We start from the raw sequence: 283,977 nt of genomic DNA, 5'->3' as shown, positions 1-283,977 counted from the left end.
CTATATGCATGTAGTGTTTTTAATACTGGCTTTAAAAAAATAATCTCTCTCCCCCTCCCTCCCTCTGTGTGGGTGTGTGTGTACATGCATGAGTGAGAAGTTGTAGCTGAGCGGCACCATTCAGCTTCAACTCTAATCTGTCTCTTGACAATCCAGCCTTATTCCAGGGCAGAATACTCATATTGATCCAAGCGCCTGTTACACAAATAAATAATAAAGTAAACTGCACTGACACTACACCTGAGTTCACAACCTGCCCTTGACAGTACTCTGAGTGTGTGCAGAGAGAGACAGGATGTAGAGGTGGAGGGGTTGCACTCTGTGCAGCAGGGGAGCAGGGAGTCAGAAAGGGTTCTGCATTGTTGATCCAGTATGACATTGATAGACAACAGCTGAAGGAAGGCTGATAGCCATGTTTGGCATGCTGGTTTTTAAAGGACGGACGTGACTGCCGATTCAAAGTTGACTGAGCATGAATTCAGCGACCGATCACCCCAAGTGGTTGTGCCAAAGAGAGGTGAGAAAGGAAACTTTCACATATGACTTGGTTGACTTTCAATCTTTTCCGCCATGATTATTTTCCACTTCAAATATGTTTTATTGTTTTTTATATGTGCACATTCTGTTAGTCTTTCTTTGTTCTCTTTCTGCTCCACCCCTCTCAACCTTCAGATTTCAGAACAACATGAAACTTTCTTGCTGAAAAAATGGCTGACTGGGTTGTCAATATTAAGTTTCTAATGACCTGGTTTGTTTGTTTGTCAGCAGGATTATGTAAAAACTACACAACCAATTTCCGTGGAGGGGTGGGTTATTATGACATTTTGGTGCAGATCTGGTTCAGGGGGCGGATCCAGGAAATATTGTGGATCTTGTTGAAAGAATTAGTCATATTAAGGGGACTGATATTTACGAGTGTGTGCAATCTGGTTCAAATCCAAATAAGAGATCTAATGATTTAACATGTGGTTTCTTAAGGGGACTATTGGGCCTTGGCAGAGGTGTATGCTCTGCTGAGTGTAATTCTGGTTGTCTCTCCTACCACTAAGATTAACTATTCAGCCATTTCACAAGATTACTACATTTTAATTCCAGATTTTATTGCAGGTTGTACTTGGACATCCCGCTGTTGTGTACATTTTTCCTCTTAAAAGGTGTGTCTGCTTTACTGCCAAATACTCACAGGAAACATTACATATAAATTTGAAGTCCATGACAAATGGCCACTACATTTAGGATTTGTCATAGCAGTTCTTCTAACTAGCTTTCGCTTCACCTGATGACAGATTTTATGCTCGGCTGATTGATACGAAAACATTTAGGTTTGAATGAATTGTTTCCTTGCCATAATAACTTAGTCTATTCCGCAGAGCACAAGAAACATATACCTTGGGACCCCGAGAGTCTTGGAGAGTACTTAGCATTGTGTCAAATCCTAACAAAAACAATATCAAATGCAGTAAGTTATCTCGCTACAGTAGGTCTCTGGTTAGCCTCACTTTTTAAAGTGCCACTTGACACTCTTGGGGGGCCTGCAGCAGCAGCTGCTGTTTCTCCAAGCAAAACAGTGTAAAAAACCAAGTAAAAGCCCCTGACAAATTAATCTGAAATGGGGACTGAAGGTCAACAAAGCAACTGCTGCAGAGTGAGTGAGGAACTTTAGGCAGCTTCTCCACTGTGAATTCAGCTCCCTCCGTTTGCTAACCTCAGCACGCGCGCGATACACAGCCCTACAAGGTCATTTCTAGGAAATCGTGATTCCTAATACCTCAAGAATTGCACACTTGAAAATGGACAAGGTTGCATTGTTACACATCACTTTTGATAACAGAAGCTGAGATTTTAGTTTATGCATTTATTATCCTTAGCACCTCACATCATTATTTATGGCAGTGAAGGACACTTCACCTACTCACACATTGTTAGCTATTTTCTATACTGTAAATGCCTTCTTCTATACTTTCAATTCTAAACTGTGGACTTGATTGAACTTTTGGCTACATACCATTGTGCTGTTTGGTTTGACTGGTCCTCAAGCTAGTTGCTATGTGTCGAATTCAGGTCATCAATGTATTCCAACAGAACAACCTCTGACTCTGCTTCCATCTTTATGAACTCAATCATTAAGGTTTATGCTCCTTCTCGGCCACTCTGTTCTGTCAAGGAAAGTCGTTTTGCATTTTTATCCCTGTTGTAAGAACAGGGGGGTGTCTCTCTCCTGAAGATCCTCTTCAGGACTCATCTCTCCCAACAACTCTAACATGCCTGTCCAGCACTTATTGTGAAGTTTCAATGCATTTCTTTACCTGTTATCCTGCACTGATTTTGAATATAATTCAAGGTTTCTAACTTACTGAAGCTCTAGTGTCACTTTGGATACTACCTGCCAAATGAGCAGATATGAATGTAATTTAATGTGCAGTTTGTTTTACTTCCAACTATTTATTTCCTCCTTTTGCTTATATAATCCAGTTATTAAAAAAAGAAAAGGTTACCTCCTCAGGAAAGCTAAATATTTCACCTCTGCACTTACAGTGACTGGTCCCCTTATCTCCTTTCCACCACCCTCCTTTTTATATCTGTTGGGTGACATTTTCGAAAGATGGAACAGTTCACATTGTATCAAAGGCCACTGAGCTACATGGTCAGATAACATTGTCCGTTGTACTGCTGTGTTCACTGGGGACGTTTTATAAAGGTAAGTCAGTGGTCAGACTGATAATAGTGAAACAGACAGTGATGTGTGTAGAGTGACGTTATTAAAGAAACAACATAAAATAAGAGACAGGCCACCATGCCTCACTAAATGAGTTGTGTTGCCTCACATTTGCTGAGCCCTGAGTGGTTAAAGACTAATTAATTTAAGAACAAATGTCCCCAAAGGCTGCAATTAATGATAAACTTATTAGACATGATGGTGCCCATGAGGTCTGGATCTCATCGTGGTGTCCACGCTCCTGGTGGTGTTACTTACCCAGCTGCCACTTCAAATAAAGTAAGAAGGGGAACAAAATGTGTGTGTGTGTGTCTGTGTGTGTATATGCATGTGTGTACACATGTGTAAGCCTGTTCACTCTTTCTAATTCTATTTTTTAAGACACAGTCAGTCTTAGAAATAACCCTTCAATCCAATTCCATCACTTGACGTTTGACATGACTGTTAAACTCGTATTGGCACCATGGCCAGCACCGGGGTGAAGGGATATAAATGTTACATATAGACAAGTGGTGTGTGCGCTTTCTAATGAGCCTGTCAAAACTGAACTCTCTGGAGAATGGACGTCTTCCATTCTGCCTTCCAGAGACTGCTAATGCTGAAGAATAAGGTGTGATTCAATGACCTCCTTTCTTGCTAACTCTTTCAGAGTACAACAGCTGCACCCGGGCCATTTACAATTTAGTTAAAATGTCCCCCTGAGCACCTTTCCATACTAAACAGAGAAGTGCAGCGAGTGTATGTGGGTGTGAGAGCGAGTGTGTGTGGGTGACAGAGAGAAAGAGAGAGGGAGAGGTGGGGAGCTGAGAAAAATAAGAAATGAATCTCAATTCGGGCAGGCTGCGTTCAGAGTAGCCTCACGCCTCACCAGTTTCACTTCAGTTCTACATCCCCAGGGGTTAATACGTCTCACTGCACTGCCCTGCTCCGCTCTAACGATGCAAGGTGACGTCAGAGATGTGGAGCGAGTGTCAACAGATGTAAACGCTGTTTGTGTAGTACTTAAGCCTGGTGATGATGTGACTTTTAGGTCTCAGAGGTTTCACTTGCCATTCCTGCACACATGCATTGATTTTACCCAGTGAGTCGTGCAAGAGATCGGTGAACCTATGTTGAATTAATTAAAACTTATACTTCACAGCTTCAGATTGTGATTTTAAGTCATTTTATGCATCCCCCCCAGCGCTGGGGAAAAACAGCCAGAACAACATTCTTGTGTATTCAAATGATTTACACAAGTCAAAATCAACTTAAACACTTCTTTACCCGTGTCCATCTGTTTGTTGCTTTGTCAGAAAGATTACATGAAAACAACTGAACAGATAACCACGAAACCTGGTGAAAGTATCCGATAGTTCAGGCAAGAACAGATCAAATTTTGGTGCAGATCTGGACTTTTATTCTCTTCAACACTGCAAAGAAAGGGTTATTTTCAACATTTTCCCAATTTTCCCAGAGAATAATTAATAATGAGAATAATTTTAAAAAAGAGGCATGTTTTGGGAACTGATATCTTAATTTTGTGCAGCTTGATTGCTTTTTAAGGAGGCTGTTGAGCCTTGGCAGAGGTGCGGGTTCTTGAGTGCCATCCTAGTTTATATTATTTTATTACCCAGTATGATTGACAGATCATGACCTTCAAGACTCAAACATGCGCAGCGACACCTGTGCATTAGTATGCTTAAAGCTAATTAGTCATTGTAATGTCTAATTGTTACAGTACGATACATTCAGCAGTGCTTGTTTTGAAAACCCATTTGAATACTGATTGGACAAGTAGCTTGTTGCCCGGACTTAATTTTCTGCACATTTGGAATTAGTATAAACTGTTTTACTGTTAAAAACTGACCTTGTTAATTTTCAAGCACACTGAACACACCTTTACATTACCTGCTGCTCACTGAGCAGCTAGTGCCTGGCTCAAGGGCACCTCAGCAGGGCTACTGACGAGGGGCAGCTGCTCCACACCACTGCTGCTCTGAAACGGATAAACACCAGCCATCTGGCTACTTGTGCGTTGAAATTAATGTCTTGAAAGGCTGCCAACTACTCTAAATGTTTAGAAGCTGAACAGTATTATTAATGTTTTCCATTTTGGGGAGTTGTCAAACTGAGGAAACCCAAATGTATTGAAGTCGACATTAACATTATGGCAGGTGACCCAAAGCACAGAGTACATATATGTGCACTCTGCGGCATGTTTTCCCTCTCCACTTTGTCATGTCTGTGTGAGCACGTTTTTTTTTATCTGACATTCTCCAGCCACTTTCACAGCCTCTCCCAGTAGTTTCAGACCAAATGAGCTTTCCAAAAGTGCAAAGAGTTTAATCCAGCTTCCAGATCCTCCCAATCTACTGAGTGACAACTCTCCCTCGCTTTCCAGCTCTTTGTTTCCTGCCTTGGAAATGAAGTCTGCAAATGGGGGGAGTCTATATTTCACTGTTAAACCCGGCTAATTTAGGAGTTACACTGGTTGTGGGCGAGGGGGATGTGGTTGTGGTGGGTTGTTCCGTTGCCAAAGGGTGTGTCAGGGCAATTTATTAGCTTGCTCTGCATGCATGTGTAAGTGTGCAAGACTGTGTTCCCAGCCCTTGGCAGCTTAAACTCAATGGCTTAGGCACAGCTGTACCACTATTTTAATATGGAGTCATTATGGCCGTCCACCGTGTGCCTCCAGTTAATTCACAAATTTGACAATAACAGACCTGCTTTTTTTTTTCTCTAAAACTCGGATAGGAATCTTCTGGTGTGTTCTTTTTTAGGTCACATTATCCAGAAGCAGTGGTGTAATTCTGCTGCTCTGGTTTGCGTGTGCTGCTCACACTATGCAATACATGCACAGTAGGTAACAGGTGCTCAACGTAAAAACATAGATTGGTCCCTCTGGGAGGGGGAGTTTGAGTATAGTTTGCTGAAGTGCTGTCAGTGCACTAGTTGTTGCTGTGTATCTATGTGTGTACTTGGTTGTGTGTAATTACATGTTAATGACCCCCCTCTTGTATTCACCTGTGTGTTGACTAAAGTAGCCATCTTCGGATCAAGGCTCAAAGCGTGAGGAACGCTGTGATAAGGTTTACATACTGCTGGCACCTGCTCCGCTCCCAGCTCCCCCCAGCACTCTTCAGAGGCCAAAACAGATGTTAGGACACTTAGCCTGCAAAATGCAATCTGCAAGACATGTCCACTGTGTTGAGGGAGCAAGGAAATAAATATAACAAAAGTACACAGGGTTTTATCGAAGTGTGCACCTGCAGGTCCTGCTCATGCTGAAACATTTTAATTGACCAGGCAAAAAAAAAAGCAACAAAGACAGGGGAGTACATGTATGAGCATCCCCCACCTAGTCTGAACAAATGGCTGGTTTCAAAGCCCCATCAGCAATCCTTTGCTGTAATGAGGAGGGGGGGGCTTGGGGGAAATGGGAGATGGTGTCAGTTTGCTGTCTCCGAGCCGTGGGTCCCGCTGTCCAAAATGTGGAATAGCGGGAGAGGTGTACTGTCAAAACACGATAGGCGCAGACATCAGCACAAAGTTAGCGAGAGGGAGTTCAAGTCGCCATGCCTAGATATGCAGTTCTTTTTGAGCACCACACAAATTAAGTCTCTAGACTATTATGAAGCCAAAGAAAACACAACACACACTCTTACTGAGGCAGTAACAGTGGCAACACAAGCTATTTTTCTCCAGCTCGTTGATTACCCTGGTTTTACAGCAAAGGGCCGCCCTGCCATCAACAAAGGAGCCAAAGCCCCTTGTTTGTCATTTATTTTGAAAGTAATCATCGCTCACCCCAGCACAGTGAAGGTAATAAATATTTATACCTCTTTTTGGAAATGTAAACCATATAAATTTGAACCAACCTTTGCTTTGAGAGCAACTGTCCTTGATGATAACAGTATCATTTAAATGTCTTTTCTCTCCATTCAACTCATTTACTCTCCCCCATTATCTCCCTCCCATTCACTCTGTTTCCCTCCCAACACAATGTTAACAAGCTCCTTTTCTGCCCTATCTCGTGTAGGGGAGACAACTCCACAAAATGACAGGGTGAGAGGAGCGCAGGCGTGTGTTTTTTGTACCATGTGTGACCACCAGCCGCTGTCGGGGCTCATGCTGCACCCGACGGTAACAATAATCTTGGGATTTGATTGCCAGTTCCCCCACCCTCTATAATTGATGGGTTCAATATTTACTCTGTTACCTGGGCGTTGTAAACATTCATTATGGGGTTTCTTCCCAGATAGGTGAGCAGCAGAGGAGAATGGCACAAGTCCAGCCTGCAGGGACCAGCTGTCAGTTTGACTAATGACAGAAATGAACCAAATCCCATAATTACTTTAGAAAAAACGACAGTCTCCACCTTATCTCTGGCCAATATGCATTTTAAAATTTTTTGGCGGGTTTATTAAATTCCCCCCCTCCCCTCCTCTCACCTCACCACCATCACCACCTCCACCCAGCCCCCCGCTGTAATACATTACAGACGGAGGCAAGTTCTCGAATTTCAAATTTAATTCTCCACTCGCCATATACACACAGGCTCCGTAATCAGATTGGGACATTATTGTGTTTCTATTGACATTAGCATTGTTATTATTTTGTACTGTGTAAATATCAGTAACCGGAGCACGCTTGGTTGCTTTGCCAGGAAGGGATTATTTTGTGTATTTATTTTGTTCTAATGCTCTCAAAAAAAAATCCTTTCAAGATGATATCTGATGCATTACATTATCAGGAGATGCTGTCTCTGGGTGCTGTGATGCAGTGTTATTTTAATTTAGAGCTGCATGTAACTAAATAAATTGGCTAACTGGAGTTTTCATGTCTGCTTCGCTCTGCACAGGTGACAGAGCAGCTACAGGGCCCCAAAATGGGATATCAGTGAGACACATCATATCTGCTATTAGACAGAAAGCCACCACAGGTCACTCTGTGTTTTTTGGACCTTCTCGTATAATTGGATAAGTCTTCAGTAACGTGTGTGTGTCTGTGTGTTTAAGTCAGTGCGTGTGGTTGGCAGTGCACCAAGTCTCAGGAATGGGCGGCAGCATAGTGCAAGTGCAAAGCTCTCAGCCAAATCAGGCATTTAAGATGGAGGGATAGATTAATGGCAGTGAGGATGGAGGGAGAGGGGAGCGGAGGGAGGGAGGGGTTGGACAGATATGGGGAGGGACAGCGCATTGATATACAGAAGGTCCCTACTCAGACTTCTGTGCTATCAGGCCGTACAGGGGCAGGCTGAGGGAGAGCCGTTGTGTGAAAGTAAAAGTGAGTAGTGCCATCAACTAAAAAATGAACATTTATCTCAGTGCGTTTCTACTGTACATTCTTACATACAGGCACACTTTCATTTGTACTGTTTCTATATTTTCCGTTCTTTCATACAGGCACACTTTCATTTGTACTGTTTCTATATTTTCCGTTCTTTCATGAAACTCTAAACATCAGATAAAACTCTGCACAGCTTGATTCCATTTGAGTAGCTATTCTCTAATGTCTTTTGTTTCCATTGCAAAGAGGACTCCCACATAGAAGCGTGTTATACGGCATATTTGTGTCTTATGGAGGCAGACAGCTGATCGTGTCCATTTGTCATGCTGTCAAGTTAATTACCAGATTGAAAAGGAGAATGAGATTACCCCCTCCCCCTTTCAACTGACACTCGCACCTCCACACTCGCAACACACACACACACACACACACACACACACACACACACACACACACTGGAAGCACAAGGTTTTTCTCAAGGAACCAGAGTGAACAATATCAGAAGTTTAGGGAAGAAATTGCACAAATTGAGGCTAATGTTTTCGTGTGTGTGTGTGTGCGTGTGCGTGTGTGTGGCAGTCAATGGCACAGCAGGTTACCTTCACATATTTTACTTTACCGCCATCGTAGGAGAGGAAATCTTTTGGGCTCCTTTGAAGGTCTTATTAAAAAACGTTCCTTTGTTTCATTCCCGCTCTCCTGCTTGCTGAGGAACCGGCTCTTTACCACAAGTGAAAAGTAATTCTCGTGTACAACAGATCATTAGCGCATAATGAGCTGAAGTACTTTGGGCAGTGAGGAGGATTTCCTCAATAAGTGATGGCTCAAGGAGATGGATGCAAGAGGGTGGAAATCAGATTCTCTTGGTTGAAGGCGAACTTTCTTCTCCCCAGGTGAGTTCTCCGTCTCTGTGAATGTTTGATGTAAAGCACAGCTCAAACAAGCGCCAGCAAATGAGAATTAACAAAAGCTTTTTGGCTCCCCGGCAGTCGTGCCTCTTGGTTTTGATAGTTCTCTTGTGGAGCAGATCTCTCCTATTGTGAGGGCCCATGCTGAAGATCTAAGAGTGCTCCAGACATGCGAGGACAGAACCTTAAAAGCGTCTCAGCCCCGACAATAATTCCAAGATGAAAAGAAAAAACCTGTTTCTACAGACAAATACAAGTATCATAGGGAAGCGAAAGAGGCTTTGATTTGCTTATAGTGGGTACTGAATGAACTACAACACAGGACATAAGTGGGCTTGTCGCAACTTGGAAGACAAACTTAAGACCTTGGGAGCTCAGACAAAGAGTACACGTATAACAAACAAGCGATAAAAGGGAGGTGATTCACTCTTTTGCACGTATGAAGCTTACTTATTCATTAAAACCTTGATTAAATGCCAACTCTGTCTCTTTCTATCTTATCTTAACAGTCAGGAGTTTTGTCCAGAAGCCCAGACTAATTTGTTTACCTGTTTCAAAACAGATGCTCTAGTGCAGCTATCTTCCAATATCCTTGCTGATTGTGTAACTATGCAGCTCTATTAATATTTGTCCCCCAGCAGGGTTTGTAAAAAGTCACAGGCTCCTTAGTTGAGATGTGATGAGGCTCTGACGGCACCCAGCTGGCCTAAGTTCTGCAAGGCTGGCCTTTGTGACATCACTGCAAGTGGCGCGTGACAAACCGCCAGCACGCCAGTCGCGACCCATGAAATAATCTCCGACAGACGAGGACAAGGGGCATCTTGGCTCGCGCTCGCACCCGACGCACTTTTACCCTCGTTCTCTGCCATCACCAGAGGCAGCCCCAGCTTTTGGAAAAAAGGTGTCAAATGCACAGCGTGTATCAACAAGAGGAAAGTTGCTTCCTGTCAGGTGATGACAAGTAATTGCCAGAGAAGGAAAAAAAATTAAACACATCACTCTGATTTTTTTTCTCCCCCCCGTCTTTCTCATGCTGTCAATTAGTCTCAATCAATCCCATCGTTTCGCTTTAGAGCTGTTATGGCATCTCCAGTCTGTCTTCCCATCCATCAATGCATAATAAATACGCTCTACAATATATGTTATCTCAACACTTCTGTCATCGGTTGGCAGCGGAGGCCTTCCCTAATTGTGCTGCCACACTGGACAAATGAGTGCTGCTTCATTTGATCACGACTGGGAGGAATACGAAACAAATGAAACCCCAGTCATGTTTTGGTTTGTCAGGACATGCTGCTCCCTGTAGCCTCTCCAACACTCAATCGCTTCTGAGTCGTCTGATCACAGATGTGAGGCAGAACAGGGAAAGAAAGTCATCTCCTCAAATGAGGAGACGTGATTGGATTCTAATGACTTTCCTCGCCGCCGTATTTGACTGCCCTGCGAGTCGAAGCGGTGCTTATCAATAAAGTAAGTCTGCCACAATGTATTATCAACAGGTGACGGCGTGCAGGGTTTGCTTGGCTAAAAAGGACTTAAGTGATGTGGGAGCAGCACTGTCAATCTTAGCCTTCCTCTGAGAGTCAATTAGGAGATAAACAGGGCTACATGTCTTTGGCAGTGGGGAGAAGTCAGATAGGCTGTTCCATGGATGTCCTGGGGCAAGGTAAACTGACAGTACAGCTTTGCCGTCAGGGATGGAGGCAGAGCGAACAATGTGTGACTGGCCCTGCCACTTGAGAGAGTAAGCTCTGTGCGTGTGTGTGTGTTTACGTCAGCATGCATGTGTGAGTAACTGCATTATGTGCTTGCTTTACTGTTTGTGTGTGTGTGTGTTTGTCCACTCAGCTAGTCGAGCCGAAAGAGCTGAATGTGGTAATGATGTTTCTTCAAGAAAAATCAGTTGGAAGATAATACTGGTGATGGGGGGAAAATGTTGGCAGGCACAGCACTGATGTTAACTGGGATGGTGGTGGCTGTGAATGTTGATTAGTCATTGTTCTATACAAACACATTTACTGCTTCAAATATAGACAAATTTCTTAGATATAAATACTGTATTGTGTAGAAATATGTTTATGCACATTTATACCCTGTGCCTGCCTGAATATTTTTATGCACTGATTTAAGTGAGTGAGAGAAACAAGCAAATGGTGAATTGCAATAACTCTCATTACATCCTGTATATGCAATATATATGTTTATATTAGGATACAACAAACAGCTCTGGGGCTTCATTACTGTCTCCAGTTTTGGAGACAGTAATTCTAAATTTCATAAGTATCTCTGTCATTTTTAAAGGATCATCAATCATGTGAGAGTTTGTGTGTTTGCGTGTGTTTTCCAGCACAAACACTGATCTTGTGAGGACCAGTAGACCAAATGGGGACCAATGTCTGGTTCTATTATGACAAAACATACTTTTTGAGGTCCTGGTTAAGATGTGAGTTGTGTTAGGTAAAGGTTAGGCAAAGGTTAGGCATATATTGTTCATGGTTAAGGTTAAGGATAAGGTTTTGCTTAAACTTTGTGGTAACAAATGGAAGTCAATTTAATCCTTATTAGGATAGCTGTGTGAGTGAGATACAGAGTGATTATAGTGGACAGCTAACAGATTCTCGCCATCATAAAAATGCAGGATCAGGGCAATTCTGTGCGGGATGTCATCTACCTGTATCTGATCGATAAGTGCTCTCACTCTAACTTGGCCCTTTAGTGACATTCAAACCAACTATCAATTCATTCACTACATTCCCAAATTACTGAGGAGGGTGATTCAAATGATGAGCAGGTGATCTGGGGCCATATTCATAAAGCTATTACAAAGAGTTGCTCATATTGAGGAAAGACTGAGCAAATTGCTCAATTATGACATTTTTGTAGAATTTACCCAGAATCATCATAGCTAAGACTAAGATCCTGGTAAAGATAAATTATTCACAAAGCACTGTAGAGCTTAAAAGCTGTTAAGAGTGGGGAGGAGAGGGACTTTTAAGAGGCTAAAGAGTTACTTAAGCAGAGGAGAAAATGGCGTCATTAAGTCATTTACCCTTGCCAGCAGTTTGAAGTGCTACAGCAGCTCTGCGTGAAGAATCCTGTTTGCATGCTGCAATCTCTCCTCTCGCTTTCGACTGTAACACATACCACCGCATTTATGCACTCGTCACTGGTGCACACGACCAGAAAGCATGAGGTGTTAACATGCTGCACTGTATTCTCCTACGCCTTCCTCTTGGCCTCCACTGGAAGACTTGGACCATATTTTCCTCTTAAAATGTTTAAGGCTCTTCAACCTCTTGAGCCACATATCAACATTGGTCATATGCGCTGTTGGGTTTAACTACTTCTGTTGCTGTTTGCTTGTTTGCTGGTTTATTGCAGATGTATATGTCAACCAATCCTACTCACTGCCTGCAATCAGAGAAATTAATGAAATCTAAGAAGTGTTTTGACTGTTAATATCAAATAGATTAAGCACTCAAATTACTAGCTTGGTAAATGCACATAAGCAAATAAATAACAAGTATCTGCATGTGAACAGGCTACTGCACAAGTAAACCTGTGTTTTCAAACCTTTTACAGGCTACTTTTAAAGAATGTCTTAAGCAGAGATAAATAAGTTATACATAAATATAAATAAATATAACTATGAGACTTTGTATTAATAGAAATTCTATGAATAGTCCTACTGATTTCACTGCCCATTTTATACCCATTAGATAATGGTCATAGAGGATCGATCAAATTCCTTTTGATCAACACATCTCACCTTTAAAAGAATGCGCAACAGTAAGGTCAATGTTTCTGTCCCTTCCTTGCTCTGACTTTCTCTGAGAAGTTTCCTAAATCGCTCCCACGCTCTGACTTTCAGAGAATATTCTCAGACTTTGTGTCTGTAAACAGCCCCTGGTGTTGCAAAAGCCAAAGACCAGCTCTTTCTGATAGGAATGGCTCTCACAGTTTATGTTGCTGAGATACTGCAAAGAAAGGTTCACCATGTATTGTATGCACTGCTCTCAGTGTGGCCCGACATTTATACCGAAATCTAAATGTGTCGTCCCGTCTGCAAACCTTTACCAGGAGAGAGGAGTTGGTTCAGAGGGATGTGCTCTGAAGGGAGGAGAAGGAGGGGTATGTTGTTGTGCTGTAATGATAGTAATAATCTTATACTGTTATTTGATGTCTTCATTTGATAAACCTATAAAAACCTTGACGCACTACTTTATGACCCCTTCCTTTTAAAACAAAGTTATTTCTGTGAACTATTTCTAGGAAAGCACATGTACTGAACTGTGCAGGAGCATGTTGCTGCCATGCCAGAAAAAGAAAAACAGATGAGTATCCTGTTGTAATGTGAACACTTTATTATTATATCAAGATGTTTTTCACATTATTGTGCGATACGAATCTATCATATTATGACAAGAAACTTTTTTTACATTTTGTATAAATGCAGTTGGTGAGTTGCTTAAATTTTAGCTTGCATTGAAAACTTGTCATAACCATCAAATGAGTGATGAGGTTCTTGGTGTTGAAATGTTTTTGGTTGCCTTGTTACTCCAGGGATTTCCTTGGAACGCACCTTGCAAGACTAGAAATCGAATGTCTTTTTCAGACACGTGGTGCAGCCACACTGATGCTGCTCAGATTTGATGGCAAAATACCATGTAATGTGTATTATCTACATGTCAATTTACAATACGCAGTGCTCTAAATGTTATGCTGGGGCTCCTAAAATTTTCAGTAGGCAGCACCAGTGCTACTAATGGGAAAAGTTAGTGTGGAGCCCTGAGCTTTTCATTAGTTTATATTATATGTGATGCATTGTCAAGTAGGCCTGTCTGAAAGAATGATTACATGCGCATTAAGTATGTAGATCCTCAGGTCATACACAGCCTTATTCATAATAACTCATTAAATATATAGAGGCACATTATCAGTATTGCGTTGTGTGTAGTGCTGGTACAGTAAACTGTTTTTCCACCAATGTATATTTAACCACAATGGTGAAGCCACAATATGGCTCATTTAAGGGAATTATTGCATTCTCATTAAGTATATTGATATTCAGGTCGTACACCAACAGATGCTTTTTTTCCCCTTATAATTAAGTGTGTCAATATAATGAGATGATATTCTAATATCTTCTTTCTTCATGTCATTTAATTCGCACTCAATGCTATGAGGGAAAGAAAAGGCCCAACTGATGAATTTTAATGAGTGGTAGGCCATTATTACCCTCATTATTTTCCAATTAGCAAACTGTAAACCACATCAGCACACAGCACAGCCAGATCAACTGCTCTGCCATACCATAAACACATCTCTTATCTGTAAATAACAACAAACTCAATACCAGGCAGTAAAAGACTCCACAAAGGATAGATCGTTGTAAGTGCACTGCATGACAAATACGGAAGTGTCTGGTAAGCTGGTATAAAACGCATTTATGATAATGAAGAGTTTGGTATTCCACAGCAAGAGCCATCTAAGGCTACAGTACAAGTAAAATATAACAGAATATCTTAATTCTAAGTATTAATTCTGCAGTGTGGCGGATAAAACTGAGTAGAAACAACAGGGGGAGGGCCACAGAAAACTCATCTTAAAAGTTTTTATCTTCATAATGGCAACAGGCTGAGGAAGTCCCTTCACACTGAATTAGCACAGGAATGTGTGTGTAGTTCAAACAGAGCAGCAATTTGCATTAGCAAATTGTCGCATACAGTCCTGAGACATGGTCTTATACACGTAATCGACTTACAATGAAAATAAAGAAATACCAGTATTGAGCTTTACAGCCTGGATTTTATTGAGAATTAAATATTTTTTATTATGTTTTTATAGATTATGTTCTAATGTCTTAATATATTTGTGTGGGTTGAGCTGTGATTTAAAAAAAAAATGTATTCCCAACAATACATGAATAAAGATATCAGCATCTTCTTAAGTCTTAAACCAGAAGGAAGCTGCACATTTTTTATGTGGTGGGTGAGGAGCTTTACCGTATATATAGTAAGAGCGCCACCAATGTTTGCTAAGTGCCATTGCAGCCCTCCGATCATACGAGCACACCCACCAAAGCAGCCATTTTGACTTGAACCACATCCGCATAGCGTTTGACCTATTTTCCGTCGGCTTGCCTTATGCGTGTAAGAGAAAAAAATACAAACGGTGTCGCTGTATTTCAATCAGCTGAGTTATTTTGGGGCAAAAAGAGCCGTCTCCACGCGCACATATGTAGTGTGAAATCTAAGTGGCGGACAAGTGACACTGTCAGTTTGTTTTCTCCACCTTGTCTGTCTGTCGCGGGGTGTAAGAGCTGGTTGGTTAGACAGGCGGGGCCATAGGGTCATTGTATGCGAGTGTGTGTGTGGAGAGATGCGCTGAGCGAATAACCGTGGTATCAGCTGTCAGATTCACCAGAGTAGAGCAGTGGACAGAAGAGCAGGCCCAGGCAGGACTGATAGGGCCGGATGTCAGAGGGGGTGGACAGGGGCCGGACTGTCCGCCAGCCTCGAATGCTGGGCTCAAGGGTTTTGATGGGTGGCCACACCGAGCTAGTTGACGGGGGTCTCAGCACCCAGGCGGCTTATTGTTTAACACATTGCTCATCTCTTTTATTCCCCCAATGCAGATTCCATGCACAGCAGTGCAGAGCACACAGGCCCAACAGTGGCCCGGGACGCCTCCTTTGTCGAGGTGTCAGCCGCCAACGCAGCGTCTCAGCATGGTTCACCACTGGGCATGACAGGGGATGCAGACCCCATGAAGGGGGATTAGCACCGCACCTTTTGTCTGAGGGCACAGTGGTGCTGGATTTGGCTGCATGGCTATTCAGCGACTGTATTTCTATTATTAGGAGCTTGACAGGGACGCTCAGTGGCCCCACTTTTGTTCCGCTGCAGTATCAGAATGTGTCCGTGTCGTGCCCTGAGCCGAGGCCCTCATTGTCTCAGTTGACATGATGAGGAAAGGTGTGAGGGTGGATTCTGTTGTTGCTGTCTGCTGCCTGACCTGCAGGTTAGGGTGTTTTTTAATGGGTTAGGTAGATGCTTGCTTCTCATGTATAATTTACTGTTGATTGTGTTCACGCTGAAAGGAGAGCATGTTGGCCGATATTAGCCCACGAAGGTTTGGTCGGAGTTGATGTCATGAATATGAAATTAAGGGATTCTCTTCGAGGGGTTTGTTGGTTTTGTTTTATTTCTGCTCTTTTATCATTCAAATGACATCTCATCCATTTTGTTTCTCACAGAGTTCCTTGAATCATTTGCAGCTGACACATAATTGCTGGTAGATAAAATGTATTTTATTTAAGTTACGGAAAAACTGTAATTGCCTTCTGAAAAAAAAACGCATCCTGTTTTCACATGACTAATACGAACATCATTACATTAAGCAAAATTGATTTAAATAAACATTATATAATTGTTTTATTTTACTATTTCTATATTTAGAGTTATCTAACACATAAATCTTACATACATAAAACAATGTCAACAATAATCTGCACTCTGCCTCCCTTCAGCTGAGAACCGTGCTGTAATAGATGTTTAGTGAACCTCACTGTGTACAGTTGTTCAGGGGCCAGAAACCTCTGCCCAGCCCCACAGTGCTCATTTCTATGTTGAGAGAGCAGTTTGGGCAGTAAAGCACTGTGGAAAATAGTGATGGATGGCTCCTTGGTCTCTCATAGAATAGAGAGGCAGTGAAAGTTTTTTTTCCTGCTTTAGATTAATGCAGCAGCTCCAGGAGACACAGGTTTACAGTAAATGTATTTTTTCCCTGCTGCGCTGTCTGACAGAGATTTTTCAACTTCGGGAATTTCTAAAATATTTCTGGCATTCGGAGCCACTCACTACTGCAACATCCTCGCTCCGCTGATCGACCGTTGCTTAAAAGATAAAGCATTGATAGGTCGCCCGAAAACTTAGTTAGCTCCACGCTCATTATTTTCAACAATAAACAATGACTCATTTGGAAAACGTCCTCCTGCTCAGATGTAGAAAAACACTTTCACATTGCAAACAAATTATGTGATCGTTCTGCAATCGTGCAAATGCTGCCAGAGCATGCTGCAATGTTGATGATACCGTAAACAAAACTCCATTGTGACTTCATCCGGACTTAAAACCGAATTGCTGACATATGCTTCACTGTACACTGTCCTGGACTGAATTTCCCCCCCCCCTCCACTCTGTTTATCAAAAGATTTTCCACATACCTTTCCAGGAGATGTTGAAATAAAGAGACAGGAAAATCCTGCAAAGCACCGCTCACCGCTGCTTTGCCAAAGGAGAAGTCCCCAGACAAAAGAAGCCCCCATACTGCAGGAGAACCCCAAGTGCTGAAAATGATATTTCTATTACCTGCTTTTACAAACACAGATTCCTTGCAACTGCTTCTCATCTGTGAAGATTTAGAGGAAAAACTCAGGGCAAAGCGGGAAGAAAATGCAAGCTTTGTTTTTATTTTTGTCCACCCCCCCACCCGCCCCCCACCTCCCTCCTTGTAGTTTTGATGTCACTAGAAGGTGAGCAACCCGGGGCACGGGCAGCTCAGAGGTTGTGGAGGCTTCGCTGGCCTTGATCCCTGTCAGGCAGCTATAATGACGAGGTTCCGCTCTCCCCATCAGCTGGGAGTAATGGCCGCCATAAAGGCCTTGATTGCAGCTGCTGCGGAGCACTTCGCCACATGGCTGAGTGAAACTCCCTCAGTCATCTGTCTGGCTCGTATAGAAGCTGCCGTCTTCTCAGACACTTTTGTCCGTGTATATCACTCATAGTGTTCTCCCTACTTAAACATGCCAAGTTAAACTGTAATGTAAAGCTATTAAAATGTAAAAAAAAAGAGGTTCTCTAATGACACAGGGAAATCTGGCCCACACATAAAGAGGTGCAAATGTTGCTGCACCTTCTGGAAATGGTTTAGCTTACAGTAATTAAGGTTTGATTAATTGAAATTAACATTCAAATATTACAATAAATACAATATTCCTTTTTTTAAATTTTGCTGCCCTTGATTTGTTTTATATTTTAATATTGGTTGGGAAAAACTAAGTTTGGCGAAGGCATCTAATCCAGCACAGACAAAAATATGAAAAAGTGCTTCTTACAAATCATACAAAAGTGCGACAGGCCCTGAGGTTCAGTCTGCCTGCTGAACATTAATCTCTCTTTAAACAGGTTGGAGGAAGAAAAACACTGCTGAGCAAATGTACCTGTTAGACAGTCGTGTTGTTTAGTTAAAGCCCCGCTCCATGACAGAGGGGGGGCTCCCCCTGTTGAAACATGTCACTCCACCACATGCTGCACTCTCACATTTTCAGGGTTGAAATATGGGATGTTTTTTTCGTTTTTACTCTTCAACAATTAGCCCTGTCCCTTTTGTATAATAATAAAAAATACTGAAATTACATAAAATACATTAAATACAATTTAAAACCTTTAAGTCTATATAATTACACATAAGGCGTAGATGGTGAAACAAATTCTAGCTCTGCCTGTATCTCTAAGAGGATAATATAAGTGTGGTAACCGGGGCCAGTCAGGGGAAGATTTCTTCAGCGTCATTTCGGGCCGCCGCAACAGAGTGTGGGCGGCCACCAGACATGGCAGAAATTCTGGAAGAGGTGTCCCACTTTGTTTAGGTCGCTTCCAATTCACTGGATCACCATGTTCATTTACAATCAGCCCCGTAATTAAGGGGAACCAACCCAGAAATTATCAATCAGTTAATTACCGGGAGGCTGCAAAACAAATCCAGCTCGTGATTGAAGCCCACTGGCTGCCCTCACAAGATGCTGTTGTCATCCAAATGAATCCAGAGCGGTTTGTGGTTCGACTGACAAAAAACAACAACAATGCACATTTGTTACACAGACTAACAACATTTTAAAAGAATATATTTTAAAATGCATCATATTTTTACTTTAAAAAAACCCTCAAAATATGAGTATATGCTTACCTTGCCCATTCTGAGCCTTTAGGATTATTTTTAGTTTGAGGTGAAATTTAACTTCACCTTTAATTAACAGTTTTGTACTCATGGTTTGGCGACTCTCCAGCTTTAAAGCGCTGGTGTGTTTATTTGCAGTCATGCAGCCAGGGGCACATAAATATGTCACCCAACATGCAACTGGAACATGTAACCAGCCATTAACTCCCCCCCCCCCAATGACGAGGAAATTCAGAAGTAATTCAATTGTGGAATACCGTGTTTAGTGGTTTTCAAAATCATACACTGGGAAAATGCTTCTGCTGTGAAGTAATCTCAAAGCCTGGTTGGAAAAAGTTGGTATTTATTTCACTCATGAGTTGTGGATACAAAAAACAACACACACTTTAACCCGCCAACATGTCAGCTTTATTTCCCCCTCACACATTACACACTTTAAATTTAAAACATTTTATTGGACATAATTGCATCAAATCCCAAAACATGTTTATTGCTGTTTTATGCATTTGACATCACAGTTACTGTTGTTAATATATATTCTATGAATCTAACACATTAATAAACACATGTAGAAATAAGAGCCAGGGAGAAAATATAAAAAGCAAAGAAACTTAAGAAACTTATATAACACTTTAACATGCATATACAGAGGCCCCAGCTTGAAACTCTGCTCAGCACAGTTCCCGAGATTGTGATTCTCTCTCATATGGGAAAGAGAAGGTCCTTATAAATTGCTTGACTCAGTGCCTCTATTTCCCATCAGTTCGTTTCCTCTGCCCCCTCCAGGCACTATCGAGCATCAAAATGCATAACAATCCTCTCACAGTGTCAGCAACCTGCAGCTCATCTCTTAAAGTAAATGCTGGCCAAATGGAATTAAAGGGGAGGTCCTGTGTTTTTCTTGGCAAAACATTTTTTGTGATTTCTCTACAGAGAGACAAGAAGGAAGAATATGTATCTTGGCAGGCCAGAGGATGACAGCCCGTCAGGCATCTACTATTTGTAAAAAATACTGGAGCCTTGTGCGGTAATATATCTTGTATATATATTATAACAAAACTAACTTGACTCAGATTGGCTCTAGTTTCACTTTTGCTCTGATTGCTTTTCCCCCTTTTTGTCACGAGCGTTAACTCTCCAGTCATGTCTTGTATTTGGTTTCGTCATGGCTTCCCTGAGCAGAATGCAGATCGTTTGGTGCCACAGATCTGAACGTGCTCCAACTTGTTTGAAATGACACCATAGCTGGTGACTTCCACTGTGTTTTCTTGGGCGCCGCATCCAAAGAGGGATGCAGCAGGGACGGTGTCCTCTGTTTTGTGGCAGGCAGCGGGAAGACTGGAATGAGACTTGAGAGGCCAAATCACCAAATCTGAGCCCAGTTTGTTTTTTTTTCTTTTCTGGCAGGCATAATAGTGTGAAATTTACTGAATTTCTTGTTGGTCGTGCAGCTGCCTCCGTGCCTGCACCGCAGCATCGTCAGACGGTATAGCTGTGAAAAAAGAATAGAGGGCTGGAAAGACAGAGTGAAAATGCAGCGATGATTCATGTCTTGTTTTGCCAGCGTCTGTACAAAACACGACAATGCAGATAAGATGGCAGAACTGGTGTGTGATATTTTTCCATGTGTGATAGAACAGAGAGGTTTGAAATACCATTTAAATATTTGACACCTCTAAAAAAAAAAAATTGAAAACAAGCTTAAACAAAAACTCAGTAAAGCAAAAACCCATATTCATACATTATTTGCTCCTTTTTAGCCAGTGTTTCTTTTTTTCTGTCTCGTTGTCACAACCCAAAGCCAGCTATATTTACGTGGAAGTGGGGTGGAAGTCCTGCAGCATGCCTAATTTGCAGCAGGCCCCGTGTTTTCTTTACAAATTGCAGTCACATATCATTTAGTTTCCCCTTATTATTGCAAAGAAAAACAATCAGAAAACCTCAAATGTGGGGGCCACAGTATACACTCGCATCCCTGGCTCCGGATTCCCTCCCAGTTCATCTCACTAACTGTCTCAGCTTTTGCCAGGATCCGCTGGAACAGATGCCTTCTTATTTTGACGGCCTGCTGCTCGCCTCAGTCCGTTGGGTAGCAGGTCACGAATGCTCACACGCCCATGAGGACACATGGGCACACACACACACACACACACACACACACACACACACACACACACACACACACACATACACACATTTATGTGGCGGTGGCTGTGAAGCATGTGTGTTTAACTTACTGGTTGTTTAAGTAAGCCGAGAAGAATCCCCTCCGGTGATTAGTTCATTTGCAAGTCCCCGGCTGTGGAGGCTAGAACAGGCCCTGCTGCCCCACTGTGTCTCTCCCTGTTTAGCCCTTACATTCTTTCTGTCTTGTTCTTTCACTAACAGTTTTGCTTGCATGGTCCTGTTTCTTTTTTTCCCTCGCACTCTGTTCTGCTGTTTGTATTTTGCTGGACTCTTAGGGGGGGGGATGAGGACAGAGAGAGAGCAAAAGACGAAAAAAGTAAGGGAGAGAAATTTTAATCCAGCTGGAGTAATAGTGCCGGCCTTTGTCCTGCACTCATTATTTTCGCTTTGATTACAATCTAGAGCAGCTCGAGTTACCCTAATTCAGCCGGCTGAGGCTCTGGCTGAAATTGTGCTGTGCTGAGTGATGGTTGAATGAAGCTGCCAGGCGAGAGGAGGGGGAGAAGCAGTGCATCAGGTGTGGAAAGTAAAATAATCGCAATAGTACTAATGATGAATAAATAGATTTAAAAAAACAAACAATGGCCGTGTTTGTAATAATGTGACAAACGCATTGCAGCATCACAACAAACACAATCCCAGAGTAAATTTCAGACTCCTCCAGCACGGAGGAGATGTAAACGATGAAACCAGGCGTGTAATTCCTTCAGGGACGCTTTCTTGCCAACAGGACATCTTGTTTTTGCAAGAACGGGAACGCTGAGAAACGGTCTCGGTTTTAGCTCGCCGCACAGTGGATGGAGGAACAAGCCATCCCATGCTGGGATTGTCTGGCCAGTGACGGTGATACTATGGGAGGGGAGCGAGCGCTGAGGACGCCGCCTCAGGGCCAACCACCGCTACGCACTGAGCGCTGCAGAGGCCCAGTCCCCGTGTAGCACTAATCACAACCCTCTGCTCCCTCCATCTGTTCCCCATCAGCGGCCTTTCTCTCACCACTTCACCGCTTTACCTCTATCCACCCTCCATCCTCTTCCCTTTTAGCTATTGCACTCACTGTCTCTTTTACCTTCTGTAGCTCAGGACCCTCCCTCCTCCATATTTTCTCCTTGGCTCTTATTTCTTTACTCTGTAGCAATAAGGATGCACGATTTGTTAAAACTAACTGAGTTTAGAGGCCTTAACCTTTTCACCCTGAATATGAGCCCATGTTTTAAAGCTTTCAGCTCCTACAAATGCTCTAAAACATACCCGCACACCCACACACACACATGTATGACACAGTATTTCGATCCTGACTGCTCGTGTGCACTTTCTTTGTCACACATGCATTTCCCTCCCACACGAAATTACTCAATTAACTTCCCTTCTGCTTTTTCTGTCACAGCACGTAATCTGGTAAAGATGGTGGAAAGCGTCACCAGACAGATGTGGACTTTTCTAACTAGCTGCCATCATTTCAATTACTAGCCTGGTTCACAGTTGTACTATAGCTTTGCTGAGTTTTTTTTGGTCCCCTAATGATCAGATTAGATTACTAATTAAAAAAAAAAAAAAGGAAAGGAAAAAAAAAACAATATTACGAGCTGCCCTAACGTTTCTCTTGGCGGTGATGAGTGAGGGCAAAGTTATTATTCTTTTGAACTCCTGCGGTGTGGGGGAAAGACGGCAGACATTCAAAGCAGCATGACGTTTGGTGTTTGTTATTTCGTTTTTAGTTTTTTTATCTCCTGTGCCACAGATTTATGGCTTGATAAGTACCTCAAACTTTTTCTTTTTTTCAAATGGGAATAATTTAAATACACCTCACAGAGAGACAGCCGTTTTCTCTGCTTTTCCCTCTGTCCCTCCTGCTCTCTCCGTTCATGTTTCTCTCCCTGTTCTATTTCAGGTAGGTTGTTCCCTTGCTATCTGAACTATAGTGGACATTTTTCCATTGAGATTTACTGAAGCTCCAAATGTTTTAAAGTAGTTCAACCCCTTGTCTTTGAAGAGAAGCGAACGACGTGGCTTTTATGTTTTCATCCCTTTAATGTATTTAAGCTTTTCATATTTTTCATAGTCACAATCCTCAAACGGAGAAAAAGAAAGGCTAATGCAGCATAATGGCTACAGCGCACAAATATTGGGAGCAGATAGAAGAGTAAATAAAATATGTCTGGGGTCAGGTAACTGACCCATATACTGACGTTCTCTTCTGCTGTGCTTTAATCCATTTCACCCACTTGCCTCAGATTTTAACAACTCTGTCAGAAATCCTGTCCTTCTCCCATTTTTCCCAGAACATGATATACTATTCTCATAGAAGCAGGTACGAAAATATCTATATCTATATTTTATATGTCTCATACATTTACTTTGCTTTATCCATCTCGACCAGGAGCTTCCTGTGATGGTGCCCACCAAGCAATTGACAGACGGGATTTCCTCATTTAGCCATTACATCATTTGTTTCTATTTCCTGTCAAGCGTGACTGCTTGACAATCCATCCGTATAATTAAAACGACCTTTAAGCAATTTGCCACCGAGTTTATAATATTTTTAGCCTGGTCATTATTCCCGATGCACAGATGTGCCATGTCAAGGAGGAAGCGTGGTCCTGACAGTATCTTGCTCCTATTATTCATTTGGGAAATAACATTTTTTGGTATAGGTAGTCAGGTAGGTGATGGAGCTATTGCCCAATTTATTCCTTCAAGTGTCAGTTACACAGACAAATATGTGTAGCGCTGATGTGGGGCTGGATTTCTGAGCCTGTCAACATAGTGAGGGCACAGCCATTAATCACCATACATTTGATCAGAATGCAGCAAACCTCTACTGTTTCCTGTGATGGAAGGACAATGGAAGGCTGTGTAGATCTTATTCCGCTAATTGGGTTAGTGCGGCTAATGGCCATTTAGATGGCAGATAACAGGAAGACATTTTACTCCACAAATGTGGTGATGGAAGCAGAAGCTATCGTGTATTTGAATGATACTCTGAATAAAAAAAGAAAACTCAATTTTTGGTAAACTGGCTTTGGACTTATAGTGTGAGTGCACTTTGGTAAATTCAACATCTGCCTTGTTGCCATGTAAATATGTTTAAAGTTTACTTTGTCACAGCAGAGAAAGTCTCATTGTTGTTTTATAAATACAACACCTTCATAGAGATCAGCAATGCCACAAGTGGTTTACAAGTTGTGCAAAATGCAATGTGAAATCACATCACCTGTTCCTCTGCATCCCTCACAGTTTCAGCATGCCGAGCATTTTCAAAAGAAATGTTACCTCAAACTATTTAGAGAAGAACAACGGCCCACTGTAGAGGGATGTGGGAATTGAGAAGGGAATTAAAATCACAATACCTGCATGCCCAGCTGCCCAACTCAAATTGCTCGGTTGTTATATGCTTCTCTATGCAATATCCTGCCATTGAGCTCTGTGCAAGGCATGCTAATAATGAAGCTGTCTCTGGCATAAGGATTCCCGTGTGCAGGGCATGGAAATTGGAAAAGAGGGAATAGATATGTGACTGTACTGACCTAAATGGGCTAAGGGGCTTGCTATTCCCCAACCAAAGTCACTGCTACTGTTCTCTGTGGCGTTCAGTGGAAAGGACTACCCAGGTTCTCTGGCCAGCTTGAAGCTACGAAGACAAACAACAATAAAGTAAAATAACCTTAGTAATATCCGTGCACGTATCCAACGCTTTCTTTGTTACTCCAAAAAAACAAAAAACAAACGGAGACTTGCTGGTGTCCTTGGTTGAGTGTAGCTCTGGGCGCAGTTTCTGTTTGGCTGCCAGCGCAGTCTCTGGCCCTGTTATTTCCTTCCAAATGAGAAAGAAATTTCGTTGTCCCCACCATGAGCAAGCGGCCGCTGGGTTGAGGAATAGGCCCGGTGCCTCACACAGACTAACGTGACAGGCTGCATGACATCACTTAGCCAAAATGGATTGCCACTTGTAAATGGGACAGTTCTGCCCAGTGTTAGGGTTCTCACTGGAAGAAAATAATTGACTCTGAAATGTATTCAATGTATTTTCATTTTGTTTTAGTTCTGGCAGCGGTGTTGTTTTTCTGTGGGTGGCAAAGATTAGTTGGCAGTGTTCAGCATCGTCAGTCTTGCATTTGTGTGGGAAAAGTGAAGTTAAGACAAGAATTAAAACTCCCTAATTAGAACTGTTGACAGCATTTTATGACGTCCCATGGTGTCTTTAGTCACTTGCGTTCAAGAGCATTTTCCAGGTATGATATTCAGCTTAATAAAGATAACAGACCATGGGGAGAACAATAGAACGGTCTGATGGGTAGACCGAAGGCTGTATCAGACTTTTAAATCACACCATTTGTGCAGACAGTTTCTGTTTTATTTGCAGAGGCTTTGACATATTTGCTGCTTAGACTTATGCCGCCTACCTCTTGAAAGATTATAACTAAAAATCTCATCAACAATGTGTGAAATAATGTCCTGGTTACTTGTTGCTGTCAAAGGGAAACCATTCTCTAGTGGTTTTCTCAGTGGGTGACATCCCCAAACTGGCAAATAAAACTGAAAATAGGTGCGAGTCTTGATGTCTCCTGGAGAGTTGGGAAACATGTTAATTTAATTGTATGGATTTTTCCTCCATATGTATTTCAATAATACAAACTGTGTAACCCTTTTTTGGAGGTTCATAATGTTTGGTCAAATGAAATAATCACTGCACATCACTGTGTTCGCATAAGTGTGCAGCAGTGTGTGTGATCCTCCCTCCCCACCTCCACTTTTCCTTGAGTGACCTGTGCACCTCTCAGGCCCTGCGGGCTCAGGCACACACATGGCTTGAAAACTTGAAATATCCCCTGCATACACACATACACAGCTCTCACAGCACAAGCACATCTGGTTTCCAGGATGGCTCTCATGAATGCAGACCTTTTAGCTGCCGGTACAGGCAGGCTGCTGGTGTTAATGACTGGGGCATTCCTCGGCTCCCAGGATGAGAATTGGGTAAGGATGCAAAACAGAGGCAGCCATCACTTCCAAGGGGTAACCCAATCCATCCAGCAGGAGGTATAAGTGTGTGTGTGTATGTGTGTGCATGTGTGTGTGCATGAATAAGTGACCGAAGGGGGTAGGCCAACGAAAGGTCCTTGGGGTCAGAAAAGTCTGCCACAGCACTAAGGCATCTATATGCCAGGTCCAGCTTCCTCCCAAAAACACAGAGAGGTCACCGCAATTTCCCCAAGTCAGGAGTGGGTCAGGGCCCCACTTCCCTTACGTATCAGTCAGTGAAGGATGAGGAGGAGAGCGCGAGGCATGGTCTTTGTAGAATTACCTCCCCTAATCCCCCAGAGTGTCGGGGACTGTGAGGAAAGTATGCTGTTGTTTGGCAGGGCACAAGGTTATATGAGGGGAGATGTGAAAAGCTACACGGGCAGAATATTTTCAGTGTGCAACTTAAAATGTAATTATTCCTTTTCTAACTGGTGGGGAGTTTCCTTACCGGTGTCATTATCTCTCTGGATATTGGCGCAGTCCTGCGATGATGAAGCTGTTCTCGAACATGGGCATGTCACCTCACCTCACTTGGCAGCAATAAATGAGCAGGAATGCTTTTCTCGGGAACTGAGAGTGAATACATTAAGGGTGTAAGTAAAACGCTGCCCTGAAAGGAGCTCAATAATGATTTAAGTAGTTTGCGGTTGAAGGGATTATTTTACCGATTTTTTTTTTTTTCTTTTAATTTTTTTAACAGGTTTTTCCTTGACCCAAATAGCAGGCTGCTCTTTTCTCTGTTTCACTTTTGAATCCCCAATGAAATGTCAAAGTCCAAACACACTCCACATTCATTGCAGTGTGGTCATTTAGCGGCTTCCTTTGAAAACACCTCCCTGTGAAGTTAATGGGCCAGTGTCGCTTACCCAAAACCAGCCATAGGCAACGTCCGGGGACTTAATTTAACAGACTCGCGACTAATACCATCAATACATTTAGCAGCTTGATCCCGGAGTTCCTCACAGTCATCGACAAATTCTAAATGTATTTGGGGTCAGGGAGTTTTCGCTTGGGACACATTTGTGTAGATTGCGGTAATGATTAACTATCATAAAGATCCAAATCCCTCCATCTTTTGGGAAGCCTGACTCTGGCTGTCACTTTTACGGCCCTGAAAAGTTTGCTTTAGGGCACTGGAACCCAGCCAATATTGGCTCATCAAAGTGGACTCTCCAGTGATGAGTATTATGAACTGAGAAACCCATCGGAGCAGGTTTTCAATATCTCATAGAGGAATGCATTTGAAGATTCACTTAATTCTACACTTCTGGCCCGAGATAGCTCAATCGATATTTGGGACCAGGAAGCACTGTTGAGCTATAACAGCAGCTAATGCTAATTTTTATGCAAGAGGAGTCGTCCAAGGGCTGAGCAGAAATATCAAGAGTCTCGCCTTGATATTCCTTCGTATTTATGTTTGTTTATTTCTGAATTTGAACTACACAGTGTCTCATGTTCTGGCAGCGACCTTTAGGTTGTTGCCAGAACACACCCAACCCAAGTCATTAACAATTAAGGAGTATTTATTGGCACATATTAAAACCATAAACGGGCATCTAGGGATAGTTACGTGACCCGCTGCTCTGGGAGCCTGCTGATGCACTGAGATCGAAACCCATCAGAGCTCTGTCCTTTCTGGCTGCCAGAATAAATCTTTAATAAAAAAGATAAATAAATAAAAACATTTACACTTTTAAAAATGCTAAGAAGAGCAAAACATGTTTTTTTTATATATATATATATATGTATATATTAAAATAAAAATAATAAAATATATGATTATATAATTGTAATAATTTAACTGCTTCCCTCGTCCTCCCATCAGCCCTGTTGACATATCACATTTGAAAGGATGCACGATTAACTTCACATCAGAAAACAGTGTGTCGGCCGCACGGACACCACAGCAAACAGGCAGCCTGCGCTTCACCCGAGCTGTTGATAACAAAAGCCATCGCCCTGTGCACCGCTAAGCAGTTACCACATGATTTTATGAGAGCCACGCTCATTTATGAGTGCAATCAGTTGCAACCCAATGCCCCATAGGATGTCTGTGTTAGCACCCCTCTTTGTCCTATGATGATGGACTGTCGGTTCAATGGCGTTATTGTAGCTCTAGTGGCCATCCAGGGAGTAATACATTGATAACAATATCAGCTCATAAAGATGGGCTGTTGGCGAAAAGGTCACTCCCTTTCTTGCCTGTACTGTATCTCTCTCTCTTTCTCGTCTCTCCGGCTGCCTCACGAGTCCACCCCGGAATCTCAGTTACTTCCTGCCCCTCTCTCTCTCTCTGGCTGTGTCTCTCTATCGCGCTGGCTCGGGGTGACGACGGCTGCCCCTCGGTGTATAAGGAAGGAATGTCATGTTTTAACTGGAGTTAGAGGTATGTTGACAGGCCAGACAGGGAGAACAGATGGCAGCGTGACATGCCCAAGGTCATCTGGCATGCCGCTGTTGGGAGCGCTGGATTTTGAAACCCAACACTTTTTCGCCTGCTTCCTTTTTTCTTTCTTTGGGATTTCTTCTTGCCCCCTCCTCCCTACCTCTTTCCATCTTTCATTCTTTCTCTCACCTCTATCTCTCACCTCTTTATCACATACCCCTTTCCTCTGTTTTTCATTCCCTAACCCTTCCCCTCTCTCCTCTGCTCGCCCTGTCTGCCTTGGTCTTTTTCTCTGTTTATCACTCTTTCCCACCTCAATGTAGGTCACAAAGCTTCTCGTATAGGCTGCTGCCTATCTCTGCTTAAACACGCTGTCCCCTCAACTCTCCTGACACACACACACACACACACACACACACACACACACACACACACACACACACACACAGTCTCTCTCTCTTACTCACCTCATTGAACATCCATATTCTTTCTCTCACAAACACCCTCAGTTGGAGTCACATGATCCCCGTACCCCCGTAAAATGTGCCAAGCTACCTTTGTCTCCTAAAGTCTCGCCCCGAACAGCCCTGTCAGCAGAGATGTAGAAAGAATCCAGATGAGTTTTAATTACCTGTGCAGCCATGCCTGGAAGGTCGTGCACCGGAAATCCCAACCACACCGGTACAGTAAGCATGCCATGTAACACATGGCTTCTTTGTCTCCCAGCTAATTTCCAACAGAAGCATAAAGTAGAAAGAGAAAAACAAAGCAGTGGGTGAGAGGATGGAGGGCAAACAGGGAAGAAGACTGCTGTTTGTGCTTTGCTTCCTCACCATCTTTGCTGAATGTTTTTAAGGGGTTTGCAGGAAAATCCCAAGTAGCGTGGGGCAGAGCACGATGTCCTCACCTTACCCGAATCTTGTCAGAAGTGTTTGCTTCAGCTCGGCAGGCAGAGCCGTTTTCCCCCCAAACAACCTTGGCTCTTTCGCTTTTTTCTTTGATAAAGAAAACCTGGCAATGCTAATGCGAAAAGCAAGTTGGGAGTGTGAAAAGCCAACGAGGGGAGAGCAACAAATTTTCATTGACATAATTTACATTGTGGGAATATCCAGCAGCATTCAGTTCAGTTTCAGTGAGTTCTGCTTGTTTATCGAGTCAGACAGTGCATGTCCATCCTGCCCACAACTGTTAACCTCGTGTTGTTTTTTTTATGTTCTCCCAGTGAGCCTCTTTAGCTGCTTTAGCTCCACTTGCAGCTTTCACGGCCGTGCAAAGCGTGGCCCATACAAATCCAAATGGCGCGAGAAGGACAGCACAACAACAGCAGCCTCCCGAGGTAGCGTTTCCTCGACACGAGCAACCCCGACAAATAAATACATTGGTGTATTTTTGAGAGGTGTCGTTCAACTCGGTGTGCCTTCTCTTCCCCCAGATCAGTGACTCAAAACCGTCTGTGTTGTGTTCATCAGCATGTGTTTACGGTTGGTATTTGTAGTCATCGGGGCTGTGTTTGTCTTTACTTGTTGCTAAGGCTCTGTGATTATGCCTGCCGTTATTTTGGCAGGTGTTAGGATTTTTTTTTTGTCTGAATATTAATAACATAACAATGCAAGGGCTGATTAGTCGTGAACAGGGCGTAGACATCAGATCTCTATCTGGGGTGATACAGCAGTAAAATCATGCTGGGAAAGAGGGAGAGAGGGAGCACAGAAGAAGGGAGGTGGAGGGAGGAAGGGAGGAAAAAACTGTTTCAAATCTTCTCATCTACAAAGGTTATTTTCTGAATAGTAAGTCTTTCAGCATAAAACCGCATGTTTTTCCTTGAATAGAAGTATGCGTAGCCACAAACAGAGAGCATATGGATGTATTTATGGCACCACTTTGTTCTTGCAGTGTTGAATGTGTAACGTTGAGACTTTAAAAAGCCTCTTTTCATCCCTTGTTTTTTCCTACTTTCCTCTGCTTTTCAAAAAAAGCATTTTACTCTGCAAGAATGGAATTACAAGCTATATTACAAGTAAATGCTTGAATAATTTGTCGCAATTACACCTTATAAACCTAGTCGTTGTTTTCAGATTCCCTGCAGTTGTGGGAAGGCAGAGAATTTGCTGTTTAGAAAAAGAAAAGAAAAGAAGACTTGAAGTTTCCAGCAAATAAGAAAGAAGTTAAATTTAGTCACTGGGGACAACAAAGCTTGATGGCAGTCAAAGTTGGAGTGTGGATTGACGTCTCGGGGAGAATTTGATTTTGTGAACAACTCCAAAGTTGTTGCTTCGGCCATTAATCATCCGTCCCCGGAGAAGGAAGCTCAGTGGAGCACAGGGCCCTCTCTGTGTCACCACAACAGACTGAAAGCCAAACCCAGCGTTCTTGAACAATAGGTGCCCCAACGTGACACCATTTTGTTACAGTGTGTGAGTGCATGCGTTTGTGTGAGGGGGCAGGATGGATTCTTGAAAGTACAGTGACACCTAAAGGCCTAATCCTATAGGCCCACTCCGCCCCCAACACCCACCCGCTCTCTCTCACTAACACTCGAGTCAAGGACATGGTGAAATTTGGAGAAAAACTGATGAGTTTTCACTTTTTACTGAACTTGATAGTTCCAAGCGCTTGTATGGGGCATCAAATTCCTCTCCTAATGACATGCCCGGGGCTGCCTGCAGGAGAAGTGGCATTTTATCTTCCAAACTTAGCATCTGATTGGACATTGGGTGGGAAAGCCGAAAGAAAAAGGATGCAGTGCTTTTTTTTAAAACTGAATTTGGAATGGCCCTGCATTTAAGTGTGAGACCTGTTTTTATGGTCTCAAACCAATTATTTCTTTTTTCTTGCTTGATTTTTTTTATTTGTTCAGCTTTTTTTAGAAAATATCTATCGAATGGGAAAGTCAGGTCATTTTTTTGTAAACAGGAATGTATAAGAAACTGATTTTATCATTTAAAATAAGTCATTCACTCAGTTACAGACATAAAATGAGAAACTCATAGTTAAAGAACTAAAATATTTGATATTATTATTAAAGAAGTTCATTATCTTTTAAAGATTTTTTTATTTCAATTATATTAGTGTATATATTCTCACTTGTGATGTCCTAATTTGACTGTAAAGGTCATATTTTTTTGGGACCTTTTTATTTTTACATCACAGCGCTGCTTTATATTTTTAGTAGAGTCTACAGTGCAGGTCGGCTCACACGGCACATACACACACGAACACACATTCCCCGGCTGAACAGTACCACTGTAGTGGTGAGATCCTCACCGGGCAGCCCCTTTGATCTTGCCTCGTCTCTTGTGTCTGCTTTCACGGCCAGCTCTGCATGCAGAGCCAGTTTTTAATATGGCAGCGCACCCCGGGTCCCACAGTAACAATAAACTTTACCTTCAACTGTCAGCAGGTCTTAATCACTGGGATTACTGCTGCACTAAATGTTGGATTCCTGTTAATATTCCTGCTGGTGAAAAGGGGTAAACAGACCCAAAGAGATAAATATCGCCCCCCACCCCTCAACAGAAATATCCTTTGGAGTTCACAATCCCATTTTCATCACTTGCAAATATGGTGCGGAAGTCAAAAAGAGGGGGGGGGGGGGGTAAGCCTCAGTTTAGATGAATGTGGACAATCACAATGGGATTCTTTTTTTGCGGTAGGCTTCTCCCACAAACGTGCAATTGGTCATTTCACAAAGAGCCTTCAGCAGGGCTGTTATTTGCTGTCCCGTGAGGCACCGGAGCTGCAGCTAACCAAGCCAACTAATGGAGCTTCAGAGGCCTGCAAATGGCAGCAGCGGTTCATGCAGCAGCCTCTGAGGACTGAATAGATCTAGATCTCTAACCCATGTAAAATCAAAAGAAAGCAGGTAAGATATTATGCAACAAAAATATTATTATTAATAAACTGTGATTCTCTGTATATTACTGTGATGTTTTTTTTTAAATAAAATGTTCACAATGAGAAGTGAAAAATATAATATTTAAAAATGTTTAAATATACATTGTACATTATTATTATGTGGCTACAGGAAAAGCTGTTTTAAGATTAAGATAAACAGTGTTGGAAGTATTACAGTATCATTGTTGCATTGACAGTGTCTGTATCGTTTTTTATTTTATTCATTAAATGTATATATTCCTATTATTAATAAAACCCAAAGGTCTTGTTCTTGGTGTATACATATTTCAGTTCTTTCAGGGGCAAAATTGAATCTCACGAATTTTCCATACATTCCCCCTAACAGGCAAAATATTTGAAAGGAGCACACACTCAATTTGACAAAAGTCATCCATATATTCACACACACGCCCTGAAAATGGCGTCTGGTGGAGTGGTGCGTGCTGCTGCGAAGTCTGTGCTCTACTGGCTCCAAATATTTTAGCATAGCTTAGCTGCTCCACTAAAATCTGCACTTGTGTGCACCCCATTGCCCCTTCATCTTGCTTTGAAAACACCACTGGATTAGAGGCCGTTGTCTCAGGACTCAGGCGGCTTGACTCGTCTGCGACACGGGTCTCATGCCTGTGTCCTGTTGTGGGAATAGTCGACAGGCGGAGGGAGGGAGGGAGGGAGGGAGGGAGGTTGGTTTAAAGAATTCAAGAGTACAGTCTCTTCAGGGAAGAGCCACTGAAAGGTTGGGCCTGTGACCAAGTGTTCATGCATTTTCATCAACAGTGATATCATTCACAGGGAATGCAATTCAGGTTGCTTAGGATGAATACATTAAGTTACAAGGGCCAGCCATTTATTTAGATTGTGCTGTATAATCAATGTTTAGGTTGTGCATGGCTGCTCTGTGGTTACACAAGTAAAATGGCTTGTGTGCGTTTGATTTATTTTTTGCACACTTTTTCCTCCTCATTCATTCAATTGTATTCTACGTAAGTGACCCTCTCTCCTTGTTTTTTTCTGGGACTCAGATTTGAATGTATGAATAAAGTCATGCAATCACATGCCTGTGAGATCCCCAAAACTAGAAGCACATGAATATTTTCATAAATAAACTTGTGTTTCATTGGGAAAACAGGGTTTTCTCACACATTCGTCATCGGAGTTTTCAACACAAATCTCTGCGAGTAAAGGCTATACACATATATTATCAGGCAGGGACATTTCCATCACCCTCTTTCTTTTAGCTAATTAAATTGCTATGAATCCTGCTATCACGGCGTTATGATGGCGGTCTTTATTGAAATGATTTCCATGGGTGTTTGTCTCACTCCTGGCTGTGTGTTAGGCTTTTAGGAAGAGAGACAAGGAGAAAGAGACGTGGGGGGAAGGGCGTGTGTGATTGGGGGCGCGGGGGAAAGAGAATATGAAATTGATTAGTGAGCTGGGATGAAAAATAAAGACTTCATCAGGATCACTTTGTGCAGTCCTCACAATCAGCTGTGAGACAATGCAGCCTCCCTAATGAGGAATCGAGGCAGGGGCTGTGTGTGTGTGTGTGTGTGTGTGTGTGTGTGTGTGTGCGTCAGTGTACCTGCATGGTGTTTCTGTGTGTGTTTGCTTGTGTTGTGCCACTAAAATGAAAGTGAACGGGATCAGAAGAAGGGAGAATGCATCGAGTGGGTTTGTGTCACATCCGCTCAGATCCTCCGAGCATCCGTCGGAGTTTTCACATCAAAAAAGTCAGCGTCGCCGTCCCTCCAACCCCCACACACAGAACCAAATGAAGCTCTTTTTAAATTCTCACTTGAGTGCTATTGAGTTTAATTTTTCAAGTCTCATCTATGATTAGAAGTGTAATTATTGTGAACATCTAAGACAGTGGAAGTCACATCCTTCTGGGCGGCTATTTATTCACATGGAAAACTCAACTGTTTGGAAACACAGGAGATGGATGCAGATGCTGTGGAGGAAAAAGGGCGGAAACAGTGTGTTGTACTTTACTGTGCTTCTTTTGAAATTGCTAAGAACACACAATTTTGTATACTAATGCTAATAATGCTTTTTTGGATAGTAACAATTGCAATTCAATTTTTAAATAAATGAACGATTAGCACATTTAAGTAAAGCAGATTTAAAGAATATAATGAAAATAAATTAATTTGTAAATGAGCCGCTGTCTTTCAGGATGTTGGGGAAATTATCTTTTGTTATAGTATTGATGCCTGCATGATGCACAATTCAGGAAAAAAATGTTTTACAAAGAAAGTGATAGCTACATTAATTGAAGCTTCTAAATTAAATCATTTTATCAACTTTCCACGATATTTTATTGAGCGCAATCCGATGAGATTTACTCTTTCCATTTATTTTTACTGTTGCTTTAGTGTCATCTTTGTTTCCATTACTTTTACACTGGCTGGTTTGATCTATGTCACTAAATCTGACAAAGATGTGATGCATGAGAGCACAATCCTCTTTAACCCATGTGGTGTTAATAAAACTGTGAAAATACTGATAACAGTAAAGCGAGAACAGGACCTAATCCTGTTCTCGCTTTAAATTCTCCTCCTTTGAGAGAAACATAAATGTAGTGAGAAGAAATAAAGCCGTGCTTCTGTGTCAGCCACACCGAGGCAGTCACTGTTGGTGGTTCACCATCCGAATCATGACACCCTGACATCAAGTATTCAGCCATGTTGTTGCTGGAACATTAGCAGCTCGACCTGCACCGTTTACTTTAAAACCCGATGAAACAGATTCGATAATACAGCAGCCGAGGCATGACAGAGGAACTCAGCGGATACAAAGCACCGAAGCAATGATGGACACACATTCTTACTAAAATACAGTACAAAAAACTACAGCGGAATCGCAACTGGAGAAAACTCTATAATTTCTAAATTTGCATCTCTTTTCGTCATCAAGAGGCCAATAACTGCACAGTATTTATGACACTTGAATACACAAGACCATCATTTAGAAGCTAATTGTGAAGTTCTTATTATCAACACCAAGAACAGTTGTGAGATTCATTAAACTCAAGTCTCCAACCGTGAAGGAACGATACGCACCAAACTGGGGCACGTTGCAACAGCCAGTCAGGACGCAGCACCGTGGGGCAGGCGTCCTATCAGGAGCCTGCTTCAGGTCATGCTGACGAATCACTCAAAAGTTTCTTTTCTTTTTTTTCTCTCTCTCTCTCTCTCTCTCTCTCTCTCTCTCTCTCTCTTCATTCTCCTCTCCATACTCATCTCTATGCTGATAGAGTATTCTGACTGAATGTGAGAATGGCGTTGTTGCCACAGTGTTTCTCACGCACTCCCCTCCCCTGGTTCTCTTGGTTCGGCAGAGAAGCTGTGGCTGACTCCTGGAAGAAACCCTCTGGCGACTGCTATTTATAGGGGAAGAGACACAGTCACATTTGCATCTGGAGCTTATGAGCGGGAGAAAGACGGAGAGAGAAGCATGAAGGATACAGTCAATTTTAGAAATAAATAATTTATCCCATAACCCAAGTAATTTCTATCCAGGACAAATAAAGGAAGAAAGGGGAGTAAAGAGGAGGACGGGGGAGCAGGCGGGAGAGTGAGAGAGACTTTGTCCAGATTCTTTTTTTTTTCTTGGCCGTTAGTGAAAAAAGCCCACCTTGAAATAAGACAGGCTGACCCAAATTGAATTAAATCGATTTGGATTCTCTTGAGCCTGAGTTTTCCACAGTGTACACAGTATTATCCTCCATTTCCTGTGACAGTGTCATGAGCGGTATGCATTACTCAGCTCCTTATAAAAAAAAAAAAAACTCTAGAGCTATGGTATTGATTCTCGCGCTTCAATAATTGAGCCGCCAATGCAGAACAATGACGTCCCATTGTTCCCATTTGTGTTCGTTGAGAGTACATCTCCCTGAAGGTTTGAAGACGGAGGGGAAAAAAATCACGGCCTGTGAGGAAAGAGCCAACAAGTGACGTTTACGGTGGGATCAACACAATGTGACCCACAAACCACGGGAGCTAAATGCTGATTAAAACCTGGATATATGCAGGAGAAAATGGAGAAAAGAGAAAGGGGAGGAGAATGACAAAGATCCCCTTGATGGCTTCAACACATTTCGTTTCTGTTCTGTTTGAAGTTGCTTGTGGTGCTCGGGTGTGATCTGCATGAGGCTCCAAGTGTGTAATGTTCAGCATGAGATGGAGCACAAAAAACGCACCGCACGCTACGTCACAGAGAGCGTCCCAGAGAGGTGCGGCAGGGCCTCTCAGCACCTAAATATCCACACACACACACACACACACACACACACACACACACACACACACACACACACTACGAGAGTCTGTGCTACAGCGAGTGTGAGAGCTCATTTTCAGTGTGCGACCCTTCTCCGTGACGACCACATCAGCCAAAACATCCAAGTGGCTATTCCAGGAGCAGACTGAGGGCACGTTCGGGTTCACCGACACATTAAGACGGCATAATTTAAGAGTGGCACTGAAGTGTGAAAGGAGTTGTGTTCTCAAGCCTTTCAAATGAGGCCATTTACATCTGCGCTGTTGTTACAATTTTTTTCCGGGGGGCTACAGATATAAATATGTTAATGCATGTTTTCCCCCATTCACCGCAAGGGCACGGGTGCACGAGTGTGGCTGGGCTGGCAGTTGTGCGATGGCGAAGGGGGCTGAATGGGGAGAGGACTCAGGAAGGGAGGCAGGGGGGAGAAATGGGGAGAAAAATATGGGAGGGAGGGAGAGGTTGGCGTATACATTATTAACTACGACTTCATCACATGTTCCCAGTTTCTTGGGGACTTATTATTCCGAGGCGCTTTAATGAATAACAAGAAGAGAGGGCAGAGGGAAGAGAAGGCGAAAAAAGGGAGTGATTGATGAAGCGAGTGCAGACACCGCCACCAGCTGGCTCGCTCCAGTACTGCTCCACAGGCAGGAATACCAGGGAGATGTGCTGTTTATAAAAATAGCCACAGAGGGCAACAACCTCTAAAGTGTCCCTGGCATTAGTATTTGACAAGGTCTGCGCCTGCTTCGCTGCATATAGATTGGGATTTGCTTTGTCAAGGATACTTGTCAAGCAGACGCATGACAGCCAGATTTCATGAGCTCTGCGCAACTGCAAGGTTCGGACATCGAGGCGGGCCCCGCGTAAAGGCTCCCTGTGCGTGTTAGTGTGTGTGCGTGTGCGTGTGCGTGTGTGTGCGTGTGCATGTGTCTGCAGCAGAGAGAAGGCAAAGTACATCTGATTACGTGTTTGTGATCGCTAAAGAAAATTGGAGGGTAAGAATCGCTGTATCCAAGGTGACCGCTGCCGTGTTTTTCCCTACCTTCTTTCTCTTTCTTTCTTTCTTTCTTTCTTTCTCAGAGTGGATGAGGGCATTTCTGATCACGTCTGTCCTACTTTCCGCGAGTTTATCCTCCCTTGTATGAGCAATGGACATTTCTGTGTAATTCCCTGCCATATTACTCACTGTCCACCGGCCGTTACATATGCAGAAAAGAGAAAGTAAGGGGAGAGAAAGTAAGAAGCGATAATTGAAGACAGGCTAATTGCTAAAATGGTGTTTACATGTTTTCTCACAATCTTGGGCCGTTAAGATAGATTGTGGCTTTACCTTTTTAGTTTTGGCAGTTCAGTCCTGTTGATTGTTGGTGTGTGTTTAATCATTTTTGCATTTGTGGTTGCTGGACAGAAAGAGTTGGGACTGAGCAGCCTCTGCTCCCTGCAGGGCCTCCGACAGAAGAACAGCGGGAGTGGGGGCGGGCGGGCGAGCGAGCAGGTAGAAAGTGAGGACCTTCCGGGGAAAGAGGAAAAAGAGGATGCGATATCGGAGGTTGTCAGGTCCGTTTACAGAGTGGCGTGATTCAGGTCTGTGAACTCCCTGCTGCTGCCTTTTATTTAGTCTCAGAGGGAAAAGTGCAGCATGTGTAGAGGGCCACTGTAGGGCAACGCACAGAGAAAAAAAGCTTTTACACTTTTACGTGATCCCTTCATCTGTCCAGCTGAGTCCCCAGACTTTTCTCTGCGCTTTTGAACCCCCAGCGCCTCCTGACTCCATACAAGTGGATATGAGGAGGCCTATATACCACATGTTCACCTCCAAACAGTCCAAAGCCAAGTGTTCTCATTGATAGATCAATATAATAATTAGTTACTCAATACTGAAGTTTTAATGAATTGGTTAATTTGTTATTGTCCACCTTAACGTGATATTGGATGGATCTTCATTATTTGTCATGCAATTTTATTATGTATAGTATTACTATCTTACACATGTAGTTATTATATTTTGACCTTGTTCAAAGCAAAAAGGTTTTGCATGAAATTATAAAACTAAGTTCTATGCTTAAAGTATTATTATAGTAAATGTTTTAAAGATATAAAATTGAAATGTATTTATGCACTTATCCAAGATTACCAAGCAAGTGATTACATAATCTGAAATTATTGTAAAAATATTTAATATGAATTGCAATAAAATTGAGGCTAAATTGATTCTGCAAAAAGTTGATCACTCTGGTAACTGAAAATTTGTAAAAATTCTTCAACAATTTATTATTCATATGGATTTAAAGATTTTCTCAGTGTTAGCTGATATTAAACTTGAATTGTTGAGTTTTTTTTGTTGAGTCTTAAGTAAAATAATTTTCTGCATGAATGAATAAACCATACCAGTCAGTTAATCTTCAGGTCAGACTGAAGTGAAATGTTGATACTCGTTGCCAGAGAGGAAGTCAAAACAGTAGGAATGTTTGCATTAACTGAAATGACAGGGTGCATTAGTAACGTTTCAGTGTGTTCTCAGTCATCGCTTCAGTTTTGATGCCACTTCAGATCAGAAGGGGCGTCGATGGCAGAACTTAGTGAAAGGTGACGTCTTGTCAGAAGTTGAATAGCAGCCGCTCTGTAATGGCTTTTAGACTTCGACAGTCAGTCTCCCCCAAATGACCACAGTCTGGCCTGGTCCTCATCATCTTTATTTTGTAACCCTAACCCCATCTGCAGCTGTTTTCACAGCCCTTTGATTTCTCCTTTTCTTCTCAACAATCAGGCCAACTGGTACTGTGTTGCACAAAAGGCTGCTACTTGTCCTCTCTGATGTGTGACAGCTTAACTGTTTCTCCGCTCGCTCAAAACCGTGCCCAGCAAACAAGCAGCAAAGTCCAAGGGATTCAGCTGGTGACTACCAACAGCCAGACTTCTTAGACTCAGCTAACCGTGTTTATTACACGGGGTCAGAGGTCACGCATCGCCTAATAACCTCAGACGGGGCACGCCGCCGCGGCTAGCCGAGTGGGAAAGATGGAGGCAGACGAGAACGGCTGTCGCACTTGTTTCCTCAGAAGAAGAAAGAAGAGTGGCTGCAGAGTTTGACTTGAAGAATTTTGGGGATTGGGAGGGTCTACACCTGTAACCTGTCACTCAAAGCCTGTCAGCAGCGATCTCAGCCATTCATCATGTTTGTAAAATCATTTATCTTGTTCCTCCCCAGGAGCAACTGGTTGCAGATGGGATCCATCCCCGTCTCGTTCCGCTAAGCGATACCTGCATCTGTTACGTCTTGGTTCTGAGGCAGCTCACGTCCGCACCGAAATGTGAGATTTAAGCCTGTTGTCACGTTGTCACGTTGGTAAAAACTCTTTTGTCCTGAGAGTGTAGCACGTACTCTCTATAAGCTGTGACATATAAATGTATCAATGAGTTCTCCGGGTGATAAAAAGCAGGAGTTCATGTGTAGCCTCAAGACTGAGTCGTCTATAGTGTTGTCGTACAAGACTGGACAGAAAGATCACACACGTACACAACAGGAAGGAGTGGGTTTGTACACTGGCTGCAGCAAAGGTAATCTCACAAGACTTTGGCGTTATTGCCTCTCTCAGCCCTATAATGATGTTAGGACTCAGGGCTGCTTCAGTTTGTGGTGCTCCAGCTCTCCCCAGCCTCCCTCCATTTGGCTTTGGGGAAGGGGCTGATATTGGCCAGACTACGCTGAAGTTTCCCCTAACAGGTTAAACCTACGTTTTTTCTGGAAACACACACACACACACATAATGAAAATAAGCTTGTACCCACACACAGACATGCACACAATGGGGTGCACAAGAAATAAACCTTTTTTCACCCAGACATTTATCAATGATATATTATTTACATACAGGCACTTGTGCTTATAGGGAATTTTAAAGGAGAAAAACAATTATGAGATTATGAGAATAAAGTTTTACTTTTAACAACAATGAAGAATTTTAGACTGTGTCATGGCCTGTGTTAAAATGAAGAATGTAGAGTAGTTATTTTGTATTACAGATTTCACAAATAACAAGAGACTGTATATATTGGCTCATCTGCATTATCATAAATGTGCAAAAAGGCTGTCTCTTCTGAAGAAAGAATCACAAGGACTGGGAGGAAACTGTCTGCAGGGCTTTTGTTATTTCTACGAGTTATTCAAAGTGGTTTCATAGTTTCTCAAGGACCTAGATTTTGTATCTAAAAGGAGGAAAACTGTAGCAAGCACAGTTTCTTCTTGCTTATTTCTTTTTCTTTTCTTTATTCTCATCTTTTTTTATCACTGCACAATTAAACCAAATGTACCTTTTTGGAAAACTCCAGCAGACATGATTGGTGTCTCAGGACACTTTGATTTGTGTGGTTTGTAAAGACTGGTCCAGTGACAGACCGCTGCTTGTTGAAGAGTTTTAAACATGAGCTGAGACTTAAAGAGGAGAAAAGTGTGACACCTGTTTTTTTTTCATTGCTGTGACTGTTCTTTCTAGATGTTATAGATAAGAGTCATTAAAACCATTTTATTTGCAGATAAAACCACAAGCACAAGTAAGAATAGTGTAATAATTTCTGATTGCAAAGTAATAGAAAGTAACAGTGTACAAGTACACAAGTTGTTGCGATTGTGTGCATTAGCTTCTCTGCACACCTCTGAGACGACTATATCTCCAGCTTATAACTCAGAGTATTGCCTTTGTCTTTTTAACAATGTTCCCTGCAGTTAACTTGTTAAGTACAAACGTATTAACACTGATAGGAATGATGGTCGAAACTACAGAAACAAGACACTGCTTGTATGAAACTTCAATTTCCAATAACATTGTGGAGTTTGTGGGGACAAAAGGGACAAAGGTGTTTCAGCGTGGAACTGTTGCCAAACAACATAAAATAAATGATGCAATTACTTAAAAGCTACTACACATCCCTCTCCCAAATCACACAGCTGTGACCGTGTGTGTCTGTGTTTGTGTGTGGCCGCTCGTTCACAGCGTCTCCTCTGAATTTATCATGTCACATAAACTCATAGTTGCTGAACTCTTCTGGGGGCCTTTTTAAGAGCACTCTCACAGACATATACACACAAATGCTCACAAAAACATAAAAAACCCACACACCCAGCCCTGCTTTAGGGTTCAACAGTTCACATGGTCACCTTGTGAACTATCCTTCAACCTCTGTTAGACATCATTGGTCCCTCTACTCTCCAGAGCAAAGGGAGGACTTAAATGAAATAATAAATATCCACAGTATGGCTCCCACTTGCGCACCAGGCCACTCTGACCCCTCTCAGGACCTTCCAAACTAGGCAGGAAGAGCCGGCGAGGGGCAGGGAGCGGGAGGATGTAGGGGAGCGATGAGCCGCTCGCTGCTCAGGTGACCCAGGAAATGCCTGGAAAAGGCTGGGGACCATCTGATTGCTTCGGCGGGGGCCGGGCGGTTCAGCGGTGGTCGACAGAATAACCGGAGCCTTGGCTGAACCGGGGTTAGCCAAGCTAAACCAGGCAGCTGGCAGACATCACAGGAAAAATATGTTTGTGTGCTCTGGACAAAGCAGGTCAGGAGAGCTGTGATCCAGGAGGGAAGAGAGAGCGATGGAAGAGGCCATGAAATAAAGAGATAAAACAGGAAAAATAAACTGAGGAAGAGAAAGGAAGAGCAGGGGGAGTAAGATACGAGCGATTTCTGCCACATGCACTTCCTGGTTTTTACACACACTTGTAAAACAAACTAATGTTCAGATAAAAAAACAAAGATGTGATTTCAACAACTCTAGAGAAAATAAATCTTAACGCCGTCTCGGAGAGCTCGTACCGATCTTCACGTCTTGTTGCATTATCACTCACTCAACCGCTTCTTTAAAAATATATTTAACAAATGATTTATGGCCACTCTGTTTTGATCCTCCTGTGTCCTTGATCCCAAACAGGACAGTGTAGGAGTGACGTCTCCTGGTCCAGATGCTGTGGTCTGTGAAAACACGGTGTGGGCGAGCCCCCTCTTTCTCAGGGCTCGGGTTCAGAGCTGTTATAACATGAGAGGACAGCGGGATTAGGTGAAAACCTACAGCTGTGGCTGCGTGTGTGTGTGTGTGTGTGTGTGTAAGAGGAGAGAGAGTGAGAGGATACAAAAGATTAAAGGATGGGTAGCAGATTGAAGGGTGAAAAGATTGTGTTTGACATTTGTATGCAAGGAGGCGCATGTGAATGTGCGTAGCCTCAAATGTGTGTGAGTGTACGTATGAAGGTTAGTCGTTGGCGAACACAGGATGACTGTAATTGTACCGGGCAGGTTTCAGTCGTGAATTTGTGGAAGTGTGTGAATGTAAATCTGGATGTTGTGCTGCCAGGCACAGATGACCTTCACTGGGAGAACGTGAATATATGTTGATTTTCAAATCCACACACACACAATACAATACAATACCTTTCTTTGCTTTCCAACACGTCTCCCATAACCTTCACAGAGCTGACATTACAGACCATATCCCCCTCTTTATTTGGACACTTTAACTAAATAAGAATTGTTTTAAACCACACAAATGAGCCGACTTGTCACAACAGTCAGAATTTTGATACAAATCAAACTCGTGATATATGACAAATATTGTCAAAATTCATTATTTTCACAACTGTGGGCTGCAAACTCAAAATACCACTTGAGCCTCACTCGCAGAGGGTGTATATCTACATGCAGGTTGCACATGGGTTGGAATAATTACAAGAACAATTACAATGACTGTAGAAATCATGGCAGCACCGTCAAAATCGACCACCACATCCTGAACCCAATCCAAGCCCAGCTGTTTGCCAAAACTCATGCCAGGAACCAAATATCCAACGATTTCACTCAGAGAGCTGAAATCAACCAATGTTACTGTTTTATGAAAACATTTCTGATATTTAACTTAACATCACATTTGTGATCGCTGATAAAAAACTGTTCCTCACTTACTCACGGTTATCACAGTGTCTATTTTCTCGCTGTATCTGTCTTTTCCTCTGTTTCTACCTACAAGAGGCATCCAGGGACAAGCTTCAGTGCAGCACATTTCTAAACAGCCTGTCTGTGGGGGGTTAGTTTGTTTTACTGTCCCAGCAGGAGGGCTGATGGGAGTCAACCGGGGTCAAGGCAGGCTCAGGCTGCATAGCAGTAGTTTGACAGAGGGGCGTAGCCTCTTCAGACCCCACAGATTGTCGTTTCAATAACGCGCCAAGCACCGCTCTCGGGGAGTTGGTATACCCTTTATAGAGGACAACTTTAATCAACCATGGTTGAGCTGTTTGTGTTATTGTTTTGAAAGAGTAGTAAGTCATTTCTTTTTTCCTCTGACTGTCAGTTTTTCATTTGGATGTGTGGGGAAAAGCAGTTGGCCGTAAAACTTTCTTCAGCTCCACAACATTTATGTCGTCCATATGAGGGATGTGGAGAAACTGGGGCTCCGAATCTGATCAAGCTTGATTTCAATATGGAGGTTAAATGGAAAATGTTCCTGATCCATATGAAAAATGTTAATATGGAGAAGAACATCAAGCAGCTCTGCACTTTTGCATAGATTAAATACCTTCCTCGTGTTTGGGGATGTATTGAGGCCAGAGTTTTTACCCGCCATTGTCGTCGTCTTGCATCGTGATGTCCCGCCCCTGGAGGAATGCTTGAGATGAGTTTACGGGCATGGCGAACAGCTCTTGGCAGATGTGAGCAGCTGGGCTCTGCAGAATGGCTACTTAAAGAGGCCTTACAGGTACGGTAATGAGCAGGTTTTTAAAATCCCCCCATCGACTCACTCCTAATCAGCCTTGGGGCTATTTTTACCAACCCCTACGGGCCCCTCGGGCTCATCCACTTTGAGTTGTTCTGTGAGGGCATGTTATTCTAACTGAAACAGACAGAGAAATACAGTGTCACAGCGCACACACTCACGCACGTGCCAATTTAGTACCCACACCCACAATCGCATGGAGACGCACATTTACATATGATATGAAGCCACAGGAAAGACGGTAGACACGTGCTCTCACCGTGTTGGAGTGCCTAGAGGTTTGTGTGGGGGAGGGTTTAACTTCTGCCTGATGAGCAGTGTTGGATTTAACTTTACAAAAAATTCTACAACTTTCACGAAACTGTGGGATTTTCACACAATTTAATGCAAATTAGAGATGTTCCGATACTGATAACAGCGTAGGAAATGTCTCCAGTTCTGCCAAAAATGCAGGCTTAGGCATCTGCAAGTACAGGAATCTATGTGCCAATCTGATACCATGTCTTCAAAGTATAATTTTTCATCCAAATAAAACTGCAATTTTCTTTTCCCACGTGCAAGCTTTTCATTTTGAGAGGTGGAACTAGTGTTGCCAATTACAACACTAGCAATATGTTATACAATAATGAGAGCAATTATCACTTGTCACTACTTAGGGTAAGTAGCATACAGCTGTTGAAGTACATTATATAAGTTGTTATTTTGAATGCACTGGTATCAGATCAGTACTCAGTATTGGCTGATACCCCAAGTCCAGGTATTGGTATTGGGAAGGGAGAAATGGTATCAGAACATATCAATCATAAGTGTGGTACATGGGATTTAGATTCAGAAATATAAAATGTTTGTGCGGGGGCTTGGGTTCTTCTGCAGCGACCGCACGTTCAGTTCCGACCCTTTGCTGCATGTCTTCCACACTCTCTCTCTCCCTTTCACGCTTAAAATGAGTCTAATAATTAAAGGTTTGATGACCCCAAAAAAGTCAAGGATCCATAAATCCCAAATCCTTGTACATCTAAACAGTCACAGATGGCCAAAGTTTCGGATGGAGGCTCACGATGCACAAACCTGTCCCTGATGTAGAACTCCTCTCACTGGCTTCAGATTAGTATGAGGTGTTGGAAGGCGTCACTACAGCCGGCTCTCAGGCCACAGCAAACTCCTGACTCTTGCAAAAACACAACTTCTCAGACATTAGAATAATGGAAACTGATCATCAGAACATAAACTTGGTATTGAATTCTACCGCAGAATCTTTTGTTTCTACTGTATGTCGAGAAATTGAGGAAGATATTTTTAAAAGGAAAAGTTTGGCATGGAAAATTTACCGCAGGATTATGACTGTAACTCTGGAGCCAGCGGCTCAGTAACAACACACAGTAAATATGTCTGACGGCACAATAAGAGACAGATGTAGGATACAAAAAACACACAGACTAAAAAAAGGTCAATATTTTATTTTAGACTCAAGTTTGTCATGTAATAAACGTCTTGGTGCAGCTTCTCAATGACCTCTAATGACTCTGACTTCAGCTTTTCAGCTTTTTCTGTTTGTTCCTCCCACTCCCCTCGTGTTTCCCAGCTTGACATCGTGGAAGGTCAGCAACATGCTCAGTACACGATGCTACATGTCAACACACACACACACACACACACCAACACACACACATACACAATATGGCACGTGCTCCTCCAGCTGGTGGAGAATCACGATCCCGTCACCTCAAGGAAAGCAGTGCGATGGTGCGTTTCCATGGCAGCAGCTAACATTTGGCCTGTCGGAGCTTTGTTAGGTTGTCAGAAGTTTCCTGGTGCCCGGCTTAGAGTCATCCGTCTAAGGATATAGGTGATCTGAGCTCAAAGACGAAATATACGCAGGCGTGTGACTGACAACTAGAATTTTAAACATAACAGACCATAGTGGGTTTTACACGCTCAGAGTCTGGTGCTGGCATCTTCATCGGGGTACGAGTTGTGCTTATTACTTGTGTATTGGCAGGTTTACTTTCCCCCAAAAATCTTTTGCTCCCCATCTGTCTCTCAGGCTGTCTGTCAGATAAAGCCAACTATTTGTGTCTGTGTTTTTCTCTGAGTCTTTTTCTTTTCTTTCTCAAACAGCGGGAACTGCTGAGTTCATTTGATCGTCGGTGAGGATAAAAAGAAAGAGGAGGATTGGAATTCATTATCCATCGGTGCATAGATATGAAGAGCACGGTTCAGGGTTCAAGGCAGCTCTCTCTTTTTTGGCTTCCACCATCACTGGAGTTTCAAGCCCCTGAAAATCTCAGATGATCTGTAACATTTAAATCTGCGTGTGCACTTTGAAAATACAGCAATGCAAAGGAATGCTCATTTTAAAATCAAGCCGAACATTTTTACCCTTTGCTCACTTTTTTCCTCCCCCATCATATGCATCTGCATTTGAAGTTCTGCTGTGCAGTGGAGATGTGGCCATTTGTGGTTTAGTGCTTCTGATGCAGCCTCTTCTGCAGACAGCGACTAGAGCTGTGCGATGTGACCAAAATCTCCCGATAGACGTTATTACACATCCAGATAGAGACACATATCATTATTCATTAGCCATTACTTGTTCTCGAACGGGTAAATGTGGGCTATGTCTTTGCAGATGTAATTTGCAAATGGCAGCCGTTATCTCCATCCATCCTTGTGATTCTGTGCCATACGGTGAGTCATCGGTAGAAACCTCTTGCAAAGTTCTGGGTTTGTTTTGAAGACTTCACCAGCTGGCCACTGGTGAAATGCTTTTTATAGTCAAAAGTTGTTGACAGTGCCATTTGGCAAAAATGAAGCCAAAATATTTTGGATACGGGTGCTGCCATGTTGCACTTTTGACATCATTTAGAGGGATTGTTGTGTGGAGCAACGGTATCGAGCTCCCGCCAACACATGCATTCGACCAATCGTCAGTCTCAGCTGTCAGTCGTGACATTTCATGCTTTTTTTGTAGCATCAAATACTTATTAACTCATTAAAACCAAATTTACTGGAAAATTGAAACGTAAAAATATATCTTTATATAGATATATAGATATCTATAAATAGATAATGTATAGATAATACACAGAGCTCTATATTCGGACACCACTCGAGCCGTTCTCTCTGAACCGGTAAGTACGTCATTGTTGTTGCAGGAGTAAAATACCATATCATCGTCGGTCAGTAGGGCAGAAAATATTATTCTGAGAGTTTCATTCCACATTTATAAATGGAACATATTTAGTGTCTTCTACAACTCTCAGTTCTTTTTAATCAAGGCATTTCTGTTCGCCACTGCCTTCAATTGAGCCACATCTGAGGCTTTCTATTCATTTATTTTGATCAGGCATTTTGTTTTCACATCAAACAGTTCTCTCTCCTCTCTGTTTGCAGTTTTTGTTATTCAATCTGTGTAAGCGCAATGTACGATGGTGTTCATGCTTATTGCTCAGTTAGTGACCATCGGTTTTACTTTACATGACACATTGTGGGATTCAAGGATATCAAAACTTCTACTTAACATTCAGGCAGCACTCGAAAAGGGCAAGACAATGTATATGGGATTGAGTCAAAAAATAAACTACTAGAATAATATGAAATATTATCTGATGTTAACGTGTCATACGGGCAGTAGCAGAGTTGAGCGAGTATAACATATTCAGTCTTGTACCAAACGGTCATTTTGAGCTTAATTACAAGTTTGAGTTTGTATGACTGTTCATTTAAAGGCTGGAAGATACCCTGTGTCCATTACAGCTGTAATTAACAGAGTCACTCCGCTCCATTGTTGCTGGCTGTTGATGTTATTTAAAAGAGCGGCTCAAATGTAATTAAACTGATAGGTGTATTGAGCGTCCTTGAAAGTGGAGATAAAATTGTATGAAAATACAGTTTAATTAATGCTTTAGTAGGACGGCATTAAAGACTTCTTATTATAAACAGCTGTTTCATTTGATGAATGTCTGTATATGTGTGTGTGTGGTCCAGCTACACTTTAAATTGCAGCCTGGGTGTAAACAGTGTTTGGAGAAACATCCAGATGATTTAATGTATTTAACGGTATCAGTGACACACTATAGAAAATATTCTCACAAGTACAAGTCCTGAATTAAAAATTTAATCCGAAGTGGGCTCATGTTACTTAACGTAAAAACTGTTAAAAATGCATCATTGTGATAAGAACAACCTAAAATAATGGAAACCATCTTTGTGAAAATGTTATTTAACGTGAACTTTGAATTTTTGGTCGGCCCATGTCCTGTCAACTTACATGGAGGAGGTGGGACAGTTTGGCTTCACCTTTGCGGAGCTTATCCTTATATTATTGTATAATATTCTAGATATTTTGGTCTAAAGCAATGCAGCATATTGTATAAATTGATCATATGTATTATGTTTACATTTTTAAAATGAAAAGTATGTCATTATTATAGGTGTAAAATTAAAAAGTACAATATTTCTGACAGGTGTGGAGGACTAGAAGTAGTAAAAGTCTAATGAAGGAGAAATACTGTAAATGTATTTTTAGTAAATGTACAGTCAATTCTGAAATAGAATTCTGTGGTTTTGATTGACATTCGACTGCTTCACATGGAGGATTTCTCCGAGGTTTTTTTTGCCATTGTATTTAACTCTTCGGTGTGCATGCTGGTTCACGGTGGTAATGTCAGTGGCAGTGTGACATAGCTTAAACAAGGCATCAGGATGAAGTCGTACAAGCTGTGAGAGGCAGTCACACCAGTAGTTGGAGGAGCCAATTATTTTCCCGTTTTAGAGTCTGTGAGAATGCTTCGCTAATTATTAAAAACCGAGCTCGTTCGGTTGCTGAAAAGCTGCAGATACTCCAGAACAATTTGCTCCCATTGAGTACCTAGGCTAATTAACGTCAGCCTCACATTTGAAAGAACATTTGTTATTTTAGTCATCCGTTTACATAAGCTGCTTTGACGCACAACCTCAACATCAGTGGTATTTTGATCAGCAGCGACACGATTGTTCATGTTTTCTGTTTTGAAGGGAAACAGAACTTTCGGGAGCCTTGAGTGTTGACCTTGAGATATTTTGGATTGAACTCTGCCGGTCGTGAGCTGTGGGAGGGAAAACTTTCTGTGAGACACACTGGTGTATTTACCAGACCAGACATATTTGTCTTCACTTTACCAGAGAGGACCTGGACACCCGAAGGATCGCCAGAGAGGTCATTAACACTCGCGACCTGGGTCCAGCTTATTGCTGCAGGATAATGGCTGGAACAAAATGGAACTGGGGAGCTATAACAAAGACGGACAGAAATGTGAAGTGGAGTCAGAAAAGATAAAAGCGATTGCAGACACGTGTGTGTGTGTGTGTGTGTGTGTGTGGGGGGGGGGGGTGCAGCTTCAGGAGGTTCGCAGGGTCACAGTTTTTTTAAATTCCTCTTATTTTGAAAAAGATGAGGTCACAGCTATGGCTGTTTAAACCATCTGAGAGGGGTTTTCAAAATGGCTGCTGGCTCCAGAGACCGAGCTGTGGTTTCCATCGAGAGTTCCACAGCTTCCTGTGTGCTGGAGCTGCGGACAGATCGGCCAGAGATCCGTCCCTGGGAATCATCAAGGTTAAGGTGCAGATTGGAAATGATTTGTCATTTGAGTAGTTGGCAGCAACGAGAGGGAAATGACCAAAGGTTGAACATTGGACCACATCTCAGCGACTGATTCGTATATTATATACCTGAAAGATCTTCATTGGGTTCATATTTTATATATCATTGCCTGCTGGAGTGCTCTATATTATGGTCATCTGTTGACATCTGAAATACTCTTCATCTCTCTTTTTTACAGCAGCAGAGAAACGGTGGGAGATTTGGGAACAGACGGTGGATTAAGTGAGTGAAAGAGAAAATCACAGCAAACTATTCTACACAGAAAACTCACATTGAGTTCTTTGTCGTTCGTTCTGCACGTGGTTGGTTTCTACAATTTGCAATTTTCTGAAATGCAAATACAAGGTCAGTCTCCTCATTACACAAATGGAATATCAAACACCTGAAACAAAATGGAGATGTAAAATACAGAGGGGTGACACTGAGATTAGACTGAGCCGCGAAAAAAAATCCTTTCCCCATGAAACAAATCTCCAAAAAAGAGCAGGGCATGTGTAATTACAGGAGTGGGCAGCACGTCGAGAGTGTAGGCGTAACTTGGCATCGTCAAAGGCAGGGGAATGAGCGAGGGAAGAGGGGAATGATGTTGTCAAGATTATGAAGAGATCTGCGAGAGACGGAGCAAGGCCGGGGACAGGGGACGGTAAATTAATGATGGAGGCAGAAGAAGAAAGGGACAAACAAAGTGAAACAAAAGACTGAGAAGGACTTTGAGAAAGACTTTACGGATGAGGACTGGTTGGCAGAGGCTCCAGTCAAACCAGCTGCTTCCCCTAGCACCGATGCTCAGCAGTAGACTAATAGGCAGAGTGAGTCAGTGGCTCCGTCTCCTGTCTCCCAGGCTGCCTGGAGGGGCTGTATTGATAATATCCCAGCCTGCGAAGCTCAATCCGTCCCCTGGGGCGCTCACCAGCAAGTGGATGAAGAGTCCCCGGACGGTCTTTTGGCTCCACAGCTAGACACTGCAGCCGAGGAAGCGATCTGAACGCACCACAGTAGTAAGACAGGTACACGCATGCACGGACACACAAACCGACACACTGGCTGAACGCCTTCCCTGCACCTCATTTATTCTAATTTTGAGTCGCCCCTCTTGAACTCGCTGCAGAGTGAGGGGCAGAGAGCAATGATCACAGAGGAGGCGAGGAGATGTACGAGGGAGAAGATGGAGAGATGGGGGAGAGAAAAGAGAGAGGAGAGAGACTGGCAGCCTGTGCCGAAGATCGTCCTCCTCTCTTCTTTCCCATCAGAAGTGCTAATCCAGCCGGCGGAGGTGCAGACCAGCGCTCACACCTGCCGTCTCCTCTCCATCTTGTTAGGGGGCCAGATGGGAGAGAAAGTGACTTCCTGCTGTAGCTCCACCACAGGGCTCGTTCCCTCACATTAATACCTTTACTGCTCGGCTCCATTTGTTATACACACTCAAGACACACACTCAGGGGGAGCCCCGGGCTGTGAATGATGGCCGTATGCAGAACTGTGCTCATCTATAACCCCCTGTGGCTGGAACAAAGTACAGTCGGCTCCTTGAGTGTTGAAACCAAGGTTAACATTTGGAAGTGGTGCAGTGCAGTTTGATTCAGCTGCTCTGGGTAGAAGTACACCCGGCCCGAGTCGACGGGTCCATAAAGGTTACTGAAGTGGGTTTGTAGGTAGAAGGCCACTGCCTCAAATTTCTATGTGTGAGAGCGTGTGCGTGTGAAAATCTGGTGGAGGAGCAGAACGAGGAAGTCGCTGGCCGCTGTGAGATGTCATGTGGCCAATCTGGGGCCAGCAGCCGCCACTGGTCCCTGCATGGTGCCCCAGGTGCAAAAGTGTGTTAATATGTGGATGTGAAAGAGAGGAGAGCTGGAAAAGCATGCGAGCTCAGCACAACCTCGTTCCCCTGATAAATAGAGTAAAAGAGAAAAACTAAGAGAGCTGATGGGAGGATCACAGGAGAAAACACTGGAGGACTCGCTCTGAGGCAGAGACGCCAAAGCAACACAGGATTACCATTACATTTCAAACAGGACAAACCAGGGTATAAGGACTGTTTGATACACTGTGTGTGTGTGCGTGCGTGTGTGTGTACACTTGTTTTCATCGAGCATACATGCACACTCCAGGTCTGCTCAGGTTAGGGTATAGGGCAATAGGACGTACATTACAGTGATAATGAACTGTACTTGCCTTTTTTGTATCATTAAATATGAAAAATAAAATGATTTATTTTTATGCACATGAACTAACCAAGCATCAGTTTTAGCACTAGTCCACTAAAGAAAATGATTTTATTAAATCTCTGTCCCCTTATAACATCACTGCAGGGCTTCCCACAGCTTATTATAGCGGCTGAATAAAACCTCCACTCACTATAGAACAATTATTTACTTTTCCATCATACATTATAAACCTTAGGGAAGATTAGCGGATGCAGAGGTCAGTTATTTAAAGAATACGCCCACTGTTTGGATCCTAATTTAGTAAGGACACTGATGAGATGTGTCAGCAAGTGTCTGATGCAGCTTAGCAGGAGCCGTTCATTGATGGATCACATCACGCTGACGTCACACACAGGTCATAAATCAGAGCAGAGGTTGAATGAGAGACTGTCAACCTCTTTCTTTAGGGAGAACATTGAACTGTCGTATGTGTAGAATTCAAATCAAATATGTCGGTGGGATAATTCAACCAATTTACACCTTAGTGGAAATTTGTACAGTGAAACATATGACATAAAGACTCTGAAAATGCAGATGTATTGCAGATAAACATAAAGACATATTATATATATATTATATATATATAATATATATATATAGGAAGTGAATGACGACCATCCTGGGACCCCTGCTGAGACCAAACATGGTGTAAACGATGTGCCACAGATTATGTTTTGCAGCAGGTGTCATTGACTGTGTCCCTTTGAGAATACCCAATAACAAACAAACACCCACATGTCAGGACGCAGAGGCAGGTGGGAGGCCTGGAAAACTAATAAAACTCAGCAGTGAACATATGTGAACATGCTATACACACATAGAGTGCAGTGCATGCTGACATTACACACACACAGCGGGGGCAGGTAGAGATACGTAATCCACACACACACACACACACCTTGTCATACACCGGCTGTACACAAGCAATATTTGTCTGATAAGAAAGGTCACATTTGTCATTTGAAAGCACATAAACCAGTGCAGGCTTCACTTTTAAAGCCTCAGTAGAAAGGAAAAGGAGGACAGCCATGCCTCTGGACACCCGCTCAGACCGTCATAATTACAGAACAAATCACACTGCTCTTTTCCCTCCATTTCATTTCAAATAGTGGATTAAGTGCCACAAAAAGAGCAGAATTCTGAAGCCCAGCCATCTGTGTTTTGTACAACAGCAAATGTGAATGTGTGTGTGTGTGTGTGTGCATCCTTATCTCATCTGAACCATCCACCTCTCACACAGCTCCCGGTTGGTTTTTTACTCTCCAATCCAGAGAGGTCGGCTTAGGGCCCTGAAACTGGGTCATCTGGGTGTTGGTTAAAGGGGGAAAAAAGGGTCTGGGAGCTGGCTGCAAAGCTGCCTGGATCACGTACAGGTAGAGGAGAAAGACATGGAGCAATCTGTGGGAAGGGGACGAGGGGAGGGACGGTTGGAAAGGTCAGGACAGAACAGTGCAGCCCCGTTGCTGGGGGAGATATTTTTGGACAGCACGCCGGGGTCGCAGCGCCAGACTGTCAGCCTCTGCTCTCGTCTGTTTGCAAGGGCCATGGAGGAGGCTGGAGAGCCTCAAGGTCACGCCCTGCACCTCCTCTGCTGACAGAACGAGGGACTAAGAGAGGGATGGATGGAGGAAGACAGGGTGGAGAGGTCACAAGGACCTGCACACAATGCTACTCTTACAAGACTAAATAAAACTGGCTGACTTTAGCTGCTTTCAGACATGCACTCTGCAGTTCCTCTGTATTTTCTCAGGAGGAGGTGCATATGTGAATGCAAATGTCCGAGTGAGACGCTCCACAGTTTCTGCAGACTTGTATAATGTCCATTTAAATCCAGGTGAGGTCGTTGTGAGAAAACAGCAGGCGAGTGGGTGTGTTAATGATGCTTCTAACAAAAAGCAAACACACGTAGAAGATACTGACGAAGATGCCAAGAGAGTTTGTGTTGATAAGAGCCGACACCGGTGTCTGTGTGATCTCTGCAGTGGAGTTAATAAGTCGCTTCCTGCCTCTGTCTGCTGCACCCGGCTGCTCCACCCCTCACCTGAATAAATAAAGGATTTGATGCTGTTGCAAATGTGTCTGTGCAGAGAAGCTCCCGCTGTGTTGTTTATGTGTGAAAGGTAAACTCGGGGTAAACTCCTTAGGCCATTCTCCGGATTTTACCCGCAGGTCAAGATGGAACAAGAACGGGCTGCTGGGTACACATTCTCCTTTCTAAGGCGAGTGACAGGTCAGAGGTGTCACCTGTCTACGGGGGCCTCTGCTGCGAAATGTGATATCACTCCGAGGGTGACCCAGATAGCTTTGGAGCTGCTCGAGTAATGGATGTCAAGTGGACAGGAAGTTTTAAAACCCATTAGAGTCGTCGGCCCTTAAAGTCAGTTTTTATAATTAGTTCTGCTTGATTTTATTTGTTCAAAAGCTCCAACCTCTACTCAAACTAATTCATTGTTTACAGAGTCGTGCTCTGACATGTTGAAGTTCAGTCCATCAAAAAGCTGCTTGTTGAATCACAATATGAATATTTGCATTTCTGCATCTCTGCAAAATGAGAATGTTTAGTTTTAAAAGGGCTACAAGGAAACTGCTGCATAATTTATTGAAAATTGTAATAATTGTCTAATAATAATCTAAGTTTCTGCAGTAATTGTCTTGACGCTGCATATTTCTCTTCAGTTTTTGAGTCACACCAACAGTCACACACTGATTCTTGATCAAATCCGGTCGTTACGTCCACAAAGGAGGTCAAGTTTGGGATTGTGAAAATACTTCTAGACAAATTTCCATGATACTTGGTGGAGCCGTGGGACACAGAACAAGAAATAACCCATTAAATATTAGATCAGGACAAAGGTGCTGATCCACAATTTTTCTTTAATATATTTTAGCATTGCAATTTCTCAGATAAATGAATCCAAATGTTCATTTCACATGAACATTTGCTTCAGATCCAAACTAGTATGTCACTCAGAGCGCAAACCTCTGCCAACAGTCCCCTTAAATTCAATCAAGCTGCACCAAATTGCACACACTCATAGATATCCGTTCCCTAAATGTGCCTGATTTCTTTTTCATCAAGATCAGTGAATGGTTCTCTGCGGTGACTGTCGGGCCTCGGCGGAGGTGTGGTGCCATTTTAGTTTCCTTAAGTTCTGGTAGCTGAATGGTTGAGATAAATATTGTATAACCAATCAGGGACATTTATTTACGAGTGTCATATCCGCACCTGCTCTGCCCTCGTACAGTATCAGCTCCACTCTGACTCGCCCTCTCTTTAATGCACTCTCTTTCCTCTCTCTTGTCTTGGGTTTTCTTAACTCCGCATCAAGGATGTCTGTGTTCAGAAGATAACTAAAGAGAAATCTGCGACAAAAGTGCCGATTTAAAAACAGTCTACAGTGTAAAAACTGGGCTCCACTGATTTATGCAAGAAAAGACAACAGGAAGATGAACATGTGTTTGTTTAAACATTTTATTGCTATGTAAAATTAAAAATCTCATTCCTCCAATGAAAAAAAGTTCTACTCTTAAATAACACAAACAAAATCAGGCAAAAAAATAAAAAAATATTTGGCATTGTGAATTGATGTTCTGCATGTGTGGAAAATTTCAATTTGAGTAGATCTAGCAAAACAGATGTTATAAAATGTGCACTGTACTGTTTGGTACAGTCAAAACTACCACATTGAAAAGTTGAGTCATCGATCATCTGATGGGGTCGTTACACTGAACCAAGTAAACTGCTAAACATACAACGTTTCTCCCTATCAACATTTAACACTGTATTTAACTGAGGTCCTACAGTAGTATCATGATATATTAACCTTAAATAAATAAAACTGAACACGTGAAGCAGATGTGCTTATTATTGGCACATCCAATGAGTTTCCCTGGTACTTGTACCTACAGTGTGATGGAGAAAAAAGGCTGCAGCTGCTCGTCCCAGGAGAATAAATCACCGCCAGTACAACTGGTGCGTTTCAGCCGATGATCCGAGTCATTCGACCTGCTGCAAGATCTCTAAATGATGCAACACATCTCTATTATCCTTAACACATCCATAATCGAGACAAGAAATCTATAGGTGAAGTGTCTTCTTCTCAGAGCAGCCGATACAAGACACAATGATTCATGACAAACACACGACTTCAAGTATGTTCCGAACGCAGCTCCTCCGTTTCACCTCTACGCCCACGTGAGGGACTAAAATCTAGGCATGCAAACACGACTAAGATGTGCACCCACTTTCTCTTTCTGTGACAAACTGCAAAGTGCATTTACTGGGTAAGGAACTGGACGCTCGCTGGGACTTCAGTTTGGCTCCTGATGCTGTGGCATCAAAGTCGGCTCGTGCTCTGAGAGGCAAAGAGGCGTGGCTCTTCTACGTCCACATTCTGAACATTTTGTTGCTTGATAACAATGCTGCACCTACGATCGCACGTGTAAAACATGAGGCATAATCATTCAAAAGTGAAACAGTTTGAATTATCCGGACACCACCTCTCTATTGTTACCCTGAAAAACAAAAACATGGACATAAAGTGACTGTTATAACATTTCTAAACAGAAAGTCGCTGATATAAGTTATGAAATAAATTAAATTCTTACCACAGAAATAAGAGAAATGATTTTAGCCAGCAAAAATAAGCTTTTTGTTTTTGTTTTTCTTTTTAAATCCACTTCCCAAACAAGGGATAGCTTTAGTTGAATCATTCCATTTTTGCATTCTGCATCAGCATTCACTGCATTCATGGAATATCTTAGAAAATAAATAAGTACATAAATAAATAATCCTTGCATTGTTTAGTATCTGTTATTCTTGACTTTTACAGTACCATGACTTGTAACTGTACAGTGATTAGGTATATTACAGCCGTTACAATGAGGGCTAAAGGGAGGGTCAGAGGGTGCCGGTGTTCTGCTGGTCTGAGCAGGGCCAAACTAAACTAAACTGAACAAGGCCCTGAAGAAAACCTCAGTCACTCAGCCTTTCCTTGTTGATCTCCCACGAGGGGGCTTGGCTGAAGGGTGAGGCTCCCATCCGGTGTCCAGAGCTGCCCAAAGATCCAGCTCCATACCAGGATTGCTGAGATCGGAGTTTGGCTGGGTGAGAGTCAGGGGAGGGGGGGGTTGAAGTCAAAAAGGCGAGGTGTCAGTAGCCAGGGTTGCCACGGTGACCTCAGAAGTGGCCCATCCTGGCGGCGAAGAGGCTGCGGGAGCGCGGCATGACCGAGGAGATGCGGCCAAAGCTGGACGAAGGCCACTTCATGATGAACTGGGAGGTCACTGGCAGCACATACCTGGACAGGCAGACAGACAGGCAGACAGGCGAGAGCGAGGGACGCAGGGATTAGGGGGAAGGATGAACATAATGAGAGGATTAGATATGCAAAGGTCAAAATTTAGAGGTCAGGACGCATTAGTGCTCGGGACTGAGACCAAATATTCCTCATATATTGACTCTGCCATTTATGGACTTCTCCATTTGCACATTTCAACTTCAATAAAGACCTGATGATTTCAAGATATTACGACATAACCTTCCCTCTGACAATGAGAAAAAGAGGGAAAAGAAGAAAAATGTAAAGATGAGGCTTAAACTGTGAGAGCCATATGATCTGCGGTCTTTTGGGTTGGGCTGCAACTAACGAAGCCAGTTGTCTGATGGAAAAGACCAGGGTGAAATCTTCACTTTGTCTGACCAACAGTTAAAAACCCAAATATATTGAGTTTAGAATCGTGTTTGACAAAAAGCATCAAACCTTTATATTTAAAATGCTAGAAAGAGCAGATGTTTTTTGCAATGTATGATTATTGAAATGCAATGTACCAATTCATCAAATGCAATATGCATAGACATCCACTTACAGTGTTTAAATAGGTTGTCTGCAGTCTTCATGTATCGGCTCAAATTGTGGGCCTCGTACCGACTAAACCAGTTTCATTCTTTCATTCTTTGAATTCTCTACTAAATTTTTGGTATCAGGAACAGAAAATCCTCACCTATCATTCCACGGCAAAGACGTCAGAACCTTTCTAAGACTTTTCTATGACACCTTCCACCGAGACAGAGCAGTGAGGCAGCTCCTGCTAACAGCGTTCCAGTACCTGAGAATGAGACCAGCGTCAGGTTGAGATAAGAGTCAGGACGGGTTGAGCCCTGATCCCATCTTCCGTGGTTACTGGAAATGAGTCAGATATGGTTTGTCAGAGCAATGTCAGATGAGATGATCAAATCCTGGGGGAGGTTAACTCAAGGTTATGCAAACGTTTTGGGACGGCTGTTCAGAAGCCAATGAGACGGGGCAGTTTGAATTCTTCCACAGTTGGAAGAATAACTCCCATTCATTTGGGCTTTTGCAGCACACGTGTCAAATTGTGACATTATACATAGTGTAACCTTAATGGCACATCTGCAGTGAGGATCTTTGACTAATAAAAACTACATTTAATACTCGTTTAGTTAAACAAGTACAGTGGTCGAAAGAAATACTCCCTGTGGAAGTCCTTAAGATTTGACAATCTAATCAAAAGAGAGTCACTGGGGCAGAGGATTACTGAGTGAAGAAATAATATCTTCTTTAAAGCTGCTGCAGAGATAGAACATGTTTTACTCTGACAGCTCTCTTTTTTTTTTGTGGAATAGCTCTTGGACAAATTAGCCGAGCAGCTTCTTCTTCTAAACTCGACCGGAAAAGGGTGGGGGGGTGGGGGGTGTCGCTGAGGGCATCCACTTCAACACAGTCCCAGACCCGAGAGAGTTACTGGAGATTCAAATTAAATTCATTTAGTCCGACGAGAGTGTCCTTGAAACGGCTTCAAGTGGGCCACAGGTACCCCTCCAGCACATCTTCTTCATCTGAGACCGGACTTGTGGGAACGAGGGCTCAGTCCAGCACTTCTTCTAAAACTCCTCCATTCAAACCCCAGAGAGAGGTGGACAGGATCTGCTTTTGCTTTCAGCTTTTCAGATCTGCTCCTGTAAGGAGGCTCAAAGAGCAGTTTTAAAAGAGACATTTAGTGATTTTGTGCCATTATTTTCTGTCACACTTCATTTCTTATGTTCCTCGTCTCCCCGCTCGGCACCGTTTACTCCATCACCCTCCGCTGTGAGAGTCACTGTATCTGTAGGGATCTTGTCCCCGGATCTGTGGTATCTCTGCTTTCTCTCCTCCAGTCCCATAAGGTTTTCACTGAACACCTCGAGCCTAAGCATGGAAATAATAGTCCAAAGAAACCCATAAAGAAAATCAAATATTGAACATTCATTGGGGGGGCGGGTGTGTGTTCTTCTGAGCTCCTTTGTGAATATTCTGCTCATAGAATGTGGTGGAAGTGGCAAGGGGTGGGGGGTGGGGTGTGGGGGGTTCTCATGTCCATGCGGCCGCTGTCTCTGCAGGCTATATTTAATTGGACCCTCATTCTGCATCTTCCAGGTTCGTCCTCCTTTTGATCATAAAGAAGTGTCTTGGCAAAAAGGTGCATGCTTGAAAGCCAGGGGAGGCTTGTTCATGCACTCTGTGCTTTGCTCAATTCCATCAGTTGACAGGAAGACAGAAGTGATACACTACTGCTCCCGATCTGTACATGCAACGTTACGATCGACGCACTGACAGGCCTTGCACGCCACCGCTAAGTCCTCCACCGAGATGCAACTGCCACAGCGAATTAAGACGACGCCAGACAGAATGAAATACCATGACTAAGGATGGAGAGAAGACTGCCATGATAGCTGACGCAATCACAAGCCAAGAGGTACAAGGAGGCTTGGAGGTTATCTGCAGCCCACATTCAGCTCAACACCCCAATTAACCCTAATTACCATCACACTTTTCAACCAGATGAAAGTTAATAAAATCTGAAACTTTTGTCATCGTGGGGAAATTGTATTTGGGTAGTGACAGTAATTCGAGGCTTAACAAGAAAGTCATTAGCAGAGCTATTTGGCTTCTTCCTCTCATCTGCCCACACAGACTGAAGGACCTTGCTGGGACCCACGAGGCTGTTGACACACCTGATCAGGCCACTCCACACAGGAAGGATGCTCGAACAAGAGCGGGCAGGTGTGGTCAACAATGGGAGACCCCAAAGACCTTCGCTAACAGACCCACTTTGATGTGTGCTACAGGCTGCCAAGAGCTGTGTGTGTGTGTGTGTGTGTGTGTGTGTGTGTGTGTGTGTGTGTGTGTGTGTGTGTGTGTGTGAGAGAGAGAGAGAGAGTTATGTATGTGCGTTCATGCAGGAGAGATTTCAATGTGAGATATAGTTTAGTCAGACCACAGTGGTGGGGAAAAAAAACTGGCTTCCATCCAAGCATTTTTTTGTGCATTATCTTGTAGTGAATTGCAGAAGCTTAATGGAAATGGGGAAATCTTATTAAAAAAAATCCTAAATCTCCTTTTTATTTTCTGCAAAATACTAATAGCCTATAAGAAAATGTTCATCCATAGTGTCAGTCCCAGCCCTAACCCTGGTGTCAGGCATGGTGGACGGTCAATTCCTGACCTATTTCTCTGACTTCCATTTAACTCGGTCAAGATGTGTTAGGATGTCACAGAGGTTACAGTGCTATTAGTACAATATCCCCTACACGATGGTAAGACTTTCTTTTTGAGGAATACTTTGAAAGAGTCAGGATCTCTTCACAACCACTTTGGACAACTGGAAAACAAAAGTGGACTTTAATTTGACATGCCAGTTTGATGTGAACACAGCTCCGGAAAAAATAGTTTGAGGTTGGTTAAGTTTGAGTCACCGAGGAGAGACTCAACTGATCGTTGTGTAACAGTCATATGACGTGCATGCACGCACACACAGTCACACTCGCACACTCGGCTCTCTTATATTAAGCTTATGCATCAATGAGAAAATAATCCTAATTGCTTCTCAGCTATCTGGAGTGGCGGCGGGTTGCGACTGCTCCCTGCATGCCTGATGGAGCGATGTGATCGGCTTTGTGTTGTGAATCTGCAAACGACACGATGCAAGCCGAGCCACTTTCTTTCTTCTTGGGACAAGAAGAGAGCCGTGTTTGGGTTGATCGTGGCACTGATGACGCCGTGCAGGTGAGACTTAAAAGCTCCAACCGAGGACATTCGTTGTGAATATGCAGTCAGGGTGAGATTCTCTTGATAAAAGCAGTGCGTGAAAGGTGCAGATTAGCGTGTGGCAGCGGAGGTGACTGGCTAGTGATGTACAGCAAGCTGGCCGAATGGTTGCAGTGCCGACAAACAGTGATCCAAACAGTCTCAATATGCTTCCTTCTCCTGCCTCCTTCCTTTCAAATACACCTTTTCTAGATTTGGGCGACAAATAATCGGTATAATTTGAAATATATATGTATATATATATCTATATATATATACATATATATATGTTCTCAAGCCAAATAGTACTTATTAGAATGTTAGAATGTTAGTGGGGGTAAGGAGAGGAGGTCATGCTAGACTGTTTGTAAGCAACCATCGCTGGGCAGGTGGGACCAGGCCTTTGTTACAGCTGTGAGGTGGAGGAGCAGCAGCTGAAAGCGGTGGATAAGGGAAGGTGCTGGAAGATGGGGAGGGGGGGGGGGAGGGTTTAGCAGAACTAAACCAAGCTGAGACCTGCGTTGAGGGGCGAAGAGACGGAGGAAGAGGAGGAAGAAGAAGCGGCAGCGACAGCAGCAGGGGTGGAGCCATGGGTAGAGGCTGGTCCAGCAGCAAATGCCAAGCTTTTTTACACAGACATATATAGACACAGAAGAAATAAGGAGAGACAGACCAACGCATGCTTTAATGGACTCTCAAGGACACCTACTGCAGAAATAGTGAATATCATTTTGTGCATGCTCGACTTATTAAACCCAGCTACTCTTCTAGCTTTGATTTTTTATGCTTGGATCTATCCTCAGAACAAATTGGCTAAAGAAAACATAATGCAGAGTAACATGGTCAGATCAGTCACAACATAAACACACAAACCCCCACAGTTTTTTGAACAGCTGAGGTTTTTATACTGTAGGTGCAAATTGATAGCCTGTTAAAATATGCGTGAGAGTTATGAATCATGTAAAGCGAGGCCCCAGGAAAAAAGGAGCTCTCTCTCTCTAGCGCGTGCGTAAGGTCATTTGCTGCACAGGCTCATCTGGGCTCTAATTGAATTAAGCAGGCCTCGCGGGGCCCCAGGCTAACCTGAACACTAATCTGTGGGCCATTATTTCCTGTTAACAGTACACTCCCTCTCTCCCTCTCCTCATCCTCCTCCCTCTCTCTCTGCCTACCCAAAGCATATATGTGCTTTAAAAGTTCACTCACTCCGAACCTCCCACAGGGAAGAACCTTAAAAATAGAAAGAGGCCGATTTAGTTTGTTAGTTTTATCGAGGTTGTGTGATGAGGGCGTTACGTGGAGGAGAGTGACCTTTAATGACGATAGCTGTTGAAAATTCAAATCAAAGTTTTCGTGTCTGTATGTGAAAGTGTGTCAATAGAGTCTGTTTTTTTCCCCCCAGTGCTTTCTAAAGGGAGTTTTAACAGAGTTGAATACAACTGAGGTTAATTCTGCTTGAAGAGACGCTTTAATCAGGTTCTATCTGGAGCTGAACATCAGAGGTGGATGTAAAAATACTAGAGATGTTCCAATACCGATGCCAACATCAGAATTGTCTCTGATACGGCAGAAAATAATAGTTTTTTAAAAATGCACCGGTACCGGATTGGTGCAACACTTAGTGTTTTGATACTATTTTTACCAAATATATGGTGCACTTCTTTAATCTGTAAATTACTGTCAAAAAATGATTTACTTTGGGGTCAAAAGACTTCAGCTCAAAATCTACTCCTCTAACTATGTCATTTTCTTTATCAAAAGTTTAAGTTTGCTTTTCAGGCATTAAGATTGATTCTCTTTGCAGAACAAGAGCTCGACATCTTGCTCAAGGACACTGACTGAGTAGCTTAGAACCTCAAACCTTTTGACTCTTGACTCCCATCCTTTCCTCGAATCTTATCCAGCCACCCTACTGTATGATGTGCTATCTATTGCAGCAGGAATGCTACAATAATCTTTTGAAAATAAAGAAGTCAGTGGGAGGACCTCAGTGGGTTGGGTGCCCTTCTCACCTGGTGTCATCCCATTCGGGGCTGAGTCCGGTCAAAGAGCCGCGGGACTCGGAGACAAACTTGTAGACGACCAGGAGGCAGTCTCGGCACAGCTGGACCAGCCGGCGGCAGCACTGCAGCTCCTGGGGTGACACCACCTCACTGCTCTTACTGAAGATGGTCTCCCACGATGAACTGGAGAGCAGACAGAACACACATGCACACACAAGAGTCCAATTAAGTCAGCAGTTGTGCATTGTGTACGCCCACAAAGTTGAGTACAGTTTAATGTGTGTGGCCTCTCACTGTAGATGTGTAACACTGTACACTGGGATGCACACGCTCCCCCACACAGACATACAGGAAGGAAGGATGAAACAAATCCACGTACAGTTAACCCCCTTTACAGCCCCGGACATACCCCCGACTGTGAGCGAGCTTCAACAACTGAGACACGCAACCCTGGGGGGTACGTTTGATGTCTACCCCCTTTCACTTCTGCGAAGGCAGGGGGTGCTTCCTCTGAAAGGGTTCAGAACTGTGTGTGTTTCCATTCTCCTCCTCTAAGTCGTTTTCAAAGCCTGTTGAGTTCATCGCCCACAATAGCTGCTTGGCTGTTTGATTGTTGTTAAGTCCCTTAGATAAAATATCAAACAAGAGACAGAGAGGAGCAGGGTGGAGGGGCAGCTGCAGTCGGATTTAGCGTGTGCTTTTCGAGGTGCTCTGCTTCGCCGTCGCTGCACGACATCGTGGCCCCCTGTTGGGTTCCCCCATGCTGGGGCCGTGGCCTGCTGTAAGGGAGGGGCGGAACCATAGGTTAGTGAGCTAGCTAGATCATCCAGGGCAGGCTGTGATCAGACAAAAGCTGCATGGGGTGCATCGAGCCGGGGTTAGCTGAGGCTAGGCTAAGCTAATCCTCCTGGGCCTTTACCCTTCAACCGTGTCTTTTCTTTCCCTTTTTTTCCATTAATGTCTCATTTCCAATCCCTCTCCTCTCCACTTTCTCTCTGCCACAGTGTCCTTATCCCTTTCTCCTTCCGGTTATGATCCCCTCCATCTCTATCACTGACTCACTCCCTTCCTCGCCCTCCCTCAATTACAACTGCCAAGAAAGAAGGGAGGAGGAAAATGGAGAGCTGTGGGCAGCGACTTCAGTTACACACTCTGAGCCCTCTGTGTCGAGGGAAACACGGCCAGTGAGCAACAGAACTGTAAAGAATATGGAGAGGAGGAGACGTGAGAAGGTCAGACCTTTATCACAGACGATAAAGCCGCCAGCACAGCAGCTGTCTGCATGTCAGGCCTGTATATATGTGTGGAGGGTTTTTTTGAGGCGTGCTTAAGTCTTTGAGGGAATAAATGTGTGGAAACAATCTTGATGCATCTAACGCCATGGGTGTGTGTCTGGCTTTGAGAGAAACAAAATATACTTCTTGTGGTTAAGAAATCCCATATGAAGCACTGATGGGAAACAGTCCAGTCTGTGTGTGTGTGTCTGTGTGTGTCTGTCTGCTTTGGGCTTTCTCTAGGGACATGATCAAGTGGGCTGTCACTGCAGTTACTCATCTTTTAGGAAGCCACCAAAGAAAGCATGAAAAAAATAAATAACTAAAGTAACCACATGAAAACTTTAAAGCATCGGAAAAACAAACCAAAGTAAAAGAACTAAGAGGCCTCCTTTCAGCTCCTTCCTGCTGCCTCACAACCCCTCTCGTCACTTTGCTCTCACCTGTGAAAAAGCCCTGATTAACAGCCCAGATTTGTGACCTTAATTTGCACCCTGTCTCTGCAGAGCATCACGTCTCTTTCATCCCCGAGAGCTTTCAGGAGAGTGCAGCGGGGTCTGGTCGCTCTGTCACTCACTCTCCGTCATTCAGCTGCCGTTGCTTCCTTAGTCAAACTAAATAAAACTGGGAGAACGTCCCCGCTGTCACTGACACTGACAGACAGAGGAACACTGGGCTTAAGGACATGGGGAGATTGCACGAAGTGTGTGTGTCTACTTGTAGTTATGGAGATTGAAGAGTGGCATTATTGAATGGATGCAGTGGTATGAAACAAGTGATGACAGTGACTGCATCACCCTGCAGTCACTGTCATCACTTGTTTTGATTCTGAAGTATTGGTTTTCAGCAACTGAAGCTCATTCAGGGAAGTTCATTGTAATATTGAGGACAATTTGTGTTTCTTTTTTACAATTGCAGTTAAAATCTGACTTAAACTTCAAGTCTTACATTTTACTATCTTTTTTTTATTAGGGTCTTTTTGCTGATTGTATGTTTTTGCAAATTTTCTGAATTTGATGGTTCTATGTTATGTACATAGAACCATCAAAAGGGCGTTTTCACATCTGCCTTGTTTGCCGTGGACATTTGGACTTGAATCCCCCCCAAAAAACAGGTGTGAAAGGTGCTGGGGACCATGGTCTGAACCAGGTGATGCTGGTAGTGATACCATAATGATATTACAGTGGCAATGAAATTAATCAAATGTACTGGTTCATTCATGTTCTCTATTCAAACATAAAGACTACTAACCACTGAAATGACAACACAGCAACGTCAGATGCATCAGTCTACAAGCCAATCAATGAAGAGTAGGTAGACTTAGCCCACAGGTAATGACAACAGGACGCATGTATGTCCTACTTACATCTTAACTTCGAAGATCAAATGTAAATATTCTAACAAAGACCAAATTTGAAAAAAGACAGCAGAGCTGGTAACATCCTGTAAAAATAATTCATTGTAACATAAACTGGAAGTGATCTCTCAACACATTCACTCCAAGCTCTCATACTGTGTGCAGGCGTGTGGAGATGACAGTGGGCAGGTTAGCTACACAAACTGTCCTACCCGGTGTTGGAGAAGCAGTTCCACAGGCCCTGCCCGTGACTCCAGAGCAGCCGGTTGAAGACTCGGTTAAAGAGCCGATAGAGGTGGAGGCTCTCCACATCTGGCTCTCTCCAGATCCGCTGCAGTGCCGAGCGTACATTGGTGCGCACAATGTCCAACACCTGAGTGACAGAGAAAATGAAAGTGAGACAGGGAAACGAAGAGGTGTAAATCAAGAATGTGATAATGAGGGAAATTAGTGCTGCTAGAGGTGACAGCTTTTTTAATTGATCTGCATTTGTTGGCAACTGTAATTTTTTTTCCTGATCTTTTTATCATACCTTAAAATTAGCTATCAGAAGATAATGGATTCACTCAATAACTGAGGGCAAGCTCGCATGTATGAATAAATACAGACAGCACACAAAGCACATTAACACATACTGAAAACTACTTTAATCAGACTGTACACGTATATATATTTAGATTTTGAGCAGGATGATCTGTGCGTCCGTATTAAAGTGCATACAGAGTGTGTGTTGAGAGAGAGAGAGAGAGAGAGAGAGAGAGAGAGAGAGAGAGACTTGGTAGAGGCAGGACAGAAAGTACTGGGGCAGGCAGGAGAGAGCATGGGAGAGGACTAATTGCTGCACTAACGTCAGTCTCACAGAGAAGGTGTCAGAAGTTCCTGGGCACTCTGAGAACACCTGCGCCATCCTTCCATCTTCCTTCTTTCCGTCCCTCCCCACTTCACTGCCTTCTCTACCACCCTTTTTCCTTCTCTTTTCACCCTGCACAGAGTGCAGCGCTGTGGCTCTTTTGACTTTGATTCCTCGCTCCTCATTACTGACGTGCCCGTCTAACTCTGTGTGAGCGTGCATGTGTGTTTTGCGATGCGAAGAGGCAAGATTTCCCTACAGCAATATGAGGCAAGCGAGACACGCTTACACACTCCAACTGATAGATGAGCAAACACACACACACACACACACACACACACACACACACACACACACACACAGATATGTTTTGGTATGGTAATCAGATGGCAGAGCGGTGGGCGCTACATTCCTGACCTCTGCCTGCTGCTCATTAGGCTGCTCCACTCCAAATAAAACATCAGCTCGCACCGCCACAGCCCACAACACAGCGACACACTGTTGTGCAGATATCAGTGGCTGAGACATGGCATCATTACTGACACACCTACTGGCTGCCATTTCACGTCTTGTCCCCTCTTCTGTTTTGTTTACATCCTCTTTGGTCTCTCTACATCTCACTGTCTGCCAGGGTAATGATCTTCGTACATGTCTTCTTCCCCCTCTAATAATTGATTTTGGGGATTACATTTCTACTTTTAAAAGTTGTTCAAAGACTTTGAAAGGAATAAACAAGAGTGGTGACATAGCTGCTTTTAAATTGTCCACTTTACACAGGGTGATGGTTTCGATCGTGTAGCAGCATTAACGACCAGAGGTTATTTAAACAGATGTCAAATGATGATTGTAGCCCATTTTTAAGATTTTAAGAGTAAATGTATCCAGAAATGAAGCATTATACATAATGATAGTGATAGAGAACTCCGCTGTTATTAATTACAATTAAGTTCAGTAAGAATCTATCGTTGACGAATTAGCCTCTGGGGGCAACAGCCAATAATTTTGGTCGTCTGCTTTAGAGAGTGAATATCCAGGCCAAGAGTCCCATCTTCGACTCATTGTACACTGTCACAGTCCAACAAGTCCACATGATCCACACAATTCTTCACACAAAAGCAAACATGATTTTTTTTTTGTGGGCATTTCAGGTCCAAACAACGTTTTGGCTGATCTCTATTAACAGCTATCTGCATTCATATGCAATCAAAATTGGTCATACTAGAAACAAGAAGGTTTGTGGAACCCAAGATTCTTCCTATTCTCATGTAGAATCTGTTTGTAGAGATTAAGTAAGTATTATTAATGAGACCAGTCACCTGACACACGCTCATGATTTATCACACAGAAATACCTCTTGGCATTTTGCTGTGTATCCCTCAACTTTCCTCTAGACCTGTAATTGGTTCAAATGTTGCTTATAAAATTACAGAAAATTGTGTTTCCATGTGCAGTGCAATTTTACACAGATACCAGCCAGAATCCTGAAACTCTTTTCTATCAGCACAGTTTAAATGTTAGCCTCTGTAGTACGAGGCCACATCTCCACCAGTGCTTCCCCCTACAGCGATCTCACAAACCAATAAACTGCAACAACTCTTCTATCTCAGAGGTCCTCTCCTTTATTTATGTTCTATGTTGAACTGTCTCTTGTTGTGTTTCAGGGTTTAGGATTTTCACCACTTTGAAAAGTGGCTTTTAGTCAAGATTCTTGCAAATATCAAACAGGCTTGAAATAACGTGGGTAGCCCTGAAAGTAATTTAAACTTTGCAAACATATTCTTACAAAATCTGGTAGCTACTAAGGATGTGGAGCCAACCCATTGTCCAGTTCTCTAATGGGACAAGATAAATTGACCCAGATATCTTCAGGTCTGATACCAGCATAAAAACTCACCTTCCGTTGTTTGGTCGAGTCCAGCTTCACCAGCCAATAGGAGGCCACCTTTGGTTTGTGGTATTTCCAGTTGTCAAGGATCTAAGTGAGGAATAGTCAGGGTGAAACACAGTTGTATAGACATAAAGAAAGAAGACTTGCCTTATTACAGACTGCCATTCTTTAATAAGTTGAATTACAATGAGAAAAAATATAGAAACTCCTTTGGAGTTTGGTGGTGATAATAACAACAGAAAAGTAGTCTTCTGTCATTTCATTGAATCTTTTGTTAAAAAAAAGGTTACTACACCACTCTTCCATTGATGTGCAGTTCAGTCACTGCATAGAACAATGTGACATGTTTTTAATTAAATCACTCAATGTGCTGGATCTTTGTCTCTCATTCATACTTTGGAAATGTTCCATGTTCATACATGGCACGACTTCTCTTTTGATGAAAAGGTTTTGTATTTTGTGATATTTGGCATCTGGCTTGTGAGTGTTTACTGCAGCACAACACTACGCTGCTTGTTATTCTGTCTTCAGTGTGCAGGGAGAGTAGTTTGAACTTTTGGCATCACACCAATTTCCTGCCTGTTTTACAAAACTAGTGTAGATTTTTATCTCACACGGCCTCAGACTCAAAACCCTTGCTTTGAAATGAGGGTCTGCATGATCCAGGCAGATAATTTAAAACATCAATTCTCAATTTCTCATGAATGGTTTAAATAATGTACTTTTTGTTGGTATTTTCCAAGTCAATCAGCTCTTAGTTGGTGCTTTTTATGGAAAAATGAGTCAAGTTCATTTTCAAACATATAAAACTGGCTGAAGAATTACAGGTAGGTTTTCTGTGTTATTGGTGAATTGCAACACAACTGATTTACGATCTTTCTTTTCCTCAGTGTGCGATAAATCCTTTGGGCATGTGTTGTTATGTTCAAAAGCTGCGCTGGATATCCCCCAAGCACCTGCTCCTAGTGCCAGCACCACTGTGTACGTACAGCCACTGTTACTGTTGTTCTGTTGACTTAGTCTATATCTCCCCACTGGTGTAAACCTCACATGTAGCATTCTAGATCCCCTGCAAACAGTGCTCCCAGTGGGAATCTCCAGTGTAAACTTTATGTGTATTCACACACACATACACACACACATAAAAAAAACAATCCCCAAGGATTAACAGATACAGAGCTAAGGTATAACAAACACTTTTTTCACTTTCCAGAAAGTTACTTATTGAGCCTCGAAGGTGTATTATTTTTGTATCAGTTGATTAATATCATTATTATTATTATTATTTTGGTCAAAAAAGCTGAAATTGCAAAACCAATGCGACCAATCTGTGGCTTTGTAATAAAAGATCAAAGTCCAGCTCAATTTGCTCTACAAATAGTATTTAAAAATCTAACATGACAGATTTTTCACATCTCCTAAACCGTGGGTTCAATTTTTACCAAATGTCCTACTTTTAAAGATATTGACCAATAAACTTCACAAGACATGAAGTTCATTAATAATTACATAACTCCATTGCTTATTTAAACCACTTTGAAATTACACATGAATTCATCAAAAGCCCGGAAGCACATAAACACATGATGGATTTCTGGATAAATATGAACATTTGTCCATTTGTGATCAAATTGTTGGATATTTTTGTGAAACCACAAAATGATGCACAAATTGAACTAATTTGTAAATCTTGTTTTGTATTTGTAGATGAAGAAAAACGAATTTTTGAATATTTGGTGTCTAATATCGCTCATAGACCCCCACTCATTGCTACGTGCAGCTTTAATTTGCGGTGACTGCGCTGCTTCCTTTTGTTGAGGAAGCTTGAACCAGGAGCTGCTGCTTCCGGCTGTATTTTCTCTATTTTACTTGTTTAGCTTCTTCTCTAAATAAGATCCTCATGAACCTTGTCTGGTAGGCAGCGAGCTCATTTGTCACATTTGTTTCGTACGTACACAAATTACCCTCAATTAAAGCACCTAAAAAAACCACGCTAAATACATTTCACCTTTCATGGTTCCAAATGCCACAAAAAAAAAACGGGTTTGAGTGAAAGATAAAGGAGGCAATTTCTCTGATGCAAACACATCATTAGCCCAATTAGACCTCAAACTTTAAATCATAAAATAAAAAAATAAAGTGAACGCTCCTTGTCTCTCGAGGCGAAGAGTGAAGGATACAGGTGCAGCCGTTTGTCTGCATTTTCACAGCGCTCTCATTAGGGTTTGTTAACAGCACAGGTGTGGTGGTAATTGTCTCTCACAACCCCCGATACACACACACGTCACACATACACACACATTTTCTTTTCGTTGTTCTTGGGAGAAAATTGTATGGGAATGTGTTAATTACATGGTTGACTTGCCCATAGTTAACCTTACTTATAACCACTACATATTTATTAAGATGTATTTTTTCTTTATTAGATCATTATTAGGAATGTTATGCTAGTCTTGAATAGTTGGAGGATGGTGCCTTCACTGAGCTTCTAGCTGCGGCTGCTGAGTGTTGTAGTACAGAGTCACAGCCAGTAGTGTAGTGCAGGCTATACGCAGGTAAAACATGCAGTGAAGTTATTTATATAGTACTATTTGCAAACTGTTATATTTATAGAGTAATATTTCAAAATTGACCCATGACAAAAATAATAAAATTTTATAATGGTGGCACACTCTGACTTAAACTGTCTGTTGCTAATCAACTCTTCAATGTGAGAGTTTAAAAAAGAAACTACTGGCCCATAGACAACTTGGTTGACTCAAAATCATGTAGTTGCCATCACCCTGATGTCTGTACAAGTCTGCATCTGACACACAACTTTTATCCTTTGCTGGATGGGCTGAAAAACAAATAAGAGTATACCCACTTCTCTAGGCACCACAAAACCACTTTTGGATTGTTGACCTTGGCTCGAATGTGACATAAAAACACTCTGGTACACCTCTTCCTGTATACTTCACATGTGGCTGACTAAAATCAGATGTTGGCCATTGAAGATGTTGGTGGTATCAGTTAGCCTAGTGAAGACAAACTGTGTGGCTGCTGTCCTTTCAGCACTGTGAGAGCAGTGGTGCTGAACAGACAGCTGGTGGTGGGGACAGCAGTGGAAGCAGCAGAGGTCAGAGTCGGTGGACACGGGACAGTCGGATGCTTTCATCTAACTTCTGCTTCTGCTGTGAATTCAAGGTGCCTCAGCCTCTTTGTGGAGTTTTTTTAAAGATTTTTCTTTTTCTTTGGTTTTCAGCATTATCCGAATATGATTTTTTAATTTATTCAAGTCATTTGGAAAATGCATGTAAAAAACAGCTGTTTCTGCAGTAGTGCATAATTGTGAGTCAATAGCTATGGCTCATCACTAGATCTAATATGGAGATCATTGGATTCTTGTGCAGACTACTACCAACAGTACATTCATAATTAACATCATTTAATTCCATTTAATTAATCTGGTATACTGTTAAACCTTATGAGACACATTTTATATATACAGAAATATTTTAGAAAAACATAAAGTCAAGTAATAGTTTAAGCAATAACACAAACATACAGATGCAAACAAATGTGCACACAGCAAAGAGAGGGCACGGTGATCCGACCAAAAATAGAGGAGACAGTGATTAAAACTAAGGAGCAGTGGGGAATGAGTCGGGGCAGCAAACTGAGCGACAGGTTGTCACTGGGGTCATTTGAAAGACAATGGGAGCCAGGCCAATGAGGACAGGCTATTGTGGAGGGAGGAGAGGAGGTCACTTTTAGTTAGACTGCAGAGTGTGTGCACCTGGCCACAGAGGGGGCTCTGGGAATATAGCAGGATTTCTGCTCCACCTGTACTCCATGTTCATTCCCATTCTTAACTGTGTTTATTTCAGTCTTTTTCTTACAATACTTGTTAACAATTTGTTTCTGCCTCAGAATCTGAATCATTTCAATACACATTAAAAACACAGACTGGATAAACCATGCACCCACCTCATCCAGCACAGCCTCGGCCTCTTCCTCGGTTTTGCCAGGGAACCTGATCCTCATGGCGGTGAGCGCGGCCAGGGTCTGACGCACCAGCTCCGCCTCCTGCTCTTTACTCCTCAGGTTTATTAGCGGATCGCTCTAAACACACAAACAAGTCGAGCACAAAGCTCAAGAAAACCCATTCTGCGTACAGATACACACCATGATACATTTATTTATAAGCACCTTTCAAGACTCCCAAGGACACTTTACGAATACAAGAAACATCCATTATTAAAGTGAATGTTTCATTCAGCACTTTAGTGTCATCTCACGTCTATACCAGGCTCAAATATAACCTGCTACTAACACACATGGAAAAGGAATTCATTTGATTTGATTTAACTATTGATACGTTGACTACATTTTACTATTTAAATGGCTGCTGTTATTTTATTTACTAATTACTTTTTCATGTCAGCGCACATTTTATTAATCTCAATCGAATACTGTATTATATATATTAGTCATTATTATTTCTTATTCCCAGACATTTAATCTTCTGTATGTTATGCCCTGAGAGCACAGTAATGTATGATGCTGCTTCAGTATCATTTGTTATAGTTACAGATCATTATTTATGTACATAGCGGTTAGCTCAGTGCAGCATCCACAACATACAACATGCTGCATAAATCCTGTTCAAGCATGTAGTTATTCCCACATGTGTGATTCCCACGGGGAACTCAAGTGTGCAAGAAACCAGAGAATAAAATAGAGAAATACATACATGCATGTCAGGATACAAGCATACACCCAGTGCACGCTATGGCTTTTTTCCAGTGTATAGTTTTCCACTTGTTTTTTTTAATCAGTGTTAAAAAAAAGTATCCTGTCTCATTTTATTTTGTCCAAGTGTATTCAAAGGTTGCCAGAGCACTTGTAATGAAGGACAGGGAATGGAGGAGGCAGGCGGAAAGCAACAGATGGCTACAGAATAGAGGATTATTGTCATGGGCTGCAGAGGGTCTTTACAGTATCATGGAGATACTTAAGAGATTCTTTGTGGGCCAGGATACAGTAAATGTCAGAGGAGGAGAGGAGCAGTAAAAAGGGTAAAAGCGGTGGTGACAGAACTGGTTAAGTTGCAAGTCAGTGTTTTGTGAAACAGAATTTGAAAGTAATTCTTGAATTTTTTCTTTTAGTAGTAAAGCAGCAGAGGATTTTCTCATTGAGGAAAATGACAGCTTGACAGTCTGAGAATGAATTTAGTGACTGACAACCCATCTCACTCATTGTGAACAGTAAAGAGGTGAACACGACCCCTTGTGTGTGTGTGGGGTTTTTATTGATCTTACTATGTTGGAGTGGATGGTTCCCAGGCTGTTGCTGTGAGGCACACGGTGGGTGGAGCCACTGCGGCTCAGCGAGTGAGAGCGCAGCGTGGCGGAGGTCGGCCTGACGAGGGGCGTGGCCACGGGGACTGTAGGCGATTGCTTGGTAGACAGCCCACGCACTTCACTGGGTGACGAGAGGGAGGCGATGGAGCGCGGACAGGAGATGGAGCGCCTGATTGGACCAGAGAGTGTCGGCGATGCGGAGGGGGCGGGGCTGGTTTTCAGCGGCTTGACGGGAGGTTTCCAGTGCATGCGACCTGTAAGAAAACAGAGAGATGGAGGGGTGGGGGTTGAGGGGGAGGAACACTGACTCACTGTGACACTTTGATTTTATTTTTTTACTCCTGATCCTGTCTCAGCCTCCCACCTCCCCGCCTCCCCCCAGTCAATGTCAAGCTCTCCTCTCTGCTTTCCATCCGTTGCCGGGTGGCTTTGGAGATGAAGTGTGGCATTAAAAACTCCTGTAGCCGCACTCCAGCCCACTGGCCCAGTAGCTGTGTGTGTGTGTGTGTGTGTGTGTGTGTGTGTGTGTGTGTGTGTGTGTGTGTGTGTGTGTGTGTGTGTGTGTGTGTGTGTGTGTGTGTGTGTGATTAACGACCGCAGCATATGTAGGCAAAACCAGAAACTAAAAAGTGATCCTGTCTGGTTTCAGAACGGATTAAGGAGCAGCTCTCTCTCTGTCTGTCTCTGGAACACACACACACACATATATATATATATATATATATATATATATATATATATATATATATATATATATATATATATATATATAGAAATATAAATACTTTTGATATACACACATGCACACACACACAATTCAAACACAGGCAAACAGAAAATGAAGCTGAAAACTCACACTGACACTCTCCACACCCTTGAAACTCCTCCAGCTTGTCTACCAGCCAGTGTATTAGCATGTGTTTTTTATTTGTGCGGTATGTCTGTCTGACATTAACTGTGCACACAAGTGATTATACAACGTGTGTGTGCGTGTGTGGCTGCTGAACCTTTCGAGATTTGGCCATTGCCAAATGAGAGCATTATGGGGCTTAGTCCTAGCAGCCCTTTGGTGGCTTGGTATGAATTATGGCTTGGCAGAGATTTGCTGTGTGTCTCTGCGCGCACACACACACACACACACACTCATTGATACTTAGTCCAAAAGTTGGGCTCTTTCGCAGATTATTTTCTTATTTTGTGACAAAGAGAATTAGCTAATTCGAGGCTCCTCCCTATTGAGTAGTGAAACCGATGGCTGAAAGTAGAGATTTTTTTTCCCTTCTCAAGGTCAGAACATAAGATGACTGCGTGCGATGTCCTCTGTCTCACCTCAGAGAGCAGATAGTGAGTTGAAGTGTGCGACTTATGAGAATTTGTGGTAATATTTGAAAACCCATTGCTCTCCCTATAAAACATTAAACTCAAGGTGTTCTCAAGGTAAACAACAAAGAGGATCTTTTCTTCCAATCAAGTTCATTCTTCTCTTCATCCCTGCCTCTTCCTTCACCTTCCATTTACTGAAACTGTTCACTTATTCAAGATGCTTTTTTCTATACTCAAGTGCTTTTCAAACATTCTGCGAGTGTTTGGGTCTACAGCTGTTCAAGATGGGAAGATTCTTGGCAACAAAGAGCCACATCCCATGAGTCACAGGCTATGATCACTCTGCTTGCACTTTAATTAAAATCCAAGGATCTGGTCCCATTTTCACACATCAATCAGCTGGGCTGCTGAACATCTGTAATGTAGCCTCTGCTGGCTCATACCAGCAAACCCTGCCCTGCACTGCTTCTGCAGAGTGTGTACCGGGGGCGCGTGCACCGCAGCCACTGATCAAAGCAAAACCCTCAGCATTGTGTGTGCGAATGTGCACATTTACACTATATAAATGTGTTCAGCACAACTATGAATATATATTTCACACGGTGTAAGTGTGAAAAGCTCCAGGCTGGATGTGGATGTCCTGTGCTTGCACCATCACTGGATCAATTCGAAGTTCCTTATTGCATCATTACATACGTTAAGGTCTCTCTCCTGTCTCTGCTTTATTCTCCATCTTAGTCAATAAATGCTGCTAATGCAGAAACCTGTTTGAAGTCGGTTTTAGGTAACTGCTGTGATCAGATGAAAAGCTTTGGCTAAAAAAGAAAGAAATCAACAGATAGGGCAGGAGGAAGAGAGAGCGAGACGTATGAGGAGAGAACAAGCGAGCACAAAAAAAAAAAAAAAAAACAAGAAAGAGAGATCACAGGAAACCAGGTCCCTGTCAAACTCATCAAACTCTGGCTTCCAAATAAAGACATTCACATTTATGCATCCTGTCGCTTTACCTGAGCGCTCAGCCAAGTTCTTCTCCTTGCTCTCCCCAAGGTCGTAGGAAACTTTCTTCTCCTTCTTCTCCCCACCTCTTCCTCCTCCTCCTCCTGCTTTCCTCCTCTCCTCCTCCTCTTCGTCTGAGGAGGAGCAGGAGTTTTCATCGCTGCTGCCGCTGGTGAAGTCAGCCAGGTAGTCGGGTCGTTGACGTCTCGGTGTCTGGCTGCATTCTGGCATAGCGGTCAAGGGCTAGCGAGGAGAAACATGGCAAATGCATATATACTGTATAAATAAATACAGAATGGGTGCCCATAGATCCATATATAGATGCTTTTGTGTAAATAAATGCAGATGAAACGGACACAATAATACACATTTCCGCTACATCACACACATCCTTCGTATGCTTATCCTCATGGGACCTTCCTCTAACGCTCTCTTTCTTACCCTAAACCATTAAAAATAACCTCCTTACAATTAACACACACACACGCGCATTTGATCATGAAGATGTTGAGACGTTGTCAACCTCCCTCAGCCTCGCCTCACCTTCAGCTTCCTACCATCTGTCACTGGGAGACCTGGCGGTGACACGGCCAAGCCCACAGCCCCACATGTATGTGTTTGTTTGCAGGCTCATTATGCACAAAGACACAGTTACACAAGCGCTCCTTCATAAACCCTGGCTGTCACTATAAATAGGAACACGAGCTCCTTCGTACCTTGAACAAATTTGACCTGATTGGATATGTAAAGGTTAAATTCAAAGTAAAACATATGTTTATTTTCTCTTTAATAACAAATGTTTTACATATCTGAAAGAATTACTGTGTACAAGGACAACATGTGATGACTTCAGTGTTGTTCCTTCTTTCCTTTTACTGTATTTCTAGTAATAAGAACAAAGTGAACATACTCATGTATTGTAGGTGAAAGTACAGTATGATGTTTCAATTTTGAATATGTGATTGCAGTTTGACTTTAATGCAGAGTTTCTGCTGGTTTCAACAAGATGCATTTAAGACTTTTTAAGACCATAATTAATGAAGATTAAGATTTATGTCCAGTACAACAGATACGAAGGAAAGATATCATCCATATCCATAATCTTTTCCACAGCCAAGCTGAGAGTACTGTGACAAATTCTGACCAGGCAGTTTATAGACACAGCTCTCAGTCCCACGTTGGTTTTTGTGTAGTTTTATTAAAGTGGGCTAATATTTACGTTGAGAAAGAACACGTGGAGACATTACAAACTAGGCATACTGCCAACACATTGTTATTATAAAAGGAAAAAAATGTTTTAAGTGCAATGGAAATAGAATTAAATAAAAAACTTACATATTTAAGAGCTTTTTAGCTTATCAAATTTTTTTAAAGTTTCATTTAAGTTAATCAAAAAAACATATTTTTGGTTTGACGTGTATTAAGTCGACGGTCTATTTCACATCCTGGAAGGGAACAAACTGAGAGCATTAATAAAACATTTATACATCTGTTATTCAATGGTTAGCTTGGGCAGCGCTGTCAGGCCACCCAAATTAATGGACAGGAAGTGATCAGAGGGCTTACACAGTCACCGCCGGAAAGCTGCGTGGGTGAGTGATAGAGAGGGTTGGAGACAGAGAGAGATTAAATACAAGAGAGGAGAATAAAGGGGGGAGATGGGAACATGAGATTGATGGGGAGAGAAATAAAGAGGAGGAGGTGAGACTGAGAATGGGAGTGGAGAGAAACAGAGGGCAGGCATTGAATACATGGAGAGGAACGGAAATGAACAGAGAGAGAGGCAGAGAAAAGGGCTGAAAATACCAGGCAGGAACCGGCTTTGGATAAACAGAGGAGAGGAAGACAAAGAGAGGAGGTTTAACACTGAACAGACGAGATGAGAGAGAAACATATGTGTGAGTCTGCCGAGACGTGGCAAGAGGAGTAACTAGGTAAAGTCAAGGTAAAGGGTGAACTGAGGTAAAAGTTGTGGGAAGAGGGAACTGCCACAAGGATCAAACGTGAGGAGGTGTGAATCATAAAGAGTAAAAGAGAGGAAGAAAACCTGCAGGTACTTTCCAACTCTTTGGCACCTTCGCCATTTCACTTCCTTTCTCGCCATCCTCAGTGATAACAAACCTCCGCTCTCCTTCCTGCCCTCAAAATCCCTTTGCCTCGATCCTCTCTTCTAGCTTCCGTGCCCTCGATGGTTCAGTTTCACCAGATGGCTTGTGAGCGCTGTACCCCGAGGAGTGAATCCATCCGTCACAACTCTTTTCTTTTTCCCCCTGCTCTCAGTGTCTCGCTGTACACTCGGCATCATCGAAAGTGACGGGGCCCAAATTAATTTGGACAACAGTGATTGTGTCTGAACAAGTCCTCATTGCAGCTCAGGCCTCTCTAATGCAGCGTCGAACTGCCCTGTCGAGTCCCTAACACACGGTTTGAGTGTTCCAGCCAATTTAACCCTGGAGTGAGGGATGGATGTAGATGTGTGAGGGGGGAGAGAGAAGTGGATGGAGAGGTGAAGGGAGGGAGTAATGTGCTGTCGTGGGAAATGGAGGGGGCGTATAGGTGTATGTGACAGAGAGAGAGAGGGAGAGAAAGAGAGGGGGACAGACAGACAGAAAGAAAGATAGCACATGGAGAGAGAGACAGCCTGACAGCTGTCCCCTGGGGGACTTGGGTCTTTTCTTTGGGCCTCTTTCTGATTCTTTTCTTTTCCCGCCTATAACCCCCCTCCCCGCTTATATTTTTCTGAATCAGACCCTATGTGTATTCTGTGGAAGTCAGCTCCAGGCATCTGCGTACCTGCCTCCCCACTAACACTCTTTGCACTTTTGCTCAGGTCCCATGAGGCGCGCGGTCCCTACTCTCCTTCCTCACACTTAGATTGTGTCCCTACCTATCACTCTCACTCTCTCACGTACCTTAGGTCCTCGCTGCCTGGAGGATTTGCCCATCAGCTTCTCGTCATCCAGTTCACATTGTTCCAGCAGATCCAAGATGTCCTCCTCCTGTGCGCCAACACATAGAGAAAAACGAGGTATATGAGAACAAAGTGCAAAAGTTGCTGAGTTCATATCTCTGCCAAGAATCAACAGTTCCCTTGTGAAACCACATTCAAATTCACGAGATCCAGATTTTTGTATTGATCTGCACCAAATTGCAAACACTCATACATATCGTTACCCTAAATATACCTGAATTTTTCATCAAGATCCATGAATTATTCTCAGAGAAATCAATGGAAATGTTTTAAAACACAGTCCTGCAATGTTAAAGAAAGTGAATACAAATTCCTGGATCTTCCCCGGATCTGGATCCAAGCCAGAATTAAACGGGTTCTGTCTTGGGACACATGTCTACTGTTTCCACTCACTCAGTTGCTTACAAAAAAACCAACCAACAAACAAACAAACAGACATGGGGGGGGGGGGGGGGGGGGGGGGAACAACGATTAAAATATTTTGATATACGGAGGTTTGAGTCCTGCAGCGGGCGCACGTTCGGTTCCAACCCGGCCCTTTGCTGCACGTCTTCCCCTCTCTCCCCATTTCACGCTTATGCTTTCCTATTAATAAAGGCAAAAATAACTTTAAAAATAATGACTTTAAAGTCAAAATGAGATGTGAGAAAGACCCAAAGACCTTCAGTTATTTCAAAGAAAGTGGAGGGATGAAAAAGTTCAACTTCACAGGCCGGTGTGCCTTATCAAGGGGTTAGGAAAAAAAGGCCCTGGCTGAACATGCATTGCTCTTTGGCAGCGCTCAGAGAGGCTGAATTTGGAAAAGGCGGCATCACGGTCATCGCCAATGTGCTGGGGCCTTGGCCATTTGGCTGATGCTGAAATGAAGGCAAAGGTGATTAATGTTGCTTCACGGCTGGGACACAAAAGCTCCCACTTGCCTCTCAAATACAGATGAAAAGTGGTTGTTTTCTCTCAGATTAGCTGCTTTTTTGGAAGGGTCTATGAAAAGGTCAGTGTGCTCCTGGCTCTCTCTGTTGGTATGTGTGTGTGCTGAAACATTTGTGCACCTGCTATATGTGCACAGTGACATATTACCTTATCTGTAAGTCTTTTTTTACCACTAGTGGGAGTTTTTACTTTATCAAAATGACCTAAACAAGCGCCCAAGAGAAGAAGAAAAACGATTTGTTTCCTGTCATCATTGAGATGAGATTGGATGCTATAACATGTTATGCACTAAATTAATTGCATAAGTGGACCTGATGAGCAGACAACTAAAATCTGAATTTGTTTCTTTAACTTGAACGTTTCAAACATAAAAAAGTATTTATTGCTGAATTTCTACGTTATGTTAAGTCTGCCAACGTTGACGAGGTGAAACGCACCTGCCCAAAGGTTTAAAGAGCAGTGGAGGCATATTTAACTTGTTAAATTACACCAAAGCAGATTTCATGGAAGTTACGACATTTTTAAAACGTGGGGGAAACTGAACTTAACACAAACAGAAATTGCAGTTGATCTGAAAGCTATTTGGTTTCGCTGAACTACAAGCGTTTGAATTACAGCTAATGTACATAACAGTGTGGATAACAAGCCTGAGCCCATCGGGACTCATCCACTCAGGTCTGGTTCGGACAACCAGGCTGGATTCGGTGACATCGGTTGGAATTGATTTCTTCTTCGGGTTCAGACATACAAAGCAGGATGCCTGTCGAGTTCCGGTCGGACTCGGTTAACCTTTCTCTTGGGCTCAGTTGGGTTCAGACAGAAAATGTTGACCCAAGCCACACTCTATGTAGATCATATGATGCAGCATAAAGACTTTAGCAAGCTCTTATTTAGCATTCACTGGCTGTCAAAAATAAGTAACTTGTTCAAATTATGTTGTTTTTTTTTTATCATTGCTATACAACTTAACAGTTTGTATGATATGAAGCTGCCTTTTACAGCTTCCTTCTGTTGCCGATGATCTCTGGTCTCAGTAAGTATAGTCTCACAACATGTCTTTTTTTGGCATCAGACAACCAATGTCCCAAAATCTTTTTTTAAATATTGTTGGCAGTTCCTACCATGACACACTGTGACTCCATTTTTCTTGGCCGTTTGACAGATGATTCTGTCTTTTGCATTTCTGTGGTAATGTGGTCAGAGGATATTTTCCACTTTCCCTGGTTAGGAATTTATTACTGTCTGCCATGCTTATTCCTTTAGACAAATAAAATCTGGTCAGGATGTCCTCGGTTCTTCTTCAAAGCAAGAATCATAGTCTTAGTGGGAAGTGGATAGGAAATGACACAGTTCATCAGAAAGTATGTTCCAATTTATAAAAGAATATCTTACATGAACATTAGCTATAAAACGTTTTGACGCTTATTCCATGTGGTCAGCATGGGTTCACCTGCACAAGCTTTTCTTTTATTTGCCTGTAGATGGTCTACATCTGCAAATCTGAAGTTCTAAACTGCTGATGTGGTCACTTTTTTCACCAGTGAAGGTTTGACTGAAGGTGCAGGTTCAAATGCCGTCCACTGCTCGACTCTGCAGTCGATTGATGAGTTGTCCTGGTTTCAGGAACTTTGCATCAGTTATGCTGCATTTTGAATTCTGCCTGTTGTACAACATCATCAGTAGCACAGTGGGTTTTCTCTTTGCGTCTAACTTTACTTTCAGTCACCAGAAGTTAACTCTGAGACACCTGGTCCAGCAAGGAAAGGGATTTTTTGATTTGTGAGAATGAAAAAATACAAATCAATATTATTGATTCTTTTTTTAACTAGAATATCCCTCTTATGTGTTATGTGACAATTTGTAAATGGCAAAAACAGTGGAGCCTTACTGATTCATAATACTCTTGTGCTTAATGTACATGTGATGCACTTTGATTTGAATTGCACTGACTGTGAGCTTCCATCTGAAAACACTTTCTATTTTAGAAACTGCTCAAAAACACCTTGGAAAAATTGAGAAATGGGAGGATATCAAATCAAAAGCAATTTTCAAGATACATGATTGACATTATTGTTTTCAACCAAACTCAAACTTTACAAAGGTTTTGGCAGAAGCGGCATAGGGCCTCGTTCGGGGTTCCTGATCATTTTACCAGGCTCCTGTGCCCAGGTGATCATAGAAAGAAATTGTTGTTGCTCAGAAGCCCCATGCCAATGTCTTCATGCCTGCTGTGCCTTCACTGCAATGCCCCTGCATCAAATAAGTAAGCAGGAAAACAGAGATAGCCCACAACAGAGGTGACAGTGTGATGCACACCTGTCAACCTGACTGTAATGTAAATGGGGAGAAGGGGGGTGCAGACCCTGCAGACACCAGTGTCACCTGTGGCTGCGTCGTCTGTTGAGCAGCAGCTGAAGCCAGGAAGCCTGCTCTGTGTGCTCCCTGGCAACGTGCGTCAGCATGTTATTGCTAGGATTACAAAATACATTTTATTTTCTTTGACAGTGTGACAATCCATGACATTTTTCAATTCATGGCCCTGAGAAGCCCACAAAGGCAGCGAACATGAGTCCTGTGGGTACAATGTCTGTCAGGCTTAACAGATATGTTGATGGTGTGCTGGAAAATAAACTCTGGGCCCTTTGCAACAGCAAAGACTAACCAAGCAGCAACAGGCCCGTCAGATGATCCATTATGGTTCCCACCAGGGTTATGAGCCAAATAATGGTGACGGATGCACAAAACCAGAGGCTTTGGTTTATTATAAGATCATCGTTATGTTTAGGTGGGCCATAACTCTTCCATAAGCACCTTTCAATTGTAGGCTAAGATATAAACCAAATCCAATCTCAAATCTGATTCCCCTCAATATTTCATCAGCACTGTCTCACCACCACATTTCCCCCTCCTGAGCGCAGAGGAGAGGGTCGCACTGTGTGCTGCTGACACTTGTGGTGAGTTGTGGAGAGCACCACAGGTGTGGAAAGGCAAGGTTGATTCCAGGATGTGTCAGATGGCAGGATTCAGGAAACTCTGTCTTCTGCCTTTCCCTGATATTAAACGTAAAACCTGTTGAGCACTTTTCACCTCAACTAATGTAGAACTGATTAAATTATCATGATCAGTTTTGGAAATCGAAGGTAACATCAAACAGCATTAATAACCACTAGAACATAATGTGAATAGTTTTCAGAATATCCTCTAATACTGTGCATAAACCAACAAGTACAATTTTAGTTTTCATAGTTTCCGTGGGTAAAATTGCTGCAGTGAACACGACTGTGCTGTCAGGAGCACGGAGCGCACTGGGTGACACAAGGTGGCTGTCGCACACACACACACACACGCACACGCACACACACACACACACACACGCACACGCACACGCACACTCTGCCTATCCCTGACAGTTTGCCCGACACACCTTCACCTCCACATATGGAGTGTGTAAATTAGCAAAGTCTGAAAATAAAGCCAGTGACAGCTCCTGTACAATCAGAAACCTTGATTCATGTGTCAAAAAAGAAAATCCTTTTTCTCGGTCTCCCTCTCGACTGTTTCATGATTCAACATTTAGAAACCACTGATCAACAGGCTCATATATGCATCAACGTTTATATGAGGAGCTTTTCATTGATAAATTATGGTTGAATGTGGGCGGGATATGAGGCTGAGATTATGATTTATAAATGGAACATTGCCTAAAGGTGTGTGGGTACAGGCTTTTAAAAATCAGATTTTGTGCTGCAGGCAATTTTTTGTGTGCACTTACACTTTCAGTATGGGTCCTATGCACTGTCTAATTAATTAGCCCCCTGGTTTGCAAGCAACATGGCTACAAGTAGACACATCTTGATAAGTTTATACTTTCATGCAGCAAGCTACCAGAAACACACTAGATAACTGGTGGTTAGCTCGTCCAACATTAGCTTATCTCCTGACGAGACAAAGGAAGCTGTGTTTTGTTTTTTGTGAGTAAAAAGATTACTGGTTCTACTACAGGCAGCTTGAACACATTGAAGAGGCAACAACAGCCTTCAAATGAATTCCACTATTCAAATACGGTACGCTGCAAATCATGCAGGGTATAAATGAGCTGGATTGTGTGTTTCAACCATCCATCTGTGTGTTGTCGGCAACAATGGGAGCAACTAAACAGAAGCAAGGCTGAGGAGCACAAAGAAATGCTTATGAAGTCCTTCGAGAAACGTAACATAAATCAAGCTCCCGACAACAGATTGGCTTGAAAATACATCAGTAATGTTCAAGAACGGGTAGAAAAATTATTTGCATAAAATGCATTATTTGTGGTCTGATGAATATCACAATGGCACATTCAAATTCAGCAGCATCCTTCTTTATCATGAGATTAGGATCTCACGCTCCATTAATGTGCCTAAATAAACGGACGGTCCAGTTGTCACTCATGATCGTGTCGTTAGATAACAAACTCTACAGCCTCCTTTGTCCCCATTATCTCCCTCCCTTCCTACTTTGAACGAGATCCACATCTCTGTGTTCTGAATAAATTAAACCTACCTCAGCCTGGTTTTTCCACCCACTGATCTTTGATTGACACCTCTGCAGAAAGTCTACTTTTGAAAGGACACAACTTTATGAAACAGAGTTGAGTTAGGTTCGATTCTACACAACCTGCAACAGTTGTATAAATCTCTTCCTAGTGCTTTAATATGAATATGTGTAGTTATATTAATGTCTAAACATTCTTATTCAGTATTAAATATTAGTGCCAAAATGTTTTTGTCTCGTTTTTGTTGTTGTTTCTAAGCAAGATTGCGCAAAACTACTTAGACGGATAACTTTAAGTTTATTGTAAGGAGGTGATATCGTTCAGGAAAACAAACAATACAATTTCTGTGTGGATCCGGGACTTTTTTATTTTTTTTAACATTTACATTTTGAGATGGGTGTTTTGTCACATTTTTGTTGATTCCTCAGAGAATAATTCATGAATCTTGATGAAAATCAGACAAGCAACAGTTGGTCCTTGGCGGAGGTAAACACTCTACTGAGTGACATCCTCGTATTTCCATTGCTGTTTTTTTTCTATTTGTCTTTTAGCAGGATTTTGCAAAAACGACTAAACCTAATTTTTTGAAACTTGGTAGAAGGGTGAAGTTATGACAGAAGAACCCATTCACTTTTGGAGCTGGGTTTTTTTTTGTCCAATTTTTTTAACATTTCTGGTGAATTTCCCACGAAATAACTTGTGGATTTTGATGATATAAATCAGACATTTTTAGGGAGCTGATATATATGAGTGTGTAATATTTGGTGTGGCTTGATGTTGTAGTTTCTTTGTGTGTATTCTTTCAAACGCATCAGTACTTCTTTCCTCGATGCGTTTGAACAATCTCACAATGCCTTCCTCTGTTTGTTTCAAATATTTCATCTGAACACATCACCAGACTTGAAAACAGAAGTTTCCCTATTTCTCTTGTTTGTTGTGCATTTGGAATTTAAGTTTGTTGCAAAACTTCAAATGTTTTTAAAAAAGAGCCAAACATCTCAAAACTACTATCTGTATCGGAACCACATTATCTTTTGACTTGTGATATTTGTTCTACCCCTCTCTACTGGGAAGTCGTGTTTTAGAGAATCAACTTCTCTCCTCATCATAACTGTATTTTATACTTTTGTGGAAAAACATCGCTCAATGCATTGCAACAGACATGCACGAGTTCACATGTGTGCTCGTTCACACACTTCATTGTATGTGTTCAAACATGTATCCTGAATCTGTGTCAATAAATAAATAATTTACCTGAAGCAGAGAAATTCTAATGTGTGGGCAGCAAGAAGCTGAAGAGCTGCACTGAAACAAAAATGACACTGTGTGGGATCTGGTTTGCTTTTAAAAGCTCATGTACACAAGGGGCACAACAAGTATCTGAGGAGAAAGTGAGTGAATGACAGTGAGAACGCGACACAGAGAAGAACATTCTGTCACAAGTTCTAACAAATACAAGGACTGCGGCAAACTTTCAGCATTATTTGCACATGCCACATCCATCCCTCTTTGGCATGTGCTTGTCCACAAGTGTCTGTATATTTTGTGTGTATGCTTGTATGGGAGTCTCTGCAGGTTTCTATGGTGTGTGGGAGTGTGCACATGTGTGTGTGTGACAGTCTGCCACTGACGTACGTGCCTTCATTCGTTTCAGAGGATTATTCATTTCCTTTTGAAGTGAGGCAGCTCGCCCAGCGAGGAAGGTCTGAAAGGCGGCCGAGAGCAGGCTTTCATACTTCTCCAACAGCAGCTTGTCGTCTGGGGGGTAAATACGTCTGTAGGCCACAGAGACACAAAAAGAAAAGCAAAGAGAGTGAGGGAGGAGTAGAGAAAGAGAGAAAAAGAAAAAGGCAAAGAATGAGGGTCATCAATGCAGGGAGGAAGGAGATGAGGGAAATGTGAAGATGGAAAGTGAAAGGCATGAGACGACAAAATAGAAAAAAGGAGTGGAAGTGATAGAGTGGAGAGCTAGAAAGAGGGCGATTGGGGTTCAGCGAGGATACGAGATGAGAGGAGGAGTGGTGACAGAATCGGGAGGCAGGGAGCAGTGACAGATAAAAGACAAAAAAGGGAGGATAAGAAAAGGGGGAGAGAGAGTTGGCAAAGGAAGAGATGAAGAAAATGAGCGAGAATGAGTGTGGATGCGAAGATGGAAAGAGCCAGAGTTTGAGGAAAGATGGAGGAGGTCTGGAAGGAGGGGGGCACGGAGAGAGAGGTCAAAACACAGCAGGTGAGAGTGATGGAGCAAGCAGGAGGGGAAACACAGACGGAGAGAATTATAAGTATTTCAGCTGAAGGTGTGAAGTGATGCAGAGACAAGCAGAATTACTGCCCTGTGGTTGTGTGCCGCCGCCAACCAGTCAAGTTACAGGAAATATGGTCACAGTCTCAAGTTCTGTTCCTGAGTTATGGACTTGAATATTGGCCAGAGAAGTGTTTGCATAACATTATGACCTTTTGGTTATGGAATGTCACCACTTTATCATTTTATCCTACGAGACATTTATATTAAATTTCGTCATAACTGGCATTAAACTCTTTAGTTATGGCCAAAAGTGTGTGTGTCTTGTGTTGTAGTCACATTGACTTTGACTTTTGACCAAATACGTCCAATCCTTGGTTCCAAGTGAACATTTCTACCAAAGTTGAAGAAATGCTCCAGGTGTCGGACAGACAGACAGACAGACAGACAGACAACCCAGGAACTTAATGCCTCCGGCCATGGCTGTCGCCGGCGCATGAGAAGAGTTAAGTGGTGGGACCAAGGGAGAAGAATGAAGTACGAGGGAGCAAAGAAAAAAAACACAGAGAAAAGTAGCTGTTAACAGAGACCTTGAGTTAAGAAAACTACGAAAGTAATGCACTAATGCACGTCTGCTTTTTCGAACATTACATCCTCCCTGAGACGTGCACTTACCTTCCCGTTTGTCGCCGTCTTTGCTAATGTGCCTCAAGTTCACACTTTCCACATAGTTTTGTGCCCTCAAGACTAAACTCACAGTGCTCAGTGTTTATCTTAGGCCCGAGGGGATTAGGGAAATGTATAAACCTCCACCTGGTTATCCTCATAATACATCTCCAGACGCCCCCTAAAATCATCGCTTTGGCCTTCAAATTAAAACAACAGCGTTATAAGCAAATTTAGCATTGGTCAGTGTAAAAGCAGGGAAATGGTTTGGCTTCAACTCTGACATATTTAGAGAGATTTTGAATTAATGGGAAGCAAAAAAGGCCACTGATGCAAAAACACACACAGACATAAGACGCCCATAGTTGACACCTACAATCCCAAGTAGAGTTTAACATTGCCCAATTTCCCCTTTAAAGTTTAAACTACACCCCATCTGCCATTTGAACATACACTATGCGGCAACAATGACACATCCTATGTTTTTTTGTGTCCACCTTTAAGTTACATTGACCACATTCTTTCCTCGAGATACTCTCTTAAAAACGTCTGCATGAACAGAATTGAAATAATACATTTTGAAAAGAGACAGCGCTACTCAGTCCTCAAAGTGCAGTAAATCACTTGACTGAAAACTAGTAGGTCAACACTTTAATAGTGGGTGTTAACTGCTCCCTCTTTTTGGAACCAGCCTTATCTGAACATATGGACATTTTATTTGAGGGTGACCCTCAACCTCAAATAAAATGTTCATGCTGAGGCGTATTTTCTGCCACATGTTTCCTATTTTTCAAGAGGCAAAACTAAAATTCATATTCCATTCACGTGAGTTTCTCCATTTTGCTCAACGAATGTCTCTCAAGCCTCCTGATCCCAACAGACCAAAAGGTGTTAAAATGAGCAGCAACGGTGGCATCAAACCAGCTGGGTTTTCCTCTGCGGCCACAGGGTCATGTCTGTCTGCACCTGATGCAAGTTTCATCTAATGTAACTAAGTTCATTACCTGAACTCATCTAATGAGAGGCGGTGTGTTAATCAGACTCCAGTGCAGCGCTGGAACACCATCTGAATGCTAAGGGGTCTTTATTAGGGGTGCTCCAGACAGATCTCAGCCTGTCTGATTGGCTGTCTGGCTGCCTGTCGGAAGAGAGGAAGGAGGTGACAGCACTTCACGCAGTCTGGGATCAGTATTCTGACTTCAGCCATTCAGTCAAGTGATGAGTCAAGAAGTCACTTAGACTTGTGGAGACTTCAACAAGGTCTGTCTGTATGTCTGTGTAAGTGTGTGTTTTGTGTGTCTGTGTAAGGGCTTGAGAAAGACTAGGAAAGTCAAGACCTGGAAATGTGTGTTTGTGTGTGTGTGTGTGTGTGTGTGTGTGTGTGTGTGTGTGTGCGCGTGTGCGTTGGATGAAGAGACAGAGGCAGTAGAATAAACTGAAGGAGAGAAGGAACATCGATATTGCTGAGTTATGTTTTAAGGTAGATCTGCTCTGTCTGTGAGGTGACTATTAAAAATTGACACATTCGACGTCGCCCTAAATCTAAGGTGGAGTTTCAGGAGAAAAGAAAAGAGGTGTGGGGGGAAAAGAGGAGATGGAAAAAAGCTGTCAAACAAGGTATACATGCTAATTTGAATTTCTAAAATGCTGCAGAGGTAACCTTGCATCGTGGAGTAACTATTTGAGCCTCGACATTACACACTACCTCAGATTTTCTGTCTCTATTTTACATATTCTCTCCGTCTTAATTATTCTGCCCCCAAAACACTGTTTTCTTTTGTTTGTCGTCTGCAGAAACAGTACTTATTCTCCCGAGAGCCTGGCACTCCGCAGATGACCCCGTAAATGTAAGCGACGCTGGCACGAACACAGCGAGTGGAGCTGCTGGAGGGACAGCCTCCTCTCCTCGGCTCTTTGCCTCCTTACCTGTAGTTCCCCAGATGTTGCTTTTCATGCTCCTCCCTGGAGATCTGCTTGCGGACCTGTGCCAGTCGCTCTTTCTAGAAATAGGGGGGGAAATCATTCAGGTGAAGTTCACTGCCACTCTTACCTTATCCGCATGAATACAGTCATAAAAGCAACACTGTGAGAGGAGAGAAAGATAGGAAAAAGCAGCCACACCCTATCAGTGTGACTTATAATTTAAAGGCATTTTGCGATCTACGCTATTACAGTTATACATTAGAAAGGAATAATTATGGAGCTCAGCCGGCTACTTTCTGTGAAAGCAGAAAGGAGGGGAGAACGCCACCACTGCCACTTCAGTGTCATTCGATAGACCTGAACCGAGTCTCGCACTTCATCCATAACAGCACTCGAACATGAGGTAGTGCCCTTTTTCAAATGGAGCCTCTATGCCATCTTTCCTTATTCCCACTGATTACCTCTGTGGCTGATCAAAAGGCTAATCAAAGAGGGTGGAGACGTAAAGCACTAGTAGCTGCCACTTTTCCCCATACAGATGAGAAAAGCTCCCCCAAGTCCTTCATTTCAAAAAGAAAATAATTAAATGGTATGTTTGTCTAAAATAGACTTTGACTCTTTTGACGTAGGAGTGAGAAGTACCGACTTTCTGCTCTGGCTTTTCTTCTCATTTTAGCTCATCTTGTTTCACTTCTGAGGAAATACTTTAAACTCTTTGATTTTTTTTGGTAGAGTGATTGATATGTTAAATCAATGTCTTGTATAATATCTCTAAACACATCTCTGATGATCACCTGCCCCTGAATCGCTGAAGTCAGTATTGATCTTTTGTGCTCATGTAGTTGGGGTTTTACTGAGACGGCATCTCATGACTCAGGGTCGAGGACCATGACTGCACAGCCACTGTTTCAGTCACCAGGCTGGTTTTTGAAGTCTGGGATTTAAATAACTCAAACATGTAGCAGATTAGATTTTTGTGGCTATTTCTTAATAGTTTAAGTTAAGGAAAGTTTGTTTATCCTGTAGATTAGCCAAGAATGGCTTAATTTATGCTACATTTTAATAGAAGTTAATCTGAGGTTAAGAGCAGTGGGTTGTGGAGTGCCTCAGGAAGGCCTGTTAGGGTCGCTATTATTTTACATATTTAAAGATGCTTTACCTCTTATTCTGAATTATGCCTGACTGATGCTGATGATTCCACAATGTATGCATCAGCACGCACACACCTGGAAGACTTAGCATGGTTTTAAATGAGGAATAAAGGTTAATAAAAGAACAGGTAATAAATTGGCTTCTTACTGTAGAAAAGATAAAAGGTCTCAAGGTGGCAAACTCAGCTATAAGGGATACAGCTATTGAACAAGTAACGGACACAAAGTTATGAGGGATCACTGTTGATGGTAAAATACCTTGAAGGAGTCACATTGGTGGTGGAAATGAGGCATGACTGCTATAAAACTAAAAAGATAATGACTAGCTATTAAACCACCTGATTAGAGCAATTCTTAGTGTTATCACAGTTAGATTATTGCTCAGTGATTTGGTCCAGCACAAAAGAGAGTAACTTGAACTGGCTACCAGTAGCTCAGAGAAATAAACCAGCATGCATTGCTCTCCATATGAAATGGTTCAATGAGTAATTTTTTCTTTTAGCTTGGTCAAGTGTTAAAAGCAGGCTGCAACATTCTCTAATGTGCTTTATTATAAATATTATGATAACTAAAACACCTTGCAGTGGTGCTTAAGATGCCAGGTGCTCCACTGCAGTTGGTCAGCAGCCAGCAGAGAGAATATATGTACTGTAACAGTATAAACATGAAGCAGAATCTTGCTCACTAACTTCCGAAGTGAATTATAACTTTTAAACCAATTCTTTTCTTTGTGTATTACCAGTTCTTCTCTCCTTCTCTCAAGTGTGTGACGCTGTTTCTCCCAGTCTGAAGAAGCAGCTGAGAGCTTCTTCATGGAGCCGTGTCCGTAGAGCCGTCTCTGAGCTTCTGCCTTTTGCTGGGCCAGGTTACGCTTCTTATCACTGGCCCTTGGCAAACAAAGAGTAAGAAGAGTCAACACAATGCAGAGTTAAAAGACACACAGTCTGGGATCACAGCAAAAAAACGATTACATCAGATTTTCTTCAACTTCTCCCTTTTTCAAAAATAAAACTTCACATCTTTGGCTCTGTTTCTGTCAGATTCTTCTGCATGCAGAAGGTCTTGTAGGATCTTGAAGCACTAAACCCTGCTCAGTAAAGAACAAACGTCATCCACAGAAAAATATTTTTAAGAATTCTGCAAAACTACAGTATGATGAAGCTCGGCAGTGTGCAGGCCTCATCCCTAACAAATAGACTGACCTGAATTTGCCTTTAGATCGTCACATTGTGGTTGAACAAAGAAAACCCTGCACATAACATGCAACAGTACAAAGACAAAGATGGAGCAGGGGCACAAATAAACCAACAAGCCCAGGACGAACAGGACCAGACAGCTAATCCTGAACAAGTGGGCCACTGCAGTCTGGAGAAAGGGCAATTCATTTTAGTCAATCGCTGGCCCTTTAAATTGGATATTGAGTGCCGTTGGGGGTCTGAGGTTTATCAATGTCCATGCCCGGCCGGGTCTGAATTGATCCCATGTTGATACAGTCGGCACTGCAAACTGAGTTGAGAGCGGCCCCTACCTCTGCATACTGCCTGCCCCTCCCGTTTGGAAAGCAAAGCCATTACTATATAAGGAAGAAGTGAGTGAGGTAGAACAAAGCCTTCATTCACTCCAGCGTGAACATACGCAGTTTGTCCAGTGGAAAAAGCTCCCCACCGCCTTTCAAGGCCTCCTACGATTTATTTGTCGTGAAATAATCAAATCTCCCCTTTTAATCTGTGGGAACACAGCAAACATCAGCCACGAAACAAATCATTTTGATAAGAGATTTGTTTGTGCCGACTGAAGCCGGGCAGGAGGATGGAGCAGGTTTTTATGTGGGATGACTGCACCACGCACCACATTTGGCCAAGCTAGATGTATGGGGCTGCATGTAATTGATCCATTGTGTGTTTGTGTGGGGAGGGGGGGGGTTGTGTATGTGTGCGACTAGAAGAGTTGAGACTATATTTAGAGCAGTAAGAGGAGGACAAGCACAGGGAGAGAAAACGAGAAAAAGAGAGCAGATATCCAGAGGTCTGGTGTACGATGATCAATCAGCGGTCGGACTCACTGTAGCCAGGGGACAGAAAAGCATTCCAGCGAAAACACACACAAACACACACTACATGGACAAGGAACACGTTATACGGCGAGAATGACAGTGTGCGTAACCTACACAGACAAACAAATCGCCCACAATGCAAAGTAAAAGACCAACACAGGAAGCTTATACAAATATACAGATCAGTGTAAACAATGCTGACTCAAAATCACAGATAGCATAAGGTAGCAGACGTAAAGAGAACACACACACACACACACACACAGCATATCAGTGAAGGGTGAACAAAGCACACAATAGAGCCACAGCTTTTTGCCTTGGCCATTATATGTCTTCTTATCTACTACAGCACACCGACAGACAGTTGTACAGACAGATAGATGTGTTTTGTTTTGGGGGGGGGGTGGTGGTCTCAAGCTTATGTCACAATTGTGTCATCAATCTAAAACCAAAACAAGATACAGACTGAACAGTGCTGTATAAAATATATAGTCCATATAAAGTTTTAGGTTTCCAAATAAAGCAAACTGAAAGAATCTTTTGGAATCGGAGCCTTGTAAAAGAAAGTTTGATGCGAGCGTTGCCTGCATGAAACTTAATACGATTCATGTGTCTGTCTGCGTCTCTGTGTGTGTGTGTGTGTGTGTGTGTGTGTGTGTGTGTGTGTGTGTGTGTGTGTGTGTGTGTGTGTGTGTGTGTGTGTGTGTGTGTGTGTGAGACCCCGGAGAACAGTACCTAATGTTGAGGAGTTTGAGAGCATTGAGCAGCACCCCTTTCTTCACGTCGTAATCAATCTTCTGATCGGTCCCGAAGCTCGGCGCTCGATTGATCTGTCAGAGAGGAGAGAGAGATTCAAAGAATATTCTTGGAGGGGTTCAACTTCATCTTTATTGTTCTTTTTTTTTTTTAACTCAGCAGACAGAAATGCTATGCAAATACAGGAGTGAATTGAGGGCATCTTTGTAAAAGAGTGATCTGTTCACATAAGAAAGGAGAGATGGTGGAGGAAAGATGGAAAGGCTTTTCTCCCCGTTGAGGGACGTTTTGGAACTGTTAGCCTTTGCCTGGACATAAATCCTGTCTGACACTGATGTGTGAATGCAAGTGCCTGAAGAAGAGTCCATGATGTGAGTATGAATGAGAACAGCTTGTGTAGGTCACTGTCACCAGAGAAGCGACCCAGCCACAGCAAGCGGTCCATGACTCTGTAACCTACGTTTGCCCGCCACAGCTACACAATGCAACACCGATCTCTGCCGGTGCCAGTGATAATCTCTTTGTGCGCATCAGGAAATTACCACCACTCAGCTCCGAGCCGTCATATACAATCAGGAACAGAATAAGCAACCTGTGATTTGAGGTACAAAAGCCGGTGTCACCCTGGGGAAAAATTCAAGAACAGGTTACCTTTTCTTAACTGAACCCTTTCCAGCACCAGTGCAAGGTATTCAGATGTCAGTTATTATACCTGACACAATAAATCAATTCTTCCCCTTTACTCTTTGTTACGTTCCCCCACGTCTGTCTCCCAAGGTGAGAAAGAGATTATGTGAGACAACAAAAGAACCAGAAAAAGAGAGAGGAGTGCAGCGGGAGGGTGAATGAACTGGCAACTGTGATTGGAATGGTCTCCTCCCATGGGGTTAATTTAAAATGACTACGCAACAGATGCCGAACGAAATGCTGGCTCGGGTTGATAAACCTTGATTGTCGAGACAAGTCATGTCTCCTCCTAACATTGTTCAAACGCTCAAACCACCTTTTTTATGTGGAAGAACAGTATGAGTGGCTCGTTTTAATATCATTTGATTAGTATTAGCTTTAATAGTAATGGCTTTCATAATGGTGTGTTGTTTGTGTAAGCATAAGTTAGTACATGTGAGGATCCTGAATGAATCTCCTCAGCACAGAAAGAGAACATTGACTTGAAACAAGTTCATTGAATCATTATACTGAATCTAACCCATGAGCAAGGTTCAGGCAATGGTCAGAAAACCTCATTGGGGCCATATAAAAGAACTGGGTAACAGATTGTTTCACCGAGATGCTGTGCATGTTCATTTTAAATTATCTGAACACGTGTAGTTATTGTTGTAAGTACTCTGAAGAAGAATTTAATGAAAACGGTGAACAAGGGCATCAAGGTTAAGATAACCAAAGAGATTTGCTTGGAAATTTATATTGGCCTGAAAAGCAGTTGTTAACTTAAGCTGTTTTCAGACATTAATTCCAGTAAAATTGGGTTGAGGCATTTCCCGGACTTTACCTTTCACATATGAAAAACATAGCAGGAGGATGTCCAGGTCAAATGCATTCACAACAAAAGAAACATTTATAAAACATTCAGCTGAGAAGAAGCTACCGACTCATTTGTAATGTTTATTTTTGCTACAAGTTAACGTCTGAGATATTTTTATTCTTCTAGTTTCATGTCCACTGCGTGATAGAAACATCATCTACAAGCCCACTCACTCGCTGTGTGTTTTCAGAATTTTTTTTTTCCAACTCTATTGTTACATGAGCTCACTCAGACATTTTACTAGGTGGGCTGGCAAAAAGAGTTCTGAAAAATGTGCATTCTCACATGCAGCCTCTCCAGGAAAATGTGTGAACCTGTCTGAAAGCAGCTTTAGTCAGACTGTTGAATGATCTAGCCTCACTTTTTCAAATTATTTTCGTGACAGAACTAACAACTGCCAAATTCTTTTGCAACTTAATATGACCCCATATATCTACATCTGTAGGTAATCTAATTGCAGTTTTGCTTTCATTGCGTCCAGAAGGTCACCAGATTTAAATGTTGGTTTTGATTTCATTTTACACGTTTCTACATCAATTTGTTAGTGAACTCAGACTAAAGCCACATGCCAAAAACAAAATCTGACTTATAGATGAAAACCACTGCTGCAGTAACAGTTTTGGAAGTGTAGCTGCAAATTCCTTCCTCTCAGTCGCCTTAATCTGCAGTCAGAGTGAGTATTCGTGTCAGAAACATCATTCGTCTTGTTCGTATCTTCCTTTAGAAAAAAAAGCAGTTGGATACAGTTGAGTGCATCAATCCAGCACAACAGCCAATCACAAATTGGGATTTTGATAGTAGAGCAGCACTGAGCCAATCAGAGGTTTTAGTGTGCATCGTAGAGCAGCCAATGAGGAACGAGGATACAGAATGCCGAGAAAACTGATTGGTGTGTGACATCGGATCACCAAAAGATTTTTTGGGGCTGAAATTGAGCGACAAAATCCGAAAGATCCTTTTTCCGAAGCATCTCATGGGTTTGCGGGGGGGGGGGCTCTTAGAAGCTCCATCCCTCTTTCTCTGCCGTTCTTCTTCTGAACCAGACACAACTAATCCTGACACAAAGGTGTTAACTACAGTGAGGGAGTTTTGAGCTGTATGATAATATTTACATGAAAACCAGGATCCCAGGAACCAAGAGAATTGACTGTGTTCAGCAGGGGGGCAGGTAGCCACAATAAAGAGAAGTAAATAATGAACGAATGTTCATTTGGATTATAAGGTAGGCAGTAGTAAAAAAAAAAAACAACAGCTACTCCCAAACTGTCGATCAGCAATGCACCTTAACTACAAACACCCACAAAACATGAACATTTATGTACAATACAGATTGTACAAGCTTTCATGTTGAAGTGCATGTATCCATTCGAGGAAGGCCATAGGTGAAAAAAAGCAGCAAGCTCATGAAAACTGACCCTGAGCTGCAGCTCTGTACAGTAGATAATGTACTATCAGCATAACCTTCTCTGGGCCTGTTGTTCAGGCGATAGCTCCACAAATACCGAGCTACTCAACCCACACCAACATGAAATGTATGGATGTGCCTTTGTGAGCGTATGTGCCTGCACCCACATGTGTGTTTTTCTACACAGCAACCATTTATCAGAAGGATGGGGTAGGTGATGAATGTCTTCCAGCACAAAGAGGGAAAAAAGGAACAGAGGCCCTATCCAACTCTCTGACTCAATAGAATGAAGTCTACAATACGTCCCTGTGTGTGCTGGGAAGGACAGAGCTCCACTTCGACCAACATTGCCCTACCTAAGAATAAAAAACACTTCAAAAGCAAAGGAGGAAAGAGGTCTGTTTTCATTTAGAGCACTCCTTGATATGACAGCCACAATGAAGAGAGTGTGGCTTCAGAGTGCTGCAGTCTATAGGTAACAGGCCGACTGGCAGGGATCCTGGCGATGGATGTCTCATTACTTGTCTTCATTTCTTATTTTGATTTGTGGTGTCAAGCTGTCACGGGGTAGACTGGCATCACAGCACTCACTCTCTCTCTTTGCTCTCCCTCAGTCTTTCGTCTCTCTCCTTCACCTCTCAGCTCTCCTCCTGGTTACTTTCTCTTCCCACTCTGTTTCTTGCTGTCTCTCACCCCATTTTCTGTCTGGTCACTCATCCCCCTACTCCGCTCACTGGCCCTCATTCTTCGGTCGTTACCTCTCTTATTCGTTTCTCTTTCTGAGTTTTCTGTGTTCTCCGTTTCCTCCTTGGCAGGAAGTTGGACCAGTATGGTCCTAATGAACCCCTGCAGGCTCCCAAATCCCCCGCTCTGATTTCCTTAAGTGACTCTGGCATGGTCTTAAAGGAGCCCTTGGTTGCGCCAAGACGCATTCAATAAAAGCGTCAGATGAAAAGATTAGAAACTCCTTTTAACTCGTGCTTTGCTTCAGTTCAGCATCAGCATCTCATTAATGTAGCTCAAATCACAGTCGCTCACACAGCAGATTGAACATATAGGAACAGAATATATCAGTGTGTAATTTTTCACAGGATAAGTTTATCCTCATCTGATCATCTCATTATAAACTTATAAAGATCAGAGGGTGAACTGTAAACCATTCACATACTGTACAAGACATGATGCAATTTTATTTTCTGCACCTGGTCGTGTGTGACTGAAATGAATAAGTAACTTGCCTTTGCTTGTAAAGACACTAGTAAAATACAACTTGTGATGGGGCGATATCCATTTGGTCAGGATTGTCTTTTTGCTGATCTTTACTGAAGCTCCAAAAGAACAAAGGGCCAGAAGTTTAGCGAGCACATTTTACATTGCTTTCTTGTGGTACAAACATTTCCACGAAACTTGGTGGAAGGATGGGACATGGGCCGAGAGAGAACCCATTACATTTTGGTGGAGATCCAGACAGATCGGTCGATCCAAGAATTCTTCATTATTTTCTTAAACATTGCAAGATATGGCATTTTTTTCCCGATTTTCATTGATTACTTCAGGGAATAATTCAAAGATCTTGATTTTAAAAATCTGAGAAATTGATATCTATAAGTTTGTGCAATTTGGTGTGGATCCAAATAAAAAATCTGGATTTAAATGTTGTTTCATGCTGGGATAGGCTTCTTTCAACCACTGAGGTAACAAATAGGACTAACAACCTTTATCACTGATGTGTAGCTGAGATAATGTCATGTTGCCCTAGCTGTAAGGCTTGTTAGAATTTAAGAGGACTGCCGGGTCTAGGCGGAGGTATGGGCTCTTCTGAGTGCCGTTCTAGTTATTATTGTTTTCATTATTTAATCTATTTATCTATTTATTTATTCTTTCCAAGTGGGAAATTCTCCTCAGGGTCACTTGATACCATGATATGACAGTTACTCCGTTTCGACTCCGTCTAACAATCCATTGTTATCATTTCTATTAAGAATGAACCCAGTGAAGAAAATCTCCTTCCAATGATTGTTGAGAGTGTTGTGGGCATCAAACAGCTTGCGCCTGTGGCCTCTGTTTGTGTCACAACTACCCTGATAACATAGCAACAGCGATGGATCAAGACCAATCAGCTGGTTTCTTTCCGCAACAAATTGCTTCCCCCCCATCGACATCTATTCTGTGTCTGGAATAGTCGTCAAACAAGCGTAAGGGCAGCTTGTGATTAATCGGTTCAGAAAAACGACCCCCTCTTATTATTTCTGGCAGAGTGTAAACAACCACTGCTTTGACAAGCCTCCCATTCTGCCCTGCACACTCGAGGGTATCGGCACAGTTCAACCGCTGTCAGAATGGAGTGTTTGTTGCCGCACAATGGCGGAATGGGAGAGGGAGAGGGAGCGAGGGAGAGCATGAGCGACAGAAAGACAGACAGCTGGCCACCCGGTTAAGTCGCTCTCTTGTTTCAACCGTCTTATCAATCACTGTTTTGTTCTTTTTGTGGCGTTTTTAGTGGTCCAGTCGGACACGGGGAAACTCTAGCTGGGCATGCTGAGCTCCTGGTGGAGGTCCTGGGAGTGAGCAAGGCAACGCTTAGCTCAGCCAACAGTCAACCTGACCTGCCTGACTGAATGGCCGGCAGGGTGCAGGGAGTGTTGTGTTTCCTTTTTTTTTTCTTTCTTCGAGGACTCACAAAGATATAATGAGACACAGCCACAAAAGCAAAAGGTGCATTTTAGGTGCACAAAAACGTTAACAGTGTAATTCCCACCGTAGTATTTAAAAAAATTCAAGATAAATCCATAAAATATACCTAAGGTCGGTCTTAAATATGAAAGAATATACATGTTCTTCTCTTACACACTGCAGTTCCATATGTCACTCATAAACATACAATATGTATCATTCCTTTCAATCATATGCGTGCACACACACACACACAGTCTGCCATGCCTGCCTGATGATAAATGACTAAATGTTGGGGTGTGTTTTCAACTGGCCCACATATGAGGCCTGTGCACTCCTAATTTGATACTTATTCCATGAAATAGTCATGTTGCGGGAAAATGGATGTGGATGGAGATAGACAGTCCCATACATCATTCTAATTATTCTTTAATAAACCTCTTATAAGCCGAAGTGGCTTGCAGGTAACTACTGCCACCTAGGGTTTGGAAGGAAAAAAAACTCCCTCTCAGGGCTAAAGGACGATGTGATCCACAGACATTTAAATAAGAATGAATCCCACTAAGTACAAAAGATTAATCAAAGGCAAAAAAGGAGAATGAAAGGTGGAAGAGGGCAAGAGGGACTCTGAAAGATAATTGAGTAAATCCAACTGTATGTATTCTCCTCTATCATTTTTCACCCAAGAAAATTCAATCATGAGGGGATGAAAATTATTTGGAGAGCACAGGTAGCAAGTAAATTCCCCCTTAATCACCCTGAATACACAATAATGTTCGACCCCGCTGATGTAGGCAGGGGTTAGAAAACACATCTCCTCAGATTTCCTGAGGAAATATCTGAAAGGCAGTATAACCTCTAAATCCGGCTTCCAAAAAACTCCCAGGGAAAACAGTTACGCTTTAAATTTAGCTTTAAGGACATACAATTTTCATCTCACTGTGCACAGATGAAATAGAATTTCAATTGAAAGCTCACATAACGGCAAGCCGGTATTTATTCCACACAGGAAATTAACAGTACTTTCTGAATTTGTAATTCATTTGCACTGTGTGTTTGTGTGTGCAGGGGATGTGGGAGAGGAAGAAAAAAAGTCCCTGGTTTTGTTTCTTTGCGTATGTGTGTGTATCGTGGCATCTGTTTACTCTTGCCAGCGCAGATTACTCCCCACTAACACACATACACAAACACATGTGCGCAGACACACACACACACACACACACACACACACACACACACACACACACACACACACACACACACACACACACACACACACACACACACACACACACACACACACACACACACACACACACACACACACACACATGAACTGAAAAGAAAAGGAAGTCTGGATTATGTTGGCTCTGAGGGATGGACAGGCAAACCAAACTCATCTTGAAACAATTGGGGACAGAGTGCTGGAAGAGAGGAAAGTTGCAGGAAGGGGTGAGAGGAGGGAGGGGAGGGCTGGAGAATCACTGCCCTTGGGGGGAGCGGTCCATCTGCAGCTCTGTTGGTCTGTTGTCGGAATGCCCATTCACACACAAACACACACACTGAGACACAAACAAACCTGTGCCACAGCTGACCTAACCATGCCCGCCTCATTAGCTGCCAATCACTCTGCACAACCTGTCCTGAAGGAGGCAGGGGGGGGTTCATCATCCTCTCTTTTATTTCTGCATCTTTCTGAAAAGTTGATTTCATCCCTTGCTTTTATTCCTCGCTCCCTCTTTGACTGAATAAAAAGATGGGCTGTGGGCTGGGGTTTGATGGTAGGCAGGTAGGAATGGTCACACACACACACACACACACACACACACACACACACACACACACACACACACACACACACACACACACACACACACACACACACACACACACACACACACACACACACACACACACACACACACACACACACACACACACACACACACACACACAATTAGCCTTTATAGGACTTTTCATTGACAGAACTTTATTCCCAACCTTAACCATGACTAAGCCTAATCTTAACCTAACCACAAGTCACATCTTACCCTTAACCAAGACCTCAGAAATGACAATTAGCCTCATTAGAACCAGAAATATTCCCTATGAGGTCCACTGGTCCTGACACAGGTCAGTGTTTATGCATGAAAAGGTTATAAAGTGGTATCAAAATGAGTACACACACAGACACACACATGCATACAACATAGAAACGGTATCATCAGTGTGCGGTAACTCTCATAGTGCATTTGTGTGTTAATAGTGCAAGCAAAGACACACACACGGCGCCACACACACACTAACACACACACTAACACAGCATAGATCAAATCAAGATTCAGGCTCAGACTCATTTGCACACTCTCACACTCTAACCGTGGCCCAGAGGAGCCGACCGACCAGCCTTTGAGCTGCTCAGGGTCCCGGCACTAGAGAAAGCACTTTGCACGGACCAGGCAGGTTTCTAATTAGTCGTGCTCGCTACAATAACTTGTGTGTTCTCAGTTAGAGTCGACCAGTTGGCGTTTTTCTGCTGCATGTTGGGAAACAAATGTAAAAAAAAAAGAAAAGATAAAGGAATTTAAACGAATTGAGTCAGAGATTATAATCAGTCTGGCCCCGGATCCTTGATCCTTGTCCATCATGAAAAACAGTTATATTTGTTAGATTTTAGATGTAAAGGCTGGAACTTTTAAAGAAATACATTTTTACCGTATATATGTTTTTCTTGTCATCGCCCATCACACACCAAACATTTTTTCCGTTTTCCTCCCTCCATTGGTCATGCTGGCTTACAGCACATGGGCTGTGGATAAACCTCACAGAGGAGGGTGGTGCTGGGGTGATAATGTTGTCCCATTACTACTGTATATTTCACCATTGAGTAAATACACTCCTCTACTCACACTGGATTTGGAGACGCCTGCTGTTCTCTTTGACCCACGCACCACAATTTTAAGACAGCACCACATTTTGGCATAATTAATGAGAATGTCACAAGGCAGTTCCAGAACTAAACCGAATATATGTTCATTTCTGCACGAATCACATTTTCCTTTGGATTTCTCTTTTGCATCTGTTTAATTTTGTTTTTTAAAAGACAAATAAAACACTCAATGTAACCCTCAAAGCAAAAACCTTGGCACTGACAATACAAACCACAGTCTGGAAGTACAAGGAAACTGTGTGTGTGTTTGTTTGAACATGTACTTGTGTATGTGTGTGCACTTGAGTGTGTGTCTGTGAAGATCACGGCTGAATGTAACGCCTTTCCTATACGAGACACAGATGCCGTCTGGGCCGGTTTAATGAAAGTAACGTCTCAGGTTACGCCATTTGAGCCATTTGTGTGTGTGTGTGTGTGTGTGTGTGTGTGTGTGTGTGTGTGTGTGTGTGTGTGTGTGTGTGTGTGTGTGTGTGTGTGTGTGTGTGCGCCTACTGTATGTTTTGAATGTCAATAGGGGGTAAAACTTGTGTTGAAAACCCTGCAGAATTAAGATAAGGATCAACACAAAGGCCTGTCTCCCTCCTCTTCTCTTCTCCTCTTTCTTCACCCGCTCGGAGCACAAAGCGCTTGTTTAAAGTCTGGCCTTGGTTTGAGAAGTATCTCACTCGCCTTCTCTGTTTTCAACCCTGCAACAAGCTATTTAGCAGGTGCGGGCTTGTCTGTGGGTTGTTCCTCTTGAGTATCTGTATCTGTTATCAGTATATTTGCAATGATGTCTCCCCTTTTGTGCTCCTTTGCTCACGAAGAGCCGGTGTATTGTGTCTTGCACAGAGGCAAACATGTCCTCTAATCACGGGAGTTTTCAGTTGCACTATTTTGAATACCTCCTCCCAAATAAAAAAAGAAATAGTGGCTATTTTATGGAAGTGTAATGGAGGACGTGACCGACAATCATGTTCCTTTTCCTTCCCCAGCCTGCTGCACACACACGCTCAGAAAAACAACAGACAAAAACAAAAACACAAAGGGCAGGACTAATGTCAAGTGACAGTTCCTTACATATGATACCATCTAGCTTTCAGGTACCCAACTGGCTTTGAGTTTACACAGGTTGAACTTTCATTTCCTGGCTGCGAGTTTGCATGTCCGACAACCAGCTTTGACGTTTTAAAGAGTAAAAGAGGAAGACATTGTCGGAACAGCAGTCTGGGAAAAGCCTCAACGAGGCGTGGCGCACGTAATTCACAGTGACACCAATAAGGAAACCTGAGAGGTGTCCGCAAATTCAAAACAAACCTGTAAAAACCAAGACTGCGTTTCAATTCCTGACACAATTCTTTACTGTTTGGAAACTCAGGGGGGGTGACAGAAGTAAAAAATGGTGAAATGGGTTGAAATAGATTCAATTTACCACAGAATGTTGAAACGGGATCTGCTGAAATATTAAATCTGGACCTGAGGGCTTGCTATGGGGTACCGTTTGTGGCAACCAGGCCACGGGCTGCGCTGCATGATGCATCCAGGCTGAATAGGAATGAACGTTGTCGGGCTAAAAGTGGTAATAAAGTCATTTTCAGGCTTGACAGCAGGGATTGGAGAAGGGGTCTCTCTGCTTGTAACTATCCCCTGACTAATCAGTCGAATTTTGGAAATAAATGATTGCTGCTGTAAATGTTGCGTGAAAGAGAAGCAGGGATCTGTGTGTGTGTGTGTGTCTGTGTGTAGGATGTTAATTGATGAGAGTTATAGAGAGCTGCTAGTAGCACAGGGGGGATCATTACCAGTGAAGTGGAACAACTGCATTCACGGCTGTTTGCCATGTCTCATACACATTTACACACACACACACACACACACACACACACTAGCACAGTGCACCGGCAGTCAAAAGGAACACCACTTTTGCTCTCTCTTGTACATCCTTTCAACTGTTCAACCACACAAAAGGAGTCAAATAGAGTAATTATATCACCCTAATTCCATGGTGACTCTTCTGAAAACAACAACAGACTATCACGTGTCACTCCTTTCTTTCTTTTTTCTCTCCTTCAAATCACAGACTTTTGGAAATCGCAAGATTTATTTTGGGTTGGCATGATGGCAGAAAAACAAACAATTATCCCAGAGGCATATCCCATCCTTGAGTCAATTTGTGGGAAGGGGGCGGAGGGGTTGTGTGTGGGTCTGTGGGGGGGGTGTACAGCCACTTTGGGTTAAAAGATTTAGGTCACACTTTAACTGACTGGCTGACATCAGAGCGGTGCGACAGAAAACCTGGAGTGGATTTGGAACTCGAATCCACCTCCTGGATGACTGACACTCGAGAGACTGACACTAAAAGAATGAGGGGCGGGAGTCTTGTTAGTCAACCTGCCATCCTGACCTATATTTTCATACCGAGAACGTATATATGTGTTTGCATGAGTGAGAGTGCGCATGTGTGTGTATGAGGAGGAGGAGTGTTTGTCTTGTTTTATCTGCTGCTGCTGCCAATGCATGGATTTCCATAAGTATGTGTGTGGGTGTTTGTGTGTGTGAATGTACATGCATGCATGTTTGTGGTTGTGTACCTTCCTTTCATTTAACATGGGAATGTGTCTCTGGTCGTGTTCAGAGGTGCAGAAATACATACTAGAGACCGTGTGGGTGTTTGTATGTGTGTGTGTGTTTCTCTGCAACAGGGATAAAAGTGTGTAAGCAAAATCAGTGTGTGTGTTTATGCTTTCTGTCAGTGTGTGGCAATGACTCCCTCCCTCCTGCTGATGCCACATTACTTCAGTTTAGGCGCTGCTGTCACTTTACGGGTGAGATTCCACAGACTTCAGCTCCATTCTCCAAGAATGACTAACACCGTCATATACACCCATGAATAAAATGTTATTATCACAGGAATAACACTCTTACTCTATTTTAATTATTTTTCATTGTGTGTTAAAAATTAAAAACATTAAGTTTGAATTTGGTTTAATACGTAACAGTAAAATTTGAAAAAGAATGACAATTAAATTTAAATTTAAAAAATCCTGAATGAATAAATGTTTTTTTTATATTTAAAATAAACATGCTTTTTAAATTACAAGACAAGAATGAGAAACACAAAATTCCATCGTTTCACGCAACACACACATTCATGCAGGCTTGTGCTCGTACCTCCAGTAGCCAGGGTTTGAGTTTGCGGTCCAGGATGATGTCAAAGCCGAGGACCTCAAAGCAGACGCTGTCGCTCCCTGGTGGCTGGCCGGGGCGACACATGCGGTAGGCGTGCAGCACGTGGGGTTCAGCCACTATTAATGTCTTAACCACCAGCTCCTGGAAGGGCACACACAAACACACAAAGAGAGTGAGAGTCACCAAAGCCAGGCTGACAAATATAACATAAATATCCCACTTTTCTATTTATTTACCTTAAAAAGGGTCAATTTTGAAGCTGATTAAAGGTAAAATTGAAAATTATGCAGTTATGAGGTCTGCAGACAAATATTCAAATCTTTAGATGTAGTATTAAAATCAATGTAGCAACCATGATACATATTAGACCTGTAAGCTACAGACATGATCCACAGAGGTAGAGCTCCCATCTATCTTTAATGTTTAATTCTCCTTTGTATAAAGATGCCCTTTCAGTTAAAAAGCTGAGGAGAAACACAGTGTTACCGGCACTGAGCCACAAACATACACACACACCAATTTCAGCCGCACACTCTCACCAATGCTGCTGGTGGTGGTTCATCTGTGCAGCACTCAACCTGCGTGCATGTGTGTGCTTGCACGTATGTTTGCTGGCTGCTACCTGCCTGTCTACTCCCACTGTGTATGTGGGGTAAACATGCTCTCTCTAGACACACACACACACACACGCGCACGCGCACGCGCACGCACACACACTGTACAAAGCTTCCCCTCACCAGTCAGGCCCCACGCAGTGCTGCTGGCCTGCAGTTTGCCACGTCCAGTCTGACTGCTGGGTGCAGGAGAGGGGCACGGTGGTCTGGCCCTAGCCTGATAAGCTGCACCCCCGCTTCCTTTTCTATCTTTCTGTCCCTCACACACCTCCATCCATCTATCCATCCAACCGTCTGACCCACAGGCTGCCCAGCACAAACACCTGCTCCCACTACCACCATTTATGCCTCAAGTCCCAGCATTGGCTGGTGTGTGTGCGTGTTTGTATATCCCCCCCCCCCCCCCTCCTTATCCTGAGCCCTGAGTACAGGCCACTGCCTAGTACTGTGCAAGTTTTTGCATGTAAGCTTGTGTTTTGTTAGGTTTGAGCTTGTATTGTTTTAAAATATGTTTTATCTCATTAGCATATGTTTGTGTATTATTTTAGCTGTTTTCTGTGCATACATAATTCATTTTTTACACATGTTTTAATAGAGTCTCTTCTCTGCCTACATGAGTGCACTGGAGATACCAGAAGATACCAAACAAGAGCTCGATAATTAGGATGTGCTGGCGGTTAATGAGGTCTTCAGCCAACCATGTTTTTTTGGTTCAACTGATCTTGTGAAAAATATTTTTGAACTACAGGAAGGATTAAGTAAAGTACGTCCAAAGTTTTGACAGGGCTGGGCAATAAAACGATGATCTCAATATGATTTTCATCAATAGCAATATAGCAAAATTCCAATATATACATTGATATATTGCTTATGCATTGTGCGAGCTCAGTGAGGAGGTGTAACACATAATTGTCTTATCTCAAATGTGTAAAATGTTTTACAGTTTGTCAAGTGTTTGTCATTCTCTGCTCACTGGAGGACATTGTAGGACGACTAAATATTGTCTTTCAAGTGGCCTAAAAAAGTTAACCTTTGTTACACAGTGCCCACCAAATATCACTAGACTTAACAAATCAAACTGGAGTGGTCATATCATTCCATCATCAATGGTATTGTCACTTTAACTCCATCTAAGTGGACCAAGTGTATTTTTTTAAAACAGTTTTCTTTCCAATTGTCAAAGAAAACTTTTTTTTAATTATTATTGTAAATAGGATTAGGCATGTCTTCATACTGGAGTAAAATAGAGTATGTGTGTGTTTATACAAAATCCATAAGTGTAGTCAGACACTGCTCATGATATAATACCCACATAAAAAAGCTTGTGGCTCTGCTGGTCAAACTCTTCCTCATCCTGCACATCAATATTACCTCAATATGAAAGAGATGCCACTGATGCCACATGAAAAAAACCACATATATACATGATATTCTTAACCCCCACAGACAATCATCTGGAAAACAAACTCGCTGACTCTCTGACCGTGACCGTCGGTGGAAAGAGTGAGGGCAGCCTGCTCGGTCTGTACAGAAATAAAACGTACGGAACCAAGAGGGAGATGAGGAGAGGACAGCGCACAGGGAGCTTAAATACAGAGTTGAAAAAAGCACAGCATGTGACTGCGAACAGACAGCACTAACACCAAAGGGGTGAAGAAAAGCATGGAAGGAAAAAAGGTGGTGAGAAGCCACAAGGAGAGGACAACGGTGTGGCTGAGTCAGAAGGTGACGCTTTGGTGTTCCACTGGAAACAAAGATGAGAGCGGAAGATGAGAAGGTGAAAAAACGAAAGTGGATTAGATGAAAAGAAACTTTAGTGCCTTGATAAAATGAAGCACACAGAGAGATCACACAAGATGCATAAGAAGAAGAAATGTTACCGCAACAAGAACGCACTGGCCACAATAGCCTCAAGAGCCACTTCACTCAACATGAACACAAAGAAGAAGTAAAAGCTGATGAAGAGAGGAAATGAAAGATCACCCTGTGGAGAGGATGAGATTTACTTCTGAGGCTGATGAATGAAGGTAGCATGAGAGCAGACAGAAGAACAGACTGCGAGCACTGAAGGAGCGTATGGCCCAAACAACTTCAGACAGAGGGACAAGGAGACAAGGTCAAGAAGAATAGCAAGCAGCAAAGGACACAAACAGAAGAAGGGCTGATGAAAGAAAATGAACAAAGTGAAGGTGTTTGGATGAGATGAGCTCAGAGCGGTGCCCGATAGGGTGAGCGTACCCTCCTGGAATGATGTTTTCACTGAGCTCTTCCTGGAGTTAAACACAGCTCTGACGCTCACTGAATTACTGTCATAACAAATCATATCAACCATTTGCTGCTTCACTTGTGTGCTGTGTCCATTTGTCTGCTGTGTGCAACTTGTGTCGGCCCGTAAGAACAGCATGTGTATACAAGCGTGTACACACAGATTACACTAACGGATGTATGCATGTGTTGTTTGCATTTGTGGTGTGTTTTGTTATCGTCGTTGGTGGTGTAGAAGTCCACATCCGCCACAATTTATCTGAATACAACAGTGTAGTGTATCTGTGTTTGTGTCTGTTTGGGTAGACTACCCACGTACAGAGACGTCTCCCCAGAACTTGGCCACATCATAGCCGTTGGCACGGAGGAACTCAGTGAACCAGCTAATGGATCTCTTGCTTCCTTTGTCCACTGTCTCATCTCGCTCAAAGTTCTCATTGTGTTTGTTGACGGAGTAGTTGGTCAGATGCATGTAGAGCTGGCTCTGTGGAGACAAAATGGAGTAAAGAGGGTCTTAAATCATTAACCACGTTTACATGCGCACCTGTATCCTGGTTATGAGGCTTGTGCTGCTTTTGATCATATTCAGGGTTCAGTTTACATGGAACATAAAGAAATCTGGATATTCGTATCTGCGTATACATGATTAATACAAGTATCCTGAATAGATACTGAAATTGGGATATGACGTTAACATTGTGCTTAAACACAAAGACGGGACACTTCAAAAACCTGTTAATGCACAACTGTGCATGCCAGTCATTGGACATTTGTATGTAGATGTTGACAATTGTCTTGGACCAATTTCTACATGTATTTAATTTGAAAGCAAGTACAACAGCTTCAGGAGGTGTTTCTTGCAAAGCCACTTGGAGCTGAAAGAAATCGGCCTGATTCTAGATGCTGAGCATGTGCTAACATATGTTATTGAGTGGTTGATAATAACCATCCATCGTATATAACCCTGGTGTATCCCTCTCTTTAAACACTATCACTCACAGCTGAAGACAATGCATCCTTGCCCTTAGCCTACAAGGTAATAACACTGTGACTGCTGGCCACTCCAGCCGCTGATGGCTGTCTGGGAGCCACTCTCTCTGGGATTGAACATCCATCTCCATGGCATGAATCACTCCATCATGTGTCACAGACTGAATAAGACAATCCAGTCCAACATGTCTATGTCTTCATTATCCGTGTGTGTGTTTGTGTGCGTGTGTTTGTGTGCGTCTGTGTGTGTGTGTGTGGTCTGTGCGTGTGTGTGTGTGTATCCCATTATCGGCAACAGGCTGTGCTTCAGCAGATGCAGAACGTCAAGGCAAATAAGAGTGGCTTGATATTAGAGATATCTGCATGTGGACAATTATACTGGGCCATGTGTGCATACAGTATTCTGTTTGTGTGTATACAGTATCACGCGAGTATGTTTTTTTGTTTTCATAAAGCAATCACGCTGTGTTGTTCGTGTGTCTAATTTAATTATGTTGAGTCGCATGGCTCCAGTTCATGGCAGTGTATGACAAATACATTGCTCTGTGAATCTACTTCTTTACTCAATGTCTGACTCACCTGATTGGGCACACACTAGGTACTGATTGTTCTCCCTAATTTAAATCCATGAACAATTGTGCTTCAAGGGTTCTGACTAATAACTTACAGATACTGTAATGCTTGCAATACTAAGCTGTGGTTCTCTTATGAATTATTTTCCTAAGTGGTAGCCACAGTTTTTTTGTTTATATGTTACTACCATAACTTATTCATTAACAGGAGTCCAACAATAACAATGTTGCATAATTGTGTGGGTCTGGTGGTGCAGGTTGGTTATCCAAATGGGTTGGGTGGGTGCAGATAATAACTAGAATAGCCCTCAGTAGAGTGCATACCTTGGCCCAGGCCCAATAGTCTCCTTAATTAAATCAAGCTTCACCAAATTGCACACACCCAGAGCTATCAGTCCTCTTAATAGGCCAGGATTTTTTTCATCAAGATCCATGAATTGTGTGAACTGGATTCACACCTAAAATAACGAGTTCTTCCCTCACCTACATCACATCCTTCTACCAAATTTTGAAATAATCCAACCAGTAGTTTTTGCATAATCGGGTAAAACAGGTAGGGGTGAAAACATAACCACCAAAAAACCTTGACCCCTGCATCACTATGGTTTACAGATGCCCCAAGTATAAAGATGCATGTATTGTAATTAGTAACAAGGTATATGTCTACAACCATGAGTGCTTCAAAGTCTGTGTCTGCAGCTTTAAGCCCATTGTCACTATCATTATTATGATCAGTATTATTGATTGTGACTCACCAGGTTGGCCTCACTGGGTGCATGGTACTTCTCTGTGCCCATGCGAACCAGGCCGTCGTTGTAGAGGAAAATGCGAAGCGGGTCACAGGACGTGACGAGGATGTAGATGCGCAGGTCAAACTTGTAACCCTCCATCAGGAAGGGCTTGTCCAGGTACTCCTGAACGATAAAGTGTTCCTGGGCTGGCAACTTCTCACAGTTACGGATAAGCGAGATCCTGGATAGACAGAAACTTTATTAATCCTCGGGGGGGAAATTGGGGTGTCGTCAGCAGCATAATAAAATATGGCATGGTAAAGACAAAAAAGATAATTAAAAAATGATAGATGGGAGCATAGCGGGGACCATGAGCATGACTGATGACATTGGCACTGTCCTATATTTATATATGCTGAGGCAAAAAAATAATGGGCCAAACAGTATACAGGTTGTATGGGTTTCAACACAATATTTAATTTCACAGTCATCTGGAAAAGTTCTAGAAAAGACGAGCTGTATTTCTGGGGTGTCGCATCTGACTACACTGCTGATACGTTCAATCTTCACATCACAGATTAAATTTCCCCTGCTCCTGTTTTAAAACCATGAATATAAAGCGTAATAATCTACAGGAGTAATAGATGCAATCTGAGGAGAAGATATGTACACACTGCATGGAATCATTTTTTACATTTACATTAATTACATTTAGCCCTTGGGAGTAAAAGGGTCAGAGCCATGGTGCCCTGATGGTTTTCATGTGACCACCACTGCTGCAGAACCTTCACTGAAAACATGTAAATCAGTGAGCTCAGCGTGCCTGAGGTCTAGCATGAGCAGGACAAGCTGTTTGGCTCTGTGGGGCATCGAGCGTTCCAAGCATTTTGTTCCTCTGGCCTTCTAAATAAAACGGCTGAAAAATAAACGTACGTAAAACAGACAGGTACAAAACAAATGCTGGTTTGTCCGAGCAATTCTCTGCGAGCATCTGGAGAACATTGGGATTTTATTTATTTTTTTCGCTCGGCCTAAATTGCACAGTGCATCAAATGCTGGAGCAGGGTCTTTTGGCCGTGTGCAGGTTAATAGGAGCAGACACTTTGCTTCGTTTTAACCTCCACCCTAATTCATTTGCTTTGGTCTCCTGTCACTCACACTCAGGCCTTAAAGTATGCAGACCAGTACTCGACTGTGTTTGAGTTGTGTTAGTTTGTGTGCATCCATGTGGCTGTGCAACCGAGGGTGAGGGGCAATATTTTCAAAACTTTGTGTGTGTTAAAGTGTGTGTGTCTATCCATATGTGTGTCGGTGTTCGTGTGTGTGTGTGCAGAGAGGGTGAGGGGTCGTTCTTAAACAATCTCCCACTATGTATAAGTCCCGGTACTGACCTATATCACCGACACTCACAAATAAGACCCACTTGGGCTAAATTGGTTTCATGCACAACCTGGAAGGCTCCACTATACACATGCAGACCACAGGACACAATATTTTGGCGAAGTTGCAAAGACCTCATTGTTCAAAAAAAGTACATTTTGAGGTATTGAGATTTTGTGGCACAGAGCCACCAGAGAGCAAACATTGTTCTGTTCCTGTGGCTTCGGTAATCACAGCCAGAACATACGGCATCGTGGGAACAGTGCAGACTGTGTTGTTGTTATGTAACGGAAGAATTCACCTGCTCAGTTAACTCAGTTAAAGAGGCTATATTTTCCAAAAACCAGAGTGTGAATCTAGATTGGATCAGGTATCATCTTTCAGGTTATGATGAAATAAAGTCTTTGTTACAGCACTCTTCTTTTCAGAGGTCTGATAAAACCTTCCCATCTTTTAGATCTGCCTTGGTGTAATGTTGTTGTTACGTCGGGTTTATCAATCACCACTTTCACCCACCAGCTAAAAGACAGCTGTATTAAAGAAGAGCGCCTGCTTATCACGGCTCTTGAACACAAAAGAACAGGGAGAACTTGATGGGAGCCTGACCGATGATGTGAGGGGCCCTCCTAACTGGCAGACAGCATGCTGAATGATGAGGACAGGGTTAACAGTGTTAGTTAGTCGTGGAGGAGTAGCTGAGGAGTAGACGACATGATTGATGAGCCGGGGTGTCAGATAATCACGGCCCACTCTCCCCTGCCTATTTAATTTGGCACCAGAGGGAATCTCGCCTTTTTAAGCCCCACACGCGCTTTTATTTTGTTTCCCTTATAACATGCCGCGCTTCAGACACAAACAATAACTTCATTTCGTTGGCCGACGGAAAAATAAATTACAGGGGGTAGATATAACTTAATTTCCTGCCGCGTCACACCATGCAAAAAAAATAGAGAACAATCTAATCTTGTGAGCTGCCCACCATTGAGTGGTTGAGCTAAACTCATCATCTTTCATATTCTTAATGTATTGCAATAATTCAGCCTTTGCAGCCTTTTATTCTTTAATAAATAAGGGCTTAGTGCTGCATGGAGTTATAAGTAATGCTCACATTATACCAGAAAGGACAAATTCAAAGAGAATGAGAGGTAAAGGTGAAGCACAATGAGCCATTTGTACTTCAATATCCCCACCTATTGGTACCAGTGATGAATGCACTCCAAAGTATTTCTTCTTACCATGCACATCAGGGTTCACATTTTCAAAGAAAAATAAGTCAAAAAGAATATTTAATAAATGTTTTGCAATCTAAAAACGTTCAACCCACTCATAAGTGCTCAAGAGCGCACTGTGCAAAGAAAACTTTTTTTTTACATTACAGAGGACCCTGTATTTTTGCAAGATCATAACATTCAAAGTTTGGCCTGTTTTTACTTTATATGTAAGTCGTGTGAAATAGAAAAATGAAATAGAATTCTTCGTAAACCAGTTACACTTGTTGAACTCAACCTTGCTTCACCTCCACATACAGGAACTGGTTTTAATTCTGTTAACAGCCAAATTAGTTAGTTTGACTCATTCTAAAAAGCAATAGAATAATTTAGTATTTGTGTTGTTGACCACTTCTTCGAATATTTTTTGCATCCTTTTTTAAAAATCACATATTCTGGTCAGAGAAGACCAAATTCTATTTTCCCAGGGAGCTTCCTAATTCACATAAACTCCTTCTGGGAAGGACAAGTTACCCTTAATGCGTTGTAGCTGAGGTCTTCTCCCAGTAAGTGGCACCGGAAACATCTCCAAAAGTCAGGAAGCCTATTTACTAGATGACCAAACTAGCTCAAAGGGTTCTTCTTATTATTATCTGAATACTCCACAAATTCAGCTGTCAGGATTGAGAAATGCATATGTGTGTCTGTGTGTGTGTGCACGTGTTTTTCTCCCTCCACTAGCAGCGATAACTTCTGATTTATGGAGAGTGTGACCATCAAGGACAATGAGGCCAACAGTGACATTCACCTACACTCTCAGCATGATGTTTCCACAGACGTCCATGTCAGGGTCAAAAACCTCTTATTGTCTTGTTTTGCTGTGCTTGTCCTTTATTTGTTCTACCGCTAACATCCTCATTTAACTCACTCTCTTGCTTTCTATCCGTGCTCATACTATTGATGTGTTGAGATTGCTCTGGGGCACTTGGCGCCCTCTGACCTACCCGTGACCCATGGCTCCGTTGGCAGGTTTGACGATAAAGGTCTTCTGTTTGCGTTTCCTGCGCAGTTCTTTGACGTAGTTCTGGAACTGAGTGTACTCAGCTGGGAAGATCCAGGTCTTGGGTATGAAGCTGTATTCTTGAGGCTGGATCTTGATCATTCTGGTGAGACGGGGAGGAAGTCAATTTTAGTTTTTTGTTCAAATGAATATGATCTACTTTTCTCATTTTAAGACTATCCATTCATCCGTCCATCCATTATCTACGCCATTTACCCTGTTGAGGGTCACAGGAGGAGGTGGGAGCCTATCCTAGCTGGCATTGGGCTAGAGGGGGGGTACACCCTGGACAGGTCACCAGCATGTCACAGGGTCGACTACCAAATTTTCAGCATTTTCAAAAATAAAACAATCTCTATTCACACAAATTTTGCCTCCAGTGGTTTTCTTCCAGAAGGGGGTCATGTGATGTGTCTAGGTCACATGTGTGTTTAAGCGTGCCAGTAGTGTTTCCAAACAACTCCCTTTTAGCGGCTCTAAAACTTGGACACCAGGACTATCAGTAGCAGAGTTGATGCATTTTCAAAAAATAAAATCCATAGTATTATGGATGTAGCAAAAGACCTACATTCTATTTAATTACACTAATCTGCATGTCTTTGGACTGTGGGAGTACCAAGAGACATTTTTAGATGTACATGTTTTAAAATTATAATTTGCATTTTTTTTGTTTAAATGACATCCACCTACATTATCTTCATTAACATAAGTGTCTTCTTCTTTATTGGCTTTAGCTGGTAAAGGGGGAATACCACAAGTCACCAGTTGTAATGTCTATGGGAGCGAGCTGGTTAAACACTGAGCTTTGAACTACTACTGCTTCTGCACATCATCAACTGAACCAGAGAAATCTAATGTCCTGTGTTAAGAGAGACAGAAAACTTACTTGGACATGTTTCTTGCTAGGCAGTCTTTCCGGCAGATTTCGCCCATGCCAGGGAAATGGTTAATTCTCTGCAGAGGGACAGGCAGACATAATAATGCTGTTAGGGCCATTACGCCACTCAATTTCACCCCCACCCCTTCATAAAAATGAGCACATTAAAGGCAGCAACCTGAAGTGAGCTTACAATGTCCTGACATTTATGCCCAATTACGGACTCAAAACAAAAAGGTGACGCTGAGACCTTTCTCAACCCTTATTTAGTTTACCATGTTTTTTTTATACTTTAAAAGGTTGGGGAGGAAAGAGGCGAGGAAAAAAAAAGAAGATCAATCTCAACTCCGAGGGGCCGAGGTAATTGGTTCTGCATCACAAGCTCCTGCAGTGACAGTTGAATGAATTGCTTTGAGTGCGTCGAAAGGGGGGGGGGTAAAGGAAAAAACTCTGGATTTTCTGTATTCTTTGACCAAATGAGCCTGAACAGGGGCGTTAATTAGGCTTGTATGAACTGAAACTTGACAGCAAACTCTCACAGTACATCACTAAAAAGGGAAAAATTAGCAGAGGGAGAGAGAGAACGAGGGGAGGGAGGGGGTGGGGGGAGAACGGAGAGTGTAAAAGGAATCTGTGATTATTATCCAAACGAGACAGACGTAATTAGGGATTCGGAAGAATTGCACAATTATGCCAATGCTGTGAGACGACATGGCTTACGCAGGGAAATCAAAACCAATTGTTGAGGGACTCCTACTTTTCATCTGAGACATTATCTCATGAAACAGCACAGCAGCACGAGGGAACGAGTGAAAACAATCGAGAGCAAATCACCAGTTCTGTGTGAAACATTAGCCACACCGCAACATGTTAAGCTGTTACAGTATTTGTAATATTCAATCTGCTCAGCTGAACTCTTGCTGCCCCTATCCTACCTAACAAGATATACTCTTTCTGACCATTCTGAAATTGTATCGATCATTAGTACCCCCTCTAATCAAATAAGCACTCGTTAAGACGGATGGCGAACGCTGGAAGGAGGGGGGGGAGCAGTCAAGATCACGCAGCAGGACAGGGAGGTCAAACAGAGGTAAGATCATTCTCAGAATAGCACACACAACTCAGAGCAACCCTTGTTGTTTAGGCCTGTCTTATCAACATCACTGGTGACATTTGAAACCTGGCCCACCACCCCCTGCTGCTCACAACTTGTCAGTCTAACTGTCAGTCTTCCATCTGTCTCAGTGTAGGCTCTGTTGTTACCTCTGCCGCTCACTCTGTCCGCCCCTCTCTCCTATTTGCTATTCACCCTCTTACCTCCCGGGGTCTAAGGGAAAGCAGATGGGCAGATTCATAGGCTGTCCATCTTCACGTTTTTTCACCCCTCTGTTCTCTTTTATTCTGACGTTTACTATTTCAATTGAATCGTCTTTGCTTCCCCCAATTTCATCTGTTCCAAATGCCTATATATACCATTTCCTTTTCAACTGCACTCATTACTTTTTCCTTATATTTTCTATTATTTTACTTCCACTGGGGACAGGTATAAGATATAAGTTGGTAAAGCACCCAATATGCCCCAGGTGAGGTGAAAATGATCGGGTTTATCATGTTCAGCAACCTGACCCATGGTTTTCATGAAAACTTCCCAATTTACATAAACTGTGTGCAAATATGATCATTTCTCGAGACTAACTGAGTAAGGATAATATAAATTACCCTCCCTACTCTTAAGGGATACATCTCACTTTGAAATACTTCTTAAGAAAACATGCAACATGGTATTTTGCACATTTATCCCATTTAGTTGAGTCAATGTTTCTTCTGATTTAGTTTTTTGTAAAGTCCTTTGAGATTTGTGATTTGTCTACATAATAACACTGGCTTTACTTGATGAAGTAACCGCAACTCACCCTTATCGCTCCTCCTATCTTTATAGATATGTGTATTAATACATTTAAAATAATATGTTGTGCCCATGTGTTTATACAGCTTAGGGTTAGAGGGTTTGTAGTGCAATGGCCTCAGGTTCCTCTACATTGTTTTGCATAAAAGGCTTCAGTGCAATCACTTTAAAAAATGTTCACATAAAAGTGTCAATAAAAATCTAAATTCTCTTCATTCTTAACAATTTACAAACTTATTTGTAGGCATTTGACATTTCTTCACTGCTGAGCTTAACCAGCAATATTCGTTTGTGAAGCTTTGTTGTCCTCACATGTAATGTGTTGGCATGTACATGTACTAGCAAATAAAATGACTGTATATCTGGTAACAGGGATAAATTTAAGTTATTTTCTGTTGAAATATTTTTCGACTGTAAGTGCGAATAAACCTTTTGTTACAGATCAGACTTGTTTATATTTTACTGAAGCATGAGGCTTTGCATCAGAGAGGTTTTAGTTTGTTCAATTGAATCAAATGTAGGAATGTTTTGTGCACAAGGAATCTGCAGAAATTCATGTTTAACCAAAATAGGAAAAGAAGGGTTTTGTTTTTCTTCACCAAAAAAAGTATTTAGATATGCACTGTTTCATCACTTTCACCTTTTCTCTTTGGGAACACATCACCTTATCTTTTAGAGATACACTATGAGAGGCATGTTATTTTGTTTCTTAAGTCAGATGAACACAGACGTGCTCCTCAAAACCTATAATTCCCACTTTTACCCAGTTCCACTGGGAGCTCACAGGAGGGAGCTGATCAGTAACATAATCCTTGGCTGTTTGCCACTGAGCAGTTTTATTGGAGCACGCTGTAAAGGTTCAAATCCAGACATTTCCCCATTCTGTGAAGAAATTGAATCTGCCACCCTTTGGGTCATAAACTCCCCTCTCAAGCCTCTGGGTTACCAAGGTGTGCTGAGTTGACATGGCAGCCACGCAGCGTACCTGATAATTCCGGAGCTCAGCGATTTTCTCGTGCTGCACGGCCGAGTCATTCCAGATGAGGTTGGCCGTCTCGTCTTCATCCCGGGTCTTGATGAAGTCCATCTCATTGATGACAATGCGAACTGAGGGGAAAAACACTCATTAGACCGTATTCCATTAATTGAATGAACAACACCGTGATTTAAATAAACTATAGATTATTTCTTTAGGAAAATCCTCACAGTTTTTTTTATGGTGACCACTGACTGATATTGATGCAAAAATGAGGAAATATATTTAGACCCACAAATCAAATATTTCTACTCTATAGATCAGTGTTTCACTCCAAAAGTTTGCTTTGCTTCAATTCTGTTTTTGCATACATTAAGAGAGAAATGGGTCCTGGAGATTATAGATCAAAAAGCTAACAGCAATATTTACCATTCATGGGATGGTAGCAGAGCAGCCAATCGTAATGTCTCTCTTCAAAAAAGATAAATTAATTGTCCATAATGCATTTAAATCCCAGAGGAAACCCCACAGTATTAGAGATAGGTGGCAAGCCCATTTTGACATTAATCCAACAACTATTCATTATTCAGTGAGTAATGAAAAATTCATATGCCCTAACGAAACGGTATTAATTAATTTTCTTGAAAGCCTTCACAAACCTGGAGAAGGCTTGCCTAATGTTGCATGATGGCATTTGAATGGGAAAAGGACGGTTTCCATGTGACTTCATCCATCTGTAAACGTTAGTTAGAGGTAGTAGAGGCTAACAGTGTTTTGCTAACTGGAACAGGGTGAGTTTACATCACAGCAGGCCGATGCCTACAGTCCCCGGCAGGGGCTTTCAGTACAAACCTGTAATCAATCCTTTCTTAAATATCTAACTACGCATATAAATCTTTAGGCCCTGAGATTACATTCCCTTCTCAGTGGGTGGGAAGCAAATTTCCAACACCATTTTCCCTGACCTTTAACCTTTACCTGGGATACTATAAATCCTAAAACAAAAATAGACAGGTGCGAAAAAAGTAACAGCAAAAATGAGCCATCCATCTGGCCCTTAGTGTTAATTTCCCTCCAAAATAGCCATGCACTACCCGCAGAATGACCACTGAGAGGGTCTCGTCACAGCTAGCGAACTGACTCACAGCTAGACTCCCATCTTCCTGCAGAATCCCGCCCGCCCCTAACTTCTACTGGCTGCTGCTGACTCCTTAGTTTCATGGGCTGTACTTCACCCCTGAGAGCTGTGCTGCCACACAATATACAGAGCAGGCGAGGACTGCTTACTGCGCTCTTTTGGTCGATCTCAAAAAAAGAAAAAGGAAAAAAAACTCACTGCCAAGTTAAATTACCTCAATAGAGATTTATGTACGTGTGGCCGAGGCCGAGCTTTCTCCCTGTGAACAGTTTCCCTGAACTGGAATAGCTTTAATTTAAGACATTATCGCAATGACCTGCGTCAAACAATCTGCCACCGCAAATTATTTTTTATAGTCGAGACAACATTGTGATTGGATTTGTGGTGTTTTCAGGGACTGACTGAGCCGTACTGAGAACTGTTCCTGAAACTAACACACAATTCACTGTGTCACTGTACATTAATGTTGCCCGCTGGACCATCCAACACGCTGGTCCTGCTCGCTCATGGAAATAAATTTAGAGAATCTAAATTCAGAAGCTTGAATTCTGAGGGGTTTGTAGTGTACACACTTTCACCAGATCTGATATAAATAGCTTATACAATCAATTAATATTTAATGTGTGTTTGTTAATATTAACATGTTAAGTGTAGTATCTTGAAAAAAAAGAACAACTGAATTTATTACCTCTGTGCATTTGTTTGTCAGCAGGTTCGTGCCAAAACTACTTTAAGGATTTACAAGAAACTTGGTGGAAGTTTTATTGACATTTTCACAGATTTACGAGGGAATAATTCATGTATCTTGATGAAAAGATTCAGGCATATTTAGCGGACTGATACATATGAGTGTGTGCAATTTGGTGGGGCTTGATTGAATTTACAGGAACCTCTGGGCCTTGGCGGAGTGCCTTTCTAGTATTAATGCTGCAACTGAAACCACAGCCACTTACACCATTTCTAAACCTTTTCAGGCTACTTGTTTTGTTTTCCAACAAAAAACATCTTTACTTGGATAATGTACAACGATGAAAGGGTTTCATCAGCCATCTCGCAGAAAGCCTCTTTCATCCTTCAGTGGTTTCTCATTCAAGATGAACTCTGAGATCAAAAGGTATTTCAACTCTGTACACTGACGTTTCTGTAGTGTACATGCCTTAGTTAGCGCCTTCTCAAACCTGTCTTTATCAAGTCTAATAATCTTTACTGAACATTTTTATGTGTTGCTGTTATAACTGCGATTTCAAAATCATTTTAACATCACAAGAGGCAGGGTTACCGTACCAATCTCATATTTGGTGCCAGCAACATTGGCGTTGATCCTGCCTTTTTTCTTTTTCATGTGTGCCTTCCTGCCGCTGCTCTGGTAGGAGCCCACAGATGGCCTCTTCATGGGGGACGCTCGTTGATCCTCTGGAGGAAGAGACAGCACACAACAAAACTAGATACAGAGACAGCTTGTGCTCCTGACAGGGGGGGGTACAAGTCACTGGAGTTTTCAAATATAATTCTCTCATATCTGCAGGGGTTTTAGTTGAGTTGTCTAAGGGTACTTTATTCATACATGTATGCGTATGTGGCTCTAAGCATGAGAGACTAGTACAGAAGAAAAGGCAGGTAGGTAGAAGTATGGACTGGTGTCCGGGCTTATGTGTGCTCAACAGTGTATAATATGCATACAGAATAACCCTGTCGGTCATGGAGAGTTGAGAGTTGGACTACTCTTACTCACCTCCATCATTGGGAGGGGAGGGCATCTCAGGGGCTGGAGTAGCGAAGGGGCAAGCCGAGCTTTGTGCCAGGCTTGGTGGGCGGGCTTCGCAGGGGAACTCACTGCACCCTCCAAGGGCTCTCTCACACTCGCTCTAGTTAGTCTTCTAGGCTGTGTGGACGATGCGTTTCGGGACGGCCCTGTGGATCATCTGAGCATCTCCCCAGTGCCCCTCAGCAGCGTTGAGAGTAGCAGAATCTGAGCAGGCACTGGAGTTTGAAGGGGTGGTGGGGGAAGAGCGGGAGGGGGAGGGACTCTCAAGGGTCTACACAGCCCCAGCTTATTTACAGACCCCGAGAGGAGAAAGGGAGGGAGGGGTGGACCGAGGGAAAGATAGGAATGCCTGTGGAGGAGAAGAAAAAAGACCTTTTACAGCTGCAGAACAGCAGCAGTATGGGCTGACTGCTCAGAGGGAGTCTGCGGTGCACAAGTGTGGATTAGCTGGACCTGAGTGTGTTGGACATGCGTTTGATTCAAAGCAGCAGCAACGGCAGCACACGGGCCTATCACAGTCTACATCAGTCAATCTGACATTGATCATAGCAGTTCAGGGAGGAATCCGTGCAGCTCTGACACCGCAGAGCCGTACGGATGAAATAATCTAAAGCTGTGTGATGTCCGCTGGACTAATTGGTATTCCATGGAACCACTGTGAAATATTAATGCAGCTGTCAAGTAAAAAGAGTTTGCAGCATCTCATTGTGTCTAATGCTTATGCCAGCTGGGTTTCATTGTATGGCTGGGAGGTCACTTCATTCAAACAGATGGCATCTTTACAGTGGTTTGTTAAAAGGATGCTTCAGGCCATGAACAATGTGCGAAATTAACACCAGTCCCCAGCCAAAGTCTGTCATTGTTTGGCTGCAGTCTGCGTGTGTGTGTGTTATCAAACCATTTTTGGAGGTAATCAACCAATGCTGAGATGTCCTCTCACATCAAATGTTTGTTGGCTAGAACAGCACAGTGACTCAGTGGCTAGAAGCGCTACCTCACAGCAAGAAGGGGCCGTTTGAAGCCCTGTCGTCTTTCTGTTAGATTCATGTGTTCCTCTTTTTGTCACTGCGGGTTCTTGTGTCTACATTCCTCCCATTCTCAAAGACTTAGTAGCATTGACGTAGATCGAGGACTTCTAACCAACCACAGGTGTTAATATGTGTGACTCCATCCAGCGATAGACTCTAGCAAACCATAAATTGTTTCCCCCACCTCACTTGGAGCGCTTCCAGCTGCTTATATGAGCCCCACAAATCAAATGGTGCTAAATGTTTGGTCACAATGATCCTTACAAATGGACTGAGGGGTCAGAAGCTGTCCTCCCTCTTCCAATCACAGAAGGAACCGTATATTTATCAGCACTAATCTTTTTTTCTTGTGAATTATGGGATAGTAAAAACTCTTCCAAGTCATATCACTTAAATAAAATAAGGGAGAAAATATCCCTCTTTGCTTGACCTGGCCAAACCCATAAACATATCCATCCTGTGAAATGCCTCTTTTTTCTTTTTTAGGGGCCACATGCCAAAATGACTGAGAGCCACTGCTTTGTGTGTTTTAAGTTTCCAATTTGCTGGCAAATGGTCATAGTTGCGTCTCTTTAAAACTCAGGGGAGTTAACCGTGCTTGATCCTTATGATATTGCATGCAAGTGACACAGTTATCCACTCAGCCTCTTCCTACGGTTGGAAAGGGGAAAATATCAGTATGAAGATGTCATGATTTTATAGAGGAAAAATAATCACAAATCATCAAAAAAGTAAAGCTAAACAGATTCAGGAAATTGGTCAGTGGGATAAATTGACACATATAAAGACCATGTCAATAAATCAATAAGTAACATAAACTAGTAAGGCTACAGTGTGCCGTTTCATGGTGCTTCTTATACATTTCATAAAGAGATCAACAGTAGCCTCTAGTGGTGAAAAGCCCTGTTCCTCTCTACCAATATATTCTGTCCACACACGAGTCAGATACACCTCAAGATGCACATGTACACAAGTTAAAATATATGCACACAATCTGACTTAAAAAGCAACCATGTTGATTTGATTAATATCCTTTGACAAATCAGATCGGGGAAACAATCCAATCTCGTTTCTTGGTGGCTCAGTCGTCTTTGCTGTCCGCCTATCGCTCTGTCTGTGCACATTGATCCTGGGGAGGACGGAGACTGGCGTGAGATCAACAGAGAGGGGGAGAGCAACAACAAAGAGTCAGAGTGATAAAAAGAGGCAAGCTGTGCTGTTGACAACCTGCCCCCACCTCCTGTCGCTGTACTGGCTCTCTGTACAGGAGGAACAGAGAACGCTGTCTCAGTAAGTGCACTGGACCTCATTGTCATGTAAACCCTCTGGAGCAAGGAGGTCAGATCAGACAGACGCATATGATGTGACTAAACGTCTAGAAACACACACAAGTTGAGGGCACATGGATTACCTTTACTAGATGGTGATGCTGAATGTACTTGTTCAGCACAATATCACATTCATTTAAGGAACAATAGTTTTATCAATCAATCAACCAATCAATCTCAATATTAACAGGTACTGGGGAAGGGATATAATTAATCTCATAAATTCCAAGTGAGGAAACACCAAATCCAGTAAAAAAAACAATAAAATGATCAAGAGAAAATAATATAACCCTAAGATGAGTTAATAAACATAAAATAATAAGTAAAGTAAGGTATTTAAGTGAAAACAATTCCATGAAAGTAAAATATAGATAACCTCTTAATTTTTTGTCCCAGTTTAATAATAATCAATGGTGTAAATCTGTTTCAGATCTTTGGCTTCAAAGAGTTGATATTTGACATAAATCCAGTTTTCACTGATAATGTGATTGAATTTCTTTCCTTAGTAAAATGTCTCAGCTTTTCATTTGCCTGGCAACAGATCAACATAAGATGAGGCCGTTTGGTCACACACTGATGGATGAGCCAGTAACAAGAGACTTTCCTGTGTTTTCATCATTTGTCTTAGTGGCAGTGGTGGTTATCAACCACAAGAGGGCCTAGTTTTACTGTCACCTACATGACACAAGAATTCAGCTCAATCACCATATCCATACATTAAGTTTTTTGATTAAAAAAAATATTTAATAACCTCTTTAAGGAGAAATAATGTGAGATTTATATTTCTTTTTCTTTTTATCTTATTTTGTTTGGTTTAATCTTCTGTGTTCAATTTTCATTGTCTTGATAATATTTTGTGTTTTTTACATATTCAATTTAAATTTGCATCTGCTTATATGTAAAGAGTACATGTTTGCCTTTTTGTAAATTTGTATTTCGGTTAATGAAGTAAAAAAACAGCCCTCTTCAACACTGGATTTGGGTCAACGAGAAGAAAGAAAACATTTGTATGTGCAAAATCTCTCCTATATATCCAATCTTAGTAAAAGGGTTAGTTTCTAATGAAGTAGAAATATTTCAGCACTAATCCAAACCATACTGCACTGTCTTATATAAAATACTACACTTTGCTGAAGCTTCATTAAGCTGCTTTCCTTGGGTATACTTTTTCAGTTTCTATCATGTTAAGTATCAATATTAGAATATCCTCAAAACAGGTTTTTTTTTTTAACTTCCGTAAGTTACATTTCACTGCAAGGACTAGAAAACATAATCACATCTAATCCTTAAGTAAAGTATTAACTACAAAATCTTAACCAAATCCCTTCCTCTCTGTCTATGTCATTAATCCTGAGACGGAGCAATGACACCTTTTCTCCAACAGAGTGCGCCAGAGGGAAAAAGGAGCAGAGCTGAATGGGCAGAGCTCCCATAGATGCTGAGCTCATGCAACTCCTCCCTGTTACACACACACACGCGCACACGCACACGCACGCACGCACGCACGCACACACACACACACACACACACACACACACACACACACACACACACACACACACAACACAACACTACACCACACCACACCACACCACACCACACCACACCACACCACACAACACAACACAACACAACACAGAAAGGCTTTATTACAGAGAGTCAGCTCTACATGCTGCTCATCTGCAGCACTCTCTGTCACTGGCTTACATGCAAAACAAATACACGTCTGTCTTTCAGGTCATTGTTATGCATAGTCTTCCCCTCACATCCCTGTGCAAGTTGGTAACATCTGTGTTTGTGGTTCTCTTTCCGAAATGTGTATTTGTTTTGTCACACATTTACTGATAAGTGGCTCAATTTAAAAAGGCCATAGAGAAATTCATCTTCACGCCCATATTATCACCACTATCATTAGATGATGGTGCTTCAGAAATACTGTATCCTCTTTTATATCAGAGGCAAAGCTGCAACGACAGCACAAACAGCACTACAATGAGTGTGAGCCAAAGGAACCAAAGCAGCAGGTTCAGTGGTGTCACACCTATTACACAAGTCCCTTCAACAAGCAGCAGGTCGTCCCCCGAGGGGTTTGTTTTATTTCCTCACTGCCCTACATGAAACTACATCTTGAAAGCAGTCGTCAAATACTGAATCAATAGAGACGCTCTGGGAAACACCACTTAGCTTTGTGTTGAAGAGCAGGGTTTGCAGACACAAGCTCTTTTCTCTACAGTACATGTGCTGTGCCCCAATCTTGTCATTATAGCAGGGCCGGGACCTCGGGGTACGTATGACCCTATGACCATTCAAAAGGGCAGAGACCCTGGCTAACAATGGAGACACGTTGAACTGTTACACATCCTCGACTGGAAAACAAATGTAAACAAAGGAATATTTTGCTGAACATGGAGCTTCTGTCATACAAATAGTACACATCCCTTTTCATAGCATGTTTTCTCACATTTAAAAGGAACAAAAGACCATCTGTAAAAGATACTGTGAACTGGTAAGTTCCCTTTTTTTTTTTTTTAAACGCTTCCACTTTCCATTATCTATTTGGCCACGACCACTACATTGTCCTTCCAGGAAAAATCTTAGCTGCTCTCACAGGACAGTAGTTGGTCTAGAATTGCCAGAGGAACTAAAATTAGCTAGAACCAGTGACCCAACACCGGCTTCATGCCTTTTTTCCAGATATGAGGAGGAACAAGTGTGGGAGCTGTCAGCCCACAGTGTACTGAAATACACCAACAAACAGCCCAACGTTCATCCTAACTTTACATCAGAAAGAATCTACAGGGATGCAGGCAAAATGGCCCAATACAAAATTCAACTGCTGTTGTATAAATGTAAATGTATATTCACGACAACCTCGCCTGACCTTATTTTCTGCCAATGTACACATAGGCGTGTTGTCAATTAATCAATCAAATTTGAAATGTATTGCCTATATTCACGAATCACACTTTGTATTATATGACTTAACAAGGTGCAACACACACAAGCACCTGTACAATGGACACATCTGTAAATCTCTTTTCAATCATTTGCATTTATATACTCATACAGAATATCCTTTTTTTGTGTTGTACTATATATATAATATAACATATATACATAATATTTGGTGTTCTGGATTAGAGGGTCACAGTGTCTAATTTCTTAGTTGTAACATGGATCTGTACACAGAGACGATTCTTGGTCTAATGTGCATGTGAACAGTCAAACTGTAAGAAACTTAGGGTACAATAGAAACATTTTAGTGTTATACCACATTGGAGGGAACAGATAAGAAGTTTGTGTCACTAGGAGTCATGTCAAGATTGTTATTATTTTCTAAAGAATGGAGGCTGTCTCAAGGTACAACTTATTCCAATGCCAGAGACCGGATGGCACAACACATAAAACATCTTAACCTATTTCTTTCTCATTTGCAAAATGTAAGACATCAAACGATGTGTAAATCACAAAATCTTTGACAACCTATAAATTTAAAAACTCCAAGATTCATGACAATAAAAGGACTATACATCATCATCATCATCATCATCATGTCCCTATCAGGGGCAGCATTTCAGAGGTTGTGCTGTTGATATTATTATGTAATCTGTCAGTGTGGGTCATCTGCAGGGTGCTGTGGTGTGAGAGTGGCACGTTGGACTGAAAAACAGACAGGAATATATCAAATGACTCTTCAAACACCACATCCCATCATGCAACCCACCAGACTGTGAGATCTACGTAAACATGAGCAACAGACCTGCGATGTCCATACAGAGCAGGTTTTTTTGCAAAGCTAGCCCTGATTGCTAAGGAGCTATGCTACTGTAAGGACCCTGTCAATGGAAATCAGTCAATATGGTATCTTCCAGATCACAGGGAGGACTGAAGGCCATCCCCCCCCCCCCTTCACAGACACTGTGTGTTTTGGGATTAGCGCTAAAGGGATTTCATAAATCTGGCGTTTTGGTATATTGGCTATTAATGGTTTCGAGGAAAACGTGTTGCGCTCGTGATTTAACGTGACACAGCCTGGAAACGTGTGTTATTGCTGTGTGTTAAATGCTAGCACGCTGAAGCTAACGCCAGGTTAGCCACTTGTATAAAGCAGGTGGCAGGAGCACACGGGGAAACAAGCCAGTCAATGCTACACAGTCAACTCCGAGGTAGAAACGTGACAACATGGACGGTTTTAAACACGTAGAGAATGAGGACGTGTCTCTTTCAGCACAAGTAGATAAAAACCCCAGAGTGAGACACCGTGGAAGGACTCGAAGGAAACATAATGACCCTGCACTGCTCCGTTAGCTTAGCCGCTGCCGTGCGATGGATGGAGAGCAGTGCGGTTACCTTCTTTATTCCAGACACAGGCGGTGCACCAGCTCCTCTGCCGGGCTCGTCCCAACCCCACTGTCGCCGTGAAGAGAGACACCCAGACCCGGGACTACCTACAACCCCGCGCCGGTGTTCATAGCGTGTACATGCGTTACTACGGCGGACTGACAAGACGCTGGACACCAGGATCCTGGGCTTCTTCTCCCGTGCGCTACTGGAGCGAGTCCACGGGCAAAACCACTCGCTCCAGAGAGAGGGGGGTGGGGGGGGGGGGGACAGCGAGCTCTGGACGAAGTGCTGAAGTTTGCATTCTCAACCTGGCACCGGCGTCATATTAAAGTGAGCCGCAGGGAGCACGTGCCAAGTCAACGTATTTTATTTACAGCCATTAGCAGGACTGGGAGTCGAGGAGATAAACACTCACCGGTGCTGGGAGGGAGTATTCCCCGCAGCCTGAGCTCACAGCGGAGGTTTCAGTGCGGCTCTTCTCTTCCTGATACACAGAGAGAAGCTACCTAGCAACTGTGCGTGCGTGTGTCTATGTGCGTCTGTGTGTGTGTGTGTGTGTGTGTCGCTGGCCATGGTGCTAAAAATCCACCCTGCTGCTGTCAGTGGGCGTGACCTGCTCAGAGGTCACTAACGTGTCATTCACGTGTGATGGGTGTTGAGGTGCCAAAGAATCTAAAGTTCTCTCAACTGTTTAGATATTATTTCAAAAAGCCTTTTGTCCCATTTGCATGACCCGTAAACTTTTTAATATTACAAAAGTTTTCTCTCAGGCTCTCGAACCCAAAGCTTCAAAACTTAAAACAATTCAAATTTTTACTTGAATCATCTCGAGTGTATGAAATATTACCTCTAAGTTTATTATTACCTAAAGAGATTTGAGTTAATATGCTTATTTTGCATTTGTTTGAGGTCACTCAACCAACTATCTCAATGGGTGACAGATGCTTCTGAAGCTGAGCTGGTAGACTGAAATAAAACAATGAATTAAACTATATCGCACACAAATCGCAATAACAGTTCAAAAGGTAAGAATTTGAAGTTTTGTTACTTTGTCAGTAACTGGTGGCTCACCTTTGGTCGCAATGAAACAAGGTTTATTCCATAGATGTGTTTCAAACTGAGATGTCTTTGCTAAAAATGTTCCCCTGCTTGGCTCTCAAGCTGCAAAACTACAAAAAAAGTCCACTTTTTCTTCCAAATACATGTGACTTTAAAGGACAGCATCACAATCTGCAAAGTTTAGATTTTTTTAACTTTACTGTGAAAAATGCCTCATTCCAATTTCATAGGAAAAAAACTGAAATCCATGAAAATGCGATTCACATGAACAAAATGAAGGAATCAGAATTTTTTTAAGTTACTATTGGCTTAATTAGTTCATTGTAGTTGATAATTCGGTGTGTGTTTGCTACATTAATAAATGAAACCTGCAAGTGATGGTGTTCCAACGATCCAAACCACTTTGAACATGATGTTAAAAGCTGTTGCTTTTGCAGCGTTCATGATTTGTCGTAAACATAATGGATGATCCGGCATTCTAGAAATCATTTCTGTGGATGTAGGTTATTAACAAAGGTTATTTTTGGGGCAAAATCTCAAACCCTGCAAATTATATTTACATGGTATGGTCCTTTTACACCCACAGTCTAAAAATAAAATGTCTTCCTAATGATACTATCCATTTTCATTCACCTTGTTTTAAACTGATACAGTCTAGTGTGATCTCAACACCACATTTCAATAAATGTGTATGAGAATAAAACAGAGAATGAACTTGGAATTCAGTTAAATGTGGACCTCAATGATAACAATAATGATATTTTTTATATTATCATTAGTAGAAGTAATTTCCTCTGGCTGCTGTCAGACTGTACAACCAGCACTGCTCTCTGTAGACCACAAACACAAATATATTTCACAAATGTTCAACTATTTTAACATGGTGGTGCGATACAAATTTTCTATATGTGCAATCATGTTACAAGATATACATGTGTATACTCTGTTCACACTATATATTTGGTTTGCATTGTTTATGTTATTTCTGTTTTTACATTCCCATGTGTTAATATTGTCTGTTTACTTTCACTGATGTCTCTATGTTCACTTTCCCCTTTGGTGCTGTAACTCGGCACATTTTCGCCAAAGAGGAACTAATAAAGATGTTATGTTACCTTATGTTGTCTTGGTAGTAGCAGTTATACGGAGATATATATTTTTAAAAAACAGTCATCACTATTCTTTGCTCAGAATAATGGATTTCTTCATGCGACTTAACAACATAAACAGAATCCTATTTTACCTATGGCACAATGTAATGCGTGAGAACTCAATACGTTCGACCAGTACGTGAAGGCAGCATTCCGCGAGTGTATCGTACGTGTTTTCTCGAGCGCCGTGAACGCAGCAGCGAACGACAGCAGGCAGAGGTGAAAAGTCTGGATCATGTTTTCATTCCAGCGGAGCCGCACTTGAACGACAGAGGACATCGGGGATAAAGAGCGCAAAGGGCGGACAGCAGAGCACGTCGAGCCTCGCCTTCTGTCCACGGAGAGACGACATTAATGTTGCTCTCCGCCAGCCGGCTAGCTCGGGCTGAAATTTGTTAGCTAGCTAACGGAGGAGGAGGAGGAGGAGGAGGACGCTGCTGCTGTCAGCCTACCGCCGCCACCATCATCGCTCCTAGCCAGCTGTGCATCGCCCTGTCCGCATAACATGGGAAACACAGCAACTGCCAAGAAAGGCAATGAACAGGAAAGCGGTAAGCACCCGGGGGAAACGAGCCACCGAGCTAGCTAGTTAGTCAGACAGCCATGTAGTGTTAGCTTCTTGCTAGGGGTTTATTATGAAGTCAGAGGAGAGCAACCTTTAGCAGCTGTTGTCCAGTGCTAGCAGAGACAGCTCGGTGCTAATGCGCTGCAGAGGAGAACCATCTTTGGTAGGGACAGTTTACAAGGTGTGTTGTCTCCCTCCTCTTGAGCCCTGCCTCCTGATCTCACTTTGTAACGGTGCCACAGATACAGATGCAAAATGACAGCATCACCATATCCTGTTTGCAAATCCTCTACTTAGCCAGATGAAAGCTTTTTTTTTTAATTTCAATATATTTGTCCCACACAGTGTAAGGTTGAGCTGAAGTTATCAGGGCACCATGTTTGATTGAATTGCCTGGAGCCAGACAACATGAGCAAACATTAGTCTCTGCTAAAGCTGCAGAGCAAGGCCTGGGCACAGTTACCAACAGGTACCTGATAACGTTTGAGATAAGCTCAACACAGAGAGGCTCAAATCTCATAAACACCTTGAGTTTGTTTTATTCTGGTTTTGCTTAATGTTCCCAACAAGGGCTACAGAGTGACCGGCCATCGTTTCCACCCTAGTGGTTCACTCCAATGTGTCAAGTCAGCAGCTGTCAACAAGTTTACTGTAAATTTAAAATGTTGTGCCTCGATCACAGCTTTCTTTCAGTGGTTGTCTGTTGTTGATGCTATAACATGAAGGGGAAGGCAGCTCCTCTTCAAGTCTCCTGCACCTGTTGACGAGGTAGTGCTTGATCACTTGAAAGCAGCAGTAGCCGGAGGGCCCTCTGTCCGTTGTCGTGTTTTGTGTCAAGTCCTGACCAGGCTAATCCACTGTACCTTGGTTAGTGTCTGTCTGAGGAGCGCTGGTCACGACCGGCTTTCTGATTGGCAGTGGTCCACGCAGCCTGAGCCTTGTGTGACTCCAGCCACCTGTAGTGTCTGATGCAAACAGCAAGATACAGAAATGTGTCGACTCAATATTTCTGTCATTTAGATTTTTTTTGTTTTTCAATGCTGGACGCCTCGGTGGCCAGTGGAACCAGTGTGCCGCTCAAGAGTCAGTTTGTCAGGGTGACTTTAAGCTCTCTGAAGAACTGCATTGTTAAAGTTAACCACCAGAGTGCATGATAACCTGGCGATAAGTTCCCTCTCTCTCAGTCAGTCAGTCAGTGGGTGTAACAGGCCTCCAGTTTCCTTATCTACACTCTGAATGCATCGCACTTGGGCAGTGATGCCATAACTAGACTGGCCTTTTTCAGTGCCTTGCTATCTTTGTATGCTTTTGTCAAAACAATGTCAGCAATAGCACCGGAGAGCAATAAATATCAGATGACACAGCACAGAACACGGTACACTCACAGCCGGCCACTGAAACTGAAGCAGAGGACACGAACAGGAAGCTGAACTCCGTGTGGTTAGCCAAGCAGTTCGCTTTGCACTTGTCTGCATACAGGAAGCTTTAGTGTCAGTCTGAAAATGGTCGCTTTGTCCAGGGAGCCTTTTTTTTTCTGATCTCACACACAACAAGAAATTTGTCTCAGGATGGCCCAGGGAAAGGAGCAATCCTTCGCCAGCCGTTTATTTTACAAGTGTCGCAAGAGTAGCCAAGAGCAGAGAGGACAGGAGAGTGATGTGCCTCTTATCTCCGAGTTCACCGTCATGTGGGACAAGTTGAGTAAGTGCATTGTTGCTTGAAATGTGTCCGCCAAAATTTATAGCTCTGAGCAGGATGTGTCTCGGCTTGTGTCGGTTCTTCTCATTTCTTCCCGGTTTCTTGGTACAACTTGAAGTTCGTGTGTTTCTGTTCATTTGGCTTTCATTACATGGTCCGATTTTTAAGCCCAGCCTCAAAACCCTTTTATGTAGATTCTGTCCTCACCTTCCTCATCAGGTTCAGGTAATTGCTGTATTTCCACTCAGCTGTGAGACAAAAGAAAAAACAGCTCAGGTTGCGTCACACACATACTTCATTTTAATATCGCTGTCCCGTCATTTTCATCTCCTGTTCTGCCAGTATGAACTGTGTATTTATGTGTGCTTCTTACAATGTCTTTACTATCGCTGTTGTGTGTTTTGTGGCAGATGACTGTAGTTTAACATTATTTATTTAAATCTTTTTGTATTTTATTCAGAGTAGCATAACAGCAGTTTAGAAACACCTCTTGCTATTGATTTATGGAAGAAATATATCTTTAAACCAATATAATAATTTCTCTAGAGTAATTTTACCTCTGTCTGGTCTAAGGGGGCCTAATGTTGTGTCATGTTGTTGCGTGTTGCATTCAACACATTTGAATGTCAAATGTTCTTCACTTCATAAATGTTTCTTCCTCTCTTTCTCTTCTCCATCATTTCCATCCATGTGGGTGAATGTTCCTGCAAACCCTTGGTGAACTGTAGAGACTTTTGGTATGCTCATTTTTCCATGAGTCGTCCTAAATCACAGAGAGAATGTTTGTTCCGCAGCTTATGCCCACAAGGCTTCTTACTATTACTATTTAAATATCTAAATATTACACTTTAATCTACTGCTAGTCCTTTAAATACACATATTACAGCCTAAGGATGCATTTATATCAACAACAGAATATCAAATTTTACCGAGCAACTCGACATTAGACACCTGCGAAGACTCTGTGACTTTGGACGCCTCATGTCTGCTGTGACTTTTACAATCTACTGTTTTTCTTATGCCTGCACTCTTCTGTATTTAGTCTCCTCTCTCCGCCTATTTCTATTATTATTACCTCCCTGTTTACTCCCACCCACTCTGAAAGAGATGCAGAATAGCTTGAGTTTGAATTGACAAGTTCCATAAAGTTCAAAAGAGCTCTTTGCATCACTTTATGAAATACAGTTTCCTTGCTTAGGTGTGAAGTTTTGAGTTTTGTTGAGGAGATTTTGTTTTGTCAAGTACCGTCCTGCCGTCACAGTACTTGACATTTGCCTGACCTTATAGTGCATTTGTTCCCCTGAACCTCTGAATTTCCCTTGTTTAGTTTCCTCAAGATGTAAACTGCCCTAGTTTGTGATTTGCTTGAACGTGTTAAACTGACCTGGTGTCAGCACCTAAATGCTGATTGTTTCATGACACTTCTCTCTTGTTCTTGCAGTGAAAGAGTTCTTAGCTAAAGCCAAAGAGGATTTTTTAAAGAAATGGGAGTGTCCAGCACAGGTAAACTGTTCCCTCTGAGTACTTTATTTGTCTTCATACTATTAATCTGGACTCAACTGTTTTTGAACATTCTGAACTTTCCGGCAGAGTTGAATTATTTCAGTCTTCAGTTTGCTGTATCATTTCCACTGTGTTTCCTCAGAGCACAACTGGCCTGGATGACTTTGATAGATTTAAGACTTTGGGCACAGGCTCATTTGGGCGAGTTATGCTCGTCAAACATAAAGGAACAAACCAGTTCTACGCCATGAAGATCTTGGACAAACAGAAAGTAAGTACACGTTTCTAAAGTTTCACGGTTTACCCATCTCATAAGAACTACTGTTGTTTATTCGTGTGGTGACAGTGAAAAGCAAACTTTGTCTTTACATAAATGCTGTGTATGAAAGGAAATGGAACGCTTCCTCTTGTACACTGCATGCATGCTATCACTGGAAACCTCAGAGGCACATTATGAGAGTTTCGATCTTTAAATACTGATGTGAAAGTTGGAGGAGGAGGCTGTCGTGTCCTCACTATGTTGATCGCATTGCAGTGATCTGATCCCTGGTTTAAGAAATTGCTTATCTGTGTTTCTGTTTCAGCTCCACTGCTGAAAGTCTTTCCTGTACACAGTATATGACTTCTCAATCCTTGTCCTGTTGTTTATACTGATTTGTAGATAGCCATTGTTTTCCACCCAGGCATCTCAGTCCAGTATGCAAATGAACTTGCAGAGGCGGGAACGTTGTTAGAGACATAGTAGGTCATTCATCGCAGTAAATATTGTGGCCAGTTGCCATATCATTGTGCTGTAGTGAAGATGTAAACCGAATGAGTGACAGGCCGGTGTGTTGACTTTCCTGTCTGTGACTGCTTATTGTGAGACTTCTCGTTTTGATTGTCTGGTAATACTTTGGTTGCAGTGCTGTTCGACACCCGACTTTCAGGTAGTTTGTCTGAGCTGAATGCACCAGACAGGCAGATGTTTGTAATAAGTTGCAAATAAGTGTTATCAGAGCAGGTTTTAAGTCTCTGCAAGGTGATTTTCACAACTTCCTAAGCCGAATGAAAGACAATAGCTGACTGCAGACTAGGACAGACACAAACCCACACACACCACACACCACACACCACACACCACACACCAATTATCAACAGTACACTATGCTTAACATATACTTGTGTGTACCTTCTCTTTTCAGGTGGTAAAGTTGAAGCAGATAGAACACACGCTAAATGAAAAAAGAATACTACAGGCCGTCTCCTTCCCCTTCCTTGTCAGATTGGAGTACGCTTTTAAGGTACACACAGGCACCCACCACGTACGAGTGCATTGTGAAAATATAAAGTTTTACATAATTTTGGATAGTTTTCTAATAACAATAAAATATCAAAAAGTTAAAATACGATGAGACCATTCATTCTGTTGGTGTGAGCCTCCTGAAATGTTTCTGTCTTCGTTGAACAGGACAACTCAAACCTCTACATGGTGATGGAATATGTTCCTGGGGGAGAGATGTTCTCACACCTCAGACGTATTGGAAGGTTCAGGTAAGGTGTTTTATTTTTTGTTTGAAGTACTTTAAAAGCCATCAACCGTTGAACAATGACTCATCAGTAATTCCATGGGTGAAATGCCTTCAGACCGACATCATTTTAAATTGGCTGTACCATGAATGATTGCGTTTGCTTCTTTGCTCAAAAGAGGCTTGTGTTCATATATTTCATCAGTGACTGATTCTCCGTTTCCCTCTTTCAGTGAAAACCATGCGAGATTTTATGCAGCTCAGATAGTACTCACCTTTGAGTACCTTCACTCCTTAGACCTCATCTACAGAGACTTGAAGCCTGAAAACCTGCTCATAGATCAACATGGGTACATCCAGGTACACAATTCATCTAATGGTTTCTAATAGTAAATAGAGTGAAATGATGTCATCAACAAAGTCTGTAAACCATTAAGTAGTGAATGTCTGGGCCAAGTAGATATTAATATTTCATTAGTCTGCTTCTTTAGAATAAATGTACAACAATAAAACAATGTTAAACAAACACAATGAAATATGGGCTTAATGGTATATATGTCTTTTTGTATTCTGCATAATATTATCATGTACCTATTGTTCTTTCTGCAGGTCACAGACTTTGGTTTTGCCAAAAGAGTAAAAGGCAGAACCTGGACATTGTGTGGTACTCCTGAGTACCTGGCTCCAGAGATCATCCTCAGCAAGGTGAGCCCTTCTTACCCTTGTCATCTTGCTACAGTGCAGTTCACACTTATTGTTTTCCATTGTTTGGGCTCAGTAATCCTGCTCTCCGGCTTTCAAATGAAACAATGCCTTTCAGCTTCAAAGTTCCTCACACTCCTATTGGGAGAAGTGTTAAGAATCACAGCCCTTTTTATGCAGAGTAACACGAGTTTTATCACAGTGTTGACAACAAAGGCTTAAAGAAGAAGATATGATATGCAACTCAAGACTGTTGACCTGGGAATCGAACCATGGACGTTGCACTTATGTGGTAGGAGTGCCCACTATTCCACTGGACCCCCAGCTATGGATTGTCCTTGAGTGTCAGTCGAAGAACAGAAAATGTGTAACTGTTCAATCACGTCTGGTCTGGACTGTATGTCTCAGGGCTTTCTGACTAATATTGTTGATGCCGTCCTGTAATTGAAAATTAATTAAAAAAACATTCTGTTTCTTCCAGGGCTACAACAAAGCTGTGGACTGGTGGGCACTTGGAGTTCTCATCTATGAGATGGCTGCTGGTTATCCTCCCTTTTTTGCTGATCAGCCTATCCAGATCTATGAGAAGATTGTGTCTGGCAAGGTACAGCGGTTTAGCCATGTGCAAAAAAAGCTAATTTAATGCTTGAATTATAAGGATCAACTTTGCTTCCCCACAATTTACTGCAATCCAGCATATTAAAGGAATGTTCTACATTTTCTTCTTGCTGATTCAAAGTTTCTGTCTTCTTCTCGATCTTGCAGGTACGATTCCCCTCTCACTTTAGCTCCGACCTGAAGGACTTGCTGAGAAATCTGCTTCAGGTCGACCTGACTAAGAGATTTGGGAACCTGAAGAATGGCGTGAATGACATCAAAAATCACAAGTGGTTCTCCACAACAGACTGGATCGCCGTCTACGAGAGAAAGGTACGTCTTGGTTTTATCGTTGTAAATAATAAGTATCTATCCCAAATAAATATTGCAATGTGCATTTTTTAGGTCGAAGCGCCCTTCTTGCCCAAGTGCAGAGGACCAGGAGACACGAGCAACTTTGACGACTACGAAGAGGAAGACATTCGTGTCTCGCAAACAGAAAAGTGTGCGAAAGAGTTTGCTGAGTTCTAGTGAGTGGGCCGGAGTCGCATCAGGGCTCGTGTGTTTTGGGATATTTGCACTCTCCCGAGGGTTAGGGTGGAGCCGAGGCCGTCACATGTTCAAAACAAACGCCTCATTCCTTCATTCCACACGGCTGAATGAGGTCCTTCTTGCCATGATCCTGCGTGCAGTTAGCACTAACCTATACACAGGCACATTATGCAGCCACCACTCGTGCTGCGACACAAAAATACTAGACCACGTCCTCATCTTTTTACCTTATTTCTGTTGTTTTCCGTTTTGCCACTTTTGATTATCCTCCCCCCTCCTTATTTCAAGTCATAATTATTTTTGAAAACGTGAAAACTAATATTACTCTCAATTTACAAGTGGCACAAAGAGTGATAGATTGTATTAGCTGGTATTGCACATTTTGTAATATAAGCTTTAGGAAAACAGAAGGGATTATATTTGGTTCAAAATTTCAACATTGAAATTTGCCTGTCGTCTGTTACACAGGTGTGTTTTTAAAGGTTCATTTTATTATTCATTAATCATAACCACCTCAACATCAACCGTTACTAATCATTCTGGTGTCATACCACCTACAACCATGTATTTGTGCATATAGAAATATACATATATGATTCATACACTGTTCTGTTAAAGCATGACCAAAATTCAATCAAAGAAAGTTCTGCAAAGAAAACACTGGGGACTTCCTGAGGTTCGGGCATTTGATTCTTGAAGAGACTGATCAACAATGACAACAAACTTGTCAGTGCTGTATTAGTTGATCAGCCGTAGCATTGTTTTATCCATATCCGGTCACAGGACATTTCCTTTTTACCTCAGATTTGGTGTGGTATTACATGAATGGAATGACATGATATATTTTTCAGGTACAGATGTTTCACGGGAATGAAACGGATGAAGTTTGGGTATGAGACTCCACACGACAGGTCATCTGTCTCTGGTACGTTCAAGATATATGGAGTGCTTCGACATGGCATTTTTCAATAGCTGAAAGGTCAATAGTTAGATTTTTCATTAGGGTTCGTCGTCGAGGACACAAAGCAGTGTTGCTCACATGGGCATATTTTTGTGTTTTGATTTTGTTTGTAAAAGCGAACTGTGCTTTCGCGGCGCATTCTCGGACGACATCGTGTAACTTGCCATATTTGATTTATTTTAAGTTTTACTCTTGCATGTTTATTAAGTTTGTACAGCAGTGTCACAACAAGCTAATAGTGTCCTGAAAGTGTTCCCATGTTTTTTGTTGTTCTTCATTTTGTTACCTTTTAAGTTGTTTCACAGCCAGGAGACACTGAGCCATTGGAAAGGTCCTTTTTTTTTTTTTTTTAATGTCATGTTGTTCTGAATAATCCAGTAAAAACAAAACTATGATTTAGTTTTGAAATACGCTCTTACCAGGAAATATTAACAACAAATAACAACTATCATATCCTTTTAGTGTTTGTGCATCTTGCTCACTTCACTTGGCTGTATCATCTACCTTGTGCAGTTATACGCTAACGATCAAAGGTTTCAGAGCACGTCCATTTTTGCAGCTGTATTTTTAAAGTAATTTAAATTTATATGATTCAATTTGGCATTGTTTCTGAAATTGAATTGTAGAAGAAGTGAAACAATTGGAGATTTTAAAAGCAAGGAATCATGGATTATCTTTTAAACAAAATGTCACCTGTCTAACTCATCCCAAACCAGCTCCACAGAGTTTATTCTTTAGACTGTGCTGCTCTTCCATCATTTGAAGCCTCCGATTCTTTTCTTCTAATGATTTGCGCCATTATCTTGCTGTAACCTCTGACCAATCAAAGTCTGTCTTCCTTTATATTTCATCTTCTTCTCACCACTCTGATAGCAATATACAGCACTACTTCAGCCTCATTTACGTCCTCTGCTGCAGGGAAGCTGTAGACAAACCTGTTTCCTTGACAGAAATTCCTGTTTCCTATGAAATTGACAGGATTTCTTTTTACTGTGGGCAGTTTACCAGTTGCATTTTTACCATTTAAGTTTATTCACTGGACTTGAACTGCTGGAAATGGGGGTGTGTTCTAGAACCTTTGGCCTGTAGTGCTGTAGTGTCATTGCATCATGTTCAAAAAGAAAAAATTGCACACTGTGATGGAGCAATATTTGCTCACTCTTCCTTGCAAAATTGCTCAGGCTTCATCAGTTCAGTTACTGATCGTTGGTGGACAAAAGCGCTGTAGACTTGTCTCAGATTTCCAAAGGGAATAAGGTCAATATTCCAATATTTTTTCTTATTGTAAGCCACTCCTGTTACGTTACCGTCTTCACATAGTTAATGCATTCTTTTCCCTTTTTATTTTTCTAAACTGTGCACCCATTAATTCTGACACCTTTCCTGTCCATGCTACTAAAATGTTTGTCCCTGCCTCTGCAAACTCCTCACCAGCTTGACATGTTGTATTTAAAATATCTGTACGTCAAAGGTTCAATACCTACAATGCCAAGGTGTCCACTTGTTGAACTTCTAGATGCTAGAAAAGCTCTGCTCGTGTGATTCTTTGATTTCTTTCAGAAGGAAGTTTTGACTCTGCTGTTCTCGGGGGGGGGGGGGTGTGTGGGGGTTGAGGTTATTTCTGCAGGTTGGACGCTCAGGGTTACGGGGTAATCAAAAACATTTTTTAAGGTACCTCCATCTTGTGGGAAACAATAATGCATCGTCAACCGTGTTTCAAATTTTAAGTCTTCAGAGGTTTTGACCATTATTTGATGTGGTGCTTGAGTCTTTGTAGATGAAGAGAAATGCAATTTAATCAAGTTCAACAATCTTGGAGAACCAAATGTGAAAAGGGACAGAACGATTTTCCCAGGTACCTATGTACTGTTTATGGCCTGAATTTCTATTAAATTTTTTTTCATAGATCGAGCACATGATGTGACATTTTATGTAGCTCCGATTTTAATTTCAAAAGGCACAACTCTTTCTTATATTTTTATTTATATTTAGAGATGTCTAATGAAATAACATTTTAAATGTTTAAACTTGCATAGTTCTCAGTAGACAAGGAGACTCCAAATGTTTGATTCACAAAAATGTTACAAACAATGAAAATATTGGATTATTTATTTGTACAACTTTTTTTTTCATTTTCCCTATAAAGTTTATAGAAGAAACATACTCACAAAAGTAAATGCACACCGATGCCTCTCATGCCTCTTTCAAATTATAAACTTTTAATTTAACTTTTGTTTCAATGTTTGTTACTTCACCTTTTTCGGTTTATTACTTATGAACTCAGTTTTCATTAAACCGGATGCAACATTATTTCCCTAGTTTAAAGGTTGAGCAGAATGTAATTGCAGAATCATTGGCAGTTCTTTCCTTTTCTTTTTCTTTGGACCTACTTGGAAAACTATATCTGGGAATTCAGCATGTTTCAGTCCAAACTGCCTGTGTGTTAATCATCCCAGAGAGTGAGTATAGGAAACCCACAGCTCTTTTCTTCCGTGTCATTTCTCCCCATGTGTGTGATAACGTCATATTTGATGTAAATGATGGCACTTTCTTCCCTGAGCCACTTCACACTCCTCCAGTTGTTTTTGAAGGGAAACCAGTTCATGAGCTCTCCGTCTAGCTGTATCCACACATGCCGGTGCGGTGTGGGATCATCTGAAATGTGTCTGTATTTAGTTTGTGGAAATATTTTGCACATCATTTACAAGGCTGACACGTTTTTCGTTTTTTGTTTGATTTTCCCACCCATATTTACTTGTGTTTGCAAGGGGAGTATACTTTGCTGTAGCAGACTTTATGTAACAGAGGATATGTCACTATAATAAATTCTTTTTATTAAAAAATGTGGTGACTGTGGTGGTGTGTCCCTCCAAACTACAACTGCTGCCGCTCAACGGGTAAAGAAAACTCCATTCCCCACAATGCCCTGTTGTCATGTGGGCGAAGAAGGCTAAACCGATGAAGAGCTTCCACTTGGTATTACTTGATTAAATCTTGATTTTATCAATTGAATATCGCCTTTTTTCGCTCAGTAAAATATCGGAGGCGTTAGGAAACACCGGGTCGACTGAACTACTCGCACATCTCGGACGAACCGTCGCTGTCAAGCAGGAATCATCAAAAAAATAAGGTAACTTCAAAATTTGTATTAGCCGAACCAGCTAACTAGCTTAATACGGAACGCGGAGCAGCAGGGATGAGATATTAGCTCGTGACATTTAGCGTGTCGCCGCCTCCTCACTGTTCTGGGTCGAGCTGTGTGTTCACATTGTATTTATGTCTGTGGCTACTGGAGCTATCTCACGTCGCGTGCAGTGTTTCTCTGCCATATTTAATTTAGCTCCTGGTTTTCCCCGCTGTCACACGGACCCAGCAGCAGTTTACTTTTACTCTGAAACTGTGTTTTATCGTCTTTTTTTTTTATCGTTTTTATTTCTGTCCGAACAACAGCGCTGTGCTTCTGTTTCTTCCAGTGGAGACATCCGGCGAACGAGAGACAACGATGGTGTCCGAACTGCCAACTCACTAAGTTCTGCCAGAGAAGACGTCTGATGAGAAATTACTGCAACGTTACAGATTGTAAGAGACGAGAGCTCGTTTGTAAACGATCAGAGGCTAGACGTGAAAACTACACGAGTTTGGAGACATCTCGTTCTCTCAGTAAAACTGTGGTTTCGGTTTGATTTTAACCACACACGCTCTTCTCTGACATCTCATACAGGAAACTGTGTGTTTGCTTCTTTAACCAATCTGCTTCTTTGTTGTGAAGCTGTTTACACCTTAGAAGCTTGTACACAATGAAAGTATAAAGTCTAAGAAGAAGCTTTTAAACATACTAAATATGTCAGGGTTATGGTTAGAGTGGACAATTTAATAATATCGTTAAGTGATAATATAAATGTCAGATATATATATATCGATATAATGCTTATGCATTGTTCAAGCACCGTGAGGAGGTGTTACACAAAATCCATCTACATCAGATGTGTAAAATGTAAAATGAATGCTCATGAAGAAGAGTTTGAAATCACAACCTTCCCTCAGCAGAAAAAAATTATGCACCATTTATTGTGATAATTTTCACTACGACTGATATGAAAATGTTTATCTTGATATAATTTTATGCATCATCCAACCCTATTCCACGGGTATATAGCCAAATCAATCTGTCCGCATCATCCATATTTAGAAAATCAATATATTTTTATCGTTCAAAACGAAGCATGTCACACAAAAATGTGTGTTTCGCTTTTTGATAAATCATTGAATTTACTATTTTAAGTCAAAATGCTGAAATGTTAATGGTTCAGGCCTCTTGTAAAGTGACTTGAGAAGAATATTCTACACTTCAATATTTTTATAAAAATTGATTGTGGAAATATTATTGGCAGATTATTCACAGATAAAAACATTATTAAATCAAGTGATCAAGTTCAAAATGATGAATTAATTAAATCATTGTTGCATATCTTTCTTTGTGTAACAGCCGGAATGGAAGAAAAGGCAAACGGCTCTGTTGACACCAAAAGGTATTATCTCCATGTGTAGGACATTGTTTATTGACAGATTTGAATGAATGTGTTAAACCACTGTTACAGTTCACTGCACGTTAAGTTGAATCCGTTTCCCCCCCACAGCCCAGTGGAGAACGGTCAGGTGCCCGACCCTGCCAACTGGGGGGTCGCTGATGTCGTCAACTACTTCAAAGCTACAGGGTTTGAGGAACAAGCCACGGCTTTCCAGGATCAGGTTGGTGTGGGCCTCTTCTGCTCTGCTCGAAAAATCCGATCACACGATGAAAACAAAGTAGGATGTCAATCGGTTATTTCTCTCTGCGCCCGACAGGAGATCGATGGCAAGTCCCTGCTCCTGATGACGCGTAACGACGTCCTGACGGGGCTGTCGATAAAGCTCGGCCCAGCGTTGAAGATCTATGAGTATCACGTGAAGCCACTGCAGACTCAACACCTGAAGAGCAATGCGTCGTAGCAGCACATGCTGTCCCCAGCAACTCACCTCAGCGACAATCAACCCGTCAGGAGATCCCAGGTTAGCTGCCGCGTCACAGACAACTCTTGTCACAGTGGCACCAGAACAGGATTTGAATGCTGTATCTTTTTTATAAGCATGGGCCCCAAAAATGTGTTGAACATGGAGTCCACTCAGCTGTTTACCCTTTCAGCCATTCTTATTTCTGCTGCTTGAGGTATGTATTTTATTTGTGAGTGTGTTTTTATTTAAAAGAAGAAAAATTGGGGGGTGGGGGGGGGCAGAATTGAATTAATCTGTTTGTTTGTTTCAACGTATTTGTACTTAAGAGGATATAGTTAAAAACTGTGTCTGTTCTGTTTCCTGAACACTTTGATACATGCAGACAAGTATTCTGATGCATCCCATTTTGCCCCAAAACATTTTTTTATGCTGTGACCTGTCCAGCTGAGTCCATGAATCGTCCTTTTGCATGTCACAATAAAGTTTTTTTTTTTTCAGGACACAACAAGCCACCTTCTTTATCCAGGCCCGAGGCTCCTTACACAAAAATATTTATGTGTATATATATTCTTATTATTATATTTCCTACCTGTGGTGCTCTCAGCATTTTGTCACAACTGTATTGAAGTGTTTATGACTAATGTATATGTGCAGCATAACACTGGAGTTTGAATATCTGAAGCAAAGATTTGCAATAAATGGTGCTCTTTTCTCACCAAAGAACAACATCGGATGAACTTTACTGGCCATGGTTTTCTTTTATTTACTCTCATATTCACATCACACGTTCAAAGGCTTTACTCACGTTAGGGAAATGTTGAGTTGTAATTCTGACACAAGTATTTGAACGGGCCTTCATGATGCCACACTATTGTAAATCTAACATTTTGATGACCGCAGCAGCGTTTTCCTGATGATTGGCGCCTTCACAGCTTTGCTCGCTCTTTCCTGCGAACTGTCCCTGTGATGCTTCCTGACGGGTTATCCAGGGGAAGAAGTACCTGTTGGGGGGGTAAAGAATACGATATTATCCAATAACTTCATGACCAAACAACTCGAAAGATTCGCTGTCTTCAAAACTCACTTCGTCTTTGTTGGACAGACCCATTTTGGTCATGTCGATGGTGAAGTAATGCTGGTTGGGCATGACGATCTCTATTTCATCCACCTGAAAGACACAATACTTCACTCTACAGTTTTCTGAATGAGCTTGTATTGAACTGCGCGTGGAGTAGTATTGAACTTAAAACCTTTGTGCTAATGTTTGTCTGAACTAAGTGAGAGTAGGGAAAGACAGATTCTGTGCAGATCTGTAATTCTTTTCTCTTCTTCGAAAGTAAATGTTAGTTTTTATGTTTGGAATATTTGTCATGTACATATTGACTCTGACAGACTTTCACTCTGGCTTCTCTAAAATAGCTGTAAATGTGGACGTACCTCAGGAATTCTGTCCAGGACCAGAACCTGTGTCTCATAAAGGGTCTTCTGCACGGACGGTGAGAACTCTCCATGATCGTAGGGTCCAGCGAACCTTTCAATAATTGTCTCCCTCACACACTTCCTACAAGAGAAGTGACGTGATGATCATTCGATGTAGAAAGTATGTTATTACACTTTCAGGGTTTTTGATACATGTGATATTTTGATTTGAAGCATCCGATATTTCCTTCTGTGCGGTGTTTCTTCTCTCTGTCATGGATACCAACAGCTAAGACATTTAGTGGGTGTTGGGTTCTCCTTCTCAACTCAACCAGATACTTACCATGCAGCGTCAAAGTTGACATCCTGAACCTTGTTGTAGCGCCACCTAGAGTAGACAGAGGTGCAGAAACACCTGTCTTTGGTCTCTTTCAGAGTAGTGAAGCGATCCTTGAAGAAACCCTCGAAGCCAGACTGGGTGGTTTTCAGCACCGTCATGTTCTTCACCCCGCTGTGAACCACTGGGACGCCTGTGTGGGGGCACAGAGCCAGTGAGTATGAATCAGAAACACAAACTGACCAACCTCCAGAAGGTTGCAGCTGTGTACCCCTGAGCAGTAGCAGACTGAGCAGGTAGAGGTGTGTCCCTCTGCTGGGTGGGCGTAGTTATGTGTCTCAGTACCGGGACCACATGTCCAAATATGCACGTATAGGTAATCTAACGTCAGACTAGAGCGTTTACCTCTGAAAGTAAGAAAAACATCATCTGTCCCCTTGAAGCTTTTTGACAGTGTCACATGAAAGATGTGTGACAGTCAGCGGGACTTCATACATGACAATATGGAGGTCAGCAGAACAATGTAAACTGCAGCTTTACTGTCACATAGCACTGAGAAGCTATTAGATTAGATCCTAAGTGATTTGGATATATTTTGATAGTAAGAAAATAGAAATGCAACCAAATAGATGGAACTTGAAGTAACAATTGTTTAAATATGTAAAAGAAAATGCACATAATTTCCAAATTGTTTTTTTAATTTGTAAAATAAATGTTTTCTTAAGGGGAAACATAAACACAGACACCAATATGTCTGTGAAAGTCTCACATCAGCTGATGTTCATCAGGTAACAAGTAGTAACGACCTTGATGCTTCGTATGAGTCCTGCTCAAACTTTGCCTGAACTGCACCTGCCTCATGTACAAGTGAATTTTCTAAAGACGCAGCTGAGCCTGGAGTTATTTATAGAACTGAGGAAGTAAGAAGTGGTAATTTTAAATATCTTCTATTCAAATACTTTTTGTGGGTGTGTGTGTGTGTGTGAGTGTGTGTTTACCATTGAGATTCTGTTCAACATCGCAGAAGCGACAAGCCTCTGGGCAGAGGATAAATGCATGAGCGTGTTCTACTCCATTCTGAGAGGGAGAAAAGAATCTGCGTCTTAGTTTGATGATGAATATTTCAACAGTCTCAGCTGACGATTGTGGTCAAAGCTGTGCCCTTAAGAACACCCAGCAGTGATGTCACTTGGTGCGAGAGTACACCTCCACAACCACTGCAGCAAGACGGGAAGTTGCTTGTCTGGAGTTTCTGGAATGACAGCATTCTCAGGAATACTTAAGTTTGCCTTTAAATTGTTTGACTAAATGGCGCTTTACACAATCTGCCAAAGTGTTGATGACTGAATCCTGGCTTTTACCTTCTCTAACCTCCTCCACGGAGCCTCCTCCATGTAAACTTTGGCCCGCAGCACATGGTTGAAAGAGGTCAGGAAATGGTTACAGATGTCCAGGGAGAACTGCTCGATGGTCTTCACCTGAACAGATGCACATATCGTATAAAAAGAAGAGTGAGGGGCTGCAGATTAAAAACATCTCAGTGTTCATTAACAGGGTTTTTTTTTCCTCGATGTTAACGGACCATTGTGTCCTTGAGCTGTGGGTGAACAATTGTCACTTGTAAAGTAGTGAATACCGTTATAAACATGTAACGACCACGTCTACCACTCTGTCTTGTCCAGAAAACTAAAACTGAAACTGATGGGCTATTTTTTATTACCCTCATTTCAACTTGTATAAGCGGTGATGGGGTTGTGTCATTGAATGTAACATCTCTGCACTTTCATTCAACTTTTCAACAAGTCTAATTTACTCAGTTTATTGTAAATTTACTTTTAAAATATATCAGGAAGTAGATGTAGGCGAGAATAACTGTTTGTTCAACATAACTGTCTGAGGGAGAATGAGCTCTGTTCTCTGAGGATCTGTGAAACAAAGGTTTAATCCTCAATGTTTGTTTTTATTTAATTTTGTAAACTAATCAATTCCATTTTTTAAATGTATAATAATGCACCTTTCTAACAACTATTAATAATATCACAAAATTTGCCCTTTTCACTTCCATAATTCAGCTGTGGCTTCTTATAACATATTAAATATTGTATGGCTTTATTTCAATTATCGCTAACAAACATAATCCTGCTCAGATTTGTTTCATATTTTCATATTGAGATATTTCTTCTGTATGTTTTTTGGAAATCAGGGGTTTATCATTTTATATCAAGATTAAAGTTGATCTTATGAAATAGTGAGTTAATTATCAATACAATACAGTTCACTGTTCTGATGTGGATCACTCACAGAGACGTGTGTTACGGGTCCTGGTTGCTCTTCATAATTTATCTATCGATGGAAATGATCTCTCTCTATATCCCCCCCCCCTTCTCTTTCTCTCCTCTCTCTTCTTTTCCACCCACCTCTCCTCTCTCCCCCACATTGAGTCTGGTTCTGTTGGAGGTTTCTCTTTCCATAGTGGCCAAGTGATTGCTCGTTGTGGGAGCTGTTGGGTTTCTTTATATTATTAAGACGTCTCAATCTTACTATGTAGATGATGAACATTGTGATTTGGAGCTATACAACTAAAATTGAATTGAACATAGCAATTTGTAGGAAAATAAGAGAGATAAAAGATAAGATAAGAGATAAGAAATAACTTTATTGATCCCACACCGGTGAACTTTACTTGTTACAGCAGCAGACTTGTCAGAATGAGATAGACAAGAGAATTGAAATAAAAAAGGCATAGAATAAAACTTGCATAAAAAATAGAGAATATGAGTATGAGTATGTAAAACTGTATTTGTGCATTAGTATAAAGAGATATTGAGATCGACTTATCAATATTGTGACAAGCTGTAGTGCACCAACTCATTTTTGGGCGACCTACCCCCTTGATCTTGGCCAGGGCGTGGACGGTGTTCTTGATGGTGTCGGTGGGGATGATGTCTGAGTTGTCTCCCACCAGATAATCCTTGCGTGTTTTGAGTGTGATCTCCACATCGGCTTTCAGCTCGATGATGGAGTGGTGGCTCCCCTCTCTCCTGATGACCAGCACCTTCACTGCATTCTTGCCGTAGCCTGTTCGCACGAACTCCGCGTTCTGCAAACAAGGGGTAGTTTATCACACTTTTCAGACATGCTGCAGTTCAGGGGGATGTAAACAGTTATTATCTGATATTTCAAACTGTTGTTTCACGTAAATTGCTGTATACACACACACACACACACACACACACACACACACACACACACACACACACACACACACACACACATATATTCTACAATATTTACTGCAATCTTACTGTATTTTTTGAGTTCACTCCGCCTAAACATGATTATTTAGGGTTTGACCTCATGGTCACTGACCCCAAAGATGAGACAAACTCCAGTGCTGAGTCAGTGAAAGTAGCCTCTGATCACCTAAAGATCATATTGACCACGATCTGTCATTAAAGAAAAACAATATGTCTGTGTCAAACATTACGTTACCTGCTCTGCTGCCATGGTGTCTGCAGTTCCGTCACCTGGCGTTTGTCTGCTCACTGAGGAGGTTTTTGTAGAGAGGGTGGTGCAGCATTTGCACTCACGCTATTGGATGTTGTGTTGGGTGGAAAGTAACCAGTTCTACCAGTTCTACCAGTTCCATAATTAAAGATACACTTCTACATATGCAAATCAACCATGTAGTTCCAGTTAGTCTGATTAAATGGCTGACACACCCAGAACAGAAACGCACCAATGTACAACTCCAAATTCATAAAAAAAGAAATCTGTAACCACAGTTCTAACAATGCCTTTAAAAGCCCTGATGAGTATTAATCAAAGAATCGAATAAATTTTGAATGTTGATGAACATCTGCTGATAATGATGATGTAAGGTATGTAACGTCACCTCATTTGAACTGTTTATTGTATAAAAACAATATTCCCCCATGACAAAAGACCAGTGGAAGAAAGTATTTACTTGTATATAAGTATTTACAATTTTGAGATACTACATTTGCTGAGATGCTACTGTAAGGGAAATGTAACATTTTGACCACAATATGATCATGTTAATTTCCCCTTTGATTGATCATGATTGAACCTCATACAATGTAACCTTGATCATGCTGTATCCTGTACAACTGAATGAATCTTGGCCTGATTGCTTTAAATAAGGCATTGTTGTTTTCATGTCATCAGAAGATCCTGACCTTTGACTTTGTAACAACCCCAACCAGAGTGGGAGGGATGAGCCAAATGTATAAAGACAAAGAACTGTTTCCCATCGGGGTGCATATTACAAACTAACCTTTGTCGTATGCACCATGCTCGGAGCATTAAAGTGTGACAATACTGTAAGAGAATTGTGTCTGCCACGACACTACTTAATACTAATACTACAATATAAATGTAGTAATCAGTGCCCACTATATTTAGTGGGCACTGATTACTACATTTATTTTACAGTTTTGATTATTCTTCAGATTAAGCTTTTGCAAAAAGCATTGGATAAACTGATGAAATACAAAATATAGTTTAAGATTAAACCAGTGGGTCCCTGCAGTTTGGGCTCGTGAACCCTCACACAGCAGCAGTTTTCACATTTCAGATTGCACCCTCTTGAGTTAGAGGGGGTATGATCATCCCCAACTGGGTCCCCTGGGCGAGGGTGTCTGATGTGAGACCCCAAACACCCTGGGTTCGATGTGTCCAGGTTGCACCTTGAGGTGTGTCGGGAACCACCAAAGAGCAATTTCCCCTTTTCACAACTGTTCAAGGCCCAAAGAGGTCAAATATTAACTATGTTAAAGAATTTAATAGAAATTGGGTTTGCAGAACTTTGATTCTTCTTGTTTTCTTTCCCATCAGTCCTTTCATGATCCCTCAAATTTATGTTGAGGTTTTTCACAGGGGCCAAATTCGAATGCACAAATAATTGGACCGTACAACATAACGTAGTGTAAAGTAGTGAAGTAGTGAAGCTACTCCTCTCTTCCACAGTGAAATGGTCACACATCGACATTCTAATATTGTCATACATAATAATAGATCAGTCACATGGGGCCATTTAACTGCATACGTCTACTTTAAACTTTCTTTTACTGATGCAGGGTTTTGAATGCAGAATTTTTCCTTCTAATGACATTTAGGAAGTGACCACATGACCTGATTGTTGTTTACTTTGTGGATTGGTAACTACACAACTGGAGTTTGAGCTCGGTTTGATCTCAGTTTCACCTCAATCTTTGTCACTGACAATGTAAAAATAGGACGATGTGTCAGATGTTTGTTTTCTTCAGCTCAGTGATCAGCAGTTTCATCGTTCATAATAAAAAGTGACTGTGTTTGTATCGAGCAGGTGTCAGCAAGCAGCACTTTTAAAACAAATAGAGACTTAAAAATATAGAAAACCTTTCCTTTGCTTAAGTAAAGCTACAGTATAAAGACTCACGAAGAGCCTGTCGAAGAGCATCCAAATACTTTAATTTAATTTTGCTCCTGTAAACCCCCCCCTCGTCTCTCTGGTGTTCTCCTTTCACGTGACACACATCTTATGACTTCCTCTTTTGCATATGCAGGCAGATGTGTTGGATCCACTTTCAAAGTAATTCAAACACGAAGCTGACGCACTGACAAAAGCCTTCAGATCCGTCTTGTTTGTTCATTCAGGATGACCCCTCACTTCAGTTTGTGCTGCCAGGCTCTTATCTTGTTTCTTTGTTACGCAGATTGTGGCGCTGAGATTTCCTGTAGAAATGAAGCTGGGCAGCCTGTTGATTGGTGAGTTGATATTTTACGTGGAAATGTAACAACAAGAGTGAAGCTTTAATGGCAGGATAGTCGTGCTCCTTCAGTTATAGCAAATGAAATGTCTTCTGTCTTTTTGCAGAGAAATTATATTGTTGATACTATGTTTTGATATATTGAGCCATTAAACTGATATAATCTGTTTTGTAATTTGTTAAATATTCCCAATATGTTCTCTATAGTATATTTCCCGCTTCATCCTCTGCAGGTTTATCATCTACAAGCTGCCCAGGTATAAGATCGGTGAGGTGGGCAGTGGCGTGGACTACATGTACCTGGACTCTTCACTCAAGAGCTGGCAGATGAGTAAATTCATGATTAACGTCAGTCAAGGAGCCGTCGCGAACACACTCAACCAGCTTTACATGGGTGAGGCCTACAAGGTGAGATCACTGTTCTTCAGGTGAGCTTCATACACTGATCCCAGCGTGTCGGATGATAGAGAACTTCTGTTCTGTGTTGGTGCCAGTTTGCTGAGTCGGCACTTCTGTATCCTATGGGGAACTGAACAGAAGCTTTCCATTAACAAGCTTCCCCAGCAACATAAATAATACTGTCCCTCCTCATGCCATTTGTATTATATAATGCACATTTACACGTGCTTACATACGATGATATTCCTACGCGCAGCATTCTTACATTATTTTTATTTTACCATTAATAAGGAAAAAGGAAAGAAAATGTACAAACATAAATCAACTCATATTGAAAACCAAAGTAAATACCTGGCATCAATCATCCATATCCAAACTAACCAGCAGCTGCCTTTAGCCATAAATCTACTGGACTGATATGAGAGTTTGATGCTCTCATCAAACTTTCAGCAAGACAGCAAATACGTTTATTTCCCAAAATGGCAAACTAGTCCTTTAAAAATATTTAAACATACTTTATTAAATAGCTTTCATACCTGTGTATATGTTAATAATGTTATTTCATTTTATTTGATTTTACTTACATTTTTTATTTTAAGCCTATTATTATTATGATTCTTATTTTAAATATGATTCTTCTTCTTATTATTATAGACCTAATGAAAAACAGCAGCAGTTAGAAGTAATAAAATATATGAAATGTTAAAGAAAAAAGTGTAACTTTCCATATACTGTACGTATGAACCACATTTCTTCACAGTCTAACAACTCAGCCTACGCACTCTACAATGATGCTCCACCATTGATGGATTACATCCAAGACTATGGACACACTAAAGGTGCAGTGGATAATCAAATAATTCAACTGTTCACTAGTTTTGAGGATTTAGCTTTTACTTCACTGAGCTGAATTTTACATGTTGGGTGTATGAAAATGCTGGTAACACTTGGTGGGTCATAATTTAATATCACAATAATATCACAACATGTCAAATAAAGTGGGTGAATTACCACAGAATACACAGCACAGTGTAATTGGTCATACCATATGGTGTCTTTAGACCTACTGTAACTGTAGATCTGCATCCTGTGTTAGTGCATAGAAACATTCTGATTCTTTTGATAGAAATATAAAAAATCACAAAATGAGGGCACATGAGGGTTTACAAAGTGGTGCATTCAGGGACCTGTGTATTTTTCCATGCCTTTCGGCCTTTCACTGCAATGATTTTGCAGAAAAGCACAGATCGATAATTTAGTATTAGGGGGAGGAAATGGTCAAAGAGCATCTGTGTGACAACTTCTGTTGACTCTGCGCTGACTTCGATTGAAGTTTTTGTGTGTGCGTGCTGGTTTTCATGTATGTGCGACTTTGTTGTCTGTGCTTTTGTGCATTAAGGGTTGTTTGTATGCATTCTGCAGGGGGCCTGCTCTTTGACCGCTCTCAAGGTTTCTGGCTGTCGCACACCGTTCCCCATTTCCCCTCGTTCCCGGAGAGAGGCTACCTTTACCCCTCCTCCGGCAAAGTCAACGGCCAGACTGCTCTGTGCGTGACCTACCGCTATGAACAGTTTCTCCATGTAGGTGAGTGAACGCTGATGAAGCAACAGGGCCGGACTTACTCCTGCTCTGCACACATCACAGACTTCAGCTTACAAAATTCTCTGTTTGCTCAAAAAACAAGAACATGTTTGCACTGTGATCGGGCCTTGTGTAAGGCTGCCAGTAGCTTCCACACATGCAGACATTCATGTGTAAACACACCGCAGGAGTATTTGTACAAAGATGTTTTTGCAGTCTGAGTCAAATCAATTATCATGATCCAGTCTGCAGCTTACACAAGTTTGATATGAAAAATATAAACCTCCAGCACTTCAGACAGTGAGGTCGAACACACCCTGTGTCCAGCAGGTAAAACTCTAAACATTAGAGCAGGGGTCTTCAACGTTTTTCAGGCCAAGGACCCCCAAACTGATGGAGAGATGGAGCAGGGACCCCCTACTATATATATGTGTGCATTGCTGACTGAAAGATAACGTCTTCTGCCTCCATTTATCCGTCCGCTACAATATGTTGGATTCATGTTAATGTGTATTTAAAGACATTTAAATTTGTGGGAAAAAAATTTGTTGAAATTTTATTTTTTTATTTAAAAATATAAAAAATTCTCCAATTAACCAAAAATTCCGCGACCCCCCCTGCAGTACCTCCGCAGACCCCCTGTTGAAGACATCTGCATTAGAGCACCTCCTCTATGGTCGAACAATTTTACACATGATTGCTTTGTTCTTTGTCCAAATTTTTGGATTATGTAAAAAGAATCATCATGCATTCATTGAATAAAGACATACTACATAAAGAGTTGTTTAATGTAGCTGCGGTCTCTCAGAGGAACATCTATGTTCAGAGACAGTCCACACATAGTCAGATGTAGTGTATCTAGTGTTCATTCAAGCATCTTGATACTGTCAACAAAGCAGAAATGAAACCGCACAGCATAGTCACGTCCACCAAGGAAGTTGTTTTTGTATGTGTTTGTTAGATAGATAGCAGGTTTACACAAACAATGCTAAATCTTTCAATTTCTCAGAGAATAATTCATGGATCTTGATGAAAAAAAACTTTATTTAAATTGTAAATTGATGCAGATCAAATCTAAAATCTAAATCTAGTGAATTTAAATGTGACTGTTGGGCCTGGTGCTCTTCTGAGTGATCTTCTACTGTCTTACTACTTATTTTCTGGCTGTTAGAGTTATTGTTATTTTTATAGCAGTCTATAGTGTAACCACTCTGTAGCTTTTTACTTCAGTAATCATAATCTGCCCTTCCTCTCTTCTGTGTGATGCATTCCCCTCCCTCTCTAGCAAAGCAGCTGGTCTACCTTTACCCACGTTTCTATAACTGCTCTGTACCGGCTGCGTTCTCGGCCGACCTGCCTCAGTTGGCCCAGTTATGTGACGGCTCCAAACCACCGCTGACCTCCGATAAGAGAGTGCAGCAGCTCGTCTCAGTCCAGGGGGAAAAGTTTTTCAGTTTTGTCAAATCCGAACGCTTCGTAGATGGTTGAGTATTCCTCATGCACTGTGACACATTTACCTTTTTATCCCTTGTAGACATTTAGTTGCTCCATGATAAAAAATGTCTTTTTTTTAAAGACAATGGAATTACACAAACGAACCACGTTGTCACCTGATTATTTACTTCACAAAAACAATCTAAACTTCAGTTTTAAACTCTGCTAAAGCATCTATCCACTGTGTTGTGTGCACACTTCACATGCCACATTCACTCTTATCAGATGTACACACTAACGTCTCAGAACAGAGAAGTGTATGAACTCACCCCACTCAAGTTCTTCAGAAGTGCCCTCGGATCCTGATGTATTTGGCTTGTGATCTACTATGTAAACTTTATCATATTATTGTAGACAGTTGTGTGAACTTCATTTTCCATCTTGGATTGTTTCATTTGATTTGTAGTGGCCCTGAAAGGCAAAACTAAATATTTTTGGTACATTTTTGCCGTTGCTCATATTTATCACCACACTCATTACAACATAATCGCTCTTAGAATAACTTGATATTTTAGTGATGAAATTCCAGTTTTGTCCTAAAACTTAGCTTTTTGTTTCATACACTACATTCCAACTATAAATGATTTCATACGCTTATCATACATCTTTATATTTTGAGAAATCTCCAAAATAAGAAAAAAAAAATGTTTAAAACACCAACTTTTTATAGCATTATAACCGGGTTTACTTTGGTATATATTTATAATTATATCTACATTTATAATCCTAACTAACCCTTTCACTGCTGTTCACTCAGATATCTACACAGGCTGGGTGGCGCAGGTCCTGGATGCCGACCTGCTGGTGGAGTCGTGGCAGAGACAAGGTCACGATCTGCCCTCCAACTGCTCCCTGCCCAAACACGTCATGAACATCAAGAGGGTTCATCTCCCCGGATCGCTCCCGTTCAAGTCCTACCACGACCACTCCAAGTGGTGTGTGTCGCAGGGTTATGACGACGACGTGACCTGCCTGGGGGACATGAACAGGGAGATGACCCAGCTGAAGCGCGGCGGGGGGCTGATCTGCTCCCTCAACCCCCTGATTTACAGGGCTTTCAGACAGGCGGTGGACTGGTACATTGGCTGTTGACTGAGAGAGACGGACAGAACGATGTGGACTCTATGAGTCTGACACTCAGAGGTTTAAATAGGTTTTGAATCTGTGCAGGTGTAGGCATCCCTTTAAAGGTCCAGTGTGTGGGTTTAAGGTGGATCTGTCAGCAGTGTCTAATAACCTAAATCTAAGAGTTGTTGTGTTTTAGTTGCCTTAGTAATTTGTTCTTTGTCATTACATAGGCAGCAGGTTGTTTTCCACAGTGTCCGCCATGTTGCACCACCGTGTTCCTACAGAAGCCCAGAGCGGACAAATCAAATACTGGCTCTAAAGAGGTCCTTTCACGTTTTCACTTGACTTTCAGGCCATCGTAGATTCTCCTCTCCACACACCGGGAAAGGTGAGGTGAGGGGTATCTGTTGGAATGCATTATGCTCTTCCACCACTAGATATCACTATACCCCACAACCTTTTAAAAAGCTACAAGAAATGTTTTACACATTAGCTTCTTTAAGAGCTTGTACTCTAAGTGAATCTTAGCCAAGTACATTCATGTAGTTAACATATCACAGTTAAACATCACTATTGTATTTTGTTGTGATTCTTTCTTTGATAAAGCAAAAAATAATATTTGTTTGTGTGTCAATTTGTTTTTATTGAAGAACTTGCATCACAACTCTTACATGTGTTTTATTGAAAATCTGAAACTTCATTTTTTTCACTTTTTATGTTAGCGAGGAACTACCGAAAGGAAAAACATCTCATTTTGATTATATTCAATCTTTAAAAGTTCAAAATCAAAGGTTAGGTATCAGGATAAATTCAGATATAAGTGTATTTCAGAATCTATGATGTCTGAATCCGGACTAACCAAGCTGACCATATTCATTTTCAGTTCGATGCCTGAAACAAAGATAACTGCAACTTGAATCACATTATAATACAAACTACCCACCAGCTTTTAATTGTTATACTTCCTCTCTTAACACTACTTTACTATCTGTAAGTCAAAATGCATCAGATTTGAAGTAATGGACTTTAATATCACACTGAACCTTACACACCTCATGATTCGAACTGAGTGACTCGAATGAGCTTTATCTCATTCAGGCATCAATGTCAGATCATCTTATTTAAAACTTAAAGCAGGGACGCTGAGGAGAAACACACACGCACAAACAGCTCTAGGTATCGTCAGACTGTCATGATTAAACAATAAATATTTAAACACCTCACAGGGTTGGTGCTGCTGCAGCTTGAAAAACAAAAGACTTGTATAAGTATATATTTGTTTTATTGTTTTTCAAAGGCTAGGTTGAGATCTTTGTGTTTCTTTGGTGCAGCACCTCCCTCTTGACAATATCACAATACACACTGCATCCTCCTGAGCCCATAGGGTAGATTAACAAGTTTAGGCAAAAAATCAATGACTCATCTGCAGTGACGCTTGTGAATCAGGAACAAGTAAGCTCATTGAAGGTTTCTGTTTCATGTAACGAGGGCATTTGATTAAAGCATCTTCACAAAGCAGACATGGAGATGATGAGATATGTAAGTAAAGTGTTTATATGTTTTAAACTTGACTCAGGTGTTGGTTGAGGTTGTTTATGGTTTAATGTTGTGTCTCTTCTGTCTTACAGAGGCACTAAAAGACAAACTGAAATTCACTCATTCATACTTGAATACTGAACTGTAAAACTACTGTGTTCTGCAGTTTTTAAATAACTACAGAATGCGATTGATATGTTTTAGATAATGGAGTAAACTGAGTTTATAGTTTGTTGCACTGTGTTGATTTTTACATAGAGATGTTGACTGTTATTTTGAATAATGTTAAAAAAAACTAATGGAACTGGTTTAGTTGCACTATAGGTTGAACAGTCCAGGAAATGCAAAACTCTTGCAGCCCAATGATAAGACAAAATGCTTCAGAATGAAAATGAAATTAAAAAATATGAATATACATAAGTAAATAAACAGAAATTCAACCAGAAAGAAGATGAAATAATAGAACAATAAATGAAATTAGATAACAATTAAGATTTTTTTCAAAGTTATTAAATCAAATTTAATAGATCACCCCAACAATATACATTTTTACAAATATTGTTTTAAGAAGGGATTTAAAAGCAGTCCAAAGATCCAGGGTAGAAGAGTGGACCCTAAATCAAGATTTTATTTTCAAGGCATCTAATCTAATAATGGATTTTATTGTCAATAATTTAGGTTTAAATATAAAATATATAATAAGCTTTTGTTTTGTCTACAGCTCTACACATGTTTTCTCCAGTAGTCATCAAAACACAAATTAAATTTAAATTTCTCAGTTGGACTGTGATGATCTGATGCATCTTTTACTGTAATTAGCATATAGGGCCAAAGTTACGATACAAAGATTCACTGATATAAAAAACCCTATATCACAGAGACAGCTAATTTATCTGACATTGTAACTTCTGGACTTTGTTTGACTGTTTCAGAAAACAGTGATAAGATTCCTCTTTAGCACTGGGATCTTTTTTCAAGCCTGCGAATCAGACGTGAGTTGCAGGAATGACGATGGAAAAGAGGTCGACTGGTTGGTGGAAATTTCGAATTGTGGCAGTTTATATTTTCACCTATTCTCAGTATCAGCTGGACGCATGACACAAATGCATTTCTCTCTGTGCCATTAGGTACATCTTATACAAGTTGCCCAACATGAACGACGGTGGTCTGTCTTATCTGTACATGGATGAGAGCAGCAATGGTTGGACACGCAGCAGAGAGACTATCAACAGCAACTCTGGCACCCTGGCCCACACCCTGAAACCTCTTCTCGACTTCTACGACAGAGAGGTAACACGTGTCTCTCTGGCATGACAGCCTGCAGTCACAAGTCCTAACAGTGTCATTGTTTTTTTTAGACGGAAGGATTTGGATATCTGATCTATAACGATCAGCCTCCGAAACCAAAAAAGCCAGCTCCTGCATCATTTGGACACAGTAAAGGTGGAAGCTGCAATCTTTCACTGTATTGCTTTCAAAGCCCAAAAACATCCTAATATAACAAAGCTGTGTTTCTGTTTCTTCTGTTTTACAACCTGAAGGAGTCGTAATGTTGGACAGACAAACTGGAGTCTGGCTCTCACACAGCACACCAACATTTCCAACATATCGCAGTAAAGACTTCTGGCCTCGAAGAGGAAACGCTAATGCTCAAACATTTATATGTGTCACTTACTCCTATGCTACATTCAAACAAATAGGTAGGTTAATGCCATTTGTTAATTTGCTAAAAAGGGGAGACAATCCTATTGAACAATAACATCTTGTATCTAAATTCTCAGGACTGCAGCTCCAATACATCCACGCTTATTCATACGACTCTAGAATAACCACAACCTTTCCAACTGAGCTGCGCGGTGTGGCACTGAGAACCTGCTACCCAAAGAGGAAGCCCTGGTTTAGAATAATGACGCTGACGTCGGTGAAAGGACAGAGGTTCACCAGCTTTGCAAAATACAGACGATTTGGGGATGGTAAGTGTTTGCAGTCTAAAAAGTTAAAATTAGGTTGATGATGAACTTGACAAATAGGAAACACTTGCTCTCACTAAGAAAACGTGTGACCCTGTACACTGAAAAAAATAATTGCTACCAACTTTAAAAATTACTTTTTAAACTACATTTTTTCTGGAGACAGAAGTATCGATTCTCAGGGGATGCATCAGGGAGACCATCACCAAATCTGAGATGTCTTTTCTAAAAGGAGTATTATCATCTCCCCAAGTCACAGTGGCCACATACTGTTGCGGACTAAGTGAAATAGAATAAAACTAAATTGACAAAATAGACTTAAACCATAAAAAGTTTTTTCAAAGCGAATTTAGCAAATGTATTAATATAACTACCTTTTATTAATTTGTTAAACCAATTGAATTCATTTTTGAGTTGGTCCAAAAACTTTCTTTTTTCAGTGTATATATCCAAGTTGTGTTTTTTTATGTACTTGTGAAATGTTTTTCTAAAATGTTGTGCACTTCTCTTTTCACTACTTTCACAGATATTTACTCTGGCCTTATTGTAAACTCTGTGAAGAAGGATCTGTACGTCAAGAGTTGGGGAAGGATGCGTGGCCCCCTGCCTTCTAACTGCAGCATCCCTCACCATGTGTACAATGTGAAGAAGGTACAACTTCCCGGCACACTGCCCTTCACCAACACTGTCGATCACTCCAAGTGGAGCGTGACGGCTGATGGTGGCTGGACCTGCATCGCCGACATGAACAGGGAGATGAGTCAGATGCGCAGAGGTGGAGGAGCCATATGCATCAATGATACTGTGATCGGTGAAGCTTTCCATTCACTGATTAAAAAGGTTAGCGATGTGACCGTAAACGAGCACGTGCTCCGCAAAGAGCTTTAAGGGCACAACCCTCTGAATTTATTTTTTTTTAAAGTCAGGAAACTGAAGTGACTTATCCAGAAATTTGTTTGGTTGTACTGTATACATTTTTAGAAGTTATACCCAACTTTGTTTTAGTGTATGATCAACTCTGTCTTTTATTTTCTGTGTGGTTTATTTCTACAAATCAAAGACTGCATTGCTATTATTTTAAATCATGTTTTTAGAAGTTTAAGAAGAAATAATGTGTTTTAATAGCTTGATTACCTTTATTTTAACATATATATCTTTATTGCCTGTAATTTATATTTTCTAATCATTACATAAAGATTCAAGATTCAAGATTCAAGAGTTTATTGTCATATGCAATGATTACATAAAGCAGTCGCTTGCAATGAAATTCTTGGGTCACAGGCTCTCTTATAGCAATGCTCATAATATTAGTAAAATAAGATAAAATAGAATATCAAAATTAAAATAGAAAATAAAATATATATATCTAAATATATACATACACCTGAATAAAAAAAGAAAAACAAGAAAAAACAGTAGTGCAAGTGTGTGCAATAGTGCAAATGTGCAATAGTGCAAATATGATAAGGTGCAGATTAAGTGGAATTTGACAGATTGGAGGAGTTTAAAATTCTTATGGCCTGGGGGATGAAACTGTCTCTGAGCCTGGTGGTGCGGGCCCGGATGCTGCGGTACCGTCGGCCAGACGGCAGCAAGCATAACAGTTTATGGCTGGGGTGATAGGGGTCTTTAATGATCCGGTTGGCCTTCTTCCTACACTGCTGGGTGTAGAGGTCCTCCATGGATGGTAGCTCCGTCCTGGTGATGTGCTGGGCAGACTTCACCACCCTCTGCAAAGCCTTACGGTTCAGGGCGGTGCAGATGCCGTACCAGGCGGTGATGCAGCCAGTCAGGATACTCTCTATGGTGCACCTGTAGAAATTGCAGAGAATCCTGGCATCCATGTTGAGCCTCCGCAGCCTGCGGAGGAAGAAGAGCCGCTGTCTGGCCGTCTTCCTGATGGAGTCTGTGTGGTTGGTCCAGGTCAGGTCATCACTGATGTGGACCCAGAGGAACCTGAAGCTGCTGACTCGCTCCACCGTAGTCCCATTGATGGAGAGGGGGGCGTGTTCTACTCCTTTTCTCTTCCTGTAGTCCACAATCAGCTCCTTCGTTTTGCCGACGTTGAGATGGAGGTTGTCCTGGCACCAAGATGTCAGGGCTCTGACCTCCTCTCTGTAGGCCTTCTCATCGTCGCCGGTGATCAGGCCTATTACAGTCGTGTCATCAGCAAACTTAATGATGGTGTTGGAGCTGTGGGTGGCCATGCAGTCATGCGTGAACAGGGAGTACAGGAGAGGACTGAGCACGCACCCCTGGGGGGCACCGGTGTTTAGAGTCAGGGTGGAGGATGTGGTGCTGCCTATCCGCACCGCCTGTGGTCTGCCCATCAGGAAGTTCAGGATCCAATCACAGAGGGCGATGTTGAGCCCAAGGTCTCTGAGCTTGGTGACGAGCTTCAGGGGCACGATGGTATTGAATGCTGAACTGTAGTCAATGAACAGCATTCTCACATATGTGTCCCTCTGGTCCAGGTGGGAGAGGGCAGTGTGAAGGGTGAGGGAGATGGCATCTGCAGTCGACCTATTTGGCCTGTAGGCAAACTGAAGAGGGTCCAGAGAGTCAGGGAGGGAGGAGGTGATGAAGGGTTTGATTAGCCGCTCAAAACACTTCATGATGGTGGAGGTGAGTGCTACTGGGCGGTAGTCGTTCAGGCAGAGGATTTTTGTTTTTTTGGGAACAGGGACAATGATGGTCTCCTTGAAACATGCAGGGACTACAGACTGGAGCAGTGACAGGTTGAAAATGTCAGTGAACACATCTGCCAGTGTTAAGACTAAAATCTATGTTTTTCCTTGTGTGTGTGTCTGTGAAGATGGCAATGAAACTGAACTCTAAATAAATGCAGTATGTTAGACAGGGGTGGGGGCAGGGGCAGTTTGGGCTGAATATGTGGGAGAATGTGTAGCCTTCACATAGTGACTTTTAGTAGCCGTTGCTGGCTGGTTTTAATCTTGAAGCTGGTTGGTGTGTGTGTGTGTGTGCGTCACATCGCAGTTCAGTCTCGCACCTGTCTGATAATGCCTGTTGTGGAGACTGTACATCTGTGGCATACAATACACTGTACTTTAACTTGTTCTCATACCTAACTTACTATATTACAGCCTAAACTCCATTAGCTTTATTCAAACATCACACATACATGAATGCACTGTTTTCATAAGAAACCGTGACCTACCCTCAGAAAGAATTCAAGCAGCTGCCACTAGGTTCTGAAGGACAGATAGGAAAGGCATTGTTTTGTCTAGAAAATGCGCATGCCATACTTAAGACTCACAAGCTGTCAGCCGATTCAAGGCTTGTTTTAAAACACCAAACCAAACTGTCAGAAATGTGAAGATTTGCCCAGCAACGGTCAAAGGAGGGGCGAAACTGGGAGCGGCTCCTCATCATTGGCGGATGCCAGTGCCAAGAGGCTGGGACCAGCCTGTGCACTAGCAAGAGAGAGCCAGGGCTAAGCCACGGTGACTCCCCCTCGTTATTGACCAATGAAGTTCTACCTATTATTATAAATATTGCACCCGCCGTCCGTTCGGGGCGACTCTAGACTACCCCGTGCTATTAGACGGCCAGGGCTGTGCGTTGAGTGCCCATAGCCACACGTCTGCCCTGGATATTACAGGGGGGCAGCGGTCCTCCTGGGCCTCTTGTATCTCCACAGCCGGGGAGTTGCTCTCAAAGCGAGCATATAAGGTGTTCAGATCCTCTGGGAGAGATGCAGACACTACATCAGCACTGCTGATCTTTCCTTTGTAGTCAGAGATGGTTTTGAGTCCAGCCCACATGTTCCTTGTGTTGGAGCCCTTGTAGTGGGACTCCACTTTGTCCCTGTAGAGTCTCTTGGCACTGCTAATAGCACTCCGGAGCGCGTACCTGGACTTCCTGTACTCCTCCAGATCACCTGAGATGTTGGCATCAGTCCGTGCTTTGAGTTTTGCATGGACGTCACCATTAATCCAGGGCTTCTGGTTTGGAAATGTTCGTACAGTAATCCTGGGTACGACGTCATCGATGCATTTGCTGATGTAGCAGATGACCGCGTCCGTGTACGTGTGGATGTTGTCATCCTGGAACACGCACCACTCCTTAATGCTGAAGCAGTCCCGTAGAGCCGAGTCTGATTGGTCGGTCCACCGCTGAATGGTCCGAGTCACCGGTCTGTCACGTTTGAGTTTCTGCCTATAGGAAGGCAGCAGCAGAACTGAGACGGATCCGATTTGCCGAATGGGGGCGAGGGAGGGCCTTATACGCATCCCGGAAGGGAGTGTAAACATGGTCGAGTGTGTTCGCACCACGCGTAGGACAGCTGATGTGTTGATGGTATCTCAGCAGGACTTTCCTCATCTTGGCGTTGTTAAAATCACCGGCCACAATAAACGCAGCCTCGGGCCGTGATGTCTCTGTCCTGTTGATAAACGCATGCAGCTCGTCAAGTGCCTGATTAGTGTCGGCATGTGGCGGAATGTACACCGCTGTTATAACGACCGATGTAAACTCCCTCGGGATGTAATTAGGTCGGCATCTGATCATGAGGTGCTCCAGGTCCGGAGAACAGCCCGAAGAAATAATTTCCACATCTGAGCACCATAGATTGTTCACCATGCAGCAGACACCTCCTCCCTTGCTCTTCCCCGAGTTTGTCGTCCGGTCCTGGCGGTGAATGGAGACCCCCTCGGGAACAATGGCGGAGTCTGGCATGTCTACCAACCCAAAAACTCTGTAAAAAAAACACTCGCGCGTTTTGTTATGGTTCCTCTAAGTCAGAAACGTCATGCTTGAGTGACTCGAATGAGCTTCCTGGGTTTTGTGTCGTAACAATGCACTGGAAGTCTCCCTACATGGCCTTGGTTGTGTTTTTTTATGTGCTTGTGAAATGTTTTTCTAAAATGTTGTGCACTTCTCTTTTTCATGGTTTATGTGTTCCGCTTTCTTTTTTTTAAAGACAATGGAATTACACAAACGAACCACGTTGTCACCTGAATATTTACTTCACAAAAACAATCTAAACTTCAGTTTTAAACTCTGCTAAAGCATCTATCCACTGTGTTGTGTGCACATTTCACATGCCACATTCACTCTTATCAGATGTACACACTAACGTCTCAGAACAGAGAAGTGTATGAACTCACCCCACCCAAGTTCTTCAGAAGTGCCCTCGAATCCTGATGTATTTGGCTTGTGATCTACTATGTAAACTTTATCATATTATTGTAGACAGTTGTGTGAACTTCATTTTCCATCTTGGATTGTTTCATTTGATTTGTAGTGGCCCTGAAAGGCAAAACTAAATATTTTTGGTAAATTTTTGCCGTTGCTCATATTTATCACCACACTCATTACAACATAATCGCTCTTAGAATAATTTTATATTTTAGTGATAAAGATGAAATTCCAGTTTTGTCCTCAAACTTAGCTTTTTGTTTCATACACTACATTCCAAATATAAATGATTTCTTATACGCTTATCATACATCTTTATATTTTGAGAAATCTCCAAAATAAGACAATTTTTTTGTTTAAAACACCAAATCTTTATAGCATTATAACCGGGTTTACTTTGGTATATATTTATAATTATATCTACATATATAATACTAACTAACCCTTTCACTGCTGTTCACTCAGATATCTACACGGGCTGGGTGGCGCAGGTCCTGGATGCCGACCTGCTGGTGGAGTCATGGCAGAGACAAGGTCACGATCTGCCCTCCAACTGCTCCCTGCTCAAACACGTCATGAACATCAAGAGGGTTCATCTCCCCGGATCGCTTCCGTTCAAGTCCTACCACGACCACTCCAAGTGGTGTGTGTCGCAGGGTTATGACGACGACGTGACCTGCCTGGGGGACATGAACAGGGAGATGACCCAGCTGAAGCGCGGCGGGGGGCTGATCTGCTCCCTCAACCCCCTGATTTACAGGGCTTTCAGACAGGCGGTGGACTGGTACATTGGCTGTTGACTGAGAGAGACGGACAGAACGATGTGGACTCTATGAGTCTGACACCCAGAGGTTTAAATAGGTTTTGAATCTGTGCAGGTGTAGGCATCCCTTTAAAGGTCCAGTGTGTGGGTTTAAGGTGGATCTGTCAGCAGTGTCTAATAACCTAAATCTAAGAGTTGTTGTGTTTTAGTTGCCTTCGTAATTTGTTCTTTTTCATTACATAGGCAGCAGGTTGTTTTCCAAAGGGTCCGCCATGTTGCACCACCGTGTTCCTACAGAAGCCCAGAGCGGACAAATCAAATACTGGCTCTAAAGAGGTCCTTTCACGTTTTCACTTGACTTTCAGGCCACCGTAGTTTCTCCTCTCCACACACCGGGAAAGGTGAGGTGAGGGGTATCTGTTGGAATGCATTATGCTCTTCCACCACTAGATATCACTATACCCCACAACCTTTTAAAAAGCTACAAGAAATGTTTTACACATTAGCTTCTTTAAGAGCTTGTACTCTAAGTGAATCTTAGCCAAGTACATTCATGTAGTTAACATATCACAGTTAAACATCACTATTGTATTTTGTTGTGATTCTTTCTTTGATAAAGCAAAAAATAATATTTTTTTGTGTGTCAATATGTTTTTATTGAAGAACTTGCATCACAACTCTTACATGTGTTTTATTGAAAATTAGAAACTTAATTTTTTTCACTTTTTATGTTAGCGAGGAACTACCGAAAGGAAATACATCTCATTTTGATTATATTCAATCTTTAAAAGTTCAAAATCAAAGGTTAGGTATCAGGATAAATTCAGATATAAGTGTATTTCAGAATCTATGATGTCTGAATCAGGACTAACCAAGCTGACCATATTCATTTTCAGTTCGATGCCTGAAACAAAGATAACTGCAACTTGAATCACATTATAATACAAACTACCCACCAGCTTTTAATTGTTATACTTCCTCTCTTAACACTACTTTACTACCTATAAGTCAAAATGAATCGGATTTGAAGTAATGGACTTTAATATCACACTGAACCTTACACACCTCATGATTCGAACTGAGTGACTCGAATGAACTTTATCTCATTCAGGCATCAATGTCAGATCATCTTATTTAAAACTTAAAGCAGGGACGCTGAGGAAAAACACTCACGCACACACAGCTCTAGGTATCATCAGACTGTCATGATTAAACAATAAATATTTAAACACCTCACAGGGTTGGTGCTGCTGCAGCTAGAAAAACAAAAGACTCGTATAAGTATATATTTGTTTTATTGTTTTTAAAAGGCTAGGTTGAGATCTTTGTGTTTCTTTGGTGCAGCACCTCCCTCTTGTTAACATCACAATACACACTGCATCCTCCTGAGCCCATAGGGTATATTACCAAGTTTAGGCAGAAAATCAACGACTCATCTGCAGTGACGCTTGTGAATCAGGAACAAGTAAGGTCATTGAAGGTTTCTGTTTCATGTAACAAGGACATTTGATTAAAGCATCTTCACAAAGCAGACATGGAGATGATGAGATATGTAAGTAAAGTATTTATATGTTTTAAACTTGACTCAGGTGTTGGTTGAGGTTGTGTCTCTTCTGTCTTACAGAGGCACTAAAAGACAAACTGAAATTCACACATTCATACTTGAATACTGAACTGTAAAACTACTGTGTTCTGCAGTTTTTAAATAACTACAGAATGCGCTTGATATGTTTTAGATAATGGAGTAAACTGAGTTTATAGTTTGTTGCACTGTGTTGATTTTTACAAAGAGATGTTGACTGTTATTTTGAATAATGTTAAAAAAAACTAATGGAGCTGGTTTAGTTGCACTATAGGTTGAACAGTCCAGGAAATGCAGATCTCTTGCAGCCCAATGATAAGACAAAATGCTTCAGAATGAAAATTAAATTTAAAAATATGAATATACATAAGTAAAATAAACAAAAATTCAACCAGAAAGAAGATGAAATAATAGAACAAAAAATGAAATTAGATAACAATTAAGATTTTTTTTAAAGTTATTAAATCAAATTAAATAGATCACCCCAACAATATACATTTTTACAAATATTGTTTTAAGAAGGGATTTAAAAGCAGTCCAAAAATCCAGGGTAGAAGAGTGGACCCTAAATCAAGATTTTATTTTTGAGGCATCTAATCTAATAATGGATTTTATTGTAGATAATTTAGGTTTCAATATATAATATATAATAAGCTTTTGTTTTGTCTCCAGCTATACACATGTTTTCTCCAGTAGTCATCAAAACACAAATTAAATTTAAATTTCTCAGTTGGACTGTGATGATCTGATGCATCTTTTACTGTAATTAGCATATAGGGCCAAAGTTACGATACAAAGATTCACTGATATAAAAAACCCTATATCACAGAGACAGCTAATTTATCTGACATTGTAACTTCCGGACTTTGTTTGACTGTTTCAGAAAACAGTGATAAGATTCCTCTTTAGCACTGGGATCTTTTTTCAAGCCTGCGAATCAGACGTGAGTTGCAGGAATGACGATGGAAAAGAGGTCGACTGGTTGGTGGAAACTTCGAATTGTGGCAGTTTATATTTTCACCTATTCTCAGTATCAGCTGGACGCATGACAAAAATGCATTTCTCTCTGTGCCATTAGGTACATCTTATACAAGTTGCCCAACATGAACGACGGTGGTCAGTCATATCTGTACATGGATGAGAGCAGCAATGGTTGGACACGCAGCAGAGAGAATATCAACAGCAACTCTGGCACCCTGGCCCACACCCTGAAACCTCTTCTCGACTTCTACGACCAAAAGGTAACACGTGTCTCTCTGGCATGACAGCCTGCAGTCACAAGTCCTAACAGTGTCATTGTTTTTTTTTTAGACGGAAGGATTTGGATATCTGCTCTATAACGATCAGCCTCCGAAACCAAAAAAGCCAGCTCCTGCATCATTTGGACACAGTAAAGGTGGGAGCTGCAATCTTTCACTGTATTGCTTTCAAAGCCCAAAAACATCCCAATATAACAAAGCTGTGTTTCTGTTTCTTCTGTTTTACAACCTGAAGGAGTCGTAATGTTGGACAGACAAACTGGAGTCTGGCTCTCACACAGCACACCACAATTTCCAACATATCGCAGTAAAGACTTCTGGCCTCAAAGTGGAAACGCTAATGCTCAAACATTTATATGTGTCACTTACTCCTATGCTACATTCAAACAAATAGGTAGGTTAATGCCATTTGTTAATTTGCTAAAAAGGGGAGACAATCCCATTGAACAATAACATCTTGTATCTAAATTCTCAGGACTGCAGCTCAAATACATCCACGCTTATTCATACGACTCTAGAATAACCACAACGTTTCCAACTGAGCTGCGCTGTGTGGCACTGAGAACCTGCTACCCAAAGAGGACGCCCTGGTTTAGAATAATGACGCTGACGTCGGTGAAAGGACAGAGGTTCAGGAGCTTTGCAAAATACAAACGATTTGGGGATGGTGAGTGTTTTCAGTCTAAAAAGTTCAAATTAGGTTGATGATGAACTTGACAAATAGGAAACACTTGCTCTCACTAAGAAAACATGTGACCCTGTACACTGAAAAAAATTATTGCTACCAACATTAAAAATTACTTTTTACATTACATTTTTTCTGGAGACGGAAGTATCGATTCTCAGGGGATTCATCAGGGAGACCATCACCAAATCTGAGATGTCTTTTCTCAATGGAGTATTATCATCTCCCCAAGTCACGGTGGCCACGTACTGTTGCGGACTAAGTGAAATAGAATAAAACTAAATTGACAAAATAGACTTGAACCATAAAAAGGTTTTTCAAAGTGAATTTAGTAAATGTATTAATATAACATCCTTTTATTTATTTGTTTTACCATTTGAAGTAATGTTTGAGTTGGTCCAAAAACTTTCTTTTTTCAGTGTATATATCCAAGTTGTGTTTTTTTTATGTACTTGTGAAATGTTTTTCTAAAATGTTGTGCACTTCTCTTTTTCATGGTTTATGTGTTCCGCTTTGTTTTCACTACTTTCACAGATATTTACTCTGGCCTTATTGTAAACTCTGTGAAGAAGGATCTGTACGTCAAGAGCTGGGGAAAGATCAAGGGAAAGAAGTATAACCACCTGCCTTCTAACTGCAGCATCCCTCACCATGTGTACAATGTGAAGAAGGTACAACTTTCCAGCACGCTTTCCTGGACCGACACTGTCGATCACTCCAAGTGGAGCGTGACGCCTGACGGTGGCTGGACCTGCATCGCCGACATGAACAGGCATATGACTCAGATGCGCAGAGGTGGAGGAGCCATATGCATCAATGATGCTGTGATCGGCAAAGCTTTCTATTCACTGATTAAAGAGACAGAGCCATGTAACCGTAAACGTGCACGTGCTCCGCAAAGATAGCTTTAAGCAACAACCCTCAGAATTTATTTTTTTTTAAGTCAGGAAACTGAAGTGACTTATCCAGAAATTTGTTTTGTTGTACTGTATACATTTTTAGAAGTTATACCCAAGTTTGTTTTAGTGTATGATCAACTCTGTCTTTTATTTTCTGTGTGGTTCATTTCTACAAATCAAAGACTGCATGGCTATTATTTTAAATCATGTTTTAAGAAGTTTAAGAAGAAATAATGTGTTTTAATAGCTTGCTTACCTTTATTTTAACATATATTATCTTTATATTTTCTAATCATTACATAAAGCTCAAGACATAAAAAAAAACCTGTGATTAGACGGTGAAAAAATACACGTTGTTTTAAATTTTCCCTTTTTCTGGGGACCTTTGGCTGCAAGGTTAGATAAACCTGAAGAAGAAATGTTGTCATATTTTTTTATGTATTTTATTACTTTTAAACAATATTTACGTGTATTTCGTTTTGTTATGTTATATTTAGAATATGTCTGTTTTCAAATTTTAGTTAAACTTCAAATCATTCAGACCAAATTTTTATTGAGCCTTTTCTTGGTTGTTGTGTTTGTTTTCATTTTGGTTGTACTATATTTTACTGTACTGCTTTTGTGCTTCATATAATCAGGAAATTCAAAGAAATACAAGTTAAATAATCATCATTTTAATAAAAATTTTAATAATAGTTACACTGCATGGGTTGTATTCATTTTATTGAGATGTTTCCTGTTATTTTGACTATTTATGAAACAGGAACTGGTGTTGCACACAACCAGTTGATGATTGACGATTTGTAATCTTGTCGGAGAAGGAAGTGGCTTCACAGAAATGCAGAGCTCTGAGTCTCTGTGATAATGTGGCCTCCTGTTTGCGACAACCTTCCTCTAAAGTCACAAGTAAAATACATGAAGCTGGAAACTTAAATCATATGCATGTATTTCAGAGGCATGCACATCCAGCACAGGGTTGGTGCTGCTGCCACTAGAAAAACAAAAGACTTGTATACGTATATATTTGTTTTATTGTTTTTAAAATGCTAGTTTGAGATCTTTGCGTTTCTATGGTGCAGCACCTCCCTCTTGACAGCATCACAATACACACTGCATCCTCCTGAGCCGTTACCAAGTTTAGGCAAACAATCAATGATTCATCTGCAGTGAAGCTTGTGAATCAGGAACAAGTAAGCTCATTGAAGGTTTCTGTTTCATGTAACGAGGACATTTGATTAAAGCATCTTCACAAAGCAGACATGGAGATGATGAGATATGTAAGTAAAGTGTTTATATGTTTTAAACTTGACTCAGGTGTTGGTTGAGGTTGTGTATGGTTTAATGTTGTGTCTCTTCTGTCTTACAGAGGCACTAAAAGACAAACTGAAATTCACACATTCATACTTGAATACTGAACTGTAAAACTACTGTGTTCTGCAGTTTTTAAATAACTACAGAATGCGATTGATATGTTTTAGATAATGGAGTAAACTGAGTTTATAGTTTGTTGCACTGTGTTGATTTTTACAAAGAGATGTTGACTGTTATTTTGAATAATGTTAAAAAAGACTAATGGAGCTGGTTTAGTTGCACTATAGGTTGAACAGTCCAGGAAATGCAGAACTCTTGCAGCCCAATGATAAGACAAAATGCTTCAGAATGAAAATTAAATTTAAAAATATGAATATACATAAGTAAAATAAACAAAAATTCAACCAGAAAGAAGATGAAATAATAGAACAAAAAATGAAATTAGATAACAATGAAGATTTTTTTTAAAGTTATTAAATCAAATTAAATAGATCACCCCAACAATATACATTTTTACAAATATTGTTTTAAGAAGGGATGTAAAAGCAGTCCAAAGATCCAGGGTAGAAGAGTGGACCCTAAATCAAGATTTTATTTTTGAGGCATCTAATCTAATCATGGATTTTATTGAAGATAATTTAGGTTTAAATATATAATATATAATAAGCTTTTGTGTTTGTCTACAGCTCTACACATGTTTTCTCCAGTAGTCATCAAAACACAAATTAAATTTAAATTTCTCAGTTGGACTGTGATGATCTGATGCATCTTTTACTGTAATTAGCATATAGGGCCAAAGTTACGATAAAAAGATTCACTGATATAAAAAACCCTATATCACAGAGACAGCTAATTTATCTGACATTGTAACTTCTGGACTTTGTTTGACTGTTTCAGAAAACAGTGATAAGATTCCTCTTTAGCACTGGGATCTTTTTTCAAGCCTGCGAATCAGACGTGAGTTGCAGGAATGACGATGGAAACGAGGTCGACTGGTTGGTGGAAACTTCAAATTGTGGCAGTTTATATTTTCACCTATTCTCAGTATCAGCTGGACGCATGACAAAAATGCATTTCTCTCTGTGCCATTAGGTACATCTTATACAAGTTGCCCAACATGAACGACGGTGGTCAGTCATATCTGTACATGGATGAGAGCAGCAATGGTTGGACACGCAGCAGAGAGAATATCAACAGCAACTCTGGCACCCTGGCCCACACCCTGAAACCTCTTCTCGACTTCTACGACCAAAAGGTAACACGTGTCTCTCTGGCATGACAGCCTGCAGTCACAAGTCCTAACAGTGTCATTGTTTTTTTTTTAGACGGAAGGATTTGGATATCTGCTCTATAACGATCAGCCTCCGAAACCAAAAAAGCCAGCTCCTGCATCATTTGGACACAGTAAAGGTGGGAGCTGCAATCTTTCACTGTATTGCTTTCAAAGCCAAAAAACATCCAAATATAACAAAGCTGTGTTTCTGTTTCTTCTGTTCTACGACCTGAAGGAGTCGTAATGTTGGGCGAACGAACTGGAGTCTGGCTCTCACACAGCACACCACAATTTCCAACATATCGCAGTAAAGACTTCTGGCCTCAAAGTGGAAACGCTAATGCTCAAACATTTATATGTGTCACTTACTCCTATGCTACATTCAAACAAATAGGTAGGTTAATGCCATTTAATAATTTGCTAAAAAGGGGAGACAATCCCATTGAACAATAACATCTTGTATCTAAATTCTCAGGACTGCAGCTCAAATACATCCACGCTTATTCATACGACTCTAGAATAACCAAAACCTTTCCAACTGAGCTGCGCTGTGTGGCACTGAGAACCTGCTACCCAAAGAGGACGCCCTGGTTTAGAATAATGACGCTGACGTCGGTGAAAGGACAGAGGTTCACCAGCTTTGCAAAATACTCACGATTTGGGGATGGTAAGTGTTTTCAGTCTAAAAAGTTCAAATTAGGTTGATGATGAACTTGACAAATAGGAAACACTTGCTCTCACTAAGAAAACATGTGACCCTGTACACTGAAAAAAAAAATTGCTTCCAACTTTAAAAATTACTTTTTAAACTACATTTTTTCTGGAGACAGAAGTATCGATTCTCAGGGGATTCATCAGGGAGACCATCACCAAATCTGAGATGTCTTTTCTAAAAGGAGTATTATCATCTCCCCAAGTCACGGTGGCCACGTACTGTTGCGGACTAAGTGAAATAGAATAAAACTAAATTGACAAAATAGACTTAAACCATAAAAAGTTTTTTCAAAGTGAATTTAGCAAATGTATTAATATAACTACCTTTAATTCATTTGTTTTACCATTTGAAGTAATTTTTGAGTTGATCCAAAAACATTATTTTTTCAGTGTATATATCCAAGTTGTGTTACTTTACTTGTGAAATGTTTTTCTAAAATGTTGTGCACTTCTCTTTTTCATGGTTTATGTGTTCCACTTTGTTTTCACTACTTTCACAGATATTTACTCTGGCCTTATTGTAAACTCTGTGAAGAAGCATCTGTACGTCAAGAGCTGGGGAAAGATGCGTCGCCCCCTGCCTTCTAACTGCAGCATCCCTCACCATGTGTACAATGTGAAGAAGATACAACTTCCCGGCACACTGCCCTTCACCGACACTGTCGATCACTCCAAGTGGAGCGTGACGCCTGACGGTGGCTGGACCTGCATCGCCGACATGAACAGGGAGATGAGTCAGAATGGCAGAGGTGGAGGAGCCATATGCATCAATGATGCTGATGTCTCTGCCGCTTTCTCTTCACTGATTAAAGAGACAGAGCCATGTTAACCATGAACGTGCACGTGCTCAGCAAAGAGAGCTTTAATGGCACAACCCTATGAAATTCTTTTATGGAATATTATGGAATACTTTTTTTTTTTCGTCAGGAAACTGAAGTGACTTATCCAGAAATTTGTTTTGTTGTACTGTATACATTTTTAGAAGTTATACCCAAGTTTGTTTTAGTGTATGATCAACTCTGTCTTTTATTTTCTGTGTGGTTTATTTCTACAAATCAAAGACTGCATGGCTTTTATTTTAAATCATGTTTGAAGAAGTTTAAGAAGAAATAATGTGTTTTAATAGCTTGATTACCTTTATTTTAACATATATATCTTTATTGCCTATAATTTATATTTTCTTATCATTACATAAAGCTCAAGACATAAAAAAAACCTGTGATTAGACGGTGAAAAAATACACATTGTTTTAAATTTTCCCTTTTTCGGGGGACCTTTGGCTGCAAGGTTAGATAAACCTGAAGTAGAAATTTTGTCATCTTTTTTTATGTATTTTATTTCTTTTAAACTTTTTTAAATTTTATTTCAACTTCAAATCATTCAGCCTTTTTTTGGTTGTATTTTATTTTTGAGTGTACCATGTGTTTTGCTTTTGTGCTTCATATAATCAGGAAATTTAAAAATTACAAGTTAAATAATAATCATTTAAATAAAAATTGAAATAATAGTTACACTGCATGGGTTGTATACATTTCATTGAGATGTTTCCTATTATTTTGACTATTTATGAAACAGGAACTGGTGTTGCACACAACCAGTTGATGATTGACGATTTGTAATCTTGTCGGAGAAGGAAGTGGCTTCACAGAAATGCAGAGCTCTGAGTCTCTGTGATAATGTGGCCTCCTGTTTGCAACAACCTTCCTCTAAAGTCACAAGTAAAATACATGAAGCTGGAAATTTAAATGATATGCATGTATTTCAGAGGCATGCACATCCAGCATGATATTGTGGTAAACATTTTTTAAAAAGTAGTCAAACGTTTTACTTAAGTAATAGTACAAACAAATAGACAACAATGTACTCAAGAAAATTAAGTACCATATTAACGTTTCTACTTCGGTAAAAGTAAGTGAGTTTGAATATAATATTTAAACTAAAAGTATTTGACAAGTATAGCCTATTCCCCAATGCAAAGGTCTATTACATATGGTTCAGTCTCGGCTTCTTCCAAGTTCATTTCAGGTTCCCCTCTCGTTATTGATTACTTTTAGAGATATAGAGAAAGAAAACAGTGAGCATGTAACACAATGCATTGTAAAAATCTACTAAAGTAAAGAACATAAACATTAAAATGTACTTAAATGCAGTAATTAAATTGCTTGTTGACTGTTGTTTCTCCTCCTCACCACCAGGTGTCACCGTATCTTCCCCCGACCACCACAAGTCGATCACCTCGTGTCCCCCGGAAGTGAAGCCACGAGCGGACAGCCAGCAGTAGCACACGTGAAAACAGAAAAAGCTAAATAAGAGAGACCGCCGGCACGAGATGGACGTCACAGAGGTCCCAGTTAGTCAGGTCAACACCGGGAAGAAGAGGAAGAATAAGACACCGAAGAAGAAGAGGAGTGGAAATGGAGAAGGAAGTGGAGCGGAGAGGAAGGTGGAGGAAGAGGAGGACGAGAAGAAGATGGAGAACAGTGAGGGAGCCTTTCCCCCGAACTTCAGTGTGTCTGAAATCAAGAACAAACAGAGGAGACACCTCATGTTCATGAAGATAAAGCTGGAGAAGAAGAAGGTAAAGAGAAAACCACATGGAGGTCAGGCGGTTCAGGTCACGTTTGAACTATGTCGTCACAGAGACATGTTCTCAGGCTCTGTTCCAGCTCCACGTTTATGTTAACAATTTGTTCATCCTCAACATAAGAACTAACATCATTTTGAGTGATCACAACAGATCAAGTTGCTTAAAGATCCATGATTTAAGATTGGTCACCTCCGGAAATTTTGGCCTTTGGCTTTTTGAGTCATTGCTGAGATACTGTTACTCATCTAAAGTGGCATCGCATTACTAGTTCTTTATGTTGTTGATCAGTGCAGGGTCAGACACATGCAAAATACCAATGTTTCCACGAAATGCACGTGTGAAATCGTAATCTTCAATATGACTGTGTTATCCTGAGTGCGGTTGTAATGTTTAGCCTGACCTATTCCACCTGACAGGAGATACAGTAGGAGTAAAGTTGTACAGAATAAATGCTAGAGAACTTATATTGTCGAGTTTGACGGTCATAACTGAAAAAACGACACAACATTAAGGAATACACAACAATGACTTCCTTTTTAAAGAGCTGTTACAGTACAGTGCTATTGTTGTAGTTGAGAACCCTGGTTTGTTGTTTTGAGGCGGTGAACCGGTGGTTTCTGGGAAAAGAAAAATTGCTGTTATATTTGGATGTAAGTAATATACTTTAAAGACGTGGTATCGCATTGGTACATAGATTTGCTACCAGCCGAGGCCCGACCCGGCATTTTTCGGCAGCATCGGAGGCATTACAGATAATTGTGTCTGAACATCTCTATGATACATGGAAATTTAATTACCCAGAAACCACCTGCTTCTCTAAATAGGAACCTGAAAAGTAGATTTATAGAAACAGAAACTTGATTTTCAGCAGAAAAATGTATCACCTGTCAATTCAGCAGTTAATACAAGTTAGAAGTCTCCTCATTGAGTTGTTTTTGTATTTTAGCAAAAGCTGCAGCTGAAGAAAAAGAAGAAAAAAGAGAGGGAAGCTCTCGGTGACAAGGTGAGTTGTTTTTCCGGTTTTGTCCCAAATGTTGCAAATATCAGTCGATAATTTTTTACAATAAAATAAGACGATTGCATTTATTCTTGAATTTGTTCTGTCCCTCACGTAGGCACCACCCAAAGAGGTCCCAAAGACCATAGAGAACCAGCGGGTGTACGACGAGACAACAGTTGACCCAGAGGATGAAGAGGTGCAGACCAAGACCTTGTTCAAATGATCACAGGTTGTATTTGTGATGAATGCGCACGAATTTATGTGGTTGTGTTTTTCTCTCATCGTCAGGTTGCCTTTGACGAAGGAACTGATGAGTTTTCAGCTTATTTCAACGGGCTCACAAACCCCAAAGTGCTCATCACAACATCAGACAGACCCAGAGGGGTGAGTGGCCTTTTTACATCATATCACTGAGGACAGTTATTGGTAAACGTGCACCTGAAGAAATTCCTCTTGACCTTTTTTAAATGACACACTGTGTAAACAGCTTAAATGGGGTTCAGGAAGAACCCATTCACTTTTGGCACGGAATCCATGAAGTGATCTTTATTTGGATTTTTTTCACTTTCTTTAACATTGAGAGAATTTCACAAGAAATGATGCAGAGATTTAGATGAAAAGTCTAGTGTGTGAAATTTGAATTTAAGGGGACTGTTGTTGGCGGAGGTATGTGCAATTCTAGTGTCTTCTTTTTATACGTCTACAAAGTGTGACTATTGTCACAAGTTGAAATTGACAAAACTATCCATTTCATTGCTTTATTTTCAAGAATTGTATCATCCACTTTCAGTGATCAACAATATGACGATTCTTAGCTGCTGTACTTAAAGCTTCAGTGTGTAAGATTTAGGTGAAAGGGATCTTTTGGCAGAAATTGAATATAAAATAATCTTAGTGATGTTTTCACTAGTGTTTCATCTAAATTGTACGAATTGATGTTTTCTTTACCCTAGAATGAGCTGTGTATATTTAAATACTTTATATTTACATCGGGAGCAGGTCCTCTCTACGGAGGCCGCCATGTTTTTTACAGTAGCCCAGACTGGACAAACTAAACACCTTTTTGAGTTTTTATGACAACTGACAGGTCTTTTTCATGTTTGGAAGAGTAGGGTGAGTTGCGGGGTGTTCAGCTGTAACATGTAACTTCACCACTAGATGTCACTAAGCTCTACACACTGAACCTTTAAAGTTTGACATAGTTGACAATGTGTGATCACTCTTGACCCTGTGTGGGCTAAATATAATTACTCTCTTCTCTTTTTTTTATACTGATATGTATTTTATTAGATTGCCCTGAGGTGGAAAATTGGCAGCTGTTAGCTATTCAGGGTAAAGTTTCTATCTTGTCCTTTTCAGACACTTTTGTGTTAAACATGCTGATGTGTGTCTTGCAGAGGACGGTGAGGTTTTGCGAGCAGCTGGCCACGGTGATCCCCAACGCCCACGTGTACTACAGACGAGGTTTGGCCCTGAAGAGGGTCATTCCACAGTGCATCGCCAGGAACTTCACCTACCTCATGGTCATCAACGAGGATCGCAAAATGCCAAGTATCCTAACTGAAAGGCAGCTGTAATAGGAGAGGAGGATATGTTCTATACTGTTTTACATTATCTAATCTTTATTATAATACTGTGGTTTGGATACAAAGCAAGAGTTCTATTTTTGGTACTTTTACTGAAGTGAGCTTTAGGTTTTCAGACTTTCTGAAGGTCGTCTTTCTTAACCGCAACTTTTAGACGGTTTGGTTCTCTGTCACCTTCCTGACGGGCCGACTGCACACTTCAAGGTCAGCAGTGTTCGACTTCGGAAGGAGATAAAGGTGAGTACATACATCCAGCCTCTTTTCATTGTTAGATTCTCTGATTTTATTAAGTTGAAAATATAATAAAGTTAAGTTAAAAAAACTGCCCCTGAGGAAAAGCTGTTGTAGTTTCATTAGATTTTAAGCTTCTGGATTTAAAGATTTGTTTGCAACTATACAAAATTTGATGGAGCAAAAATCAACACCATTGTTTTTCCTGAGACAATTTTTTGATTTTAAAAGCATGTTCAGTTCAGGCTCAGTCTTGGCTGTGTAATCCTGGCATCATGAAATGATTTTCTCTGTGCAGAGACGAGGTAAAGATCCCACAGAACACTCACCAGAGGTGATCCTCAACAACTTCTCCACGCGCCTCGGGCACAGCATCGGCCGGCTGTTCGCTGCTCTCTTTCCTCAAGACCCCCAGTTTATAGGACGACAGGCGGCCACCTTCCACAACCAGAGAGACTTCATCTTTTTCAGATTCCACAGGTGAATGTTTAGAATGTGAAGTCTGAGTTGAGCTGGACATTTGCTCCTCTCATACGAGCTTCATTTTGGACCTTTTGAAAATAATTTGTCTTAAATTTGAAAGGTTAAATCAATGATTCTTTGCGTCTGTGAAGGTACATCTTCAAGAATGAGAAGAAAGTTGGCATTCAGGAGCTGGGACCACGCTTCACCCTCAAACTGCGCTCTCTACAGAAAGGCACCTTTGACTCCAAGTTTGGGGAGTACGAGTGGGTCCTGAAGGTCAGTCTCTCAGCACTTCAACTTTTATTTGGAGACACCAGAAGAGCTATAGAGGTGGAAGCAGTGATGTCAGAGGAACACTTAGTTTTATTCTTCAACATATTGTAGATGGTAAACCCAGTGGAACTTTAGTCGTGTTTGCCTAGTTTTGCATACATGGAGATAATTGCTTAGTCATCCATTGATTATTCCAATGTACTTAACCAACTGTATAGCACTCAGGCTTTTCTTGTCCAAAAAAAGAGCTTAAAAAATGTTTACTTTTGTTTCCAGCGTCATGAGATGGATGCCTGCAGACGGAAGTTCCAGCTTTGAGCACATGAGATGGATTCGGTTATTAAGATATTGCAGCTGTTTGTGGATTTACACAAATTGACTTTATAGCGGATGCCCCAGATGCTTTGAGGAAAACCAGCCGTACCTGTGATTGCGTCACAAGTTTCCCTGAACAACGATTTCTCTAAAGGTGCATCTGCAAAGACTTTTGGAAATTAAATGTGAGACAAGAACGGCGAGGACTTTCACCCGGTCTGCTGTCGGACACCAAGGAGGAGACGCAGACGCTCCATCAATCTGAAACCTCTGACCGGCATGTTTATGTGGAAGTTATGTTGTGTTCAATTCCTATGAAGTTTGTCTTCACAAGCTGTATGTAAGTGGCCACAGTGTAACAGTAACAGGAGTTTCAAGTAAAATACAAAAAACACATGGAACATATTTCTAAATATGTGTATACTTTTAATAAAACTTTCAACTATGGAAATATCATTGATTTTTTTTTTTTTCTCAAAATCAATCATGAATGGAAAAACATGTACAATTCAAAAGGCACAGTGTGATGATATGGGCTAGTTAATGTAAAGCAAGTAGGTTAAGACATCTATCGTGCCCCCTAAGCACCTGGAAATGTTTCTGTATCAGATTTTACAAAGGCAAGAGTTAAAAAAAAAAAATTCTTAAGTTAGTCGTTTGTCCCGAAATTTCCTATAACTCCTGAGACGATTCCAGTCCATGATGCAGGATCCTGCAGCTCAGTTCCACAAGGCACCACAATGTCCAAAACCTGCAGAGGTGGAAGTGCATTAGTGATGAAAGCTATATAGTGTATGACACACGGACATGTTATGTTTGTGGCCTTCTGCATTGCACTCTAGAGAAATTAATCCAACTTCAGAGCCGAAATCTGTAAAAAAAATTGTATCTGTTAAATCCTTTAAGTTATTCTTATGTATTTCCATGTACAACAGATTGGATGTAAAATGGGATCAAGAATGCTGCAATAAATATCTGATAAACAAGCATCTCAACTACGTCTGTGTTTTGTTATGTCGAATATCTTTTTACTGTGTTGCTACTTTGAAATTGAAGTGACATGTCTACAAAATCAGATTCCAATTTGCAAAAAAAGTAATGACAGTAAAAGTTGGATTTGTTTTTTTAAAACACCAACACTTCACCCACCCCTCCATCGGCATAGTGGTGAGTAGATAATGAGTGAATCTTCATTTTTGGGTGAACTATCCCTTTAACTGTACATAATTTATGTCTGTATTACTCAGCTCAATGCACTTTGATCACTTTAATCATTCAGGTATTTATCTAAATTCTTACATTCAGCTTTCACTTCTCCAGTCATATACACTACTCTTACTTTACAATGTTAGTATACTGCATTGATGTCATTGTTGTTTTCTGTCTCTGGTTGTCCTGACTTGCTCTCTGTGCCTTGGAATTACCCTCTGGGGACAATACAGTGGCTCTGGATTGAATTCCTCCACCTCTGGCAGAGCTACACCAGAGGCCGTGCAGATGTGGTTGGTGGTCACTCACAGAGGCGGAGGCTGCTATAGGAAGGAGCAGACTTTCTGTGGTCTGAACGGGTTGTTGCTGGAGGACATGCCGGTGAGCAGAGGGTCCTGCTGGGCGTTCTGCAGGCAGAACTGCTGCAGGTCGGAGGCGGCCTGGGACACCTGTGGAGGACACCCCCCCAAGGGGTTAGCTTAGTTAGCATGTGGCTAACAAACACAGTGTTCCCAGATCCACTGAGCGATTCCTCCTCCAACAACCAGAGGAACTTCTACCGAGCTGGGGGAACAACACACGCCCAGAAAGTACCGAGCTCCGCCGTTACCTTGACTCTGTGGATTCCGGCTTCAAGACGCAGCTGCTGGACGATTTTCCTCATCGCTACGATGTTGGATGATCCGGACATTGTCGAGACAAACTTTGGTGACACAAATGTTGAACTTTTATAACTAGTGGTTGTTTGGAGGCAGCTTCCTTCCTCTACCAACAGCTTCCGGTTTTCTTTAAAGGAGGGTCCGCCAGTGCTGCCTTCATGGCCCGGGAATCCAAACACTTTATTATATCACACGAAAATCGCTTGTACACACTTATTGGCCATCTTTTCTATTTCTCTCTATTACTTTCCTATGCTCCTCCTGTCTTTTTTTTTTTATTGTATTGTAATATGTATTTGATGTTAATAAAGCCGATCAACATAAACTCTGAAGTACTTTTAAGATTTTCAGTTAAAAAGTAGGGAGCCCCTTTTCTTCTTGTGTCCTGGAGAATAACTTGTGCAAATCAAATTAAAATTGCATTGTGCAAACAAGATAAATCCCTTCAGATAATCATGTTGTGTGCACAAGTTATTATCTTGTTCGAACGACATAGTTCATTTACAGGTTTATGCAAGACGTTTATGCCATTGTGTGCACAAGTTATTATGTTTTGTACACAGGATATAACTCGTGTGCATGACGTAATAATCTAATGGGAAGAAGCAATTTATGCAATTTGCACAACATTTAAAAAAAAACTTTATATGCACAAGTTATTATCTTGTTCACACGAGACATAACCTGTGCACGATCAAAAAGTCTGTTGTTTGTACAACTTGAATGTTTTATACTGTGTGTATAAGTTATTATCTTGGAAACAAAACAGGAACAAATATTTCCGTTCTAGAATTAAGGGACTCCGTTTTTTTTTAAATATAAATGAACGATTTTAAACTAGTTAAGAGCTTTTTTCAAATCAGCTTTATTAAGAACATAGATATACCACAATTCAAGAAATAATATAGTAACAGAACAAACAATGTAAACATTTACGTAATACAGATGCCATTTGAGCGACCTATGTCTGCAATCTAACCCTGTTATCTTTTAAACCAAACACACATTTTTGGGGGAGAAAATACAAGTTTTCTCTGAACATAATAACCATGACAACTCCCACATTTCCTGAAAGCAGCACCAGTTCTATTTAAATCGCGACCTCTAGTGATGAAGGTGCCTCAACTGCAGAGAACAAAACAACACATTATTAGTATGTGTTTTATTACATATCATTAATCATAAGGCACATTAAATTAGATATTTTCCCCTCATTTCCTCATTGAAATACACATCAAATCAGCCTTCTTTTTTCTTAATTGTCTTAAAATTCAAATCTGTGATTGATTTCTGAGTCACAGTTAAATAGTTACAGTCATCGATATAAATGTTTTCATAGAATAGAAAACAGTACCGGATAACTAATGCATGAAAGTATAATGGAGGACAGTGTTAACACTCAGATGTGATCGACTCCCTCTCTTCACTGCAGTTGTCATCCTCACCACCAGAGCAACCACTGCTGGCACTCATAAAACCAAGTGCACTGGACGACTCACTGTGTTTGATCACAGCAGATTGTTACTAAGCAGTCAACGCCTTCAACAGGCAGGAAAAAAGAAAGAGGGGCCTCCTGCAGACACCCCCCCTCTCCAGGAGTTTTTTTCTCTGAGTGTTTTCTCCTGATGCTGAGCTGCACCGATGATGGAGCTGTCGTGTGAGTCCATCAGATATCCAGGGAACAGAAGACCGGTCAGTTGCAAGGTATGTTGAGGGGATCGAACTCTTCACAGGACTAGATGAATCCAGATGCACACACGTGGCTCATGGTGTCTGTGTTTCATCATGTGTGTAGTTTGTGGAGCTCCATGTGCTGTATGTGCCAGACGACCAGTGGAACGTGAAGCTCAATAAAGTACCAGCTGAAGCCATAGAGAGCTTCATATCTGCAGGCTTCATCAGGTGTGTGTGTCTGTCTGTGTTTGTGTGTGTGTGTCTCTATCTGTGTGTCTGTGTGTGTGTGTGTGTGTGTGTGTGTGTGTGTGTGTGTGTGTGTGTCTGCCTCGTCGTCCGTGTGTTTATCTGTCTGTCACATAGGATCAAAGTTTTAGCCTAATTCCAATGATAGAAAATAAATTTAGAACATAGATAAAAAGATACAGTTTATATTCAAAAATATTTTACAATCGGTAAAACGACTAAGAAATAAAAAGCACACATCTGTAATCTGTAAATGTTATTAAATGCGTTAAAAGAGAAAAATAATATACAAAGATACATTGAACTGTGTAAAATGAAAATAGAATAAAATACAATGATGGTATTACCTTACAGCTCAGTTAAAGGCACTTGAATTCAGATTATATTGGATCACTAAAACCTACAGAAACCCAGACTACCCTCATGCAGATTTCTTCTGTTTGCAGAGTAAACACAACATAAACAATGCATTTTGTAACCTTTTGAATGTTCTGCAACAGTTCCGTTCTCTAAAATCTTTTTATTTTATTTTAGGGTTTATCCAGATGTCACCCTGAGAAGTCTGAGGAGCGAGCTGGGCGCTCTGCTTGGCACCGAGAGGAGCATCAACAAATTCTCCTTCCTGAAATGTGTGGGCCGCAGTCTTGCACTGGTGAGAGCAGCTGGCTCTTCACTGCACTCCTCTGTTTCTAAAGCTGCTTGTGTTTCAGCAGGCAGACAGCAGAGAGACACAAAGCCGACAGTTTGGTTAACAAGGTCACTGCTCAGGCTGCCACACTATAAAGGGTGTAAAACATGTGTGTGTGTGTGTGTGTGTGTGTGTGTGTGTGTGTGTGTGTGTGTGTGTGTGTGTGTGTGTGTGTGTGTGTGTGTGTGTGTGTGTGTGTGTGTGTGTGTGTGTGTGTGTATGTGTATGCACTCAGTTTTTACTGCCCTGGCTCTGAAACCAACCAGATTCCTTCCTCTTACAGGTTAAAAGCAAACAGGAGAGGGATCTGAAAGTGAAAACATTTGCTCCACCGTATGTATGTATGATTTATCTTCATGATTTTTAGTTTTGTTTTATATCTTCAGTGAGACTTTGTATCAAGAAGAATATGTTTTAAAACAATCCCCCAAAAAAAATCTGAATATGCTCTTGCCTAACCAATATGGATTTTTGGAGGCCGATGGCGATATTAAGGACAGTAAAAATACAGATATATTAGCCAACATATATATATATTAAAAAAAAATTACAATAATTTCTAAGGGGTCGTTATCAAACCCTACTGTCAAAGAAATGTTATCAAGGATTAATATTTTCCATTTCAAGCATAACCTTTATTTTAAATAACTATGAATACAAACTAAACAGAAATATATCGAACTTGGATTAGGAAAATATTTTTATGTAAAAGTTTGACATGAATGTTCATCTTTTCATCATTATTTATTCTGTAAAAGGAACAGTTTCATATATGTAATCATAAACACTCATACCAATATGTCTGTATTGGTAATTTATAAGTATTAAAGACTCATATCGGTTGATATTTATTGGCTAAACAATAAATTAGGGGTCATCTCTCCTTGTGTGACTACACTTTATGTTTTTTATGCTCTAAGCACTGCTATTTTTTTTATAATGAATTTCTGCTTTGCATTAATCCTCAGTTGTCAATCAATGGGTGATATACTGTGTTGTTGTCTCCTGTGGACAGGCCCCGCAGCCGGAGCTCTACCTGCTGCCCACCGTGGAGAGCAGCAGCAGCACTTGTTCCCTCAGCCCGGACACCAGCAGCAGCTCCCCGGACCCCCCCACCTATCACCACCCTCCCAAGACATGCAGCCTGCCAACCAGGACAAAGGAGGCTGTTAAATTCCCCCTCATCCCGCAGTGTTCCCATCAGCCACCTCCCACCCTAAGCCTGGAAGAACAGGAGGAGGAGGATGAAGAGGAAGAGGAAGAGGAGGAGGAGGAGGAGGAGGAGGAGGAGGAGGAGGAGGAGGAAGAGGAGCAGAGCTACAGTTCTTCAGAGGGAGATGGAGAACATGACGAGGAGGCTCTGTCTTCCAACAAGCCTGAGTGTACAGAGCAGTGTTGTCCCAGCAAGGCTCAGAGTCAAAGGGCACCGCAGCCGGTGTCACTGAGTAAAGGTAAAAATGAAAAGTACAATACAAGATAATACACAACTTCAGCACACAAAAAAGGTTAACATTTTTAGCTCTCCTGAAAAATAAATCTGTAAGATCTGTCATGATGTCCCTCAGCTCTTGATTCAACAGTTTCACAGCGACGTGAAGCTGATTCAGCTCAGGCCAAGGAGCCGCCAGAAAAAGAAGAAACCTGCAGGAGGAAGAAACAGTACCAGAGAAAAGTGGCCAGAGATTCAGGAGTGGCAGAGTCACTGGAGGACGGAGATTCAGGCTTCTCGTTCACAGACGGGTACGATGTGACCAGCACGATTCTGCAGTGAACACTAGTATTGCAGCTGCTTGTTCTTCTAACAGTGTGTCTGTTTGCAGGGTTGGGAAATCAAAAGATGTACGCACGCTTAAATCATCAAGCGGGGTAATGTACAAAGTTGTTTTCTTCAGCCTTTACTCTCGAGCATGAACCTGTCGTTAAAACGAGCAGGAAGTGGACATACAAGTGATTAGTCTGAATTCCTGTGCCAGCAGGTGGGTTCAGTGGAGTGTGTGAGGTCTTTGGAGAAAACAAAGCACTGGAATCCACACAAATCCATGAAAATCGATTCACATGACAACCTCATGCTGTTGTGTTTACTGTTTGTTTTTAAGGCGACAGGAAGTCCTGCTGTGTCGTCTTGGCCCGTCCACTGCTCCTCTCCGCCTCCAGGCCTGCACATGGCCTTGTTGACCCATAAACCTGCTGCTCCCCCAGTCTTCCAGACAAACAGTAAGCTGCCACCACTGCCACATAACAAGAACTAATGATCCTTCTTGTTTTAAGACACGGGTTTGTTTCCACCAGGAGAGGAGCTGATCGAGGAGATCAAGCTGGTGAGGGAGGAGAGGAGGCAGCTGGAGTGGACGAGGCAGGAGCTGCTGAGAAAGGGCAAAGACTTACTGGCCCAGAACAGACACAGGAGGAACCAAGGTGGGAACAAAATATATGTGTGTGTGTGTGTGTGTGTGTGTGTGTGTGTGTGTGTGTGTGTGTGTGTGTGTGTGTGTGTGTGTGTGTGTGTGTGTGTGTGTGTGTGTGTGTGTGATCTTTTAAAATATGGTAAATGCACTTTTCCAGTCTTTACAATTCAAGTCACATTCACATTCACACATTCTTACAGCGTTCCTATACACAAAGCTTTTTCTATAATCCATTCATACTCTGTCCACACGGCAGTCAGGGGCAATTTGGGGTTCAATATTTTGTGTACGGCCCTCTCTCCCCCTGAGCCACAGCTCATAAGACGTCACAAGACAGCAGCAATTGAGCCGTTTAAACATTGAGGGGGGTAATCATTTTTACTACAGCACCTCGTCCCACATCAGATTTGACCCACATCCAGCCCATGTACCGCCTGGAATGATTACACTTGGGTGGTCCTCTCCTGCTTTCCAGATCTGGGCCACAAGTTAGCCATAGCAGTACTGCATGTCAACCAAAGGTCCCAATGGTAGCCCAATTTGCTTTGCGCTATTTGGACCACATTCAGCATTTATCACATGGGCCTCTTTATGTTCACATCCAGATTCCACCTATAGCACCGCATGTTTGCCAAAAAAGGCCCCGCATTTCTTTTGTGCCACTTGCTATTTTAGTGGGCAGCTTTTGGCTCACATCCTTTGTTGTCTGGGCCACAAGAAGGCCAGAAGTGCCACATCATTGCCTGAAGTCGCCCACATCCACATGCTATCTGTTTGATGACTCATGTTGGATATTATAATATCCAACATGAGTCAGTTATTTTCCGGAAAAATAGATAAACAAATGAAAAGGTAACTGAATTCTGCTGATGCTCTGTCCTTCTCGTTCATGGTAAAGCCCGGGACAGTTGGAAAAAGAAATATTTTGAAACCAAGAAGGCCACAGCGCCACTGGAGGACAGCCTGAGAAAGTTACGACAGGAGCTGGAGACATTTTACAACAAACTCTTGCACCAGCTCCAAGCCAGAGATAACAGAGGGAAGCCGAGACGACAAGGCAGGTCCTCCATCAAGGTGAAAGCTGCTTGATTTTAAAGACCATTTTCATATTTGCTGTAGTTTTATCCAAATTGGCAAGAGATTGCTTAAGAAATAATGATCACACTTGAATCATCAAAGAGTAGATAAACTGACTTTTACTTTGAGACTATGTTATAATACATGGGTGAAATACTATAAACTATACAAAACACATATGTCCCTATTACATTTGTCACTAAATACCTCTTTCTGTTAAACTATAATGTTGCAGATGTCAACTATTTCTTTGTGCCTGAAAATGTCAGTAATCATAAATATTTGATCTACTGTTTTGTCTGTTTTTATAATAGTTGAAGTGTTAAAGTCTGTAGAGGACAACACTCAGTCAAATTATTTCTCAAAAGAATATTTAGCCTTTCTCTATAACCTTTTTAGTTTGGGTATATCAAGCACAAAAACTTTAATGACCTTTATGCGTTAAAAAAGAAGTATCTTTGATTTCAGAATGAGCTGATCATTCAGATCATGACAGAGAGTCACGAGATTGACAACCTGAAGAGGAACGTAGAAGATGCCAAGATGAAGCTGGTGACGGAGATAAAGGTAACGTTTATTTCTCTGTTTTGAAATATGATTTTAACCTCAGACAAGTCTGAAAGTCCCTTGTGAGTGAGTTAGTCAATTGATTGATTGATCAATTAACAGTGTCACTTTCTCTAAATAGTAAAAGCACATAATCAATAATGTATAATCTCTCTCTATATATGATATATTCCATGTCTGTGTAGCTGAGGAAACAGGCTGCCACAGAGCTGAGGGCCCTGAAGGCCGAACTGGCCCAGAAGAAAAGTCAGTCGTCTCATCTTGGCTTCGGAAATACGACACGGGACAGACCACAAGTTCAAAACACCTCCATCTGATTCACTTCATACAGGGATGACACATGCTGTCTGTGCTTCACTCTGCTGACACAGATGGATGTTGTTCATTCGTTGTTCATTCCAGGAGAGGGATTTTTACATGTTGATTTTATTTGTTCATGCAGTTGTATTTTCTATTTGTTGACTGTTTCATACCTGAGTTACATCGTTCACTACATTGTTATTGTTGACTTATCCTGTAATTTATCTCAGGTTATTCAGCTTGTTGCTAAGGGAAAATGTATTTGTTTGGAACATGTAGAACATTTAGACCAACAAAGCAATCAAGAGTTAAAATCCTATATAAAAAGCAATACGATTGAAATAAGGAGTAAAATAGCAAATAAAGAACAAGAAATATAAGAGCTACAGTTCTGTGTAAGAGATGAGAAATTATTTGATTTAATAAAAGACCGTGACAAACAGAAACGTTTTCAGCCTTCATTTTAAAGAAAGAGTTGCAGCTTCTTCACCTTTAGTTTTGACTCCTTCCAAGAGGATCTGAGAGATCAAAGTGGTTCATAATGTAGCAGCAGATCAGGAATATATTTTGGTCCTAAACCAGTCACCAGCCCACAGCAGATTTCTGAAATCATTTACTTTGACAGACAGGAAGGCAACATAAAGATGTAAGAATTAGAAAGATATGAACAAGTTCCCACAACTCGAGCAGTTGTTTGGGTGATTTTTTTAGGTAAACCTAAGAGAATCGTTTAAATATAAAGGAATGGACATGTTTTGTTTTTTTTTATTCCGCTCAGACATAAATCCTCCATATGTACTAAAGGTGATAGTTTTATAATTGTTTTAGATTCTTTTCAGGAGGCAGAACAGGAAATATAAATTCTGCTGCAAATGTTAGTTTTACGAGTTTGTCATCGTCTTTCCAAGTTGACGAGAAGTAGGTGTCTTCTACATGTATCGCACCTCTTTTCCATCCTGAGATATTTGAACTTTCCAGTTTTGTTGTGTTCAAAACATCAACACACTCAGTTGCTCACTCTGACATTTTCAGAACATTTTCTTGGGAGTCTGGGATAAAAAATGTCCAGAGCAACTGACTCAGATATTTGTATTCCCACAAACAGCCCCTTAGGAAAACATCAGGACAATGTCTGTTGTTCCGTTCAGTGCATGTCTGAAAGCAGCATAAATGTTACTGAGAAGTATTTATGTAACTTCAACAATTATAGGTTAATCAAAAATGTTTTATTTCTGTAAAATGTTAAAGTGCTCAACACACTCAACATTGTTCAATCAAAAATATTCAGTGCAAAAAACACATTAAAAAGACGGATCTTTTTTTCAGAGCATCAGAGTCATTTCATTTAGCACAGAGGAATGTCTGAGACGTGACTACATCACATAAAAGCCACAATAAACTCTGAAGTGCAGGTATCCCTGATCTCTACTGCTACAAAGGGATATATTGACTTAGCAACAAACAGGAGTGGGTGCTGGGGGGGGGTGTACATTTCTGCAGCAGTGTTGAGTGTATCCCAGCTAGCATCCCAACAGAGCATTCCACATCATTGCGGTCTGTTGCCTGGCGACAGCTTCACCGCTGTAGTCCAAGATGTTGGAGTTCCACATGCCAACGCCCCTCAAGCCTTTAGATGTCACATAGTCTGCCTTGGCACAAATACTCTGTGGGTCATCATACCAAACCTGATGAATATGTCCTTTTTGGTCCTAAAGGAAAGAAAGAAAGACATTTTCAAATGAGAACGGATGATGGCTCCACCTTGTGGTGAGGGTGAGTTTCTTTTTAGACCCAACAAGAAGACGTTCGCCTGGAAAGTTTTACTGCTGCTTGGAAGAGCTGATTTGTTTTGTCTGGGAAGCAGCGCGGGTGGACGCCGGCACTTTGGATAAACAGCCCTAGCCTGAAAAGACTGCCTGATTTGTTGAGTCGTAAGTTATTAGAACTAAGAAGAGGTGAAGTTGGTGAAGCTCGACCTTGGCAGGGAGACAAATATAATCCTTAAACTTAGCACACATTTTCAAGTAAGGAAATACTAATACATTATAATAAAAGTTCAGGATTTTAAAACATAATGATGAAAATCATGAATTTTAGACCCTCATCTCAACAATTCTTACAATGCAACCATAATAGAGCACTGAGGGTTTATTTTCTGCCTGGTAAATCCTATTCTTCCATTCAAATTGATGGTGGAAGTTCTTGAAATAAAGTTTATGCACCTTGTAATTGATGTAGGGAGCCTCCTGCTTGCTGTCCCATATCCTGCCAGACATCGAGCTCTGGACCTGCTTCATGATCCACTTGTATGCCTTCTGTTTCCCAGCTGCATCGCTGCAGGGAGCGCCACGGAAAGGAACTTTGGCTATAGAGCAGATTCCCTCCTGTTACGGGAGAAGACAGAAAGGGATTCCTGAGTTTACATTTCAGACAAAGCTACAATAACAATATATCATAGCTTGAACATGCTGATTTTCATATTTAAATATCTTTATATTTTCAAAGGGATCTGTATCATAATCTGTTACTCAAGACAAGACATGTGAATTTTCATTTGATACTGTATTGCAAAGACAGATGTAATTTGAATAACACATTAAACCATATGGCTGGTGCTCTTTTATTTGTGTCTTATTGTCAACATACAAATAACAACACAATACTTTAATCTGCGTCTCTTCGTACTGCAGGGATCAAACAGGGACTTTACATATCAACAATAATAAAAAGTGGACTTGTTGGGGACTCACAGATTAAAACACTAGTGAGTAATAACAGCAGCAGTAAACAATCTAGGACGATTCTTTCAACCTAGCACCACTTCCCTAGCATGGCTAATAATAATTTGAACTTTACCTGGGAAAGGTTGAGACATACGTAGTCATAGCCGTACCACGGAACTCCCATCACCAGCTTCTTTGGATCGATCTTCAGATTCAAATACTCGTCGTAAGCTTAAAGGACAGAAAACAGACAGTTGGTATTGTGGTGATGTGTAGTTTTGTATTAACGTGCTGATTTGAGCTCAACTGGACGACATCAAACCATTTAGTGTTTGAGTGAGCGGAGCGTTTGCCATTGCAATACAGTCCCCCATGATCTGACTCTGCTCATCGTAGGACATGACGAACAGCAGGTCGCAGGATTCAGCGATGGTGACGTAGTCGTAACAGCGCCCGTCGACACAGTCTGGGGACCAGGCAACGTCGAACGAGACCTAGAGGTTGGGAAAAGTTAAATATGAACAGGATGGAGTTTTGAAAAGGAATCAATCAAACCAGGTCAAACATCTTTCATCACCTGTGATCCTGGGATCTCCCTGTGGAACGCCTCAGTGGTCTCTTTGACCAGATCTGTCAAAGCATGGTACTCTGGCGAGCCCTCCTCCACCGCTTGTTCAATGTCGAGGTTGATTCCATCCATGAACTGACTTTTGGCCAAGTTGACTTTCTCTGTTATCCACGCTGTCCTGTTATCTTGGTCCACAATGTAGGAGAGGGGAACGTCACCTTGAACAAGGTAAGAGAGGTGGACACCGGGTCAATGAAGCGGTTTGTGGCAGCAAAAGACATACGAACGGTGAATTTGGGAGAAGATGCCGCTCTGGCTTGCTGTCCCAACAACAATCTTTGAAACAATTGAAAGTTGGAGCATTGTTCTAATAATTGGGAACAACAACAGGGAGCTTGTGATGTCACAGAGACTAATTCCTTCAGCCCTTCCTCACCCCCTGAGGGTTACCCTACCTTTGAGGACTACTCGAGCTCCTTTGGAGTGAGCGTAACACATGAGGTCAGCATCATATTTTCCAAACGTCGCCACTGTTGTCACCATGCTCCAGTTGTAGAACTTCCATGTCTGTCCACCCACATCAAACAAAAACACCTGGAAAAACAGAAGTCACACAGACACACGGCCGTAACGATAAAGGTTTTTATTCAAACTCAATTTATGTGTTTTTTAATTCATAAATCCCCAAAAAGGAAACATGTACCTGTGTTGGTCAGTCTCACTTATTTAATCCTGCCACTACAATTATACACTGAGCTCTGCACTGTTCAAAGCAAAGCACAGGAGGCAGTATTTGACTATTTGCAGCTCCTGTGCTTAGAGAGGGGCTGCAGCTTACTAAGAGTTTCTCTATGCAGACACTGATTCTTTTTGATCAGTCAATTCATAATTTTGTCTTTATGTTTACAGTGTGAATGTCGAAAAACATACATGTTTATCACAGACATGTTCTTATCACCACAACATATCTTGACATGCCATTGTGAAACCTCAAAAAACAGCAAACAAAGAGGAAAGTTCTTCTCTTTTTAATATTTTACATTTAATGACGTCTTACCAAAGTTAAAGATTTCGGTCAATATTGCTGCAATTAGAAAATGAGCAAACAGTTCATGTTAGCAGTATCCATAGCATATCACAGCCAATTGGGATCCAGGTTTCCATTTGTACAAATAAATGTATGAAACACACAACAGTCAAATTGTCCCTTGTTGATAAGAAGTATTCGTCAGCTATAAAACACTGAAGAGTCACAATCATGTGTTTGTGATGAGCTATAAAAGGTGGGGAGTTACATTGCTGCTCACAAATATATGACTTGCACTTGTCCATTTCGCAACTCTCTGAATGCATCATCATATAACAACTAGATCTGTTCAATTCAAATTGAAATTAACAATGTTTCATAAGATATTCTGGATAATGAGAATCAAACTGGCATCGTCGCCTTCGGTATCTTTCAATCATCAACTAACTGATGAATGAAAAGAGTGAACTCTAGTTTTCACCTACAGGCAAAATCAGACATCTGTGTTTGTTTGCTGACGAAGGGCTTTGAAGGTGATAACCCAGCAGTGCAAACAGCATCATGAACCCTGCGGATGAACTTATCTGCCACACAGTGTCCGCGGTGTGTTTACGGGGGCTGTGCTATTTGACACTGTTATTTTCTAAGCTCTGTCTAGGTCATTATAGCAACTCACTGTCAACCACGTTCACAGTGGGTATGTGTCTGGAGTTAGATGTGGAAGTAAGGTGTGGAATTATGCCAGTTCAGTGGAGCTGTTATTTCATAATAAAACCCGTATTAAATCTCAATTCAGCTTGAGACGTGTTTCTCCTCATGATCATCTGTGTTTTAAATAACTTAAAAGCAGTTAACGATCAGTGGCTTCCAAGAGGTGAGGAGTGTATTTGAACTGTGAGCAGTTGGTGTGTTGGTGTGAAAACAGGACGATCGGCTGGTTTGTGTTGAACTACCTCGAAGTCCCTCCGCGGACGGATCTGCTGGCAGAGCTCCGGCCTCTCACACGGACACACACTGGCTCCACACACCGACACCGACACTGTCCACAACAACAACAACCACAGCCACGACACGACACGCGACGACATGTTGCTGCCGGAGACGATCTCCTCCACAGCAGTCATGTGTTTACGGAGCGGGGCGTGGGACAAACTTAACAGTCGACTTCCCGAACAGCGCGAGAAAACAGTAGAATCAGTGAACGACACTTCCAATTTTATGTCAATAAAACGTGAGGAGGGTTTCACTTGCATGGACCGAAACTGCCTGAGATTTAAAATAAAATACACACTGTAGTAAACCTTGTTTTGGATGTGAGAACGTAGAGAGCCCGCACTATCACTATGAAAGGAGGAGGAAACCTGGAGTAATAGAAAATGATAACTTCATTATTTAGTTCAGTGGTTCTCAACTGGTCTGGCTTCGGGACCCACCATCACCCCTTAATGACAAGCCGCGACCCAAATCGAGGAACATTTTAAACTTCTCAAATGTATTTAATGAAAAGATGGTGCAGTTTGAACCTGAGATAGCACAGAATGTCACAGTATGCCAACACAAAAAAAAGTTTTGTGATAAACCAAAACGACCAGCAGGTGGCGATGCTAGAGAGGGAACTATTCCCTTTTACACTCAATTAGCTGCATTTTAATTAAAAACCAAAAAGTGCATCTTAAGGACACAAGGTAAAACAACAGCCTGTTTTAACAGACTCAACAGTGCTGTCATGCACAAACGTGAAATAAAAAAGTCCAACTACTGAGAAGTAGTTTAAAAAAGACTAAAAATGATGCAGCTTTAGCTGAGAATACTCACTCACTGAATCTATGACAACAAAACTGATCCTATTCACACTCCTTATCAAATACTGTTAAGGAGTGTGAATAGACGGCACTCCGCTGCATAAAAAATCCCCTTAAAAATAAAAGGACAGGATTTTTTTCTTAACATTTTTTTTTGCCCAGGCAAAGGCCCGCGACCCACTTTTGGGTCGCGACCCACCAGTTGAGAATCACTGATTTAGTTCATTCAGCCACAGCTTTGGTCAATCGATCCCAGTCTGAGTCCTATGGAGAGCACGTGTCCGCTCACTCTGCTCTTTTTGAACATGTTCTACGATTTCCCCCACCAATTTATTTATTATTTGTTATTAGTAGTAATAGTAAATTTGGTAGTAGTATTTCTTTTTTATTTTGGTGAATGAGGTGAATGCATGACCCCATTATGGATAGTAAATATATAAATAAATGTAGAAATAAAAATATATATAGCCTTTTGCCTCACCAAACTTTGCATATTTTTCATTTATGTGTATTTATTTATTATTGAGTCATTTATTCATTAATTTCTCTATTTAAAAAAAATACCCCTTCAGTGTCCTCAGTACACCCTTTTTTTGTAACTGTGCCAATGCTGAAATTATTACTTTTAAAAGTAGCTATTGGGCAATAAATGGCTGTCAGGAGATCAAGATTTTCTGTAAACGATTAGCTTAAATCACCAAATCAATATTATTGCAATATGTTAAAATAATCATGAACATTGTTTAAATTTTCCACTTAATTATTTAGCTCATAGTGCAACAAAATATTGCAAATAGTCACAGTGATCATAGATTTTTAATCTTTAAGAATTTTAAGAATATTTAGAATTTAAATTTTAAAATTTTAAAATTTTAATTTTCCATTAATGGATTCCATTTTTATTATTATTCCTGGCAGTCTCTTTAAATTATAATACATTTTCATTAGACCTGCTATAGTTTCCTCTCTGCATCTCCCTCATACAATACTCATGACTTGACATTATCATGCTATTATTGTCCTATTATTAACGACTGTAATCGAAAATTTGACCATTATACCACACTATATATTATCTCTGCTTATGCTTACTATTATGCTTGTGTAACTGCCAAGATGACATCAAGGCCACAAATCTGAGACTGTGCTGGTCTCCCCCCACCAAGAACTAATCTCTTTATTTCACCAGGTCAAATTTCCATCACACGACAAATCAATAATTAATTTCTAAAATATTCAGATCATCATTGATACAACAATTAATCATAGCCTGGGAATAAAAAAGTGTCACTACCTTATTAAGATAATATATTAATAAGGTCCAATATGCTAAGATTTAAAATCCACTTTCAGAAAGCAGCATATTCAATTACTTGTATCTATCCAGTGTCATATACAGTTTTACAACAGTAAGATATCTAGTTCATTCACTTAAAGAGCTGTGTGGACAATGATAGTCACAGACTCAGTTTTTAAGATCTCTCATGAGATATACAAGACAAATGTATGAATTAATTTAGTCTCAGTAAGCCGTTCTGAATGATTAACACTGTCACAGGCTATTCACCAAACAAATCTCTCATCAGAGGTCAACTGGAAGTTTCATTATAAAATGTTTAAACTACATTCTGAGTTTCCATTCATTTGTGGTGTAAACCCTAAGCGGGACATTGGGACAAAAAGGTATCATTATCATTATTATCACATATTCATTTTGATAAACTTGATTTTCATGCAATTATTGAAAAGTTACCACATATTTGATTGAAGCCAGGAAAGTCAAATGAACACGTATTGGATTGGAAACCTTTGGACAGTCAAAAGTTAAAAGAGAAAACCGAGAGGATCGTGCCAAATTCACAGGTCAGATTGACATGTTGTTGAAAGCCCAGAAACTGATATTTGTGCAACTGAAAACAATTCTGCAAAATAATTTTTATGCTAAAGTTTTCAGAATATTAGAATAATTAATGTGAGTTTAAGTCATTGGAGTCAGCATTTATGGAATAGAAAAATGAAACATGTGAAAAGATGTTTTGAATTATTTATGCTGGTGCCTGGTTTTGTTTATGGAATTATTGATTGTTGTATTCATTTATGGATAATTATGCATGATATAGTAGAATGAAAACAATCTGCTCCATAAACATAAATACATATATGAGTACACGCATGGAGCTGATTGTGCCATACAAGTCAGTCAGGTTAGAACAACTTGTCATCTGTGACATTTTTCTTTTAACTTTGTTTGTCTAATCTAGCTGGTCAGGGCATAGTGACTTCAATGACAGCTAATATTTAGTTAATGATATATTCTGATGAGCACACCATCAGCAAAAAGTGGCTTTAAAAGGAAGTTCGGCCAGAAGAGTTAGTCTCATCCACCAACCATGAAGGTGATTGTGCTAGCTCTTGCTGTGGCCCTTGCAGGTATGTCAGACATTTAGAAACTGAATCTTCTTAATTTGAACTCCATTTTCTGAAAATGTTGCTGTGTCAGGAAATTTGCAAAGGACAACTGTTAATATACTTGTTCTTTGCGAATTCCCTGTTTTTTTCACATATTGTGTTTGTGCTTTATGAAAATCTAAAATAACTGTCTTTTTAAAAAAAATTTCAGTGGCGAATCAGGTCAGCCTGGGTATGTATTCTTACTTCATATCAAAATATGCAATCATCCAATAAAGAAAAAAAGTTTTCAACAAAACTTACTTATAAATGTTGAAGGCAGTAAATTGCTGTCTGTTACTTCTAACGTTCTACTGAAAGACAAATAGACTGATGAGATATATTTTCCTGGCTTATTTTACTTTTTTGAAGGTTAAAGCAAATTCCTACCAGTAATGATATTTCAATCTTATTTCAGTCCCAGAATTTGCTCTTGGAAAGACCTATGTGTACAAATATGAAGCAGTTCTTATGGGTGGCTTGCCAGAGGAAGGACTGGCAAGGGCCGGACTAAAAGTCAGCAGCAAAGTTTTGATCCATGCTGCCGCTGCCGACATCTTCATGCTGAAGGTGAAGACCACTTACAAGATTTTTTTTAAATGTATATTTTTGTGTACTATGTTCACATTTAATTTGAAACGTCACTTTTTCTTCACAGCTTGTAGACCCTGAAATCTTTGAGTACAGTGGCATCTGGCCCAAAGATGCTTTCATCCCGGCCACCAAGCTCACCTCAGCCCTGGCTGCTCAGCTTTTGACACCGATCAAGTTTGAGTATGCTAACGGTGTTGTCGGCAAAGTGTTTGCACCGGCTGGCATCTCTGCAACTGTGCTGAATATCCTCAAGGGAATCGTTAACATCTTACAGCTGAACATCAAGAAGACCCAGAATGTGTACGAACTGCAAGAGGTATGAATAACTCATTGTCATGAAGTTCAACCAACAAAATGCTATGATACTTAAACTTCTGACTTCTGTGATCTAGCCTGGTGTTCAGGGTATCTGCAAGACCCACTACGTCATCAGTGAGGATGTAAAGGCTGAACGCATTCTTCTGACCAAGACCAAGGACCTGAACAATTGTCAGGAGAGAATCATGAAGGACATTGGCCTGGCTTACACCGAGAAATGCGTGGAGTGTGAGGCTGTAAGTGAATTTTCCCTGACTCTGCTTACTCTGATACAATGCGCTCCCAGTGCAGATGTGATAATATTCTTACGTGGTTGTTCATACAGAGAGGAACGACCCTGAAGGGAGCCGCTGCATTTAACTACGTCTTGAAGCCAGCAGCCACCGGTGCTCTGATCCTGGAGGCAACTGCTACAGAGCTCATTCAGTTCTCTCCTTTCAACATCTTGAATGGCGCTGCCCAGATGGAGGCTAAGTATGTTGTCTAAATTAAGGAGTATTGAAACCACTATTCACAGCACAAAGTGTCACATAGTAGATTTACTGATTGCTTGTGTCTATTTTAAGGCAAGTCCTGACCTTCGTGGATATTGAGAAGATCCCAGTGGAGCCCATCAAAGCTGCATATCTTCCCCGTGGATCCGTGCAGTACGAGTTTGGCAGCGAGCTTCTCCAGACACCCATCCAGCTTCTGAGGATCAGCAATGCCGAGGCTCAGGTATTTAAGATAGCGATCCCTCTTTCAACCAGATTTTTACTAAATCAATCGTGTAGCAACATAGAAAAATAAGGGAAACGTTTATTTTTACTTCTAGATTGTTGAGACTCTGAACCACCTGGTGACCTTCAATGTGGCCAAGGTCCATGAAGATGCCCCTCTGAAGTTTATTGAGCTCATCCAGCTGTTGCGTGTTGCCAGATTTGAGAGTATTGAGGCTCTCTGGACTCAGTTCAAAGCTAAACCTGATCACAGGTAACTTTCATTCAGAGAGGATCCATTAAACAAAAATTTAACGAATGGTATAATAATACAGTGTTTCTCTTTCTTAGGCACTGGCTACTGAATGCTATCCCCGCTATTGGCACTCACACTGCTCTGAGGTTCATTAAGGAGAAGTTCCTGGTTGGTGAGCTGACTATTGCTGAAGTTGCTCAAGCTCTGCTGGCATCTGTGCACATGGTGACAGCTGACCTGGAAGCCATCAAGCTTGTTGAGGTAAATTGAGCTTAAAAGAGGTCCTGTGTGTTTTAAACAAAGTGAGAACACGGGCATGTAATTGATTATTTTCACCACTTCACAGGGCCTGGCTGTGAACCCCATCATCCGAGAAAACCCAATCCTGCGCGAGATCGTCTTGCTGGGCTACGGCACTCTGGTTGCCAAATACTGTGTAGAGAATCCAATTTGCCCTGCTGAGCTTGTGAGGGTATGTATCGTTTTCTACATGTTTTATGTAACTAAAATTCAGTTACAGCATCAGAGAAACTAATGCCTTTGTGTTCCTCCCACAGCCAATCCATGAACTTGCTGTCGAGGCTCTTGCCAAAGGTAAAGTTGAGGAGCTTATCATCCTTCTGAAAGTTCTGGGTAATGCTGGACATCCTGCCAGCCTTAAACCAATTTTGAAGCTCCTGCCTGGCTTTGGAAGTGCTGCTGCTAATCTGCCACTCAGAGTTCACATTGATGCCGTTTTGGCGTTGAGGAACATTGCAAAGAGAGAGCCCAAGATGGTGAGACTGGATATTCTGACTCCTTCCATTGCTTACAGTGACTACATTTCAGGCCTGTCTTGTTATGTTCAGTGTTGTCTAAAACATTTCTTCTTTGTGAATTAGATCCAAGATATTGCCATTCAGCTGTTCATGGGCAAGGCTCTGCACCCAGAGCTCCGTATGGTTTCTGCTATTGTGCTGTTTGAGACAAAGCTGCCCATGGGTCTGGTGACCACTCTTGCCGATGCCCTCTTGAAAGAAAAAAACCTGCAAGTCGTTAGCTTTGTCTACTCTTACATGAAGGCCATGACCAAGAACACTGCCCCTGACTTCGCTTCTGTGTAAGAACCTCAGTAATACTACGGTTTCCAATTTCTTTATTTCATTTAAACACCTTAGCACCTACGATCTTATATATGTATATTTTTACGTTCAACTTTCAGTGCTGCAGCCTGCAATGTTGCTATGAAGATCCTCAGCCCCAAATTCGACAGACTGAGCTACCGCTTCAGCAGAGCTCTCTATATGGATGCCTATCACAGTAAGTGAAGACCAGCTGAACAATTAACATAGCAGTTTTCATATTAGAACATGCGACTTGATGGTTTGTGTCTTCTCCCTGCAGACCCCTGGGTGATGGGTGCTGCTGCCACTGCCTTCTATGTTAACGATGCTGCAACTCTTATGCCAAGAGCCATCGTGGCCAAAGCCCGCACCTACCTGGCTGGAGCCTACGCTGATGTTCTTGAGGTATGACAATCATCAATCTTTCATCTCGGAATGAAAAGAATGTCACTGCCACTGATACATTGTATATTGGTGCACAGCTTCAGTGATGCTAGCATTTAAGATTAATACCTATATATATGCATGTTTACCAATTCCAAGAATCCTAAGTTTAACTAAACATTAGATTTCACATTTTTTCATCTGTTGTAATTGTCTGCCTTGTTGTATATACCTTCAATTCATGCCGTCTTTGTTAGAAATCTAACAATAAGACTATATCCTATGGCTGTTTCACAATTTATATTGCAGTGATAATTAAAAAAACTTGTCCATCAAACGCTGCTTTTCTTGTGTCCAGGTTGGAGTGAGAGCTGAGGGAGTCCAGGAAGCCATTCTGAAAATCCAGGAGGCTCCTGTCAATGTTGACAGAATCACCAAGATGAAACAAGTTATGAAGGCTGTAAGTTCAGGGGAACATCCCAGTCCCAAAAGTATTTCCTTTTATGAGTAATCAAAGTTTCTTATGTTTGTTGAAGTTACAATTGTAGATTTAATCTTGTATTTTTTTTCCTTACAGCTTTCTGATTGGAGGGCTAACCCTACCAGCCAGCCCCTGGGCTCTCTGTACGTGAAATTCTTTGGACAGGAAGTTGCATTTGCCAACATCGACAAAGCTATTGTTGATAAGATCATTGAGGTAAAGCATCATTTATTGTTTTGTATTTTATGACTTCTAAATAATAATTATACTTTAAACTTAAAACCTGGTGTCTAATGAGCCTTTTTGTTCTTCCAGCTGGCAACTGGACCTGCACTTCACAGTTATGGCAGGAAGGCTTTGGAAACTCTGCTGGCCGGTTTTGCTCTGCATTATGCTAAACCAATGCTGGTTGCTGAGGTCCGTCGTATCATTCCCACCGCTGTTGGTCTGCCAATGGAGCTGAGTTTGTACACAGCTGCTGTGGCTGCTGCATCTGTTGAGTGTACGTACCATGGGTGTAACTTTACTGATCTGAAATATTTATCAATACTAATACTAAAAATTAGATATTGATTTGTGCAGATGCTAAACATGTGTTGTTTTTTATAGTCCAAGCTACTGTGACACCAACTCTGCCTGCGAACTTCCAAGCTGCCCAGCTTCTGAAGTCTGACATCAACATGAGGGCTGCAATTGCTCCAAGGTAAACTGGCTGTAGTTTACTCAAATGAGCTTCTTCTCACCTTCATTGTTGACGAGCAGAAAATTAAATGTATCTTTCTGTCACTTGCAGTGTTTCCATGCACACCTATGCAGTTATGGGTGTGAATACTGCTCTTATCCAAGCCGCCCTGGTGTCAAGAGCCAGAGTTCACACAATTGTTCCTGGAAAGATTGAGGCAAGAATTGACATGATCAAGGGCAACTTCAAGCTTCAGTTGCTGCCTGTCCAGGGCATCGATAAGATTGCATCTGCAATGTATGTATTTTCCATTCCCTCCAAGTAAAATATATAATCTACTTTTGAAGTTTAGTTTTCTCTTAACTATTTTTTTCCTATTTATTTCTCCTAGTGTTGAGACTTATGCTGTTGCAAGAAATGTGGAAGACCTCGCAGCTGCCAGGATCACACCAATGATTCCAGCCACAGCCGCAGTACAGCTGTCAAGGGAGGTCTCAATGGCCGATGAAGTTGTGAGTTTGATTCACTGACAACCTTTTTCCAACACAAAATCCTGCACTGTTTCAAACTCATGTGGTGATCTTTGTTTTACAGTCAGTATCATCTGAATTCATTTCTCAACTGCCAAGAAAGCTTGTCAACATGTTGAAAATCCCCAAGGGCTTTGAGAAGAAAATGTGTGTCGCAATTGAAACCTTTGGAATAAAGGCATGCGCTGAGATTGAATCTCACAATGCTGCCTCCATCAAGGACTGTCCACTCTATGCCATCATTGGAAAACATGCTGTCTTGGTTGAGGTTGCTCCAGGCAAGTGACAATAAAATACTGGTACAAATAATTATGCTAAAAAGTAGTTGTGAAAGTTGCTAAAATGTAATGTACAATTTATTTATTTAATTGCAGCTGCTGGACCAGTTGTAGAGAAGATTGAAATCGAGATTCAGCTTGGAGAAAAAGCAGCAGAAAAGATACTCAAGGTGATTAATCTGAGCGAGGAAGAGGAGATTCTTGAGGACAAGAACATCCTGATGAAACTCAAGAAAATCTTGGTTCCTGGTCTGAAGAACAGCACAGCATCCTCCAGCTCCAGCAGCTCTCGTTCAAGCGCATCCTCGTCTTCCTCCAGCTCCTCCTCTCGCAGCGCAAGCAAAATGGTCAAGACATCAACCAGCAGCTCCTCCAGCTCCTCTTCAAGCAGCCGTTCATCTCGCCAGTCCACCAGCAGCTCTAGCTCCATGTCCAAGGTGAAATACAACTTCTCCTCTGATACGTAAAAGGAGTAGACTCGAAAACCATGCGCAGGAATTAATCTTTTTTTTTTCTATTGCAGCTGTCTGAGATGAGGTTTACCAAGAACCACGTCCACCAGGTAATTATCAGAATGTGCTGTAAGGTGCATGACCCTGCCACACCATATACAGTGTTTGAGAAGGCTAAATATATGTCTTTGTTTCCAGCATGCCGTCTCCACAGCCCGTGCAAACAGCAAGAGCAGTGCCTACAGCTTTGAAGCTATTTACAATAAGGTAAGTTAGTCAACATAACAATCTCAGGTTTTTAGTTGGGGTAAAAATCGAAACTTTCATTAACAATCTCTATTTTGCACTTTCAGGCAAAGTACCTGGCTAACGCTATTGCTCCTGCCGTGACTGTTCTCATTCGTGCCGTGAGAGCCGACCACAAGGTTCAGGGATACCAGATTGCTGCTTACTTTGACAAAGCCACTGCCAGACTGCAGGTTATCGTTGCCAACCTGGCTGAGAATGACCACTACAGAATCTGTGCTGATGGTGTGTTGCTGAGCAACCACAAGCTCATGGTAAAAACTTTTTGGTGACATGAATTATGTTAGTAATAGCTATTAGAAATTAGTGAGAAAATTTTAAGATTTCACTCTGGTTTGAATGTCTCTTATAGGCCAAGATCGCCTGGGGCATTGAATGCAAGCAGTACGAGACTGAGATCACAGCTGAAACTGGTCTTGTGGGTAAACAGCCTGCTTTCCGCCTGAAGCTGACCTGGGACAAACTTCCAAAGAACATGCAGCGCTACGCAAAGGAGTAATGTCCCAAAACAATATCTGCAGATCATTTTCTAAGACACCTCTCTAAGAGCTATAAATTTGTCAATACTAAATTAGATGTTTACTCAAAGACTAAAAAAAACCTTTATCTTTTTGTCTGTCTAGCCTCTCTGAGTACATTGCCCGTATTGCTCGCGAAGCCGGAGTCAGCCTGGCAAAGGTCAAGAATGTTCGTAACCAGCTCAAACTGACTGTGGCTCTTGTATCTGAATCAAGTCTGAATATTATTCTGAAGACACCAAAGGTGTGGTTTTCTTTCCTATTATAATTAACACACAGAAAATGTATGTGTTTCACCTGGTCAACCAGATTGATTTGTTCTTCTACAGAAGACCATTTACAAGCTTGGAGTGGGTATCCCCATTTCTCTGCCAGTGGGGGAAACTGCAGTTGAGCTGGAACCATACCAGAAGAACTGGGCTGATAAGATCATGTACATGCTCACCAAGGCTCATGCAGGTGAAAACATTAAAAAGGGACAGAATATCTGATCATTCAGACTGCTCTGTATGTAGCTAACTTACATTTTTCTTTTCACTCCAGCTGAGTGCACCATGACCAAGGACACAGTGATCACATTCAACAACAGGAAATACAAGAACGAGATGCCTCACTCTTGCTACCAGGTTTTGGCTCAGGATTGCAGCCCAGAACTCAAATTCATAGTTCTGCTGAAGAGGGACCAAAGTCAGGAGCAAAACGAGATCAATGTGAAGATTGCAAACCTGTACGTACAACCAGTGTTTATATCTAACTTGTGGAAATTTCCCAAAAACTACAATACCTTGAATTCATAATCCAATTGTTTTTCAACAGTGATGTCGACATGTTTCCAAGGGACAACGCCATTGTGGTGAAGGTTAACGGAGTAGAAATCCCCATGAACAACCTGCCTTATCAGCATCCCGCAGGTTTCTTGTTTGTTTTTTTTAAATTAAATTTAACTATCATGTTTCAATAATTCAGTTTGTTTAAAGTGTAAGAAAACACACATGTATTTATATTCACACTTATTTGTATTCATTTCAGGCAATATTCAGATCAGACAGAAAGATGAGGGTATCGCTCTCCATGCTCCCAACCATGGACTTCAGGAGGTCTTCCTCGATCTGAACGCACTGAAGGTGAGATAAGTTAACTGGATTGTGTGACTTTTCTAGATTTAAACTTTTCTCAGCATGCGTATGGTCATGGGGTCATGGGGTCATGGGGCAGTTTAAGTTATAGTTCCACTGCAATGTTTTTTCTTCAGGTCAAAGTTGTGGACTGGATGAGAGGCCAGACTTGTGGACTCTGTGGAAAGGCTGATGGGGAAATCAGACAAGAGTACCGCACACCCAACGAGCGCCAGATAAAGGATGCAACCAGTTATGCTCATTCCTGGGTTCTACCCGGAAAGAGCTGCCGTGATGCCTCTGGTAATACTTAAAGCACCAATTCGAATCAGACTGGAAAAATATATCTTTATGCACTGTGCTTATCTTCATCTTTTTCGCCCTTTTCCAGAGTGCTACATGAAGCTTGCATCTGTGAAGCTGGAGAATCAGATGACCCTCCTCGGTCAGGAGTCCAAGTGCTACTCTGTGGAGCCTGTGCTGCGCTGTCTGCCCGGCTGCATGCCAGTGAGGACCACCTCTGTTACTGTTGGCTTCCACTGCCTTCCCGCAGGTGAGTCTGCAAGAAATCACAGCAACTTCACAAAAGCCTTATTAATAGAACAACTTTCTCTGAGCCTAACTGTCTGACCCTGTCCACTGTTGCAGATTCTAACATGGACAGCTCTGAGGGTCTGAGCAGTATCTACCAGAAGAGCACTGACGTACAGGAAGAGGCAGAGGCTCACCTGGCCTGTCGTTGCACCGCTCAATGCGCTTGATCCAAACACCTTGAGGAATTCAATGTGTTTTTTTTCCAAATATTCTTGAACTGTATCATAAATAAAAGACAGATACATGTGAAATATTAATTGTCTGAGACTTATTACAACTACAGCTGGTGTATACAATTACAAAACATTTATACTAAGAGATCGTTCACTCCTGATCATTCACTTTGAAGTCATGAAGACACAGCCTGAATGTGGCCCCATATGAATATACTATCCTTTCTTTGACCCATTTACTTTACACATTTTCAGACTCATGAATATCTACTTTCGAAACATTGCGGTTTATTACTCCTGTTGGGACATGGTATTTGTGAACCACAGTTTGGGCCTACATGTGTAGTCAAAAGCCTAAACCCGCATGTCCTTTGTTCTGGAGAAAACCAGAGCCTCCAGAACTCAGTCTCCCAGGGTGCCTCAACGTCACACAGAGGTGTGAAAACCGACCGGAGACACAAGGGTCAACCACTATTGGTCACTCTGGGCCCCATGACCTGTGAGGTCACCGGGCCAATATAAGGCCAGGTCTCCCCCTCTTCACTCTCTTTCCATGCAACGCCGAGGGGAGAAGCCTGGCTTCTCCAGCTCACATCTGCTCTTTCTACGCCACCCTCGAGAGGAGAAGGCTGTCCAGCCTCTTTCCGATTCCTCTCTCCGAGAGGAGCTCAGAGTTGCAGCTTTCCACTCACCTCCTCCTAATCCAAGCTCTACCAACCTTCAAGCAGCTACGCAATGTCCTGCCGGAGAACTTCGAACAGCAACTGAGCTGTACCTCACAACAGAACCACAAAGGCAGGAGCCACAAAACCAGCAAGACGACTTCACAGAACTTTGAACAGCACAGCAACCTTTTTTCCCCTTCCATGGACGGGTAACACAACTGGGCTTAATAATCATACTAGGCTAAGCAAAGACTGTTTATTCGATTCCTTGTGATGTTTATAAGTTTGATTTGTGTTGCTGTGATATTTTGGTTCTAAGTTATTTGAAAGTTAATGTTAGTTTGTTATGCTCTTCACAGTCTTTCTTTGCATTTCACTCTACACTCTTTCTCTAACTTGGCACCAACACAGACACACGCATATCGCAGCACCTATCTCTCTGACCCCCGCCACATGTCGTAAACATGTGGCGGGGGTTATCTTTAGAGTGGCCAGCCGCCATTTTGGAAGCACGCTGACTCACACAGACACACACACACACGCATACTCATATACATATCTTTATTTAGTAAGTACACTGTTAGTAATTTGTGTTTTTATACTTTATTATATTCATAATAAATTATTTTCTTTCACAAATGTTTTTTCATTAATGTTGCATAAGTGAATTTTGCCAACCTCTACACTGTCAAGAACTCTATATCCTTCAACTTAGCTAACTATCTATATGGTAATTTTGGTTGTAGTTATTAATTTAATTGTTAATCAGAGTTCCAAATTTGTAGTTAGTACTTTTATGAGACTTAATCAATAAATTGGCTATCTTTTCCCTTCCTTTGAAGGTGGTAACTTTAATCAATTAAATCTATTATTTAATATTAATATTTTTAATATTAATATTCAATATTTTATTTTGATAACCAAATTTATTGAATGCCGAAAGGCACACCATTTCATGGTATCACGTTTAATGCATTATTGCACAACACTGTCAAAGCATCGGTCAGAGAATGGAGCAAACCTTATTTAAAGAGGGGGATAGCAGTTGTGATTTTAAATTGGAGATTGGCTTCAGTTCCACTTCAGAACACTCATTTGTCAAAAACTAGATACAACTAGCAGCCAGTAGTAATGGGAATTACAGCTCTTTCAAGGATATACCACCATTATAATTTATTCTTGCATGTGTGGTTTAGCAGCACTAAATTACTGGTATTGCCAGACCTCATGTCAATAATCTGCATCGTAAACATTACATAAGAAGACGCCACTTTGAATTCACCCTCTGTGTGAAATGTGTTATGCAAATAAAGTTGCCTTGCCTTAAATGGAGCGACGCCTGCGAGCTAGTTCCGGCAGCCAACTTGAGCTGCGCTGCTCCAATCATGTGACGTACATCATGTGACATACCTCACTCTCCACAATCATCTGTAATACACACCCTCCATATTAGGCGGCCTATTTAAGCTTCAGCCCCTCCACCACTCCAGCATCCACCTGTAGGCTCCGACGGGGGGGGTTGTTAAGTCGGAGCCTAGACGCCAAACACTAACCTGTTCTACTGTTGCAATAAGGGTTTGAACGTGAGTTGTCTGATTGAAATGCACTTCATGCATGAGTGTCTGTTTGACTGTGGGGTGGGCTCAGCCATACAAACACACACACAGACACACACACACACTAGCTATCATTTCATGAAAACTCTGCCATTTAAACAGTTTAAGGTTATTTAAAAGTTTCCCTATAGCAGGACCACCCTCAACACAGGCGTATAGCCTGATGAAAGTAGAATCTTTCAAAATCAGCTCTCAAATAAAAGACCGTCTTGGGTTCAGAAGTGATCACAACCACTCTCTAATTATGTTACATGGCTTCACATATATATTAAATAATCCTAATGTAATGGGGTCAATCCTTAATAAAAAGCTTTAGCTAAAACAGGATAGTTTTAGCAGTGTTACTTTCCCAGTTATGCTTACATGTCATTGTAGATATAAAATCACAGCTCTAATTAACCTGACAGGACGGAGATGCCTATAGGACAGAGGTCACTAACAGGCGGACCGCGGTCCGAGTCTGGACCCAGAAGCCGTCCCGTACGGACCCGGACCTACAGCCAAAACAGAAGGTTATGATTTAAAACCTGACGGGGCGCTTCTATTTGTAACCGGCGCAGCTTTTGTAGTCTTTACGGTAGTGGTTTAGCGGATGAGGAAACGTACAGACCAATTGCATGCGAGTTAAGCCATCCCACGTGATACTACTCAGCCAATCAAGTCTGTGCATTCCAGGCGGTAAACATTGCGACTCTACAGTGCGGACAGATGAGAGAGTTAGAGGCAAGTTACACATGAAAAGACGGTAGAAAGAAAAAGAATGATAGCGATACAGGTAGAGAAAACAAAGGGAGAGAAACAGAGGAGTGAGACGGAGAAAGGGAGATAAACGGAGGAGTGAGACGGAGAAAGGGAGAGAAACAGAGGAGTGAGACGGAGAAAGGGAGAAACAGAGGAGTGAGACGGAGAAAGGGAGAGAAACAGATGAGTGAGACGGAGAAAGTTGAGAAACGGAGGAGTGAGACGGAGAAACGGAGAGAAACGGAGGAGTGAGACGGAGAAACGGAGAGAAACGGAGGAGTGAGACGGAGAAAGGGAGAGAAACAGATGAGTGAGACGGAGAAAGGGAGAGAAACAGATGAACAAAGTGGGGGAGTGGGATATAAGTGGGGAAGAAAGTGATTCTAAAACTGTTCAATTGTTAAGATGTGTTGAGATTTATTATCTGTAAAATTAGTTGAGACTTTTGAGTCAAGATGTGAAACAGAAAAAGGGAAATTCAAGCTTTTGCTCCCTTTATTTTATTTTTCTGAAGTTAAGCCCTTTATTTGAACATGCACAATTTTCCCATTTTATTTATTTTCTCTTATTTTGAAATGCAGCCCTATTTTTATTTAGTTAATGAGAGAACATTATACATATCTGCAATCATACATATATGTTCAGTTCTATGTTACGTGACAATAAATATTGTCAAAAAGTTTTTGAATCGTACTGAATTCATTTGATTTGACAGTCAGGTATTTAGTACATGCAGATGTTGATACAACTACTAGGCTACTTAAATATATATCACACTAAATAGTTAGACATTATGATCTTCCGGACCTTTACTTCAAGAAATTTTCTCTAACTGGACCTCTTTAAATTTTAGTTGAATACCCCTGGACTACGGTGTCCCTAAATAAACTTCGCCAACTCCCCTCATCCTGCGTAGTCGCTCTCTCCCTCTCTCTCTCTCTCTCCACTGCCGGTCCTGTGAGGAAGTGTAGCGTGGGCGCAGCAGGTGTGGACGCCAATTGTTTGTTGCGAGCCCAGCGTACAGCTGTGTGTGTGTGTGTGCGCGCGTGTGTGTGTGAGAGACGGTATCAGCGTCGCCATACAGGCACTCTGTAATAATCTCCAGTCAGCGTGTACACACAAACTAATGGGAACGATACTTTATTTGTCGTAAAGATAATAAGGACGGCGTGGGTCTCTGCTTTATTTTAATGAATTGAAGGGCTGCCTTCAGGCAGAATATTTAAGGTCACTGTTTTTTCCCACATTTAGATTTCATTTAGATTATTTGGCCTTGTTTAGATTTAGTGTCTGATTAATGGGTTTGATTTCTGGTTTCTTTGTTTTATTTTATTTTGTTCTTTGTTCTATGGGTAATGTGCAATATGGTTGACGGGTACTGTGCAATCCTGGTTTAATGGCTTGAATATTGTTGAGTTATTGGCTCCGTAAACTAGAGGCCCTCTTCTGTCATTTCATTGTATAATATCGCTTGCAGTGATAATCCACTGGTGCAATCACACCAGTGTTGGGATTCTTAAAGTGTGCTGTGCTTGTTTTTTGCATGATATTTTAGCTTTGTTAAATTGGGTCTGGAGCCTTTAATTTCTCTTTTTTTTAAAACTGTTATTTATATCAAGTGCAGGCCAGTACTCCCTACATTGCACATGATCCTGTGCTGTTTGATCAGTCTTTTTAAATCCTTTGTCCAACTTGAATAAATTGTCTATTTCTGGAATCATCAGCCTCCCGTCCCGTTTATTCTGGATATATGTGGTGAACCCGATTGGCATTCAACTGTCACCCTAAACTTTTGACCACTACAGAATTTGCGTTGTTGGCAGGGTCGGAGGCTGACTATACAATTTTTCTGTTTATTTTCAATATTTTTTTATTGTGTTTGTTTTGGGTTTTTTTGGGCCCTATTGATTAGTAGAAACTAGGCCAGAGTGGGAAAAGACAGTGGCTGGTCTACAGGTGAAGAGGACCACGGGCTGATTTGAAGATCTCTAAACATACTGACTGTCCATTGGGAGGATGGAAGAAGTATGACCCTTATGGAGCAGCTGCAACAGCTGAAAACAGCCAATGAACAGTTGAGAGAGCAGTTGCAGAACCAATCAGAGTTACCTGAACCAGTTCCAGGGTCATCCACTACTTCTCCTAATGTGGTTCCAGCAGGCAGCCTAGCCTGTGAGGCAACCAACCTCTGTTATGTTTATGTACCTAGAGAGCGTAAATGCCCCAAGTTCACTGGTAAAATGTCAGTTGATCTGTTAACAGTTGAACAATGGATTGAAGAGGTACGTAGATGTCTGGAGGTTCGGCATATGCCAGTACTTGAACAGTTGCTGTTTATCACAGACCATTTAGATGGAGGTGCCAAGTCAGATAAATTTTCACTCTCGTGCCGACAGAAGTACTCCTGAAAAAATCTTTCGGATTTTAAGAGAAAACTATAGTTGCGCTCAGTCCTATGTTGCGGCACAGTTACAGTTCTTCCAACGTACTCAGCGAGAGGGTGAATATTTGCGTGATTACTCGCATGCCCTTAAGTCCTTAATGGATTTAGCAATATGTAAAACGCCTGGTGGTATCCCCAACTCTGATGTCCTGTTGCGTGATCAGTTTGTTGAACATGTGCTTGATGATATGTTGCGTAGAGAGTTGAAGCAGCATGTGGTCCAACAACCAAGTATTCCTTTCGTAAACCTTCGGGCTATTGCTATTAGGTGGGCAGAAACGAGTAGACAGGGAGGTAAAATTAGACCTCGGGTCTACTCTTGTGACACATACTCCCAGGCAGTGGATAGTTCTGAGGGTAGCACAAATGCGGTCACTGCTAGCTCTAATGATGAAATGGCAGCGATAAAAGAGTGCCTTCGCAAACAACAAGCTCAATTAGATACTATTATGGAGCATTTCACTGCCCAGTCCTCTCAGCCTACTCAGAGCCATGTAGCCCTGACCCAAGCTAAGCAGTTACGATTTCCAACAGATGGCAAACTAATTTGTCACCGTTGTAATAGAGCAGGCCACATAGCCAGGTTCTGTAGGGTAAACCTAACTGCTACTACAACCCGTGAAGGATCTGTTTATGAAGTGGGGGTGCACAGACAGGTAGGGGGTTCTGATTCTCAGCCATCGGGAAACTAGACACCTCTGGTGCAGAGAGCCAGGCATCAGAAAAGGGTTTTGTGAGCTCACCTGAAGACCAAATGGATGATCACTCTCAACTTATAGGAGATTGCCCAGTTGTGAAAATCAACATGGGGGGTGTGGTGGTGCCCTGCCTTTTGGATACCGGGTCAATGGTAACCACGATCAGAGAAAGCTTCTTTGAGAAACACTTCAGGTCACAGGGTGTTGGGCTTCTAAAGAAATGTCACTGGTTACATCTTAAGGCAGCCAATGGACTAAAAATCCCTTATCTAGGATATATGGAGCTCAATGTTACTGTTTTGGGTAAAACCCTCTCACAAATGGGCGTGCTAGTTGTAGAGGACCCCCTAGATGAGCCACACCACAGCAGCAGGCAGTATCTGGCCTCTTGGGAATGAGCATCATTCGCCACTGTTACCGTCTGCTTTTTGAACAGTATGGACCTCGTCTTTTTGAGTCACCTGTCCTACAAGCTGCTAGTAAGGAGTGGAAAGAAACTCTTTCCATGTGTCACCGCATTGAGGCTTTGAACACACAGGGGTGCTTGGGTATAGCCAAAGTCCATGGTCGAGCTGTTCGCGTTCCTGCTGGTTCCCTGAAATGGATACGCACTTCCTGTCCCTGCACTTTCAACACCACCCTCCCATTAGTGCTCCTGGAACCCCTAGCAAAAGGAAATCCTCTCCCAGCAGGTGCCCTTGTATCTGCAGCCCTTCTTTCTGTCCACCAGGGCAAGGTGGAAATTCCTGTAGTCAATGTGGAAACTGAAGATGTTTGGCTGCAACCTCATACACAGCTGGGTGAGCTGCACGTGGTTGACCTGCCAAAATCAAAGAGCTCTATCCTTATCAGGGAAATAGACGACCAGAACACGCTAGCAGTGATTCAGGAGGTGACTGCAGTGAGCCCCCCGTCCATTGATCTGTCTAGGCTGTCATGGCTTAACCTTTCCTCTGAGCAGATGAAACAATGCATAGAGCCTTTGCAGAAGTATATCACAGTTTTAAGTCAAGGAGAGGGAGACATGGGATGTACCACGCTGGTAGAGCATGAAATTCCTATAGTGGATGAGGCCCCAGTTAGGCAACGCTATCGCAGGCTCCCGCCGTCACAGTATGAGCAAGTCAAAACTCACATTCAGGAGTTGTTGGACAGAGGGGTTGTACGCGCAAGCTGCAGCCCATACTCCCCGCCGATCGTGGTAGTTTTTTAAAAACTGGAGAAATTCGCTTGTGTGTGGACTATAGGTTGCTCAATGCCAAAACAAGGAAGGATGCTTATCCGCTGCCCCGAATCGAAGAATCTTTGGATGCCCTCACAGGCGCTCAGTGGTTTTCAACATTGGATCTTGCAAGCGGCTACAACCAAGTACCCATGGCAGAAAAGGACAAAGCAAAGACTGCTTTTTGCACCCCTTTCGGACTCTTTGAGTTTAATCGGATGCCGTTTGGGTTATGTAATGCCCCTAGTACGTTTCAAAGGTTGATGGAGAGGATCTTTGGAGACCAAAGTTTTCAGTCCTTGCTTTTATATCTGGACGATATTGTTATTTTTTCACAAACTTTTGACCAGCATCTCCAACGTCTCGCGTTGGTGCTAACTCGTCTCAAAGAGCACCATCTGAAATTGAAGCTAGGTAAATGTCACTTTTTCCAATCTGAGGTCAAATACCTGGGTCATGTCATCTCAGCATCTGGCGTTGCCACTGACCCTTCTAAGATTAGTGCAGTGGCTGAATGGGCACAACCGAGAGCCTCAACCGAGAGCTTCAATCATTTTGGGGATTTGCATCCTATTATCGCCGCTTTGTGGAAGGTTTTGCGAGGTATGCTGCTCCCCTCCACCGGTTGGTGGCCGAAATGGATGGCACCAAGAAGAAACGCAGAACCCTTGGGAAAGCCATTATAGGTGACCGTTGGAGTAATGAGTGTGAAAATGCTTTCCAAACACTCAAGAGACTGCTTGTGACCACGCCAGTTCTGGGATATGCTGACTTCACCAAACCCTTTGTCCTTGACATCGATGCTAGCCATGCTGGACTTGGTGCTGTGTTATCCCAGGATCATGATGGAAAACGGCGACCAATTGCTTTTGCAAGCAGAGGCCTTAGGCCCACGGAAAGAAACATGTCCAACTACAGCTCCAGAAAGCTAGAATTCCTGGCCCTTAAATGGGCGGTGACCCAAAAATTTCGAGAGTATCTGCTTGGACAGCAATTTGTAGTGTTCACTGATGACAACCCCCTCAGCTACCTGCAGTCAGCTAAACTGGGGGCAGTGGAGCAAAGGTGGACATCGGAGTTGGCAGTTTTTGATTTTTAGATCAAGTACCGCCCAGGACCAACCAATCGCAATGCAGATGCTTTGTCACACCAGTTGCACTCTCAGAGCACATCACTTTTATTCCCCGGCTTGAAGGTGCCGCCGGAAGTCCACGAACCAGCAAAAGTCTTACTTGAAAGTGCCCACGCCATGGCTGCAACCTGCCAATGCTTTCCCATCACGGCCCAAAGCTGACCTAATTGCTCTACAGGCCACAGATCCAGTAATCGGTCCCTTCCTACAATATTGGAAGAGGGGCACACCTCCAACTAAACAAGAAATGGCCAATGCTGGTAGAGGCGTAAAGAAGCTGGTGCAGCAGTGGTCCAAAATAAAGTCAAAGGATGGTGTCCTATACCGTCAAATACAGCTACCAAGGGAAGGACAAGTGGTGTTCCAACTCCTGCTGCCTCAATGCCTGCATGGAGAGGTCCTTAAAAGCCTTCACGATGACCAGGGCCACCAAGGCATTGAGCGTACCAACAGTCTGGTGAGGTAGAGGTGTTTTTGGCCATTTATGGGAAGTGACATTGACAGATACTGTCGGGAGTGTAACCGGTGCACACTGGCCAAAGTAGTACAACCAAAAGTCTGTACATTCAGGGGGAGTCTGTTAGCCTCTAAACCATTGGAAGTCATTGCCATCGATTTCACTGTATTGGATAAGGCCAGTGATGGAAGAGAGAACGTGCTGGTGGTCACGGATGTGTTTTCAAAGTTTTCCCAAGCATTCCCAACACCAGACCAGCGGGCCAGTACAGTAGCCCATGTGTTGACTGAAAAGTGGTTCTACATTTATGGCGTACCCAAACGCATCCACAGTGATCAGGGAAAGTGTTTTGAAGGGGACCTTTTGAAAAGACTGTGTCAACTGTATGGAATAGAGAAAAGTAGAACCACACCTTATCACCCTGAGGGCAATGGACAATGTGAAAGATTTAATCGAACATTGCATGACTTGTTGCGCACCCTCCCCCAGGAAAAGAAGAAAAAATGGCCAAAATACCTACCTCAGGTTCTTTATGCATATAATACCACAGAGCACCAATCAACTGGTTATTCACCATATGAGCTGATGTTTGGCCAGAAGGCACAACTACCTGTGGATTTCCTGTTGGGCGCATCACAGGAGGAACCCATGTCTAGGTCGGCAGAGGATTGGATGGATGAACATCAAAATCATCTGAGTTCAGTCTATCTTCATGTTAAGGAACGACTCCAGCAAGCAGCAGAACAGAGGAACAGACACTATCAGCCAAACGCAACTTCTCTTATCGCTCCTGGAACCCTGGTCTACAGGAAAAGTCACCCCATAGGACGCCACAAAATTCAGGACGCCTGGGATCCAGCTGTGTATGTGGTGGTGAAAAACATGGATAAAGAAGGAAGGGTATATAAAATATGCCCCAGAGATGGTGCTGGCCCAGAAAAGAATCTTAACAGGTCAGAACTTAGGGTTTTACCGACCGCCATCATCAATAGGCCCATGACCCAAAACCAACCGCTACCTGATCCAGGCCTGGTCGATGATCCACCAGAGGACGAAGACAATGACTCAGATGGGGTCGTAATCACCATGGAACCCGAGTGGTGCCGAGTTCAGGCCCCCTCCCTCACTCCCCTTGAGCTAAATGGTCAAACCATGGGCACAAAATTACATAGCTCTGGCACCCCACTATCCAGTTCAGATCACAGCCAAGAAAATGGCCCAAACAATGTTAATATAGTAGCAACAGGGCAGCCAAACATATCACAAAGTAGGCCCAAAAGGAACACAGCATGGGCGTCACACCAACCCTTTTAACCTTCCGAGGTCAGTAAATGAAACCGTTGATACCTCAGTTAGAACCTTGCAGGTGAGCCATGCTGCAAATCATCGCGTTGTTGAGACAGTGTTTAGACCCTGGTTGTAATTTGTCACCGGGACGGTGACCTTTTAAAATTGGGGCCATTGTAATGGGGTCAATCCTTAATAAAAAGCTTTAGCTAAAACAGGATAGTTTTAGCAGTGTTACTTTCCCAGTTATGCTTACATGTCATTGTAGATATAAAATCACAGCTCTAATTAACCTGACAGGACGGCGATGCCTATAGGATGAGGGGAGTTGGCGAAGTTTATTTAGGGACACCGTAGTCGCTCTCTCTCTCTCTCTCTCTCTCTCTCTCTCTCTCTCTCTCTCTCTCTCTCTCTCTCTCGCTCTCTCTCTCCACTGCCAGTCCTGTGAGGAAGTGTAGCGTGGGCGCAGCAGGTGTGGACGCCAATTATTTGTTGTGAGCCCAGCGTACAGCTGTGTGTGCGCGCGTGTGTGTGTGTGTGAGTGACGGTATCAGCGTCGCCATACAGGCACACTGTAATAATCTCCAGTCAGCGTGTACACACAAACTAATGGGAACGATACTTTACTTGTCGTCAAGACAATAAGGGTTCTGGATATATGTGGTGAACCCGATTGGCATTCAACTGTCACCCTAAACTTTTGACCACTACAGTATTAAGTGGAATGTCTTTAAGATTTGACAAAATGTAACTCCTCTTTAAACTGTTCCTATCAGATATATACCTCAGTCATTTACTTTTTTGTCTTTTATATTTCAAGGCTTTTTTCAAGCATTTAGCAGTGTTTCTTCTTTTTAACTAAATAGCATGGGTCCCTTCTTCCTGCAGCTGTACAGTCCTTGAATTAAATATCCATTTTAATTTGGTGTCCATTTAATTCATGTGTTATCAACTGTTATCAATTTGTCTATATGGGGATTAAAGGTATTTTTTCAATCTTTTTAGAAAATTATGGTTTGCAAAGATATATCTCTTGCCGATGCTGCAGAACAATCATATCTAAGAGAAGGTATAGGCCACCTCCCTCTTTGACTCTAACTGCAGTGTTTTAATATAAACCCTAGGTGCCATATTACCTTAAAAACATTTGATAATATTCCATTTAATGGTTGTTTTTGGTTAATCCCCTGCCTGTAAAATATGTAACAGTCGCGCTAAAAAAAAAATGTATATGCTGTATTTCCAATCCTTGAGCTGAGACAAAAGAAAGCAATTAAGTTTTATCTCAATGTGTCTTCCTTCATTTCTATTTATGGACAAATAGTTCCAAGTTGATAAACCTTTTGTCATGTTGACGCCCACATGCAGAGAATTATATGGTTGAATGACTTTTACCCACATTGATCTTGTACCCTGCTAATTGACCACATTGTTCAAATATTGCATCACCTTGTGTAAAGAAGGTGTTGCTTGCCCTTCATCTGAAAGCACATACTGCATGTAACAGGCCGATTTACACTCTGTCACTTTAATAGTAATTCCCCTGAAATTTATTTTTTTCTAATATATTGAGTCAGTGGTTAGCAGAATAGTGGTGACCATGCACAACCCTGTCTTGAACAGCTTTCTAGGTTAAAAGTATTTCATGATTATTTATTCACTTTAATCCAATTTGTAGGATAGTCATGTAGTGCCTTCATTTTATTAATAATTTTGTCATGTAAAACAGATCTAAGGGGCGTTCTTAGGCACTCCACTTCACATCAGGAATTAGAATGTCCCTTAGCTGTTTAAAATCAATATAACCCCAGGCCGCTCTGGGCTTATTGTTTTGTTACCCTGTTTTACAGTAAAGCTGTTAAACCTCCGTCTGCCTCTGATTCTGTGTTTTATTAATTAGATTTTTTAAATGTTTGATGATCTCTGATGTGTATTGTGCACTGTTGTATAAATCCTGTCTGGTAATTATGTATCAGTGGGGGCAAGAACACATATTGGAAGCACTTGTGACAATTTCTTTGGGACATGTCATGACCGGTTGATTAGTGGTCACGCTGACCACAACAAATAAAGTGAGCAAACAGCCATAATCATGGTGCCCTCTTTGTGTGAACTTTGAAACTGCAAGTCAACAATCTGATGCAGTGATGTCACAGACATTCGTGGCTACATATAAAATCAAAATAAGTAAATCATTTTTAGTCTCATTAAACTTCGTTATTGCCTTTCGCAAGAAAAACAAAAAGTTTTCTTTGAGGACAAATATTTCCCCCAAATTTTTAACAATACTTTTGACGAGTTGTACTGTTGATCTATTCATTTTACCTGTTGTGTCTTAGCAACATATCTGTAGATAAAAGCGCATAAAGCAACTGTGATGAAAAAGTTTCAAATATTGCATCACTTTGTGTTGGTTGCCCTTCATCTGAAAGCACATACTGCATGTAACAGGCCGATTTATGCTCTGTCACTTTAATAATAATTCCCCTGAAATTTATTTGTTTCTAATATATTGTGGTTAGCAGAATAGTGGTGACCATGCACAACCCTGTCTTGAACAGCTTTCTAGGTTAAAAGTAGTTCCTAATTATTTATTCATTTTAATCCAATCTGTAGGATAGTCATGTAGTGCCTTCATATTATTAATAATTGTGTCATGTAAAACAAATCTAAGGGGCGTTCTTATGACTGTTTATACGGTCATAACTTTGACTTGGCATATTTGAGGAGAACAAGGTCAGGTGACATTAACTTTTCATCCACTGATACACACCCTGCCACCATCTCCCAACCCAAACCCAAGCTTGTTTGTGTTAAAATTGTGAAACTTATCTAAGCGAATGTATTGGTCAAGCATACCTTCGTGATATCTTTTTTGTGGACATAATCAGCACAATTGCTCTCTATAAAAGGGCTGCCCATCACAGAGGCATTCACATTCTCATCAGCCATGAGAGTTGTTGCACTTGCCTTGACTCTGGCCCTTGTGGGTGAGTAGGATTTCCCATTTTATAAACCCTTGTCACTTTTATCATGCTATTAGTAGATTTTTTTTACTTATTGTCTTCAAATAATCCAGTAAATGTGGTGATTTTTAAAGATGAAATCAAAGCTTAATGCTGTTTATCACTGTCCAGTTTATTCCTCACAAGTTGAGCAGAAGTGACAGTTACTGGTGTTGTCCCTTAATATTCAGGGTTTCTGGTTATGCTTTTTTTCTTTCCTGTCATTTAAATGTGCCAATGCATTTATGTTTTCCAATTTATTCCAATTTAATTAAAAGTGCACTTTCACACTGAAGTAAAACCAACTTAATACCAAAATAAATTTTGGTCACTCTTACAAGGCACTTGTTGCACTTACTGTATATGCTGTGCATGCATGTTTCAGGGCAGGGTAACAGTTTTAAGTGTTTTTAAAAGCCACATTATAACCTGAGAGGTTGTAATGTAATGTTCTACAGTATCTGCTTTAATACAAGGATTTAGGCAATTGGAGATAGCAAGTTATTTCTTAAAACTTAAAAAATATCAGTATCTGAGTGACTACATATGTATTCTGCAGACTGTACTTAGACCATTTTTTTTTTAAAAATCACATTTATTGGTTTGAACATTTATTTAATTGCTAGATTATTAATTTGTTTTCAATTCTATTTCTAGCGGGTCACCCTCAAAACTTTGGTAAGTTCACTACTTTATTATAATTTGGTATCCATTTTTCCCAAACAATATATGGAAGCCTATCACAGACTGGGCAAACCATGGTGCAATGTTTACTACAGCTAAAGCTATATGAAAGTAAATTAAACCAAGTTAAAAAAATTTTTTCTCAATTTATGGTTCATATGATCTTATAAATTACTCAGATTATTGGTTATAATGTACAACTCCTCTCATTGACTTAAATTGTGCTTACAGCTCCGGATTTTGCTGCTGGTAAGACTTTCGTGTACAAATATGAGGCATTACTCCTCAGTGGTCTGCCAGAGGAAGGTTTGGCAAGGGCCGGACTCAAAGTCAGCAGCAAAGTTCTCATCAGCGCCGCAGAGCAAAATATACACATGCTGAAGGTAAAGATCAAAATCAAGTGCGAGTAACAATCTTTTAATGTTTTGAATGTTAACTGCTCTGTAACAAATTTTCTTTTTCACTGTAGCTCGTAGAACCTGAGCTCTTCGAGTACAGCGGTGTCTGGCCAAAGGATCCTTTAATCCCAGCAACCAAGCTGACAACAGCACTGGCAGCTCAGCTCTTGACTCCCATCAAGTTTGAGTATATCAATGGGGTTGTTGGCAAAATAATGGCTCCTGAGGGAATCTCCACACTGGTGCTAAACATCCAGAGAGGAATTCTGAATGTCCTTCAGCTCAACATCAAGAAAACACAGAATGTCTACGAATTGCAGGAGGTTTGTCAAAGGCCACACAGTTCTGCTTATAAATCCATTACTGGAAGTCGAATCTCTGTAGTAAACGCATACTCTTTGGATTAGGCTGGAGCTCAGGGTGTGTGCAAGACCCTCTATGCCATCACTGAAGATGAAAAGGCTGAACGCATCCTCTTGACAAAGAGCAGAGACCTGAACAACTGTCAGGAGAAGATCATGAAAGACGTAGGGTTGGCATACACTGAGAAATGTACCAAGTGCCAGCAGGTAGGTTCCACCAGAGTTTGTGTCACACATACAGCTGTGAAAGTAGATAATGTTGCATGATCAAGTAACTGTGTCTCATCTCAACATGATTCAAAGAACCTGAGAGGAGCTGCAGCATACAATTACATCTTGAAGCCAGTCGCTAACGGCATCCTGATCCAGGAGGCAACCGTCAATGAGCTGATCCAGTTCTCACCTTTCGATGAAATGAATGGAGCTGCTCAGATGGAGACTAAGTGTGTAAAACATACTCAGAATTGAATAGAATGTCATTGATCTTTACATACATTCATTAATCCTTTCTGAGGAATGTTATAACAGCAGTGTTTGGATTTCACAGAGCTGCAGATTGATCGTTTTCAAATTTCTTTCAAGGCAATCCTTGGTCTTCCTTGAGATTCAGAATGCACCTATTGTGCCCATCGAGGCAGAGTATCTCCAACGTGGATCTCTCAAGTACGAGTTCTCCACGGAACTTCTTCAGACTCCCCTTCAGCTCATCAAGATCAAGAATGCTCAGGCCCAGGTATTGTCTCTTTAAAATGTATCATTGAAAATTTGTGAAACTCTTAAATGACTTCTCTTACATTCCTGTTTTCTTAGATTGTGGAAATTCTGAATCATCTGGTCACCCACAATGTGGAGAGAGTCCATGAGGATGCCCCTCTGAAGTTTTTGGAGCTAATTCAGGTCCTCCGTGCAGCCCAATTTGAAGATCTGGAAATGCTCTGGAGCCAATTCAGAAACCGCCCTGCTTACAGGTTGATTGTCTGAACATTTGAATAAGATATTTGAAAAATATGTACGCAGTTTCAATCACTTAATTTTCATCTTTCAGACAGTGGCTCTTGGAGGCCATCCCTGTCATTGGAACACCTGCTGCTCTGAAATTCATCAAGGAGAAATACCTGACTGATGAGCTCACCATTGCTGAAGCAGCCCAGGCTTTAATTGCATCTGTTCACATGGTGACAGCAAGCCCTGAGGCCATCAAGCTGATAGAGGTGGGTAATCTTCAATGCAAGTTAGTTTGTCTGTAGTACAAATGGGCGTAATAAGCATTTCTGACACTCGCTGTTTTGTAGGGCCTGGCAATCAACCAAAAAGTACTGGAGCAACCAGTCCTGCGTGAGATTGTGCTTCTTGGCTATGGTACCATGATTTCTAAATATTGTGCTGAGAAGACTGTCTGCCCTGCTGAACTCGTCAAGGTGATATAACTTTGTTTTCCACATTTTACTTATTCGATTTTTCTGGATGAGAAAAGGGATTTCCTAACTTCTCATTTCCCCTCACAGCCCATCCAGGAGCTCCTTGCAGAGGCTGTCGCTAGGGCTGAGACCCCGGACATGATTCTGCTCCTGAAGGTTTTGGGTAATGCTGGCCATACTAATAGCCTTAAGCCAATTACAAAGATCCTGCCAATCCATGGCACTGCAGCCGCATCTCTGCCCATGAGAGTCCACGCTGAAGCCATCATGGCCCTAAGGAACATCGCAAAGAAAGAGCCCAGAATGGTAGGCTCTCAGTAACAAAGCGTTTTTTAAACTCATTTTCTGGGAGGATGCCATACTGAGTTTGCTTTCTCTTGCAAATTAGGTCCAGGAATTGGCTCTTCAGCTCTACATGGACAAGGCTCTTCACCCAGAGCTTCGTATGCTTGCATGCATCGTGCTGTTTGAGACAAGGCCTCCAGTGGGTTTGGTGACAACTCTTGCCAGCATTGTGAAGGCAGAGGAGAATCTGCAGGTAGCAAGCTTCACGTACTCCTATATGAAGTCTATGACCAAGAGCAACAGCGCTATCCAAGAGTCTGTGTAAGAACACTCTCTGAAACCTTTTCATCACCAAGTAATTTTGCAAAAACTCACCAGCTTACTCAGGTCTTTTCTGTTCTCTTCACAGTTCTAAAGCTTGCAACGTGGCTGTCAAAATCTTGAATCCAGTTCTGGGCAGACTGAGCTTGCGTTTCAGCAAAGCCGTCTATGCAGACATCTATAACAGTAAGACCTGTTTTACAAGTTACCTCATGTTGTACCTCAACGTTCGTTTTTCAGTAGCGTCGTATAAACGTATCTCTTTGTCTCTATCTTTATTTAGTATCATTTGAATTTATTTGATTAGTTTTGTTTGTTTATATATATCTTTTTTGTTTGTGCATTCGTCTCATATTTGTTTTGCTCTCTTTCAGGCCCTTTGATGCTCGGTGCCGCTGCCAGTGCTTTCTACATCAACGATGCTGCAACTCTTCTGCCCAGATCTTTTGTGGCTAAGGCCGGTGCCTTCCTTGCTGGAGCTGCTGCTGATGTTGTGGAGGTAGGAGGAAAAGGAAACCAAGCTCGAGACATTACCAAGATGTTCTGATTAGAAGATTGTTTGAACATGTTGATTTTTTCCTAGGTTGGAGTGAGAACTGAAGGACTCCAGGAGGCTCTTCTGAAAAACCCTGCAGTTGTTGACAGTGCTGACAGGATCACTAAGATGAAGCGTATCATGCAGGCTGTAAGCAATCAAACTCCATTGAGTTATGAATATCATCAATTGTCACCTGATTGAACACGATTGTATGTTTCCTCTGTCCACAGCTCTCTCACTGGAGGTCCATGCCAAACCGCAGTCCTTTGGCCTCCGTCTATGTCAAGTTCTTTGGACAGGAAATTGCCTTTGCCAACATTGACAAAGCCTTGATTGATCAGGTCATTTCGGTACGATTCAAATGGCAATGTCTCAACTTCATAAGACATTGCTTCATCATAATTTTGTGAGACACTACAGATTTAATTCATTATTTTCCTTCAGCTCGCCACTGCACCATCTAATCAGGCACTTGGTAGAAAGGCTGTCAAAGCTCTGTTGTCTGGTGCTTCCTTCAACTTTGCTAAGCCTCTGTTGGCTACTGAGGTGCGTCGCATAATGCCTACTGCTGCTGGTCTTCCAATGGAGCTCAGTCTGTACACTGCTGCTGTGGCTGCCGTAGCTGTTCAGAGTAAGTAGAAGTTATAAAACATCTACAATCTTAAAAGCAGACGCTGATTAATTGCTTTTCCAAAGAGCACTAATGATACCTGGTACATAATATCATCTGATAGTGGAACCAACAGCATTAAGAGTATGGTGCTAAGAGGTGACACATGGATTTATTTGTTTTCTTAGTCAAGGCTATCACATCACCAGTTCTGCCTGAAAACTTCCTTCTCGCTCACCTTCTGAAGACAGATATGCAGCTTGAGACTGAGATCAGACCAAGGTATGTAGAACATCTGACGCTACAACATAAAATGATGAAAGAAATTTATCACATTATAAATCACAAAAATGTCTTCTCCTTCTAGCGTTGCAGTGAACACATTTGCTGTGATGGGGGTGAACACTGCTATACTCCAGGCTGGTTTGCAATCAAGAGCCAAGTTCAACTCCATTTTGCCCGCTAAAATTATTGCAACACTTAACATCAAGGAGGGTAACTTTAAGCTAGAAGTTCTGCCTGTTTCTGCACCTGAAAACATTGCAGCTGTGCAGTAAGCCTAACATTTTTTTACTTATTGTATACTCTTAAATAGGCTAAAGTCACATCTAAAATGCCTTTTTAAAGTCCACATTATTTATTTCAACAGAGTTGACACTTTTGCTGTGGCGAGAAATATTGAGGATCTTGCTGCTGCAAGAATCGTTCCTCTTATCCCAGCCAAACTCATGCAGCCCATCTCAAGGCTATCTAAGCTCAGTTCCTCTGCAGCAGCCAGTTCGGTGAGTTTTAAAAAAAAGGATTTCAATATAACCAAAACAGTATCTACATTTACAATATAATTAATGGATCTTTTTTTTTTTATAGTCAAGATCCTCAGAGATCATTTTCGAGGATGTGGCAGCTGCCAAGTCCTCTGTAACACCCAAAGCAACTCAGTTTTCAAAGAAGTACTGTAGTAAAGCTGTTGCCATTGGCTTGAAAGGCTGTGTAAAGGTTGCCACTGAAAACGCTGCTTTCATCAGTGACGTTGTCCTGTACAAAATGGCTGGAAAGCATTCTATTGCTCTTTCTGTGATACCAAGTAAGTATTGACGCTAGACACTTTTGCAGAAGCAGCATGCATGGAGCAAATATTAATGGCAGTATTAAATGATATGTTCAGTTCAAGGTGAAGAGATTGTGAAATTGGAGATGGAGATTCAAGTTGGACCAAAGGCTGCGGAGAAGCTCATTAAGCAGATCAATCTGAGTGAAGAGGAAATCGTTGAGGGAACACCAGTCTTGATGAAGCTCAAGAAAATCCTTGCTCCTGGTCTGAAGAATGGGAGCTTATCCTCCTCCTCCAGCTCCTCATCTAGTGCCAGCAGCAGCAGCAGGTCCTCAAAGTCCAGCTCTGCATCAAGCCTTGCTTCTCTCTTTAGTGCTAGCTCAAGTTCCTCTCGTTCCAGTGCTCGCCTCTCAAAGGTAAGATCAAATGGCAAGATTATTGCTATGAGTTTACAATGAAGAAAATTAACAGATACATACAGTATATCACAGTAAGCATGAAATCTGAAAAAAAAAAATTTCTGCTTATCAGCAAATGATTTATCGCCTGAAGTTCCAGAAGAACCACAAGAAACAGGTACGTTTAGATGCTAGGTGCTTCAAACACTTGACAATATATGTGACTGTTTGATTATGTAAACTGTTGCAGCTTGTTCATGATGCCCATTAACAGCAATACAACACTGTTGTAGGGTCAACTCTCTCAGGCCACCTCTGCAACACTTTCCAAGAGCAGGAGCAGTGCTTCAAGCTTTGAGGCTATCTACAAAAAGGTGAATCGTGGTAATTTTTGGTTAAATAAATCCTTTGTCTGATCTTTTGACAAGTAGATTTGTTGAGGTACTTATTGCTTTACCTTGATGGATCACACAGAATAAATACCTCGGAAAAGCGGCTACCCCTGTCTTTGCTATCATCGTCCGTGCTGTCAGAGCTGACAAAAAGATCATGGGATATGAACTGTCTGTCTACTTGGACAAACCTACCGCCAGAATTCAGCTCATTCTGGCTGCCTTGGCTGCTGATGACAACTGGAAGTTATGTGCCGATGGAGTTGTGCTTAGCAAATTCAAAGTCAATGTAAGGAATTGTATTGCTTTGTCTTTTACATAACATGTAAAAGTCAACCCTTAAAAGCAGCTGCCTTATAGCCACTTGTACTGTCTCTCGATAGGCAAAAGTAGGCTGGGGAGCTGAATGCAAGCAGTACGACACAATGATCACAGCTGAGACTGGTCTTGTTGGACCAAGACCCGCAGCTCGCATCAGAGTGGCCTGGAACAACCTACCTACTGCCCTTAAACGCTATGCAGAGAAGTAAAAAAAAACGTTATGTACATTCTTTCTTTAATAACACTGACATGGAATATAGACGATGTTAAATGATATTTGGAAATTTCTTTTAAAGGGTGTACAACTCCATTCCTGCTTCCACGCTGGCTGGCCTCATTCAAGGAAAGGATGAAAAGAGCAGCAACCAGCTCTCAGCTACTCTGATCGCAACATCTGACAGGGCACTTGACCTCGTTTGGAAAACACCAATGGTATGAATCATCAGGTTGAGACAGAGATTCCTCCATTTATGATCATGCATGATGCCATTACCAGAGGTCCAGCTCCAGCTTTTTGCACAGCACTCGCTAGTCAACGATTTCTAATAATAACAAATTATTCTGTCCACAGCGTGTCTATAAGCTGTCTTTGCGTCTGCCCCTTGCTCTGCCACTTGATGCAATCAAGGGCCTCACCCCCTTCGATGACGCTGCTGACAGAGTCCACTACTTGCTTGCCAAGGCTGGTGCAGGTAATGGCTACTATTGATATCGAATGCGTTGGCAGTTGCTTTTGACTGTGTGCATAGGATTAAATCTATTTAATTTTTTTCACAGCTGAATGTAGCTTTGCCAGAGACACACTGACCACATTCAACAACAGGAAATACAGGACTGAGTTTCCTTTGTCTTGCTACCAAGTTCTGGCCCAGGATTGCACAGATGAGCTGAAATTCATGGTTCTGCTGAAGAAGGATAACATTGAACAGAACCATATCAATGTGAAGATTGCTGATATGTGAGTGTTGAAGCCCTTTGCCGAATGAGTTTACACAATGCTGATTAAGCTCATCAGTGCCAGGTATTTCTCTCTGTATTTCACAGTAAACTGGAGTTTTAAATATTTCTATCCGTGGTGGCGTTCCCATGCTGATGCACTGGTAGCTCTGCATTTTACATCAACCAGCAATGATCATTTTGCCAGAACTGAGGAAAGGAGCAACCATAAGCTGCATTGTCACTTCAGGAACCTTTGCCAGAAACTGGGAACCTTTGAAGGAACGTTGTCCATTTCCACCACAGGAACCAGGGTCTAACCTTTTAGACAAATATTTTTACCCCCCAAAAGTCCTTGCCAGAGGTTGGAACTTTAGGAAAATACTGAACATGCCTGATTGAGCACTCCATCATTTGATTTCAGCCAGACAATCTCCGCAATAGCTATAAAATATGTTTCCTTACTTTAAGTCTTAATCATTGAGCTGTATCCAGCGCTCATTGCAGGAACTGTTGGGTTTCTCTTTGTAATATTATAAGGTCTCAACCTAACATTTTCATTTATGCCCTTGTAGTGATATTGACCTGTACCCGAAGAATGCTGACGTGATTTTAAAGGTCAATGGAATGGAAATACCCATCAACAATCTGCCATACCAGCATCCCACAGGTTTCTATATACATTCATTATCCAATCAAAGTCGCTCACTTCTAATATTGCAAACCAAATGATGGTAGCAGTAAGCTAAAGTTGTCCATGTTTCATTATCAAAGCAACTTCATACTTATTCCGTATTTAATTCCTTGTTCTGCTGATATATAATATGTAAATATTATAATTAAATCATTTGAAGTAAATGATCGAAAAAAGTTTTTGTCTTGCAGCTAAAATCCAGATAAGACCAGTGGACAAAGGAATCTCTGTGTTTGCTCCCAGCCTGGGTCTTCATGAAGTCTACTTTGACAAGAACTCATGGAAGGTAAATACAACAGTAACTATGAACACTTATTATAGTACATTTAAGCATGTAGGTGTATATCATTGAGTGGATGTAATATGTGATCTGATTTTCCCATGTAGGTTAAAGTTGTGGACTGGATGAAGGGACAGACCTGTGGACTCTGTGGAAAGGCTGATGGGGAAGTCCAGCAGGAGTATCGCACACCCAATGGACGCTTGACCAAGAATGCTGTCAGCTATGCTCATTCCTGGGTTCTGCCAGCCGAGAGTTGCAGGGACACCACTGGTGAGATGCACAGCTCACCTGAGAATGACCTTTAGAGCAACATTAAATAAAGCAAGTCTGTAACCCCAACTGAGGATTCCTCAAATCCATCGGAAGCTAACTTGTGCACACCTTTCTCTTACAGAGTGTCGTATGAAGCTTGAATCGGTGCAGCTGCAGAAACAGCTCAACATCAACGGGCAGGAATCCAAATGCTTCTCTGTTGAGCCTGTGCTGCGCTGTCTGTCCGGCTGCTTCCCTGTAAAGACCACAGCCGTTACTGTTGGCTTCCACTGCCAGCCTGCCGGTGAGTGCACCTGGTTTAAGAGATAGAACGTGACAATGAGGTGAAAGATAATACCCAGTTCCTAACTTGCTCCGCTCTCTTCACTTCTGCAGATTCTGCCGTGAGTGCTCAGAACATCTTTGATAACAGCGTGGACCTGAGGGAGACAGCAGAAGCTCACCTGGCCTGCAGCTGTACTGCTCACTGTGTTTAATAACACTGTTTTATGCCAGTCAATGATGGTGTGTGTTTTCAATAAGACCTCAAATAAACTAACTTCTCAAAAAAACGTTTTGTATGGTGGATTTGTAAAACTGGTCGCCGCATATATGTCTCTAAATCTTCCTGAAACAACAAGATTAATATTAGTACTCGAAATGCACCCAGAGAGTTGCTCCACCTGTAATATTTGTGTGGTGCAGCTATTAAAAGAAAATATAAATATAAAATATAAATATGTATTAATCCAAAACATCACAAATTACAATACTCCAACCTGCTACAGCTTAGCGTGGATATAAATAACACACTACATATGAAACTGTTCATTTAGGGTGCTTGTATAAAACATTCAAGGGGTCGTATACATTAAATAACCTTTCTTGATCATGTGCTTGAAAATGATAGACAGCTACAGCCACGTATTTTTACGCAAAAATGACCAGCACACACATGTGGATCACAGCAGTAGAGTTACTGATCAACGTTAATGTTTGCTGATACTGCACGACAGTAAACACAGTATGTCTAGGCAGTTATAAATATTATAAATATTTATTACATTACTCACCTCTCCTTAAGACATTTCTGATGACTTGATGCTTCACCATCTTTAGCAGATACAGGCCACTAGGAGCAGTGCTGTTCATAATCAGTCACTTGTTTCCCAAAGAGACAAATAACGACCAAACTCTCCAAAATAATAATGTGTAATAAGATTTCCAAGAATAAAAGTTTGTCTAAAATACATCGTGACACATTCCTGCTGGAAGAATTATTTTGATCGGCCAGTATTACAGACACAAAGATGAACACACTCATTAAAAACTGGTGAAAGGAACTCACATTAATATTCATATTGGAGTTACCTACCTTCAATATCTACAACACATTATATAATCTGTGTTCAATTTTAAAGCCTTTTAACTCACACATGATACATCAGCGGTTACTAATGTAGCTACATTATTTTACATGGAAGCAATGTTGTTAATCAGCCACATTTCTTTTTTAAAACCACAGACACATAATTCACATTTGACAGTTTGTTGTTGCATTCAGTGAAAGAGCAGCATTAAAGTTACATTCTCACTCTGTTACAGATGACACGTTTAAACCTGCAGAACTTTTGTCTCCCCCCTCTGGCAATGAGAGTAATTACCCAAACAGTTCTCTCCAACGAGGAGAAGCCATACGAGTGCTCCATTTGACCTAATTGTAAATTGTTGGATTGTAATCCTTCCTTTGCTCATTAAGTTTCCTTTTTATCTGGAGAAATAGATACTTCCCTTCCACCACGGGCACTGAGATAACACTTCACTGCTGTGGAAAAACCAATCATTACTGGCTGAGGTAAAACGCGTTAGTACCCACATGGACCGGGGCAGGATGTCGGCAGCTTTACCTGCTGCTGATTTAACATAACATTAGTAATAAGTTAGTGATATAAATGCCAATTTATAGGTGCAGCATAAACTAATACGTACAAATAGCAACATCTTTCGTTGCAAACCCAGCATTTGCAAAACATGTTACCCTCAGTCTAAGATGCTGTACGACTCGCAAAGCAAGTTTTGAAGTACAGCGTAAATAAATCAATACATTTATAGATAAAAAAAGAAACATTTAAACTACAATTTTCTCTTTGTCACACAGAACTCCAGACTTGGAACGCGACTCCTTTGACTTTGTTCACAGCAAATGAATCAGTTTACAATCTATCTTGGAGTTGACTGGTGTTCATCCCTCTCGTACAGTTCTGCAATACCGCACATCATCCAGGATTTATAGACATTCACATAAATCCTGATTCAGATGATAAGAGCTTTTGGCTTGTCACAGAGCTGTTCATTTCCTGTGTGAGTGTGTGGCTGCTGCGGTCTCTGCTGTTGTTCCACCACTCGTGCTGAACTGGATCATTTCCATTGCAAAAGAGGTTTGATTCTTCAACACGCTCAGTCTTTGTCTTTGGTCTGGTTGAGCTGGAAATCACATTTCACAGAGAGACAAACATTTAACTGCATTCATTTGAAGGTGCATTATGATTTTTACTATTTCAGTCCATGTGCAAATAAAGACACTGTACCTGTTTTCTGGGACGAGGCGAAGGGGGCGACACAGGTCGTCTGTGGATGGTGATGTGAATGACAAACATCTGTGTGTGGGGGAGGTTGTGTCCGATGGGCATCTGATGAGGTTTTCCGGAGACAACGCTGCACTCACCTCCGATTCAGCTGCTAAAATGATATGAAACTTTTATTAGTATCTGAAATTGGAAATGATTGATACCTCATACTCATACACTCATAGGCTGCATGTAAAGATGGATGACTTAACATCAACCCCAAATTAAAGCCAAATAATCTCGATAGCCCCCATAAATCCCACATCCTAAGTGTGTGTGAATGGGACACGGACCAAACTAAAAACTCAAATTACATGTCAGGTAATTTTTTCTCAAAGACGTTGTTGGGCCATGGTTTTGTGTGAAACCACACTTCGGCCTACATGTGCCATCAAAGCCGGAAGCAGCATGTCCCTCCAGGACTCCGTCTCCCAGGGGCCATTAAAAACCAGAGCAAGGAACTCAATGTCCCAGAGGGCATCAACTTCACACAGAGGGGTGGAAACCCCCCAGGGACACAGGTTTCAACTCCCATTGGTCACTCTGGACCCCATGACCTGTGAGGTCACCGGGCCAATATAAGCTAAGTTCTCCAGCTTCTCGATCTCTCTCTTGCTAAAACCCCTCTAAGGAGAGAAGGCTGTTGAGCCTCTTCTGCCTCTTCCTACGATCCTTCCACAGGAGGGAAGGCTGTGGAGCCTCTTCTCCAGCTCACATCTTCTCTTCCCATCCAACTCTTCGAGAGGAGCACAAAGGTGCAGCTTCCAGCTCATCTCACCAAGGAAACCTCCTCGCCCTCCAAGCTCTACCAACGTCCTAGCAGCGACTCGATGTCCTGCTTGCAAACTTCAGCCAACAACTGAGCTACACCGCTCAACCGAAACCAGCAAGACGACACAAAACTGCGAACTGCACAGCAACTTCCTTTTTCCCCTTTCCACGGACTGGTAACACAACTGGGCTTAATCATTATACTAGGCTAAGCAAGACTGTTTATTCGATTCTGTGTGAGGTTTATACGTTTGATTTGTGGTGTTGTGATATTTTGGGTACAAGTTATTGAGAAAGTAATGTTAGTCTGTTATGCTCTTCACAGTCTTTCGTTGCATCCAATCTAGTAACTTCCTCTAATTTGGCACACACACAGACACACGCATAACTCTTCACCTCATTATCTCTACAGGTCGTAAACATTCCAATAGGTGGGGGAAGGGTGTTATCTCTTTGGCCAGCGACCATCTTGAAAGCACGCTGACTCACACAGACACACACACATACCTATCTTTGTTTAGCAATTAGACCGTTAGTAATTTGTGTTTTTATACTTTATTATATTCATAATAAATGTTTTTCTTTCACAAATGTTTTTTATTAATGTTGCATAAGTGAATTTCGCCAACCTCTACACTGTCAAGAACCCCATATCTTTCAACTTAGCTAACTATCTATATGGTAATTTTGGTTATAGTTATTAATTTAATTGTTAATCAGAGTTCCAAAATTTGTAGTTAGAACCTTAATCTATGAGACTTAATCAATAAATTGGCTATCTTTTCCCTTCCTTTGAAGGGTGGTGCCCCGAGGTAACTTTAATCAATTAAAGTTATTATTTAATATTAATAATAAAATATTAATATCTAATATTTTATTTTGATAACCAAATTTATTGAATGCCGAAAGGCACACCATTTTATGGTATCACGTTTGATGCATTATGGCACAACAACGTTTTCTGTCATTTTAAGAAGTTCTTATCACACTGAGGTTTTTTAAAGTTTGGTTTTAATTAAACATTTAATGGCCGGGATATTTTTGCTTCATTTTGTGCACAATAAGAGGAGGTGGAGACGTGTAATCTATCTTTACATACAGTCTATGGTATGATTGGAAATGTCACAGCTGGCAAAAAGGAACAAAAATCATTTTTAAAACATTTAAAACGGCTTCAGGTCTAAAAAGTTTTTTTTGCAAAAAAACCCCTAAAGGTTCTGTTTTTAAAAGTGAACTGAATCTCATCTGAGCTCATGTCCGACAGTAAACACGGACACCTGGAAAAACTGAAACCAACAGACGTAACACTCACATATTAAAAAGGCACTTTTAGACTTTGACATCGGGGGTTTCTTTGTGTCTGCAAATGGACTCAAGTTTAAAAACTGGTGTTTGAGCCATGTCGCGCGGTCCTCCTCAAAGGCCTTCCTCTGCAAATCAAACCAGACACAAGTCAACACAAAAGAAGTCAAAACTCACAATAGAATGATATAGCACAGAGGAGTTTTATACACAGAATGATTTGGGGATTTATTACACAAATCACCTCGAGGCTCAGTCTTATGGCTGCTTCTGTAAAGTTTCTCCTCTCCCTCTCAAAGATCTTTCTCTGTTCCTCTAAGGTCTTCCACTCCTCTCTGAGACGCTCTTTCCCCTGAGACACGTAGCAGTCACTCAGCAAGGAAGTCGTCTCCTCTTCACACGGAGAGCTGAGCTGCTGCTGCAGGAACAGAAAAAACAAGTATGAAGTGGTTCGGCCACAATTTATTGTACTTAAAACGACATATATGTTATGCTGCTTTGGTTCCGCAATGTTACTTTTACTTTTGCAAATGGCAAATGTGGACAAATCCTAATGATTTTAGTGTGAATTCAGTCTTACCTGCAGCAGCTGCTGCTGTGTTTGAATAAAGTCTTTGCACTGCTGGATCTCCAGCTTCAGTCTGTCCATCTCCTCCTCGTGAGTCTCTTGTGGAACAGCATCAGAGTCTTTACTCTCACTCATCTGGGCCAAAGAAGCTGCACAAACAAAACCAGAAATTCAAACTTTACAACTATGTTTACATCCATCCTTCAGTATATCATGTAAGAGTACTTTGGTTGCTTTGATAGTTTCTATTAGTTTGAACAAAGTTACTCTTTTGCCAGATCAGTGGTTAGAGAGGAATTACATAGTTGTCTCTCAATGTAGTGTGATGACTACCTTGGCTGTCCAGTCTTTCCACATGGCTCTTGAGTCTTCTCCACTGGAGGCGAATACTGTTGGTCAGCTTCTCCCGAGCATGAGCACAATACAGATCTACGCTTTCCTTACTGGAATCAAACACTTCTTCTTCATCCTCCGAGTCAGTCTGGCATGATAATGAAAATACTGCATCTCAATTATCAACACTCGTGCCAAACAAGCTTCTAAAGCCAAACTACATAACAGTAATGAGGATGATTATCAGCTGAGAAACAAACTGTTATATATTTGTGGATATATATATATAATTGTCAACAGTTAGGAGCAGTGTATCAAACCACCTTTTTTCTGTACTACATAATACCATTGCACAAACTGGTCTGAAAGGTACAGAAAAGCCAAATTGATAGTTTTAATGTCATGCAAACTGATTTTCTATTATCAAATCATTAATCATTTAAATCATTAGAAATCATGACAATAGGCAAAGTTATTGTATGTCAACAGTTATACAGCTCAAGAGTTAAATATATAATAAATTAATTAATAAATCTGCATTTCTCAGGTTGAATAACTTTAAGAATGGGAGAAGAGAATAAAAGTGTTGTCCAACCTGTATGCAACCAGCTTCATGTTTATCCTCTTTATGACTTTTTTCCCTTGAACTCAAAATGAACACCATGTCTTTTTTCATTTGCTGCAACACTTTTCTCAACTCTGCATTCTCCAGCACCAGCTCCCTCTGTCGGGTGTCATAGTCGCTCAGCAGAGTTTTATACATCTCCCCTTCATGCCTAAGGACAAGAGATGCAGTGGAGTGTTTTTATTCAACTATTACAACCTGACAAAGTCACATTTTTGAGACAAGTAATCAAAAGTAAACTGCTTGAGATTCGAAAAGCAGGACAACCACTTTTAAGTACTTTTTCTAGAGATGCTATTTCTTTTAAGTATGCTTTTGCTACCATAGTACAACTAGGTCATAAGAATTGAGCTCACTTTGCTTCTGTCTTTTCAGTTTTCCAAAGGCTTCTCTTTCCATCAGCTCTTCCAATGTTGTTTAACATGTCTATGGCTGGAAGTAAGAATGACAAACACATAAAAGGAGAACATGGGGAGTCAGAACGAGCCTGTGGAGTTCAATGTTGTACATACAAAACAAATTCAAATTAATAATTTATTGTAAAATGTAAAGAATAACACCAAAGAGATTTCACCTTGCTTCTTGTCCTTTTTGTCAACCAGAAGTTGGTTCAGACGCTCTTTTAGTTTGTTAAACTCTCTTTCCTTCCTTTTCATCTCGTGATTGTACTGAGTGGCCCGACTTGCAATGATGTTCTGGAGTTTTTGCACCTGTCAAGAGCAAAATAAAACAAGTTGTTCTTGGTGGATGCTTTTACACAGACAGAATCCACGTGTCTGTGGATTCACTCAACATCATCTGAAGCAGCTTTTCCAAAGAAAGTACCTCTTCCTTTTCATTTTTCAGGCAGTTCTGCAGACTCTTCACTTTCAGCTGCAGCTGTCGTTCTTTCTCAAGCAGTCCAGTATTTTCTCTTTTGGAAAGTTCAAGCTGCTCCTATAGAAACAGAATAATAGTGACAGTGAACAAAACGCTGAAATAAACTCAACTCAAATCAAATACTACTTAACTTCAAGAAAAACAATCATAGATGAAAAGAAGCAGAACTCTGTTCATAGGAGTTACTGTGGCTTCATTCTTATATTCATCCTTTTTTTCTGAAAAATATATTAAAGGTTGGTCTATTAAAGACTTTATCTGGATTTTAGTATTTAAAGTTAATAACAATATGAGGGGAATCACCGGGTGTAAATGTTACTGCACCTTTAGCTGGGTGCCGGTGAGCTGCAGGAAGTCCACATTGCTGCTAGACCTAAGATGCTCCACTTCCAAGTTTTCCAGGGTTCGCATGCCCCTGTGATGCAGCTGAATCAGGTCAGACATGCAATTTAGGACAGCTACAACATTTAGCTCTGAGCTGCCGGCAGACTCCTTCCAAAGTGGAGGGAGGCCAAGAGATGACATCTCCTGTAAAGGCGAGAGTATATAAATATATACATTAAAAAAAAGATGTGGAGATAAGGATATACAGCTAGCTACAATTTATCATTTCAGTGTAGATTTGAACTCTGCATTCCAGTGCATAAAGTACAATATATTATATAAACACAAACATTACAGGAAAACAGGAAACAAGCTTTTTCTTCAGGTTTTAATGGATTATTTTAATTATATATCTAAAACTTGATTAATAGTCCCCGGCCAAAATCAAACCAAGGAGAGTGCCATCATATTGTACTCGGCGAAAGCATTTACAAACCATTTACTGTAATAATACTAGAAACATTACACACACAAATGTTACATTACCAACCTGATTGATGTGTGATAGACATGCTTGCACATTGTGTTCTGTGCAGAAGGTACTGAGGACGTAGTTTCTGTGCAGTGGCAGCGATGATTGGCTAAACTGCCTCATGGGGGATGTTCTACATTCAGCAGAGATGCTGCAAATGTCCTTGACTTCAGAGAAAAAGAAATCTGTCAAATATATACAGCACATCGGCCTGGGATCATTTGGCAATACTTAACAAGGAAAAGAAAACACTTTGTATGAAATATTATCCTTGGCACTTACACATACAGTTTAGTACAGAGCACAACAGCTACTGAGGGCAGAACACTATAGTACCGTGCTTCAGTTAATCTGACTAATGAGGATGCCAACATGAAGCCAAAGTTGTATTGCTCCTCTTCCTCAGCACAAAAATGACTGTTCAACATGTGTCACTCGTGGTGCGGAACGTGCAGTGGTGTTTGTGAGATGTGAGAAAACTCACCCAATGAGGACTCTGGCATTGTTGCGGTGCAGCCTTCAGGCTATGCGTCTGGATCGTCTACTGCATGTGTCAGATAAAACAAAGCTCAACACAGGATCCACCTGCGCAGACTGCTCCTGAAATAGAAGGTCAGATTAGCACAGCCCACATTGAACACAGCCTGGATTACAAAGGCAAAGGAAGTGGTGAGGGATGGAAACACGCAGCAATCTGAACAACAGCGTATGAGAATGTCTGATACGTATGTCTGATTCATCTATCGCAGAAAATGGACTGAACAGACAGAAAATAAGCATTTATTTTGACAATCCTCAACAAAGCTTATTATTGTTGTTATATTGAAGCTTTTGCTGTTGTTGTGGGAGTTGTATTACACCATTGTTCCTGCAGGTTACAGGCTGGGACCAGGCCAGCATCTTATCTCAATGCTCTTATCATCCAGCAGATCAGACTAATCCCAGGCAGACAGTATGGTTATTTGTCTGATTAGCCGCACAATCAGCAACACAAAACAATACTTTTTCCTTGTGTAGGTAAAATGGCAAATATCAACAAATAGACAAACTGCACTGCCCCGTGGTATCATCCAAAACTTAAACGTTAGCATAATTTCCAACATCAAAACTTCATCACAGGAAAGAAGTTGTCAAAACATAAGCAAAATAAGCATTTATATCATATATATTTTTTGATAAAGATTTGTTAACTTTGTTTTTCATACATTTCTTTGGTGACACCTAAGGGGGAACGTACCTTTTCAGTTCAGTGATATTTAATCAGTCGGGTGAGACAGATGGCAAACCTACAACCACACAGCTTAAACCAAGCCTGATCAGCTAACGCTGACAACTGAGCATGTGTTAACCTTTAACTCATTAGTCAGACTTCATTACAGTAATAGTATAAATTCTGAAAAAATAAATTTTCTGAGTAAGTGTCTGCAGAATGGATCTTTAGGTTTGTGGTTCCTTTGAGGTAAAGCACTAGATGGGATCACTGGGCCAACTCAGAATAAGCTGTATACACTCTGTCTCTCAGTTTGTCGAAATACAACAGACCAGCCTTTATAAATGTAGTATTACTTTTCTAGTTTTCTAGTTTCTAGTCCACACTTCATGATGTAAGAGGGGTGGTCAACAAATCTGTTAACATCTGTCAGTTTTGACCCAATAAAGTTCAACAGCACTTTAAAACTACAGCCTCTAAAATGAGATAGTAATAAAATCAACACCTCTGAAAGAATTCCCACAGAAACCGAACATTTATAACAGATAAAAATTGCTTTTTAAAACAGGAACACCGAATGACTGCGTCACAAATTATATGACTAATAATAATAATAATAATAATAATAATAATACGCTTTATTGTTAACAAAGTTGAAAAGTGGTGAACAGGAAATAACAAAAAACAATATAAGTAAATAAAAAAAACTAAAAATAAATAGAAATGAATTAGTTTAAAACCCTCGGGAAAGGAAACAAAAGCTAACTGGTTTCACAACATTTTAGCTTAATATAAACTGCACCGTCAGCTTCAAATAATTAAAATAAAAAATAATGATAATAAATTCATTTTTTAACAAAGTTACAAAAGTTGCAAAGTGCTTCACAAGAAGATTAAAAATAGCAGGTCAAACGTTTTTTCTTTTATCAAATTAATTATTTTCTATTCAAAAATGTAAAGCTTGTGTGAAGTGTACTATAACCTTACAACAGCCTGTCACTACTGTAGCTCGTGTTGTAGTCGCTGTGTATAACATGGGACGTGAAACCAGTCTCGTGTATTGATACCGATCACTGTGATCCAATCGAACTTTATGAACGACCCGGGAAGGTGAAGCAGGATCGTCCCGCCGCTGCAGGCGGTCAGTTACACGGACGTTAACCACGGTCACCTCACAACAACGTGACCCTGACACCACACGGCGGCTCACACAGGTGAACCGGTTACTGCCGCGGACATTCAAACACTTGAACAGACAAACAACGCGGTGACACGCGTGTGTTCTCACCTGGAGCTGCGGGTTGTCCCGGATTTTCCTTCAGACTCGGGAGAAGCCGATCGAGCTCCACTACACGCCACTGCACGCAGACCCAACAGCACGCTGATTGGCCCACTCGTTGTCTAGCAACCAAACACGGCTCGCTGTAATTGGCTGTTGTCTGCAGGCTGCTCTCAAGTGTTTTTTAATTTTAGGGGCCACAGAGTCCAGTGGAGCGAAAGTCCACATGTAAGTATTAATATTAGCAATTTGTTTTTTTAAAGGTGTTTGTAATAGATGGCACACGGGTCAGTGGTGAACATAGATTAGTGGTGTGGGTCTCAGTCATGTGTGTGGTATACTGTTCCAAATATCACCCCTACAGATTTCAAAACAAAAGCCCCCACCCACCAAATGATGAGACTAAATCCTCTTGGAGCCATCAATTACAAACCTGGATGCTGACCTAACAAAAAACTACCGTAAGTACCTTAAGCACTATAAATCATCAAAGAATAAAAAGTTTAATTTGAGATTGATGATAAATCTTTGGCTGTGTCCTTAGCATTTGACATGCTTATTGAAATATAAATCAAATTTGAAGAGTCTTATTCTGTTTAATATGGAGGCAAAGATGTCGAAAGATAGAAGAGTACTGCGATTTGATTAAAGAAATAAAGTAGTGTTTCACACACATTCTCAAAATACATGTTTAGTGTGATTTACGTTTGTGCACGAAACGTTTTTATACACACATGCAAAATTATTCTAGAGCTGCAAAATTTTATTACACATTCACAAAATGAATTTGAGATATAATATATATTACATATAATGAAAATATTTTCGAACATCATTTCATGAATTCAAAATATTATCCCTAATCCTTATTTAAAACCATACACTGCAGTTTTCATTCTTTATCCCTTCACATTTTGACTTACTTTTCCAAATAGTCCAAGGCAAAGCAAGTTTCACTGTATTTATTTTTGATATGATGTTTCTGTGAGTCAATCTGAAATTTGTGGATTCACACAAAACATTGATCTGTGAAGTATGAAGGGTGATGAAACACATGAGTGGCTAGTTATATAATAGGTGGGGGAAAGGCTTGAAGATATTTTCCAGCTTGCAAACCTTCACAAATGTAGATGCAGAACCGACATTTTAAATATTATTCTTCAATCTTTAGTCAGTTACATGTGTCAGGATGAACAACACCAAAATACCACACCGTGACATAATGAGGTGACTGCACAATATCTCTCTACTATTCTGTACATGTAAATATATAGTTACTCCAGAAGAATGAGCCAAATTATTACTTGGAAATAACTTTAATTTAAATGATATAATCACTAATATAGAACAACACAACAACACGTAAACAGCACTGCAAGGTATAAGAAATACTTAACACATAAAACTACAGAAAACTGTATGTTCTCATTCTACAAAATGTATGAGTAAGTGTTATGTGTCAAATCTAATCTGCATGTAACATTTTGATAATTCAAAACAGAATTTGAAGAAGAAGAAGATTTTGGTTTCAAATTATTTGTAAATCCATTTGAAAGAAAATCAACCGTTACAGAGCAGACACACGCACAGGTTCAACTAACAACTTTAACATTTTCTTTTACATTTCCAGGAGGCAACACTGACATTACATGCCATTATTAAGTTTGTTAATTGCACCTGGGTGTATTGTTAGATTCCAGTTGTTAGTAAAAATGTAAATTTTTCAGTAATGAAACATGACATTTTTAAACTTACTGTAGGAGAAATGTCTTTAGTTTCAGGCAGTGAATAATAAAATCCTTTAACAGTAATTCATCAGAAAACAGAAAAGTGCGTCAGACAGCAACCATGCTAATGAAGCTATATATATAATAGGGAAACACAATGAGGCACACTTTAACACTATCAACATGTGGTGTATTTACAGTGCAGTGTGACATCTACATTATGATTATTCTTAATCTTACATCTCATTATATCTACACCTTACCACTTTTCCTATTACCACATTTTAGACTCCAGAGCTTTAGTCACTAACTGGTACTGGGATGCCTCTGGACTCAGATGTTCTGCGCAGCGGGTCTGAGTAGTCGTTTCTCTTTGATTCGAGCCACCATGTTGTCATCTCCCCCTTGCCCTGTGGGGGGTCAAGATGAATGGAAGCAAGATAAAGTCATACTCAAATCAATTTTTAAGTAATAAAGCCATTAGTGTTTCATGAGGGAGGGGGGTTAGGGGTTAGTGCCAGCTGAGGCCACTTAGAGCCATGGCTGTTGGGACTGACAAGTAAACCCCTCCCCCATTATCACACTGGCACCACCCAACAATAAGAGCTCTTAGGTTACAGCGTGAATAGAAGCAAGTAGAACTGGATCCAACAATACTTCCCTGGAAGAGAGAGAGCAAACACCAGACACACCCCATCTGTTTTACCTCGGAGGGAAGATTTGAATTTCCTCTGATCTTTTCAAATCTCAGTTTCATCATCCTCCCGTTTTCCTCTGTTTCATAGGTGGTGCACCAATTTTTATCTGATATAATAGTGGCTTGAAAAAATAATCCAGATATACACAAATAAGGTGAAAGGTAAACAACAACAGTAAGTGTCAGCTCAAGGCATTGTGGATGTGTATGTACGCTCTTGCGATTTGTTTTCTAATGCAGTAAAACGTCCAGTCACTATGCAACAAACCCCGTGATCATGGACAGGAATGTGCTGAGCCTGAGCCTTTGTGCAGTTTGTTGTGTGGGGATGCACGAGTATACCAAGTACAGAAGTGCTACAGGAAGCTAAATATGCAGCATGTCGCATGGCCATGGATTTGTCAGCCCAGTCAGTGTAAATTCTTAATATCATTTAACACACTGACTTTACGAACACACACTGGAGCGTTTGATAATCTCACCTTCACGTCAAGTGTTCCTCTGCAGGTGAGAACGTAACCTTTGAGCGTGTGAAGCAGGTCAGCTGTGGCACCACTCACCTGGATCTTCAGAGCTATGGATATAATGTGATAGGGTAAAGTCATTCGAACAATATGAATGTACAGTATCTTGGTGCATGTTACGTGCAACTTAATTCCTGTTTTTAAATTCTTTGCAAACCAACGTACACATTATGTAAGATGATCAAATCAGTGATATTTGAGACAATGTGCTGAAAAGTCATTAAATTAGATATAATTCCAAACATCTACGGTTGACCTATTTAGTATAAAACCGATCAATAAAAATGTCTATATGTTATAAAGCATTAAAGAAAAAAATGTATTCTCTATCTATTCATCCATTGTGTCACATTCTTGGAGTCATCTCATATTTCTTATAAATGCCGACTTAAAAGCATGTTTGCAAAAGGTACAAGGCCAAATTACTATAATCTTCCTTACATAGCTCTCTGGGCTTTAGGTACACTTTATCCCATATAAGAACATTTATCTTTAAAGTTCGGACTTTTGCTGTTTCACGTCTGATATCCCACCAGCGTATTTCAGTCTTCTATGTTATAACTCCATTGTGTTGTGAGCATACACCAACAACACTAAGACTAACTTTACTCCACCTTTGAAGCCAATTAAACTCTATAATCAGCACTAGAAAACATTAACAGAGCAGAATTAGTTCATACAGATTTACACCTCGTACAGTAAAATTGAAAAATACTTCCATGAACCTGACATTTGTCTATGATTGAATCGGCTCCACATTGAGACTTGGATTGTGTGTTTTACTCCTCATCACCTTCACTAGTTGATTCCATGCGTGATGCCGTGTTGACAGTGTCCCCGAAGAGGCAGTAGCGTGGCATTTTGGTGCCGACCACTCCGGCCACCACAGGTCCTGTCGGGATAAACAGCAGTAAGTGTAAACAAGCAGCTGGCTGATGACACTTAGTGCACTGTATGACATAATCATGAATATGGATATGAGGTTATTAAAAGGGGGCATACACTCAATGTTGGTTACTTATACATATAGGAGTCTATAAATACAACTACACAAAGGTGTCAAATCAAATATTGTGAGCATTGTTTTTAAAAAGTCAAGGCCCAGAAAATGTAAGATTGTAATGTTGCAACATTAAATGGGGAGCTGATCCAAGCAGAATCTGTTGGGGAAAATAAAGTGGTGTGAGTACTCAGAGGAGTTTTCTGGTGACAAAGGAACACTATCTAGTTCGAAGACGTCTATTTAAAAAAACAAAAACAGGCATCATATAAAATTTGATCTGCACAGCGATTCGAGACCCATAAAGATGGTTCCAGTCCTCATAAAACGTTTCTTTGCTACAGGCATGTTCTTGTAAAACGATACTGAATGTGAGGACTTGGGTCAGATGTAATGAGCCACGTGATGCTGTAAACATTCCTCTGTTCCATTTCTTACTCAATCTATCTGACAATGTAAACTTAATACACAAAACTATAACAATTTATGCTGCATTTACACTCACTCTGCAACCTTTGAACCCTGTAAATTTGTGAATTTATCCTTAGAAAACCATATTAAGTTAACCTCTGGTAAAATAGTTTTCATTGCGATGTAGAATATTCTGATATGTTATGTCCCAAATGAAATGGAAGTTTCAGTGAGGCTGGATACAATGAGATGGTCACAGTACCTGAGTGGATGCCGGCACGGATCTTTAGCTGCGTGTCTGGCTTGTGGGGAATCTTGAAGTTGTGGCAGACGCTGACAAGATCCAAGGCCATGCTGGCAATCTCCCCAGCATGATTGATGCCATTTTCTTGGGGGACCCCAGACACCACCATGTCTGTACAATCAGCCGTCATTCCATGATAAGAGACAATACAGGAAGAGGGAGAGGTTCACTGATAATGAAATAGCAAAACAAAACATTCAGATTCTCTTTAGTATAAAAATCATTCATGTTGCCATTCGTTCACTTATGTTTCACTTTTTTGATTAATTCCATCGTTGACTCTTTGACTTTTTTATTGTTCAATGTATATTGTTTATCATTTTGCAGAAGTAATCTCAACATACTCACAAGCATCGCCTATTGTCTCCACTTTGTAAACATCATAATTGTCAATAATGTCGTCGAAGGTGGTGTAGAGCTGGTTGAGGAAGTCCACGACCTGGTAGGGAGTGCTGGAACCAGACAGCTGGGTGAATCCAACAATGTCGCTGTCATAGGGTGGAAGCAACAAAATGTTAATCATCTCTAATTTATCAACTTTTATGTACTAAATAATTAAGAAACTGAACGTCTAACTGCATAAATGTCCATTTACAAAAATCTAACAGCCTGATGAGATGATCACAAACCTGAAGTAGACAGTGGCGTTGGAGAAGGTCTGAGCCTCTGCTGTCCGACCTTGACGGAGGTCATCAGCAACCGGTTTTGGTAACATACCTGCACACAAATAGAATTTGTTAAAGTATAGCTGTGTTTGTGCGAAAACATTCCTTGAAAGTGTTTTGTCTCTAGAGCAGTGGATGGGAAAGGAGATGCAACCTCTGCACCACTAGATGACAGTAGAAACAGCTGAGTTCATCTGATTTATAGTTTGTCTTCAATCACCCAGTGTAATGTGATATATATATAATCTTGTTGTAACAGATCAGCGAGACAAATTCATCAAACCTGAATAACATTATTCTGCTTGGAAGGAATCATTGGGCCTCCTGCACATCACAGTTTACAGTAATCCTGACTCACTGTATAACAATTGATCCGTCCTCTGCTTCTCTTGAAGAAGGTCCTGTGTTCTCTCTGCCACTATGGCCTCCAGATGTTTGCTGTACTTCTCCATCTGCAGTTAAACAACTCTGTCAGTGTCTGAAACGAACATGAGTCCAGATGACAGCAAAGCTTTCCCTCCTATATATACTTTCCATCCCTTGTATGTTATTTGACCATAATTCAGAGGGTTGTTACCAGGTTCATCATCATGTCCACTGGGCTGACTTTGTGTGGGTTCATCTTGTCCAGCATCTTCCTCACATGCTCGAATGTGGGCCTCAGGGTGATGTTTTGAGACCAGCACCTCTTTATAAGCTGCTCCAGAAAAGACAGAAAGACATCATTGTTTCATACTATATGAACTTCTGACATCATGTTTTTTTGGCATTATTAATAAATACTAAGTACTCCGCATCTATAGCTATAATTATTATATTACCTCACAGTAATTTCCTTGACTGGGACAGTCAGTATCTGCCTTTCCTGATTTGAGTTCAGGCAGAGGGGGGCGCCACATGATATCCATCTTAATGCCCTCAGTCTGCTCCTGTTGGAGAGGACTGCTGGTTACATAGTAGAGATCAAAAGGACGCTGAAGCTTGTAATCTGCAGAGAGGCCCGTCATACTCACTGAAATGAGGTCAGAGCGAGTCGCAATCTCCACCAGAATCATGGAGTAGCTGCGGAGACGAGGGAAACGTAGAGAAGGGATACCATGTGTGTAAACAACTCTACATCTTTAATCCAACTACGTCCAAATATAACTCTCTCGTTCACTGCTTGTCCATTCAAACCCACCTATAGATGTCTGCTGCTGGTGTTATACTGGAGCTGCTGCCCAGCAGGACCTCTGGAGCGCAGTAGATACGGTTTATATCCCCACAGTTGAAGCCGGCCTCAAAGTCCTCCTTTCTGTATGCTGTGAGCCCATAATCTGGATCCAAACACAGGAAAGTATAGAGCACAGTGATGCAGGATGCTGTTTAATAACATGGCTGACGTGTAGGATGAGACAGAGTGGTGCAATGACTCCTGAGAGGAGATGATTCTGTTCGTAGTTAAACTGTGTATGTTCAGCGACTTTATCACAAATGAAACAAAATTAAAGTTCAGTCAAGAAAGACTTTCCTCCAGTCTCCTGATCGAAGTGTGTAACTGCTCTAAACAGAATAAAAATAACACTTATCTATCTTAACTTGGAACACAAATCTAAGAACGTCTGAACCTTTTGCACCCCAGACTCAGACTGTGATTTAAAAACAACCTTGATATACCGTATGTTTTGAATACCTGAGATTTTGCACACCCAGCGATCATCAATGATGCAGTTTCTGGAGTGAAGTCTCCCGTGAAACACCTTGTGCTGGTGGAGGTAAGACATCCCGCGGGCAATATCGGTGGCAAACGACAGCCTGTATGGTGAAACAGTCTCATATATAATTGTATGTATGAAGCGTTTCTTTTGCAATCAAAGGTAAAAGTCAGAACATGTTGTGAATACATATACACATGTGCATAGATTCATTAAAACCCTTGGGTCTTCCACATCCACAAAACTATGGTACAATTAACTATTTCTCATCATTTATATTTCTTTGCATTATGGACTGTTGAGCCTGATTGAGTCTGTGTGACTTTATAAATATTGGGTGTAATATTGAGTCTAGGGTGGAGCTCTTCCTCATTGCCAAATTAAAGAACTGATGCAAAAGCATTTCCCTAAGTTTCATTTAGCATTGTCATTGTGTGTCATTACAAAATCTCTCATGTTTAGAAAGCAATGACTAAACCATGATCCTCAGCTTTCAGGCGTTAGCTTTAGTGTTACAGTTACTACTCATAGTAATGAATATGACTTAGGGTTAGTTATAGTTTTCTGACCTGAAGCCCCAGTTGATGGGGATGTCGTCATTCAGCAGGACGTCAGACATGCTTCCTTTGGGGCAGTGCTCCGTGATGATGCACACATAAGGAACCTCGATGGAACCACCGATGAACTTGCACAGATTGGGGTGGTCCAGTTGTCTAACGATCATGAAGAATCAAATGTATGAGCTTAAATAAAACCTACAACCTCTCTCATTCAAATCTCTGTGAAGGAGTTTCCTCACCTGACCTCTTTCACCTCCCTCCTGATGGTTTTCGACAGGGTGAAGTGTTTCTTCTGGAGGTTTTTCACCGCCACCGTCCTCCCATCGCTGCAAGACAGTTACTGTACAGTCATCAACTCAAACCTAAATACCAACAGTGGGTTCAGAAAGCATTCAGACGCTTTACCCCCATCCTCCATACTCCAGGATAACAAAGTGATACCATAGGTATTCAGACCCTTATCTATGATGATTGAAATTTAGCTCAGGCGCTTCCCATTTCTCTTCTACACTCTCCCAGCTCCACACGGGATCTCATGGGCTTCAGCCAGAGGGACCATCAGGTTCTTGCTTCACCACGTTCTCAGTCTGGCTGGGTGGGCAGCTCTAGAAGAGTTTAAGAATTATAGAGGCATACAGGCAGTTCCTTTGAACTCATGGCTTGGTTTTTGCTCTCACAGTATATACATTGTCAGGTGGACTGTATTCAAGAAGTAGTCGAAATTGATGTAGGAAAATGGGAGGCCCATGAGCTAAATGTCCAGTGTCATAGCAAAGGTTCTGAATATTTACTTGTTTGTCTATGAGATTTTTGCTTTTTAGTAAAAGGCTGCAACATGCTGCAGAATGCGCTGTTAATACAGAATATGAAAGAAACATTTCATTTTATTCATTTTCGTTTGTTTAGTACGTTTAGTAGTAACCAGATTGTTAAGAGTGTTTAAACAAGACATTCAGAATTAATACATTTGACCTCTGTCAGTTGAATAGTAGCAGTAGAATCATGAATATTTATTGTATACAGGTAAATAAAAATATTTCTCACTATATGCCTAGCTGGATGATGCCTTGTTTGAAGGAGTTACTGACTCCGGTGCACACGGTCACGTCAGTAGTTTGACTGATGGTGGAGTAACTCTTGACGTGCTGCAGGCTGGTGGTGCTGCCGTTGCCTATCCAGCAGACTCTACCTGCAGAGGTCAGACAGTCAAGTATCACATTAGACATGGACACAGTTCACTGGTAGGGTTAGGGTTAGGGTTAGGGGTTAGGGTTAGAAGAAAATAACTCAGCTGGGAGGAATTTTACTAATGAAATATAAAAGTGCTTGCATTTGACGAAATATGGTTTGTTGGAGGGTTAAGAATTCATTCAATCAAATTCATCGAAGGACAACCCAAACCCCACATCGAAGGAGCCTAACCCTAACCCCTAAACCCCTAACAAACCCCACAGAACTAACCCTAACCCTAACCTAAAACCCCACATCGAAGGACCCTAACCCTAACCCCTAACCCCAAACCCTAACCCACCCACTAATCGAAGGACCCTAACCCTAACCATAACAATAACCCAAACCTTAAAACGTTAGTTACTCTTAATTATCTTGAAATTTGAAAATGCAACTGACAGTAAAGCAGCTGCAAATATGGCACATGACATAAAGGATGTATCAATAATACTTAAAGATTACTGGCAGACACGCTTATTTTCCATTTCAGTAAAGTTAATGTGAATGTCTTGAAAGGAAGGGAGCTTGACTTTCATCAAATGTCGGCTTTCTGTGTAAATATATCTGGAAATGGTGTCATTATAAACTTCATTTTACCGAATATGATGTTTTTGTAGTTGATGATCCAGCTTTCATCCCAAAACATCTTTTGTTTCTGGTACTGAAGCCACTGCAGGGAAGAAAATTCAGAAACCCCTGAGCATATAAAACATCTCCTGTGTGTGTTTGTGTGTTTTTGTGAACATGTGTTGCACCGACTCACCACCATGGTCAGGATGAAGCCGCTGCTGAAGAGGGCGACCGGGAGACCGATGGCTATTTTGATTGCGATGGACATGGGGCAGATGCCGCAGTCTGCAGGACAGTTCAGACAGGTTTCCTCCAGCTCGCAGACGTCATCCCCACAAACTTAAACAGTCAGACAGTTTACATGTTAGGTTTACCACCCACTGTGTTCAGTAGTGGAGGACATAACCACATCTTTTACTCGTATTATCACACAGTAAAAAAAAAACTTGGTCCCAAAAGTCCTGCATTCAAATTCCAGTTAAGTTAAAATACAAAAGAATCAAAGAACATTATGCATAATGGCTCGTTCCAGAACATTATATATACTATAATTGTATAATAATTATTGATGCAGTGACATGTTGCAGCTAATGTGGAGCAGATTTATCGAAAGTAAAAATTCCTGGGAGCAATAAAGATTTATATTACCCATAATAACACATTGTAATGTATGTGATGAATTTATTTTGTATAGCCCTGTGATACACTGGTGAACTGTAAAGGTTGAACCCCGCCTCTTAACCAATGTCAGCTAGGATTGGCTCCAGCTCCCCGACAACCCATGAAGGATTAGCAGGATAAGTAAAGTACAGCACTTGAGTAAATATACTTAGTCACTTTCCACCACTGACAGACACACATTCACTGATACCTAAAGAGATAAATAAAGTATGTGTAATAAAGTAAGTCTGTTGTAACTTTCCTTCAGGCAGACGGTTGTCTTGGTTTATCTGTGTTTCTGCCAGCAAGTACAGATCTAAGTTTCTTATTGCCAATCAGCTGATAGTAGCTGCTGTAGTAGTTGTTTTGAACCAACTATTCTACTGCAAGGTCAAATACAAGTTCGCTTGGCCCATAATGTTTCTTGATACAACAACTTATCTATGTAATACTATGTGTCACAGACAGACATTTGTTTTGTATTGTGGTCATACCGTATGTGTTAGCAGTGGCACACTGACCTTGGGCACTGACTACAAGCACTTTGGACTCCAGCGCTGCGTGCATCTGTCCTATTTTTATATGAGCAATGACTGAGGTGACTCCCACATGGATCAGCACCACCTAAATGACAAAATACACAGTGTAGTTGAACTGTGGAAGAGTCTGGTTGTATATAAATCAAAAGTCTTGCTTGCCAATACAAGCTACAGGGGATTAAAAGTAGCCGAATAAAAATGATCGGATCCATAAAACAAGATGATAATATTTAAAAAAACTATGTACATATAGAATAAACACTTAAATACACTTAAGTAGAAATGAATAGAAACAATCATAAAACAACCCCTGCTGTAGATACAGTATATGTGTTATTATATGAGCTGATTGTCCTTTTAGAGACTGTTCTGTCAGATTTAAACCACGCACAAAAACAAATTTGTATTAAACATGAATCCAGTTTTGCTTTTACTCTGTAGTTACCTCTGCCTATATGCATCTACTAACTTGATGTGGATCTGTGAGAAATACTACACATGTTCTCAACACATGTTAGAAATGATCAATTCTCTCAAATAATTTAGTTTGGCTCTGCTCACTTTTGAAGTCCAGTATTTCTGGGACATCTTTCCTGCTTGGGATACAGTGTGAGTCACTATTTTGCCATCGTCAGGGATCCACGGGCCACAGATTCCACCTTGTTTCTGTGAAGAGGGAGAACAACAGCTGAGGAGAGGCTGTTCCAAAATGTGCTCTCTGAGGAGTGCCTGCTGACCTGGACACGCTGGTATGCTTTTATTTTGATTTGAATACCATTAAATCCTCAATTATTGTGCAGTTTGGACTAGAGCACTAGAAGTCTAAATATTTTACAGCTCTTCAAGAAAAAGCTTTTCTGCAAATTAGATAATTCATGTTTTTATGCCTCTGTGTCAACAATAGCCAGTCGCCGGAGGCATTATGTTTTCACCTGTCTGTCCTTTGTCCGCCTGTCACATTCTTGATTGGGGTGGTACAAATGTTCAATTACAGATAACACAATAGCTCAACAGTAGGCTCAAACAAGATCATATTGGCTGGCTGTGATGTTTTATCATACTAAGAGCAGAAGATGATGACAGGGTGTGTTGGAGTGTGGAGGTGAAGTCTCACTGCTCTGATGGGTGACACCAACCATGAGGCCCAGAGGGCAGGAGTGGATGTTGGCGTGATACACGCAGCAGTTCATTTCGTTGGCGTTGTTCCAGTTTGCCGGGCAGTCGTGTTCATGACAGAACCTCTTTGCCTCTGACGCATCACTAGACGTGAGGATGGATGGTTAGACAAACACATTCATTCATCTCTCCGGGATGATATTTACCGATGGAAGCTCAAACAAAAACCAGGAGCTCATCCAGTTTTTAATTGAACTTAACACGATAATGAAACAAATGTTTGCTTCTGTGTCTGTATTTGTAGTTAATTTAGTCACTCACGTTTCCTCTCAGATTATTACACACAAACACAAACGTTCAACAGTTATCGTGGAGGTGAGTATTTATACAGTGCTTATCTAGGTAATGCACTTTACATCACAAACCAGATTCATACACACGATCACAAAAAAAACGTTTAAAGTTTTAACTGAATTAACGACTGAGCCATAGGAGGACAGATGTGTTCAAAACAATGTGTGTGTGTGTGTGTGTGTGTGTGTGTGTGTGTGTGTGTGTGTGTGTGTGTGTGTGTGTGTGTGTGTGTCACCTAAACTGGAAGATCTTGTTCCTGACTGCGTATTGGTAGAAGGAATCTGAGGCCGTCACTGTGTATGAGACGTTGAACTCCTCCCCATTGGTTACCTTCTCCGGCGGACGCTGCACCCAGGCCATCTCCAGACCTGTGAGCACACACATGCACATCACCTGGACGTACTCAAACAGAGCGAGCACACACGCAACAAGGGATACTGTTTGCACATGCATTGTATGGTTTTCACAAGCACCTATACAATGTGGAGCCCCACCTCTTAAGTCACTGTAATTAATTCTGCACAAATGTTGTCTCACTTCCTTTTCAGCTGGGAGCAGGAAAACATCAGATTTTACAGTTTCACTTGTAGCGACACACAAAACACACACAAACAAGCAAATCAATGCATAACGCAGACTTACCACCACAGTTAATCATGTTGTAATCATTTGGACTGTTGATCGGCCAGCAGTCGTACTCTGTGTTGTCCAGGTCGTGCCAGCCATTTACTCCCTGCAGGTTCAAAGCAGCATTTATTGTATTTATCATGTCTGCACATGAAATATGAAAAAGGCTTTTTTGTGTAAAGTGTTTTGTCAGTTTGTCAAGGTTGGTCAAGCCAAATTAAACACACAACTCTGCAGAGCTTTGTTGGTCTGGAGCCAAAATGACAAAAAGTCAAATCAAACAGCAGCAACATTAACAACACAAGTAAAACACTGTGGTAGATATATCTTACAAGTAAAAATCTCAATATTATTATTTCATTCAGCAAAAAAAACACACTGATCATATACAATCTTTGGTAATCTAGGAAATCAGCCCCACAAGAAAAGGGCAATACACTGAAGATCACATGCCCACAGCAGCAAGTGTTTCTGACAAGGCAACAAAGCAAGAGGGGTTCTACAGCAAAACATAAAAATGTGATTTCTATTAGCTCTATTTAAACAGTTGTTTAATCCATCCTCTGTTGTATCAAGTCAAATTTCATATCACATCATAGAGCATTGTATTAAAAAGTTAAATTGCTTAAGGATCCTCTCTAGAAATAAAAGCTGCTGTGGTGTTAAACGAATAAAAACATGATAAATGGAGAACTTACCAACAGGAAACACAGGTAGAGGGATGCTGCTATCCGAAAAGCCATGAGGAGGTTTGCTGCTGTGGCCTGACCTGCTGTTAACTGACCGACTAGGTGAATGACCACATCTCCCCCTCTGAGTGTGTGTATGTGTGTGTGTGTGTGTGTGTGTGTGTGCGTGTGTGTGTGCTTGTTCCTTGAGACCCCTCTCCCTTCACCCTTGTCCCTAATTGTCCAATCAGTAGAAGAGGCTCTCCAATCACAGACTGATTGTGTCCCCTTCACTGTCCTACAGGTCAGAGTTGGCCCCAGGTCTCTGCTGCACCTGAACTGACCATTTGCTCTGTTAGGGTTATGGTTAGGCTATGTTAAGTTCTGTACTTCAATCATACCAACCAGGGTAATGGCCTATTTAAATGGGTCACCTTTTAATGGTGTCGTGACAAATGCATCAGTGTTGTGATTTTTCGGCCAGAAGTTTTCAAAATGGACTTTTGTCCAATTTTAAGTCACATTTATTGATTACGGCCGTTTTTAACTACTACAAGGATTTTATTCATTGAACATCTTAAGTTATCAGAGAAGCAAGTTGGGCAAATATTGGCGGCAGCTCAGCTCGAAGCCCCTTTGAGAGGTTCTGCGTCTGCTGAACTTATAACTGATTCCTGACATGAAACTGCTTCAGTCCGAATTCTTTTGACGGCAGTGGTGGTGAAGACAACAACTCCCATGAGCCCACGCTAATTGTTATTGTTTTGATTGAGGGACACTTAATTATGTATTTTGCATTTAAAGGAGTGGTTTTTGCTTTGCTCCTTTGATAACCCAAACCCTAACCCACTGGTGATCGAGCTAACTCAGCAACACCTTGAGGACATTTCCACAAATTTGGGGCAAAGTTAAACATGAACACTCAAGAATCAGACAATAACAGTTTGGAATTCATATTCTTTTCAGGATAAAAAATTCTTTTATCACATTCTTTCAAAGTCTTCTGCACGTGAGACGGACAGACTGCAACTTCTGTGGTTGGCAGATTTAGCCGACTGCAGGCGGTAATTCAAGTTTTCCTGTCAACCTGACGTCTTATTTGAACATCTACTCCTGTTCTGTCCAGTCATCTATTTCTCGCAAATATGCTTTTATACCAAAACTAAAAAGCATAAATAGCTTAAACTTTCCTTGCTTTGAGTAATAAAAAACAAGATATTTTATCTTGTAATAAAAATAAGTTTTCTTTTCTTATAATGGAGATACTCAGTTGTCATGACATGATCAGTTCTTCCCTTTGCTCAAACAAGCCTCAGTTCCTTGTTGCATGAATTCCACAAGACGTAGTAAACATTCCTTTGAGTTTATGATCCATGTCAACATGATTGCATCACATCATTTTTGCAGATTTGTCAGCTGCACATTCATGCTAGTAATCTCCTGCTCTACCACATCTCACATTAGTTGAATTAAGTGAATTCAGATCTGGTGACTGGATGGGCCATTGAAATTCCTCGAAGTCACTGTCATGTTCACGAAACTAGTTTGGGACGACGTTGTCTTTGTTACGTGGCATTCTCCATTAGAAGATGGTTACCTGAGGCCATGAAGAGAATCACATGGTCAGAAACAATACTCAGATGGGTTTTGACAGCCAACTGATGATTGGTTGGTATTTGTGTACAAGTGTGACATGAAAACATTAACTACAACGCCAGCAGCAGCAGCCTGGAGTGTTGACACAAGGCAGACTGCGTACAAAATGTCAAGCTGTGTTTACTTGCATTCGTACACACTGGATCGTCATGCAGGAGGATCTTCATTACTGTGCCTGTTGCAGCTGAATAAGTCAATCTAAACATGAGACTTTGAATTAGGTCTCGTCTTTTTAGCGCAAGGGGTCTTTAGAAAACATCAAATCCTGATAAACTCTTCTCCATCTCCGCCTACATCTGTTTTCCACCGAGATTAGGAACAAACCAGAAAAGACAGCATTTCTGAACATCTGGGAAATTTAATTGGCTTTTCAGGAATGCGTAATTAGAGCACAGCTGTGGAAATAAAAGGGCTGCCACACCAAACAGTTTACAGTTCATGTTTTTTGGGGGAATTCAAAAGCCAGAGTGGCCAGCGACAGTCACGACAGGTCTACAGAGGGATCTGCTGAGGACATGCAGCACGGTCTTAATAGAAACCACATGACTTTTCATCGAGTCAAACCAAACGGCTTTACATCCTGAGTCTTTTTCTTTTGATAAAATGTACAGTGTTGGACCTTTCCTTGATTTATGCCGAGTCATGTAACTGCATTTAAATTAATTCACTTTCACCTCGAGTATGAAAAGCAAACATCTGTGGGTTTATGGCTGTGAAGAGGGAAAGTTATGAAACGACAGGTTTGCATTTCATGCACGTCAACTCAAGTAAATTAGAGGGGAGGTTTGAATCTTTAACAGGATTTATGGGAAATGCAGAGCAACCATGTATACAGTGTGCAGAATATATTAACATCAATTTTAAAAGCGCTTACTCATTTACATCGAGACAACGGTGTTTATAACTTACAAAGCACATGTTAATGTTTAGACTTTTTTTGGTTTCACCTTTAGACTACAACATTGCTCCATTCTCAATAAAACATTTGAGAGGGAATGACATTTACAGGATAAATACAAATAGTGTCAGAAAGGTAAAAAAAAAAAAGAAAAAGTGTGACTTGTGAAATGAGTTTTTTTGCACATGGGTGTTAATTTTCAACCAAAGCTAGCTATTATTGTGGCTAGTAGATAAAGATATACAAAAATGCATCTATTCATGAAATGAAATAGAGAAAATACGTCTTTTGCCGATGTATGCTAACGTTGGCTAGCTAGACTTTGCTGTGAAGCAAAGACACAATAACATTTGGAAGTTGACTAAATGAGTAGAGTCAGGTATGGTCCTAGTCCCTTAGATTTAGTCCCTTTTATGTGATGCCTCACTAAAAACGATGTGATGGTGAATAAAGTCACAGGTTCTGCTTGCGGCCTGAAGGTCTTGACCCACTTATGGATATGAGGTCACATGCAACGTCACAAGTGGATAGACAGAGCAGGTAACTCAAATTAAAGGAAAAAGACACAATTAGACAACGTGCATACTGCAGAAAAAAAACACAGTGAACGATCCAGCACTAAAATATATACAAAAACTGTATATACACCACATTAAAGAGACATATACAAGCATATATATATATACATATTGCCCTTCCGTTACTTCTGGTTATTCACTCTGAAAAGGCCAATGAGCATTAGGAACACTAATAAAGGCTTTTTTTAAAAATGTTTTACAGAACAAGACTGCCTTGATTTATTTCCTTCTTTACACCAAATAGTGTCAGGTTTATCGGAGAAAGCTTTTTTTTGGCAGGTCGGATGGGGGGGGGGGGTGGGCACTTGCACTGATGCAAGTGGTTTGCAGCCTAATTAAGTGGAAAATCTTGTTCCTCCCACTTCAGAGGAAATAATTTTTCCTCTGGAGCTTAGTCCGGTCGGAGATGGGCTGATTTGAAAGTAGAGGTCATTCATCAACTGGCCTCAAAAGGGTAAATCGTCCTGAAGTGGCTCCTCGAGAGCGTCGGAAATCTCAGGCAGTGGGACGTCATCATTTACTCACCGCAGAGCAAGTCATGTAATAGTAGTGTCCAATAATGATTTCAGTGTTTCTTTTGTTAGTGCAGACATTTGAGAATTTATGCTTATACCAAATATCAGTTACTGACAGTTTCTTTGTTACAAAATGAGGAGACTCGGTGTGTCAAACAGGATCTGCAGGTAACATTATGGTTTGGTTTGGTTGCCGTCAGGTGCCAAGTGGTCGGTGTGTTCTACATTTTCGAAGGCGGCAGCCGCTGTAACAGCTCCGTGAAGCTGCAAAAAGATCGTGTGCAGGCTAAGACGCTCGCACTGACTGTGTTTGCATTGTTGTGCAAACACAGTCATATGATTCCATGTTCACGATCTTACCACATTAGAATGCTAATTAGCACTTTTCTGGTCAAATCCACAAATATCAAACACATGGTGGCGCTACACTGAGAGTTGGCGACCATAGTATATTTTCTCTTTAGCTTAGTTTCTATCAGAAGTTGAGCTATTTCACCAGAGAGGTGAAAACACTGACTTGCTGGAGGTGTTAAATGATACGTTAGGGGTTTGCTACCATCAGTAGGATTCATCCTCTGAAGACCATGAATGTCTGTAAAGGATTGAATGACCAACCATCCAAAAGTAGTGGAGACATTTCAGTTTGGAACATAGTGGTGGTCTGGTCAAACAACTGACTGCTGCAGAGGTTAAACATGTCGAGCTTAGTGAAAGCCAGAAAATATAATAAAAGAATGTGGATTAAGTCACAATCTGGATATTATTATAAAATACATTATAATTGTACATTATATATTTAAATACATATCATTTGACCCTGAACTTTGAGTGAATCATTCAACCTGATGTTCATATTAGACAACTACACAGTAAAAGTCATTATAAGCACTGTAGTGAAACTAATCTCTGTGCTGCAGCTGTTTCTCTATCATGTTATTTCATCAAGCGAAAACAGACATATCGTACATGTTATGTCTGAAAAGACATGAAACTAAAGTTGTTTAGCAAGGTCACTTTCATGAATTTAAACAGTTAAACACATAAAAGACGCAGGAAATTATCATGAAAAACCTCAGTTCAATTAAGAAACACCACTGAAGCTGTAAACCTTTCCACACACACACACACACACACACACATCGCTCATATGTGGCCATCCTACACTCCCAAGAAGAAGAAAAAAAGGCTTTAATGGCGTCACAGCAGGAGCAGCATTCAGTCGTATGCTCTTCAGTTCCTGTACGGACACAGTGTATGCTGAACTTCCAGCAGGAATCCAGTGTGTCGCAACATCATTTTTTACAATCCCTACATTCTCGGGGCGAGCAACTGTTTCGTCAGAGCAACACCAGTGAGTTTAGTGGGCTGAGGCGGATGTGTGACAATGCTACAGGGTGAACAAGTTTGCCTGCCTGCAGTGCTGCAGGTTAGAGTTTATCTGTTTGTTTAGGTGAGCTGATAAAAGTGGAAGAAGAGGAGAGCTGGGTTCAAGAGGAGAGTGACGCTGTTAGCTCTTCCCCAAAGGCAAAACTGCCTCACAAACCAATAGGGGATTAAATGGCCAAAAATAATCAGCACGCTCCCCATCACACAGCTGAAATGACTCTTTGCAGGATTTATAAGTCGATGCATTCAGTACAGCAGTTTACAGTAATTCTCACTGGGTGTTTTAAAAAGAAATGTTAAAATGATTAAAACCATGCCATATTCAAGAAAACCTAAAACCTTATAGTACCTGCCTATAAACAAGGGGCTAATTTGAGTGTTGTTCATCTATTGAAGAGACAACCATTTATTTTTACATAACTTTACATATCCCTCATTTTACCCCATTCTGAGGTAAAAGTAGAAATGTATGTGCCGTTATAGTGGCTTTTTTCTTCAGTCATTGGAGCACAGTATCATCCATGTTTAAATAACCCACAGGGATGAGAAGGAGGGAGCCCCAAAAGAAAGGATGGAAATGAGCGGCACTCAGCACTCTTTCATTATATGGAAATGGGAGTCATGTACAAAAATAATAAAATAATAAAAGCACATCCTTGCATCCATTATTAGTTATTATTAGTGCATTTAAGTCTCTTATCTCCATCTCACCCCAGCCTCAGCTCTAGAGCAGTTCACCTGCAGCGTCTCTTCAAGATCAGTATTTCTAATCTGTGGGCAACAGTGGAGACAAAGTGTGTAGTTCCTCTTTCATGTCATCTCTAATCTGAATCTCCGTGAAAGGTACGTCCAGCCAACGCTGCCCAGAAGAAAATATTCTCACAAGTTTCATTTTTTCAGGTCTTGAGTATTCCCTGATCCTCATTCTTCACCTCCTCTGACGGTGGCTGACTGTTGCCCGTGTCCTGACCGGAGCTGAGCGGCCTGGCGTTGGCCTTCGTCGAGCGCTGCCGCCGGGTCCCGTTTCCGATGCAGCGCATGAGGTTCTTGAAGGTCGCCCACATTTCCTCGTCCTTGTAGGAGTAGATGCAGGGGTTCATGACGGAGTTGAGTACGGCCAGCAGCAGCAGCCAGCGTTTCAGTTTCATGACTTGACAGCTCTTGCAGTGGAGGCCGTCAAGCAGCAGGACAACCAGGCCGGGGGTCCAGCAAATCACAAAGGCCCCTACAGGAAAAATAACAGAGAGCAAGTCAAACAGATTCTTCTAACACTTTCTCCAGCGTGTTTCCTTCATGTGTGTCACTGTTCGAAAATGTACCCAAAGGTTTTAGTAACAATTTACAAAACGGCTACTTATTTATATTTTCCTTATAGTCATACGGGACTATTTCTTAACTCAGCAATCCCCTCCTGCTCCTGGCCAGTAAATAGTGCCAACCTTTAAGTCAAACTAGTGGGCACACCTCCGACCAATTCAATCAAGTTGCACCACTCACACACTCATAGATATCAGCTCCCCCTCAAGAGCCATGAATTATTCTGTGGGAAAACAGTGAAAAGTTTGATCTTGCAATGCATCTGCACCAAAATTCCCTGACCCAGAGCACATCCTTCCACCTAGTTCAGTGGTAATCAATAAACCAGACAACAAATAAACGTACAGGGGTGAAAACCTCCTGGTAACATTTTTCACTTTATTAGTCTACGAAATAACCGAAAATAGCAAAAACTAAAAAACAAGCCCTTTGAGAATTTTCCAGAAAACCATGGTTAGATTTAAAACTCCTAAATATTCAATTTAAAATGTCTTAAAACAGAGAAAAGCAGCAAATATTCACATTTAATAAGCTGGAACCATATATATTTGGGCATTTTTCTTTGAGTAATGACTTCACTGATTGAGTGATCAATTGTTTCCTCATCAGATTTAACAGAGTCCGTGTATTTACCCTGCTCCTGCTCCATGTCAGAGTTCTGAGAACAACCGACTCAGCTCAGATGGGTAATAAAAGGCGGAAGACAATTTGAAAAAGAAATGAGAATGTATTTGGTGGTTTCATGTACTTCCACTAATGAAGCTATAACACAGAAGATACTGTCATTACGTTAAATAGTCACTGTGCTGTGTATAATACTGAGGCAGCTAATTTCAAACTTGTTTGGGCACTAAACAGAACTACAAGGAGATTCAGTGGAGCTGAAAGGAAGCCACAAGCTGAGACTTGCCTGCACCACCAGCACGTCTGTGGCTTCAATACGTCCGCAGAACAAAAACAAGTACTGTCCTACACACATTATACACACTTCTTCTTTGTTTCACACACATGCATCGATGGATACATATAGACTCTGGTAGAAATGTTGATCTACGTTAAACTCTGCTTGAAAGTCAAAAAGTTTGCCACATTTTTATAGAGAACTCCTTTTTTGTACAGTTCTTTTTAAATCCAGCCTATGTCTTTGTCTTTGATGGAGCACATAAATAAGGAACTGAATGGAATTTAAGTGAGACCCCATTTAAAAGGACTTTCACTTGCAGTTTTTTTTCATGTAAGCCACACGTTTAAAGTGGAGTTTCCTCCTCTTTAATCTCAGACTCTTGGAGTTCTGAGAACACATTTCGGGCACATGTTCCTTTTGGGAATCATTTGAAGATGGTGGCTGCGCTTACAGCGGTGGAAGGGACCCTCGGGCCTCCGGGAACGTATAGAGCCCGAGTTTACAGAGACAAACAGCCAGTAATAGAACAAGTCCGGTCTCGACTCGAGATGCTCAAGACTCTCTCGAGCTGGAATGAGCTGTGAGGACAAACCGCACTTGGATTAAGTGTTGGGTGCCGAACAAACTGCTTTCACAATGTCACATTCTGATGGAGACAATGTGCACGTTTTGGTGAGTGAGTGAAACATCTGAGATGCTAAATCCTCATTCAGAAGGAGAATTTGTGAATGAATGTGTTGGTGAGTTTGCAAGTCTCCTTCAGTTATTTGTCGTTAACTGTTAGGGCTGTTTACACAAACACAAAATTATTGCTCAGAGCTATAGGTCCAACAACCTCCCTCTGCCTGAGCTCCATAATCTGCATGTACGTCCTGAGGATTTTTCCATTCTGACGAGATGTGCGCTAAAGTCTGCATCTCTGACTGGGGCAAATTTACACACTTGTGTTTGTCCTTTAGTGCAGGCTAGACACAGAGACTTGGTCCGATAAACATCTCATCCAGCGCTCAACTGGTTTGTCCAGTTGCCATTTCCGCCTGAGCAGACTGCTGCTCACCTGGGGCGAAAGCTAAGACTCTTTTTTTCTCCGGACTAATACACTACATGTCTCAGACCTGACTACACGTTTCATAGATTTGTCAATTTTCTCCTTTTTTCTTCCCAGGTATCACCATCATATTCATCACACCGATTATGCATTTTAGTCCATATCACAGCTGCTGAACATAAACAAATGTTCTGCCTCTGTTCGATGTGGTTGAACGACCTACTTCAAAAAGTATTCATCCTTCTCCTTCATTGAAGAATCAACTATTCTTTCATCTATTTCATCTATCCTTCAAGTTTAACCTCTGGACAAAAGATGTCTTTTCACTGAAAAGTATGTATGCTGGCTGGACTTTTTAAGTTTCCACATCACACATGTGCAAGTTGCACACAATGAAAATCCTGCTCGTACGTCTTAAACTGACAATAAAAGTGAAAACAAAGAAACTTTCCTCCTCCTCCACTTGAGTCTGAAAACAACCTTCAAGTCCAAAGATGACAAGGTCAAAAAACCAAGTGAAGAAACAATAAGCAAAGCACTTCTTTGGAGTGGAGGGACACTTTAAAAGATTAAGAGATAACAGTTGTGTACCCAAGCTACGAATAACTGCATCTGAAAGCAATTGACAAGGTCCTCAAGTATAGGTTCCTCTTTCTTTTTTTTTTTTTTGGGTGTAGGGAGGAGGGGACGTTCATTGAAGGCCAGTGTGGTGCGGTGCGGATGGTACGCCACACAGGCTGAGGAGCAGTGTCCTTGCAGGGAGAGATAATTACACAGCAGTCTAGAATAAAGTGTGTGCAGAGGCAGGCGGCTCCTACGCTGCAGTGCACATAGACCAGTCATGAGCCATCCGTCCGGGGAAGTGCCGAGAGAGACAAAGAACAATGGCACAAAGGTTATCCTGCAGCGCGACTCTGCAAAATAACGACAGCACAACAGTGACTGTATGTGGAGTGTATGAAAACAAAAAGTGTGTGTGCTCATCTAACCTGCAGAGTTCTCTCTGAGGCTTCAGTGCCAGCTGATTTCCTCAGGTTGATATTAGGGCAACCTACATGTTACACTTGCGTGACAGTTTGCAGTTAAATCTCGTTTTGGCCGCTCCACAAGGATATTCTGGAGCAGCCCCATTGTTCCTTTCTTTAAGGACATTAGCTGGGAGCAGAGGGAGTTTGGAACTGTGCCTCTATTGCAAGGTATCCTGTTGCAACACGTAAACAAAAGAGAAGAATCCTGGGATATCTGGCTGCCTCATCTCATGGAAATGCATGAGAAGAAAAGGAAGCTTCAGCATTTCTGAGCTTTATAATTCTGGGAAATAGAAGATAAGAAGAAGTAGTAATGGCGCAAAAAATTTGTTGATAACCGATAAACCGATGAGCAAGCAATGAATCTGCCACAGGGATTAACAGTGTATTCACCAAAAATGCTAAACTCTGGTTCCAGCTGCTGTTTGGACATAAACAAAACACCTTTGGGTTTTTGCTTCTTTTACTATCGAGCCGTTTTCAGACATATGAAGAACGCAATTGGAGATTATTCGGGTCAGATGCATTCACAACAACATGAAAATGTACAGAACAATTTAGGTGAGGGGTGGCACTGGGTATAACTTGGAGGTGGTGGGACATAAAGTAGAAATTTCGCTGCAGAAACCTGTAGCTCCAAAGATCCAAATCTTTGTCTGTGCCTTATGTGTGTATGGCTCTTCTTTTTCATCCCGAGATATTTGTATTCTTAGTTTTGCTGAATTTTTGCGTCTGTTAGAAACGTCATCAGCACGCTCACTCACTCGCTGTCAATTTTCCGGACATTTTCCCGCTGCATTCTCACATGGGCTCACTCAGACATTTTTATCACTTGGACAACTGACTCTGACATTTACGTTCCAACGTACAGCCCCTGCAAAAATTTCAGGAAAATGTCTGAAAGCAGCTTCTGTTAGATGCTAAAGATAATGATGAATTTATTCGTTGTAAAATGTGCTCTTATAAACAATAATGACAAATTTTAAACAATAATGAAAAATGTATTAGCTGCATCACTGTAAATGAAAGTTTAAGTCAGTGCGTAGAAAACAAAGTCAGAAGCACAAGACGACCTAGAGTTACAAAGAACATGAATTAAAGAGAAGACGACTCTTGCTGACTCCTTTTCTTCTCTTCTCTTTTAAAATTACTGATACAAGCACTCAACTTGTTTGTTACTCTGTTCAGGTTTTCCTTCACAGATTACAGTCCTGTGTGTTCAGCAGTGACTCTGTGACTTTGTGATAAACCCTGAGAAAAGGTTTCCCACAGCTGCTGACTCCTTACTAATGCAGGTGTTGTATGATCAAACATTGGAACGTGTGTCACTCACCAAGCACGACCATAACCGTCTTGATTAGCTTTATCGGCGTCCTCTTGCGGTTGATGGAGCCGCTGGTGTGCGGCGTGAGCACCGATGTCTTCTTCTTGACGTAGCCGTAGATCCTCATGTAGATGGCCACCATGACGAGGAACACCACCAGGTTGGACACGGACCAGAAGATCAGGTAGCTCCGGCTGAAGATCGGCGCCAGCTGTGAGCAGTCGCTCAGGTTGCAGATGCAGTTCCAGCCCAGACTCGGCACGGCCCCCATGAAGATAGAGATGCCCCACACGAGCACAATGAGCAGGGTCACCCTCCTCTTCGTCAGGTTGCTGTGGACCTTAAAGTTCATGACGGAGATGTAGCGCTCCAGAGCTATAACCAGCAGGTTAGACAGCGAGGCCGAGAGGCTGACATCCAGCAGACCCTGGCGGATAAAGTATTCTTTGACTGTCAGTGTATGCGACACCTCCCCGGTGTTGAACATGAGGTACACGTACGCGATGCCTGCCAGGAAGTCTGAGGCGGCGAGGTTGGCGAGGAGATAGTAGAACGGGTAGTGGAACCTCTTGTTGGTGATGACAGCAGCTATGACCATGGCGTTGGAAAACAGGATGAAACAGCAGAAGAGCGAGCCCACCACCTGCACCAGAACCAACTTCGTCGTGGCCCATTCATCTTTATCGCCGCTGTTATTGTAGAAGAAGCCCATGGACTCATTGTAATGACAGCTTTGGTTCTGCCCGGCCATTTTCTGTGGAAAGAGAAGGAGGAAACATAGGAGGTGGAACCGTTTTATTATGGCATCTAATAATAAGTTACCTTAACTAAAAAAAATTTACATAGCAGACTTCTACCTCTTCCTGACATTAAATATCGCTGCCACTTACGATTATCCTGCTAATTATTTTCCTGATTAATTTATGTTTAGTCTACAAATTTCGGAAAAAATCCTAAAAGAAAATGATCACAGCTATTTCTATTTTGATTATATATTTCTTGGTTTAGTCCAAAACACAAAAAATCTATTTCACTTTCAAAGAAAATGACACTTGAGAAGTTGGGACATTTTTATTAATCAATCATCAAAATGTATTTATCACTGGAGCTCTTGTCTATCCACCTATCAATCTTTTAACAATTGAGGAAAGTGTCGTAAATTATCAAAACCTTTATGTTCAAATCCCTTGTAAACATTTTGAATCCAGTTTTGAGCCATTCTGTCGTAGAAATAAAACTAGACAACGTTCGGTCTGAACTGAGAAGCTTTACTGTTTCTCAAGGACAAATAACTTCTGGGTAAGAGGCTTGTTGGCTGGTCTCCCAAGCCAAGTGCACATGCCACAGCCCATTTAATGGAAATGATATCACAATGAGCCCCATTACTACAGGCGATAGTGGCCATGGTGATATTTCGGTGTAAACACATTCCTTCAGGTAAACTGCAACACAGAATTGAAATCTTAGTTAAATTTCTCCATGCGTCGAGGAGCCTGCTCTTATTATGCAACTCACTTTTTCTCCAACCTGAGCCACTTATTAACCACAGTAAAGAGGAGAGGAACTCGCAGAGGACAAACTGTGAGTGGCAGAGGGACACGAGCTCACGTGGAACAACGACAACAGACGAAATAAAGTAATAAACCGAGAAGAGTCCAGGTGCAAACAGCCGAGAGGGAACAAAGTGTGTCCAGGTGAGTTTACCTGCGGTGGAGCGGAGCGCAGTCTGTGCCGCGGTGCGTCAGGAGACCGGAGGTTGCGAAAGGCTTCGTGTTGAGCTCATGAACATGTTTCCTCTGAGCTGCTGAGACAGTGAAGTGAAGGTGGCGGGACAGGGAGAAAGAGCAGTGGAGAGAGGAGCGTCCCTACTTCCACTCCTCCACTCTGCGCGGTGACGCACAGGGCGTGTGGGCGCGTGCGTGCCACCCGGTCTCACGTCTGAATTCCTCCAGTTGACCTCGTGCACGAGGACTGATCTCCCGCACACACACACACACACACACACACAGAGAGAGCTCCAGAAGGACTCACACATTGTGATTATTTACGTTAATGTTTATAATTCATATTTTTGTTGAAAGCAATAAACAAACAACTTTTGTTTTGCAGATTGATTTGAATTAAAACTCGTCCAACACTTCTCTCGCATTTTTTTAGGATTTCCTTCACTAGTTAAACCTCTAAATCGTAATCATTAAAAGTGACCAGTGACTCCAACTGCAAGAAAATAACTGCAGTGGACTCAAAAGTAAAATATTTCCCACTCAAATGTTTTGGATTACATCAAGATTCAAGAGTTGAATCAATGTTTTGCTTTTCCTACGTAAATAAGAGGTTTGGGTGCTATTGATTGAAGATCTATCAAATTCTAGAGAAACAGTTGATTTATTTTTCTCTATATAATATAATAATAATTCATTAAAGTAGATCTTAAAGAAAATAGATGAGATAGGGAGTGTTTCTCCGTCCCTGATCCCTTAAAAGTAAAGATATTTACATAAAATATATGATAATTGAATAAATTATAACACCTTCAAATCTAACCAGTGGTTCCTAAGATGTTGTGGTTTATGTTAAAGTGATGTTTAGTTGGGGTACCTGATCGCATTTCAGATGTAAAATATCAATTTTACTTTCATATGTGACAAAGAAAATCAGAGAACCCTGAAATTTGAGAAGTTAAAACCAGCAGATGTTTGGCAAAAAAGACTTCAAACAAATATTGTTTTTAGTGGTTCAATAACAAATAAATAACCCCCTCAAGCTCTCACCTTGTTGTGCGGTATTCAAGGCCCATAGAATTTCAAATATTTAACGAAAAGTAATTACTACGGAAAAATGCAAAGTAACTATTTGTGGCAAAGAATTTTTTTTTTTTTACCTTTTCATAAATTTATACATGGCCCCTCAAACTTATCTTGGAACGAGCCACACCTCAGGACTACAAAATGTAAAAAACAACTCCACCTCAGCTACAACAGTAAGCTACTAAGCATCAATAATTAAAAGACAACATATGACAGTATACCAGGTACCGGGTTGCAGAATGTGTACTTTTACTTTCGATACTTTTAACACACTTCAGCTTTGTACACAGGACTGAGTCCTCCTGCCGCGGCTGCAGATTCCGACCGGGCCCTTTGCTACATGTCTTCCCCTCTTTCTCTCCGCCTCACAATGATTAACTTTGTCCTGTCAAATAAAAACTTAAGGCACAACAATATATTAAAAACCCAAATGTAAGCGTTTAGCTGATAACAGAACATTAATAATACAACACGTTGGAACTTTTACTCAAATAAGGGATCTGAGTACTTCTTCACCACTGTCACAGTAAGTATCTGATTACCTTGATTGCAGAGTGTGACCATGGCTGTGTTTATGTGTTGTGGGGCCCCAGGGTGTGTCCCTCTACTGACCCCCCCGACAAATTCAACTCTGCTTCTGTTCAACAGTGTGTGAGGCCCTGCATGTGGGCAGATACCTGCTTTGGTTGATTGGCAATGCAGCTTTGAACATGTCAAGTCAGTTCACACAGTTTTCTATGGGTGTTGTCTTTAACACAAATGTGGTAGAAGTTCACCAACTAGACAAAGGGCCTTTGTACAAACATAATCTGAATTCACTAAATTATTTTTGGAGTCGATCCTCTGTTCACTCTTAAAATCGCTTTTTGTTGCCATCTGGACTTCAATGTATAGCTTACCCCTATTTTCCACAAATGTGCATGTTGTGTTTCAGAGGCCACACATCTAAACTGATCTGTTGTTGAATTGTGTTATTTGAAAGTAACACTGTCGTTTGTTGACTCAAAGTAAACCCACAGATTAGTTAGATCCTTAGAGTGAGTGTCCTGCTCTCGTCTTTTTTTTGTTTTTTTTCTGGGCTCTGTTTTAACATGAACCCAAGTCGAGTTTGACAGGAGATTTAACAAATATAAGGGCAGTGTTGCCACATGTAGGAAAAACAGTATGTGGCTGTTTGTATCCCGTCCAGACCGAATCAACCAAGAAATCTCTCGGATGACATAAGGGCAGAGAAACAGCCCACTGAGCAATAGAGGTCTTTTGATAGATCAACTCCTTCCAGCTCAAATTCAATGGTTTAACAAAACACGCCTGCTTTGATTATTATCAGGTTAATGGCACAGCAGTCACACACTGAGTGTGAAGTCGTGCTGCAGCTTGTTTTAACATCTTCACATGCTGGCAGATTTAACGATAAAGTTGAGTCATGCTGATGTCATTTAAAACTCCCCTCTTACTCATGCTCAACCTGGCTCTTAATGGTTTAAGTCACATGTCACAGATGCAGATTTGTCTGTTTCTATTGGTAATAGAATATTTCATCATCAGCTCAACTCATGTGCGGAGAACCACAGGGTTCCACTTTTGGCCCACGTTTAATTTCCCTTTATAAGCTTCCATTATTTCAGATGGAGTCTCCTGTCATTGCTATGCAGATGATACAGAAGTTTACTCATTGATTCCACCATAATGTTAGTCATCTGAGGAATTCAATTGAATGTATCACAGCTAATGAGAAACAGATGTCTTGTATAACGTTCTGCAGATAAATTCAGAAGAACTGGCCGCCAGTTATATGACGGAGCTAAGTCCCTATTCTTATAGCCATAATGTAAGATATTCCAAACAACACCAACACTTGCTGGGTCAAGACTGGTAACTAAGGGTGACCAGGCTTTTGCCATCAGGGCCCAGAGGCTCTGGTAATCCAGTCTGTGGAGATTAGACAATCCAGCACCAAAATGTATACATTTTTATAGGGAAGAATTTGAATGGCTGATTTTTAACTGGTCTTAATGGATGTTGTTCTTTTTCTTTGACTTATTTGTTCTGTGTTGTTTATTCCCATATATTCTGTAAATTACTTTGTGACCGTGTTTAGATAAGTGCTACAAAATACGGTTTTATCATCATTTACTATTATTATGATGATGAAATTAAGAGAAACCGTTGGAGCTCATTTATTTTGTGCAGAGGAAATTCATAGATCTCTGTCGTCATTACCATTTCATATCAGGCTCCCACCACTGCTTGTAATATACTGACCTTATAAATAATCACATTCATGTACAGCTTTGACTTCTTACTTCTACTTGCCGTTTGATTCAAAGCTCAGACATCTTCAGCAAAGACAGGAAACATATTCTAACAATGAACAAATAAAAATATCGGCTTTAATGTTGCCTCTTTGACAACACTTGACAAACAACATACATCTAGCATTTTGCATCACGTTGCCTCGACCTGGTGTTTCGAAAACAACAGTCGAGTTCATAACAGCGGTGAATCCAGCTCTTTGGTAACTAATACATATGCATGCCTGAAATAGGTCCAGTAAACTCCTTAGCGATATCCTGAACTCCAACAGACACAGTTCAATAACAGGTTGGTCTTTTAGTCCCAGTTCCAACTCTTCAGCCTGAGCTCCAGTTTCATGAGAATATTGCCCTTCACAGAAAGGTTATTTCTACGTATCCCAGGGAGGCATCTGTCGTCTGCGTCAGATGTGTGAGGTCCTGTTCCCAGCATCCTCCTCCGCCGTGAACCCTCTCATCTGGAGGTGGGACAGTTGTCAGCTGATCAGCACGATGTCGTCATTTTCTGGAACTCTGACATGATAAAAAAAAACATAGACATGACATCTTCAATGTCTCATCAGCAGCACCATATAAGGAAAAACACGTGCACGGTTTCTGCTTCAGGTCACTAATAAGGATGGTTAACTGATGCATCAGCAAACACCTGTTTTATTGAAGTCACATCAGGGAAAATCTTTTGTTCTAAAACAGTAAAAACGCCTAAAAACTCACTTACCTACTTCAACATGAAATATTCATCAATAAATGAGTAAAAAAAATTAAGATAAATGTACTGTGCCCATGTGTTTAATCAGTGGAAATAAACTAAATGAAAGAAAATGATCTGATGTCAAGCTGTGAAACCACAGCTTGATGAAATGAAAGAATAATTATTATTTTCATCATCAGCGAGTCTTCCAATTATTTTCTCAATTAATCAATTCGCCGCTTTGTTTGTAAAATTTAAGAAGATCGAGAAAGTAGCCAGCTATAATTTCCCACAGCCTTTGTATTGTAATTGCTGAGTTTTATTTGACTGTGAGATGTGACAAAGAGGATCAGCTAAAGTACATTTGTGAAGCTGTACTTATCTCCTGTTGAGCAACTTAATGCCAACACTTTGAACATAATAATCTGATGACAGTCCTGGGAGTTTTTGCTCATGTTATCACATCTCCCAGACTGTTTCTGAGTCATTTTGTTTTACGATGTCACATCCAACTCATAACAAAGGTCAAAGGAATTCAAGATTCAGCAAGACACACGGCTGCTTGTTCAGACTGGTGAGGTCTCTCTACAAAGTGTTGCTGTGGAAATGACCTCATCACAGACACTTTGTAGAATTCAGACCATTGCAAGCGTTATCCTGATTATCTGGGATTTCACCTGAATGTGGGTTTGGCCCTGACACGAAGGCAGACAACGTGCAGATCACAGAGGTCAGAATGTCGGAGATTTCAGTTGATTTCAGGTGAATTTTTGGAATAAAATCATTATGGTAGCAGTGGTGCAGTGGTTAGGGTCACAGGAGGATTGTTCTGAGTCTGAACCCTAGTTCGACCAGGGTCTTTCTGTATGGAGTTTGCATGTTTTCCCCCGTGTCTGTGTGGGTTTTCTCCAGTAACTCCTGCTTCCTCCCACAGTCCAAACACATGCAGCTCTGGGTCAACTGGAGACTCTTGAATTGTCCATAGGTGTGAATGCTTGTTTGTCTCTATATTTGGGTCCTGCGATTCGCTGACCTATCCAGAGTGTACCCGCCTCTTCCCCAATGTCAGCTGGGATTGGCTGCAGACCCTCGTGACCCTCAAAGGATAAAGGGGTATAAGACCTGTTTACATTGAACACCATTATTCAGATATTAATCTGATTAACACAATAGTCTGAATAAGACGCTGCCATGTGAACAGCAGTTTTTGAATAAGCAATTACTGAGTTAAGACATATGGAATTTTCCAACCATAGTCACATTAAGTAGACGCGCATACGTCTTAATTGCAGTACAATGTCTTATTGGAGTTTTCACAGCATTTTGCAAAATCGACATAGGACAGTTCCCGACTGTTTGACGACGCATGTCCTGGATTTGAGTGTAAAAATAACCAGGAGTTGAAGCTTCTGCAAAATAATAGAAAACACACTGGAATGGGTATACGGTGGAATACAATAAATATCATAATCGAAATGATAGGAGGTACAGAGGTTATGTTTTTGTTAGTTCGCGTCTCAGAAAATGATAAAAAAATCAGACATGTTTAGGAGTCTGCTCAATTTGTTGCGGATCCAAATAAAAATCTGGATGGAATGAATTTAAATGTGGTTTCATGAGGGGACTGTTGGAGGTATGTGCCACTCAAATGAAAATCTCCCCGTGCATCTTGAAACAGCTTCTTGTGTCTGAAATGTTTGCATCGCAGAGAAACCGCTCAAACTATCTATGTTACATCAAGCCTACAATAAATTGCACATTTCCCCTTTATGATCAGTGGAAGCAACACATTTCACTGCAGTCGGAGTGGGCAGTCGAGACCGTTTCAGCTCAGACTCTCTGTTCCACAATCTGCTGAAGCCAGATTGAGGATGTGAATGTGTTTTCCATCTGTCGTATGGACTCGTTTTCTTTGGAAATCCAATCCTTTATGTACAGATTCGTGCTTTTCTCTGTCAAATCTCTTTCAGACATAATATCCAGTATTACACTATATGTAATCACAAACCATTCATGAGCCGCAACCAATACATTCCAGCCTTAGGTGAAGAACTCCTGTAACCGAAGTGTCAGGTACAACCTTTATACTTGTCCACTCAACACTCACTTTCATTCATTAAAATACAAACCTGATTTACCAGTTGCATCTTAGTAACATATTTGAAATCCAAATAGAGAGTCATGCTTACTTTCCAAACAAGACGACTGCAGCGGAGGAGGATAAACAGTCGGAAGAGGCTAATTACAGATGAAATTTCATCCAATGAGCTGAAATGTTTGGGCAAAGTGATGATTTAATTTTTGACAGTGATGCTCATAAAGAGGAAATCTTAGTCAGGACGGAGGCTGCAAATGGCTGCGAATAAACAAATTTGTAACCTGACGAGAGAACTCCTAATGACAGGAAGTCAGACGACTCTGAAAGGCCACTGGTTTTTTTACGTTCATTTCAACGGGGGCAATGCACATTCAGCTGCCGCTCCTGCACTATTACAAATGATCACTTAATGGTTCTGTAACTGAAACTGCACTTCCTCAAACACTTAAAGACGTCCTGAGCAGAAGGGCCAGACAAGCAGGAGCAGACCGCACAGGGTAAGTGTTAATGTCTGGTACAACCATAGTGGTGAGGAGCCACATAAATCCATTAAATACTTAAAAACTGAAAAGTTAACTTTTCTATCGCAACTGCAGTGCTTTTCCACAGATTTTTACAGATTGAGCAAACATTTGAGACGCAGAAAATAATCGCTCGATGACAAATGACTTCTCTGGGGAAAAAACAAGATTCAGAGTGCAAGGACGTTTATGGAAAAACAAGCCTCCTGTTTACATTGAAACTATTTCCTGGACATAAACTTAATTGATCATTAGCAGGAAAACTGAATAATACATGAGTTAGTTTTATGAATCTTTAATAAAGCACAATCAAAAGTGGGAGAAGGAAACCATAAGTGCCGATTTAAGGTTTAAATCTGAAACTTTCCCATTTGTATAGCGGATCAAGTCCCGTATAAAACAAAACCCCACATGCACTAAACTTCGCTGAGCGCCACATTAAACTTTCACCCATCACACTTGAATCATAACTCTGTCCCACTAACCGCTGAGCCTCAGCAAAAAACTTCTCCATTTGACGAAAAAAACCTCAGTGTCGACCGTGGTTTATTTGAGAGGTAACACAGTAGGGGGGGGGGGGGTGAGGGGGTGCAGCGTCCCAGCGTACTCCCTCTGTCTCTCTGTAATCAGCCCATCACTGGGTGTGTCTGCATAGCTCCCACCACTAATTTCATTGCTCTCAGACCACGTTCAGGCCGAGCCAAACCGCAGCGAGGAGGAAACTCCGCTGCAGTCTGCTGCTGCCTGGCCATGATGGAGGTTGGCTCAGGAAGAAGGAACGAGCAGAAAACAGAGGGACGTATAGACACATATGATGACTTGCTGTAGTGTAATGTAGCAACTCTAAATTTACTCTGCGACTTGCATCTATAGGGACTGTTGCTCATATTTCCACATGAAGTGAGCTCAGTTCTGTCGCTGTGTGCTTGTGAACGATATATGACACAACGGGAAATCAAACTGTATTGTAGTTTTGACTTATTTAACTCCTGGTACATCTCTCGCAAAAGAAATTAAGAATTAAACTGTTTCCGCCGACAACTGCGAATAAAGAAAAGACAAAAGGTTTCAGATTTTGTCTTTCACATATGAGGAACGCAACCGGAGATTCTCCGGGTCAAACGTTTCAGATGAAAACAGGGAAATGTCCGAACATTCGGGTCAGGGGTGACACCTGCGTACAGCATTCAAGAGGCAGGACGTGATGTTGAAATTCTGCGTTTTGGTTTACATCGGCCCTTATCAAAAAAAAAAAATCTCAGATCTCGTTGTCTTTCCCAGTTCACATCTTACTCAGGATACATGTAGAAGACAGAAATGTTTGTGTTCTTTTTGTTTACTTTAGTCTGTCATGTGTTAGAAATGTCACACACACACACGTACACTACTGGCTGTACATTTTCCAGACATTTTTTCCTACTGTATTCTCACATGGGCTCACCTGCCAGACCCCTACTATCAGAGGGGTCTGGCAGGAAAAACTTCTGGAGAATGTCCGCAGCAACTGACTCGGACATTAGCATTCTCACATACAACCCCTCCGGATAAAGTCAGGAGAACATCCAGAGTTCAGTTCATGTCTGAAGGCAGCTTTAAACGACATGTGATGCTTCCCACGTTGACAACAGCCGCCTCTTGTTTGGAGCAAACAGCAGAAAACGTGACCTTGATAATGAAAGAGTGTCAACACAGCGCTGCCAATGCTGTTTGTTTGACATCAATGATTCTGTGGGAGGTGCAGTGCAAAAAAAAAGACCACAACTATGATCTCGGAGCAACAAAGACGTCACCACAAATGAAAAAGCACAACCGTTTTTTTCAGACAAATCCTGAGAAACTCTTCAGCTGAAGCCTACAAGTGGTTTTAAACAATGTCACCTCTGTGTTTCAGTCATGTTTTTGTAGTGAGGCTCCCAGCCAGGTTTCTGTGTGTGTGAATGAAAATTAAACATTATCACTGGGGTCGCTGTCATACCGTTGGCAGCAGCAGAGCAAAGAGTCCCTGATGTGAACATCTGCCTGACTGCTCTCCTCCACCACAGGGAAATCTTTCTGCTCTCTGAGGAACTTGTGCAGGTCCGTCAACGGGAAACCATCCCTCTGGTAGTTCTGTGAGCACCAACAGAAATCATTCATCAGTGTAACAGACGCTTTTAGACGTAATGACTTATTTCACAGTGGATGATAAAGAGGAAAAATGTAGACGCGTTCTCTGAAGGACAGTTAAGTAAACAACTAAAAATGAAAGTGGACAGATTTAACGGACAGTAAATATTCGTGGGAGGATTTCAAAATGTCGAAATGAACATTTGCTGCAAACCTTGTTACCAATTTGCTTGTTCTGCTGATTACTTATTATGTATTACTTATAATGTAAGACAAAAGAAAGCCGTAAAAACATCATAATAATTAAAGATCAACTTTCTGTAGATCAATAATCCAACAATCTGCAAATCATTCCAGCTCCAATTTCCATTCCTGTAAAAGAGTAAATTTGAGTTGTCTTCTCAGAAATCTGCAAAATATTTCTAATGAATTGCATGATTTTCTCTTGGTGAACTCCCTTTAATGATGTAGAAGGCTTAAAAGCTAAATTCACAGATTCACGTCCCTCAGGCTCAGTTAACAGGCGAACGAGTACCTTGATGGTCTCGTAGGCGTCCGTGATGAGGGCGATGAAGAGCGACAGCACCATGTAAATGAACAGGGAGATGAAGGAGTAGAGGTACGCCCGACTGAAGAGCCACACCAGCGTGTTCTTGTCCTTCAGCTGGGCGAAGGTCTCGAACATGTCGTCACCGTTCACCAGGGAGAACAGACACTCGGCCACGCGACTCAGGCCCTCGAACTAGGACACGTGGACGAGGAGACATTAGACTTACACAGTAAACACGCAATAATTAGTCATCACAAAGACAGTCAGTCAGACCAGTGGCTGCGTACCTGGACGTCTGAATCCACACAGAGAGGTTAAAGATCATAAGCAGGAAAAAAGAAGAAGAAGGAAAACATATGTACGTATATCTCTGATGTTTCTAATGGAATGTTTCAAAATAAAACTAACTGAAGAGGAATAAATAACACATTTATAACCAATGAAGATGAAGATGCTGTAGGGTCTTTATTTAAACTATTAAGTCTGTAAAAACACCAAGAAAAATGAACAAAAGCGCAGGGGAGTTAGAATTATTTGCTCCTCCTGTGCAACACTCTACTTTTATGGGACATAGGTTTAATTTCTCCATTTCAGTTTTTATTTAGACAGTTTTTACCTGTTCCATTTTAAATTTGATGTGCTTATGACTAGTGTGTTTTATTTTGCTGCCATTTTAAAGCACTTTGTGACATGTATTTTGAAAGGTTCTCTATAAACAAAGTTTATTATTATTTATACTTTCATTAAACCTAAAGAAAATAATAATAATGGTTGCGGAACCTTTTTTCCTATCATGGGTCATTTCGACGTTTACAAACATGCTTTCATGGCCGTAGACCTTCTGAATTATCACGGCACCTTCTCGAATGTGACGGCTGGGGCTGCGTCTCTACGGAGAGGCTAGTTTTCCAGGTATGGGTCAGTCTTGAACTGACATTTGCAGGGGTCAGTTTTGAAAAGAAGTGCAAACAGTGATGCAAACTTCAGTGTCTGTCTCCTCAGGACTAACACACACACTTTGGTAGTTGATGGCAGGTTTCCACAGTAAACAGCTTAACAAATACGTTCAGTTACTTCTTGTTTACTTTGTTGATGTCAAGCTGCAGGTTCCTACAGAGACTCAAGAAGGAGCAGGGGGTGTAAAACACCAAAGTGTGTGACAGTTGACAGAGGTGGACTGATGAAGACAGAAAGGCAAAACACTCCAGACTGATGTTTAAAAGAAGCAGAGTTCTCCAGGATGAGATCGTATCTAAAAACAACATCCCACTGCGACGGTATGGATGCAGGTCACAGCACTTGAGGACGTGTGGAACAGCCTGAGAACATTCTCTGTTTATTCCCTCGGTAAATACTCTGAGGATCCTGGAAGGGCTGACGGCACTCGACAGGGGACTCCCCCTTCTGCCACAATGTAAATATCATGATGGAGTCTCAGAGGACACACTAAAGGAACTGGAACCTGCAGCCGAAGGCAGCCCTGCACCTCACTTTCACTTCTACTGATCCCAGAGGAACTGAAAACGAAATTTAATATTAAGTGTTCTTTTGATTGATATTACCTTTTGACACACTTTGCATCCACCCACAACTTATTTACGCTTCGGTTTGGGGACTATCAACACATTTCTATTGCTCGTGAGACGTGGCTGATCTCAGTCTATCTCACATCTGTCCTCGTCAGCAGTATGAGCTCTGCCTTGTTTAGATGCCAACATGCTGCTCACACTTCCGTAAATAATTTATCTTAACAGGCAAGGGCGGCCACACACACATAGTTTTTCCCGATGACACTTGTTGTCCGAGGATGGCTACCATCTGTTCCGAAGTCATGGTCCTTGCCTGCTCAATTCTCCCCCAAAGTAAAGCTAAATTATCTTTGGCTTTTATATTTTCAGAACATACAAAGAAAAACATCATGTTGTAATGTAGCCTCTGGGTTGTCTTATGGTTATTTCTCGTTATTTCTTTTAAAAATCCTTCATTCTGTTATTTATTATATCCTGTGCATTTCTCTCTCTGGTGATTGAACTTAAAAGAAGTTAAGAAATTAAACATTTTGAGCCGTTAAAATAAAATCCCTGTGGTTTAAAAAAGAATCCCCAAGACTGGTGGCTTGGAGGTTTACATTGCATGAATCCTCAAGTCCAGGGATGTTGTTACACGTCATCTCACTACATCTCTCTGCCCTTTTTCTCAACTTATATATATTTATTTCCATATAATCTTTTTATCCAAAAAAGAAAAACACGTTTCTGGTCATTTGAAGCAGTGAAAAAGATGCTAATTTCTGCACATGCATGAATGTGTCACACTTAAAGATTCTCTTAGAATCAAATCCTCTAAGGCACAGAGAGCTGCTGTCATCACTGAAACCAGAGGATTATTGGCAAAACATATACTGGCACCTAGTGGCAATACAGTATATTTTCAGACTGATAGACAGAAGCCAAATGCCACATAAAGTTATTCGAAGACAAGGAAAAGTCGGTCTTTTCTTCAGGCTGTAAAACTGAAACTGGAAAATGTATCAACCAATTTTGAGAACGATCCAATATTAATCACCTGTAATAGTTCAAAAAGGTTTACGTGGGACAGAACACCGGGACCTTTCACTCGAATGAAACTGAATAAAACGTTCCCACCGCTGTGTGCTACTTTTGCATTAGTCTTGAATGTTAACGTGTATTAATTAACTTGGTTGTGATTGGTCAATGAGCTCAGTCCCAGAACGTGCATGTAGCATACTCATGTGCACCCTAAACAACGATGAAGAATTAAAAAAATATATAGTATGTTAAGTTGAGTTTTACGATATGTAAACAAAACAAATTATTTCAACTGACTCGGCTGAAAACTTGGTTATTTTACTTGGAAATGTTCATCATATCCATATTGCCCGGTGTACACAGCTAATCAATATTTGAAATTCAATATTTAAATCAATAGTCACTGTCAATCCATTGCTTGCCTTTGTTTTGCATTAGTCCAGAGTTGGAAATAAACAATGACTGAGACGCTAAATAATTATTGTCTTGTTTTAAATATTATTTTTCTGGTTAAGTTTGTTAACTCCTTGACGTGGATCACCTCGTTTTTAAGGGGTTTGTTAGTTTGTTCGTCCATTTGCCGTTTTTTTCCACCATGCAACCAAAGGCAGCAGTGACTGAGAAGAAAACATTTCTGTGCACACCCTTAGCCAACATGAACATTTGCATTAGGCTGCTTTACGCGGGTTCATGGTGTCACCCCCCCCCCCCCTCCTCTCACTTGTTCCATTGTGATCTACACTGATCTCATTCACGGCCTCCTCCCAACTGACTGAAAACCGTTATAGCAACAGAGAACTTGAATCCATGGACACAGAAAAGCAAGTGTCCCATAAACTGATAACTTCTGTTCTCTAATCTGAACTTCAGGTGCCTTCTCTCCCCACACCAGCCCGTTGGTTACCTTCTCGTGGTACGGGCCCAGAACGATCCACCCGCAGAAGGTGTAGCCCAGGTAGATCATGCCGGCACAGCAGCAGAAACGCAGGACCTTGGGGAAGGCGGCTTTCATAGTTAAAATCAGCACCTGCAGCAGAAACACGGGAAGAAGCAGACAAGAAGTTCAATCGAGACCAAATCATGAAAAGAAATAGTTAAAGACAGACATGGACTTAAAAACAACCTGTGATATAAAATTGAGCATCTTAAATCTCACAGTTGCTCAAAGTTTCAAATAAAAATGGAACTAGCCTCTCAACAACTGCCGACATGTTGACAATACAAAGACACACAGTCTGCACACAGCTGGTTGTTTGTGATGTAGTTCATTCAGATTCTTATTTTCTACTCCAACAAACAACACATTCTTAAAACCATCTTTCCACAGCTGTGCGTTTTGTCCTTTTTTCTATTTGTATACTGAAGTCTGTATTTGTTGAACTGTGTCAGTCCTGCCTACGGCCGTAAATTAGCATTCTTACTCACCAGCATATTTAAATTGGTATTTTATACTAATGTTCTTTAATATGCTCTGTGCCTATCAAATAAACAAATATATGAGAATAAGAAAAGGCCTCGTGAAATGATGTAAAGTTTTAGGCTTAGACTCACGTTGTATTTCTGGAAGTATCCCAGGTACCTGATCACACTGACCCACACCATTAAGGTGGATGTTCCCAGGAAGATACTGCACACGTCATAACTGGTCAAACTCTACAAGAGAGAGAGAAGAGAGTAAAAAACAGAGATGACAGTTTGCTTTTAGTCTTAGGTTTGTTGTTGTATTATGAAACCTGGCCTGAGTGAAACAATAAAAGCTTTGTAGGAAAAGATTCAGATTTAAAACAAAAAATGGTTTTACTGGGCTCTGTATTTGTGTTGTAGTGCAACCTGACTGGTGTGGATTATTTCACTAGCGCTCAAAGTGCTATGAGGAAATGCAGTAAAGGAAATTCCCATGCTTGGTTTACTTAAGTTTTTCCTTCACATTGAGGATCTACTTTCAAATAGAACGTTGTCCTTGTTGGTAAATCCAGTAAATTTAACCTGTTGAACTTCCTGTCCATCAGCAGATTTCATAAGGAAATACCTTGTTCCTTGTTCCCTCGTCCCAGCAAATAATATTATTTCTCAGTTGCTTAATAAATAACAGAATGTAAAATCAAAGGGGACGCTGACTACTCAAAACGTAAGTTTGTTTCTTCATTTTTTCCTGATCTGATGGAAACACCAGCTTTCTCTCACGCTCTTGTTAATGATCATTTAACTGGAAAATAAGAAAGTACACACACAGGGACTTTACCCTCTCTTTTCTATTGCATTTATTTTACATAACCCGCTGCAGTAATATTGGCCAGTCACCTTTGGACTGAAGATAAGAGAAACACTATCTATATAAAAGACAGTTCAGGACAAATGTTTACCTTTGTTTGTATTTCCATCTTTAATATGGTTCCAACTATGGCCAAGAGGTCGCTGACGATGACGAGGACGTACCAGCCGTTCAAAAACTCCGTCTGATCGTCCTCACACACTTTACGATTGTAGTTCTCGTGGAACAATCTGGAGAATCTCTGAAAACATAACGATGCAATATGGATTACGACACATGTGGCATGGATAGTGGTTTAGATGCTGTATCAATGGGTATTTTAATGAAGTTTGCTTATTGTTTGAGGGAAATGAGAAAGAATGTAGAATCAGGAAAGACAGGAAGAGGAAGAGGAAGAAGAAGAGAAGAAATAAAAACGTCCTGTATGATGTTTCGCAGAGTGAGCAGAGGCCGTGAGAGTCCTGACCTGGAGTAACCTGACGGCCAGCACGATGGAGCGGCTGCACAGCACGGCCGACGTGAGGCAGATCAGGATGACAAAGCCGTCGAATATCAGGAGGTAGTGTGTGTTCTTCTGAGCTGAAACAGACAGAGTGTGTGAGAGGGACTGTTCCTCTCCTACATAACTCCCTCACACTCGTCTCTGATAACAGCGACTTCCAGAGAAAATAATTGTCTTATTGTATCTCGTGTTTTTCTTACTGGGTCATATTTCCATCTTATTTTCCATTATTTCATAAATAACAAAATATAATTTTTAGATATTATATATATATATATATATATCTTGTCTACAACTGAGCTGCATTTCAAGTGAATGGTGCTTTAGAAAATATTATTATGATATTTTATTATTAAATGACATGGCCATGGATGCTCAAATAAGATAAATAAAAAAATATTAATTTCCTTCTCTTCTCTTCATTTCATCTCAACTTATTTTGCAGGGTATACTAGAAAAACTTCTTTATCTGGTTATATTTTTGTAAAATTTCTGTCTTACTTTCAATGATTACCTCCACCGACGAGACGACATCTTCACCTGTGTCTGTTTGCTGGTGTATTTTTTTTGCAGAATTATACAAAAACGTCTAAACACCTAACCTGGTGGTGGGAGGATTCCTGGGCCTGAGAGGAATCCGTTACATTTTGGAGCGGATGCAGATTATTTTTTACTTTCTTGCAATGTGTTTTACAAAAAATGTATCATTTAGGTTATCGGATCACTTCCTTTATATATTTTTTACTATAAGAACCAGACAATCATTCTAGTTTGTTGTTATATTTCCCCCTTTGGTTTGACAACTCTAACTTACCTGTTCCTGATATCTTCCAGTCCGTGCATGCGCAGCTCTGAGTGTCTATGTCCAGGAATATTTTCACCTTCCCGCTGTGACACTGGTTATCAAATGTTATCTAAGGACAAGGGTAAAAGGAAAGTAAATGAGTTAAACAATGCAGTTGCATTTAAAAATGTGTAAGATCAATGTTTAGCTTTTAAGTTTCTGGAAGCTCTCCACACTGTGTCACTCAATGATGGGAGGTGTGAGAGTGTTTCACCAGCTCATGTCAGTTTATAATAATAACAGAGAGCTTCTGAACTGTACCGTGACATAGAAGGAGTAGCAGTCAGGCAACTCCCGTGAACGCACTGTCTGCAGATTGATGCCCTTCAGCTGGAAGGTGATTTTGATGTCGACGAGCCTGAAACCGAAGAGGATGAAGTGGAGTTTTAAATAAAAAGTCATTTTAATGTTAGCGGCAGTCACAGTGTATTGATGGAGTTGTGTACCTGTAAAAGTCCAGAATAAAAAAGGAGGAGTTGTAGAGTGTCTGCAGGTTTCCAGTCTTTGGATCATGTGACGTGCAAACTGAGAAACAGACAAACATACTCTTGATTTTACAGTTTAAGTAAAATAACATAAAGATTCTCTAATTGGGTCATACTGTGTGATACAGTACAAATCCAAACTGAAAGTTTTTGCCGTCTTTTGTGGCCGTCTTTGACCAAATGCACAAACCCCGACACACTGTTTATGATCACAGCACAAATGTGACTGCGGATTTTTAACTGTGACCGTCCCCTCACACCTGTCTCCAGCTGCGCGTCTATGTCGTAGGCCTCGTCCGACGGCTCCACGCTGCCTCTCTTGTAGTGCTCTTTGCACATGACCAGCGGGAGCAGGTTGCCGTCGTCATCCTTGGGGTAGGTGATGGGACCCGTAGAGAGCCGGCCCAACTGGCTGTACTGTAAATATCACACACCTCAGGTAAAACACACCGTGACAAGGCAGATTACACAACGCTGGAGAGAGTGTCGCCCGTCCTATCGCACACAAAACAACTTAGTTCCACTTTGTTTCACAGGGTTTCCAATAGTTCAAAAGTAGCTTCACAGTTGGGTTTTTAACATGGAAATTTAGAAACCTGGTCAAAAAATATTACTGATCATAACACTATCCAGGTTTGTGATTATAAAAACAGGATACTTCAAAACCCTGATCATAACCGGTATTCTTGTGCATTTGAATATTTACTCCAAGACATTAAAGACAAACAAAGTGTAAACCTCCGCTGAGGCCCAACAGTCCTCTAATGAAACCACAGGAAAATTCACAAAGTCCGGATTTTAATTTGGATCTGCACCAAATTACTCAAACTCATAAATACCAGCCCTCTTAACATGTCTGATTTGTTTTTCATCAAGATCCATTAATTGCTCTCTGGGAAATCAGGGAAAATCAAGGAAAATCTTGAAAAAAAAGTTGAAGAAAGTGAAAAGAAAATCCTGGATCTGCGCCCTGATCTGGATCTGCACTGAAATTGAATGGGTTCGTTCTTGAGTCATTTCCCCTCCACAAAATTTCATGGAAATCAGGTTGATTGTTTTTGCATAATATTGCAAACAAACAAACAAACAGTCATAACCTCCTTGATGGAGGTAAAAATCAAATTGTTCGCCAAATAATCAGATAAGACACTTACGACAAAAATAAAAGGCTTTATTTGCCTATTTGAAAATTAGTATCTTAATTTACCTTTTGACCAAGGGCTGTATTTTCATTTCTTTATGTCCTAACAATAGCAAAAATTTGAAACAACCCTTTTCATCTAAGAAACGGGTAAATCTCATCTCATTCTCATTGGAGGTCAAACTTTCCTTTCACAATAAAGGTTCGATCTTGTCATTACAGAGTGTTGATTTACAACTTAACCCCAAATATGTCAACATCCAGGTCATAACTGGGACTGAAGAAATCCAATGTCTCATGTTCAAGGTAATCAAAGTCAAATTGAATAGATCATCATAAATAATCAATGTTCAGTGGTTTTAACTTCCCCACAACAACCACCTTGAACTGGGCAGTGATGTGAAAGCTCAGGACTCTTCCCTCATCTCCACCATCAACCCTTCAGGACACGAACGCTGCGTTACAGCCACCTCTTTTCATTTCTCTGATATAAAAACAAGAATTGTAAGCTGGGCAGGGTGAACTTGCCTGATCCAGGACATAATACAGGCTCTCGTAGACACCATGTTGGTTGTAGACGGCGACACTGTAGTCGTCCTCATCCACACCAGTGTAGTCCTTCAGGAAGAGGTTTTTCAGGGCCATGGTGTTCTCCTCCTTATAAGACACCACCAGCTGGTTGTTGAGGCCGAACAGGATGAGCTAGAGGACATCACCATGAGAAAACATGTATTGTCACAGGAATAATCGAGAATTTATTCAGTACATTTACAATACAGTTTCTGGAAATGGTATTTGTACTTTTTGGGAAAACTCTTAAAGCCAAACTTTTCACAGTCTGCAGTTGATTTAAAGGTTGGTGCTTACTTCAAAATAACTAAGTCCAAACTTCTCTTTTACATTTTTAAAGGTGTGCTTTCTCAGGACCTGGGGTCTGATTCCACCTGCAACTTTTTATTTTATTCATTTATTGTCTTACTTTGAATCCAGCTCTGATCGTACATACTGTTAAAACCATTTAATGACATTTACATTTATTTTGTTTTTAACTATTTCTCATCTGTAACATCTTTATTCTTAAATTCTTATTTTCCACTGCTGTAATTATTAATAATTACAAGCAGCCAATACCAAATACATCAGACACGTGGAAGGATTCCGTTTATTTCATCATCTTTCATTAGAAAAAGAAAGTAAAACATTTAGATGACATGGAGCCCTGCTTGTTATAAAGTTCCACTCTGATTCATCTGTGCTGCTGCACTTGGCTGCTTGGTTTTGGACGGATTAATGCACGAGGAAACATTTCCGGGGAGGCTCTGCTCTCCAGCTCTTTGCCAATGGACACAAACTCGGCTGCACATACTTGTGTTGTGATCATGACAATCTTCAGGATTTGGACTCCCAGTTTCCAGGGAATGTGTCGTCGGGTCCTGTACTTCTCACACGGGCTCATGAAGTAGTACCTCAGGTCATCTCTCAGCTTCTCCTCGTTCACGACATCTTGAGCCATGACAGAACTGAAACCCACAAAATAAATCATCATGCAGGAGCTGTGTGACGAAGGAAACACTACAAACTGTTCCTGGCCTTGTCCTGTGGTCACCTAAGATTAAAAAAAAAGGACATATTTACTGATGTCAGGAGTTAGAGCTGAAGTTGAAAAAGCAGAAGTTAACGTGTGGCCAGTTATTGCATGAATCATTTTAGTTGAGCAACACATGCAGTGTTTTATAGTGCAGTGGTCATCATCTCTAACAGGAAGGACTCCATGTACTGAGTATACACAGGCTGCATTCATCAGGCAGCCCGGCTTTAAGTCCAAGGTTAGCTCCATGAGTGCACTTTCAATATTTTCCCAACCGTGTGTCCTGCACACACACACACACACACACACACAGACACACACAGACAAACACAGACAAACACACACATTTACAAACATATTTTTCATTTCAGAGTGTGCTGTGTTCTTTACCAGGAACTTATAAAGTAATTAAATAATCCTGTTGTTGTTGTTAGTGAGATAACATTATATTTAAGTTACGTAATTACATATTTTGTTTACTTTGTGACATTTTACAAACAAATGATGACACCTTGGTGCTGATCTACTGTTAAACACCAACAATGAGAACTAGTCCCTCACCTGACTGAGTTGCTCCTCTCCAGATATCGACCCAACAGTTCCATGACTGACTGATTGATCCACGTGGACGCTACAATTGATCGCGTGCGCTTTCTATCGGGTTGACAGTTGATCCGGAGTCAGACCACGTTCAGCACAGAGCTCCTGCGTCACCCAACTTACAACCAGCCAATCAGGACCCGAGTCTCGGGAGGAGCACAGATTCACAACATGTGGTGCGAGGCCCTCCAGCGGCCACTATCATTTACTTCATTGTTTTTTTATTATTGATCAGATTACATGAGACTTACGGAAGCGTATTGCCTTCACTTGAAAAAAAAAAAAGTTCTGTTTTTTCTGAGATAAAGAAAAAACACTGATAGAATGTGTATTTTGTTGTCTTCATATTTTTTTTCAAGTGAATGCAATACGCTTCCGTAGAGACTCTAGTATTATTCATGTTAATATTATTATTGATACTATTATTATTACCAATATTATCAGTATAATCATTATCATTATTATTGGTTGTAGCAGTAGTAGTATCAGTAGTATGTATGTTAATATTATTATTAAACACCAAAGAAGAACAGGCTGATCATCACATAAGGACTTTAGTTTAATATTGAAGTGACATATGTGGATATACTTCAGGTTGTGTCCGTTAAAGTGGTAAATGGATGTTGTCCTGTTCTTTGCAAATTGATGCGTGTGTATGTGAACGGGCATTAAACCATGGCAGTGATGCTGAGCAAAGCAAAAATTCATCACAGACATTTGTTTTTCATAATTATTTTATATTGCAAAATAGTTTTCATTTTAAAATCGGCGACAAATATGGCAAAATCAACAAGAAAAATGTAAATTCTTTAGTGTTCAGCTTCTTCTAAATAGTGACACAATAAAAGAGTCCAACTGTCTCTGTGCCTTAATGACCTGAATGACCTGAGTGTTGGTTGTGAAGCACTGTTGGCCAGATGTTCTTCTGCATTCAAGATGTTTTCCTTTATTTCATATGTTCCAAATTAATAATTTGATATATGTATGTTCTGATTTAAATGAACTGTCACTTGCAGCTGCTACATGGATTTTATAGACTTACATTTTTTTTGTGTTTCTTGTGAGAGAGGACATGAAGACTGAAAGAACACGTGTTGCACACAAGTTGCTGTAAACCGACTTCAACCTGATCACTAACAGAAACACCACTGATATGTTCTGTATTGTAATGGCACTGCCAGATAGAACTCAAACATTTCCAACATAAGAAAACTAAAAAAACAAAGCTCCCTTCTAATCTGTGCTGTTTCTTCCCTGTTTTCACCGAGTTGTAGGTTTCCCACTCGTCACACTATGCATGATACATTATTAAAACAAATTCAGAACATGCAACAAAAAGAACATGCCAAATCCACTGAGAAGTTCTAACCCACAACCGTGGGTCAGTGAGGGGACAGTGCTACCCACTGCGCCACCTATAATAACACATACACATATATGAAGTTAAAGATTTGAGGTTTTACAGTGTGCGTACAAAACCATATTTCTAATGATGTGATCATGAAATACTTGATATCAGACAAGAGGTGTTTTGTTACTAATACACTTGTAATAACTTCAATAAAGGATTGGAAGTAAATTGGAAAATAAAAATAGCAAGTGCCTGTCCAGCTGGAGCGTGACACAACCCTGGAAAACTCTCGTCCTCAGCAACACATCCGCTGAGACTTAAGTCAACTGATGAGAGGCTGTCGAGGAGATTCATCCATTTATAGTTAGATCCGTACAAACACATTTTGTCAGGTATACATACAAAGTGGACCTGTGACCATTTACATATAACATGGACAAATGATGACCTCATAAAGTTTTATGTGGAATCTACAGCAAATAATGCTCCACTAAGTTCACCCGCTGGTCACTTATGAAACTACTGTTGGATGCTAGACCGGCAGGGAACA

General features: G+C 41.4%; 18 protein-coding genes and 1 long non-coding RNA gene across 38 annotated transcripts; 10 read left to right on the top strand and 9 right to left on the bottom strand.

Annotated features, from left to right (window-relative positions):
• Positions 1-19,240: 19,240 nt before the first annotated feature.
• LOC117760648 lies at positions 19,241-29,802 on the bottom strand. Of its 2 annotated transcripts, XR_004613699.1 has the most exons (3): positions 29,287-29,802; positions 29,085-29,179; positions 19,241-20,368 (listed from the first exon to the last, which is right to left on the bottom strand). It is a non-coding gene; the product is annotated as an uncharacterized LOC117760648 (long non-coding RNA). The 2 variants fall into 2 exon arrangements; XR_004613698.1 differs by lacking the exons at positions 29,085-29,179; positions 29,287-29,802 and adding an exon at positions 20,796-25,606.
• Positions 29,803-56,249: 26,447 nt separating this feature from the next.
• On the bottom strand, positions 56,250-128,057 carry ttll7 (tubulin tyrosine ligase-like family, member 7). 6 transcript variants are annotated; one of them, XM_034582414.1, is made up of 23 exons: positions 127,514-127,747; positions 120,775-121,156; positions 120,327-120,455; positions 117,914-118,035; positions 115,032-115,099; positions 114,090-114,248; positions 110,522-110,738; positions 108,524-108,688; positions 105,308-105,466; positions 93,566-93,660; positions 91,517-91,664; positions 89,630-89,703; positions 86,435-86,570; positions 79,276-79,362; positions 76,375-76,606; positions 74,003-74,298; positions 72,669-72,803; positions 68,706-68,786; positions 66,174-66,334; positions 63,340-63,513; positions 61,844-61,950; positions 58,245-58,349; positions 57,414-57,541 (listed from the first exon to the last, which is right to left on the bottom strand). In XM_034582414.1, the coding sequence occupies exons 2-22, from the start codon at positions 120,797-120,799 to the stop codon at positions 58,267-58,269; spliced, it is 2,853 nt and encodes a 950-aa protein (XP_034438305.1). In that variant the 5' UTR covers positions 120,800-121,156; positions 127,514-127,747; the 3' UTR covers positions 57,414-57,541; positions 58,245-58,266. The 6 variants fall into 6 exon arrangements, with proteins under 6 accessions (XP_034438308.1, XP_034438305.1, XP_034438309.1 ...); XM_034582418.1 differs by lacking the exon at positions 61,844-61,950 and having other exon boundaries at positions 127,514-127,746; XM_034582415.1 differs by lacking the exons at positions 57,414-57,541; positions 127,514-127,747 and adding an exon at positions 127,923-128,057 and having other exon boundaries at positions 58,267-58,349.
• Positions 128,058-129,899: 1,842 nt separating this feature from the next.
• prkacba (protein kinase, cAMP-dependent, catalytic, beta a) lies at positions 129,900-140,646 on the top strand. 3 transcript variants are annotated; one of them, XM_034582442.1, is made up of 11 exons: positions 129,900-130,268; positions 132,709-132,717; positions 133,422-133,483; positions 133,626-133,754; positions 134,668-134,766; positions 134,934-135,016; positions 135,225-135,351; positions 135,601-135,696; positions 136,175-136,297; positions 136,459-136,623; positions 136,696-140,646. In XM_034582442.1, exons 1-11 carry the CDS (start codon positions 130,223-130,225, stop codon positions 136,819-136,821), a joined length of 1,065 nt encoding a protein of 354 aa, XP_034438333.1. In that variant the 5' UTR covers positions 129,900-130,222; the 3' UTR covers positions 136,822-140,646. The 3 variants fall into 3 exon arrangements, with proteins under 3 accessions (XP_034438333.1, XP_034438334.1, XP_034438332.1); XM_034582443.1 differs by lacking the exon at positions 132,709-132,717; XM_034582441.1 differs by lacking the exons at positions 129,900-130,268; positions 132,709-132,717 and adding an exon at positions 131,583-131,983.
• A 63-nt stretch (positions 140,647-140,709) lies between these two features.
• On the top strand, positions 140,710-143,528 carry samd13 (sterile alpha motif domain containing 13). Of its 4 annotated transcripts, none has more exons than XR_004613588.1 (6): positions 140,710-140,933; positions 141,277-141,382; positions 142,290-142,332; positions 142,441-142,552; positions 142,649-142,852; positions 143,294-143,528. XR_004613588.1 is itself a non-coding variant. In XM_034582456.1 (5 exons), the coding sequence occupies exons 2-5, from the start codon at positions 141,355-141,357 to the stop codon at positions 142,790-142,792; spliced, it is 327 nt and encodes a 108-aa protein (XP_034438347.1). In that variant the 5' UTR covers positions 140,711-140,933; positions 141,277-141,354; the 3' UTR covers positions 142,793-143,528. The 4 variants fall into 4 exon arrangements, 2 of the variants coding, with proteins under 2 accessions (XP_034438347.1, XP_034438348.1); XR_004613587.1 differs by having other exon boundaries at positions 140,711-140,933; positions 142,649-143,009; XM_034582456.1 differs by having other exon boundaries at positions 140,711-140,933; positions 142,649-143,528.
• A 5-nt stretch (positions 143,529-143,533) lies between these two features.
• On the bottom strand, positions 143,534-148,193 carry uox (urate oxidase). Its single transcript, XM_034582455.1, has 8 exons — positions 148,044-148,193; positions 147,439-147,651; positions 145,913-146,029; positions 145,550-145,628; positions 144,558-144,744; positions 144,233-144,356; positions 143,880-143,963; positions 143,534-143,796 (listed from the first exon to the last, which is right to left on the bottom strand). The coding sequence occupies exons 1-8, from the start codon at positions 148,056-148,058 to the stop codon at positions 143,722-143,724; spliced, it is 894 nt and encodes a 297-aa protein (XP_034438346.1). The 5' UTR covers positions 148,059-148,193; the 3' UTR covers positions 143,534-143,721.
• LOC117759926 (deoxyribonuclease-2-beta-like) lies at positions 144,712-155,482 on the top strand. Of its 3 annotated transcripts, none has more exons than XM_034582452.1 (7): positions 144,712-144,765; positions 150,269-150,320; positions 150,556-150,730; positions 151,482-151,560; positions 152,144-152,305; positions 153,588-153,785; positions 154,554-155,482. In XM_034582452.1, the coding sequence occupies exons 3-7, from the start codon at positions 150,617-150,619 to the stop codon at positions 154,886-154,888; spliced, it is 888 nt and encodes a 295-aa protein (XP_034438343.1). In that variant the 5' UTR covers positions 144,712-144,765; positions 150,269-150,320; positions 150,556-150,616; the 3' UTR covers positions 154,889-155,482. The 3 variants fall into 3 exon arrangements, with proteins under 3 accessions (XP_034438343.1, XP_034438342.1, XP_034438341.1); XM_034582451.1 differs by lacking the exon at positions 144,712-144,765 and having other exon boundaries at positions 150,079-150,320; positions 154,554-154,934; positions 155,260-155,482; XM_034582450.1 differs by lacking the exon at positions 144,712-144,765 and having other exon boundaries at positions 150,079-150,320.
• A 628-nt stretch (positions 155,483-156,110) lies between these two features.
• On the top strand, positions 156,111-159,560 carry LOC117759922 (deoxyribonuclease-2-alpha-like). Its single transcript, XM_034582447.1, has 7 exons — positions 156,111-156,403; positions 157,333-157,430; positions 157,528-157,690; positions 157,759-157,843; positions 157,942-158,100; positions 158,182-158,373; positions 158,897-159,560. Exons 1-7 carry the CDS (start codon positions 156,386-156,388, stop codon positions 159,256-159,258), a joined length of 1,077 nt encoding a protein of 358 aa, XP_034438338.1. The 5' UTR covers positions 156,111-156,385; the 3' UTR covers positions 159,259-159,560.
• Positions 159,561-165,694: 6,134 nt separating this feature from the next.
• Positions 165,695-169,175, top strand: LOC117759921 (deoxyribonuclease-2-alpha-like). 2 transcript variants are annotated; one of them, XM_034582445.1, is made up of 7 exons: positions 165,695-165,845; positions 166,759-166,856; positions 166,954-167,116; positions 167,187-167,271; positions 167,370-167,528; positions 167,610-167,801; positions 168,354-169,175. In XM_034582445.1, the coding sequence occupies exons 1-7, from the start codon at positions 165,828-165,830 to the stop codon at positions 168,722-168,724; spliced, it is 1,086 nt and encodes a 361-aa protein (XP_034438336.1). In that variant the 5' UTR covers positions 165,695-165,827; the 3' UTR covers positions 168,725-169,175. The 2 variants fall into 2 exon arrangements, with proteins under 2 accessions (XP_034438336.1, XP_034438337.1); XM_034582446.1 differs by lacking the exon at positions 166,759-166,856 and having other exon boundaries at positions 165,752-165,845.
• Positions 169,176-169,860: 685 nt separating this feature from the next.
• On the top strand, positions 169,861-172,896 carry LOC117759927 (deoxyribonuclease-2-alpha-like). Its single transcript, XM_034582454.1, has 7 exons — positions 169,861-169,995; positions 170,927-171,024; positions 171,122-171,284; positions 171,355-171,439; positions 171,538-171,696; positions 171,778-171,969; positions 172,517-172,896. The coding sequence occupies exons 1-7, from the start codon at positions 169,978-169,980 to the stop codon at positions 172,843-172,845; spliced, it is 1,044 nt and encodes a 347-aa protein (XP_034438345.1). The 5' UTR covers positions 169,861-169,977; the 3' UTR covers positions 172,846-172,896.
• Positions 172,897-174,266: 1,370 nt separating this feature from the next.
• Positions 174,267-179,456, top strand: rpf1 (ribosome production factor 1 homolog). Its single transcript, XM_034582448.1, has 9 exons — positions 174,267-174,594; positions 175,550-175,606; positions 175,719-175,799; positions 175,892-175,987; positions 177,001-177,154; positions 177,344-177,426; positions 177,719-177,900; positions 178,035-178,161; positions 178,435-179,456. The coding sequence occupies exons 1-9, from the start codon at positions 174,346-174,348 to the stop codon at positions 178,474-178,476; spliced, it is 1,071 nt and encodes a 356-aa protein (XP_034438339.1). The 5' UTR covers positions 174,267-174,345; the 3' UTR covers positions 178,477-179,456.
• On the bottom strand, positions 178,943-180,488 carry LOC117759930 (guanine nucleotide-binding protein G(I)/G(S)/G(O) subunit gamma-5). Its single transcript, XM_034582458.1, has 3 exons — positions 180,293-180,488; positions 179,992-180,131; positions 178,943-179,224 (listed from the first exon to the last, which is right to left on the bottom strand). Exons 1-2 carry the CDS (start codon positions 180,371-180,373, stop codon positions 180,006-180,008), a joined length of 207 nt encoding a protein of 68 aa, XP_034438349.1. The 5' UTR covers positions 180,374-180,488; the 3' UTR covers positions 178,943-179,224; positions 179,992-180,005.
• Positions 180,489-181,750: 1,262 nt separating this feature from the next.
• Positions 181,751-187,743, top strand: spata1 (spermatogenesis associated 1). 3 transcript variants are annotated; one of them, XM_034582439.1, is made up of 13 exons: positions 181,754-182,045; positions 182,137-182,243; positions 182,796-182,913; positions 183,233-183,286; positions 183,965-184,210; positions 184,250-184,400; positions 184,515-184,689; positions 184,770-184,815; positions 185,046-185,163; positions 185,239-185,364; positions 186,253-186,428; positions 186,900-186,998; positions 187,184-187,743. In XM_034582439.1, the coding sequence occupies exons 1-13, from the start codon at positions 181,983-181,985 to the stop codon at positions 187,313-187,315; spliced, it is 1,611 nt and encodes a 536-aa protein (XP_034438330.1). In that variant the 5' UTR covers positions 181,754-181,982; the 3' UTR covers positions 187,316-187,743. The 3 variants fall into 3 exon arrangements, with proteins under 3 accessions (XP_034438329.1, XP_034438328.1, XP_034438330.1); XM_034582438.1 differs by having other exon boundaries at positions 181,751-182,045; positions 183,233-183,262; positions 183,965-184,400; XM_034582437.1 differs by having other exon boundaries at positions 181,752-182,045; positions 183,965-184,400.
• Positions 187,744-187,991: 248 nt separating this feature from the next.
• On the bottom strand, positions 187,992-192,760 carry ctbs (chitobiase, di-N-acetyl-). The gene is made up of 7 exons (XM_034582440.1): positions 192,570-192,760; positions 191,045-191,183; positions 190,599-190,807; positions 190,344-190,515; positions 190,155-190,252; positions 189,521-189,682; positions 187,992-189,007 (listed from the first exon to the last, which is right to left on the bottom strand). The coding sequence occupies exons 1-7, from the start codon at positions 192,738-192,740 to the stop codon at positions 188,819-188,821; spliced, it is 1,140 nt and encodes a 379-aa protein (XP_034438331.1). The 5' UTR covers positions 192,741-192,760; the 3' UTR covers positions 187,992-188,818.
• Positions 192,761-195,714: 2,954 nt separating this feature from the next.
• On the top strand, positions 195,715-204,429 carry LOC117759910 (vitellogenin-2-like). Its single transcript, XM_034582412.1, has 34 exons — positions 195,715-195,848; positions 196,039-196,059; positions 196,285-196,436; positions 196,525-196,776; positions 196,853-197,014; positions 197,104-197,252; positions 197,345-197,495; positions 197,593-197,750; positions 197,828-197,993; positions 198,079-198,204; positions 198,290-198,508; positions 198,614-198,831; positions 198,934-199,031; positions 199,116-199,240; positions 199,578-199,679; positions 199,797-199,916; positions 200,016-200,202; positions 200,310-200,403; positions 200,494-200,679; positions 200,774-200,894; positions 200,977-201,190; positions 201,287-201,633; positions 201,714-201,752; positions 201,841-201,909; positions 201,996-202,202; positions 202,301-202,443; positions 202,572-202,710; positions 202,796-202,925; positions 203,010-203,193; positions 203,283-203,377; positions 203,496-203,590; positions 203,719-203,884; positions 203,973-204,134; positions 204,230-204,429. The coding sequence occupies exons 1-34, from the start codon at positions 195,809-195,811 to the stop codon at positions 204,340-204,342; spliced, it is 4,950 nt and encodes a 1,649-aa protein (XP_034438303.1). The 5' UTR covers positions 195,715-195,808; the 3' UTR covers positions 204,343-204,429.
• A 13,034-nt stretch (positions 204,430-217,463) lies between these two features.
• On the top strand, positions 217,464-227,116 carry LOC117759911 (vitellogenin-like). Its single transcript, XM_034582413.1, has 34 exons — positions 217,464-217,599; positions 218,272-218,292; positions 218,530-218,681; positions 218,768-219,019; positions 219,104-219,265; positions 219,362-219,501; positions 219,641-219,791; positions 219,869-220,026; positions 220,104-220,269; positions 220,351-220,476; positions 220,564-220,782; positions 220,865-221,082; positions 221,171-221,268; positions 221,457-221,581; positions 221,666-221,767; positions 221,851-221,970; positions 222,065-222,251; positions 222,419-222,512; positions 222,598-222,783; positions 222,880-223,012; positions 223,098-223,314; positions 223,396-223,697; positions 223,813-223,857; positions 223,973-224,053; positions 224,154-224,360; positions 224,455-224,597; positions 224,689-224,824; positions 224,964-225,084; positions 225,170-225,350; positions 225,904-225,998; positions 226,214-226,308; positions 226,410-226,575; positions 226,700-226,861; positions 226,954-227,116. The coding sequence occupies exons 1-34, from the start codon at positions 217,560-217,562 to the stop codon at positions 227,052-227,054; spliced, it is 4,902 nt and encodes a 1,633-aa protein (XP_034438304.1). The 5' UTR covers positions 217,464-217,559; the 3' UTR covers positions 227,055-227,116.
• Positions 227,117-228,117: 1,001 nt separating this feature from the next.
• Positions 228,118-237,097, bottom strand: LOC117759916 (afadin- and alpha-actinin-binding protein-like). 2 transcript variants are annotated; one of them, XM_034582434.1, is made up of 14 exons: positions 237,017-237,097; positions 235,003-235,118; positions 234,537-234,685; positions 233,987-234,190; positions 233,609-233,719; positions 233,358-233,493; positions 233,140-233,215; positions 232,754-232,934; positions 232,159-232,306; positions 231,838-231,974; positions 231,502-231,672; positions 231,268-231,385; positions 229,146-229,296; positions 228,118-229,041 (listed from the first exon to the last, which is right to left on the bottom strand). In XM_034582434.1, the coding sequence occupies exons 2-14, from the start codon at positions 235,019-235,021 to the stop codon at positions 228,855-228,857; spliced, it is 1,788 nt and encodes a 595-aa protein (XP_034438325.1). In that variant the 5' UTR covers positions 235,022-235,118; positions 237,017-237,097; the 3' UTR covers positions 228,118-228,854. The 2 variants fall into 2 exon arrangements, with proteins under 2 accessions (XP_034438325.1, XP_034438324.1); XM_034582433.1 differs by having other exon boundaries at positions 231,502-231,675; positions 237,017-237,095.
• Positions 237,098-238,611: 1,514 nt separating this feature from the next.
• Positions 238,612-251,199, bottom strand: LOC117759913 (atrial natriuretic peptide receptor 2-like). Of its 3 annotated transcripts, none has more exons than XM_034582421.1 (23): positions 250,384-251,187; positions 249,701-249,791; positions 249,294-249,426; positions 248,725-248,848; positions 248,150-248,254; positions 247,571-247,673; positions 246,583-246,728; positions 246,417-246,489; positions 245,634-245,778; positions 244,829-244,915; positions 244,599-244,742; positions 244,008-244,129; positions 243,516-243,651; positions 243,349-243,397; positions 243,157-243,267; positions 242,913-243,032; positions 242,694-242,787; positions 242,300-242,387; positions 242,019-242,158; positions 241,629-241,781; positions 240,749-240,847; positions 239,914-240,005; positions 238,612-239,144 (listed from the first exon to the last, which is right to left on the bottom strand). In XM_034582421.1, the coding sequence occupies exons 1-23, from the start codon at positions 250,426-250,428 to the stop codon at positions 239,034-239,036; spliced, it is 2,511 nt and encodes an 836-aa protein (XP_034438312.1). In that variant the 5' UTR covers positions 250,429-251,187; the 3' UTR covers positions 238,612-239,033. The 3 variants fall into 3 exon arrangements, with proteins under 3 accessions (XP_034438312.1, XP_034438313.1, XP_034438314.1); XM_034582422.1 differs by having other exon boundaries at positions 243,157-243,264; positions 250,384-251,186; XM_034582423.1 differs by lacking the exons at positions 238,612-239,144; positions 239,914-240,005; positions 240,749-240,847 and having other exon boundaries at positions 241,711-241,839; positions 250,384-251,199.
• A 4,102-nt stretch (positions 251,200-255,301) lies between these two features.
• Positions 255,302-262,888, bottom strand: lpar3 (lysophosphatidic acid receptor 3). Its single transcript, XM_034582449.1, has 3 exons — positions 262,712-262,888; positions 261,017-261,761; positions 255,302-256,611 (listed from the first exon to the last, which is right to left on the bottom strand). The coding sequence occupies exons 2-3, from the start codon at positions 261,756-261,758 to the stop codon at positions 256,283-256,285; spliced, it is 1,071 nt and encodes a 356-aa protein (XP_034438340.1). The 5' UTR covers positions 261,759-261,761; positions 262,712-262,888; the 3' UTR covers positions 255,302-256,282.
• Positions 262,889-265,892: 3,004 nt separating this feature from the next.
• On the bottom strand, positions 265,893-282,258 carry mcoln2 (mucolipin 2). Its single transcript, XM_034582436.1, has 15 exons — positions 282,038-282,258; positions 281,255-281,408; positions 280,417-280,590; positions 279,008-279,164; positions 278,709-278,787; positions 278,524-278,620; positions 278,233-278,332; positions 277,383-277,495; positions 277,008-277,157; positions 276,196-276,297; positions 275,549-275,671; positions 272,081-272,287; positions 271,415-271,548; positions 266,191-266,642; positions 265,893-266,144 (listed from the first exon to the last, which is right to left on the bottom strand). The coding sequence occupies exons 1-14, from the start codon at positions 282,079-282,081 to the stop codon at positions 266,606-266,608; spliced, it is 1,671 nt and encodes a 556-aa protein (XP_034438327.1). The 5' UTR covers positions 282,082-282,258; the 3' UTR covers positions 265,893-266,144; positions 266,191-266,605.
• Between the last annotated feature and the right edge of the window lie 1,719 nt (positions 282,259-283,977).

Source organism: Hippoglossus hippoglossus, chromosome 4 (genome assembly GCF_009819705.1).
Source record: "Hippoglossus hippoglossus isolate fHipHip1 chromosome 4, fHipHip1.pri, whole genome shotgun sequence".
Classification (NCBI taxonomy): Eukaryota; Metazoa; Chordata; class Actinopteri; order Pleuronectiformes; family Pleuronectidae; genus Hippoglossus; species Hippoglossus hippoglossus.
Note: the sequence above shows the minus strand (reverse complement) of the source record. Positions and strands in the feature narration are given on the sequence as shown.

Bases quoted from the DNA above. Each gene is read 5' to 3' on its own strand.
- ttll7 (XM_034582415.1), bottom strand. From the start codon at position 120,799: ATGCCCTCCCCTCCCAATGATGGAG. The intron at 120,456-120,774 runs GTGAGTAAGAGT...CTCTTCCTCCAG, and splicing joins CTCCCCTCCCAATGATGGAG to AGGATCAACGAGCGTCCCCC. The intron at 91,665-93,565 runs GTACTGTTCTCC...TTGTTTGCCAAG, and splicing joins CTCAAACTCCTCAACATTAG to GGCCAGTGATAAGAAGCGTA.
- prkacba (XM_034582441.1), top strand. From the start codon at position 131,851: ATGGCCCAGGGAAAGGAGCAATCCTTCGCCAGCCGTTTATTTTACAAG. The intron at 135,017-135,224 runs GTAAGGTGTTTT...TCCCTCTTTCAG, and splicing joins AGACGTATTGGAAGGTTCAG to TGAAAACCATGCGAGATTTT. The intron at 136,298-136,458 runs GTACAGCGGTTT...TCGATCTTGCAG, and splicing joins AGAAGATTGTGTCTGGCAAG to GTACGATTCCCCTCTCACTT.
- samd13 (XM_034582456.1), top strand. From the start codon at position 141,355: ATGAGAAATTACTGCAACGTTACAGATT. The intron at 141,383-142,289 runs GTAAGAGACGAG...TTTGTGTAACAG, and splicing joins TTACTGCAACGTTACAGATT to CCGGAATGGAAGAAAAGGCA. The intron at 142,333-142,440 runs GTATTATCTCCA...TCCCCCCCACAG, and splicing joins GGCTCTGTTGACACCAAAAG to CCCAGTGGAGAACGGTCAGG.
- uox (XM_034582455.1), bottom strand. The intron at 145,629-145,912 runs GTAAAAGCCAGG...TCTCCCTCTCAG, and splicing joins CGTGGAGGAGGTTAGAGAAG to AATGGAGTAGAACACGCTCA. The intron at 144,357-144,557 runs GTAAGTATCTGG...CTTCTCTTGTAG, and splicing joins GTCAACTTTGACGCTGCATG to GAAGTGTGTGAGGGAGACAA.
- LOC117759926 (XM_034582451.1), top strand. From the start codon at position 150,211: ATGACCCCTCACTTCAGTTTGTGCTGCCAGGCTCTTATCTTGTTTCTT. The intron at 150,731-151,481 runs GTGAGATCACTG...ATTTCTTCACAG, and splicing joins ACATGGGTGAGGCCTACAAG to TCTAACAACTCAGCCTACGC. The intron at 153,786-154,553 runs GTTGAGTATTCC...CTGTTCACTCAG, and splicing joins ATCCGAACGCTTCGTAGATG to ATATCTACACAGGCTGGGTG.
- LOC117759922 (XM_034582447.1), top strand. The intron at 157,691-157,758 runs GTAACACGTGTC...TGTTTTTTTTAG, and splicing joins TCGACTTCTACGACAGAGAG to ACGGAAGGATTTGGATATCT. The intron at 157,844-157,941 runs GTGGAAGCTGCA...TACAACCTGAAG, and splicing joins ATCATTTGGACACAGTAAAG to GAGTCGTAATGTTGGACAGA.
- LOC117759921 (XM_034582445.1), top strand. The intron at 166,857-166,953 runs GTTGGTGGAAAC...CTGTGCCATTAG, and splicing joins GATGGAAAAGAGGTCGACTG to GTACATCTTATACAAGTTGC. The intron at 167,117-167,186 runs GTAACACGTGTC...TTTTTTTTTTAG, and splicing joins TCGACTTCTACGACCAAAAG to ACGGAAGGATTTGGATATCT.
- LOC117759927 (XM_034582454.1), top strand. The intron at 171,025-171,121 runs GTTGGTGGAAAC...CTGTGCCATTAG, and splicing joins GATGGAAACGAGGTCGACTG to GTACATCTTATACAAGTTGC. The intron at 171,970-172,516 runs GTAAGTGTTTTC...CTACTTTCACAG, and splicing joins ATACTCACGATTTGGGGATG to ATATTTACTCTGGCCTTATT.
- rpf1 (XM_034582448.1), top strand. From the start codon at position 174,346: ATGGACGTCACAGAGGTCCCAGTTAGTCAGGTCAACACCGGGAAGAAG. The intron at 174,595-175,549 runs GTAAAGAGAAAA...TTTGTATTTTAG, and splicing joins TAAAGCTGGAGAAGAAGAAG to CAAAAGCTGCAGCTGAAGAA. The intron at 175,607-175,718 runs GTGAGTTGTTTT...TCCCTCACGTAG, and splicing joins GGGAAGCTCTCGGTGACAAG to GCACCACCCAAAGAGGTCCC.
- LOC117759930 (XM_034582458.1), bottom strand. From the start codon at position 180,373: ATGTCCGGATCATCCAACATCGTAGCGATGAGGAAAATCGTCCAGCAG. The intron at 180,132-180,292 runs GTAACGGCGGAG...TGTCCTCCACAG, and splicing joins CCGGAATCCACAGAGTCAAG to GTGTCCCAGGCCGCCTCCGA.
- spata1 (XM_034582437.1), top strand. From the start codon at position 181,983: ATGATGGAGCTGTCGTGTGAGTCCATCAGATATCCAGGGAACAGAAGA. The intron at 182,046-182,136 runs GTATGTTGAGGG...TCATGTGTGTAG, and splicing joins GAAGACCGGTCAGTTGCAAG to TTTGTGGAGCTCCATGTGCT. The intron at 184,401-184,514 runs GTAAAAATGAAA...GATGTCCCTCAG, and splicing joins GCCGGTGTCACTGAGTAAAG to CTCTTGATTCAACAGTTTCA.
- ctbs (XM_034582440.1), bottom strand. From the start codon at position 192,740: ATGACTGCTGTGGAGGAGATCGTCTCCGGCAGCAACATGTCGTCGCGT. The intron at 191,184-192,569 runs GTAGTTCAACAC...CTGTTTTTCCAG, and splicing joins GTCCGCGGAGGGACTTCGAG to GTGTTTTTGTTTGATGTGGG. The intron at 189,008-189,520 runs GTGCATAAACTT...TCTTTCCTTTAG, and splicing joins CTCCCTACATCAATTACAAG to GACCAAAAAGGACATATTCA.
- LOC117759910 (XM_034582412.1), top strand. From the start codon at position 195,809: ATGAAGGTGATTGTGCTAGCTCTTGCTGTGGCCCTTGCAG. The intron at 195,849-196,038 runs GTATGTCAGACA...AAAAAATTTCAG, and splicing joins TCTTGCTGTGGCCCTTGCAG to TGGCGAATCAGGTCAGCCTG. The intron at 202,444-202,571 runs GTAATGTCCCAA...TTGTCTGTCTAG, and splicing joins ATGCAGCGCTACGCAAAGGA to CCTCTCTGAGTACATTGCCC.
- LOC117759911 (XM_034582413.1), top strand. From the start codon at position 217,560: ATGAGAGTTGTTGCACTTGCCTTGACTCTGGCCCTTGTGG. The intron at 224,054-224,153 runs GTGAATCGTGGT...TGGATCACACAG, and splicing joins TTGAGGCTATCTACAAAAAG to AATAAATACCTCGGAAAAGC. The intron at 225,085-225,169 runs GTAATGGCTACT...TTTTTTTCACAG, and splicing joins GCTTGCCAAGGCTGGTGCAG to CTGAATGTAGCTTTGCCAGA.
- LOC117759916 (XM_034582433.1), bottom strand. The intron at 231,975-232,158 runs GTAGTCATCACA...TTGTTTGTGCAG, and splicing joins GGAAAGACTGGACAGCCAAG to CTTCTTTGGCCCAGATGAGT. The intron at 229,297-231,267 runs GTGAGTGTTACG...ATATCATTTTAG, and splicing joins TAAAAGTGCCTTTTTAATAT to CAGCTGAATCGGAGGTGAGT.
- LOC117759913 (XM_034582421.1), bottom strand. From the start codon at position 250,428: ATGGCTTTTCGGATAGCAGCATCCCTCTACCTGTGTTTCCTGTTG. The intron at 242,388-242,693 runs GTGAGTCAGGAT...ATTTGTGTGCAG, and splicing joins GACGGATCAATTGTTATACA to GTATGTTACCAAAACCGGTT. The intron at 240,848-241,628 runs GTACTGTGACCA...TTATCCCGACAG, and splicing joins CCGTGCCGGCATCCACTCAG to GACCTGTGGTGGCCGGAGTG.
- lpar3 (XM_034582449.1), bottom strand. From the start codon at position 261,758: ATGGCCGGGCAGAACCAAAGCTGTCATTACAATGAGTCCATGGGCTTC. The intron at 256,612-261,016 runs GTGAGTGACACA...TTTTTCCTGTAG, and splicing joins GACGGTTATGGTCGTGCTTG to GGGCCTTTGTGATTTGCTGG.
- mcoln2 (XM_034582436.1), bottom strand. From the start codon at position 282,081: ATGGAACTGTTGGGTCGATATCTGGAGAGGAGCAACTCAGTCAG. The intron at 281,409-282,037 runs GTGAGGGACTAG...TGTGGGTTTCAG, and splicing joins GAGAGGAGCAACTCAGTCAG to TTCTGTCATGGCTCAAGATG. The intron at 277,496-278,232 runs GTAAGTTAGAGT...TGTCTGTTTCAG, and splicing joins CTGGAAGATATCAGGAACAG to CTCAGAAGAACACACACTAC.